Source organism: Rhea pennata, chromosome 20 (assembly GCF_028389875.1).
Source record: "Rhea pennata isolate bPtePen1 chromosome 20, bPtePen1.pri, whole genome shotgun sequence".
NCBI classification, from domain to species: Eukaryota; Metazoa; Chordata; class Aves; order Rheiformes; family Rheidae; genus Rhea; species Rhea pennata.
The window spans coordinates 7,078,191-7,333,252 of record NC_084682.1 but is presented as its reverse complement, the minus strand read 5'-3'; the positions used below and the strand labels follow the sequence as shown (position 1 = coordinate 7,333,252).

At 46.2% G+C, this 255,062-nt stretch overlaps 9 protein-coding genes, 1 long non-coding RNA gene and 1 other non-coding gene across 28 annotated transcripts; 5 read left to right on the top strand and 6 right to left on the bottom strand.

The window, feature by feature from the left end:
- The first annotated feature begins 654 nt into the window (after positions 1–654).
- On the top strand, positions 655–4,904 carry LOC134149594 (GAS2-like protein 2A). The gene is made up of 8 exons (XM_062592832.1): positions 655–696; positions 780–1,156; positions 1,818–2,056; positions 2,145–2,252; positions 2,333–2,429; positions 2,869–3,142; positions 3,755–4,133; positions 4,779–4,904. The coding sequence occupies exons 2-8, from the start codon at positions 799–801 to the stop codon at positions 4,902–4,904; spliced, it is 1,581 nt and encodes a 526-aa protein (XP_062448816.1). The 5' UTR covers positions 655–696; positions 780–798.
- Positions 4,905–5,363: 459 nt separating this feature from the next.
- On the bottom strand, positions 5,364–9,770 carry RASL10B (RAS like family 10 member B). The gene is made up of 3 exons (XM_062592561.1): positions 9,494–9,770; positions 7,681–7,805; positions 5,364–7,223 (listed from the first exon to the last, which is right to left on the bottom strand). Exons 1-3 carry the CDS (start codon positions 9,707–9,709, stop codon positions 6,953–6,955), a joined length of 612 nt encoding a protein of 203 aa, XP_062448545.1. The 5' UTR covers positions 9,710–9,770; the 3' UTR covers positions 5,364–6,952.
- A 6,158-nt stretch (positions 9,771–15,928) lies between these two features.
- On the bottom strand, positions 15,929–97,366 carry AP2B1 (adaptor related protein complex 2 subunit beta 1). 3 transcript variants are annotated; one of them, XM_062592276.1, is made up of 22 exons: positions 97,243–97,366; positions 92,571–92,628; positions 89,892–89,997; positions 88,509–88,644; positions 86,450–86,695; positions 72,681–72,871; positions 70,451–70,672; positions 69,441–69,561; positions 67,062–67,157; positions 62,710–62,825; positions 61,417–61,582; positions 60,868–60,966; positions 57,565–57,824; positions 53,038–53,230; positions 42,792–42,833; positions 40,769–40,915; positions 39,327–39,472; positions 36,402–36,531; positions 28,752–28,836; positions 27,910–27,996; positions 19,627–19,781; positions 15,929–18,366 (listed from the first exon to the last, which is right to left on the bottom strand). In XM_062592276.1, exons 2-22 carry the CDS (start codon positions 92,605–92,607, stop codon positions 18,292–18,294), a joined length of 2,856 nt encoding a protein of 951 aa, XP_062448260.1. In that variant the 5' UTR covers positions 92,608–92,628; positions 97,243–97,366; the 3' UTR covers positions 15,929–18,291. The 3 variants fall into 3 exon arrangements, with proteins under 3 accessions (XP_062448260.1, XP_062448261.1, XP_062448262.1); XM_062592277.1 differs by lacking the exon at positions 97,243–97,366 and adding an exon at positions 93,974–94,031; XM_062592278.1 differs by lacking the exon at positions 42,792–42,833.
- A 108-nt stretch (positions 97,367–97,474) lies between these two features.
- PEX12 (peroxisomal biogenesis factor 12) lies at positions 97,475–100,900 on the top strand. Its single transcript, XM_062592391.1, has 3 exons — positions 97,475–97,638; positions 98,478–99,022; positions 99,702–100,900. Exons 1-3 carry the CDS (start codon positions 97,513–97,515, stop codon positions 100,099–100,101), a joined length of 1,071 nt encoding a protein of 356 aa, XP_062448375.1. The 5' UTR covers positions 97,475–97,512; the 3' UTR covers positions 100,102–100,900.
- Positions 100,901–102,802: 1,902 nt separating this feature from the next.
- Positions 102,803–105,908, bottom strand: LOC134149355 (uncharacterized). The gene is made up of 3 exons (XR_009960404.1): positions 105,822–105,908; positions 105,003–105,124; positions 102,803–103,241 (listed from the first exon to the last, which is right to left on the bottom strand). It is a non-coding gene; the product is annotated as an uncharacterized LOC134149355 (long non-coding RNA).
- Positions 104,465–104,562, bottom strand: LOC134149636 (Z30 small nucleolar RNA). The gene has a single exon (XR_009960475.1). It is a non-coding gene; the product is annotated as a Z30 small nucleolar RNA (small nucleolar RNA).
- A 2,276-nt stretch (positions 105,909–108,184) lies between the features above and the next one.
- LOC134149352 (schlafen family member 13-like) lies at positions 108,185–113,884 on the top strand. The gene is made up of 4 exons (XM_062592390.1): positions 108,185–109,283; positions 110,079–110,207; positions 110,999–111,719; positions 112,015–113,884. The coding sequence occupies exons 1-4, from the start codon at positions 108,185–108,187 to the stop codon at positions 112,811–112,813; spliced, it is 2,748 nt and encodes a 915-aa protein (XP_062448374.1). The 3' UTR covers positions 112,814–113,884.
- A 277-nt stretch (positions 113,885–114,161) lies between these two features.
- On the bottom strand, positions 114,162–127,692 carry UNC45B (unc-45 myosin chaperone B). Its single transcript, XM_062592571.1, has 20 exons — positions 127,469–127,692; positions 127,110–127,271; positions 126,791–126,827; positions 125,702–125,877; positions 125,235–125,324; positions 124,387–124,554; positions 123,077–123,245; positions 122,487–122,657; positions 121,509–121,680; positions 120,642–120,942; positions 120,148–120,242; positions 119,362–119,503; positions 118,748–118,888; positions 118,421–118,548; positions 117,891–117,957; positions 117,420–117,533; positions 117,209–117,324; positions 115,905–116,022; positions 115,655–115,810; positions 114,162–114,735 (listed from the first exon to the last, which is right to left on the bottom strand). The coding sequence occupies exons 2-20, from the start codon at positions 127,269–127,271 to the stop codon at positions 114,469–114,471; spliced, it is 2,790 nt and encodes a 929-aa protein (XP_062448555.1). The 5' UTR covers positions 127,469–127,692; the 3' UTR covers positions 114,162–114,468.
- A 2,219-nt stretch (positions 127,693–129,911) lies between these two features.
- RAD51D (RAD51 paralog D) lies at positions 129,912–137,477 on the top strand. Of its 7 annotated transcripts, none has more exons than XM_062592714.1 (11): positions 129,912–130,025; positions 130,824–130,885; positions 131,292–131,410; positions 132,108–132,189; positions 132,909–133,043; positions 133,457–133,552; positions 133,732–133,846; positions 134,095–134,160; positions 134,793–134,863; positions 135,993–136,160; positions 136,868–137,477. In XM_062592714.1, exons 1-11 carry the CDS (start codon positions 129,944–129,946, stop codon positions 136,949–136,951), a joined length of 1,080 nt encoding a protein of 359 aa, XP_062448698.1. In that variant the 5' UTR covers positions 129,912–129,943; the 3' UTR covers positions 136,952–137,477. The 7 variants fall into 7 exon arrangements, with proteins under 7 accessions (XP_062448698.1, XP_062448703.1, XP_062448700.1 ...); XM_062592716.1 differs by lacking the exon at positions 129,912–130,025 and adding an exon at positions 130,044–130,695 and having other exon boundaries at positions 132,954–133,043; XM_062592712.1 differs by lacking the exon at positions 129,912–130,025 and adding an exon at positions 130,046–130,695.
- A 3,303-nt stretch (positions 137,478–140,780) lies between these two features.
- RFFL (ring finger and FYVE like domain containing E3 ubiquitin protein ligase) lies at positions 140,781–172,156 on the top strand. 7 transcript variants are annotated; one of them, XM_062592682.1, is made up of 9 exons: positions 140,781–140,867; positions 142,198–142,517; positions 154,234–154,991; positions 161,607–161,797; positions 167,422–167,826; positions 169,556–169,639; positions 170,026–170,233; positions 171,219–171,242; positions 171,458–172,156. In XM_062592682.1, the coding sequence occupies exons 4-9, from the start codon at positions 161,612–161,614 to the stop codon at positions 171,637–171,639; spliced, it is 1,089 nt and encodes a 362-aa protein (XP_062448666.1). In that variant the 5' UTR covers positions 140,781–140,867; positions 142,198–142,517; positions 154,234–154,991; positions 161,607–161,611; the 3' UTR covers positions 171,640–172,156. The 7 variants fall into 7 exon arrangements, with proteins under 7 accessions (XP_062448666.1, XP_062448667.1, XP_062448669.1 ...); XM_062592683.1 differs by lacking the exon at positions 142,198–142,517; XM_062592685.1 differs by lacking the exon at positions 154,234–154,991.
- A 2,529-nt stretch (positions 172,157–174,685) lies between these two features.
- LIG3 (DNA ligase 3) lies at positions 174,686–191,176 on the bottom strand. 4 transcript variants are annotated; one of them, XM_062592675.1, is made up of 21 exons: positions 191,124–191,176; positions 190,070–190,636; positions 189,457–189,600; positions 187,664–187,861; positions 187,073–187,224; positions 185,978–186,144; positions 185,249–185,326; positions 184,962–185,130; positions 184,156–184,311; positions 183,538–183,669; positions 182,723–182,802; positions 182,149–182,236; positions 181,416–181,493; positions 180,869–180,992; positions 180,333–180,475; positions 179,470–179,544; positions 178,726–178,872; positions 177,456–177,630; positions 176,428–176,519; positions 175,438–175,636; positions 174,686–174,873 (listed from the first exon to the last, which is right to left on the bottom strand). In XM_062592675.1, exons 2-21 carry the CDS (start codon positions 190,614–190,616, stop codon positions 174,740–174,742), a joined length of 3,078 nt encoding a protein of 1,025 aa, XP_062448659.1. In that variant the 5' UTR covers positions 190,617–190,636; positions 191,124–191,176; the 3' UTR covers positions 174,686–174,739. The 4 variants fall into 4 exon arrangements, with proteins under 4 accessions (XP_062448659.1, XP_062448660.1, XP_062448662.1 ...); XM_062592676.1 differs by lacking the exon at positions 191,124–191,176 and adding an exon at positions 191,086–191,106; XM_062592678.1 differs by lacking the exon at positions 174,686–174,873 and having other exon boundaries at positions 175,064–175,636.
- Positions 191,177–255,062: the final 63,886 nt, after the last annotated feature.

The following is a 255,062-nucleotide window of genomic DNA, read 5'->3' as shown; positions in this document are numbered from 1 at the left end:
TGTGAACCGGCTGCAGCAGTGCGGCCGTCTCCGGGCTGCCGAGTCCCTGGTGCGGAGCCGCGGGGGGGGTGCATCGCTCACAGGGCTCCCCCGAGCCCCCCGGCTCACCTGGGAGCCGTCGCCTCGCCTCGGTGCCTCAGTTTACCCAGCCCCTGCAGCGGGGAGCTCGGGGGCGCAGGGAGCCGCCGCGGGGCTGCCCGCCGGCAGCGGAGGAGCAGGCGCCCAAGGGTTAACGGGGAGGGTTTGCAGCCGGTCCCTTGTCACCAAGCAGCACCCGGGTAGGAAACAAAACGGCCGCTGCCCAGCGGGGCGATTCCCCGTCCCGGCCGCGGCGCCCGGCTCGGACCCCCGGGCAGGGGCGCCGGCGCCGCCGGGGCTGCCCGACCTGCCGGCGGGCTGCGGCGGGGGCCGGGGAGCGCTCGTGGCTGTCACCAGGTTGGGGGCTGCGGCCCTGGCACCGCGGGCCGGGGGCCCGGGGACGGGAGGGGGTGCCGGGCTCGGGGGGGGGGGGGGTGCCGCGTCCCCCCCTCCCTCGTGCGCATGCGGTACGGCCGGGGTGCCCCGCTGCTCCTAGCGAGGTCTGCAGCCCGCGCGGGGATTCGGGGCTCGGTGGTGGTGGCACCCGCCAGCACGCGGGGAGCACTGGGCAGCCTCGGCGCGGGACGGGCACGTGAGAGCCAGCACCGGCGGCACCGGGTAAGGCGCCGTCCCCGCGGGCTGGGCCGGGGAACAGGCAGCACAGAGGTCTCCAGCACCCTCTCCTCTCTGTCCCCTCCCAGCCTGGGGTCCTACGGCAAAATGTCGGGGATCCCGGGGGCCACGGTGCGGAGCATCCGCCCCTACAAGTCAAGCGAGCAGTACCTCTACGCCATGAAGGAGGACTTGGCCGAGTGGCTCAAGGAGCTCTACGCCCTGGACATCGAGGTGGGCACCTTCGTGGAGGTGCTGGAGACGGGCGCCGTGCTCTGCTCCCATGCCAACAATGTCACCCATGTGGCCGGCGAGTTCGCCCGCGCCTGCCCCGACCTGGCCCGCAGCCTCCGCCTGCCCACCGCCGGGGTCACCTACAACCACGCGGCCCAGCCGGGCACCTTCCAGGCCAGGGACAACGTCTCCAACTTCATCCAGTGGTGCAGGAAGGAGATGGGTATTAAAGGTAAGCGCTGCAGTGTGATGCACCACGTCGGGTTTGCAATTCCCAGCTCTGGGCATCGCCCCGCTTTCTTTGTATCCCCCAAATGGGGTTTTTTCCTCCACATGCACCCAGCAGCTCGGCCGCCCCCGCTGGCTGCGGGGCTGGAGCCAGCCCTGCTGCAGCAGCTGCTCCTGCCTGGGTGCAAAAATGTGCTGTGGCAATGGAACTGGAAGGGGCATGGGCGGTGGCATGCTGCTGCCACGCGCCGCACAAGCTTGTCCTGAAAGGCCAGCAGGGCAGGCGTCCTGCACCCCGCAAGGTCCTGCTCGCCCCGTCGCTGCCAACGGTAGCAGGTGTCCCGGGGGCCCAGGGGCTTCGCCGCAGGACGGGTGTGGCGTGGTCTGTGCCCCGGGCACCCACCTGCTGGTATTTCGTGGTTTGGGGATGCCGTGAAACAGCATCTCTGCACGTGTATGGCCTCAGCGGATTGCTCGCTCCACTAACTTACCGACCCCTTTTGGACCTGTGGCCAGCGTGGCAAGGAGCACCACGGCTCCTGCTCCGGGGACCACCTCCCCGAGCTGGTTTGGCCTGAGCCGGCGCAGCTCCACGGGGGCCCCCCTCTGTCCCCTCCGTGCCCATGCCCTCGCCCACCCGGCCCTTCCCCACGCCCCCTGCCCAGAGGTCCTGATGTTCGAGACGGACGACCTGGTGCTGAGGAAGAACGAGAAGAATTTTGTGCTGTGCCTGCTGGAGCTGGCGCGCCGGGCGTCCCGCTTCGGCATGAGCGCCCCAACCCTCATCCAGATGGAGGAGGAGATCGAGGAGGAGCTGTGCCAGGAGCTGGACCTGCCGCCGCAGGAGGCGCCGCCGCCCCGGCCCCCGCGGAGACCCTGGGACCTCCAGAACCTGGATCAGATGGTAGGGCAGCCGGCGGGGCGCTGGGGAGCCGGGTGGCAGCGGCGGGGGGCCATGGCACCGCGGCGAGGACGTGCCCCTGCGCCCGCAGGTCCAGTGCCTGGTGAGCCGCTGCACCTGCCCCGTGCAGTTCGCCATGCTCAAGATGTCGGAGGGGAAATACCGCGTGGGAGACTCCAGCACCCTCATCTTTGTCCGGGTGAGTCCGCGGCGCCCCGCGCTTGCCGGACGCCGCTGGCTCCGGCAAAGCGTTGCTCACGGGCCCATGGCTCCTGGCAGATCCTGCGCAGCCACGTCATGGTGCGGGTCGGCGGCGGCTGGGACACGCTGGAGCACTACCTGGACAAGCACGACCCGTGCCGCTGCACCTCGCTGTGTGAGTGCCCGCTGCCCCAGCGCCGGCCCGCGTTTCGGGGTAGTGCGATCGCCTCCGAGCTTCTCTGGGGAGACCGGGTGGCTTTGTTGGGTGCCTTTACTGGGTGCCTTTGCTGGGTGCCTTTGCTGGGTGGCTTTGCTGGGTGCCTTTGCCGGGTGCCTTTGCTGGGTGCCTTTGCTGGGTGCCTTTGCCGGGTGCCTTTGCTGGGTGCCTTTGCTGGGTGCCTTTGCTGGGTGGCTTTGGTGGCCGCTAGAGGTCACAGCAGACTTCGGGAAGCAGGTGACCAGGCTGCTTTCGCGTGGCCAAAGCCCCGCTGGTGCTCGGCCCGCAGGGAAGCTGGAGCATCCTCCCGCAGCGAGGGAAGGAGCGGGGGGCGGCGCGGGGCAGCCGCGCTCCCCGCCGCCCCCCCGAGCCCCCCCCGACTCCCACTTCTCCGCAGCTCACAAACAGGCCTCAAAACCCGGCGGCGCCCAGCGGCAAGTGCAGCACGAGGTCCGGCTCTGCCCGCCGGCGGCCGGCCCCGGCCAGCCCCAGCCCCAGCCCCACGGCCAGCCCCAGCCCGCCCTGGTGGTCAGCCGCTCGCAGAGCCCGCTGCCCCCCGTCGCCTGGGGCACCTACGCGCCCCCGGGCCGCCAGCCCCGCTCGCCCCCGGCGCTGAGCCCTCGCCGGGAGACGCGCCGGGGCCCCGCTCCGGGCCGGCCGGCGCCCGGCAGGCGGGACGGCCCCGAGGAGCCGAGCGGGCGGCGGCGGCGCCGTGGGGGGAAAAGCCCCCCGGGGCCCGGGGCCGCGGCGCCGCCGCCGGCGAGCGGCCGCCCGGGAGGCCGAGGCGCAGCCCCGGCGGCGCGGCCGCGGCACGGGGGGCTCCAGCCCCCCGCCGGCCCCGCGCCGCCGCCCTCCCCCCTGCGGCAGGACGCCCCCAGCCCCGCGCCCGGCTGGAAGAGCCCCCGGGAAGGGAGCCGGGGCGCGGGGCGCTCGCCGTCGCCCCTCAAACCCGCCGGCGGCACTACCCGCCCCAGGCCGGCCCGCCGCCCCCAGACCCCCCCGAGCGGCTGCAGCGCGGCCGGTCCGCGGGGCGCCCGGCCGGACCCCGGGCCGGGGGGCACCGACGGCCCCGCCGGCGGGAGCCGCGCGCCCCGGGGCTGCTCGGCGGAGCCGGCGCGCGGCCCGGCGCTCTGCCGCGGCCTGGGAGCCCAGGGCCTGGGCGACACCGGGGTGCTGGGGGCGGCCGCGGAGGAAAACCACTGTCCAGAGGGAAACCGGGAAAACCTGCGCCCGGCGGGCAGCGCCCGGGCACCGAGCCCCGCCGGGGCGGCCGCGGGGCCGCGGGGCTACGCCGGCGTCGTGCGGGAGCTGTCCCGGGGCCGGCGGCCCCTGCGCCCCGTGGAGCTGAGCTCCTGGATTGCCAAACCCCTCCCCGGAGCTGCTCCGGGGCTGGCCGCGCTCCCGGGTGGGGGGGCCGCGGCAGCCCCGGAGGGGCCGGGGGCCCCGGGCACGGCGCCCGGGCGGTGCGGGGGTCCGGCCGGCGAGGGCGCGGGGCCCCCCGCCGCCCCCCGGCCGCCGCCGGCGAAGCCCCGGCGGTGCCTGCGCAAGCCCGACCGCGTGCCCTCCATCTACAAGCTGAAGCTGCGCCCCAAGGTGCGGCCGCGGCGGGACCACCGGCCCGGCCAGCGCCCCTCGCGCATCCCCACGCCGCTGGGGCGCCCGGCCGGGGGCCGCCGGCAGCCCCGCGCCCCGGCCCCGGCCCCGCCGCGGCACCCGCCGCCCGCTGGCCGCCCCACGGCCAAGCCCCCGCCGCCCGCCCGCGCCCGCCGGCTCCCCGAGGAGGAGGAGGAGGAGGAGGGGGAGGGGGAGGAGGAGGAGGAGGAGGCCTGGGTGTGAGGGCGGCGCTGCCCGCGGATGGGCGCCCCGAGGGTGCTGCTCCCCGCGGAGACTCTCGCCCGGGCTCTTCGGCGCTGCGCCCCGTCCTTTGCAGCGGGTTTTATTTATTATTTATTTTTTTTTTTGTCATTGGGCTCGTAACCAGCCCCTTTCTTAAGCACCCCCGCCTGGTTTGGGGGGGCGGGGGATCAGCCTCGGGGCTGCAAGCAGAGCGAAGGAGGCGCTTTACGGAGGGAGGAGGAGGAGAAGGAGGAGGCCGGCGCGAAGCAGGCGCTGCCTGCCCGCTGCTGTGCCGAGGACACGGTGGTGGCTGAGGCCCGGGCAGGCGCGCGCGGACCCGCTCCACTTGCACGGAGCACGGGAGCACGGGAGCACAGGGGCGCGGGAGCGCGGGAGTACGGGAGCACAGCGCCATGGCCTCGCCACGGCCGCCTGGCCTCTCCCCGGGCCCCAATTCCCGTGGCGGCCCAGGAGGCTTCCCAAGCTGGCAGAGCGAAGCACCCTTGGGTGATCGCCCTGGAAGAGGAAATCCTGCAGTTCGCGACACAAGCGACGCAGACAGCGAGCCGGCTACGGAGCAAGGCGGGACAGACCTGAGCTTAACCGGGCTCTCGAAGAGCAGGGCGGGCGGGAGCCTCCGCCGCGAGACCCAAGGGCAGAGGTGAGCCGGGCGCCGGCAAAGCCCGGCCACGGCCGCGCGCGGGGAGCGGTACCACTTGGCACTGCGGGTGCCCCTCGGAGAAGGGGGGCCGCCCCGCAGCCCCCCCCCCCGCACGCCCTGCCCCGCAGCCCCCCGGCACTGCCCCCCCGGGGGACGACCTCCGCGCAGCCCCGGATCCCCTGGGCGCTGGGAAGCGCCACCCACGTGGCGAGCGTGTTACTGATATAACTTTCTCCGTCTATAAAGTACAGTAGAATATAACAATTGTATTTATAACCTTTTTTTTTTTCTTTCAAAATACTAAATAGATGCTATAAAAACCTGTAACTAATTGTGCTATAAACTGCAGGCTACCGGGTTGTAACAAACGATGTATTGGCTTAGTCGTCGACATGTCTACGTCGGAGCACTTCATAAACGCTTTATTCTCAGCACTTACCGGGGAGTTTCCTTACCAGACACTTGGGGGGGGACAGAGCTCGCGAGAGGGCAGGACCGTGGGGCGGCGCCGGGCCGGGCGGCAGCGAAGCACGGGAGGTCGGACCCCGCGGGACCCCGACCCGAGAAGGACCCGGGCCTCCCCCTCCCTCCACTCTCCTCTCCCTTCGGGTTTTGGGTGTTTCGGCGCGCGGGGAGCCACCGCACACCCCCCGCCGGCAGCACGGCTCCAGGGCTGGGAGCTTTCGGGCGGCTGCTGTTCGACGCTGCTGCTGCCGGAGCCGGCGCTGCCGCGAGCACCGGGAGCTGAAAGGGAAGGAAAAGCCGCTGCCGGTTCCTCCGCGTACGTTCGCTCCGCTGCAGCGGTGCGGCGCGTTCGGCTGGGCCGGAGCACGTGCCGGCGCGGCAGAGGCACCTCCACCCGGCGGGGGCAGAGATGCTTCCGGCGGCCCCGCTCCCCTCCGCGCCGGCGGCTCCTCTCCCGCCGGGACCCCTCGGAGCGGAGCGGAGCGGCCGCCCACCGGCGCGCTCAGCCCGCGGCAAGAGGTAGAGAAGGGGCCGCTCTTCCCGGGAAAGCCGCTGCAGCGGCGCAGGCGCGAGGCCGGGCCGCCGGCGGCGTTCCCGGGGCACTCGGCGCTCGAAATTTCATCTAGAAATTCCTGCTGGAAAAGGAGCCCAGGGGACAGAAACGAGCCCGAGCCCGTGTACCACTGCAGCCGGCTCCGGCGGAGGCGAGCGGGGCCGCTGGCTCCCTGCCTGCCCTGGCCCCCGGGGTGTTTCTCCTGGGACGCGGGCTAAAGCCGAAGCGGCGGGGAGGGTCGCAGCGGCCCCGCGCCGCGGCCGCCCGGCGCAGCGGCGAGCGGGCCGGGGAGCTGCGCGGCCAGCAGCCCGGCGGCGGGGGGACGGGCAGCGACGCGGCCGAGCCGGGGGCAGAAAGATGAAGCGCGAGTTGGAGGAAGCCCAGGCCGGAGAAGAGGGGCCGGTGTGGGGAAACCCAGCGTTTTCTCGAGCGGGGGAACCAAACGACCGTGCCGCCGTGGAGCAGGGAGCGAGCGGAGGTGACCGGCTCAGGCTGGTGAGGAGCAGGGACACGGTGGTGAACATCAGTGTAGGAATTTGAGGTCTACAGGACAACTTCAGGGCTGTCCCTCTCCATGAGCATCTCCTGAGAAGCAGCCAGGGCAGCCCAAGGCCAGTCCATGGGGCAACCTGGAGCCACCCTATGGGCACCATCCGAGCTGTCTCCTCCACCCCACCAGTGCCAAGCATGGCACTTCAGGCATGGCAAAGATACGACCCACATCTGCACAGGCCTCAAGCACTAGGAGGCAGGGGGAGGCCTTAGGGTCCGCAGAGTTAGCCAAGGTCCATCCTCACCCTTGCTACTTGCAGCATCGCCGTTCTCCATGCAGTACCAGGTGTACTGTCCCAGCATTTCACCCCAGGGGTCCTCCACTCCTGCTGCCCCTCAGCTCCATGGAGGCTGGCGTGGGATGGGCAGCAAAGCCCAGGGGCGCTGGAGCAGGGCCGGGGGGGCCGGGAGGTCTCACATGATGGTGCATCGGTTCCTTCGCAAGGCCCCTTGGAAGCGGATGGTGGTGTGGACGTGCTTGCAGCGGGCGCAGCCCACGCTCTTCAGGAGCTCACTGAAGAGCAGGAGGATGTGCCAGTTGTATTTGGCCGAGCACTCAATATAGCCACACTTCCACGTCTTCTTCACCAGGTTGGAGACATTCCAGCGAGGGATCACCCGGCCCCTCTGCAGGTCCCGCTTGTTGCCCACGATGATGATTGGGGTCTCGGACGTGCCAATGACCCTACAAATAGAAGAGCAATGGAGAAGGAGAGAAGGGGACTGGGCACAGAGCAGAGATAGTTCTGGCCATCCTGCTGCTTCCTGGGCCTGTTCGTGAACCCCAGCTCACACCAAACAGGGTCCTGGTGGCACCTCAGCTGCTTTCAACAGAGAGGTATGGGCCAGGCAAATGCCCCGTCCTTTCACCCTTCCTCATGGCCTCCACCCATGCTCCGCTCTGGCCAAAGCTGCTCTCCAGACAGCTACTGCCCACTTGTGCTACCTTCCTGGTGACACATGCTCTGCTCTCCCCTTGGGTTTTGCATTAATGATTGGGCTCCCTGCTCTGCAAAGAGCTTTCTCCTTCTCTGCAGGACCTAATAATACCTGGTGCTGGGCGAGAGCAGATGGGCACTGAGGATGGCTGAGCTGCCAGCAGCGGAGCGGCCACCACGTGCTCGGGACCGCGCGGCACGTACCTCGTTTCCAGGATCTGCTGTCGGATCGTTTTGATGTACTCGAAGCTGTCAAAGCAACAGATGTCATAGACCAGGATGTAGGCATGGACACTCCGGAGCCCCCTGCAACACGCGTCCGCCCACTCCTGCAAGGTGCAGAGAGGGGTCAAGCCTCGCTCGGGCCCGCGCGCCGCCCCGGGATGCCCCGCGCCGCTCTGGGGCCAGCTCCCTCGGAGATGCTGCGGCACCCGAGATCGTTTTCCCCTCAATTAATCCAGGAGATAGATAAAGGGATTTGTCAGTCCCAATTCCTCTCCTGAGCAAGGATTAAAGCCTGACAAATGTGCCGGCCTGAAGGCGCATTAAATAGAGCTGGGCGGACTGGCTGGGCACGGCCCCGTGCCCCAGGCAGTGTCTGTGCAGGGGAAAGCCTCAGTGTAGGAAGCTGCTAATTAGGTCTATTAATCAGCAATGTCCCCTGGGCTTGGAGGCAATGGGTGAGCAGAGCCCGGCCCTGGCAGGCCACGAATTTGGCAGGCGCAAGGAGAAGACCGAGAAGGGCAGGGAATGTCCTTTGCCCTTGCTCGGGCGCTCTGCAGACGGGGCGGCCGGAGCGCGGCGCGGCGCGGCGATCCGAGCCGGCGCGCCCCTCTCCCGCCCGCCGCCGTGCGCGGAAGGCACGAGACGGCGCTTCGCGCCCGGCTGCCGGAGAGACGCGGATGAACCCAGGGGCAGCGGCTCGCGTTACCGCCTTCAACGACCCGCGAGATTAACCTATCGCAGCTATTATGGCGGGAGGCGACGCCGGGACCCAGCTCGCTCCGACGCCATCCCGGGCCATCCGACCTCCCTGGCCGGGTGCTCGTGCCGTCCCCCCCGGCCCTCTCCCCTAATCGCTGCCACCGCCGGTCTCCCAAAAACCATACGGGCAAGACGCAGATCACGGCGATGGGTCCCCACGCGCTGGGGCCTTTTGACCAGGTTGGGTGGCGCCGTTGGCGAGGCGGAGGAAGGCGACCCCCGAGGAGACCCCACCCGGGTTCTCCAGGCCTGCTTCCCTCCCTCCCTTCCCACCCCATCCTCTCCCCCTCCAGGATAACTCTCAGACCATCCCCTCTTCCCTGGAAACCTCCGCCTGTTCCCGCCGCCTGCCCTCTCCTGCACGGCAGTCGCTGAGGACGTGCGCCGCGTCCGCCGTGGCACTAAATTACCCTCTGCTATTTGGGGCTCTCTCGCTCCCGGCACACACGCCCGTTAATTTTTAAACCTCCCGCTCTTCCTGGGGGCACTCGCTTGGCCTCCTCCCCGACGGCTTTGGGGAAACGCAGCCCTGTCCTGCATGGTCCCGGCACAACCTGGCCCCTCCACTCGCCTTCTGCAAGCCGGGAGCGTCTCGGCGGATGGAGACTTGGGTTGGCAACGCCACTGCCTCGCCCGCGGCTGCTGGGCTTTACCTGTGTCCCCGGGACGGAGCTGCGGCACCAACAAAAATCCCCTTTCCCGCCCGCGCCGAGGCTGCGAGGAGTTAGCCGAGCGTGCCTGCTCGTGCCTCGGTTTCCCCCGCTGCGAAGCCAAGGCCAGCTTGCCCCTGGTGAGGTTCAGGACATGCTGGTGGACTCGGCTCTCCTGGGACAAAACCCAAGCGAGGCTGGGAGGGAAGAATGTCCCTGCCCAGGACACGAGCTCCTGCCTGGCTCACCACCACCATGGTGGTGGGCTCCCGTGGGCAACAGCCGCGAGGGGCACTGACCTGGGAGGACCGGGATTGAATTTCTCCTTTAGGAACAAGGTGGCAGCTCAGCCGGTCCGACTCAGCACTGCCCGGCTCACCTACCTGCAGGGTGTTCACCGGGAACGCCGTGATGGGCGGGAAGTCCATGATCTGCAGGTCGTGGACGTGGCCATTCATGACCACGGCGGGCAGGTAGACGCGGCGGGCCGTGGTGGGCACGCAGACCTCGCTGAACTCGTTGTAGAGGAACTGGCGGACGATGGCGCTCTTCCCCACCCCTTGGGCTCCCAGCACGGCAATCTTGAATGTTGTCACCATGCCGGCCGGCGCCGCGCGGGGTGGCCAGCTGCTCGCGCCCGCCGTCCGCTGCCCTGCTGCTGCCCCCACGGCGCCGAGGCTGCATATTCCCGCGGCGGGGGGGTCAGCCCCATTCAGGACACATCTCCCCTTCGAGCCAGCTCTTCACTGCAGGGACAAGGAGAAGCGGGTCAGACCCTCCGCTGGACGCCCTCGTGGTAGTGAAGGCTCCGGGCAATGTTCTTCCAAGCAGGGAAGAGAGTTGGGTCAGTGTGCTGGGAGCCAGGAGCTTTCCCCACCCCCTACCCCATCGCCACGATGGGCCTTGGCACCGCGAGGTCCGGGGGTCCCTCCAAGGCCTCCACCTTTCAGAGCCAAGGAGAGCCAGGATTTGAGCAAACGTTGCCCCAGGTCTGATGGGAAGGTCCTCACCCGTTCCCGAAAATGCTGCTGAACGCCACGGAGCAGCCCGCTCCTGTCCACCTCCCGCCTTTCCTCCCGCTCGGCCCTCAGCACGGGCAGCCCCCCGCGTCCCGGTGCCCCTTCGGTGCCTCTCCCCATCCCGGGACAGGACGGAGCCTCCGGCTAAGGCGACCTCAGCGCTGCCGGGGCAGACGGGCCCTTCGTCGCAAGCCCCTGAGCGACAGCAGCGGGCGCAAGGAAACCCCCTGCGAGCAGGACCGTCCCGCAGCTCCGGGCTTGCAGCGCGCCGGCGGCCTGGCCCGGCCCGGCCCGGCGCAGCCCAGGGATGCGTCGGTGCCAGGGCTGCTCGCTCCGAGGCCTCACGCCCCAGCGAGGAGCGGGAGCCGGTGCCCGGCCGGTCCGTCCCGGGGCCGGTGCCGGTGCCAGCTGCCGGCGCGTGTGGGAGCAGCGGATGGGGCCGGGAGCGGCTCCGGCGCCATCCCGCGCTGGGGAATCCATCTTCCCCTCTGTTTGGACAGGCAGAATTGGCTTTTGCTGGCGGGGGGGAATTTCTCCGCGCCTGCGAGTGACAGTGTTAATGTTTAATTCCAGGGTTTGAGCGGTCTGGCAATTAATTTGATGGAGGCTAATTTCTGCGGTGGCTGACAGGGCACGTCCTCCCACCGCAGCCAGGCACACGCTCCCGTGCCCCCGGGGCCGGCCACCTCCTCCTGCGCTTCTCCCGTGCCTCAGTTTCCCCAGCTGCAAGCAGACGGCCGGTGATGCCATGCGGGAGCCCTGGGGAGCAGGCTCTAGGGAAAGAGCAAGGCCCATGGGACCGATCCCGCTTCTACTCGCTCCCATCGCTAGGAGCTTTTGCTCCAGCTTTTGCTCTATCCCACCGCAGAGTGGATGCTTTTGGGACGGCCGCTTCCATTTTCTCGGAAAAACAGCCCCGAAGTGCAGGGGACCCCGTTCCCCAAGCTGCCGGCGAGTGGCGGGTGCATCACCCCACGCCCTGCGTGGTTCCACGGGGCCGCGGCCGTGGGGCGCGCCGCGCATGGGCCGTCACGGTGCTCGAAGCCGAGGGGGGACCGGAGCGAAACGGGGACGCTGCATTGCTGGCGTCGCTGCGCCGTGGTGCCTCGGCGCGGCAGCGCTCCGGAGGCCGCGCGCGGGGAACCGGGGGGGCGACGCGAGCCGTGCCGGGGTCTCGCTCCCGCAGTGGAAGAGACCCGGCGGCCCCGCGTGGGTCGCCCTGCGTGGCAGCGCTCGAAGCCCCGGTCCCAGCCCGGCCGGGGGCTGCACGTGGCCCCGTGGGTGCCGGCCCGTGGCAGAAAGCAGAGGGCAGCCGGACTCGCGCGCTGCTGGCTCGGCCCCATGGGCCTCCCGGGCATCGGGGCATGGGGGAACGGCCACCCCCGTCCTCGCCGCCGCGGGAAACCGAGGCAGGGAGCGGGGCAGGGAGCGAGGTCGCCGCAGCGGGCGCGGGGTGGGGGGCTGCGGGCCGGGGGGTTGCGGGGCGCGCCGGCTGCTAGGCCGAGCTCTCCGCTCGCGGCGGGGCCGGGGCTCGCCGGGCAGGATGCTCCCGCCGCCGTGTCCCCGCGGGCTCCCGGCGTGACCTTGGCCGCACCACCCGCACCCGGACCCGCGTCCCCCCCCCCCAGAAAAGCCGAGAGGGGCCCGAGCGAGGCCGCCGCGCCGCGAAGCCCGGCCGGGGCGGCAGGCCCGGGGGGCGGGGGAGGGGGGGTCTGGGGGCGGCTCGGCGAGCAGCCCCGCGGCGGAGCGGCGGCTCCCGGCTGCTGCCCGCGGCTCCCGGGCGCTGCTCTCGCCGCCGCCGCCGCCGCCGCGCTCGGGCGCCCGGAGCAGCCCCGCGCCGGGGGGCGCCGCGCTCCGCGGGGCTCCGCGGGGCTCCGCGGGGCTCCGCGGCGCAGCGAGCCGGGCAGCCGCGGGCGCCGGCCCCAACTTTATCCCCGCCGCCCGCCGCAACTTCGCCTCCGCTCCGCGCTCCGCCGCCCGCCCCGGCCCCGGCCCCGGCCCCGGCCCCGGCCCCGGCCCCGGCGCTCCCCTACCTTGCGGCCGCTGCCCGCGCCGCCGGCGCCCGGCGGTGCCATGCGGCGAGCGCGGCCCGGCGGGGCGGGCGGCCCCGCTGCAGAGCCGCGGCCCGGCCCGGCGCGGGGCTGCCGGAGGTGCCGGCGGCGGCGGCGGCAGGGGGGGGCGGCGGTGAGGGGGGGGGGGGCGCCGCGCCGCGCCGCTGGGTCGCAAAGCCCGGCGCGCTCCGGCGGCTCGGCCGGGGCAGGCCCGGCCCGGAGCGGGCGCGATCGCCGGGGGAGGCGCGCAGGGAGACGGCGGCGGGGCCAGGCGCTGCCGGCTGCGAGGGAGCAACGCTCGGGGGTGCCGGCCAGGCGGCCCGGGGCGCGGGGCGCGGGCCGGGCCCGGGGGGACGGGGGGAGGGCTGCAGTGCCCGGGCGGGGGGGAGGCAGTGCCCGGGGAGGGGTGCAGGCACCGTCTGGGGAGAGGGATGCCGGCGCTGCCCGGGCGGAGTGACAGGCAGGCAGGAGGGCCACCAGCTTCGCCTGGGTCTCCGGGGAGGTGCTGATGGGAAAAGGCCCTCCCATGCCCCCCCTGCAACGTGCTGGGGGCAGCACCGTCACCCTTTCTTTCCGCACCCCCGCGCGCCGGAGCCCTGGGGGGCCCGACCCTCCCCCGGAGAGCCCGTCCCTCCCCTGCCCAGAGCTGCTCCCCGGCTCTGGGCGCATCGCTTACCCTCCCTGCGCGCAGCCCTTGGGGACCTCCGGACTCTGCTCCCCCCAGGGGGTGCTTCCCTGCGCCTGCCGTCACAGGAGTCGCCATGGGGGGATGCTCCCAGGTCCCCGTGGAGAGGGGCCACCCCACGGGAGGGGCACGCGTGCTGCAGCGCCTGTGTTTTGGGGGCTCTCGGCACCGAGCGCTTCCCTGCACGTCGGACGCTGAGGAAGCAGCTCGTCGCACATCTCTGGGGAGCGTGGTTTGGGGTCCCACCAGAGGCTGCCGAAGGCTTCCCCGTGCCTCCCTGCTCCTCCCAGCAGGCTGCCGAATCCCGCTCCAGCTTGCTGCGATGCCGGGGAAGCACTGGGGCGAGCGGTGCGTCTCCAGCAGCCGCGTTCACGCTCTCCCGCGCTCCCTCTTGTCCCGCCAGGTGCTGGAGGTGGCCGAGCCCGAATGCCAGCCCCGGTCTGGCCAGGCTCCCCCAGCCTTGACATCCCCCTTGGTCAGGAAAAATCATCTTGGCCAAGCCCTAGGGGCTGCACATCCCCCCCGGCCCCCCAGGGACGGAGAGCGGTGTCAGGCTCCCGGCCACCAGCTCCCAGCAGGAGATGCCTGGAGCCCAGGCTGAGGAAACTTCCATGCCAGTCTCTTCCTTCCCCAGGGAAAGGGGATGGCAAACTCGGGGCCACGAAGCGCAGAGCAGCCTCCGCACCGCTCTGTGCCCCATCTGGGGCTGAGCTCTGTGGCAGGAGAAGGGCTCTGCAGCCCCTTTTCCTTCGTCCCACATTACATCCAGACTTTCCGAGATTTGGGGCTTACATCCCTGCGGAGCTGCCTGACGCACGCTGCCAGGGAAGTATTTAGGTGCCCCGAGCTCACGGCAGGTTAGGACCAGTCCCAGATGCTGCTGGTCTTACATAAACCCTGAGCGCCGTTTCCCAGCATTTCCATAAAGCAACCTGCAATGTTTCCAGGAAAGGGCAGGGACGCTGGCTGCATGTGAGCTTGTCTGCACAAATTCAGGCTCCAGCCCTGGCTCCAGCTATTTTTAGCAGTTTCCTTCGAGATGCTCTTTACTTGCAGTTTTGTTTGTGAAATTTAACATCTGATGGGGGGGAAGGGAGCAGGGTTGGACCGCGGCACATCCCTGGAGCCTGGAAGGATGATCCCAGCCGCAGCGGGCCGAGATAGCTGCAAACGTAAAATAGGCTGTGGAAAAGCTCCTGCGTCCCAGCACGCAGGCAGCGGCGGGGGAAAGCCGTGGTCGGCCCCTGCCTCGGCCACAGCCTCCCGCCCCGGGCAGGTCCCTGCCTCTCCCCTTGCTCCGCTTCTCCATCCTGGGGAGCGAAGGACCCGAAGGGACCTGCTGCGTCGCGGCTCTGCCTAGGACCCAGCACTCGCAGGAGGGGAGGCTCCTCGCCGACCGCACCGCGCGTTCACCCATCTGCCGAGCAGGCTGGGCGACAGCGAGGAAAGAAAGGAGCACCTGGGTCCGCCACGGAGTCGCCCCAAGCTGCACCCGGAGGCAGCTCCGCCGAGGGCGCAACGGTCCCGGCTTGGGAGCGACGGTCCTTCCTGCTGCCGCAGGGACGAGCGTCCGTCCGGGGCATGCACGAGGCCAGCGGGAGCTGCAGAGATTTTGCAGAGCCCTCGCAGCACTTCAGGGGAAGCGAAAGCCCGGGAAGGTGCCAGCGCCGCGGCGCAGGCACGGGCACGGCAGGAGCAGGGACTGGGGAAGGCCGCGGTGACGGCCCGTCCCAGCCTGCAAGGTCACCCGCCTCCCCCGAGCCCGCAGCGCCCGAGGCTTGGCGCTAACGGAGCAAAGCCAGTTCGCGAGGTGCAGCACAGCCCGGGGCAGCCTGGCCCCGTTCACACGGCGCAAGCGTGCCTGCAAATCCAGAACAGCAGGAAAAACCCCGACGGAACAAGGAGGGATAAACCTTTTGCCTCCTCCATAGGACACAAGGTGGACGGTGGCAGCAACGCAGAGCCCAGAGCATCGCGCAGCATTTTTTCTGCTGGGCTAAAGAGGTTTCAAATGCTGGCCCCAGGCACACAGCAAGGGCTGCCGGGCAGAGGGAGGCACGAGGGGAGCGGAGCAGAGACCCGTGCAGAGACCCACGCAGCCCACGGCTGTGCCGGGCCACCGGGCGTGCACGCGCAGTGCCTGGCGAGAGCAATGAGAGGTTGTTTTAGCTCCAGCCTGCAAGGTGCTGCTGCTGGCTGGGGTTTTCCCCCTCTCAAAGCCAACAGCAAAACACACAGATACTTTCCAGCTTCCATATTTGGTGTGACAGTGGAGAGACCTGAGGACATCAACGCACAGCAGGCTGCAGCAGGGGAGGACGAGACGCTGCATTGCTGATGACCCTGCACGAGCCCCTCACCATGGTCACTGACCATGAATGTTGGTTTCTAATGCAAAAACACCCCCTTGCAGGGCATGAACCTGCCGCCCCCAGGCCCTGGAGAAACAGGGGCATCCCCTAATCGCCAGTCCAGAGCCAGCCGGGGTGAAGGAAGGGGGCACTCTGCCTCATCCCTTTTTTTGTGTTGTCCCATTGCTGGCCACGGATGGCTACAGGTTGGGGCTGGCTGATGGCCCCATGGCCCAGGACCAAGGTTTCGTGACCCAGCCTGCCCTGCCAGGAAGGGCCAGTAGCAGCGAAGCCCTGTGGAAGCTCCCAGCACGTCAGGATGGAGAACGCTGGGGCAGAGCAATCCAAACCCCTCACACATCGTTTCCTCTCAGGGAAAGCAGGTCACATCCCCCCACCTGGGGACCAGACTGGACTGAATCAGTACCTCCCTCCTCCTCCTGCTCTCCCAGAGACTTTCCGTGGTGACGCGCTGGTGCCCAGGACCTTTCCGATGCCCGAGATGAGCAAGAGCGGAGCAGGCAGGGACCGAGGGCCTCTCTTCTGGGAGAGCAGCGGATGGCGAATAGAAAGAGATAAATGGCTCCTGAGGAGTAAATCTTGTCCCCTTCTTACCAGCCCCAGCCCTTGGTCCGTGCTCCCTCCAGCGGGCTGGGAGCAGAGAAAGCAGTTCCTCTCCCCAGCCCCGACAGAGCCACACCACAGCCGCAGCTTCGTGGAAATGCGTTTATTGACATGGACGCCAGGTAAAGCCTGAAGAGCAACACAACTACACCGCAAACCACCGAATGAGCCCAGGCTCTGCCTGGCAGCTCCCTGGAGACACCCGTCCACCAAGGCCAGGAAGAAGTCTGACAAGGGAAGGGGGTGCTCTGCATCCCCCCCGGGCTGAACTACACCGACTGGTAAGCAGAGTGGGACCTAAGTGTTCATTTCCAATCCTCTGCTGCCTCCTCCCAGCCTTGCACCATCCCTATCCTTCCCCCACGGCCCCCAGTGTGAACTGGCACCTTCTTAATAGCTCCAACAGTGATTTTTATGGTGCTCCTAGCAAGGCTTGGAGCAAAGCTTCTCCCAGCCCACGCAGGCAGAGCTCAGGAGCTCCTCCGGCTCTGCCCTGCATTTTCCCCCATGCAGAGGCGCTTACAGCAGGTCCTCAACTCCTTGGGGGTCCTGCAGCTCCCAGCTCTGCTGGAATCTCTTCCCTTCTTTATGGAGGGCAAGGGCTGGGTAAATGCATTTTGGCCTTTTCCCAGCATTGGCTGCTTATCTGCAACCTTAGAGTCTTGCAGAGGTGTCCTTGTCCTGAGTTCTCCCACCCCAATCCTCACCTGGGCTCTCTGCACCCACAGGGTCTCCCCTGGCTGTGCCAGTGCCAGAGCCCTGAGGAACCATCAACTCTCCTGCCCCAAACAGACAAAAAATTATTGACCTTGGATACGGCATCTAAAAAGACAACATGGATGCTATGATGGAGAGCTTTGCTCGCTGGGAGGAGATAGCATCAAACTAAGCATGCTGCGGGGAGCAAAGCTGTTCTGGTTAGTGGCTTGGTTTAAGCAGCACAAGCGATGGCCGGAGCAGGGGCATGCACGAGGCTTTGCTGTTGCTGCAGTGCTTAGTGGCTGCAACACCACAGCCACGGGAAGAGGAAGCAGTCCTGGCCCTACGGACGGGCAGGGAACGGGGGGCCAGGGCACTGCATGGCTCAGGGCAGGGGCTCAGGGCAGGAACCTGCATCTTTGTGTGCGCCTTTGGGCATAGAGAGCCAAGACCCAGCTCTGGGAGCCGGAAAGGGAAGAAATGCTTCCAAGATCTGCTCGACTCTCAGCTCACCCCAGAACTGAAGCACACAAGGAAGCAGGGCACAAACACCACCAAGCCCGGGCTGCCTCCATCACGCCACCCAGCCTGGCTTCTTCTGGTGCACACGACGGGACCAGGGAGAGCCAGTCCGGCGCCCCGCAGCAGCTGTGGGCGCACTGCCAGCAGCGGCTGAGCCCTCGTGGTCGGGCCAGACCCCTGCTGATGCCTCCGGTCCTGCCGGCGAAGCAGCATCACCATGTTCAGACTTACTGCCGTGAGACTCAGGGACTCCCGGGGCTCACGCAGTGCCGCAGTGCCGGGGAGCAGGAGTTGGCGCAGCCGAAAAGGCAGGTCGGCCACAACCGGCGCGGGGACGGAGCGGGCAGAGGGGCTCGGGGTGGGTGCGCGCGCACGCGGGGGCCGTACCTCACGTGCTGGCAGGAGCCTTTCACTAAGGGCGGGCTCGTTTCCCTCCTCGTCTCATCCTCCACTGTCCTGTTAGCAGTCTAGGTCCACAGCTCCTCCTCCCTGCATGAGAAGCCTTGCTTCTCAAATCAGCAGCTAATGAGCCAGAGAGATGGTTAGAGTGAAAACACACCATCAAAAACAGAGTTGAGTCTGCCAGCACAAGTGTAATAGAAAACCGTCTCTTTAGGACTTCGTCCGCCTCCACGGACCAAACTGATGGCTCTGTTCCTAGTTCTTAGAGGCCGCGTTCACCCTGCTAGAGCCCAGTTTCCCTGGAGGGCTCCCACCACTTCCCTAGTTTTGCTTTCCCTTTAAGCCAATTACAATAAAAAAACTCAAAATGTATAAAAATATAAAATAAAGTGCAGTATATGTTTTCGACACTTTTGCCTTGTTTTAATGAGCAGACGTGTGGTTTTTGCTTGTTTTTTCCAACGAGCAGTATTTTACAAAATCTTAACTACGCCTAAAGCCATTTAGAAAACACTGAACATTGGCACAAAATGGAGAAGCCCACAAGAACGGACAACGAGTGAGGGGCGAGGGGGACGGGGGACAGTCGAAGCAGTGGTTACAAAGCTTCCATGGACGCTAAAAATATCAAAGGGGTTTGTTCCCTATCATCGTTAGCACGTGGATACTAATTGCTACCTTGTTTAATCAGTGCGTTTGACTGAAATCCTACACATGAATACGGCTGCTTCCAGTTAGCGTGCTTTTCCCTGCGCCCGGGGCCAAGGAGGATCCGGGACCCCTTGCTCCCTCCTCCTTCCGCAGGGTGAGGCACAGACGGAGCTCCCGTCAGTTCTTCAAGATGGCATCGTAGGCCTGGTAGATGTACTGGGACACTTCGGGAGCTCGGCACTTCAGAGACAGCTGTGGAGAGAGGGGGAATGGAGGTTAGCACGCGCGAGGCACCAGGGAGAAGCGGTGGATATTCACCTCCCAGAGACGGGAAGCCGGCTGGCTGCGTGGGGCCCGTTCACTGCAGTCTGGCAGCGCTTAACTTGCGCTCGAGCAGGTTCCCGAATTGCAGTGCTGGGCCCAGCACTGCCAACGCAAGGGAGAGACTTCCTAGCGCCGCCAGGAAGACGCCTGGAAATCTCCGACCTGCAGCGCAGGCTGGATGCCTCACGGAAGGGGCTGCTGACAAAGCTGCCCAGAGGATTTCTTCTGGGTACTGGCACGCTCTCCCCATTACCAACATTGAACTGAGCTGGCTCTGCCTTTTCGGAGCCTGCTCGAAGCAGAGGTAGGACACAAAAGCAAGCTCCCGTTGTGGAGTTCCCAAATTCCTTAACCAGTGCAGCCACCTCCGTGGGCATGAAGAAAGGGGCCACCGCCCAGACCCTGTGATGAGGGACCTGCCTGTCCTTGGGCTGTAAATCACAGCAGGAGGTCGGGAGCTCATTTGCTTCTGAAAATCTGCTATTTGGTCCTGATAGATGCAAACTTGGCTTTCACCCCTCCCTGAAGTGAGGACTGGGCCCGAATGACTGAGGTGACATTACTCCTTGCACAAACAACATTTTAAAGCATTTTCCTTTGCTTGCTTTCACCATAGGGGTCCTCAGACCCCAGACATCCCTTGAAACTCCTGGAGGAGCCTCCAAGAGGAGAGGAATTGTTTTAAGACAGGAAGTCAGGCACAGAGGTCCTCAGAAAGGGAGAGAGTCAAAGGGAATAGTTATAAGGGTGCATGATGTGGGACAGACGGCACCTTCCCACCGCTTAGAGACTGTTACTGGTACAAGGCCAAAGAGCCTCTGATGTCCAGACAGACGGTCTCCACTGCAGGAGCATGGCAGGGCATAAATTTAGTCTCGTTTACTAGAGGAGGAAGGGCATCCTGGCAATGCTTTCCTGCTAATGTCTCTTGGCTTTATCTCTGGAAACCTTGGCAAATAAGTGCTTGTTGCTGAGCGGGGGTTATCCCAGCTCGGCAGCAACTGCAACGCTACTCTGTTGTTTCTTACTTTTTCCAGCTCAGTGGGAATTCCTGCCCCCAGTCAAGCTACCAGGATCTGCACCAGAAGAGCGCATTAGGCAAAGCAGGGAGCAACTGCTTTACGTGCAAGGTCCATTGGAAGGTCCCGAGCCCGCCCAACATGCCCTCTGCCATCCAGCAGGTCTCACCGTGTAGTTCGGGTTCCCTGGCTGAATGCGAAGCTCAGCCAAGATCCAGATGCCATTGGTGAGTTTCAGGGACTGGTAGAGCATGTCCTGGCCTTCCACGTTCCTCTTGGCAATGGTGTAGACATTGTTGTTCTGTAGTTTGCTGGAGACAGTGTCTTCAGAGAGAAGGGAGAAAGAAAAAATGCACATCTGTTAATCCAGATTCACCATTTCTCAAGAAAGTAGAGCCCAGAGGAGCATTCCTGGGATATAAGCACACAAGGAAGCAGACTTCTGTCTCAGAGTTTCTCTGAGGACAGAAGCAGACATGATATGAGGAGAAAAATTCCAATTTCCTTTCACAGGCTCTTTCCTTTCAGCCTGTGATCCCCCAATAAATATTCACCCTTCTTGCAGGGTTTTCACTTACTGCTCACTGCTCCAGATCACGGAGGTTTTACTGACTTTATCAAGACAAGATCCTGCAGTTCAGAGAGTAACAGGACTTTGCTGTACTCTAAATCCCCCAGAACATCCAGGCAGGGTAATCCAGAGAGAGCCAAAATCAGAAGACAGAGGCAGGGAAGAACAGAGATCTTCGCCCAAGGCTCATTTGGATGCATGGTTCTCAGGTCCATCCCAGCAGAAGAGCCCCCTCCCGCCTCCCTCACTCTCATACATAGGTGCTTCCAGCTAGCCAACGTCCTGCAGGGTAATAAAATCCCGGGTAATAAAAGTCCTTTTTCTACGACAACCACCCAAAGGGGGAAAAACCCACAGCGCTCTGTCTCCAGACAGTAAAGGGCTGTAGTATAGTTTTAACACACTATAAGACCTCAGCGCTTGCAGAACATGTGATTTTGCCTGCACAAATATGTGGATGTAACCACGATGCATGCTCTTGCTAAGGAACCGTGCAAAGAAACAGAACAGTGATCAAACCCAGCATCCGGTACCAAAGGCCTCTGGAAGCTGAGGGGTTTCTCAGCCCAGCTTAGAGAAGGGCAAGCCTAGGCCTTGTGATGCCAGGTCACCTTGCATATCTTGAGTGGGAGGCCCAGGGACGAGACACAACCATTCCCACACCTGCCAAACTCTGCCGTCGAAGCCTGGGCATTCTTGATGCCCAGCAGGAGAGGAAATTTAATTTTCGATCTCCAAGTGCTTTTGCTCTGACCACGAGACCCGACTGTATGTGCTAGCTAACACTGAGCAGAGCAGCAGGCCGTTTCAGAAGGGCCACGGTCCATCTTCTCAGCAGAAGTCCCCCAAGCAGCCAGCGCAGGTGGGAGCCCTCTGCCCTCCTGCCTCTCTCCGGGGCCCAGCGCCGTCCCCTGCGAGGGGACATCCTATCATTCACGGGTCCCTTATCAGCAGCTTGGGCACTCTCGACAGAAAGCAGGGGAGAGAAGCAGCCTTAAAACAATTTGAACAGAAAGCCAAGAGACCGGGAACATGAGATCCATTTCAAGGAGTGCAAGGAGCAGGACAGCAGCACAGTCTGCAGCGGCAGAAGCAGCACCTGAAGCGTCTATGCAGCTCTAATTCATACCTGCACTTACAAATACCGACATCTGACAGCATCAGTGATGGACTTGAACGGACACATGTCCGTGCTGGTGCACAGCGGGATGAGAGAAGGGGCTTTGCTGTGTCTGTTCACACACCGGGGAACAAAAAAAAGCAGGACAGAAGGATCCCACAAATCCCCGTGGCGACGCCGAGGCCTGGACCGGCTTCCTCTCCCCAGAGCAGACGTGATAACCAGTGCCAGGCGACACCCTTGACTGCGTGCCACCTCCAGGGACAGCCTGGACCCCTCGGCCGGCAGCTGCACTGATCCTTTTGCTCCTCAAGCTTCAGAGTAGCTGTTTGCGGGTTGTGGAGGGTTCAAACATCCAGCTACCCAGACAGTCAGATTTAGGTTTCCTTTCTTCCTCAGTTTCTATGGAAACTGGCAGATATAAGTAACTAATGAGATCCTTTGCTTAAAAACCCTCATTCCCTCCGTCTCCTCCTCCCACCCCTACTTCTCCTCTATACAACAAACTCATGCAAATTGGGAAAATGTGTAACACAGAGCGCTCATCTGCTCGCGGGGCACAGCGGCCCGGGAGGGCCCCTTGCTGGAGGGACCCCCCTGCTAGGGAGCGGGACAGACCCAGCACCCGCTTTCTTGTGGCACCCCAGCAGCCCCGCCAGCACCAGCAGCCTCCAGGGCTTTGCGGAAGCACCGCGTTCAGCACAGTGCCACCTCGGAGAGCACGTCCTTGCTGGCAAGGGACACGAGCCACAGCATTAGATGGGACCTTCCATCTGCCCGGTTTCAAGGGGCTGCGGTTAAACCTTGCTGCTCTGAGCCTCTTTGGATACGGCCGAGGAGCGGAGTCCCTGGCAAGGGCTCCGCACCTTTGCCCTGCCGGGAGTCGTTCCCCCCACTCCGTTTGGAGACGCCGCCGGAGCAGAGGCATTCCCCGGGAGCGCAGGTGCCGGCTCGGGAGCCAGGCGGCAAGGGGGCCAGCGGCTCGCCCCCTGCTCGGAGCGCGGGTTCGGGATGGATGCCCGCCGGCGGCGAGAGCTGGGGGCCGTTCCCGACTCCTCTCCCGCAGGCAGCGGCGCCGATCCCTCCCGCGCGAGCGGCATTTCGGAGATCATCGGGCAGAGTTGCCAAGCAACGGTGCCAGGCTGCACCTCGCTGAAGGCAGGGCTGCTAATGCCACGCGACAGCGCAGCCTTTAAAAATACATATATTTGCAGGGAGCCGAGAGCTCGGCCTGGCTCCGAAGGGGGCGCGCGGAAGCGGCACCCCCGACGGCGGGTGAGCCAGGAGCGCACGAGCCCCTTCTGCAAGGCGGCGCGGCCGACGGCCAGCCTCGCAAAGCACCTTGCAGCAGGGCTGCTTCTTTTTCCTCAATGCTTATTCTCACGTTAAAAGAAGCCTAAGCACAACGTAAGGACACAGAAATATTTCCCATCATAAACAGCAGGGAAGTCTCCAACATCAGTCCATCTTTTGGGTTTTTTTTTTGCAGTTTCTTCCCTACCCGAGTCCAACAACGAAACAGCACACGTGGAAGGACGAGCAAACAGCCGGACAAAGCCGCCTTCCCTGCACAAAGTAATCCTTTTTAAGCATGTGATTAAGTCTTCTACACATCAGATGTGAGACATTCACATCTCCAACGTCCAAGATATCCAGTGTGCCACACGGGCAGTTTTTCGCAAAGGACATGCACAGCTCGTAGGATTAGCGCCGAAGGCACCTCTCTCTCCCCCGAACCTACGAGCACTGGAAAGGAGGAAGAAAAACGTCACCATGTGTTGCGATAGCCGAAAATATCTCTGCTCCCTTTCTAGTAACTCTCAAATGGTTCTGAGCATCCAGCCAAGAATTGCATTCAAATACCAAACAAATCGGCAAACTTGGATCCAGCAGGGAGGGATGTTGGTCATTTCCAAGATGTGTTACAAGCACGGGGGTTTTAATTTACTTAATGATCAAGAGGAAGCTAATAGATTTGCAGAGATGCAAAAAACGTACCAGGGAAACTTGCATATGACTGTTTCCCAATTTGTTTCAGCAAGAAAATCCAATTTCTCTTTCTTAGTTCTGGCATTAGCAAATTACATTGGCGGGGGGGGGGAGGGGGGAATCAAAATGACCAGCACGTACCAATAAAGCCACATTCAATTCAAAACAACGAAGTTGTCACTTCACATCATAGTTTGGAGGCCAGTAATAAATCAGCAAAAACAAAGTTACCAGAACTGCTGAACAGCACAGCAGCTAAATTACACCCTGATTAATAGCATTCATCTGCATGTGCAAGTCAGCTTGTGCCACTGTTGTAGCTGCTCTTTCACTCAGTGGGCTTGGGTAAGCAGAATAAAATAAAATAAAATAAAATAAAAGTTAATCTGATTTGCATATTTTAGCTTAATCTAATGGTCTTTTAAAATGTAATCAAACTTAGCATGTTGGAAAAAAACAGAGTCAACAAGGCAGAGCAAATTTTAGTGCATGTTTAGCTGAGAGGGAAACCTCGGTTGGTACAGCTTGTCAAAAAAACCACTCTGCTATTCGAGCTATATAGGTCTATGAATATTTTCATGCATGGATGACACAAACACTGGAGCATAAGCAAGACTCCTTAGCAATCATTCATCTGGTACACAAAGAAGAGTGTTAAAGACCTTACGATTCTACGGCCCTTCCCAAACCCTGCTACAGCAGGCTCTTTGGGCTCGCCCAGCTCTGATTCAAGTTAACATTAGCTTCATAAGAAATGAGAACGCAGGGTGAACCTGCTGTTTTTATTACAAGCTATATTTCTGAATATAGCTTTTTCCACAGCAGTATTATAATGACTTATTAAAGAGGTAGATATGTGAAGCGGAGCTCTAATGAACGCAAAAGGGGCACTGCACCACCAGCGCACCTTGCCCCGCAAGATGGCTCCAGACAGACTCACTCCTCCATGGCCATACGCCCCGGCCCTAAAGAGTGGCCTCAAGACAACTCCTCACTCCGGCAACCAGAGCCCCAAATCCTTACTCTGGGGATAAGCACGCATCCCTCACCGAGTCGCTGGGAACGGTGGGAACACCTTCAAGGGCCCAGGACTTGCTTATTTTTGAAATGAAGATGCTCGAGTCAGGGGTCAGGGTGGCAGGCTCCGGGCATTTAAGGTGTCAGCAGTCCGTCTGCTCCTCACCCGCGCGGTGCCTTATCTGCAACCCCTGCTCACAGCGCTCGGGGCCGTTACCTGCAGTGGTTCTCATGGTTCTTCTGCGCCCGCAGAGGGGTGAACTGTGGGGACAGCAGCTTTTCCTGCCGTCCCCATCGCAAACCGTCACAGTCGAGTCACAGTCCCGAGCCCTATCCGGTTAGCCCTGCAGGCGCACGGTGAACCTCTTCAAAGGCCTTTGAGCACAGGCTAACAGCGAAGCATCTCCGCTGGCGGCACGTGCGTGTCTACCTCCTTTTGGTGAAAAGAACAGAAGAAATAATCTGGGGAAACCTGTGGTTTACGCAGCTCTAAGACAACTCGCACACTGTCAGACAGCCTTGCGTGTACAAGAAATCACGAGCTACCTTCTTGACTGATAAAAGCCAGCTCTCTAAACCCGTTTCCAAGCTTGCTCTAGTTTTGTTCTAAAAAAGGTTACTTAAAATCAGCATTCCCTGATTAGCTGGATGGCAGGACCCCAGTGTCTGCACCTAAATTCAGCCCTTCTCACGAGGTGTGGACGCAGGACGGACCCGAGCACTCGGGAAAGCGAAGGCCGTCTGCAGCAAGGAGAAGAGGAGCCGGGCACGCAGGGGTGCAGGGGACTTCTAATCAGCCCACTGCCCCGCGGCAGCCTGCGCGCGGCTCAGCACGCTCCGCTCCATCCGCCCGGCGCCTGCTGCTGCCGCGCTGCTCGATTCGAGCGGCTGGTTGTGCTGTGATTAGGGCACATCAGCTGGGGAGCAGAGCTATTTTTAGCTCGCAGCTAAATCCGTGTTGTTGGGCTGGAATCAGCTAGACTGAAGCATGAATGGCGCAGTGAGTCCCCGCGCCTGAGCGGCAACTCGCCACCAAGTGGGTGGGCTCACGCTAGGCATGAATTAGTTACCCAGGCGGCTGCAACAGGAGGGACATTGATTCAGGTGGTGGCCTGTGCACTTCTGGGAAGCCAGCAACTCTTCGATGCTTTTCATCTCTGTCAAGGGGCTGCAGAAAACCCAGCACTTTTGAGTTTTAGTTAGGAGCTGTTAAAATCTGCAGATTTGGGGCTGAACAGCTTTGCCAAGGCAGCAGGTGCTTACCTTATTTTATGCCAATGGGATGAAAGCTATCTAGTGGCAGCACTTCATCAATGATCAACAAACCCATCAACAGCACAGGTTAAGAGCTTTAGTCTGCTTAGGTGTCTCCAAAAAAAAAAAATATTTTGAAGGTGAACCAGTCTATCCTCCATAAAGATCAAGTGCCTAAAGATTTCACATACAACACAAAGTTGCTATACTCCAAAACCAGGAGGTACCTTAAAATAAAGCTGTTTTCACTGGATTTAAAGTGATCAAGATTGTGAATCTTGCAAGATTACTGCCCTGTTGCAGCAACTGACCCAATACGCACCCCTGCTCTGGTATAAACTAGCAGCAAGACGGATTAAACCTTCTTCCAAGCTCACCCACTTTATTCTGCCTCTGCCCTGGTGCACACATACATAGAGCCACTTACCACGTTTCCATCCAGAGCATGTAAATCTAGCCCTCCACTAGGTTTCAGGCCCAGCTGATCCTTGTACAGAGAAGCTTCACACTGTTAGGAAGGCCACTACTAGAGGGGATCACTCTTAGACTAAAGCAAGGTGAGCAGCAGAACTACTGAATCAGGATTGAAGTGGCAGCTAAAACCCAAAAGGCAGAGACAACCACACAAGATTTCCCTAGTTTTTCCTCCTACAAGCTATTGGCCTGCTTTTTGCCAAAGCCCAGGTGGTCAAGGAAAAAAATTTGCCTATAAAGTTGCAAGAAGAAGGAGGTGTCAGCACAGATACATCTGATAGAAGTGTTTGAAATCTGTTTATCAGATATGACCCACTTTCTCCCAAACATAAGCCAAAGAGGCTGGTAGATCCTGCATACTTTGGAGCCTCCCAAGTGACTGATCACACTCCAGAGAGACACTGTTTTCATAGCTCTTGCTAAAACACAGAAAGAAGCTTCTTCCCAGCTGAGTCCTGGCAATGGCTGCAGATAGCACTGCAGAGAAATTGTGCTGTGTTACTGCACTCTCCTTGCAAGCTATGTGTTACTGAGCAGCATCAATCCAAACAGGCTTGGCCAAAAAATCTGGCCTCTGGCTGGCGAAACACCCTGCTCCCCCAGCAAGGGGCACTACCTGTCGCTCCTCCTCAAGCGCGATGGGTGCGCTGACCAACCAGCTGGTCTGCAGGACTCCCGGGCCACCATGCCGCAGGTGCTCATCTCTGCAGCTACACAGACTCCCTCTCTCCCTCCCAGCTATGTCCTCCACTAACCAGGATCACAGCACACCAGCACTGGAGATGAGTTATCAACATTTCTAACAGGAGATGCAAAGAGCTCCGGACAGTGCGGTTAGGGCACGACTGTGGCAGACGGCACGATCAATGACGGCACTGCAGCGTGGGTGGAGAGACCGATGCCAAGCTCAGACTGGAGCAGAGGGGCAGCCGGGGGAGGCGCAGAGGTTGTTCTCATTTGAAACCCCACAGTGAGATCAAGTCATAAGGTCTGACAGCTGCTATTTCTTCCCCTCTCTTGCATGTTACATCTTTTATATTCCAAAATAGTAATAATTATGAGCACAAAGAGACCCATGGTTTCTGTCTACAGTTGAAGCAAGAGGGTGTTCATTGTGTAATAGCAGACATGAGAGAATAAAAAGGTTACATGGTTTGTAATCAATAGAGACACATTTTTTCCTCTAAAACACAGCAGCTTTTGGTAGAATCTCTTGGCTCCTGCCCAGACCTCTCGAATCAGAACAAAGCTGCTCTGCTGGCCACGTTCCACTTTTTACACTCCCTCACCCTTCAGCAGTAATAAGGTCATAAGCACAAGTAGGATGCTCACAAACGGAGGCAACTGGATGACTAAACACATAACCGAATGGGATAGAGTATGATCAAAACACATCAATATATCAGCTAATAACAGCAGACCAACTCTCTCCTCTCACATGGCTTGTCCTCCACAGATGTCAAAACATTTTTACAGTGGTACATAAGATTACTCTTTCAAATCAGAAAGGAGAAAGTAGATGCTAAAAGGCAAAGTGACTGGCCCAGAGCTAGGCAGCAGGTTAAAGGCAGGGCTGGAACACATCTCCTGACTTCTACTCCTGTTCACAAGTGCTCTTTACACTGGTAATAGCAAGGTGCATTAACAACATACACTAGCAGCATGATGGCCCACAGTAGCAGGCCAGGATTGATGAACAGACCAAATACAGTATTCAGCTCTACTTAAGAACAGCTTTACAGATGAAGCATAAAAGAGAAAACATGAATACAAGATGCAGAATGAAAGGAAGAAGCAGAGAGGTAAAATCCTAAGACCTGGGATTCTAGACATGCTTTTATGGACTCAGCTAAAGCTTTTGATTTAAAACAAGCCCCAGGACCCGAGCTTACAAGCCATTCTGTTCACAAACGCAATACTCATCTATCCGTTATCTAGACGCAATGCTATTAATAAGGTGATGTCTAGTGACCATTTATCAAAGGTGCTGCTCAAGGCTCTCAGCACGGTAGAATGAAGCTACTCACCGGCATTCAAGTGGCAGTCTTTAATCTGGAACTGAAGCTCGTTTTCATTTGGAATATCTTTCCATGTTGCAAGGAAGACTTGGCGCTCTACAAACAAGAAAAGACAATCAGCACTCCTGGCTCCTCGCAGGATTGTAGCATTAATTAAGTCACCACAGAATGATACAAAGTAGATACAAAAACAAACAAACAAAAAAACCCAACCTTTTGGTCATGTTTTGCCCTGCCATGGTCAGATCCAGGATTTGCTCCTACAATAACTTCATAGTCTTACTGTAAAAGCAGCAAAGCTTTGATGGTTTTCAGAACCCTCAAAGCAAAGAGGGTCTTTACCCAAACCAAGAACAAGTGGGATTTGACAAGAAGGAAGGAGACCCCCACACACACGCACACAAGATCATTTTATGGTGAAAGGAAAAATGCTGCTTTTCCAAACAACTTCTCAGCCAGTTCAAAGAACAATTTAATACAGGAGAACAGGAACACAAGAGTTGCAATGCAAATATTATAGGGGAAAATCCTAGATCTATTTAAGCAAGCCATCCCTTCAATAAAACCAAAAATCAATCTTGAAGGAAAAAGAGTCACCCTTTGCCTAGCAGAGAGGGTGAGAGCAGAGGACTTCGGCTCTGGAAACAAAGCTCTACGGATACTGCAGGACAACAGACCATCAGTGGCTATCAAACCACTGCTAACCCTTGAGGTTGCTGAGATACATTGGCATGAAGATAATGGCCAAGCACATGTGAATCTCAGCCATGGGACATGGTACAGACATGATACCCAGCCGGGCACTACGGCTTGGCTTGGCGAGGCTGACCACAGACCTAAGCAACACTCACCCATTTTGCCATCCTCTACGAAAAGCACGTTGAGAGGAATTAGGCAGCTGAAGTAAAAGACATCAATGTTGTTTTTCACAGCCACCTGTTACAGAAGAAACAGGGCGGGTTAAAGCTGCTGTGCTGGCTGTAAGTACAAAGGGATCCCAAGGCCTTGCACAGTTATTTCCCACCTGTGCATGCCGGAGTGCTCTCTCCAAGCAAAGGCAAACTCTGAAGAGGGGACTAGCTGGAGATACGCTGCTGAGCTGCAGGGCAGCTCTCACACAAAGCTCAGGCTCAGTACACTGCACTCGCTCTATTTTCACTAAAAGCTGCTCAGTCATTTCCTGCGAGCACTTCACCATGCTGCATCAGTAGGATCACAGCCAGCATCCTTGCCTCTTTCTACTTTTGTTCAGCCTTGCCCTCCCCTTATCTCCTCCACCTCCTCTACGTACTCATCTATTCTGGCTGCATGCAGCCGCTATCATGTCTATCCTCCTGTTGCACGTGAGCTTCTTCACCTCGATCTCCGTCACGTCACCCTTGTAATTCCCAAACTCCAAACCCCCACACAGTCTCTTGTTTTACTCCAGAATCTCCGTCATTTTTGAACTGCAGATTCCTTGTTTAACTCTATTTCAGCCTCTATAAAGCCGGAAGCTGGTCCACTTCTGCTGCACTGTCTGCACACTCCTGTAGTCTCTCTCCAGTCTACTGCCTTCACCCTCATGCAAGTGGTATAGAGAACATACTGTGCGTGTTTATTCTGTGCTTGGCTGAAAGGAGGAAGTTCTGCTCTAGAGCAATCAGGGCAGGTTAAAAAAAAATCACTGGACAAAAGACTTAATCCTCAGTGTCATTAAACTCTGTCAGCTGGGGAGATGCACCGGATTGCCCTTTCTCACCCATGCTTGCCACACTACTGACTAATCTCTGCTAATGCAGGAAGCAACCTCAATTCAGTTTTCCCCGGGTTGAGAGCTGATGGTACAGCAGGAGCAAACCAGAGGTCTGAGAAAGTGCACTGTCATAATATAGCACAGAAAACGTAGCTGTGGGCTTTTTTCTATGCCGCTCACGCTCTCCTCACATCATCCAGCACAGCAATAACCTGTCACTGGAGTATAGTTCAGCAGACACCCGCCATTCCCTGCAATGGAGGAAACTTGGCCTGTAAGAGGGACCTAGAAATGAGATTGTGAGGGAAGCCCTGAATTTCAGTGGCTGTTTGAGCTCCTGCTTCCTTTGAAAAAAATCCCAGACAAATTCTCTGATTTGTCACCCAGCTGAAACACAAACCAGACCAACCTGAAAGCTGAGCCAAAGAAATAAATTTGCTGCTGCAAAGACTCATGCCACGACAAACTCCATTCACATTAATAATTACATGCATTAGTGTTTTGCTGAGACAATCTACTGTCCAACAGCAGCAGGTTTAGAAAGAAACCCCCAGGTGTCTGTAAGAAACAGCTGTGAATAGACACGGAAGGCGAATAAACCAGAGGATTCACACAGAAGTCAGCTGGTTAGACATACACGCGAGCCAGAGCATAAGTGCTAGGAGACAAGGTTCCCAAACGAAGAGCACCTCCATCAACTGGGAAGGTCTCAGAAGTGCAAAGAGTAACAAAAGTGTGTATGTAAGAGTCTGTGGGGTTTCTACTCTCAGCCATCATCAAAAGTAACAGCTTATATTTAATTCCCACAGTGCAAGTCAGCTTTTAAGAAGGGATTAGTTTAAAGTCTGCTAGAAACATGTGAATTATGGTGCACCCCTCCCCCCCCCCAAAAAAAAAGAAAAAAAGAAAAAATAAATAAATCGAGAAATCCACATAGCCCTCTGTAACGGGGAGCTGTCACATGCTCTGACTGTTGGCGTCATATTTGTGAGTTTGAGTGTTGAGAGCTAGAATGGAATATTACAGCCAGCTCTTTAACATCTTACTGCTGCTAGAGACACCTAAACCAGAGGGGCAATAGCAGGTTGCTGGATGGACTTAAGTGACTCACATCTGCAAAATGCGATTAAACGGAGTCTGGGTGAGCAGCCAAAAATGCACCTCTGAATCTCGGAGGGGAGAGTTCTGGAAAGGCAAGCAGCATAATCAATCCAGATGCTACACTTGGATGCAACAGTCATAGAGACAGACTGAAAGAAGGAAAATTTAGGCTAAACCTCTAAGAAAACTTGACAGTGAAAATTATTAAGCAGCATAAAATTCTCTGGAGGAAGAGAGAAGCTCCAGTGCTTGGAGTATTTAAAATCAGCCTTTACAATGCTCTCAGTAAGGTGTACTGTAGCAAAACAACAAAGCATAGCAGGGACTACACTGCAAGATCTAAGATCTTTTCCAGCTCTGATTTAATGATTAATTGCCTTGCCTTAGAACAACAGAGATTAGTTAGCTTTTGTAGCTAATTGTTGTTGCCATACAACAGCAGCTACTTATAGGAGAAGGGCTGGAGAGAAGCGCCTTTCTCCAGTCACGGCTCCAGAGGCGCACATCAAATTAATATGCCAACCCTGTCCCTGCAGTTATAAAAATGCTATAAAAAGGTATCTGCTGACCTGCTTCTCAACTCTGCAGAAACATCCCGAGTAAGCTGCTTTGATGTGCTCTAGGGAACTATGCAATTAATGTGCTCCAATGTGCCGCTTCTTTCCAATAAAGCGCAGCAAGCCACCCTCCAGCCTTCCTACCAAATTTCATCACTGGCTTCAGTAATGACATCATGCATCACCATGCAAGTATCTGCAATGACGCAGAAGTCAGTTGTTACAAATAACTTTGCAAACAGGGAGGGGAAGAGCCACAGTCCCATGTCCCCCTCCTTCAGATACCTATAGCGCTGGGACAAGACTGGTAAGTTTTTCTGAGCAGCTTCCATCATGCAACACCACATCCTCCCCCCCTCAAAACAGCCAGGCACACAGCTGTTGGTGCTCCATTCTCCAAGACCTGGTCCAGGTAAAGCGGCCTGCAGCTAGCTGGACAGCAGAAGTCACACCAAGAGCAGATCTGGAGGCCTTGCCAGCTCATAACACCTTTCCAAGCGTCTCAACCTTTTCACTGCCACATCAGGAGCACCCAGTGCCACCTGACAGGCTATAAAAGCAACCTGAGGCAGAAAGCAGGTCTGGACTAGAACTTGAAAGAAACTGAGTAGCTACTTTCCAAAAAAAATCCAGTGCTCCTTAAGTGAGAACATGGGTCTCAGACAACCAATGATATTTAAAATGATATCAGTAGCTGAGAAGTCTCCAGGTTAGATAAGCTTGAAAGAACCCTCCACTTGCACTCAAATAAATCCTCTAGTCCTATGGCTTTGCAGCTTTAACCCGCCAACCTGCACATGGACTATTAAATCTTTAACAAAACCTTTAGCCTCAAACATTTGAGAGTTGAGACAAACATTTTATATCAAAATGGCTTTCCATCTGCAATCTTATTTGAACGAAGAAAAAAATGAATGAAATGAACGAATGAAAAAAATGTGAATTCAGTCTAGCAGACTACAAAGCTTCTGAAGGATAAAATTCAAAGATGCCAGATTTTCATGTGATGCTTCACTGCAGAGAATGTCTGAACCCACTGGAAATTTGCACAAGGTCACTTACGTCCTGTTTGTGTTCCTCTCACTAAAGGAATCGGTGTCCAGAGAAATAACCCTGGAATACATTTACTCTCTTGCAGCATGAGAACCATTTTGACGCTTTTCCTGCTGTGAAACCCTCTGATGGCCAACATGTGGTATTCTGGGGAAGAGGTATGTCATGATAATAATGTTAAACAATTTCTTCTAGTGTAGGTTTCTGATGTTTTAAATCCCAGATTCGAGTATATGAACTAACTTTCTAAGTTGGATCTGAAAGCACACACAGATGCTTTCCATCAGCACTGAATACACAACATACCCACTTGGAATTGCATTAGCACCTACCCTAAATTAAGGATTTACTTAGAGTTTGGTTTGGCTTTAACGTCTGGTAACAGCCAAGCTGCTAAGGCAAGAACTCTCCTTTGCAAAGTCTATTTTACCTCTGCCAGGACAAGGTCGTGGTTTATTCTGTGCCTGTCTGCTGCTCTGGCTGTCAGATGCCTCCAGGGAGTGCTATCTACTTTACTTCATTTTGTTTGACAGGTTGGGCTCTTGGGATCCTACAGGCGTTTGACAGCCGCTGCTAGCCGGGTGCTCTACCTACAGGCACAAATCTCGAGCTCAGGCAGTGGCACTGCACGCATGCCAAGCAAGGCTGGGTGCTGCGCCCTCGGCGGCAGCTGTCACCTCCTGGCACGCCATTTACGTCAATGGTCAGGGAACAGCAAGTCACTGAGGAAGAGCTCTGCTCTCATGTGTGTCTGGCTGTACTAGTTCAAAATGCACATTTTATCAAATGTACTCCACCATGTGCCAGACCTGTCCTTAATCAGGAAGCCAACAGCTTTCCACAGTGGAGCTAGGAACTGGTTGCAGACTCCAAGCTGTGATTTAAGTGTTTACCTCATCTCTCCCTCAAACGACAGCCCTGATGGGCTTTAAGTCATCACATAGGTTTCACAGCTTCAACTTTGACAAGGCAACAACAGGACCCAAATAAATCTGTGCAACCACCGGAGCTATCTGCCTGACTGGCAACCAAACACTTTTGATGTCAACATAGACTCTCACATGTCTTTGTGCAACAGCCTGTAAGTGCTTGTAATTGTCATGCTCCGCAGAACCAGCTCTGGGCAGGTGGACTGCAACACCCACAAGTGTCAGGTAGCTGCTGAAAGGCTGACATGTTCCCCAGCCGCCATCCTCAGCAGAAATTAGCAGTGCACCAACAACCACTGCAGATTTTCTTTAGCAACAGATATGCTTTGAGGGCATCCTGACAGCAGCTTTTTTTAATTTTGGAGAAGTAAAAAGAGATGAACCAGAGAGTAGGGACTGGAGTCTCTTTAGTCTACAGTGCTGGACCTATTCTGACTTTGGCTTTACCTTTGACTGGGTGTTGAACCTGACTGAGCTTTGATTTCAACAAGTCAAAAACACTTTCTTCACTACTTTAGGATGGGAAGGAGAAGCCTACTAGTTGTTATCACATGCAGCAAGACAAGAGAGTCTGGCAAACAGAGAAGTCTGTTCATTTGGCCACTATGATTACCTTCCATTTAAGTAAGCCTCGGAAAGTATTTCAGTCCTCCTCCCCTTTTTGTAAAAATGGCTTTTTGTTAACTTGTTAAATGTTTTAGTTTCTTTCTGTGATTACAAATGTTAAGATTTATCCAGCTGTATTCAGTGAAAGATTAGAAACAGTAATCAAAATATAACCTGAACAAGACTTGAATTCAGTACTTCTGAAAGAGTTGCCTAAGGAATGTACTAGTGGCCTTTGAAGTTTCTGATTAACATGACAAAAAGTTGAAAGCTATCAGTTTGGTTACCTCAGGACTTATTTTTCTGTTACTAAAACAAACAAACAAACAAACAAAAAAAAAAAAAAAAAAACAGAGTAGGAGATGAACATAAGGTCCTCTAGTTCAAACCAATCCTGAATTTTACTTCAATGTTTCCAAGCTCAGAAAAATTGCATTAAGCAAACTCATCCTGGAATTGTGTGTTTTGGTTCTTCAATGAATACAGGGACGTTTGTATTCTCTACTCCTATATTATGCTATAAATTGTTCCCTAAGTAGGTCACCAACATGATTCCTGAATGTTTCAAGACAGATAATTTCTACATGAATTCACAAAACATAAAACCAGAGCCTTGCTGTCAGGGCAATGACAGATCTCCATCAAACCCACTGCTGTCAGGAAAGTAAGGGGAGTGCTCTTTTTAACTTGGCATCTGCTATCATGATTCAACTCTTTGCGGAGAAATATACTATTGCTCCATATGGCAGCTTCTCCAATTGTAAAAGGGCAGCCAACTTCTATGGCAATGAGATAGCTAGCAAATTAGCAAGCAAGTCTGGCACTAATGAATGCTCTGCTATCTCAATGTAAGGTAGCTGGAGGTTTCCTCACATGTTTTCTCTTTGCTTTGTTCGAGCAGAAGATGCTCCAAGAAACAAACTGTGTTCTGATTCCTTCAGAGATTTAATAACCCAAATACTTCATTTCCTTCCTGATCAAAGGAAGCAGCAACTTGAGAATGTCTCATTGAGGGAGTCTCCAGTGTTATGGAAGCAGATCAGGACTCAGAGCTCCTACACTTCCAAATTTCCTTCAGAAAAGGTGGTAGAGTTTACAACAGCTAACCCAAATGCAGTGATATAACCATATGCTTGTGACCTGGATGCAGAGGGAATTCAGCTTTTCCCACAAGCCCCAAAAGCTCTCTGTGAAAGACAGCACATGTTATTCATTCACTGTCCACATGCTCCCCCGATCACACGACTGAGCTCAGAGCTGGAGTGTAGGACTGCTCGTCTGAGCACCAGAGAAGCTATTTTGAGTTGTTTGCCCAAAGACTCATCAATAAGTCATAAGCCCCAGAATGGGGAAGTCAAGAAAAGTGAAAAAAAAATATAGTTGCTCAGGCAGAATAAATAGTAACTTTCATGTCATTCTTTTAAGCTAAAAAGAGTACGAGCTGCTTCAAAAGGAGATATACTCCCTTCTGTGGACTGCTACGCTACAAGAAACCAACCTAATTTCCATGTCCCCTAGACATGAGGTGAGCAAGACATGCAACAGTACAAGTTAACTGGACCTTCGGGATATTGGGAAAATCGTCATTGAGGACCCAGCTACGTAGAGCAGAGACAGGAGTCACTTACTGAGCTGAACTCCAGAGAGTGACTGCACAGGACAGCAAAAGGGAAGAGCCTCCCCAGGTGGGAAGCATGTCTGCCTGACGATTACTTCAGTTAGAAGAGCCTGAGCAAAACCAGCACCCTTGATGCATGCAGGTTCTGATGTAGATAGTCTTGAGTCCAAACTGGGGAAAACATTTCCAAGGATCTGTAATGCTGAAGACAGCCCAATCTGATAAAAAGTCTCTTCTAGGGAGTGCAGATTGCTCTACTGTCCCCAACACGCATAGCGCAGCTTCATTAATGAAATATTCACTGCGTCCATCATTTCTCCCTTGCTTTTCCTGGAACATGTCTTGTTTGCCTTAGATTAAGCTATCTGGGGCAGAGAAATGCCAATATCTTTGGTAAAGCACCCCCAAAATTAAGAGCACTAGAGAAATATTAATCACTCGGTAGTTGCCACCTTTCCTGCAATTCCTTTAATTCCCTCAGTTCCTGCTGACATATCTCACTGTCTGCTTCACCACAAGCATGTGCTTTCTCTGGTCAGATGGGCTCCAGTTCATAAGCCCAACCAAACTTCATGTCCTGTTTAAAGAAGCACATTGCTAGAGCAGAGAGGTCTTATCCGCACAGACACAGGAAGACAAGCAGTGAGTTTGAGGTGTTTGAAAAAAGCATCTCACAAAATTCAAGTCCTTGCTTCAGTCTTCCTGGGAGACACTAGAAAAAGGAATAGGAAGAGGTTTTGGCCAGACTCAAGACCCACCACCATACAATATTCTGGTTCCACATAGTTACCCTATAGACACAGCTTTTTGGTACTGTCTTACCATGTTGTATTGGGCTAAACATACTGGGCTGAGCGTTTGCTGGTCTCACCCCCTGCGTGGAACAACACAATTCTTATTACCTGTAGGTTGTTCAGAGGCTCCATTTTCATGACTGGTCCCAAGGTGTTGAGAGGCAGGGAGACATCAATACTTTGGTTTGGCATCAGAGGTGTGTGAATGGCCAATGGGGTACTCGGAATGACCCCAAAGCTGGGCAAGAGAAAAACAGAGGTGATGACAGCAGCACTGCATTGCCAGAAAGCCCTGGCCTGACTCTTTGGGAAGATGCCAGAGATGCTGTCCCAACACCTCCTTCTGCCAAGCATAAGCTGGTTCAGCTTCCTATTATTACTCCTGAGCTGTCCCTGTTGTTACTGCACGGAGATGGACACAGCTGACAATATGCACCACAGCAAGTACTCAAAGTAGGACAGGGCATAGGAAACTGAATCAGGTCAGTCTATCTGACAATGTGCACGTTGTGCCCAGGGGACCAGCATCTGGGAACTCTTCCATTAAGTCCTGCATGGCATTGGTCTACTTACTGAGCAGCAGCCTGCCCAGCAAGGGAACAGCACACGGACTCAGAAAAACGGGGAAAAAGACTCAGGCCTCTGGGCAATCTCTTACAGAACTGCAGAACACCGAGTATACCGCAAGGTGTTATAGTGTTGGGAGTTACAGAAGAAGGAATTGAAGCTGATACAAAACACATACACAATCAAGAAAGAATATGCAGTTTGTAACAGCAGCACTATGGAGTAAACAAATCAACATAGTCTGGTTCTGGATGCCAACATCTGGACTTGACCCTGGTCATGTTGTTTAGTTTGAGACTCCTCCAGCAGAGGACACATACCATCGTGGCAATGCGAATGTTTACATGCCTCTCCAGTACAGGCAAGAGGCTGGATTAAATTCCACAGGCACCTCTACTTAGTGCAGAGAAGAGGAAAGGCAGCTAACGCTGAACATGACACTTGCGTGCTGTGTACTGGTTTATATTCAAAAGCAGTCTGAAGTACAGATGCATGACAGTTTGGGTATCTACCTATGATCACATTTCCCTTTAGCAGAATTTATGTTAACTTAGAGGAACAGAGCATTTATAGGAACATACCAAAGATGTACAGGCCTGCATTTTTATTTCATGCACCAAAAAATTGATGCTGCCTCTGTACAAAATTAGACACCTGTGTATCGGGCATGCCACTGTTTTTCTAACCAGATGGCCCTCTCTTGGTTTTCCTTAGCTTTCAGCTAAGCCATGGGATTTCCCTTCTGCAGCCGTCTCTCCTTGGGGGACACAAAAAGCCCTATTATTTTCCCTTAGGCCCAAAGGAAGTTGCATTTTGTTACTAAGTGGCAGTTACATTACACTATAGCTCTAGAGGTTTTCTTCCTCCCTTCTCCCCAAAATGCTTTATCCCAAGACTGCAGTGAATCTGATTATTAGCAACAGGAGATGAGCAAATGCAACAGAAACTGCCTAATCACAAACTTATATATTTAAGCCCGAAGAACTAGCCCTCTGCAGCTCCCTCCAGTGCACAAGCCACAGTGGAACGTGGTGTCTGGAGGACAGAATTTGAATAGTAAACAGTAGTAGACTATATGTGGAATATGTGCTGATAAGCTGGAAAAGGAGAAACTGCTGTTTTACTATACAGTATTCAAATGTCTTACATACTTAGGATGCACCATGTAGGTGTGGCTAGAATAGAGCTTGATGTATGGAGAAAATCAAGAGCAAAATGCCTTTTTTGGGGGCCAATTTGCATGAAAAAATTGGCTACAGCAGCTCTGCAAAACTCTCCAGAAAATTTAGCAGTCCAGGGAGAACATTTACTAAGACTTACTTAGCATAATGTCTTCATAAGTAAATACTATTTGTCCCAAGAAATCCCAAATTTTCAAAGCTAACAGTGATGTTAAAAATACAGTTCCAGTGGATCTCCGGCATAGAGATCTAAGTTAACATAAAAGATCTATGAAGGGATCTTTTAAGAAATAAGGGGAACCTTTCAGCCATGACAAGAACCAGTCTGGTCCTTGATGCAGTTGCTCCAGATAATCTATAGCAAACCAGACTCTCTGCTCTGTGTCCAAGAAGGGTATTCATGTAATGACACTTGGGTTGCACTGCCATGGTATGTCTTTTGGCTGAGGTTTCTAAGAACAATCTCTATGCTCTAGACATTCAAGGGGCTGTTCCTTCTGACAAAATTGTCCTGCTGCCAATTGTAGAGAGAACATGTGCCACAGGTTCTTACTTTGAAAATTCTTCACTGACAAATGGCTTTATTAACAAGATCAGCGCTTCCAGATAGTTTGAGGGGCAGCACAGCAACTAAGGCAGGAGGAATAGGCACAAGGGATTGATATTTCTGCAGCTCGGACGCTTGCCTGTTTATGCTTTCCTCAGGGCACTTGCTAGCTATAAAAACACTAACCTGTCTAACAACTTATGAGGCTGCTGTAAAACTTTGCAGAGATTAAATGGGGCAGATGCCGCTTCAAGCTAGGAGAAAGAGGGGACCACCTGCTGCCTGATTCCTCACTGGAGCAAGAAAGCTGCAGTTTGAGCAAACAACTGAAAAACAATATGAATTTATCAATTTGTATTTTCAGCTGTTTCACAAAACTGTGGTCTGATGAGAGTGCAGACTGTGTCTAGCAGCTGTTTTCATGACTTACACACCTACATAAAGGCCTGCCTAGTTTGCACCAGTAACTCCTTCCCATAGCTACCTTGTTTGCTCTCCTTCCCCAGCCAAGTCTCAAGTGATCTTTTATTTTCTCCTGACCAGTAAACAGCAGTCTATCCAGAGTGAGACCAATATGCAGGATGATATGATAAAGGCAAGGATGTTTGCTCTGGGGTCCTGTGCCACCGGTAGACCAACTTCTCATAACGTGCTATATCTAGCAGCATAGACACAGACTCCTTCCATGGAAATATGTGATCTTTTTATCACAGCAAACTAACTATGTGGTTTTCTCACCTGTTCTTGTTAAACTGAATGGCAAAATCAGTCATGTGCTGCAAAGCCTTATTGGTAAAGTTCATCTCCATGTAGATGTGTCCCTGCCTGTGACTGAATGTGCCTGAGATCTCCAATCCTTTAGCCTTCACTGCAGGCAACCAAACCTGAAACAGAAGAGATCTCATTCAGCGTAAGAAATCTAGCCTGAAAATAACAAACAGGCATAGTTTTCCAAATAAAAGAAAAAGTCCCAACTTTGAAAATACAGCTACATTGTCACATTAAGCCCACAAACGCAAAAGAAACACTACAGGGAACATACAACATGGGGTGTTGAAAGGATCAAGCTCACCAACAAGGAATAAGCTGTCTGCTCCTAATCCATATTTGTTTACAGCAGTCACATAAGAACTCAAATATACTAAACATTAGTGTGCACAAAAAACAGTCAGAGCTTGTGTCCATCACATCAATGTGAGACTTACCAAGTCTGCTGATGGACAGGCTTCTCCAAGGACTTGTTGGACTATTAAAGGCAGGACAATGCTAAAAATTTGAACCAAATAGATCACAGGGCTGACACTATTAGTTGTTTGGATTCTGGATTCCCAAAACAACTTTGTGGAAAAATCAAGATTCAGATTTGAGAGGTTCAAAAGTAAGTACTTCTCATCTCAAAATTATTGAGTTCTTTTGTAGTTGGTTTTATTTGGTATATTACTTGTAAATAGCTAAGTATTAAAAGCTTGATGTATGCTTTGCAGTACCTTGAGATCCTAGATTTCACAGGATAATTGTAGTTTATTCACTAATTGACTACTTAATAAGAGAGCAGATTTTAATTTATTCCCTTTCAGGTACGAAAGGCTAAACCTGGCCCCCACCTCCCCCCAAACAGCTGCTCTAAAGCCTGTTAACAAAACTATGTTTTGTATCTAATGAGCCCTCAAGACTAAGCATGCTTCAGTCAGTGCATCTGTCACCTCCGTCACTAATAGAGCATTTACCCACGTTACACTGCAAGATGCTTAATCCCAATCTCACAATTTTATCTTTATTCAGAGGAATGTAACATGGCAGTGAAGGAGTCTATGAAAGTTGTAGCAAATGACGTTGTGCCCTCAGATTCCTGGGGAACCTTGCTAAAAGCTAGGTCTCCAGGAAAGCTGCTTCCACAAAGTTGACATTCTCACAGCTTTTATAAGCCATTCTGTAGAATAACAGTTACAGGCAAAACAAGGGAACTGCTGAAAAACAGAAGTCTGCAACTAACCCTGTCTCCACTAAACCATTACTCTGCCTGAAAGAAACCCAGAGCACACCTCTGATGGGATGGAATTGAACTAAGATACCCCTATAGCCCCCGAGAGCAACAATAAAGATGACAGGCAAGCAATTTCCCACTCCCTGTTGCCTGAAGTACTGCAGTGTACTGACAGATTGTTCTTTTTCTTACGTACAGACTTTGGAGCCACGTATCCTCCTGGGGCCATGCCTATACCAGATGAGAGTTCAAAGAGATCATTGAGTCCACTGCTCACCACCGCTGGGGTGGGTGAAGGGGCAAAGGTGGCTGGCACAGAAGAGGGAATGTAGGTCTGCCCCACCTGGAGGAGTGAGAAAAAACAAGCACTGATTAACGTAACATATGAAAAATACCACTTATTAAATAAATCATGAACTCGGGCAATATCCTGAATATTTTATAGCCCTTTGCAGCTTCCCCGCTGAATTATCAATAGTGCTAAATAATGCATTTGAATTCCAAAGCTCTTAGCAACTAATCCCTACACTCTGCTGTCACCTCAACCATGCAATAGCCTTCATATTATCATTACAGTTTCAGTTATCTATTCCTGTTATGGAGAAGTCCTGCTTCTCCATCTTTCCTTCCCACAAAGATAATGTGCTTTAGGGATCAATCATGCATAACCCAGGTAAAAGACAAGATGCTTCAAATATTCTCCCAAGTATAACAGTCTTCGGGAATCAGCAAGACTTGGCACATCCAGAAATAATGTGGGAGTCATGACTGCACTGTGGATTCTGATCCAAGGCCAGAGCTCTATACTCTTAGCACTAGGGTCAAAAAGGTTCATTAGATGAAGCAAAACTAGTCCTATTTGCCTACCAGAGGACAATCTTTCTGCAAGAAGGGCAGTCCCTTCCCCTAGAACTGAAATGATACCAAACACTGTCGTATTAACCATTACATGCCCAGCTCCAGGCAGGACGGTCACACTCAAGCACCCAAGTTCTCTTCACTATGAGCAGGAAGAATTACATATTTGAGAATAGGATTCACCACAGTCAGCAGCCCAGAAACAGGCAGAACGACTAAGGCAGGCAATAGGAAACACTGATGATAAGTCTGGGTCTGAATCTCACTACTATTCTGCATTTAGGAACCTACCTGATATGTGGTGCTTTAACCAATCCTTTGAACAAGGGGGACTGGTGGTTTTACAGAACCGGTAGGTAGTTTTAACACTTGCCTGGGCAGACCAGGACCTGCCTCTGCAGAGCAAGTATCTCCCACTTCTTGGTGTGCTACCTGGGGGCTACATGAAACTGGAACACAGGTTCTACTGCACCCTCAAGCTGAAGTTTGAAAGCAGTGCAAGGTTCAGAGGGAAAGAGGAACAGCCATAACAACAGGGTCCCTGGAGGCCCTCCTTCCAGAACTGAGCATTCTTCTCCGCTTAAGTGCTGGCTAAACAGCCCTAGGAGTAAGGACTGAGCCTTCTACATGAGATTGTCCTCAGCATGTGTTGGAGGCACACTCCCCTCTGCCTGCTGTGTCTCCAAGTCATCGTGCATCCTCTTCCTGCACTTTTCTGGAAGAAGGTCATATGCAATTGAAGTCATGGGTGCTTTGGAAGTATTCCATTTCCTGGGCAAGCGTTCTAGGTCCTAGAGATGCCACAGAACATAAGCACAGAAAAGGAGGCTGGCGGTGGGCAGATTTTAGTGCTGATCATGCATAGTATGAAAGCTCAGGGTGTCTCTACTGGATCCTGACTTCCAGGGAGAGTTTTGCACGGATTTTGAGAGGAAATAAGCACTGAGCCATTCAATTCAGACAAGCCTGTTGTGACACTGGATTACTGTAGTAGCAGAACAGGTTTTATGCGCAGAGAGGCATGCATTGTTGGCCTTTTAGCTGCCAAAGCAGTTAAGCAAGGACTGGAATACTGTCAACTTGAATACCTGTGCTCACACCTTTCCTAGCGAAGAGCTTGGAGAAAGCAGAGCCAAGCAAAGTCAACAGCTCTAGCCCTTGCATCTCTCAGGAGTGCCCAAGTGGCAATTTCATCCAAAGCAACATAGGTTGGGATCTGCATGTTTCAGCTGCAGTTGCCCGTGTTCAAACACTTTCAGAGATTTAAGCATCTTTAAACACATAACGGGTAAGCTTGTATTTAAAAATCTTGAGCTTTGAGCAGCTTTTTCAATTGGGGAAAAAAATGGAATGGCACTTACTGCCGGACTTCCTCCAATGCCCCCGCCAAGGTCACTGCCAAGCTGAAAGAGAGAAGGAGAGAGAGGAGAGAAAGACCGAGATCATTTAAGCTAAGTGTCAGATGGCCAGAGTAGAGCTCACCTCACTGCACTGCTGCAAACATGTCTCACTCGCTTGCCACATACAGGACAGACAGAAATACTACGATGGGAAAGTACCAGGAACAGAGGGGCTTTTTTGTTGCTTTGTGAACAAAACTATTTGGAGAACTGCTCCACACACCTATTGGAGAAAGGAGCATTTTTGCAGGTTAATAAGACCAAAAACTCATCCTGCCTTGAGCCTGTCATCTGTATGATAAACTCTACACAATTTTTCATGTTTCATGCATCAGTGTTTTTTCTTCAACCCACAATACTGGCAGTCAGCAGTCCTGAGCAGCTCTACAAAATCCAGTGGGGTAACCGAAAAGGAATGAAAATAAAACTGACAGGAAGCTCACTTCTTGAAAGCTTTAGTTTTCTAGAGAACAGCTACGAACTACAGAAAAAAAAAAAATACAACGCAGCTTGGCTATGTTCCTCTGACACGCGGCTCTTTTCAATAACCATGAAGAAAGAGAAAGGAATACGTGCTTCCAGGTTGCTATTACAACAGCTCAGAGAGATGAGCTTTGTTTTTCCTCTGAAGATGGCTGTCCCTCCCGTACAGGGCGCAAAACCAGCTCTGAGATCTAACAGGTCACTCGGTAATAGCAAGGAGACCTTACAGTGCAGCAGGACATTTCAATAATGATGTTTGCCGAGCTACACAGCCACCGTTTGAGGCAACTGAAATAGCCAACTGCGTATCGCCCATGCAGCCTTCATCACCATGCTCCATAAACAGCATGTCCTCTCCAGAGCCCTTCCTCCAGACCATCCTGCGGCCCAACTATTAGCCGTCCGGCCGTGAACTCCCTTTACAAAACCTCTAGACCGTTTTCTCAGTGGTAAAGCTCGCTTTTTTAAACATCCACTTGTCCTATATGCTCGAGAGAACTCAGTGCTAAGGACAGGCTCCAAAGCAGCCTGCGAGTGCTGTTTGCAAGTAGCACATCGCGCCTGTGAATAAAGCGCCTGATAAATGACTGATAGCCACAAGGAAACAAGCAGAGATCTGCAGGAGTTAATCACTACAGATACGTCTCTAGGTTTATTTGTGTCCTACGCTTTTGTTCACAAGACCATGGTATTTTTTGCCTGGTGCACAGTTTCTTGTCCCATGCAGAGCACAGATCACACCCCGGCAACATGCACACAGGACGAAGGCTGTGCAGGGGAGGGGTAGGCGACAGCCTACCTAATGGACTGGCAGGCCAGAAGAGCTTTAGAAGAGCATTTAAAACTGATTCTAGGTAAATTATTCAAATATGGGCCGATGTAATATAAATATTTAAAAAATGCGCTGCTGCATGGCATAAAGCAGAAGTTGCCAGAAACACATGTGCACAGAGCCAGAGAGGCCCCAGTCCTATTCCTCCACACAAAACACCTGGAAATTCAGCTTGGTTCTGGGCCCTTCAAAACTATTTCCTGGGAGATCTCATGGCAAAGGCATTTTACACTGGTCAAGAGATACCACCAACCTTCACACCTCTCTTTCTCTAAGCACAGGTGAAAAGGATACAGTAAGTTGAGAAGTGCGAATTTGCAAGGCAGTGACTTACTAGAAGATAACTAACCGTCGAGACAACCCCATAAAATCTGACAAATTCCTTTGTTGTTCTGGATCCCCCTTTTATATTCTAGCATCTCTGTCCCCTATAACTCACAGGAGCCATCTGATGTAATGGAAGGAACAGCGACAGACCAAAGAAAGCCAGCCAAAAGTTGCAAATTCAATTAATATTGAGTTTGTAAAAATGGGACTTATTACACTGTCAATTTTCCCCCACTGAAAGAGCCTGGCACAGCAGAGTTTTGTTCTACATGCTGCTCTCAAGCCAAGTCATATTTTAAATTAATATATCAGATCTTTTATGCATTGTTACTGTCTCACTGAGGAGTAATAAATGCAACTATTACATCTCATCCCTATCCATAGTCTTGTAGGAGATGAACTTCATACTTTTTCCTTTATACTTTACTGCCTATTAGTATAAAGAAAGTAGAGAATCCAATTCATTTCCAGATATTACTGTATGCATGGAAGATTTCCAGTACATCATTGTCTAAAGTAGGAGAAAGACTAGTTTATCAAGCAGAAAGCATTTTTACAAAGCGTATTATGGAAATGACTGAATAATTCTGCATAATCAAGCCAGATGTTAACTATTCTACCATTTCCTACTACACTCATCACAAGAAGCTGCAGGCTAGGACTCCAACCTCGAAGAAACCAATACACTGGTATCTGCATGTGTTCACTGCAAGGGAGGGAATAAGTGACATACTGGAGTTCCTCAAGCTATTTGCAAGTCTTCCATTCTCCCAAGCTGCCAAGCCTTAGGGAAGAAAAGTAGGATTTGGATTTGCTGTTTGTCTTCAGAGTTCAAGTCTCCACCTCTCACCCCCTGCAAGGCAGAGAAAAAAATCCTCACTGTTCTGGAGAATTTATCATGATCCTCCTTATGTTTCTAGATTGCATCTAATCATCTCTGCTTTGTAGCAAAAAGGAGCTGTTTTTCCAATGCAAGAAAGCTGACCTACTCATCCTGAAGCCCAGCTCGACTCAGCAGGAGGGGGCTGTGCGCAGGAGACCCCTTCTGTCCCCTGGCTCCTCCGCCTGGGACCAAGCGCTGCTGGTGTGCGCTGCAGCACAGCGCAGCAGGCTCCAAGGAGCGGGCAGCTTCACGAAACCTCTGTGGGCAGAGCCAGGAAGAGGAGGAGAGGAGTGACAATATACCAACTGATATACCAAATGTACCAAGGAAATGAAAGGGAAAGTAAAAATTTAACAAAGAATTAGTCAGATAAGTTTCAAATCAGGCCTAGGGTGCACTATTCAATGTTGCAGCACACAAGTGTTCTCCACTTTTCCTGGCTGTCACCTTCCCATAGCACCTATACTTCTCCTGTAAGGTCTACTTTACCCAATCCTCCCAACTCCTGCTTTACGCTGAATTCAAAAAAAAAAAAAAAAAAAAGAGACAGTAACATGTGTATGAGTAACAGGGGAGGAGGAAGACAGAGGGAACAGGAACCAGTTGCCCACTGAGTGTCCTCTCCCATCTGTAGTGACAGGCAGAACGCAGAAGGAAAGAAGCAGATATTAGTGAAGCGTGAAGTGCTGCTGAACCAATTCCCAAGGGCTGGCAGCTCTACTTAACTGTTTCCACTCATTCCGATAGGCGAGCGGCAACTCCTTCGGGAAGGGTAACGCGGCAGGGATTGGCCCCCCTAGCAGACCACTGTGAGAGCAGAGGACAGAGCTGCAAGCTCCATCTAGGCTGAAATCCTCACTATTAAGGTGGAGGGAGTGAAGAACACCCCTGGGCCTCAGGATGGTTGAGGGTCCCTGGGGGCTTCGTCGCAGGGAACTTGCAGCACGGCGAAGCCCTGCTCCTGCCCCTGCGGTTGGCAGGCTGCCTCTTGCTGGAGAGCACAGAGCCTCTCTCCGTGATGAAGTGCTGCTGGTGCGGAGTAGAGGGCGAACAGTCTCAGACACCAGCTGCACAAAGTTCTTCAAATGGGAATTTCTTTTAATTCCATTGCACCTACAAACCCATCTTGTCCAAACAGCAGTCTAGCAGCTGCCCGGACTTGCAGAAGAGGCGAGGCTCTACTCTGTGAACAGAAGCAGCACGAGCACCTCTTCGAGCTGCATCGGCATCTTCACTTTGCGTTAGCCGGCTCGGATGGCGTTGCAGCTGCTCTGCAGTTAAAGAGTGTTTGCCCTCTAATTTCAGCTCCGTGTAAGCAGTTATGCTGACTTACACAGCAACTCCAGCATTGCTGCACTTCATTAGGAGGGTTTATTTGCATCTTAACAGTGGCTGGTAATGAAGTGACTCTGCTGAAGTGTTCATGTGATCCTGAGGGGTTACAGGCTTCTACAATCACTTCTGCAACATGACGTGAGGTATTTTTTGGAGCTCCGAAAAATAACAGGGGAGGGTGGAGCCAGGGACAGAAGCTGCAACGACCATCGTTCAGCGACTGGATTATTTTGCACCTGCAACAACCAGGGATCTGTGAAATGCATAGCCACACTGAGAGCCAGAATTCACAGGCTAAGGGGAGCAATCGCTGCCTCCCCCCTCAACTAAAAGTTAAGCATCAAGGAGCTAGAGGAAAACACACATTCTCAGTAACATAACTGCAAGGAACACAGGACATTTTCTGAACAAATATCAGGTGATGTGGCTGACTGAGCTGAGAAAACAGTTACTAGCAGGCCGCTTGATCTGGGCTATTGCTGTTACAGACATGCGCTCTACTGCATGAATTGCACTCTCTGACCTCCTGGGGGGCTGCAGATGTCTTGTTGCAGACTCGGCCGTGGCTCGCAGCCAGGCATTTTCAGTACCTTGCTTACTGCTCTTTTTGTGTGTCTGTTTTTGAGCAGCTGAGGCAGGCTTGCAGAACAGAAGGGCTATTGCCCCAACGAAGCTGTGTTGAAGACGGTGGAGGACAGGTTACGCAGCCGAGCCCTGACCACCAGTTTGAGTAGCACTTACTGCTAATGCTTTGCCACGTTGAAACGTTTCTAATGAAACCCTGTTTTGATTTTCCGAAGTGTCAAAAAGCAACTCTGCAAAGCTCTATTGAGTCTTATTATGCTTACAGTAACAACCTGAACAGCCTTAAATCAGATATGAATGAGCGACCCACCAGAAGAGCTCCTTCTCGCCATTAGCGCTGCTCCAGGAACAGCCGCGTGCCCTTTGTCAGCAATCCCTGCAGACGTCCTTTGTAGCTCATCAAACCAGAACGGCCGAGATGAAACAAGGCTCGCAGCTCATCGCCGGAGGCCAGAACAGCACACCGGGGACACGGTGGGTCTGCTATATAAATGGACACGTGGCTTGATGCAGAGCCTAGCCATTTATGCTACGGTTCCAGGGAAAGGTGAATTAACTTCCCTAAGATCACACACAGCCAGTCATTTGGAGAGCTGGAAGAGGTATTCAGCACCGAGGGCAGGCTGGGGGTCCTTTCTGTGCTTCCAAATTAGATCAGGCTTCTTATTCTGACAGTGCCGTAGTACAGACAAAGCTAGAGCCGCTCAAACAATCAACCATTCATAAACCTACGCAACTAACTTAGTAGAAAGCTTTTGAAAAAAAAATCATTGGTGAGGCCCTAATTAACTGCAACTGGTCAGAGTGTTATCCACTGAGGCCAGACATCAAACTCCCCACTTAAAAGCACCGAGCCAGAGAGGGATGGGTACCGCCAGCAACCTCTGCACACCAGTGTTTCCGATCAGCTCCAAGGCAGGCGCTTGGGACTGGCAGAGCGTGTGTTTCTTCCCAAGCTAACAAGTCTGTGGGTGCCCGGACAGGAGAAGACTAGCCAGCATTCAGTTTCCAGCTCCACCTCCCTGCTTCAGAGCATGTGGAGCGGTGGGACACAGCCCTGAGTGATGCTGAAGAAACCTCTGGGGTCAAACCCTAGCTATCCAGTGATCCTCGCTATCAGATGACATCCAGCACCACCCAGAACAGCCACAAACTGTTGTCCAGGTATTACAGAAGAGTTTGTATATCCAGTGTTTATTAAACAGCTTTACAATTCAGGACATAGATCAGACTGAGCAGCTGCCAGCCTTGAATCAATAATATTCTTGTAGATGAGTGGCTGAAGTATTAAATAAAATACTTACATAGCAGACAATCCGAGACTGTCCATTGCTACAAATTTACTGCTCTGCTTCAGGGTTTAAAGCCAGCCTTTTTGGCTCCCTGCCACAGCGTCCAGTCCCTGGGATGCACATCGGCTCACCGTGAGCCACTGGTTACGCTGGGCAGCATTCGGAGCTCACGCCTGCTGGATTTTCACAGCAACTGAACCCACAAAAAGGTTTAAAGACAAAATTACCCCGGCTCATTACAGCACAGATAGACAACTGCTGTCCTACAGAGAGCTGTGTCGACAGTAACCCAGGAGCTGGAAGGCTGCATATAATCTGCATGAAGTTTAGCCGCTCGAAGCTGGCTTGAAGGGGAGAGGGCATCAAACCCCGGCCCTTGGCACCCAGAACTCCGCACCCTGGAAACCGCTCTCTAGGCAAATTCTGCTTCTGCCACATTAGTGACTGCTATCACTGCCTAACACTTTGGAAGCACAGAGTCAGCTTTAAAGCAGTGGACTCAGTCACCGTTTTACAGAGAAGAGAGTAAAGCAGAGAAGAACAAGAACTGTCCAGGGTTACAGACAGGAGCTTAACCTGGAGCAGACCCAGTCCTGGCTCTGTTAACCACAGAGCAGCTTTCCATAAGTCGTACAGCAAGGCCGCTCTGATTATAAGCAAAGCATATTCCGTTCTTGTACTAGAGGCCTGGTATGGGTTTTTTTAATTGTTAACTCATGCACAGCATCTGTGCCTGCACAATACGCACATTACATTTAACGCCGATTACAGGACTTACTATTGAGATAAAATACAAGATATTCACTGAGGAAAATTAACCTATCAAGCAGCTGGAGTCTCACTGGTTATGAGGATAAATATCTAGTAATGCTGAGGAAAGAATTCTAGTGAACAGTATTAATTTGCTGTTTATCTAGTTTTATACAATGCAGTCACCATTCAAATGCCTGGAAGAAAAATCCCACGGTTTAAAAAAAAAATGGAAGTGCAGAACGATATTTGTTTTAGAAATTAATGCTTGAATTGATCTTCCTGGGTTAGTCTCATTAAGACTTCCATTGCAAGAACATCCCTCCAAAGACAGACATGCTCTCCAAAGAAGAGGAGGCATTATCAGAAGTACAAAAACCACCCCAAGTATCCAAGGGGATCAACAAATGACACTGAGTGAATGTGACAAAGTGGCTGACAATCTGCCAGCAACCTACTCCAGACCTTCAGCTGCCTTTGAGATGCTCACACTACTGATGCAATCTCACCATCACCGCCACTGGTTTCATGCATCAACTCCAAACACATCCCACAAACCACTTTCTTTCACTATAACACAGAGAAGCTTATTTATATATCATACAATTGCTTGCAAAATGGAAGCAGAATCTGAGACTGTTCTACAGCGACAGGTCACTGGACTTTGTCCCAGGTAAAGCTGTAAGATCGATGCCAGAGGAATGAGGCAGAGTACACACTGCATTCGAATAGCTTGTGTTCCCCTGCCTCTCCCTAGGTCCCCTGAGATCCAGAAGGGCCGCTAGTGATAAGCGGAAAGTAGATAGAGCTTGACAGCAGAGGTGGCAGAAATTCCATCATCAGGAGTCTTAAAAATTACACTAGACAGAACCTGTTGGAAACGAGTAAACTCACGTTTTCCTTAGATTAGACCCTAAAAAAGCGTGGTTCCAGTACTCTTGCCTAGACTCCTAAGATGGGGGGGGGGGAACGGGAAAAGGAAGCAACCCAAGCAGCGGACAAAAGAGGCTGCGTCAGCATCCACAATCAAACACAGTTACTTTCTCACAGGGTCTGGGCCAAAGTGAAGTAAATGCCTTCTGCTTTGGGAAGAACAGAGAGACTGCTCACATTGCCCTGAGCTTCATGCAGTGGTATGGGTGCTTCACTCAACCTTCTCAGCAAAATAGGGAAAGAAAATGAATGAGAAAAACTTTAGAGTAATGGAGAGGGAAACTTCAGAGAGAGAGAGAGAGAGAGAGAAGCAGCAACATAATATACAGAGAAATGTGTGGATGAGCTATCTGGAGTAGAAGGAGGAAGAGACTGATACACCAACAGCCAGAATGCATACTGATACACGGATAGCCAGAGTTCAGACAAGATAGGGGAAGATGATTTGTTTAGGATTCCAAGCCCCAAAACCGACTGCATGAGCAGCCTAAGTGACTACCATTTTTGACTCCTGGTGAAGGATCAAGAGCTCAGTCCTTTTTCAAGGAGGCACCCTGGAAGCCTCGGGCCACGTTTTTAACTCATCTCACCCACCTACAACATATACAGTGCAGGTACGTGTGTACTGCGTTTTGAACCCACTTTTTTTTTTTTTTTTTTTTTGGCACTGCACAAACTTTGCTTAATACTGTCCCAGGATTAATCCCCTTGACAAGCCATGCAGTGCAGAGAGACACTGCCTAGCAATTAAGCTAATACCAGGTTGGGGTAAATCAGTTTGGTACTTTTTAAACACATGCCCACAACCATAAACAAAGGCACAGATCTCACAAACAAACCAGGCTGACGAAGAGACAAAAAGCCAGGGAAAGACACACATTTATCAGGACAAGATTCATTTACACATGTGAGAGGTAAGGGGAAGAAAGGGCATTTGATGCAACAGCCTTCCAATAGAAAGCATTCTGGGGGAAAACAGCCTCATCTAACAGCTCAGCTGAGAGGGTGCTGGTCCACACAGCGCGGGGCACAGCTACTCCCCTGCCCAGACACAATCACTTCGTTAGATAACACCACAGAGCCCCATGAATTTACTTAAGGCTTGAGAAAAAATATGAAGTAAAAGCCTAGTATCATGTAAACTAAACAGCTCTGCTGCCAAAGGGGGTCATTAAATTAAGTCCACTGATGCCAATCATTAATCTTTTTTTCCCAAAACCAAGCTTTAATCCTTCTGCTTTGCTTATTTATTTACCTCCCACTGCTCATGATATATTGTAAAGGGTTACAACGGATGGCCAGTGAGGACAGTATAGACAGAAATTTAACTCCCAGCCACGCTGAGCTGCCATAGATAGCACTGTTTGCTGTGATGCCTGAACACAAGAACCTACAATTTGTTAGCAGCAACTCTTGTAACGCAGGACAAAGGCTGCAAAGGTCACTGCTCTGTGCTCACTGCCTGCATCCCAGCAATTCCAGCTGAGACCATTTCCCTAATCCCCTATTCCCTTAGTGTAAACAGCAGGCTCCAGAAGTGCTGTTTAGATGGCACAGACACTCAAGCACATCTGACCTCAATGAATACCAATGCCATTAAGAGGTAGATTGTTTCCAGTTCATTAGCTCATGAAACACTGGAGCTGGAAGTATGCTTAATGTCTGCTTTAATAAGATTATGGTAGCTTAAAAAATTCTTTGGCAGATAAGGATTTGTTGCACCAGGATTTACCCAGCCACCTCTGCTTCGATTATTCAGAGCTTGATTCAGAACTGAAGATGCACCTAAACCAGGCATGCAGATACCCTGAGCCCGCACATTACAAACCAAACCTCAAAACAAAGACGGATAAATCCATTGTGGATCTGCAAACCACCTAGGTGTGGTTTTTTGTACCTGTTCCCTTAGGGTGGTCTTAGTCAGATTACATGGTGCAAATGCAGCTAGACTGCTTCTTACCCCTGCTGGCAAGTCAGCAGGCTGCCAGCTCAGGGATCCGTGCACTGTACTCCACCATACGGGAACAGGTCTCAGGCTAACGATTACATTCACCGTTTCTTGTTGCCCGGCTGCTGCCGACGTAAGAACACAGCACTGAGCTCCTCTGCACTGTAGCTGTCACTCCCTTGCTAAGTGATTCTCTCATTACAGCTTACGCCCCGCTCCCACCCCAGAGCAGAAGCAACGCGTGTTTATTCACACTCTTGGCCTGACCCTTTCAGTAAGGGAATGCTACCTCCCACCTCGTGAGCTGCTGTGGCGAGGGGAGGACAACGTGCAGAGCGGCAGAGCGCTTCCCTCTTGGCCTAACTGCAAATGAGATGTCATGGATACTACACCATGACACACTCTGGAGAATACACAAGTGGGATGATGCAGGGCTGTGGCTTGCAGCACTGAGAGTTCTTGCAATGAAATTTAATAGGGTTAGGAACTGGATGGAACAAATGCCCTTTCGAAAAAGGAGTCAGAATAATTACAAAGCACTGGGACATTCGAAATCTTTGTAACAACTTTCTGGTTTTCTTCTCCAGACAGAAGCAGTACGAAAGATGTATGCACTGGCCGCAGGGATTCTACGGCATACATCAATAATCGTTTTATTGCAGGAAAAACCTGCTGAAAATTCGCATAATAGCACTGGTTCAATCTTCTTCGAGTTTTAGGACTCAGCACTGGAAGCTCAGGGATTCAAACATTACAAGAATAAGTGATCAAGGCTTTGCAGAGACGAGCACACCTGCAATTATTTCACATCAGCCAAAGCTAAAGAGCACATAGCTTACCAAGCTGTCCAGACCTCCTCCCAGGAGGTCCACAGCACCCATCTGCATGGAGGACACCTGGGGAACATTCACTGGGGGTCCCAGGTCCAAGTTCAGAAGGTCACCAAGAAGGTCGCCCTGCGATGGAATGACCTGCGGCTGCTCCAGGTTTGTAGTGGCAGTTGTGCCCACAGGGCTGTCTCCTGCATCAGTGCTGCAGGTGGGAAAAATAAAAATCAGAGAAATGAACCATTAGTCACCTTTGATCTCCAGCTTCAGATTTCCAGCATGGAGAAACACAGCAAGAGCTGGCCCGTGAGCAGAAGCCTGTTACAGGTTTGTCCTGGCAGCTGATCTAACCACTATTACATACGAGGCAGAATGTTATGGAACATGGTTCCTTCAACACATGCTTTGAGCACAGAGACCTTCTATGAATCAGATATTGTTTACAATTCAGAAAAGGGTATTTTCAGGTGTGAAACCCTGCCCTGCTCCTCCTAAACCACGAGCGATAAATACTACATAGACAATAGCACTGAAAATAAGTCTTTCCTAACTCAGAAGTCTGTGCAAATGATTTTTGAACCTACTGAGTCTAGACAACTGTATGTAAATATGAAGCAAACAAATAACCTACCAAAAAAAAAAAAAAAAAGAAAAAACACACACACACCAAACCCAGTTTTGCTCCTCCGAAGCCTACCACTAATAAAACTCTTGAACCCTTGATCTAACAATACAAGCTCAACCTCCCCATGACAGATCTGGGCAAGCTCTGTAACTCTTTTCTGATTAAAAACATCAATCTTAAATTGGCATCTCCTTTCTACTAGTAATAATTTCTTCTTTTATGTATTAGCAGGCATTCTAACTACTAGTCTAGAAAAACTCATTATACTGCTTCCAGAGTTTCTCATAAGCAGTCTGGCTCCTTTATATTCATTTGCCACTTAATTTCACAACAAGGAGGTGAAAAGAAAATGTAAAACTCACTGAAGCTACTGGAGAATTTATTATTACAACATTTATTCTTTAAAACCATAGATGCTAGTATCTTAGACAACTTCAAATCCATTTTGTGTTCTGTTGCCTGCAATAACTGAGAAAGTTATTTCCAGCTCTTATTTCTGCAGATGCAGCTAACATGCAGATGCCATTGGAATTAGTGTCCTGACAAGGTGCTGAACACTGAGACTCTTTCATAAGGACTCCAGCTCCTCATTTGAGGAGTTACTGAGGGAAAAACTTTAGTAACACAGTATAAGCTGCTCCTAACTTCAGTGTCAAGAGAAAAAGATGTAGCATAAGAACTGAAGAATGAATTAGTTACCAGGCAGCAACAGTGAGGGTTGAAAGTTTGTTTGCATTAAAAGATTTAGACCTCCAATAGTACCAATATTAGTTGTCCTTTCTGCTTCTGCCTTCAGCAGGGAGATAATTCTGACTACGGCGAACAGCTAACTAAAGCATTTTTGAAGAGTAAGTGGTTTCCCTGCGAATTCCCATTCCCTGAGAATGGGCTTTAAAGAACAGCACGTATGAGCAGAGGCACATTACAAGCCTGTAGTGCACACACTTAGTTCCCAGTGTATAATCCTTTTAATACTACACCTCTTTAACACCTACTCATCCTTTTCCTGATGGAGATAAAGCAATGCTTCAAGATCTTGTTTAACTGCAGCTGCCCCAAAGCCCAACAAGAAATTACAAAAGGACAAAACTAAACAGTCTGTATTATTAAAAACAAACAAGAAACACACAAAAATCCAAATAAAACAAAACAACAAAGTGTCAAGCCTTCCATTTCCTGTGCAGGATGGGTCTTTTTAAAGAGATCTGTATATATTACTTTGTATTTTATTTGAAAGACAGAAAGGAATAAAGAAAGAGGGTTATATATAGAAAGAGAGCAAAAAACCACTTGATAAAGCTTTCTCCTTTGTAGTACTGGGCAGTAGGCAGCAGTTTTCTCACAGTCTTTTACTCCTGGACCTCCATGAGGACCGGAGATTTGGCCCTATGTGTCCGACCTCCAGTGGTTCCCAAAAGTTGCATGTCACAAGGGATGAACAGCCTGAACCAGAACCAAAAAGTACCTGCTGCCATCTGGGTGCGAATTGGTACTCCTGCCCTCCTCTAAGCAGACTTTCTCCTCCCAGGTCCTCCGCTCCCAGGAGCTCTGTAAACATCTGCCCAGATCTCCCAGCGGAACGGAGGTGGTATGGGCCATCACGCGAGGCAACGCTGCCCAACGATCAGGAAGTTGCTTCCCCACCTTCAGGATTCATCTGCAACTCTGTGCCCCGAGACTCATGGAGGAGGCTGGAGCCTCTCACTGCCTGTGAGCTGTTCAATAGGTCTGCCCATCAGCCAAGAGCTGAAACAAACTCTCCCACACTGCTTCATACGACAACGCGCTTCCTAATACAATGTCATGCAGCGTATTCTGCCAACCATAACTAATTCCTTTTAGGTTTATATTCAGAAAGCACCACTTGAACTAGCTATTTCTATCCATCTACTCATGGTAAGGCCATCTTGACCATTTTAAGATACATTCATTGGGGATACCTTCACATTTGACTCTGTGCTATCTTACTGTGAAATTTGAAGGAAAAAAAGAAAAAAAAAGTCAGTCTCTAGAGAGTGGGCTAGCTACCAGAATGGTCATTGCCACAGGGCAGAAGTAATGAAGATGACTCCAAACAGTTAGGCAAGGAGGTTATCTTCCACTAGATCACCGCTTTCTAACTTGCTCCAAGCTAGCAGATTTTCATGAAACTTTCAGGACTAGTAAGAGGCAAATCAGTTTTAATATTCAGCAAGAACATACTGTATGCATGAATTCAGGTTCCCCACAAGCCTGTCCCTGAGGAGCTTCTCACTATAAATACATTGCTTAGAGTGAAAATTCGGCATGCTGTGACATGGTGCAAAGGAGGCCTTGACATCAGCTTGACTAATCTGTCCTGTAACAACAAAGCAGAAAACCACAATAACAAGGCCACTTTATAAGATGACCTTACAATGGACAAAGCTAATTCTTGCTGGTAAAGTCCTGATGGTTTTAGATTGAGGTAATGGATAATTACAGAGCAAGAAACACCAGAGCAATATTAAAAACTGCTACAGTCAAAAAAAAAAAAAAAAAAAAAAGAGGTGAGTTGACTCTCCTGTCAGTAGCTACCAGTTTCAAACCACATAAGCAGTATACCCAAGAAACTAATAAAAAGTAACATTCCTTGCAACAGTTGAATTCCTTAAATTGAGTAAGTTACTTGCCTAAAATGTTAGCTTCTGTAATGACCTGAAATAGCAATATACAGAAAGGCTGATCAGAGTGGAGACCCAAGCTATATCTCCCTTGTAAGCTCATTTTGCTATGGAGACAAATCTTTGGGTAGGAGAGGTAGCTGAGCACAGTAGCCACTGCTTTTTCTTGTCTCACTAGTAGACTTATGATTGCAGGTCCTGGGTCAATGCAGCCAGACTGGATTTCATACACAGCGAGAAAACAATTCAGCTTCTCAAAGTCAGTAATACTACAGAAATAGCTTTAGTTGCTAAGAATAGCGGAGGAGTGGTGTCAGAAGATAGAAAAGGAGCAACATCACACGTTGATTTATCAGTGCAGTAGCATAAAATAGCACTGCAAATGTCACTTTGGGAATATATTAAAAGGTAAGCTTGGATACTGTGCCTCCTGCTGTAAAGCACGCTTACGTTTGTAATTAATATAGTTGCCAAATAGCATGCTTACCTGAATGACAAGCCATGGGAACAGGCTGAGCAGCAACACAGCCAGAATTCAAGGCTACTGTAATGCTTGCTCTTGCAGATCTAACCCACTCCCAGGACTGTGATCACAGAAAAGTGTCAAAGCTCCAGATAATAAGCCAAAGCATTATTTTCACAGGTCAGAATCTTATTTTAAGTCGAAAAAGATTTCAGTGACAGCACCTAGCAGATCATACACTTTCCTTGCTTTACCTTTACAGGTATCAAGTAACAAGAAAGTTATGCTAGTCCTTCCCGTATCACATTCCCACTACAAAGGATCCTGGTATTTACCAGCTACACAAAGCAGGTGTTATTCTACATGACTAAGCTACATTTTTGCTCAAGTAAAAGCTCTTACAGAAGCATACACTTCTTAGATTGTGCAAGATGCTTGATTTTCCCACTGTTTTCTTACTCCCGGATTAGCCTTGCACCAGTTATCCAAAGCTTCTGCTTTGCTATTCCAACTCTAATGTCAGAAGCCTTATAAACAGTGCTTTCTCAAAGGACATCAAGACTTCTCCCTGCATGAGAACTTTATCATGCTTCCTCTGTATTCTGATGCACAAACTCAGAAACTACATACCCAAGATTAAATCCTATAATGAAATAACTCCTTAAATGATCTGTAAGCCTCTATTCAATCAGTAAATAAATAAATAAATAATATATGGAAGTGCTGAAAAGGTACTTGCATCTTTTGCACTGTTTGCTAGGAATAAATAACTGATCTTCCCCATTATTATAATAGTTGCCTCTGCTTACCTTCCATGGTGAATTGGCAAATGTTTGCGGTGGATCCCATGGCTCCCCTCCACAAAAGCATTGGGCGGTTTGTGGTACACAGAAGCTAGAGACCCAATATGGCAGATCAACTCATCTAGCAAAGTTGGCTCAATCAGATCGGTCTCTTCAGAAATGAGTGGCTTTTCTGATAAGACCACTTCTTTGGCAGTCACTGGATCCGTGGAAAGAAGGCGCCAGTAGATATAGCCACGATCCCGCAGGTCTGGGTTGTCAGAATCCTGGGAAAAAGCATCGCAGCAGCTGTGGGTTTAAATGGGACTAACCACAGTAGTCACTCTAAATTTCCTAGCAGTGATTCTGGTTGATTTAAAGAATATCCAGTAACAACACAGTCACCAATTTCACAATTAAGTTACAAACTGCTCGTTGTGATGAACATGTCAAAATTAAAAATAAGAATGAAAGATTAAGTGCTGGCTTACTAGCCCAAAATTTAACCCAGATGGTCAGAGAGGAAAAGCCCAGGATTGATACACCCCACAATTGTCCCATCTCACAAAACTTCTTTCCACATTCTCCTGCCACTTAACAAACAATAAGAATCAGAAGAACTTAGAGGAGACACAGACAGGAGAAAAAAAGGCTGAATCAAAATGACCCAGCCACATACTAAGAGTGGACATGCAATACTGCGTATTAGAGAAGAATGATTCAAGATTCCTGGAAACACATGACTTACCTAAGGGCACTTGTAGGACAAAAAGATCCTGCAGAGCTAGGAGATACCTTAATAAGCTGTATTCTTCACGCCAAAAGTGATCTTATTTATCCTGCCTTTTAATTATTTAATGAAGTATGGAAAGATGCTAACGATACATTGCTAGGACCCCTCATCAGTTCTCCAGCTGCCAATAACATCTTTGTTTTACTGCAGATAATTCTGACTCTGCATGAAGCCCTAATTATTTCTCTCTTCTTTTCAAACAGCTCTGCTCAGAGCAACGAAGTGGTGATAACCTGCAGCTAATGTTCTAGGGACAGGGAGCTGGTGTAGTTTTATGTTGTGCTGCAACATGTTTAGGTTGTCCATAGAAGAAGGGAGTGGGATTTTTTTTAATCTCCATGTCAGCAGAATAACAGGGTAAATGATTCTTCTTTTTTCTTTTTTTTTTTATGTAAAATTTTGGCAACACAGTCTACACCTCATCCGCCTTCGTCATTAGCATTTTTTTCTGTTGTTCTGTGATCTCATTCACACTGCTGCCGATCCACTGTAACCTGCTGCTCTGCCCTCTGTCTCAAGATATTCTCAGGCACACAGCAGAACATCTATTTGTAATGAGACTGAGCATGCTAAATTAATTTTGCTTGGAGAGACCTAGATACAACGTCTGGGTCAAGTGATTTCTCTGCAGTGCTGTTTTTCATTTTGATGGTGAAGTCGTGGGCTCTTTGACCCTTTGCCCTTAATAATTCCTACACAGACCTCCTTATCCTGTCTGTAGCAGGCAGTTCCAGAACAGAAAGGGCCTCCGCAAGGGCAGAGGCAAAAGACCAGGTGCTCCTACCTACTTTCAGTCATATACAGATTCAAGACTGACTGTTTCTCCCACAGCCAGATATATTGATTTGAAACTTTGGTCCACCTACTGGAACACAAGTGTCCCAGATCTTTACTCTCCCACAGTTTTCCTAATCCTTCACTCTCCAGGACCTGCACATATACCTGTAGCATATGCCAGTAAACCCATGCTAGTTTAATTTCCCATGCAAGACAGACAACAGCAACAAAGATATAGTAGCTCTGTGCCATCCACCAGGTTACAAACCTGCTAGGAACCCTGATCACTACTACACATCTGCGTCCCTCCCATCTCCAGCTGCTTCATTGCTATTTTTACCAATGTCGGCTGGATTAGGCTGACTCCTGCTACAACCACGCCTGCATTCTGTTGTGCAGACTTATCCTAAGAGACACGCAAAGTGTAACAATACCTAAGTGGGGGAAAGAAACGTGTGTGTAATTACTCTCCCACTCAAGTGAAAAACAGTATCTCTACCTCGAAATCGGACCTTGGAATGGAAGGCTTTTTAGTGTTTTACAGCTACCTATCCTACAACAATTCTCATATAAAATACAAGAAGCTAGACTGAATCAAGCTAGACTTTGTGACAAGGAGAAAAAAACAGATGCCTACTATATTCCTAGGATGCCATTGAGTGTTTCATGACTCAGCAGAGTGGGTTTTAATGCTTAGTACCTTTCTTCTGCTGGCTTAGATGAAAGATACGCTATGCCCTGGCCCATCTCTCTCCAAAGAAGAGCTGAGAGTCTATGTAATAGCATACTTGTCTTTACAGCTATGCAGGTTTTGAAGCAAGAACAGCAGGCTACAGATTTCTTGCCCATGCACCATGTGATACCCCCAACTGTGAGAAACAGAATGTTAGTAAGTCCATGTCCTTGATGTCTTGCTGCAAAAGAGACCTAAAAGGCCAGCTGAAGATTCTTTTGGAGCAGAAAATCTGGACTCAATTGCAGCCCATCCAAAGCAGTTGGAAGAGTTTATTTTCATCACTTAATACAGCAGGTCTGGAGAAGAGCTGCTCTTTTGGGCTATGACATTACACTATGACAGTTGTCCCGGTCATTAGAGCTACGGAGCGCAGGAGAATCTGCTTAGGATTCCACTTCTGCCAAAGGAACATCTCTGTTTCCATCCTCCAGAACTGCAGAATTTTTGTCTGTCAGTTAAAGCCCAGTCCATACCTGCAGGGATCTAAGCTCACAATACTCCTAACTCAGCACCTCATAATGAGTCTGGGATCCAAACTCACTCTTAAAGCCTCCAACCCAGCTGCCACGTTGGTTGGCAGCAACTAAGTTTAAGGGGAAAAAAACCCAAACCTTAGCTCTTTTGTTTTCGGAGGACTGCTTAAGCTCTGCTATTCACAGAACAAAGTCTTTGCCAGGCCCTTATCTGGTCATAGCCCCAGTTGTTTTAATTGCAAGCCACCGTAAAGGAGAAAGCATTTCTGTTTCTACAGAACTCTTATTCTGTTTCTAATACTTAATTTGAGGAGGAATAGGGGGGGAATTAGGAAGAGGCAAGAGCAAAGGAGGAGAGTGCAGATGCCAGATGGCATGGTAACAGGTACAGAGCAGCTCTTAGAGACAAATCCATCCTCTCTGGGAGAAAGAACAGGCCTGAATCCCATCAACTGCACACAGTTGACTGGCTTGGCAGATGGGACACACAAGTTTGCAGGTGCCTAGCACAGCATCTAGAGTGCTCTAGTTCATTGGGTGTCTCGGCTTACCTGTGTGGCCAGGCTGAGGACCTGCTGAACCAGCTCCTGCGTCTCAGAAGGCTTTTTTAAGAACAGCTTCACTATAGCAGTCAGCAGTGTGAGCTGCACCTAAGAAAAAGGAACACAGTAGAGATTACAAGGATGTGTCTCATGTCTAATCATCCTTTACTTATATGGAGTCCATGATTTGTAACAGCATTACACTTTTTGTTACCAGTAAAATCCAGCACAGAGAAACTCCCTCTTGCCTGTTGCAAATAATTTTGCAAACATGTCCCTAATCACCATGCTGAGATTTACATAAAGTTTTTATGCATCTCAGCACTACTCTTCTGTATGTTCTAGTCCCCATCATGGTAATTTTCCCTGCAAAGTACAGAAAACATGGAGTCCCTCCTGCTCGGTCTAATCCTCCAGAAAGAAAAGTTTGGGAGACACAGGCAGACCACAGAGAATGTCTATAGATTCCCGTAAGTTTTACTTTAGTAATATTTACAGTCATTTCCATACATACAATGCATGCCACACATACAGATAAAATGGAAAACACAATTTTACCTGGGTACTTTCATCATGGAAGCCCTCCAAAAAGCTCTCTAACAGCTCATCAGCATTATCAATTCTTTCTGCATATTCACCCACTATCCAGATCATGGCAGCTCTGGCATCCGGTTCATCCAGGGAATCTAGGTTCTCGCACAAAGTAGCAATGATGCTTTCATACCTGATTTATCAGAGCACAGACAGATTACTGGGGTGAATTCAACTTGTGTTACTCCATCTTAGCCTACATCATTCTGCAGAGAATCCTGCACTGAATTATAATGTCTCGTATTTCTATGCAACATGCAGCAAGCAGTACTTCCCTCAACTACACAAGATAATTCTTATGCATTTTCCTTTTCCATGCTGGATGCTAAGATTTCACAAGCTCAAGAGCTCTGACGTTTTCTTTAATCACTAAGAGCACCCGATGAGGAATTCAAGATGTAAAGTTGCCTTTCTTTCTTTTTGGTGAAAGAAACATTTGATCCAATCATTCAATACAGCTCCCAATGAGACTGTATCAGATTTTGCAGTTTCACTAGCATCTCTTCCAGACTGGTAGGTCTAAACTGGATATTATCTTTCCCCAAGGCTTTGCTATAAAACAGACATCCCACACTAATTATTTAGTTTCTCCTCATCCCCACGCATGAGCATCCCTATTACAAGCAGTCAATTATCTTGCAATGGGCAGCAGAAATTGCCAGAGGCGCCTGCAGATGTCCAACACTACTTTTTAGATGTTCATGAAGCTTCTGCTGAGAGACACTGCTGTGTTATTTGGTAGCTAAAGAGACAAATCGTTGTTGCAAAAAGCGCTTAAAAGAAGTTGAGTACTGCTGAAGCCAGACAGAACACTCAATATTAAGAAAGCCAGCAGCATTTTGTTCAGAACTATCTAGCCAGGATCTCAGACTGTGAAAGTCATGAACATCCTTTCAGGAAATTGTGTATAAGCCTTCTAGAGGAGACATGTAAAACCAGAAGGGTGATGCTGTGAACTTGACCAAATTTCCTTTCTGACATTTCCTATAGGAACTCCGTAGTTTTTGATGAAGGCTTATACTCAGCATCAAAGTGGAGGGAGAGATTTTCAATTCAAACTAAATCTGTGTCATGCATACATCCTGTCCAGAGCTGATATCTGACTCCTATAGTACTAGGATCAAAAAGGTCACTGCTTTTCAAAAAGATGGTCACCTTCACTTCAGTGCCCCGGAACGCTATACTGAGCGAGTTTTGCATTGCTCTATTCTCACGCTAGCCGACTAGGGCTTCCAAAAGCCTTGTAGGACTTTCACGTACTTGTTGGGGTACTTGCGAAAGATGTCCCTGATGACTACAATGGCCTCCTGGACCACATAGTTGACCTTGGTCTGGATGAGATCTAGCAGTGTGCTCACACAGCGCTCTGCAGATTGCTAGAGAGAAGAAGAGCAGAACACCACAATTAAAATAAGTTTAAGAAAACCCCCCTACCAGCCCACAGCACACACACTGAGGCATCAGGGATGCTTATCAAGGAGGCACTAGATGGGGGAAATAAAAGCACAACAGCTACCAACTTGGTAGATGCGTCCAGAATACCCCGTACGGTGACCAGTGCTTGTGTACTAGGGAATTTATGATGCTACAAAACAGAGATACCCGTTGACTCCAGCTCCTACAATAAGTGAAATGATTGTGCCAGTAGGTGTTTGGATCATTACACAAAAGACATTAAGGACACTGCCCACATTACTACTAATACTACCTTCTTGCTGGCTAGTAGTTAAAATAGGTCACTGAATGAGCTCTCTTGGACTCACCCAAGCCATGGCAACCAAAGGTAGGAGCATTTTGACAAGGACTGCTGCAAGGTGTCTGGGGAAGTAAGAGGAAGGTGGAAGGAAGGCATGCTACCAATCATGTTGCAAGAACAGCAGCAGATTTAGTATCTTTGGGGTGAGGTCACTACCAATGTGTGAAGATACAGCTATAAATAAAAATCTGGCTGTTGCTAATGCAGCTTTCACATTAAATAACTCAAAATTCCCAGCCACAGGCACTGTAAGATAACAACAACTAGGCACTGGAACACTCTACGAACCAGAACTGGAATTAAAGGCAGACAATTCAGGGAGGTCAATTCCCAAACAACACAGTGAGGCAGGACATCAGAAGAGCAAACTCCAACACTGGAGAGCTTGGAATAAGGATAGTGATTTGGCTATTAACAGAATACATATGAAGCTTCATTACACAGCTGGTGATTAATGTGAGAAGCAGACTGCTCATGACACTGCCTAGGCAATCACCACCAGAACATTCATAAAGCATTCAGTATCAAGACAAACCTTGTAGGATACAAACAATAGCAACGTAGGTGGATTTTTCAACTCAAGTGAGCTAATAATCTCCTTCATTTCTGGAGAACTTGAAGGCTGAATAGAGGAGGAGGAATGAAATGGCATTTAAATAATCACAGAAATCTTTTTTTTTTTTTTTTTTTTTTTTGAGAATGGGTAAAATCTCAAGGACAAACCTCAAGACTTCTAGATCTGAATTTGGGACAATCAGACACTAAAAACCTCTTTGTGACTTTTTGTCCATGTGACCATAGCAGTGGTACCCCATCAATGCAGCCTACAAGCACACCAAATGATGGAAATGCTAGCATGGGAATCAGGCAAAAGAGAAGACCCCTTTTAAACCTGCATTTGCTCTGTCTTTGCAAAATGGGACTAAAAGCCAGGTGTTAAGCTAAATCCTTCTTAAACTAACTCAACTCTACAGAAATCTATAGTATCATCCACTGCTTGCAACTCAAGCAGTACAGTGGTGCCAAATACAACTAGCAAAGCTTCAAGAGCTGAGAAACTCAAGGAAAAGAAAATTAAAGTTCACATTTTCTCCTCTTTAGAGTCTTTGAAACCTGATTTTCCAGGAAGAGCACAACATTTGCTTTGAAACACGCAGTATTGATTTTTAGCTCAAAAGTCCCTTGGAAAGCAAGCTGCCACATGCACAGTAAAGCAGTCCTCAAGTCTGTGGAACAAAGCACATCTCAGCTCATCTCATCCCATGTAAATGCATCACTATTTGTAGGTGGATATCCCTGGGAACTGCAGTGCTTTGCAAGCTGATATGAAAGAGTACTCCAGTCAGAGGAGCTCTCAAATTGGAGTGAGGAAGGGCAACCAACCAATGTCAAACCTGCTTTGTTGTTCTCTACTAACCAAAGGAAAGTCTGCAAGATCACTGAAGTAATCACACCTCACACTCTCAGTCATAACCCTCAAAGATTTCTGAGAGCTAGGCTGCTAGCAGAATCCCCTGGAACTTAGACAAATCCCCCTCTACTATAGTCCCTGTCGCTTCTTCTTTGCTTTACAGGAATCATTACTTACTGTGTCCTCTTCATGTATTCTTCCTCAGAAGCCTAAAGGGAATATGAGCAAAACTTTTCCTTACAATCAAAGCATCAGATGTCATCTTCACCTAATGCTGTCAGCAAAGCAAACCAACCTACAACTCACAGATACTTTAACCTCATACTGTCAGGTTTGGCCAGATCACCTCAGCATAGATATCCCCAAGCTAACTCTACCTTAACAAGCCTGTCTGTATGAAATGATGCTCTTCTGACATCCCCCAAACTAGTATGACTAGACTTAAGCCTGGGCAAAATCCATCAACCTTGCTGTTCAACAAGTGCATTGCTTACACTTCCAAAACTAGCACTACTCTGTTGTTTGCCCTATGCTTTGTTATGCAGTGCAGGTAATGTCACACTTGCGCTAAAGCTCAAGTCCAAGCAGATACAAATTTTACTAGCTTGCTCTTCTAAGAGAGACAATTAGATTAAAAAGTAGGTTCCCTGCGAATGGTCATTCATCAAAAGCTCCTGCTAGTTGCGCCCAGTGTCAAAATGCAGATTTCTAAGCCTTGGGAAATTGGACATTAAGGGCTGCAAGAATGCTGAAATTCTTCCATTAGTCATAACTCACAGTGCAAACAGCCTCTAGTAAACACAGATGCACTGGGGACAGGGATTAACCTAGAAATAATGACAGTATAGTGAGTTGTTCTCTACTTGCCCTCTTTTAAAGATTAGATCTGTTTGCTCTTTGACAAGAGCCATATTTAGCAGCAATGTCTTCAAAGGAGTGCTGTTTGAAAAAAAAAAAAAGTTAAGGTATTGTGACATTATTGTTAGTGTTTCGCAGACTGAATGCAACTCTGTCATGGCATCAGAGTGAGGAGGAAAGTGCTGGGAGTGAGTGTGAGAAAAGGTGAGATTTTCCAAAACATCTTGATACTGCAGGATCAGGAATCATCTTTCATCTGAAATCACACGGGACCAACACACTTCCTCTTCCCAACACATCAGCACTCCCATAAAAGGTGCTGCTACCAGTTTCTTAACTTCTCAGTAGCCCTTTTTCACGCTTAAGAGCCTTTTCTGCTGTTACTCCTGCAGCTCTAGCGAGACAGCTTGTCGTCTAACAGAGGGAGTACTTTTTCTTGTTTCGTTATCCTGAGTTTTTTGGGGGGATTGCAGGCAGGAAATAGAGGCAGTGATCACTCCCTCGGTCGGCCTCATTTAAAAGAAAGCCCTTTGCAGCAATAAGTCAAAGGAGGGACCAGATCAGCAGGCTGTATGGGAAAAGGAAACTGATTCTTTCAAGAAGACAGAAATTGGTGTCCTCCTTAGGCATGCATACACTGGTTTAGCTGAAACAAGGGCAACTTGTGCACTGACACTATACTCAGCCAGGCATGATTAAGTTTTATTTAAATCTGCTGTCAGTTAAAGCTCACGGGAGTACACTTTAGCAAGAGCTAAATGAGCTCAACTGAAATTAGACCACTTACATGGCATTTCACACTCATTTATCAGTTTATTGACAAGTACCATGACCACAGCATACATACCTTCTCTCTTCAAAAGTTTAATGAGCTCCTGTCAGGCACATCAGACTAATTTATGGGAAATTAACAGGGATACCATTTAAATATTCTCTTACAAGTATTTTGGTGGCTCTTCAACTGACAGAGGACATTCCAAACTGTTGTTTTGGATAGCTACAAAGGTTCTTGGAATCTTATCTGCCTAAGTAGCTTGGCTAAAGAGAACACACTCTAAACAAAGCCACAAGTCATACAGACCCCCTTAAAACTAGACAAGCAGAGATACAATCACTCTGACTGCACAAGTTGTTCTAAAGCACCAAAAACCTCTGCAATTCTATACAGGTGTTCTACTCAGCTGATGCTGGAGGCACAAAACATTTCATAATACTGAGTTCCTCTGCACAATCTTTCTTTCCTTCCCCCTTCAAAAGGTCTACAGCTACTAAAGAAGGCCCTCAAGGACAAACAGTCATTGTTCCACGGAAGCCAGTCCAGTAAAAATCTCATCAAAGATGCTTTTGCTACCTTGCTCTGTCTGCAAGCTGAGATCTGAAAGAAGCACCTATGATGTACTCAACTGGAGCTTATGAGTCCTACTGTTCAGCTGGGCCTTTGGCCCAATCCTAACGTATCCACGGCACTTGATGTCTAACACAAGAACAGGGAAACCTTGTGTACCATGCAGGGATGAGAAGGAGGAGGCCAACATTGTCTCTGGAGCCCGAGAAGCATAGAAAACTGCTCAAGTTTTGGGTACTTGCCTCAACCTTGATGGCACAGCGCCCAATTGCTCGGACAGCCTTGCGCACAAAGTCAACATCCACCTCAGTAGCATATTCCTTGAGTTCTGCCAGGACCTGCAGAGAAAAATTTACCAACATGAGTTCTGTGGTCACAGAAATGATAGAGTAGAACATCCCAGTTTAGCTAGCCATGCTATTTGGACAGCAGAACATAAGCAGGATGTGTTCTTCCACAGTTATCCATAAACGAAGTTAGTACAGTCAAACTCTACAGTCTCTGTCTCTGAAAACCACTGCTGCCTGGAGAAGAAAGGGTTTGGATTAGGTAGTAGGATTTTTTTCAGCCTGGTTGAAGCCAGAAGTTGGCTAGAGGTAGAGGATTCTCAAGTTCCCCAGACCAACAGCTGGAGGTGAAACCAGCCCCATCAAACAAACATTACTACCCCTTCCGGCACGTACAAACACATTATGTACAATTTATTGTACCTATAGTTCTGCATTCACTGTAAGCAAAACTCTAAGCAACAACTTTCTGGCCTCTCCTCTTCTATGTTGAGATGAGCACATGAGCCAGCAATGTGCCTTTGTGGCCAGGAAGGCCAATAGTGTCCTGGGGTGCATTAGGAAGACTGTTGCCAGCAGGTCCCTACGTGATCCAAAAAGAGGAGGAGGAGATTTGAGGACACCTTGTAATACCTATACAGAGATTAATAGCATAAAGTTTATTCTTAAAAGGAAAAAAATCTTCGTCTTTTTGCCTGAGTTTTTTTTTTTTTTTTATAAAGAGAGTTGAACAAGGGCTTAAACGACGAGCTGTTGGGATTTTAAAGACCACTAACTAAAAAGCTATTTCATCTTAAATAAATCACTTGGCTTAGAAAAAGTGGTTTTAGAAGAAGATCCCAAGTAATTTATATTGCCTCAAAGTCTCATTTGTTTCACCTTCTCACGTCACACTATGACATCAGGGGTTTCGCTGAGATGTCATGGACGGATTGCAAAGAAGGAGGGAGCAGCAAAAGGAGAGACAGTTGTTTGAAACATCTGCAGTCGGTGTCAATTGCTCAGAACAATGGTGAGATAAAGAGGCCTTGAAGGGCCAGGCTGCAAACAAATAAATCCACAAGGAGTAGACAGGACATCTGTGTTTTGAAGTTTTATTATTTCCTTGCATGATACATGTGCACAGTACCCAGAGCACCCTAGCTGAGTAGCTTACGCTTTTCAAATACCACCCGAGTCTCAGCACCTTGGATACAACTTGTTGGCCGCCCTAGGCTGGAAAAGACATGGACAGAAAGGGTCACAAGTTACACAGTGAAAGACAGCATAGAAGCCTGGTCTCAGTGGGTCTCAATTTTAGGGTTTTTTCTAAGGAAGATTGGTCTGTTTTAGGAATGCCTCTTCAGAACCAGGCAGAGATTCATTACCTAAAAATCCCAGCCCTGAACTCAGTCCTCCAGACACTACTGCCTTTCACCCAAACAACCTGCATTATCTAAACACAGGACATTAAAAATGGTGTGGAGCCTGCCAAGAGTAAATAGATAATTCTGAATATATTCTCTTGGCAACTAATTTTTTAAAAAGCATATTCCATGTCTTCAGAACAAAAGAGGGATGTATTGCTGTGTTATGTTTAAATAAAGTTATGCACTTGCCCTGAAGAGAATGGCTTAAAAGCGTCACATTAGATGAAGCTGCTCTATGACAATTAGGATAGGACAGTAATAGCATTAATCAGAGGCATTAATCATTCTGCACTAGTTTTAGGCCTTGTGGTCAGGGTGCCATTCAGGAACACTTACCCTCTTAAAGGAATCTAGATTAAGCTACATTATAGACTCCCTTTGGATTTAAAGCAGTCTCAATTCAATTTACCCTTAGCTTTGCGCAGTTTCCACTTTGGAAGCAAGTTAAGGAAAATCAAGGTTATTTTAGGTCTGAAGAGTGCCTGTGTGAGGATTTAAGAGTTTAACACACTTGAAATTCACAACCTCAGTAATGTTTGACCTTCCTCAATGCCTGTTACAGGTACACGTCTCACACTTGAAACAAGCCTCTCGTTCTAACCTCAGCCCTAGCAGTGACTCATGTGACAGGAGACATCAGCTCTCCTCCCAGAATTATAATCTGTAAAACAAGATCTACCTAACAGTCACAATGAAAGACGTATCATACTATTAGCATTTAAAGTTAGCATACTATTGACATTTAAAATGCTAACTTCAGCACTTCCCACTTTGTAACTACAAAGAGCATGATACCACGAAGAGTGCTGCTTAGTAGCCAGGAGAAGACTAGAGGTAATTGCACACATCCTCTTTTAAGGACCAGCAGAGAGAGTTTGCCATTATCAGAACATATGCAGTACTCTTAAGAGTTTTATTAACTGACCTGGGCAATGTTTGCTTGAGAAGCCAGGCGGATCATGATGTCCAATTTCTCCAATTTGACATAGATGGGGTCATTATACTTCACGAAGAACACCTTTATTTCCTGCTTCAGAATTTCAGGCCTGCAGAATACATACAGAATATTGCTTCACCCAAGACTAGCAAAAAGAATGGTCTGCTATCCTAATTAGAAGTATCTTTAGTTTAGAAAACTACCCAAAAGTTTTGCTGGGAAACAGAATGATGTGATTTCATGTTCAGGATATGCAAACCAATGAGAACAACAGTTTGAAAGTCAGAAGGCTGGAGAAAAGATTTTTTCTCTAAATACAAAATGTGTATCTCAAGTCTCTCTAACACTACCTACATCTCTACCTCCTCTATTTGGGCTGCTGAAACACTCACTAGAATACTGCAGACATGTTTTCAGTGAAACAATAACATCCTTACCTCAGCGCAAAACCCATCCACAAACCAATTTTCTTCCATCACTTGGTAGACACCTGTGCTAATGTGCAGTAACTCTGCTCAAAGTGTAATCACCCCTCTCCAATAAGAAGAAACAATATTTTAGCATGCAAATAGGAATAAACTGGAGAAGAAAAAGCACAACCTAGCCCTCCATACACCAGTACGTCATCATCCTAGTTCTTCTACATTAAAGAGATAACAGCATAAGGGACATCTTCATGTTTCTACAAATTACCATGAACTGTACAGTTACATCCACCCTGCAATACGATTTATGGTGTGGTGGGAACACATTTCTTACTAATCTTAAAAAAAGGCAGAGAAGAGAAAGAAGCAGTTAAAGAAATATTGTATGAAAAGGCAATTGTATGTAAAAACAAAATTAATCCAGGCTACCAGTGTCACGAGACTGCTTAATTCATCCCTTAGGGTGTTATGAACCTGGATTAAATGCAGTTCTGTGCATGTGGAAACATCTGAAAGTATGAGATAAATGGATGCCATTGCATAGCCAGGAACAACAGACCTTTGAGGCTTTACCTTTTCTGCACAATCAAGTTGATGTTCCTCAGAGCAACATACTGAACTTCAGGCTCACCAGACAGCAGAGTAACCAGTGGAGGGGCAAGTTTCTTTAGCAGCATGTTGTAATAGTCAGAGTCCTTGGGTAAAAGCTCCAGGAACTTCATCAAGACTTTCACTGCTGACAGCACCACCGCTGAGTTGGCATGAGACAGTCGAGGTGTTACCCGTTCACAAATACTAGAGATAGAGAAGCATGAGAGGCTTCACGTTTATTTCAGAATATCAAATATTTCAGATCTTATCTGTATTTAAGAAGTTGTATGCAGTTCATATTGAGAGAAGGAGCTGAAGACAGCTTCTTCAGGCAATTCAGGCACTTCTTTGATTTAGTTTTATTTATAAAGAACAGAAAAAAATCTGCTTTCCTGAACACAGCAGGAAGTAAACAAAAATGATTTCTCACACAGCTTCAACTTTCCCTCCTGTCACACTTAGCTCAGAAACTCTCCCTGCTCTCAGCATTACAGTCCCAACAGACATTCAGTTATTAGCTTTTTCTGCCTTTCCCTCACGGTATTCTCTCCTACTTCTGTGATCTCATCTGTCACTTACAAACACAGTTTTAACATAACCACTACCAGAAAAACACTTTATCTCCCATATAATCATTTGGGGGCAATAGATGCTTCTAGCTTGTTTCGAGGTTGCTGCCATTTCAACCATTTGCTTCTGGAAGAAAAGGTTTCTGTTACCTTGAAGGGATAGGGAAAGAGTGACCTAAATATATCCACCAAGTCTCAGCTTTACCATTGCCTCGGTGGATGCTATAACCAGGCACATCCTAGACAACCCACCTCAGGCAGAAAGGAAGTTTGGGTTCATATGGTCTTTCTTATAGCATCTGTCAAGTTTTTTCCCACCCCCTCTTGCATATTGCTAACCCAGAACAGTCTTATTCCCATCTGTGCCTCCTCCCTAAAGTTTCTTTCTCCAGAAGATTTGCTTTCAGCCACCATGGAGGGGAAGCAGCATGGCTAAATGAAGAGCATCTGAATCTGAAAATTAGTCCAGGTGGGACAGCCCCCAGCTGCCACCACTCAAGGTCACCTGGCTTCATCTTCCTATGCCTCAGTTTACCCATGCACAGGGGTAGTGACACCAGCCTTACTGTAACACTACATAAAACTAGATGTTTTCATTCTCCTCTCTGAAGGAAGGTAAGTACGATGAGGGCTCTAGGAGCCAAACTCAATACAAACGAGTAAGAGCAGTTACTGCCCCTCCTGTCTTATACAGCACTCTTCAGAGGAATGAAATATGAGGAACTGGGACATGTTCAGAGTTGTTCAAACCAGCAGTCCTATTCTGACAAAGCTAGGATAATACAGGCCTGGCACTCTGGGGGATCTCTGTAGGCTTCTAGCACTCATTAATAGCTGCCTTCTGGCACAAGATCTTAGGGTACAAGTCATGGTGGGGGGAGAAATAAAAAAAAAAAAATTCAGCAAGACTACTAGCAGACTTTCTCTCTCTTCTTCTCCCATCCCTTAATCTGGTTCCTTTTTTTGGTTGTTTTTATCTGTTCTGTCTCAGAAAAAGACTCACTGAGGAAATCCTTTGAAAAGAGAGGCCTGTCCAGAATCTTTCATGTAGGTTCATGTCCTTCTCCCCCTTTATTTAAAAGAAATATAGCAAGCTTGAGAATTCCCCAGCTCCAAGCAATTTTCCTTGCTGGTTCCTTGTCCCCTTAGGGACATAATCTGACTCTCTGTGATTTTGGACACAGATCAGGAGGAGACCCAAAGTGCAGAAATTAACACCTTGTTACTTAAACATAATAAGCTCTCTGTATGCAGCTTTAATCATTGCAGCTCAAGGTATAAGTAAAAGTGAGATTTTAGAGTGATTTAAAAAAAATCCTTCTTTATTCTCTGTTCTATGATATCACAGATTAACTTTTAGTTGGAAAAAATATTATAGTCTCCTACCTAAAGCATTAAGGAAAATGCTTCTGTGAAGAACCCCCACACCTATAAGGGTTTATTGCCTCTCAACATAGCAAAGCCAGATTTGAAAATTCTGCTTTAAAACACAAAATCCTCCAAACAGGGCTTTTAGATGGGTCAGCTGTTGTTATAGGTTTGGTCTTGGGCTGATTCTTCTTAGCAGTGCCAGCTCCCATACAACCTATCCTTTTAAAAGGGAAAAGGTAAGAAAACATACCCACCAGCAGGAACAAACATACCTCTGAGCTTCACGATCATCTTTGGGATTGTAGTTGGACAGACAGTCCAGGATGAAGATCTGGCCCCACTCTGTGCACTCATTTAAGGCTGTCAGTAGCTTGTTAATGTTCTGAGGGTTCAAATCCAGCAGGTTGCTGTTAGGATGTGATTCACTGATCTCAGATAAGGCAGCAACAGCATTTGCTACCACCTGGGAGAAGAAAAGACAAGCAGATGCATTCTTCATTAGCACATCATTGGTGGCATGGTGGGCATTAACCTGGGCTTAGCACTGGTTACAGAAGGGAAAAATGGAGATCCTGGCTCACTATCAGCTATGCAGCAGCAACCACGGCAGTCATCAGGGCCTTCAAGGCCCAGAACAACTGCACAAACAACCTGGACAGCCCAATGCTTGACTGTAATTTTGCTAGTTACTCTTTGCTGAAATAAGAAGAGTCTCTCAGGGAAGAAGGGCAAGAATAGCAGCACAGCTGGAGATGCCTGCTGACAACCTAGGAAACATTCAAAAGCCAGCATGGGTGTGAAGAGCATTTCTCTAGAGAAATCCCAACCTGAAAGTATTTTTGTCAAAGACAAAATGCTCCTCTGGACTGCGCTGGAGTCTGGGCCCAGTACCTTAGAAGAGGCAGTACTTCCCAGAGCCATTGCCTATGAGGAACCTGGAGAGGACATCAGAGCATGCCCCCATGGAACAAGCAGAATATCCTACCTTCCTGCAGGCTTCAGACTTCCACTCTGATTAGCTTCAAGTAAGCCTCATCTCCCCCCAGCTTCCACAAAATGTTCAACTGACTGATATAGTCAAGGTCTCAAAACCACCAGTTACCCTATTTATTCAGGAATGGATGCCTCTTGCCCAATTCCCCTTGGCAACCCCACGTCACATGGCTCAATGCAACCGAAGACACGAGAACTGTCTCCTTTGCACCAAAGGATGTCAGACACCAGGCCTTTAGCTCCATGGAGATCCTGCCAGGTCACCCAGATTGAAAGCAAATATAGCTCCCTAAAACAGCTTCTCTTGATAAATCCTTAACAAGCCGTATCTCAATTACAAGTTGTCTCCATAGTATCCATTTGTCTGCTAGGTACTTTGGAGAGTCCTTTCAAAGCAAGCACTGCAACACAGCTCGTCACAGAAAATATTCTTGCTGTATTTAAGACTATATAAGGTCTTCCCTTATCTAAGTATGGATGACAGGAAGATGAGAGGAGGTCAAGAGTCCAACCCGACAAGTCTGAGAAGTGGGAGTGCAACACAAATTTCTAATTCCTACTTCCATGCTCAAATTCAAAAGCTATTTTAACAGATGACATGTGAAGATTTTTAAAATAGAGATGTTGCAGAATACATAGACATAAATAGAAGATTTGCAGAATGTAGACACAAAAATCCTTCACTAGTTTAAACACACACTAAGTAAAGCAGGAAGTTAAGCTCAAGTCTGACATACAAAACTGATATACTCAATAAAGTCATTTTCATGATATATTTTATGACTTACATCATATGTCCACTCAAACTACCAGTGCAAACTTATTAAAATGAAGATTTCTGACATTATTTCCTGTGAGATTAATGCATAGAAATACCTTATCTAAAATCTTCTGATTCTTTGGATGACTAAAGAGGTTTTCAGTGCAGTACACTGTAAACAAGAACAGTGCGATCAAGAAATTTTCTGCATTGTTCCCATCACTACTTGTCATTAAGCCAATATATTCCAAAGTCACTGTTCAAGCAGAGCAATGTTGATTGTTTTGCATTTCACACCTAGAGGTCAGAGATAGGATTTTGATCCAAGATTTTATGAATTTCATTAGCTGAATGAGCCTTCTGTCACTGAAATCATTAGCAATCAGAACTGCTGTCTTCCTGTACTGCTTTAATGAGTAACTTATTAACATTGCTGCTTACTCTTTCCATTACTTAATTTGCCTAATTCCAGAATGGTTAATGTGACACTCAGCATAAAATTGAAGTAAAAGACAGTTTTAATTTCATTAAACTTGGGAAACTCGGAAGCAAAGACAAGCCATAAAAGCAACTTGGAAGTCTGAAGCCATTATGAAAAGGTACTTATTGAAAAGAAGTCTGGGGGAAAACATTTTGAAGCAATAAGAAAAAAAGTGAGAGTCAAAGCATCACAGAGAGTGACCTGATAACTGCACTAAGAAAAAATAGGGAAGAATTCTGGCAAATGAACTCAAGCTGCCAGGCACTACCCTAGTTGTAGTAAGTAGGCCATGTGGGTACTCCAAGCCCGGGGGCAAGTATGAGTTAAAGCAGTCGCGCTTAAATCTTTCCTTGCAGTTTAAGTCAAATCTATTACTTTTTGTATTTGCCACAAGAGGAGGACGCACAGCTGTGTTGTTACCGCAATACGCAGCAGCTCCAACCCAGAAACCTGACTTTGAGTGAGTCTTACTTTTGCAGGCTCTTTTCAGGAACCAGCAAGGCAACACAGGCACAATCATCCAAGGCAAAGCTGAGCAGGAGACACCAAAGCACAACCCACTAAATCAAGTGTATGGTAGATACTCATTAAAAACATTCATAAGAAAAGAGGATGAGATGGCAAGATGCAGACAGATTGGTCAGCATATGGGCTACGGTGTCCTTGAGCATTTCAGAAAAAGGGCTGGAAGGGGTGGTCCTATAGGAGACGGCAGCTCACTTCTGCCACACTGACTGGGATCGGTAGACTCGAAGTCTATAAATGCAGCCGGTCCTCACTTCCTACCTTAGAGGAACAGTGCTTCTGTTAACTCAGAGATAAGATGATAAATGAAGCAAAAGGGGATGGCGACTTATCTTCAACAAAGTTTAAGCGACATCGATTTTAAAAAAAGTACTTGCTGGCGATTCACATTGAACACATTGATATATTATGGTATGCCAACAAAAATAATTAGCATCTTCAAGGCTTTTTACATGCCGCAGCAGCACAGTTGAAATGCAAACAGATTTCAGGAATCAGTCCAACATAAACACTGGTTCAAGTATGCATGCTCACCTCTCCTCATTGGCGCTGCCACTGGCTTCCTTACAAGACAGGAAGATAGAATAACATGAAGCGGCCACTGCATAGTTTCACTCCAGTACACAAATATTCCTGTTTTGCTGACAGCTCTCATTAAATGATAGCTCAGGTGACATGCAAACAAAGACTGAAGGGCTGTCCACATTTCAGGATCCTAAGGGTTATCGGTTTAAAAAAATCTGTTCAGAACCCAGTTAACCCCAACACAAGTATCAGATCACAGGGTAAACCAATTGGTATACTGTGGCAGTCCCATACATACCATTAGCAATATTTAGAAAGAAATAATGCCATAAGAAGTAGCAACGTGTTACTAACATCCATTGGCTTCAGCAATACTTGGACAAAGAAAATCTCTGTCTTCAAGAATAAATCTCAAGTCCTCAACTCAGCTGGTATTTCTTCCTTAATGAAGTCTAGCTGCATTAAACAGCAAGTAAAAGGCACAAAGTGATAAAACAAGTTACACAGCAGTTTCTCTTTACCATGACAGTACACAGCAATGACGATGTATTTGTTGGCGGAATATGTTAGAAGTAAAGCTAAAGCATCTGGTATAGGACAAAATTAAAAAGCCAGATCAGGGAACTAGAAGTTTAACAGTTAGGGCCATACCTTGGCTGAGAAAAAAAAAAAAAAAAAAAAAAAAAAAAAAGAAATCCTACATCTAAGAGTTTCTTTTGCAGACTGAATGTACTTTCTGCTTTTCAAAATATATAACAAGTTCAGTTTGATGAGAAACCAACTGAAAGCTGGATGACTTAATTCACAGATTGGAAGAGGAGACAAAAAAGGACAAGGAACTAACCTCCAGCAAGTTCTCAAAAATAATGAGAAACAGGTCAACCCACTAGCCTCTATCTGTGAGTGAAAAGAATTAATGAACAGAATCAGCTTTAAAAGACAACCTTAATTTTGCAAAGTAATTCCACATTTATATCCAAATGCATCATGACACAAATCTGAGACAAAGATTAATGAAGTAAACGATGAGTAAATCACCATTCTCTTAAAAAAAAATTAAAAAGAAGTAATTAAGGAATATACTGTGTATTACATAATCACTTAATAAAGATGTGTATATAGGGAACTATGCATGGTAAAACGCCTCACTTAGCTTAAAGATAGTATTCTTAACCGCAAGTCAATACATGCCAACCAGTGAGAGTCAGCCTAAAAAAATAACTGGAAAGTACAAACGTAGAACAGATTGAAGATTAACAAATAATAATAATCACCAGAGCTCCCTGGCTTGCTGATTTAAATCAGTTCACTCTGGGTACGTTTCAGCATTACTCAAATGCAGTCACAGCACCATTGCTTTGGAGCCCAGTTGAGCTGAATGACAATAAACCCGCTTTGACTGGAACTTCCCCCAAAACTCAAGATTCTCAGAAGTGTCACTAGGATCTGGGTAATTAAACCTCACAATCTCTTAAAAAAAAATATAGTAAACTGTATTACAAATTTAACAAAACAACCAAAAAACCACAAACCCCCCCCAAAAAAAGTCAACATTTTTAAATCCATCTACAGACAAATCCTCTGCAGCCAGAGAGCAGATCGAATCCCACGGAAAGTTGCAGAGGTAGGAATGCTGATTTGCCAGTTATTCCTTCTGGCAGCTCAAACCTTTAGCTCAGAGCAAATGGCATAAAAATACATCAACAAGGAGGAAAGGGGGTAGGTAAAAACCTGAGTGTCTGTCTATCAACCCACACGGAAAAGCTAGGGGGGCAGGAGGGGAGCTAGGCAGATCTAGAACGCCAAATGGTCAAAGTAATCTGATTTTTCTAGCATCCCAGGCTAATTGGAAACTAAACCAAGTGTGTAACGCAGCTAACGAAATACAATGTTCTGCTGCTCAAAACAGAAACCTTCCACTCGTCATCCCACTAAGATGAAGGGGAAATGGAGAAAAAGAGGAAAAATTAAGAGGAGCTGAGGAAAGGCAGCCATCACCACACAGTGGAGGCTGCTCTCCTCAAGGGAGCCAGGCACCATGTGCCGAGAACAGCAAGAGGTGCTGACACTCTCGACCAGCGTGCTGAGCGTGCACGGTATGTTCATTTCATCAAGCACAGCCATCCAAACGGGGTATTACGGGCATCTGCACGGACGCGTATTTGTCTGTGGCTGTGCACGTGAGTGGCCCTATGAAGGCTTGTGCTTGAAAGGTCCCTAACAAGTACCCAAAAAGGTAAGCTTGCTCACCTGAGTATAAGAACCTTACTCCATACAAACGTCACAGGTTCTTCTATCCATATTAAATACCTCTTGTCTCTACAAACACTCCTGTCACTTTGCTCTCCTAGGAACAGTCTATAAACTACTAAAATGGGAGAAGCAGCCAAGTCAGAGAGCCTGTAAAATTCTCTGATACTGCTTATGCATGCAATGTGTGTATAGCTTTAAATTAAAACTTTGGGAGGCTAACTCATCCCTGGTCCAAGCACAGTCTGGGGAAGTAACATCTCAGCAATTTATCCTTTATTCTGATAGATTTCCAGGGCTCTCCATAAGTTATTCATCTCCCACTACTTTCAGTACTTCAGTGCCTAGAACTCTGGAACCAAAGTGCTGGATAAGTGATCAGTATGTGACTGGGTCCTGAAAAAAGACCTCCTGTTTGCTTTTGGCAAAAGCAGAATGATTTATTCGGAGGAGACAATGGCAAAATGTTATGCATCCCACGGCCTGCTTGCCCAAACTGATTCTGGCACTCCTGTGCTCCTACTAGATGCTGCTGAAAAACGCTACTTTGCAGTAGACCAAAATACGGGTCCTGTTCTCCAAATCATGTCCAATATAAGACAGGAAGCCTTACTTGCTCCGACAGATTATCTTCTTCTGGTAGGACTGTAAGAAGGTATGCAGGCATGGCTCAAATGCAAAGGCTTTCTCTTTGCTGTGACTGAGCCCCCAGTGTAAGAGACCAAGCTCTGCACGAAGCTACTGAGGGTCTGCAACACCATGTGTCTCCTACCAGGACGTGCTGTGACCTGAGCTCATTTCATCCCAGCCTGGCTACAACCTTTCTTCCTCAGCATCAAGCACCTATCACGTATTAGGAAGGTTTCTCTCCCAGCTTTCCATTTCCCTTTGCAGTTTTTCTTGCGGAGGTTCCCACTGGCACCATCCAGTGGCAAACAGGGACTCTCTCTCATTCAGCCAGGCTATTTAAAAGCAAGGCAGCAGCTAAACACAATCAAGAATCTTATGTAGCCCTAAGGGGAGGGGAGGGGGAAAGCAGCAAGACATCATATCCACAGCATTTTGTGACAAATGGTGCTTGTCAATAGCTAGAAGTGTCTGTTCTGATTTAAAATGTAACATGTAGACACATGTCAACAAAATCCCACAGCACCTTGATTGATATTAGAGATCCTGGAATGATCTATTCAGCAAGACCAACACTTTTCAAATTAGATGCATACCGGTAGCAGTAATTGGAAAGCGACAGGCCGCTGATGGATCAATTTGTCAATTAAGCTTTATAAATGGGGGGTCTGCGAGGACAGACGCAGCACCACAAGAATTCATGTATTACTGTACAAATGTGTTGCATCTCTCTGCCAGACTGCTAGCATTAAATACGGAAAAGCACAACTTCTATACAAACTGCTCAGGACCAACACCTCTCATCCATGGGCCTTCCAGAACAATTGGGTCCCTGCACAGGCTTAAAATTCCCCTCAGATCTGTTCAGGACCACAACCTGGAAAACAACCGGCGCTTGGTAAGCCGGACACGCAGGAGCCTTTGTCTGGAGAAGCACCTAGAGGGGCTCAGCCTGAAGCCTGAACGGGGCTCCTACAGGCAGAGCACACGGAGTCGGCGCGCGGCTAACTGGCAGCTGTGCAATCTGCTACAGACGGCAGCTATCCCTCCTCCACCAGTTTAAGTCTTAGCAATCTCGCCGCTGCACTACAGCCACACAAGCTGGCTTCTAAACTCCACCGATGTTCTCCTGTGCTGCCTAAGCATCCCAACACATACATTAACATAACCACTGTTCTGGACAGCTGTCCCTGCCCTGCCTTTCATTTCCATCTTGCTACCTCTAGGTATCTGCTTACCCTGCAAACAGCATTGTTCTCCCTTCTGGGCAGCCTCACGTAATAGCACGAGTGCCCTACAAAGAGTCTCCAAGTGAGGCCATTATGCTTCATCAGTCACTCAGTAAAACTCTCCTTCCTTGCAATACTGGGTAAACAAAGACTACACCTTCTGAAGCCCACAAACAACATTAGGTATCTGCCGAAAGAAATTATCAGCTCTGCCAGCAGCACAAGCAGATTTTTACAGGAACACCAGAGTCTTACTCATACCAGGATGGACTAGCTTGGGGCACTTCAAGACAGCCGTTATTCTGCAATGCCTAGGCTGGAGAAGAGCAACATTTCACAACTAGTAAGACATCCAGGGTAGCCTGGAGGCAGCCCCATCACAGACTGATGACATACTGCACTGGCACAGCCCACGACTCCCAGTAATATTTAGCTCCACACTTGGGTATGAATTTTAAAGTCCTTACAACCTTCATGAGCAGGGAGCATGAACTTCTCTGGGGGAGATGGTTCACTCCTTGTGCTAGATAAGACCTTAGCTGCAGAGAGAGGAAAAAAAAAAATCACAGCTGGACAGGTTCAGGTTTCCCCACAAGATACAAGTGCTTTCCTGCAGCTCTGAAGGTAATGTTCCACCCTGTGGTGTGCTGCAGAAGTCCCATATCCCAGACAAGGCTTTCCAGGAAGTCTCATTCAGACTTGGAAGACCACCAACAGTTTCTCAGCAAAGGTTTCATTTCTCAGCTTTATTACACAAACAAAGAAGGATAAAATTCCTGTGAATTACACAGCAGAGGGCAGCCCAGAAGATAAGAGCCATTGCTGTTTCTAAACAGACTCATATTTTAGGATATGGTCTCAGACAAACATACAGCTTGCCAGCTAGTAGGAAAGGAACAAAATGAGGACCTCTCTATATAAGGTCATCAAACAAGCCCAAACATACACCCTGAAGTTCTGACTGGCAAAAGGAATAACTGGCTTGTAGTCACAGTAGGAGAGAGAATAAGAAAGCATGGTGATATAGATACCAGCAGGTTTGTAGCCTAGTCCATGAGCTATGGAACCTCTGCACTGCTGGAGGGGATTCTAATTAAATCCGCATGGACTTAGCCACCTCCAGATGTCAGAGCTCAGACTTTGTTCTTAGTGCAAGCTATTAAACATTGAAGAAACAAAAAATACCACGAAAACACAGACACAATGAAAGAATCTAAGTACATATTCCATGCATTTGGTGTGTCTGCTAATCAGCTTATGGGATTCCACTTCACTCTGTATTGATTCACAATGACATTCCTTCCAATAAACAGGGATGTGCAGATGGGGTTAAATGTGACATTACCTGGACACCATGCATATTGTACATCTACACAGCCCATGAAAACGTAACAGCAAACAGCCACCTCTGTGAAGGCTTTGATCCAGGCAACACCGGACGCCACAGTGACAAAGTAGCGGCACAGAACAGCAAAGGCGGTATGAGTTTGCCAAGGAGGCCAAGCGCACGATCTGCTTGCTAACCTGCCTTTGTTATCTGTGTTATCATACTCACGGCTGTTGTTATCTGAGCTAGCCAGATTTAAAGCTAAACACAGCCATGCCTCCCCACACTGGTCTCATCACCGTTTTACGAACATACCCAGACTGCACATAGTTATCACAGGCATTTCCATGGGAAGTTCACATGGGCCCAGTCTGCTGCAGAACCTCTCAGTTGAGAAGTCACTGGAAAAAATATAAGCCTTTCAGCAGAAATGGATGACAAGTTATAGCTAATTTTATTCTTGAACCATGTTTCCTTAGTGCTGTGAAGAAAAAGAAATAATGCAATTCTTCCTGATAGAAGTGGTCTTGGAGAAAAACATCTTCAGGATGCAGAATCTCTATTTTTCAACACATTTATTTTTGTTATCAATCTACATCTGGGAGAATACAAAGGTCTGCGTGGGGGGAAAAGGGCAAAAAAAGTGGGAGACTGAACAGCATCCATTTGGGATGATCACACTGAACCCCTCTCACAAGCCAATTGCTTTTGATACATGGGTGACCTAGTCAAACCAGGACACTATTTGGTTAGGGATGAGAGAAGGGTGGGCAGAACAGAAGAGCCCTTATCCCAGAAAACTTACAATTTAAGCGTCCCTGTCAGATAGGCATCCATGCAGCAATTGCTGCCAGGGGTTTCAATCATCCAGTCCATCCTATCTCACCGCAAGCCATGCCTGTGCCCCACAAGGCACACTTTGTTACTCACTTAAGAATAGATGAAAACAAATGGAAAGATCTTGCAGGCTGCTGTTGGTGTTCAGAGCTGCCTTGTTTTAGCAACTTGAGGAAAACCACTCTTCCTCAAGTTTATCCTCTTGGTCTTTCAACATCAACTGACCTGAAGCCATGTGGAGAACACAGGTAGATTGACCACATAATTATTCTATGGATTAAGAATTACTCTAAGGGGTCAAGGAGTGAAAAATCACGATCAAAGAGAGAAAGGTTGTGTCATTCAAGTATTAAAAGACCAGCACAGCTTAAGATGGATTTCCATTCGTGTTTTTCCACTAATATTTACATTCCTGAGGAAAACCAAGTGCAGTGATAAAAGCCAGAAGAGAACTAGCTACAAAACAAGGTGTCTAACTAAACAGATTGGGTTCTGCTTTAAACTGCTGCCATCTCGTGGTCTTGCTGTTCATCGAAGTCTGCAATATTCCAGTAATGAGGAGATCAGTCATTAGGGACTGAGGACAAGACCAAAACTTCAAAGAGCCTCTGGCAATCAACAGTTGTGTTACAAACCTGCCCTTCTCACTTCCCTATTGCCCACCATAAATGCTGTGCGTGAAAGGGGTTCTACAGCAATCTGCCACCCTGTGAACCAGCAGTATGGAAAAACCCTAGGGTATCACACTGAAATTGTATTTTGTTTGAACAACATGAGGATCAGGAGGAGGACATGCTTCCCAAGTAGCACTACCCTGAAGTTACCAGCAAAAAGAGCCCCTTAGGGTAAGTCTAAGGCATACTAAAAGTCTGAAGCAGCCAGGCCTGAGCTTTATATTCATCCAAACCTGGCTCTGCAGAGTTTTGCACATGGAAATGCAGAGCAACAAAGGAGAAGAGTCTGTCTTAAGATAGGCTTGGGAAGAAATGAGGGTTTCCTATGGGGAAAAAAACCCCACCCTCTTCAGCAGATCCCAAGTGACAAAGGGCGGCCACAAGCTCTTTGAGACCATCTGTAAAATGAGATTAAAGGCCTCATCTACAATCAGGCTTCCACAGTGTAACTACTCATTAAGAAAAACCATGCCTGTGTGTGCGTTGTTGGCCCACTGCCTCTGCAAGGTAAGGTATCTCAGGCATTCAGCTAACACACAGTAAGCCACTAACCCGTCTGATAACTAGTCATATATATGACTCATTCTCCATTACAAGCAATTAGAAGTTTTAGTTAACTCACATGGGGAAAGTCTGCAAAGCTACCACAGTCATATTGCGTAACAACCAAGTGAACTAGCAGACTCAGGTTTTGGTCCTTCAAGTGCAACCAGTGCAAGCCCATCTGGAAGGATGCAAGCCTACACAGGATGCAATCCTGTGCAAATGCAAAAGATCACTGGATCGCTGTAGCTGAATTTGTGATAAGACCCTAACAACCAAAAGCCCAGATAAGGGGAAACACCTTGGTTTCTGCACTTACAGCACCTTAATAGAACTCCACAGCAATGCTTTAAATCTCCAATACCATATTATCATAGAATCACATAGGTATTAGTTTTAAAAAATAAAATTAATTATGTTTCTGTCAACATTACCTCCAACTTACCGCTAGACACCTTTACAACAAGGGTGATTTGGGCTGGCAGAAGCAGGCACCTTGATCTCTGAACAATTACAAGGCAATCAGCAAGCCACAGATGGGAGTTGTTATTCCACACAGCATCCAGCTTGAATGGTTAGTGCTTGCTCACATACCAGAAGTAGCCAATTCCAAAATCATAATAAAACTCTTCTAGAAGGCTATTTTTCAGTAGTTTTCTAGCTCCTGCCTAAAATTCTCATTTCCCAGATGATAGACTAAATGAGGATTTCCTATCTAAAAAACATTTTGCTTCATTAAGTGTCTGATGTTGCCTATTTCCACAAGTCACCAAAACAAGATTTATAATAATAAAAACATAAATGAGTTTTGATAAGTTTGAAAAAAATTGATGCACCATTTACAGAGGAATATGCAGTAGGGGCAGATGCATCTGTACCATTCTTTTTGTTATTCTTCTTTTGTTTTAATCACTGATACGTACATTTGCTTAATAAAAGCTTCCAAGCAGGACTGCATTCCACCTGATCATGGAGAAATAGCTTACTAAATACTAGTTTGCACAAAAACATGAGTTATTTGGCAAACATAACTCCTGGTTATCAGCAACACCCACTTGAATTTCCCATGGAGAAAGCAGTAGTGAGCTGGACAGTTTGACTAAGAAGATGAGTCTTACAATCTCCAGCCAGAGTGGACAACAACTGCACTTTTGAGGCAATGATTGTGCCACAAAGCCATAAATTTCAAAGAAGACTGAAGCAATAATCTTACCAGAGGGAATGTCCATATCTACCGCAGAACTGCAACCAGATTAAATTCTGTATAAATTCAGCAGCTGTTAGAGCCCCAAAACCGATAAAAACTCTCCCCATCTGCCCTTGAAAAACAAGAATATAATGCCCTATTTAGAGCAAAATCTGGAAAATCAGTATATGGAACATCCACTGCATGGTTCTCCCAAAGCCTGCAGATCTGAAAATAAGCCACAAGCCTCTCCTTTTTATCACTATCGCTCCTCCAAATTGCATTCTCTCTGCTGTGAATCCTCAGCTGCCGGTAGAGCAGGTAAGTATTACATGAGGCAGGTACTGTGATCCTGTTGAGATTCAGCAGCTGTATAGCTGCAACTGATTACAGCAGCCACAGAAGCTTTGCTGTCCCAGTCCATCCTCGTTACCACTAGGGAGCTCATTAGTTGTACTGATGTTTTACGAGAAATCTCTAGGCTAGCTTTGTTGGTTTATCAAACAGGGCATCCACTGCCCTTCTGTATTTCTTCCCTTCTCTCCCATCCATTTATGTTAGCACTTAAGTTAATGTGCTTTTGAAATAGATACCATTGCTCACAGAACAGCTGATGGTTCATTTACCAAAAGCTAGTTCTCAGATCAACGAGCAGAAAGAGCAGACAAAACCTTATTAATTTCTCCTCAAATACTGCCTTTCTTCAGCCAGAGCTCCTCAACTTACATCCACATGGCTGTAATCAGCAGAAGAAAATTAAAAAGTTGTAACCAAGCCTAGAAGAAGCATAGATTATATTACTGCCCACTGTACATTCCACCGCTGCCTGTAAGCCAGGAAAGGTCAAGGGACAGTGTTTAACTGAAACTAAAGCAGCCCAATCAAGTACTTTCAGAGGCTGTAAGGCACACTCATTATCAAATTTTAAAAAGCAAGTGTTCTCCTTATGCCTCAAAATTGCCTAGATAGAGAACATCTCCAAGTAGTCATCAATATTCATGCAGAAGCCTGGAAAAATAAATTCAGGGAGGCATGCAAAGAGAACAGCTTGCAGAAGAGTCTGATACCAGAGGCAAGAGGTGCCTATATCTTCCGGTTGGCACCACTTCTCAGACATGTTCCTGTGAAAGCCAGACACCTTCAGTTTCGCTGTCTCTAAAAAGCCACAAGGAAAGCAATCAGGAGCCTTCACTCTCCCACTAACAGGGACAGCATCTCAGCACCTGCACTTGATTTATCAAAGCTGTCCAAAGACAGTTAAAATAGGTCAGTAATTTGTTTTTTATAGCTAGCTTGACTTACACACCGTACAAAGAGCTATTGGATCTATCCTAATAATTTTAAATGATGTCTTTAAGCAGAGCCAATCAGATCTGTACTCTAAAAGAAATACAAAGGAGCAATCACATCTTACATGCCAAGTTAAACTTGGTTGCAGAAATATTATTCCTTGCTACAATGACAATGATATTTGTATGCTCACCAGATTCTGGTGGATCCCAGGAAAAATACTGACTAAAAAGATTATGCTGTGTAGCACTTCAATCTATTGTCCACCATCCTTTAATTACAAATTAATAGTGGAAGAAGCCTGGTGTGGAAATAGTCCTTTCATCACCCTTGATGACGTACTGATTTAGTAGGTAATTTACCCTTGTGAAAGTCTAGGAACGCTCTTGATCTCCACCTCTGCTCTGACAATCCATTTAACTTTATTAAAAACATAAGCATTGATTTTCTACAGTTATTATACAGCAGTGGATTTATCTGGATTGCTGACTGGAGTCATCAATCCACTCATTCCAAGAAGAGCCAGAGCTGTTACCAAGGCAGTAGTCAAGAAGAGCATTCCTCACCCTGCTTTTGACTCATCTGACCAAGAAGTGAAACTGTTGCTGCAACACTCAAGACTGCATTTAAAAGCTCCAACAAATTGAAGAACAGAAGCAGCTTCTCTTCAGCAAACTGTTCTCTAACCAATACATTCATTGTGGTTCAGCAGTCGCAATGAAAAAAAACTTCACGTTTCTGATTACTTGTGCATTACAAACATATGCAATGTGTTGGAAGGACATATACATTACCATGGGATTGGAGTCTGCAATCAGGTCACGCAGAGAATCCAGGAATCCTTGGTCTTCCACCATCTGGGCATTGATGTCATGCAGCTTTGCCACACAGACAGCTGCAGTCTTTCGTACGTAAGGATCTTCATCTTTCAGACACTTGCGAAGAGGCTCACACAAATACTCTGTGATCTTATCCACCCTGATGCAGCCCATCGTACGGACTGCCAGAGCACGGATCAGAGGGTTTGGATCTTCACAGTCCTGCAAGGGGGGAGAAGAACATGCAATAAACAAACATGTACCTCTAAATAACAAGATCTTCCCTATAGCCATTTCTCTGTTCCTAGGCCAAACAAAAGGCCTTCTCTGATTACACACTAAAAAAGGGCATTTATTTCTGATCAGGGATAAAAGGTGGAATTTACTAGTTCACAGAAACATTCTATACCACCTCAAAATGCTTTCAGGCTATAATAGCTTACAAAATAGCAAAATTGTGATCTCAGTGCCCCTTGGTTGACAACAGGCAAAGTTTCTTTCAACACAATCTAGCAGCCAAACCTGCTAGAAGTACATCTACACTACAGATGTCTCTCACCATGCAAAGGCTAGCCACAGGCAGCTTTCAGACAGAATGAAATGCCAATTTATAGCCTTTCTGGTTTAAAGGAAGTGTTAGAATACAATGGGAAAAGTCAGCAACTAAACGCAATTCAACAGTCATCAATGCTGATTTCACACAGGCCACCAGATCCAGACACAAGCATCCCTTACATCTGCAACATACAAATCTCCAGCTAAAAGCACTTCAGTCTAGAGGTGCTTTTCTCACGAAAAAAGCAAGCAGCAGTGAATATAAACACTTTTTATCCTTCGGCTATATCTAGTTTTCATACAATTAATTAAAAAAATTAAGCAGCTTTTACAGCTAAACCCTTAGCCTATCAAATCCAATCCATCTACATCTCTGCAAAACTCCTCCAAATTCAATTTATAAAAGGATGGAGGCAGAATGACCCACAAAAGCATAAGGCACACTTAGCTTTTTATTTTTCCTATAACTGTAAAACACCTGAAAGCATCAATTTTAAAGCATATGAGCGAAGGGACATATCTTACCAATGCATTCAACACCTTGAGCTGTGAATTGCATGTGAAATGCTGAGCTAGCGCAGACTAGTGCCAACATTTCCTCTTTAATAACATTTGTCCCTCATCTTGGCAGAAGGGACATTAGACATTTTCTTGCAGGGAAAAGCATGGAGCTGGAAAACATCAGGTCTGTTTCTAGGTCCATTCTAACAGAATTACACTTTGAGGATATGGTATACAAGAATACTCTTCCCAAGAGCCTGTAGATGGAGGTAGGGGCATCTTCTTTATCCAGGAGAGCAGACCACTGTCAGCCTAAGTACCTCTCACCTCTTTCAGCTTCAGACACCACACTAGAAGCTGAAAATATGATCAGATTTCCCAGTTTCTAGGAATTTCTCATAGTCTAGGAGGAGTCTCAAACTTTTTCTAAGCATTGGCTTTTAACTTACATAATGAGGGACTGAAATAATATTCCCCAGATAAAGAGAGGCAATTTGACAACACAAAGGCAATATGGTGATCGGGCTGTTACTCTCCTCTGAACTGTCTTTCAGTTTCACCAGCAAGAGATAAAAATATTCCACACAGAGTTCTGCTGAGGCATTCAAAGGAGAAGTGGATATCCATGTGACACAGATACTACAAAGGCTGAAAGATGAAGAATATACGTTCTCATGTCCATGAACAGAAGCTGGTCTTCAATGATGGTTAGTAAAACAGAAGCAGCTTTTCCTCGAGCAGACTCCCTCAGAATCACTTACAGGGGGTCACCTCCTCTGCCATAACTAGTGGCAGCAAGTGAGAAGTGAGACCTATGCCTGTTGGATTCAGCCAGCTCCTCTACAAGTACCCTCAAACTCAGAGCCTTATGTACAAAAGCAGAGACTACCAGCAGCTCAGAAAGAGCTAATGGACAAAGGAGACGCAGTGACAGCCACAGCACCAGACCATTTTCTGATGAGCCTTAGGAGCAAGTTACCTTCACAAAGCTGTTGACTGCCATAATGGCCATATCCGGCTGACTTTTGGCATAGTTCATCAGATACAGGTACACCAGCTTCTTCAGCTCCAAGTTATCAGTCTGCATGCAGTTCACAACATCTGGAAAGAGTGAGCTGGATAAAATAGAGTAGAGCAAGAACAGAGACAAAGCAGTGAGATTACATTGTGAGTAAAGGGGTAGTAGGAATATCAAGGAAGCCAGGAAGTCTGGAATTCCACTGAAACTATTCCACTGACTAATAAGAGTTAATTCTCCTCCCAAAACAATTTGCAATGGATTTTATAATAGTTTAATCATTTAATCTCTTCTAGGGCTTTAATATAGGCCAGTGCCTGAAACACTGCAATTTCCTAAAACTGTTGGAATTGTGGAGTTCAGCAAACAAAAAACCCTACCATGCCAGCCTTGGAAATTAACCACCCACAAAACAAAGATGCTTAAAAAAATATTCTGGTGATGCAGGACAACTGATTTACAATGAACCTGCCAAAATTCAGCCTCGTAAATTCTAAAGCAATTAGGAGATTTAATACTGATAGTAAACTGAGTTTCACTGAAATGTTAAGCAGCAATTTAAATGGCAGTGCAGAAAAAAGGAGAAAGTTGCACATTATTTTTCCTCCCTCCAGTTTATCTGTTCCTTCATTCTTCATCAAGTCATGATGCTAAATCTGCAACCTTGTATGAATTTTTCTGGCAACAGACTGTACTGCCATGAATCCAGGATTATTGTGACTTTATGGCAGAATCCAGTAACAGAAGAAGCTGGAAGGAAGAAAGTGTTTGCTTAAGCAAGTCTCTCTGGTTGCCTCAAAGTCAGTGAAAAATACTGGAACAGCTTTGCAGAAGGTAAATTCCCCTGTGGTTTAGCAACTGTGATGCAATCTCAAAGGCCTAGTTTTTAAACGGAGTCTTTTTTAAATGTTCCCTTACCTGCAATGGTATAAAATAATTTAAAAGAAATGCTTGGAACTACCTTCACAAAACTAAAAACCTCAGCTAGCAAGCAGATCAGAAAACATTGTCTATAATGACATCTAAAAATGGCTGAATTCTGGAAGGATTTTTAAATAAAAAGCACTAACAGGCTCACAGCTATACTGGCACTGAGAAACTTGCTTTCTTTTGCTTTCTGTAACAGAAAGGCTCTCAAAAAACCTGTGAATCAAGCACAGCATAGGCCAGGACACAGCCAGCCTCACTACCCAGCTCACTAAGATGAAGAACTTAGATCCTGCTATGTAGTGTCTCCTTTCTCCCTGCTGGGGAGCCTTCCAGAGCAATGTATGCCTCTCACACCTCACTTAGGAGTCCAGGGAGAACTGAACCTACTACAGGTGAAAGAAAAGCAGCTTTTACCTGACATCCTTCCCCACAGTCATGGCTGCAATAACCTTTTTTACAGCTTCTTTCCTCTTCTCTTTCTTTTCATTATTGAGTTCTGCCTTCAGTTCAAAAATTTCTCCTGCAAGAACAAAAAACAGATTGAGACTCTCAGAAAAAGGTCTGGCTTTAGGGATAGCTTGGAAGTGACCCAAATTCCTGAAGAAGATTTGTAGGACTATGGGATGGGCTGGGAGGTGGGGAGGGAAAGGGAAAGGAGAAGGAAGACTAACTCTTCTTCAATAGGTAAAGACATTCTTTGGCTTACATACAAACACAGATGCGAGTACAATCAGAAATGAGGAAAAAATTATCTAGCTACAAAAAGGTTGAAATGAAATGAAATACATTCAAACTTTCCCCCCACCTTCTATACACATCCCCAAACTCTTCTGCCTACGGTTACTGAAGCATCCTATACTGGCTATGTGATGACAATTATTTCCCTTGCAAAACTAGAAAACGCAGTCTGCAGAGTTAACCTGCCTGACCATTTGAAAAGAAGTACTGATAAACTCCCAGGGGCGGGAGGGATTTGGGATTTTTTCCCCCCTTTTTCAGTCTGTTGCTTCCATAAAATCAGCACACTAACATGTAGAAGCTGTGATACTCTATGGAGAACATGGTTCAAGAAGCAAAGCTGCAACACCGAGAATGATGTGGACTATAGCTTGATAAATAAAAAAAGGAAAATAAAGAAGATTTTACAAGAACCAGTCTACATGCTGTAGCTCTCCCACCTCTCAAACATTAAACTATATCTCTGTAGTGTCTGCTTCTCAGCAGTACGTAACCAGGAAGAAAAGCTTAAGAGATGCCAGATCAGTGCCTATAAGAAAAACTAACTCAGCTAGGAGTTTTCCTAGACTTTTCTACTTTTGCTCATTGTTTGGCTTCCTGCAAGTAAAATGAGGAAACAGCCAAATGCCAGACTGCAGTGTAACACAGATGCCATGAGATATAACAGCAAAAACAGGGAAGCATGAATTCAGTCCCGTAGAATAACTTTCTTCCAGGTTAGAAAGACAGAAGTGCTACTAACAAAAGCAGTAAGTAACACAGCTCGCCTGGATGCTGAGGTCACTCTGCGGTAATGGAAGCAGTCTTTTCTCTGGTTATAATTCTTCTAGTTACTATTGCATGGAAAGTCAGCTCAGGCTGGATCACAAGAGTGGCAAAGCACATTTGCAATATAAAACAAAAAGCATAGAAGACAGCTTATCAAGCCTGTTCCAGACAGAACAAGGGGTGTGAGAAGGATAACATTCCTAGCAGGCAGCCAACTTCCCCAGGAACGATGGCAAGCAGTATTCCCACAAGAAGCCACAGACTGAGCAGGACACATTACAAAGACCAAAATATCTCCTATAAAGTACATTCTAACCCCCAACCTTTGATTCCCACACACCAATGTCACACCTTCAGAGCAGCAATACTAATTACTGAACAGCCTGGCTAAAAAAGACTAGCAAGTACTTAGAAAAGAACAGAAGTTACTGTCTCAAGAGCACAGTGCGGTGACCACCTGCCCGAGAAAGAGATGCAAGCATTGTTCACACCATGATCACGCCCTGAAACCTAGCTGAGCCAGTAGCAGCAGCTGCAGCATTCGTACCAAAGCTCAGTCAGTGCCGGTTGGCCTCTTGTAGCCATCCCAGAAAAATCTGGCTGCTGCTTTAGGACTGAACTTACAGAGAGAAGAGGTCCTTAGAAAGATGTGAACTGTGTGCGCTTAATTTATGAGCTTCATTCTGAAGCTCAGTGAAACAAATAGATCAGCACTGTATTTTTCCCCCCCACTGGTGTGCATTCCTCAGAGGCATTCAGCAATTCTGTAAAGGAGAGGCAAAAGTTAATGTGAACCATTTTCCATATCTGTTGGAGGAAGAATGAGCTATGTTTAAATCACAGTCAATATGAGTTGAGATAAACGGGGTGGGGGGAGGAGGGGATAAGAATAGGTTAAAAAAAAAGATCTGCCTGGGCATTTTCAGTAGAACAAGTCCTGGCCTGGAATATACGAATGGGTTAAAATAGTCCTAAAGATCCCTTTCAATCCTATTTTATAAACTCAAGCTATTTCAGAAGAGCTTTGACTTTGAGCAGTTGCTGTGTTTTTTCCTGAGCTGAAACAACCACCACAGTTACAGTAAAGCCAAACAAAACATCAAAGGGAGTATAGAGAAAACAAAGGAATTTCACTGCAGCTTTGGAGGAAGCAGCAAGAGGAAATCCATTACCTTTGCTACCACCTGATGCAGATATACGTACACTTAAAACAAATACTAATCTCTCTCAATCAACCTAACCCTGTGATGCCCAACTGCAACACTGTCATCAGTCTTGAACTTGTCGCCACATAATTAATCCTTTGTTTCTGACCAGATCTGCATTCAAATCTCAATGTTTTGTTCTCTGAACCTTTAAAACGGAGCAATTTGGATCATTTGTGCATTACAAAGCTGTACAATACATCAGTTTTGTCTTCTGTCACCACATGACCTACTTTTGAAGTTTCTCCCTGGATGATTAAGAGAAGAAATAGGGACAGAGCTAACAGAAAATTACAAATTCTTCTGCAGGAAGTTAAAAAAAAAAAAAAAGCTGTGTAAAAATAGCCACCGACCACCCCCAATCCACTCATTTAACATTAACCTTTTTTATTGGTCGTGAAGTATTTGGAGTCAGTCATGGTTCCAATTCCTTAAAACACCTGAAAGAGAGAACAGAGAGTCAAACAACATTCAGCGCTAACATCATCTAGCTTGCAAGCCCAAAACTCAGAGGAAAAACACTTAGTGAGAGCATGTAACATAAGGAAAGAAGAAAATGCTTTACATCACAAATACAAGTTTCACAACCTTCATTCTGTTGCAGATGTTGCTATTGGGAAACCGACGGATTTAAATAGTTCAAATGAACAGCACCAGTGAAAATAAAACCACCTATTGCGGATAGACTAGAAAAGCAGTGGTGCCCACCCCAGCTTTCTAACTTTTAATCGTGGAAGGAGAAAGACCATTTTTAACTGCTTATAACGAGGAGCTCTTGACACGTTCTGCAGTTGTCTTTCCCCTGGGTAAACAATTTCATTTTCCAAAAAAGCAGTGCACATTTACTATCTCGACTGGAAGTGAGAAGTCCATGTTTCAGACAAAGGAAACTGTCAACTCCCCCTAACGATACATTTTTATGTTGCATCCTGATGGAAAGAATAATTAACTCTACTTGCAATACCCACCCAGAGGCCCTTTGATTTTTTTTCCTCCTCTTTTGTTCTTCCTAAACCCTGGGAAATGCAAAACATTTTTTGAAAAGAAAAGCTAATATTTTTCAGTTCTCTCAACCTTGAAACTGAAATCTTTCTTTGCCAAGATCTTACACCCCACCTCCAACACACACACAAGCTTATTATTTCTGTGGTGCACTGCATTTTTGTGGACAAAACTGAAAAATGCTGTTGATCCAGCAAAGTGCTTAATGGAGCTCTAAGAAAGGTCTCATCAGCACTTATCTTGCACCACAAAACCAAATTATTAATACTTAAGATTACAGAGATTGTCCAAACATAGCAGAGAGACATAATTTCACGTTTGCAGTTGCCAGCTCTGTGACAAACATGACTCAAACAATTGCAAGTACTGGCTGAAAAACAAGCATAGGGGTAGGCAATTTTACTGTTTTTGATTATATGATCTACATTGCGGCTATAAATCTTTATCTCCAAAACTATCCAAAACATGGTTCTTCCTACCTTTTTATTTCTTTACCTATTTTTTGCCTGATTCCCCTTCTCTTCTAGATATTGTTATTACTTTTAAATGTTACCAGCAAAGAAGTGAGTCATTTTTCCCCCTCAGCACCACTGCCTGTTTGCCTCCAACCTTCTTGGGCCTTTTTGGCTCAACAACGGAAGGACAAGCTTAACTCTGAACTCCAAGATGCTGCCCAGCACTGGAACTAGTGTTGCTTGTTTCTTAACACTTTTCTTCCTCATTCTTTAACCAACCTCAACATCACTATCATTTTTTTTCTGGCCACTTTAATCATTTTAGTACCTCAGGAGTTAACTTCACATGAGCAGCGGCCGAGGGATAATGGCAGTTTCCATCATCTTTAACGTGCTTTACAGGGCGGCAACGCAGAGCGGTTGTGATCCTGTCCAGCCGCCAAGAAAGCAAATGAGAATCAGAACCTGTTGCTTTGCTCCTGTCTGTCCTGGGCCTGCTGGTTACCCCTCCTCATCCCAGTGAGGCAGTATTATTCAAACTGGCTTGATTTCACCCCTTTTCTGCTCCTGCCAAGCTGGAGAGCAAACGATGCCTGGAGGCAGCTCTGGAAGGGCACTTCACCTGCAAGAGAGGCTTCCCCTCCTCTAACGGAGGCTGGATTGGGAAGACCACATGAGCCACAACATAACACAGGAATCTTTCCCACAAAGTCACAGACCCCCTAGCTGAGGCAGCTATCGCAAGTCTCGTGATATAATTAAAAAACAACCTTGTTTCAGCAGCAATGTTATTGCTGACACAGTCCTTCAGATTTGAGCCCAGCTCAAAAGAAGACTTAAATGTTTTCATCTACCAGCATATTTGGCATGATGCCATGCAAAAGGCATTCAACACAGTCTCACTGTGCTTTGGTCTGGTTGCACTATATGAGTCTTTATCTACCTGGGTAATACCTTCTAGCTGAGCTTGACTGATACTAACAACGACCAACAGCAGATTGCAGAGAAAATCCAGGGCGGGGGGCACAAAAAACAGACGTCATCCAGTTGTACAAAGCTACAGAAGAACCCTTGCTGAATTTCATAGGTTATATTTATACTTAAAAGCAGGATATTTCGCTGTCTTTCTAACTTCAGATCACATACTTGGAAACATGGATAATAATCATAAAAAGACCTCAGACTTCAAACAAGGCTAACCACAGTACACGTCTTCACAACCTCTGTTCTGACAAATGTAAAACAAGATTTGATTTATTTCAATAGGAAACAAAACTACTATATTCCAAGTGCAACAATGGAGAAAACTTTTTCTGCAGGTACATGGATTTTTGGTTTTTGCATGCCACAGCTTGCTTCACACGTTGTTAAGAGACAGCTTGGTAGCAGTACTGAGTATAATCTACTAAGCAAACTCCTCACAGTTTACAGCAAGTCCCAGATGAAGGCCAAAAACAAAGAGGAGCAGATTTACAAATAGCAATGTTTTAAATAACTCAAGAAAATGCCAGCTTCTTATACACAAATTAAATATGAGGAGAGCAGAGACAACTTAAAATCATCTCACAGACATCCTTATGTTTTTAGAGAAAATCTAAGATAGATTGCCCTTACCTTCCTGTTCTGTGTCTAACCAACATCTGCTAAATTGAAAACACATAAAAGGCGTTCAAACCAATAGCAAAAGGGTCCTATTCCACCCCCCCACACTTCCTCCCCCAAAAAGCAAGAGACGAAGCAGAGGAATTCCTCCAGAAGCTCTGGCAATGGTTAATGCTTTAAGCATTAGCTTGACATTTAAATGTAGATCAAACCAAAAATATGACTCAAGATGACGACTAAGGAACCATCATAACCAGAAACATAAGCAGCTTCAGTCTAAAACGACAGAGAAAACTGAATCCAGCAGCTAAGCAGCAGGAGCTTTGCCCTGTGCAGATTTCGAATGACAGCCTGGCCTGATAAAAATCAGCCACTGATTTCACACAGAGGTGAAGAGGGACTTGGCAGGTTTAAAGTCTCAACTCAGTGTTAACCTAAGCACACTAGCATCAGAAGAGTCTTGTGTTCAACCCGTAAAGCTCTAACACGATCCCCATTTTAACCAGACTTATACAGGAGCCGGTGCTCATTTCTTATCTACACGTGCCTTGCTCTGCAAAACCTCTAGAGCACGCGCATGATAGCCCAGTATCGCTTGGGGCGGCCTGGGCACCAGGAAACAAATGGAGCAGCTGAACACAGATGGTAAAAGGGAAAACTTGCCTCGGCTTTAGAAGCCCTCAGCCCTGAGGGCACATGCCAGCAGTAGGCAACCCGTCCCCTCTTGGAGGGCAAGGGCACCACCACCCCCAGGTCTCTGGCGCTCCTCATCCCATTCCCAAATTTTTGTGCCTCTGATCTTCTCCTTACTCCTCAGACCCTATCTCCCCAACTCCAGGACTGGCTTTGCCACCAGGCCCTCCACTCTATCCCTACTTGATGTCAAATCCTTCCCACCATCAGCATGCAGCAGTTCCTCCATCAGCACTAGGTCCACCTGCTCCCCACCCCAGCACCCGCTAGTGGTAACAGCCACCCTCCTTCAACGATCCTTGTCCCCTCAAGCCCTCTGCTCACCAGCCTCCTCTCCTCAGCAGCATCCCCCATCCCATACCTCTCCCAGTTCCCCCCTCAGGTACAGGTGCATCCCACCTCAGCCCCCAGCCCCGTTTCCCAGTGTTCCCAACTCCAGCAGCACATTCACCACCCCATGTCTGCCCATTCTTCCAGGACTCCTTCCAAGGAGCTCTACTCTTGCTACTAAACCTTCATCCCTGTCCAGATCTGTCATTATTCCAGTAATTCACTCCCCAACTCCCATCTCATCTCCCCTCCCCAGTACAACCAACCCCCATCGCTACCCAGTCCCTCCACTTGCCCAGCACTCCATCCTTGCCCAGGACATCTATACTTCACCCCTCACTCGCCACCCCTGCCAACCACCTAATTGCCCCAGCACTTGCTCTGCTACCCCACTTGTACCTACTCCCCCCTTCCAGTACTCTCAGCAATCACCCTCTGAGCCCATCCTTGCCCAGTCCCCCCAGGACTTGTCCCCCACCCCTGCCCATTCCTCCCAGTCCTCCCAGCTGCAGCACTCCTGCCCTGTCCAGTGCCTCCTCCCATGTCCCTAGATCTCATCTCCACTCCTGCCAAGTCCCCCCCAAGTACTGACTTGCCACCATCCAGTCCCCACCTCCAGTACCCATCCCCCATCCTACTTGCCCCAGGGTCCCCTCCCATCGCTTCCCAGTCCTCCCAGTGCTCCCTGTCAGCGTCCCAGCAGTCTCCACCCTAGGGCTCTCAAGCAGAGCTCCCATTCCATCCCAGTGCCCTTTTCCAGCGCCTCCACCACCTCCCAGTTTCCCCTCCCAGTGCCTCCAACCCCTCTCAGTTCCCCCTCCCAGTTCCCCCCACCGCCTCCCAGTGCCTCCATCCTTTTCCAGTGCCTCTCAGTTTCCCCTCCCAGTGCCCCCCACCGCCTCCCCGTTCCCCTCCAGGGCCTCCACCGCCTCCCAGCGCCCCAGCAGGCCCGGGCGCCCCCGCCCCACTCACGGCGGCGGGCGGCGGCGGACACACCGGCTGCGGGGGCGGCCGCGGCGGAAGCGGAAGCGGAGCGGAGCAGCCGGGGAGGACTCGCGAGGAGCGAGAACCCACCCTCACCCCGCCTAGAGCGGCCGCCGCCCTGCCACCATAGAGACGGAGACAGAGCGCCGCCACCGCGCCCCGCTTCCGGGGGCGGGGCCCGAGGCCGCCGCCGCCGCCGCGCCGCGGGGGTGAGGGCGCGGGCGCCGCCAGCTCCCCCTGCCGGCGGGCGGCGGCGCCATGGCGGAGCTCGGCGCTCACCTCACGGCCGCCCCGGCCGGCGGCGACAGGCCCTCCATCTTCGAGGCGGTGGCGCAGGACAGCCTCATGGCCGCCGTGAAGCCGGCCCTGCAGCACCTGGCCAAGGTAAGGGCCCGGCGCCTCGCCGCCCGCGGGGCCGTTTTCCGCGAGGTGGCGGGCGGCGCGCGCTTCACGCAGCGGACCGGAGGCCTTGGCGGCGGCAGGGGCAGTACCGGGCGACGGGCTGCTCCCGGGTGCAAGCCGACCTGTCGCAGCACGGTCGTGGCGTGGGAGGCAATGCGAGGAGCCGCCCGGCGTCCTGCCCCTGGGCCTACGGGCGCCCGTCTCCGGAAAGCAACTCCCGTCGGTGTTACGGCCCTCGCTTCTTGTGTGCTCTTCAAAAACTGCGCTCTGGAAGCTGTCTTCAAATTGCCCGGCAAGTGTTAACCTCGTTTCTCAACAGCGTTGTGTCGTGGGGAAGTTGCCTAAAGAAAACTCGGGAGAGTTCTGTGGGCTGTTCAAGATGGTAACAAGAGCAGGACAAGCAGTCTGTGTCAGCGCAGGGGGTGCAGACTGATCCAGGCTCCCTCTGACCTTGGGTCAACCAAGCCAGAATCAAGATGGAAACTGGAGTTGGCTTGTGTCACTTTGACTCAGAGAGCTCCGCTGTATTCATGTGTTCTCAGGGAGGCGTGCATTTAGCAAGGACAGGTAGTGTAGACAGTAAATATTTGACAGTGAATGCTTTGAGGGGAAACTGCTACACAGAGCAGACTGCTCACTGCTACACACCTAGAGAGGTTCTCAGCTAGGCCTTTCATCACCAGGATTCACATTTGCTCACAGTAAGAAGCAGTTTTGACCCATTCAATTCACTTTCTAAACTGCAGGAATAGTTTATAGTTCCTGTAATTTAGCACGTCTTCACCACCAGCTCCTTAGCCACTTTATGTCTCTTTCAATAGGTGCTTGCTGAGTCTAATCCTGCCCGATATGGCTTTCTCTGGCGTTGGTTTGATGAGGTCTACATCCTCCTGGATTTACTGCTCCAGCAGCAATATCTGGCCAGGTGCAGTGCCTCTTTTTCTGAAAACTTCTATGGCTTAAAGAGGGTAGCAATGGGAGACTGCGAACAACAGTTGCTGGCCAGTGCTGGCCTGCCAAAGAAGCAGCACTGGCAGTCTCTCCTTTTGCTTGTTCTTGTCCCTTACCTGAAAGGAAAGCTAGAGAAACTGGTGTCCAGTCTAAGAGAAGAGGATGATTACTCCATCCACCCTCCCTCATCATCCTGGAAGCGCTTTTACAGAGCCTTTCTAGCTGCCTATCCATTTGTAAACATGGCCTGGGAGGGCTGGTTTCTTATCCAACAACTGTGCTATATCTTCGGGAAAGCTCAGCATCATTCACCCATGCTGCGGCTGGCTGGCGTTCGCCTGGTGAGACTGACTGCAGATGATATCCAGGCCTTGGAGAAGAAATTTGCAGTAGCCACTCCGAGTCAGCCACACAGGTACATCAGAACATGGCTTAGCAGCTACTTGTTGAGTGTTCTGTGGGTGGGTCAATGTAGAGATAACACCACAAGGTGAAACTGTCTTGTTATCTTGAAGAATTTCTGGAGAAAGTTTCCATGTGGCAAAACCCTGCTTCAAAAGGGAGCATCATGATAGTAAGTGTAAATAAGGAACAAAAGAATAGGGATTAGCTTCACAGGAGTTTGTGGTAATAAAATCAGAATGCTTTTTTGGTGCTCCGTCCTCCATCCCATTTCATCTTTAGTTGCACTTTATCAAGGGAAGGAGACGGTACCCATTTTGGGAAAAGGACTAAAACCGAGCCACCCAATTTTCCTTAGCAGCGTTAGTCATGGCCACATTTAATGCCCTGTCCATGAGTGAAATGTTCTGTGATCCAGGTCCCTTCAAACCAAACTCTTCTGATTTAGATCTCTGAGAAAAACAGGACTTGAAATTTTCCCAAAGATCCTATGCTCTTCTTAACTCACAAAGAATCTGAGAGAAACAGCCTAGCAGATGCCTCATTACAAACATGGGACAGGTTAACAAAATTATTTAGTAGTAAGAAGCTGTACAGAGCAGTAACTTACCCCAAATCTTTTTTGCTTTGGTTTGTGGAGGGACAAATGTTCAGTACTGATAATTTCTTCATACCTTCTCTCCCTGCTACAGCATTAAGTCACAAGTCCAGACAGCAGTGAAGAAAGCATTGGGTGGCATTGCTTTCTCCCTGTCTACCGGGCTGTCTGTAGGTGTATTCTTCCTTCAGTTCCTGGACTGGTGGTACTCCTCGGAAAACCAAGAGACAATCAAATCTCTGACAGCGCTCCCTACTCCTCCACCACCAGTACACCTTGACCATGGGGTGGACTCAGCTCTGTTACCTAAACTGAAGACCATGTGCCCACTGTGCCGCAAAATTCGAGCCAATGCCACTGTCCTGTCCACATCTGGCTATGTATTTTGCTACCGCTGTGTGTATAATTATGTGAAGACTCACCAACGATGCCCTATCACGGGCTATGCCACAGAGCTGCAGCACCTTGTCAAACTGTATTCCCCTGAGAGCTGAAAGGCCTGCTCCGTGCTTTCACAGAGATGCATCTCTGAGACTAAGTGGCAGGACCACTGGGTAGCAGTGAGCCTGAATTTGCCTTTTCTGATGTCTAGAGAAGGCTATCGACCATTACAACTTGTAAGTGATCTCTAAAGCTCCTTTGAACCTTGCAGCACATTAGAGTTTTGCTGCCTTGGTAAATTTTGATAAGGCTCCACCTCTTTTTTTTAGCCATTCAAAGCATCCCATGACAAAGCTCCAGAGGCGTTAGACAGTCATGATCTGTCAGTGAGCGTAGAAATGCCTTCAAAGGCAAACTGAATGGGAAGAAACAATGATTTGGGTAGTAAGAATGAAGATGTGAGGGCCAAAGAGCACCACTGACAAAAGTCTTGCTTGAGGGCATGCCCAACAAATTGGAGAGCTACAAAAAACTGTCCAAGCAAGCTATTTCACTCATAGCAGCTTCACAGACTAGTACTACCTGCAGCAGGCTCTGGCACTAGTGCTTCTTAAAGACTTCCTTTTCTGATCATAGCATTCTTAAGAGTCTCCATGCATTTTCAGGCTACTCGCCTCTGAGTTAATGACAGTATTACACCCCTAATTCTCATCAACAGTTCTAAACTAAGACTTTGACTCTCTAAACAAGAGGTGATGTGTACAAACAAAGATACAAGACCAGAAGGGAGGAAGACAAAAACCAGATTAAAGCAGCAATTGTGCCAGTTCATGAGAATATATTTTTGTTAAATGTGTCCACAAATGTATTGTCATCTGCTTTTATAAAGCAAAATTCTTTCTTGTTTTAGAACCCAACTGCATCTGTTTTTTTTTTCTAACTTTCGGAAAACCAAGTGCTCCTCTGAGGTTTTATCTGCACAATAGAGACTAGACTAAAGCCACTTTTATTTTTACAGATGATGATCATGGATATAAGAATAGTATTTTGCAGGCTGGGAATTTTAAATGCCTGTGTTTGAATTTAGTATTACATTGTTGTTATTCCAGTCCCAATCAAAACTGATCATGTAGCACATTCCTATCACAACGAAGCATGCCCTTTCACTGAACAGGGAAAAGAAGGAAATGTGCATGATGTTACAGGTGCTCCTTGCTTCAGACCGCTCTGACTGATAAGACACGATTTTTCTTGATGGAAGGTTGATTTTCTTGACTCAGCGCTAGGGAGCAGCAGTTAGCTGCTCCAGACATAATCGTGGCATTGCCTATAGAGTACGAAGCAAAGTTTGCTGCACAGAATATACAGTCTTTCCAGATTAAGAGAGATGCTCTAACATTTAATTCATAAACCGATGATCTCATTTTACCGTTTTAGCCCTGCTTCAGAAGGCAGAAATCAATAAAATCCTCCCTTATGTGTGAGCAAGATAACAGGCATATTGAATAGGCTGGAAAAATACAGTAATTTGCATCTTCCCAAAGGTGCTCTGGAAAACAAACAAACTTTTCTAACACATGCTTTTCTTATTTCTATACCATTGCCAGCCCCTTCTACCTCTGCAGTTATGGGATAAGAACAAAAACTATCAAATCTTTCTTCCCTCCAGTAATTCTGGGATTGATAACCTCTTCTTTTAGAAACCTCACACATCCTACTGGAAAAGAAATTACATTCAATGCATGATTTTCTGAGATTTTAAATCACTTTCAATTCAGCTTGCTTTGGGCTTTGATGTTAACTCATACCACCTGCTACATCATACCACTTGCTACATCAGTTTTGTTTCATACACTGAGATTCTCATCTCTAATGAAAAGTCAGTATCCAAGATGCTCCATTGTTGCTACATGGTGTTAAAATAACCAGTATGGTTATACAGACAGCACTGACTGTCCCACTGACTCCAGTGCAACTGCTCATTTATAGGAGCTGCAGGATTTGACTGACTATTCAAATTTAGGATAGGTTTGTTTTCCTTTGGTCCTTCCTGTACTTAACAAATTATCTCTTCGTTGCTCAGTGAGAAGCTGGGCAAGCACATAATGATTGACCTCAGAGACACAGGACAGAAGAGTGACTGATGCAGACTTGCCTGCTAGCATGGTAGATCTCTTCGGCAGGATCTTCAGCCTCCTCCCCTCTAATCCAAGATACACTAATAACTAGTGGACAGCACAGCCCAGTTCATTGCACTTGTGCTGCTCCAGGGCCGATGCACCTTGTTCACTCATGGTTAATAACTATTCCCTTCCCCAGAGCGGCCACTGGATGTCCTCCTATTAGGCTCTGGCTGCCTTCCACTCCACCTCCCTCCTGCACCATGCTGTACAATGCTGAATTCTTGCCAAACTGAGATTTGGCTGACTCCACAGCAGCTCTGGGACCTGCTCTGAATCACCCACATCTAAGCTTCACAGTTTAGGACAGCTGTAATTATTCTTTTGAATGTTAAATTGCTCTTTAAAGCTTATTTGACTAACAGGCATTAAGTCCACAATGGTGACAGACTCAGCAGTTACCTGGCAGATTTTATTAGTGTTCCTGCGGGTGGCTGCAAGCAGTTTGGATTTGACTGCTTTTGCTAACTGGCCTGTCCTGAGTAGCCAAATACCTATCTGTTACATTAAATTAGCTGCACTAAACAACACTATGAAACTAATTCATATTACACAAACATCCCCTTTATCTACTTTGTACACTGTAATAGTACTGTTAAGCCATGATGGTATCAAGACATACAAGGAAAGGATATTTGTTACTATACCAACTTTATTACACCAGTCTTCAGATTTACATACTAACTGTGGATGCTACATGCTCACGTATGATGTATATGCTCAGAACACTTTGTTCTGTTGCTTAATACAATTAATTACTTCGTTGACAGCACTGGAGTTAACCTAATACATCACTGTCATAATTTGACTTTTCAAGTATTTTAAAAAATGCTTAATGAAGATAAACCACATTCACATCTCAGTCACTGTTCAAAACATGAGTGCATTAACAACTGAGTTGCTTTCCCTACTTCCTTAACAGGAACTGCATAGCCTCTCTTGCTAAGAGATAACCACCATATCTATTCTCCTAGGTTTGATAAAAACAACTCCCCACACATAATATACCCATTCCCCATGGAATCTTCCCTCTCCAGGCAAGTGAGAAATGAATGTAAAGCCATCATCAAGACCTGGAAGAAAATGAAAACATGCTTAGAGAATCCCTTCATATCTTTTCCTGCACCTGCTTATTAGCCCAGCCTTTCTGGCCAGTGAAAGGGCTGCACCTTACCCCTACACAGGCCCATATGTTTCTATTAGTCCAGCTCCTCCCTACTTGCATTCCCTCTGCATCACCCCACGCTGTCTGGGCACTTTTGCTTCTAAATACCTTTTCAGGTTACGGAGTCACATGCCTTCACAAGGGGCCATTTGAAAGTATAACACTGACTCATACTAAAGACAAAGGAATCAAAATTCATTTTAACTCATTACACTATCTGCAAATTGTCTTTAGGGAAATTGTTCCTATGCCTTCTAAGATACAAATCTCTTCCTCGAGCTGGAGAATCTATTTTGTTTCACAGTATTTAGGTTTTAAAAGTTATGGAAACATAGCTATATATTGTACTATTAATGCACAACCACAAATTTGAATCTATAACACAGCTTAAAGATAAAACACTTTACATACAACGAACAAGTCATTGTGAAACAACTTCAGCCTCTGTGGGACTGCTGCCTTGCTACCTCTGTCCTCCTAAGTGCAACAGGAAGTGTTCCCATTAATTTTCTCCCAGAAAACCCCAGCATGTAATATGTAACAAATACCATCTCCTGTGAAGAGTTTCAGGGAATGCTTGTTTACTTCATTTTTTCCAATATCTGAATTTCAGCGTCCTCTGCCCTACCAGCAGCCACATCACCCAGCTGCCAGGCCCTCCCAGCTCATATCTGACATGTAGCCTGAGAGAGAGCAGAGCACCAGAGCCAGGCCCAAGGGCACAGCTCACTTCTAAAAATACTCCTGTCTCAGTGCTCGCCATCACTAGATGATAATACAGCTGAACCAAGGGTAAGGAGGTCTCTGCATGATAACCTCCATTTTACAGAGTCTGCATTATATTTACAAATGGAAGATACAGTGGCACAACATCTGGAGTTTGCTAAAACAAGTCCCACACATGGGAGAGAAAGTAAGCAACCCCTGCAACAGCAAGCTCAGTACTAAAACCAGTGTTGCAGCAAGATACAGAAATCCAAAGAAGTATTTGTGCAACTCACTTTTCAAATCAACTTCTTTCTGCTGCTAAAAAAGTCATATTTTTCACTACTTTTAAGAGATGCACCAGACACATTCAAGAAATGACAAAAGTTTCTTTTCATCCAAGTCCTAGTTGAAATTAGCCTAAATAAGCTCAGAGAGAAGATTACGTGATCATGCCCTGGTCAGAGCAAAGACACAAAGTCTCAGCAATACCAGTTCAGATAATACTTCACTCATCATTGCTTTGGGCAAATCTCATTTCCATTCGATAAGGACATCGCTCTCAAGTCAGGAACTAGAAAATTATTCTCAAGGAAGAAAAAAAAAAAGCATGATTGGTTCTGAATTGATTCTTTTCAGGATCAAATGGCTTTCTACAGGGCAGACTTCTCTGAAAAAAAAAAAAATGACCCCTGCTAGATGAGACAGGAGTGGCAATTACAAGATGTAAAAACTCCTAATTTCTATTTCTGTCTTCCTGTACTGCTCTCCGTTGCATGGCAGCACTGTGGAGGTGGTACTTGGCATTATCAATAAAGATGGATTTACCACTGAGAGCTTATGTGTTCAGCTGTGCACATGACAGAGCCATGCCAGCAGAGCAACACAGGTGAAAACTCACCATTTCTCCTTCCCAAACAATGTAACTAAGCCAGAGAAAGCACTTTTTTCCCTCCTGACACACCTGTATTCACAGGTCCCTTTTACTGCTCCTCACAAAAGTGTGCAGCAGATCCAGGAAGTTGCTTTATGCTCCAGGCTCCCCTATGAATTTGGAGCACATTTTCTTCTCCTCACCTCCTAATGCTACAGATTATAAGGGAATGAAACACGTTCAGCAGGAGAGCAAGGGAGGGGAGGGAGGTGACATGTTTGTTAGAACCAAACTGGAGCTCGGGAAGACAGGCCGCGAGCTGCTATGTCAGGGAGCACCAGAACCAGGCAAAACAGGAGGGGGGAAAAAAACCTGCCCTACTTAAAACACTGCGGAGGTCACTGGTTCTCCCTGGGGCCTGTTTCAGCGTGACGCTTCCCTCAAGCCGCTCATTTACACCCAACTTCCCATCTCCGACCCTGCACCCCCAGATCCTCCCCCGAGTGCCCGCTATATCCCCCCCCAATCCTCTGCCTGCACCCACCACCTCTGCAGTCCTTCCATCTCCCCGAAGCCCCCACACCCCGAACCCCCATCCCTGCACCCCCCTCAGTCCCCGCCCCACCGCCCGGGCCCCCCCCGACCTCCTCCAGATCCCGGGCCCCCCACAACGCCCTGGGCCCCCCTCCGCCTCAGACCGCCTCAGACCGCCTGCACCATCGCCCCCCCCCCCGCCCCTCATGCTCTATGTTCCCGCCCCCACCTCCAACCGCCTGCACCCCCCCGAGTTACTCCTTCCTCCCAGCCCCCCCACCGTCCCCCTGCACCCCCAGCACCCCTCAGATCAGATCCCCCCCCCCCGGCCCCCCTCATGTCTCCCTCCACCCCCCCGCACACGCCCCCGCTCACCCGCGCCCGGGCCGCGCAGGGGCGGAGCTTCTCGCCTTGCCCCGCCCCCTCGGCGGGCGAGGGCCAATAGCGGCGCGTGACCCTGCCGGCGGCCTGCGGCACGAGCACTGGGAAAGAGCCAATAGGAAGGCGCGCGCGCGGGTGGCGCGCGGCCGGGCGGGAGCGTTTCCCGCCGTGAGCGGGCTGGCGCGGCCCTGAGGCGGGAGCGGTGAGGGGGGAGGGGGGGGGGGCGGTCAGTGGGGCGCGGTGTGACCCGGGCGGCTGCTCCATTTCGCCGTCTCCCTCAGTGCCTGAGCCCTGCCAGGAGTACGGGCAGGAATACTCTCAAATAAGCACCCAGGTGAGGTTGTGCTCCCAGTCGCGATGTTCCCGGCTCTCCCAGGGCCTCCTCCGGCGCGGCCGGCGCACAGCTCCCGAACGCAGCGCCCTGTGCCGGTGCGCGACGGCCCGTGCTGCGGCACCGCCTGGCTGCGCAGGGGCAGCGGGGGGTGAGAAGTCGCTGTGTCCAACATCAGCCGCCCACGGGCCCAGTTCTCCCTTTTACTCAGGGTGGAAGCAACAGCTAAAAGCGTTTGTATTTTGTGCATGAAGCTGTATACCTGCACACAGAGGATGTTTCTATTTCCTTGCTCTTTTCTGCCACACTTAATATCCTCTCATCTCCCCTTGAAAACAAAGAAACAAACACACGACTCCGTTGAACGGATACCAGGGTGCCACTCATGCGCTGCTGCCCTAAGGCTTTTCAGACAAACCCACAGCTTCCCATTTCCCACCCTCGCTATGGCCCGGTTCCGGTGCCAGGATGAGAAAGTAAAAATACTGAATCCGATACTGCAAATAAAGATAAGCAGAGCCTATCTTCTACATGGGGCTTTCTAGCTTGTGGTCTTCTTTTCCAGCTTCTGGGACTGTTTCCCTGACTTTGGGGCTGCCAGAGGGTTAATGAAGTCGAAGCTTTCTGCGCTGAACAAACAGTGCCACCCAGGAACAGATTACTTGGGGGATTTCTTCTAGGGCTTTTGTTTTCTCACTCCCTGGCTCTGGTAGGCTTTGGCAGCCAGAAGGGGAAGGAAGTGACTGTTGCGAAGGGCTGCTTCACTTGCAGAAACTAGTCATGAACTAGTGCAGAGGAGAAGAATGGAAACCAGGGAAATGGAGTAAGTTTTGTTTCTTTCAGATTTTAAGGGATGGAGGGGTCAGGAGGAGGAATGCAGGTGGCCCACCATAGGTGCTTTGAATCCCCACGATTGCTGTGCATCACTTCAGGACTTACTTACCGATCTAAAACTGATATTTCAAATACTGATGTTTTAGCCCAGAACTGAGAAAATGAGATGGGGCAGGTCTTTTCCTCTGTCATGTCAGTGGGAGTCTGAGATTGCATCAGCTGGACAGGTTGTCCTGTTGCAGCAAAGTAGAGAACGGCTGGGAAAATTCCTTCGGCTGGTAGGAAAATTAGCCTTGCTACTGTGGGGGTATCTCAGCTCCAAGCTACTCGGGGCAGAGCTACATTTTTCAGCGTAGCTAACAGAAGAAACGCAGAAAAGGCATGCAACTCCTCTCCTGTATCGTATCTGGAGGGGATGTGTGTTTTGGTGCTAGTGCCATACAGCTCCCTGGCTTATTGCTTGGTCATAAGAAAGGCGTATCTCTGCCACTGGGAAGTAATTGCACTCCTGTTACAGGGGAGATCTCTTCTAGGTTCATTCTCATTTATTCCTAGATGCTTTTGTGCAACCAAAGTGCATTGCTGCCGAGGGCGGGGGGCAGGATTTCAGCTTAAGCAGTTGGCTCTAATGTAATGCAGATAGAGGTTCCAACCATTTTAAGGTGTTTGTCTGCAGTGCGAAATTAGCAACTAGCCAAGATTCAGCCACCTAACTTGCAAGGGTGGCCAAACAGAGTTGCAGGTAGCCGGGATAGCTGTTATTGTTTATTAATTATTAATCAGTAAGTTTCCTGTGCTGATGAGTCTTGAGATTCAGGTGAGTCTTAGCACAACTGATTTGAGTCATTACAGCAGTCAAGTGTTATTCTATTAATGGCAAGAACAGTCCTCTCTGAGATACCAGGTAGATGCACCGCAAAACGTGTCTGTTGCAGATGGTTTCTTAAGTGTATAGATGCCTTCATGGTCTATGGCAATGGAGGATCTTCAAGGTTTCCCAAAAAGCACTTCAGGAATATTTGGGGCTAGAACAAATGACTGTAATTTATGCTTCATCTCTCATCCCTATGATCTGGTGTATTTATTATTTGAAGGATGGCCACTGTTTAGTAAATGTTTTTGGAAGTCTTTGTAAGATTGAGGTCTCAAAATAAATGTTAAGCATTTTTTTTACAATTGTTTCAGGCCCAGAATGGCTCTTGAAAAGAACCAACAGCAGCAGCCCTCTGTTGATTTAGCAACAAAGTATCCTGAAATAGTTGTGAAAGTAGGAAAAATATGTTTTGGTGAAAAATCAAGGAGAAAGATATCAAAAAAGTTAAGACATGATCAAAAACACACACTTGCCAGTGCGGTGTGTGCCTTGCTAAACTCTGGAGGAGGCGTGGTAAAAGCAGAAATTGAAAATGAAAACTATAGCTTTGAGAGAGATGGAATCGGACTGGATATAGAAGAGACTTTTCGGTCACTTCTTCTGTCACCAGACTTGGTAAAATACCTTGACTTTGAACAGCAAGATAATTACCTTTTGATTTTTATTAAAACCTGGAGCAGTGAAAAATCTTCCTTAAACTCTAGCACTGCAAAGCCACGTATCTGTAGCCTGACTTCTGGATTGTATATAAAATGTGGTGCTTCTCTGTCCCATATGACCCCTACTGAGGCTTTTGGATTCCTTGAAGAAAAGCAAGCTAAAGCCAGGAGAAGGCTGAGCTCAGGACCAGTTGCTAAAAAAAGGAAGATACCGGATGTTGAAGGAATTAAATATACCATAAACAATACTGTTGCTGAGTTATTTAATAGGGACCAACTGCAGTATGGAGAGACCTTGAATTTCACCGAGTCAGAAGATGTGGAATTTAAACACTATTCAACTGAGAAGTTCTTGACTCGTGTTAAAGAGAGTCTACCTCAGTATATATCTGGATTTGCAAATGCTAATGGAGGGTATTTATGGATTGGTGTGGATGATGATAGGAGAGTACAAGGATTCAGCAGCAGTGATGAAGACCTTAAAAATTTAAGCCAAGCAATCATTTCTGTTCAATACAAGTTAACCCTCTTCCATTTCTGTGATAATAAATTTGAACACAACATAATGTATAAACACAAAATCCTCAAAGTATACAATGAGCTTGGAGAGCACTGTGGATACGTCTGTGCTGTGAAGATTGAACCATTTACTTGTCCCGTATTTTCAGAAGATCCATGTTCATGGCTTGTGGACAGTGACAGTATCAAGAGACTGAAAGCGTCTGACTGGGCTGCATGGATGACCTCTGCTGATCCAGGTCCAAAAGATCTGGAACAATCCCTTTCCAGTTTGGATATTCCCTTTTGTTTCCTTGCTCCTTGCCTGGCAGCGTTGCTTGCCTTAAGTATTCCTCTCTGATTTTCTCTTTGGTCCTGACCAAACCAACTATTTTGACTGCTTTATTTCCTTGCTAAATACCTGTCTTTCTGCTACTTATCTCCTTTAATGCTTCTTTTAGGCTGCAGCAGGTTGTGCTTACTGGAAGCCTGATATATGTTACTTCATACTTCTGCAGTGTGAGCTCTCTGTGTGTTGACAAGGGCTGCTACTGAGGTTAGACCACAGTGTGCATATGTTTTCTATGTAGTTGCCATAGTTCATTTTTTTCTTTCTGGCTGAATCTTGAAGGACGGGAGGAATTTGTACACCAATGCAAATAATGGTCTTTTCTATACCATCCCTCCTATTTTTTGGAGAGTTTCCACTGCTGCTGCCAGTCTAGGAGGGTTGAGGGCTGTGGATAGAGAGACTGTTTGCTGGATAATTCTTGGGCACTGAAAAGAGTATCACTAACAGTTAGAGGTCACAACAGCAGCTCTGTCTAACATGATCTATAAGAAAACCAAGAAAACTATAAGAAAACCAAGTCCATGGTCCATGGCCTCTGCGGCTAACAAGCTGCTGTCCACATGCGCTCCAAAAGGTCTGTTTATGCATCAGATTTTTTATTTTAAAGGAGAGTGAAAGCTTTAAAATCAGCATGAGAATAGCTTGTAGCCCTTGCACTAAGGGACAGCCATATCGTGCCATATCTTTTTTTTTTTTTCCCTAGATCTTTCACAGTTTTCTGACACCTTTAAGCTAGAGCTCAGTCTGACAGAAGGGCCGCCGCTTGCCAAACCGGTTTATTCACATCAGGGCCTTGAGAGTATTGATGAGCTTCATAAACAACTGTTTCCAGGTAGGTCTGCATACTGCTTTTGCTATCTGATAGGTTTACAACATGATTTTTAAGGGTGCGGTCAAGGTCAAAGATTAGCTTGAAGACATTCTTCAAACAGGTGAAAGAGATGGTTAGAAATCTGCCAGCAATATTACATTCAGATGCCTGGTGACCCCTTCCCTGAGAACTGATCCCGTGCCGAATTTTGATAGTTGTACATAGCAGAGCCCAGGTAGCTGAACCTCTCTGGGAACTGAGCACAGCCATGCTTATGTCTTTTTGCTTTCAGTAAATATTAACAATCTAGCACAAAATGGGAGAAAAGAGAGAAGGTCACTTGAAATCAGCCCGAAAAATGTAAAAGGGCAGGGGATAGGAACAGTCACTTAACTCTAAGGCTGGGAACAGACTGGAGAATCTGCTACCAGTTATAGTCCAGCATTTCTCTGGCACTGCAAGATCTGCCAGCAGTCCAGGAGTTCTTTTACTGAGTCATTAATCTTTGTTTCTCTATCCATTAGGCAGGTCTCCTTAACATAGTTGGCATAAGCTGGTTCTGTGCTGGCAATTTTAGCAGAAGGACTGAGAGCTGGGTAGGAGATGAGGACTGAGTCTGCTGTGGAAGTAGTCTTTGCAAAAGAAGCTAGAAACACATGGAGTCAGTAAGGTAAACTTTGAAGAAGCAGCAAAGGTGCAACCAGCTAGAGTGTGTGTTTGTAATCTTTCATCAAGATTAATTCACAGAGAATTGTGAATTAGCATGGATTAGCATGTCTTAAACTAACCATTTCTCTGCTCTCTATTGTTAGTGAAATCCAACAGCATAACATACACACCAGAAAAACTCAGAGAAGATCTCCTCCAAGAGTATCCTGGGTTGGCTAACTTACTAGAAGAACAATTGAAGGACCTTTCTGAGGGAGTTCTCATATTTTCCAGAAGCTGGGCTGTTGAAATCGGCTTGCCAGACAACCAGTTCGTAATCTGTGATGTTCTCCTAATAGCCAAGGGTAGGCCACCTACCCTCTATACAGTCTGTGAACCTTCTCATACTGTGTTTGCCTACTCAAGACGCACAGCCTGGAGGCTGAAGCAGAAATTAGTCAACACCGGGGGCTATACCCACAAGCTGTGTGTAATACCGAAGCTATTGACTTTGCTTCCAGAAATTAACTATGAAAAAGAATGGGATCTGGATATTCAAGAAATGTATCCCCCAAATTATGGTGTAATCAACAGTTACAATTTGAATGCCTTGCTGCGTGCTCTTACAGTAGCTTTGCTGAATTTCCAGTCCTTTTTAAGTGACCGTCTTGGTTCTGAGTTTTTCAACCTCTTGACCATCAAACAATACCAGCTACTGTCAGAAAATCTTCATAAAACTAAGAAGCTGTATGTTTATGGCCTACCAGGCACAGGAAAAACTGTAGTGGCCCTGAAAATCATAGAGAAAATAAGAAATATGTTTCTCTGTGAACAAGAAGAGGTTCTTTACATATGTGAGAACCAGCCTCTGAGAGATTTTGTGAAGTAAGTACTTCCTCCAACTATTCATTGTCATAATCTTTTATTTGACCAGCATTTTTAAATAGCAGAGTATTGATTAGGATATTTGGTGTGCTAGGTTTCTACCACCATTGCAGTATTTGAGTTGTGTGGTTGGAATGCATTTTTAGTAAGGCTCAAATCCTTGTCTTGCTATCCTGAGCATCTACTAATAAATATGAGTTAAATATCATTGACATTTACTTTGTTCTGATCAAGTATAACTAGTATTTTGATAGAGATTGAATAAATTTTTAAGTTACTTGTATTTCTTTTGTAGACAGAAAAACATTTGCCGTGCTGTTACAAGAGTAACATTTTTGACAAAAAGTTTTGATAAGGTGAAGCACATAGTAGTTGATGAAGCTCAAAATTTCCAAGGTGGAGATGGTGACTGGTACAAAAAAGCCCAGGATCTAACTTCATCACAACATCTCTCTCAGCCTGGCATTCTCTGGATTTTCTTGGACTACTTACAGACAAGTCACTGCTTCTCAACCGGTCTTCCACCACTACACTGGCATGATCCTGTAGAGTCACTAACCAAAGTGGTCCGTAATGCTAACAGTATCTACTGCTATGTAAAAGCAACCATGGAAGATATTGTGGAGAATTCTATCTTAGATATTCCCAGACAACGTTTAGAAGGGTTATTATGTAAAGCCACTTGTGCTCATGCTGTGCAAGGTTGTGTTAAAAAAGAAAGCAAGCTAGACAGATATGAAATAGCAAAATATGTGGTAAAACATTGTCACAGATATCTTCAAATGGGTTATGCTGAGAATGATATTGCTATTCTGTGCTACAGAGATGAAGAAGTAAGAGCATACAGTCAAATACTAAAATCAGAAATAAGAAAATCCAAGTCAAATATGTTCTTAAGAAAAATGGAGGGAGGGCTAGAAAATGGCACTGTGCTTGACAGCATCCGTCGTTTCTCTGGCTTAGAGAGAAGCATTGTTTTTGGTATTATTCCTGTTCCTATGCCCTCCCAGGAAGCAATTTTCAAAAACATACTAGTCTGCGTAGCGTCCAGAGCTAATTTACAGCTACATTTGCTATTTGATCACTGGGTTTAAAAAACCATCTAGGATCCCAAGAAGGCCCTTGGAGAGGACAATGGTTATACTTTCTGAAGTCTTTCGGCTCCGCGTAAAGTGTAAGGCTTTTCTTTGCAGGCCTTTGCAATAGCCCACAAATGCAAACTTAGCTTACCTTGGGAAGCCCCTCCAATCTGTTTTAAACCAAAGTTACAAAAAGGCGTAGAAAAGAGATACTTCAAATGACAGTAGAATTGCATCACTCACTGGAGGCTACTTTCAAGGAGTTGCAAAGCCCTAGTCTCAGCCTTTGACTGCACAGGAGTCACATTGGTAAGTGAAAACCAGTATGCCAGGACAGGAAATTAGAATTCTTTCTGGCTTTTAACAGCTCATTCCCATACCCATAGTAAGCCACCCAAATAGCTTAGGCATCCAATGTTGGAAGTCATCTTTTTAAAAAATAGCTTCCCTTCAAGATACTCAGAAAAGAAAAAGGGGGGGGGGAGAAAAGCTGCTGTCCAAGTTTCAGCTAAGAAATACAAATAAATGGCTTTTACAAAAATAGCTTGCCACTCTGAACTCCAGAGGTAGTCAGTACAAATTAGAAAACCCTCAACTGCAAAGAAGAGAATTAGTGGACAAGGGAAACTTTGCATAAATGACTTTAGAAAGCAATGGCATTTTCGTCTTAGTTTCAGACATACTGGCTAGGTAAAAGTACCTGTAAAGAGTTAGGTGCATATACTTTTGAAAGAGCCAAAATTCTTAAAACTGAGCATCCAAAATTGTAGGCCAAGTGAAAACAACCCAACATGGACACTTAGTCTTTATATTGTTTTCCTTGCAATGTAATAGCTAGAGTGGATGGATACTGATCTGCATGTGGGGAATCACTGACATTCTGGTGATCCCCGTTAAAACTGTTTTAATGCACTTGATTTTTAGATCATTGTTGTGTAAAATTATAATTACTATATGCTGATTCCTCCCCTGCCCCGGGATTAAAAAAAAGGGCCCATGATTCTGTATTGTATGTAGCATGTATAAAGAATCTATGCTTGGATGTAAACATTTACACAGTAAATGCCAATGTGAAAAACTCATGGATTTGCTTCTCATTCTGCTTCTTTCATAAATTAGGTATTTTCAATATTCCTTGTTAAGCCACGCAGTGCGTCCGCTAGCATGAACTTCAGCTTGTCCTATTAGTGCTGCTTCCTCATACAGCCTACTTGTGATGACTTTGCATATTCACCTGAGCAGCATTAGGTATTTTGCAAGCCTAGCCTCTATGAACTATTTTCTCCCTAGATACGATGTAAGATTGCAAGGAAGAAATCTCCAAAATCCTTCATTAGCTTTAAGGAAAGCAGAACAGCAGAGATTCCACACAGAACAAAGTAGTGAATTTATTAAGAATCCACCCACCATCCTCACACACTGGCACTCCAATTAAAGCCAATTAAAAAAATCCCATAAAAAGAAAAGAAAAAAAAAGCACACAAACACCCTCAAACCTATTTTCTCACTACAGCATGGGAAGCAATGAAATCCTCTCCTGCTGTCCATCCTAGGAATCACGGAAGTACCAGGAGTTGCGGTAGTTACGGAACAGTTCACCTGAGAGCAGGTGATTTCTCAGCAGCCTTCCCCCAACACACACACAGCTTTTTTGGGTGCTTTTCATTTCCTTATGCCTGAGAGAGAGGTTTGATCAGCCCGTAATCCATGCACCTTGTAAGGCAATCACGTGCTACATTGATGATGTGCTGCTTCTTGGGGTCATCTTCTTGCTTCCCAATAAAAGTCAGGATCTCTAAGAGCTCTGTCTCCACCAGCTTCTTTGCCAGTTCTTTGCCAGCACCCATTAAATTGAAAGCTATGACCAGTCCACGGTGTTGCACTTCCATGTTATCATGCAAGCAGAGCCTCTGCAGGATTTCAAGCCACTGGGTTGTCTGCAAGGGGTTAGAGCATTAGTATCAATCTGAAAGCAACTCGACATGGAATTTGCATTTGGCAAGGCATTTCCCAGCAAAAGGAAGCACGCGGACTCACCTCGTCACACTCTTGTGTCAAGAATGGTTCTTTGATTCTTTAAGGAAACCTGACTCCAAACTTTAGAGCCCAATTTCTGTTTGCTTAAAAAGTCAGAAGTTTTCTTGGCCCTTGCACCACAGAAAACAGAACAGCTTCATGTTTAGGCTGGTGAATAATTTCTGTGCAAAGAATCTAATCAGAGTATTGGCAGAGCCAAGAAAACCAGGAGCAGAACATCTCCTCCCCTCACTGACTCCCCTAGCCTCTCCTCCTACTTGGTTGATCATTTCTATTCTAACAAACACCAATGTCCAAATTTGACATGTACAATGCAACAGAGTTCATGAGTTCTCAAGCACAAATCTTCAGAGATATTAAGCTATTACAGGGTCTGTGCTGGGCTCCCAGGATTATGATGTTGAGATGTTTTTGGGATCTGTAAAACTCAATAGGTATCTATCAAGTTCTTTTCACTTCTGCGTGAAGCAAGATTTGAATTCAAGTTTATGAAATATCAGAAGATTTAAGGGTCTATAGAATATCTTGCATTCCTAACTATTCTTATTTGACAGTTAGTAGCCTGACTTCAGCTTTAGAAGCAGCTATATAGAAATGTTACAGCTCTGATCTGAAGTCTTAGAGGCTGGTATAAGAAAACTGCTGTACTGTGTGCAGGGATGGAGTAGGAACATACACACACAGGTCTTGCTTGACAAGTATAAGTTCTTCACTAGTAAACTGGTGGACTAGATCTTTCTTTTGAGAGGCATTTCATGACTGAGGCAGGCCCCTTCAAGGGTATTTCTACCCTGCTGATAATCAGGCTTATGTCCTTACCACTTCAGTCATCTTAGAGCAGAGTTTCTTTTGTGAAGCTGTAAGCATGGCTAGAGCTCCTGCTGCTGCAATCTGGACTTTCTCATCATCTTCACCACATAGTAATACCATCAACTTCAGCCGGTCATTTCCATCAGCCACAAACCGCTCTTGAACCTGAAAAAAAAGAGAGAATACATTTATGAAATCCTCCCCGTAGTGGCTCACGAGCTGTTGCACGCAGTCAAGTCCAAAACACACAGTGAGTTACCTCTTTGTTGACCACGAGGTTGCACATACACTGCGTGGCTGCTTGTCTAAGTTGGTCATGATTCTCAAACATGTAGTTTTCAATGTCTGGCAAGGCTCTCTCTTTGACTATCTTCATCCTGTGTTGAAGAAGAATCAGAATATAGTTACATGACATGCAATAACCAACTTAAAATACTAACTGAAGACATAGGGGAGACAAGGGAGGCCTTAAAACAAGTCTGTGCCTATGGCACTGAAACTCATAGCATGTAGTTAATCCTTTGTCTAATACAGATTGAGTTCATGTTGAGTTTCCTTCTACTAGAGGAAAATTTATTACTTTTCCAGGCTATTTTATAAATCTTTTAGTTTCAAGACATTTACAAGCTCTGTCAAAGGTAGTTCAAACTGACCAGCCTTCACAGTCCTAGGAGAAAATGGTTGAATCCAGCTTCAGCACAGCTGAAAAGGAAACTAATGAAGCCACCTATCAAAGAAGCTCATGATGTACGAGATTTGATCTGCCAGAGTAAACACATATGCTCCGTCATAGCTATTCTTCCAAACAAAATGAAAATGCCAAGGGAGAGAACAGAATCAGTATGGTGAACGCACAATGAATCCAATGTGGATGGATATTTTGGGGGATTGCATGAACCAAGGGTGCAAAAATTCTATCTAGCTTGAAAGGGCTGGCAAGAACATTACCCCTGGTTCTCCATCCATCCCAATGCATGGAGGACTAAACATGTAATTCCAAGATCAAATTAAGATGAATGAAGTCTGACAGCAATGGCCCTGCCCTCCTCTTCACTAGCACTAGCTTTGTGCTGTCCTATGGACTTTTAGGTCAATGAACTGACTTGATGGGAAAGTAACCCAAGAAAAACAAAACACAGTTATTTTGCTGGTCTGTTTTCAGGCTGGGCAACCACATGAATGTTAGTGCTGGCACAGGAGGCAGAGAAATGCCCAGTCAGGACAAAGCAAGAGAGGAGAAATACAGGTGAAAAATGACCAATTCTGTAAAATTAGCATTAAGCATATATAATTTGTAAAAATCTAAAACTGTTTTAAAAACTAACCCTACCTATACACTCTGAAAAGAGGTTAAGGGAATTGGTGTGTGTAAAACAGATGTCTTCGGGGGAGAAAAAGCCCCCCAAAGGTCCATAACAGATCAATTTGCATCAGGGCTTTTGACAACTCTACACTGAGAGCCCAGAAACAGACTTGGTATATTCATTCTCAGCTTTTCTAGAGCACTTCTTCCTTTCCTAGATGCTTCATCAGGAGTGAAAGTCAAAAAATAGTTGAACTCACCTAAGTTTATCACTTCTTCCTGAAAAGTTAGTGAGACCTAAGAGAGCCTCGTAATTCTGGAGGCCATCCCTCTCTGTGTTCAGCAGGCTCACAAGGGGCCTCACCACCTCGTACACCTAAAAACAGAAATGACACCACTGCTTTTACAGCTGCCAGGTCCTAGTGATTCCTGTTTGCTAAAGGAATTGCCAAGAAGATTGTTTTGACTTACCCTCTCCCCTGGGAACGCAATGTCTGGATTGGAGATGGCAGCAATTTTTGCCAGAGCATGAGAAGCCTTTATCTTGCCTACATCTGTGCCTTCCACAGCCAGAGGTATCAGGGCCTAGTGACCACAGCAAAGCAGGAAATGCCTCTGAGATTTGCAGAATGGACTTGATATCCTGAGTAACAAATATCCTAAAGCTTCATGTAGGTTGGAGGAGAAACACATCTGGACTGTAGTCCACAAAGATGCCTTGCTTTTGTTCTCAGATAAACACCACACCAGAGCTCGTAGCTCAGACAGTTGTTTCAAGATTGCTTCTTTGGCTTACAAAGATAGGACCAAGGTATCAGTCCTGACACAGGGGCTACTAAGATAGCTCTTGTTTTTCTGCCACTTTCCCTCACTGTAGCCACACTGCAGGCTCACAGACATTAACTGCACATCAGAATGGGCTACAAAAATAAGAGTAATCACCTTTCCACCACCTTGAGCAACAACAGTCCCACGGTCCCTGGGGTCTTCACACAAGGCGAGGAACACTCTGTAAAAGCAGAGTATCACTTACTGAAACAGTCATGCTGGAAGGCAATGACCCGTGTCCTTAACAGGAGGAGGGTAAGGCCATGAGGGGAAGCCCGACCTAGCAGGTAAACTCCAGATGTTTAACCCGGTGCCCAGGGCACTCTAGCACGAAGCATCAAATGGCAGAGTGAAAAGTTTTCAGGGCCATAAGATTGTGTTTAGAGGACATGAAATTTATAATGCATCCTAGCCAGACCGCCTTGCAAGCCACCTACAAGGTCAGCATGCAGATTTTCATGAAGTTACTCAGGAAAATCTCTCTTTAAAAAAAATTTTTTTTCACCTGCCTTTATTCCACCATCATGGGCAGAACGCACCACTCTAGCGACCAGCCCAGGCCAGGCACCCATCTCAGGCCAGGCACCCATCTCAGGGGCATGAAGGTTGGCAACACTCCCAGCCCATGACAGCAGTGAAGGTACCTGGCTATGAGCTCCTTGCTCTGGTCTGTCAGTATAGCACTGTCTGCCTTCACCATGCAGGCCAAAGCAGAGACTACTCCAGCTTTCAGCAATCGCTTCACCCGCTTCACAACAAAATCCTTCTTATCCTGAGGGGAACATTAGGAAAGGATTAGCCCTTTAGCAGCTACTGTCTTACTGACCACAGTCAAGCCTGGTTGGATAGTAAAGCAATTTCAGCCTAGTAGGCTGGGAGCCACGAGATGTGAAGTCTGTGACAGGGGGATGCACCAAAAAGTCCTCAGATTTGAGCATCTCTTCCCAGCTCCCTGGCTGTACACAACCTACCTTTGGATGCTCCTCAGGCACATGTTGCTTTGAGAATTTTGCCAGTTGTACCAGCTCTGGGACCAATTCCTTGGTATCATAGCTGTTGGTACAATTCACCAGTGCAGAAGCCACAGAATACAGGATAGTCTTGTCACTTGTCTGCACAGGAAAATAAAGTCAGAGGCATGAGAGAATGAAGAGGACATGGCAAGGGAAGTGGTCCCCTTGTTGTGCAGACCATGGTGGCAGTCCTAAGCTGAAGCCCTGCAGGCCTGTTCCCTGCTTTGCTTTTTATAGCAGGGGCTTGAAAAAACAGAAGTTTTTATGGCCATAGAGGGTGTGGTTTCATCAGATGCTGTCAATATCTTGATGCTTTAGGTTTTCACGGAAGAACATCTCAAAGTGGCTGAAAGTAAAAGTAAGATCAACCTTCCTCAGCCCGAGGAAAATACCAGAATAAGAACAAATTTGAGGTGTCTTAGTGGCACAGACAAAACTGAAATCTTTCTAACCCAGAGATGAGGGGTTGGGCTCACAACTCCTCCTGCCTGGGTAAATGTGGTGTTGGGATGCAGAGCTGAGAGAACTTGATGCTACCAGAAGAATGAGAGAATAGAGTAAAAGGGTACAACCTTGGCTAATTCAAACATAGCTTGCAGGGCTGGCTCATCTTCAACAAAGTCATCTTTCACATCTGCATCAAGGGTTAGATACGCCAGCCCTTCCACAGCCCACTTCCTGGTGCGGGTATCAATGCTGGTGTTGCACAGCCACCTAGAGCAGAGACAAGAAATGTCTGCAGGCTGTCTCAAGAGCCAGAAGTGATTTTGTCTGGGAAGAGGGGGAGGAAAAACAAAGAGGTGCCAAGGCTGTTTCAGGCCTGAACCTGCTTTCAGGTTCTGCTACAGCTCCTACAGACCATAGGTATTTCTCCTGAGACTCGACATGTTTCTATGGCCCTTTTGATGGATCTAAAGGGGAAAGAGGACCACAACAGCCATTCAGCACTGTTTTACCTTCCCCATCACAAGAAACAGCTGATGCCCTGCTGTCTGGTGCTAATTACCGTCACCCACTCAGTCATATCCTAACTTCATGCCACCTCCTTGGTAAGTCCACTGGGTAAATTCATCCTGTGCCATTTTGATAAAGAAGGAAGGCCATCTCTGGTGTCCTTCTTGGGAAGTGAGTGAGGGATAAGGCTCATCTGCATCTTGAGTAGCAATGAGGCAGGAGGAACATAGGGCTAATTGAGCCATAGAAGTAGTCCTGGTACCCAGCACAACTGCTTTGTGGGCATTACCGGCTGTCAGGCAATGATAGCCAATGAGGGCAACGTGTGGGCAGGGGAAAGAGCATTTTGTATTTTGCAAAGAATCAAACAATAAAAGGGAGGGGGAAAAGGTGAAATGACTCACTTTCGACACTGCTTGGCTAGCTTTTCAGTGGACCCTTCAGCAAACTGCCGTAGCCCATAATCAGTGCCTCCAGCTGAGCCCAACTTGCAGAGACCCTGAGGAGGAAGAGAATACCCTAGTTAGAAAAGCTCACTAGTCCCATAGCATGGCTGCTCAAAACTAGCCAAATCCCTCATCTAAAGCTTGAAGTCAGGTCTAACCTTAAAGAAAAACATCATAATACATGGCAAATTTTTCATCCTGTAACACAAAATCTGAGCTTTGTGCTATTAGATGTCTTTAACGGAAGATTACCCTGTTTTGAATTCAAAGTTACCAATAATCCCTATTTTCTTGGTCTGCCCTCTTCTTGGAGGCAGAAGCACCATAAACCATTCCCAAACTGAAGGTGAGAGACCCTGACATGCTCCCAAGACCTCCTCCCTCTCCCAAGCCCAGGGCTAAGATGGTGAGCACCGGCAGGCAGTAAAAAGGCAGAGTGCTGACATCCTTACCACCAAGGCTCGAATTTTGATCTTCTCATTCTTGGTCTTCTTGTAGATCTCCTTCAGAAGTGCCACCCCATTGGATATGATGAAGGTGGCCCGACTCAGTTTGGTGGAGGCATGGATGAGGGCTTCTACAGCCACCAGCTGGTCAATCTCTCTCTCAGACCCACACAGGGCAACCATCATCTCCATGACTCCCTTCATGCCTAGCAGCTTGTTGCCCAAGTCAAAGGGCCCTTGCAGTACTCCGGACACTATCTGGATGGCATGGAGCGTCTTATCCATGTTCTGAGGGTCAATTTTGCTCCTACATGGGATAGAGGGAGTCAGCATGTGATTCACAGTGGGTTGCTTGCTGTTGTCATTCCCCTGTGCAGGGCAGGGGATATCCTCCATCATATTGGAGGCAATTTTCAAACTGGATCCATTGCTGCCACTCCCCACAGGAGAGCTGGAGCATGGGTGAAAGGTAGAATGAGGTTCAGAGGGATGTTCAGTTTGCCAGAAGGATGCCCTCTGTGGAGCTCAGGCAGTGGAAGCAGGGATTCCGAGGGTAGTTTTGTCTCAAGAGGATAACAGATCCCTTGTTTCTCTGCTGAACTGAGCTCCACTGGTGCAATAGATATGTATTTGGGACACAGCTGTACCCAAATTCATGCAGAGGTTGCAAACCAGCAGCTGGAGTACAATGGGAAGATTTGGACATGCTTTCTATTCCCAGCTGAAGGATTCCCTAGGAGCACAGGCAAATCACATCATCTCCCAAGGCCTCGATTAGGCATCTAAATGGACTGAAAGTGCCTTATCTCTTTAAAACCTCCTACTGATCTGCCTCTGGGCTTGCTCAGTCACATTAAACCAGCCCCGACTCACTTGATGTACTCTTCACAGATCACTCGGTAATTGTCACGCTCCGGATCACAGCGCAGGTCATCATAGAGCTTATTTAGGAGGACAGACGCAGTCAGCTGGGTGTTCTCTGTTAATGGCAGGCAGTCAGGCATCTCAGGAATCTGGCCCACCACTTTCAGTATCTTTTTCAAGCCTGGAAACATAATCAGGTAATAGGACTTTAGAGGGGAGAGGGTCTGTACAAAATTCAAGCTATTTTTGTTTTTTTACAATGAAATATCCAACTTGGGCAGTTTTCAATTGCTTTACTGCTAAATCACATAAGCCTTAGATAAAGAGACTCTTGATATTTACTGGGCAGGAGGTTCTGCTTCCCTGAGGTTACAGGTTTGCAGCATCAAGTGCTTATTCTGCTCTCAGAACAAAATAAGGAAATTTGTGCAGCAGGAAATTGTCCCCTGCTGAATCAGACATTATTGTAACGAAGCATTAAACCTACTGGCCTCCCAGACTGGAAGGCACTGAATGAGAAGTCAGTGGCTTCCAAGCAATTTGAATGTCTTAACTCTTCTTTCATTGCAAGTCTTGTTTAATAACTTTTATCAAAATGGTAACGCATGCATTAGAATTAATATAAAACACACACTTCACAAATCCCTTGTCTCCCTCCAGTTTTGAAATGACCAGTTTAAGAAACTGGCTCTGCAGGTTTCATCTATCCTACCCAAACTGAACCACCCATCCAAGCCAAATCCTCCAAACATTAGCAAATACATCAGAATAAACTGGAGTTCTTTGAAGCTAATCCATTAGACAAAAGTTCTTGTCCTCATACACAGGTTTTGTTCTCTCAATTTTAGAACTGCTTCCAGCTATTATGTCTTTCTACTCCAGCTTGCATCCACCAATAAAAAACAGAAGAACAGTTTTACAGGTATTCAAGTCAGATTACACAGCTCCATGTCTCTCAAACCAGTGTAAGGATGGAGGAGGACTCACCATTGTCGATGACAAAGGTGGTCCTACTGTTGTCGTGGTCCTTCAGATCCGTCCTTGGTATATTCTTGTTGAGGAGGTTGAGAGCTCGGTCTCGTCCTTGCCCCGATACTTTCTTACTGACCAACATACCCAGCAAACGCATTGTGATCATCCTCAAATCTTTTTTGGTATCTACAGAATCAAGGCAGTAGCAGCCAGTTAGAAGTCTCCCCTGACAGCCAGCGAATGCAGTGAAAACCATTCAAAGGCACGGCATGACTGGAATATATGTATTTAAATCAACAGCGAGGATGAGAACTGTGTGCACGTTGTGGTTCTGGACAGCTGAAAGGTAGAGTGGCTGAGGAAGGAGTTGGCATCTCCACTTGCAAGCCCATTAGCTGGTTTTCAGCACACTCCTGAGCAAGTCCGTTCCTTCGTCACGGCCTACACAGCACCTCCAGGGCTGCAGCTTCACAGAGTGCTGCACCATCGTGGCTAGAAACTATAGCAAATTCCTCAAAGAAGGGGAAATAGGAGGGACATGCTGGGTGCAGAGCCCTGCCCTCCTCTCTCCTTGTCCAAGCGACCGCTCAGCCATGCACCATTACCTAACACTAGGGCCTCCTCCTTGCTGTGACGTTCCTCTTTCCCTTCACCCAGCAAGCAGTCAATGATGCTCTGCAGGAGGTTGCAGACAGCCAGGGAGATTTCTTCATTGTCTACTGACATCCACATACAAATGCTGTCAATGCCCAGGTAATGGAGAATCGCAGTGGCCTGGCCCCAGAAAGGAGAGAGCAGAGCAGTTGTCAGGAAGAGGTATGAGCTGATCCTTTCTGTACGCTTTAGAAAAGTCAAGCCTGGCTTGCACAAAGAAGGAACTTTCTTGTGTGAACCCCAAACCTATACAGGGAGTTTTGCTTATCCACCTTATTTTCCTTTCTAGCAAGACAGCTCCTAAAACCCAGAGTGGAGAGTTATAATGTGCTATTTCAGCCAGGTAGCCGAGATGAGTACGGTCAGATTTGGAAGCGGTCTTTGCACAAGGGCTGTTAACAACAAAGAGCCTGTTTAGAGCAAGAACTCCATCCTGCTGGCAGCAAACCCGGTGTATCCCTGTGCACAGTAACGCATCAGTGACTTGAGGAGGTATGTCCAGAAACGTACTGACCTACAGGGCTTCGCAGCACAGCATTTGGCACGCGGCAACATCCAGTGCTTCAGAAGAAGATAAAATGGGTCCCTACCACACTGGATTTTTATCTTATTTATCTTTTATTGTGTCCTGGGTCCCCATTTCTTCTTTGCACAGTCACACCAATATATACATTCATTTGCAAGTGTCTATCTCCTGATTCCAGCCATATGACAGAGACAGGGCTTTCTGTGAGCCACTTTACACTACATAAACTGTCTCGGTCTGGAGTAATATAAAATCTAGTTCAGGGAGCACTGTGACTTGGGACCTTATCCAGCAATCTTTGCTGTCTTCTACTAGATCCTCCCTGCTTTTCTTCACCTAAGGAGCCTTGGATAACTTTTCAGAAGCCTGCAGAGACTATATGACTTGCTGCTTCTTTATAATCTGTGATGAGGGACTCGGGTTTGATCCAGCCTTGCTGACCACTACTCATTTGGTAAGGACTCATCATAAGCCTTGTTTCACCGTAGGGAACATGTACAGGTCTGACCCTGGAGATCAAGAGCACAGTCCTGGCACTCTGTGTTTTGTAGTTTCCCACTTGCTCATTTGTATTTTCCCCCTGCCAGAATTTCAGAATTTCGATTTTTCCTGCAAGAATCAGAAGGAAGAAGAAATCTCCACTACACACAAACACATTGTGAATTATTGTGATTTTCTGTTCCCCTAGTTGCATGGAAACAACAGTGAAAGTCTGAAAAGGGCCCTGTTGCTTACTCGAGCTTTATGTCTGGTGCACATGCCGGAAAGCGTCCGCACAGCTGCCAGGATCAGCTCAGGATTTTTGGTTTCTATCAGCTGCAGCAGCAGGTTGACCCCGTTGTTCTGGAATATCCTCTCTGCGCCTGCTTCCTCCCGCCCAAGGACTATGAGGTTGTTTGCAGCCTAGAGGAAAGAGCAACCAGGAGTCAGTGTCACGGCCCTGCAGGCAGCCTCCAAAATGCATCCGTGCAGCTCTAGCAAGTGTTGGTCACATGAGGAGCTACAAAAGTTCAGGACAACGTTATGAAGCGTGATCCTCTCCTGAAACAGCTTCAGGAACACTTTAGAAACTGGACAGCAGGTTACAAACTTTTTGCAAAATATCTGCTCTCTTTTGTTTCCCCTCCACCCTTTATCACCGCTAGCTATAAGTAAGAATTGGCCCTGGCAGCGAGACGTGGGGATACGCTGGTGGGAGCTGCGAGGTGGCCATCACCTCACAGCTACAGAGGACAAGCTCTGAGCCTGGCCAGCAGTTTCTCTGGAGACATCCAGGGACTGACTTTGCTCCTCTTGAGAAAAACGGGTCGCTGCTTGGAGGAGAAGGTGGGGACGGTGGCAGAGATGGGCCTGAGCAGTCCAGCTCCAAAAGGAAACTCGGTTTGAACCCAACTTCTGTATTTTGGGAGGTCAATCAGCTTCCCTTGGCACAAGGGTGAGGCCTCTTTGGGCATCTCTGCAAGATGTCTCTGCGAGTTCAGCTCCCCTCCTTGCTCCGTACCTCACCCTCCCTCTGGAGGCGGCGGGGAAGGGAACGCAGCCTGCTACGCCGCAGCATGCACTAAACAGCCGTTTTGTCTCACCTTTTCACGCTTCTCTTTCTCGCTGTTCTCATCCAGCAGAATTTCAAACATCTTCTGCACCCGCATGTCCGTGGAGAACTGAATGCGCAGCTGTACCAACACAGGAGAGCGCACGGAAATCAGGGAGGCAGGGCACCCCGGGGGAACCTTCCCACGTCACTCCAAGGAAGCCACAGACCTCAAAATCGCAGGCAAGCTAAGCTGCCTAGCAGGACGGGCTTCACTCCTCAGAAAGCAGCATTACCCACCTCCGAGACTCAGGACCTGGCTGCCACACGTAACCGAACCATTGAATACAATCCTCAGATTTACACGCTTCAGGCACGAGACTTCCAGTTAACAGGGCCTATTTATCTCCTTCCACTGTTATAAGTTTTCAATATGACCAGTAATGGTGTATCCCAGGGCAAGGATTACCCTCAGATGTCCCACATCTGCAAATCTGGGACTGTTTCCATAGCATTTACCTTCTCCTGGATGTCAGCTCCCAGTCGTCTCAGGGCCTCCTGGAAGTTCTTGTTGCGGGGTTCGAGGGTAGCACATTTCTGAGCATCTTTGAACGCCTGGTCCAGCTTCCCCAACTTTTCCAGAGCCTGGCTGCGCCGGAACAAGGCTTTGATATCCGAAGCATTGATATCAATAGCTGGGGAAGTGATCCAAAACACCAGCCATCAGAGTTTGCTTCTCGAGAGCTCCCCGGGTGAGCAGTTATATGCTTCACAACCACCACTGTTCCTCGAGGCACAGCCGTCAGTTTGGACGCCTGCCTTTGGGCACGTCTGATCGCCCAGACCAGGCTGGAGCCGCTGGCCCGGGGCGGGCACCCTGCGCAGAGCCGCTGCACGGCGCCTGCGTCCCCGGAGCCACAGCAGCCCCCGGCCCGCGACGCTGGAGGCCTCTCGCTTGCAGTGGCCAGTATCAGCTTTAAGAGCTACCAGCTCTAATGAGAAGAAATGCACAAATGCAGAGAGAAAAGGTACCAAAGCAGCAGCTTAGAGAGGTCATTAGCAGCATCCAAATCACTGCATCTCTCTACCGTGACACTAAGAGAGAATGATACTGGGTTTACAGGCCTCCAAGCCCTCCATGTGCACCTCACTCACTTTTCCCTCTTTCCCCCTCAAAGGTCACTCATAGATCTGCCAAAATGAGCTCAGCAAGATCTAACACCAGCTTTCACTGGGACTATTTTTGTTTTGCTGTGGGTGCATGCAAGCGGCATGCTGCTTTCTCCCCTCCCCACCATCCTGCACCGGTCTTGTTGGGGATCTGAGGAGAACAGCAACGTTTAAATTAAGAAGGAACGAGCCCTTTATTCAGTTCTGTGCGAACACCGTGTGTTCAGGTCAATGTTAGCATTGTAAGCTAGCAGATCAGCAGCTGGATCACGTGCTAACGCCTAGCTGTACAAAGAGAGTGCACCGCAGCCAGCGTAAGCACACGATCTTTGCATCTTCTCTACCAGCCTCCCTTCTGGCCTCGAGGGCAAGCTCCAGCAGGCTGGAGCAAGCACGGCCAGCAACGCAGCTCGTTTCTGCACGCAGCCTCCTGCTTACCTCGAGACGCGTCCGAGGCTGCCTTGACGTATTCCTCCTGCCGAATCGGGGAGGAAGGGCAATTTGTTAGCAGGGCAGTCCGCAAGCAGCGTATATCCACACTACCGACGCACGCTGCGACCTATTCCCCCCTGCTAGAGACGCGTCCCGCACAGCGTCAGCGTCTCGGCAGGAGCAAAGCTATCTGAAAAAGCACCTTTGCACGGTGCCACCACTGCCTGGAAACCTCCGGGCTGCGCCTGCACGAGGCGCCGCGGCCCCCGCCCCGCGCCCCCCCCGGGCCAGCGGCGCCCCGGCGGGCCGGGAGCCCCGTCCTCACCTTTTTCAGGAAGCACGCTGCCCTGTTCCTGTACAGCACCGCCTGCAGCGCCTTGTCCTTGCTGAGCTTTATGGCCTCGGTGTAGCTTTGGAGGGCTTTCTCGTAATCGCTGGCCTGAAAATATTTGTTGCCTTCCTCTTTCAGCTGGACGGGATCCTCCATCTGGAGGACAGAGGGGAAAAAAGAAAAAAAAATGCAAATTTTAGCCTGCCTGGGAGTATTAAGGAGAATATCAGCTCGTGCCACTTCTGTTTACAGCTGCCTGTATGACAGGGTCCCTTGGGTGAGTCGGGCCACCAAGCCAGGCTGTGCTCTGATCCCAACATATAATTAATACCCTCTTCAATAAAGCAGTTTACCGGGCTGAAGCGTTCCAAAAATCCAAGGCCCAAACTGCTCCTCAAGGCTGTGGCTTCTCAAAACCTTTTCCCAGGGTTGCAGATCCTCAGGGGTCAATTAATAAAAGAGAAAAAAGAAAAGAAAGTTTACGAAGTCAGCCGGCGCCACGGAGGGTCCGGACAGCTGGGAAAGCGCTCCCCTCGTCTGCCGCCTCCCTCGCCTCCCGCTCCAAGTTTGGGCAGGACCCGGCGGCTCCTGGGGCCCGTCAGCGTCGCCTGTCACCGCAGCCTGTCCCCACCTCTCCCGGGGAGGGCTGTGTGCCAGGCTGCTTTCGTGCCGGGGTTGGGGGGGGGGTCACCTGCCGGGGGAACCGATCCCCGCCGCCGCGCCAAACCTCAGCGCTCCCGCATTGCAGAGCGGCACAGGCGTGGGAAAGGGGGGGGAGCACGCCAAAAGAGCCCCCAGCCGGGATAGTTGACCCCCAGCCCAGTGCTCAGACCCTTTTCCCTTCCTATTTAAGGAAGCAGGAGACAGCTGAGCTGCTGGAGCAAATGGCCCCGCGCCGGCAGCTGCGGCAGCGCCCAGCACCTTCCAGAAGGCGCTCGGAAAGAAAGTCGGTTCGTAGCCGGTGCTGCCGCCTCTTCCTCCTCCTCCCCGTCTCGCAGCCCACTGGACACGGTCTAGCTCAAGGGTCTGGACCGGAGCGTATCGGCCCACTGCTGTGGCGAGAGCCTCAGGTCTCAGCTCGAGCGACACCGGGCAGGAGAGAGAACTGCTGAACCCCTCCCGAACAGGGCTGAGCCTATCGGACCCGCAGGTTTTTCAGGCCGCGGAGCACTGGGAATTCTGCTTTGCTGCCTGATCGTGACCGCCGGTGTCCTGGCTACAAAACGAACAGGCACAATTGGCAGCAGAGGTGGGAAAATCACCGACGGAGGGGAGCAGGGGCACACTGTAACTGCGCCGTTGCTCCAAGGTGGCAGAGCTGAGCTACACCAGGTGACCTAGCTTCCACGCCAAGGCCCTGCTGAGAAAAAAAAATAGATTATGCTTATGGGTCTTATGCAGAAAAAAAATGGCACAAGACCACTTTGTCTAGCTCTCCTAGAGCTACATCAGCTCGTGTCTTAGCTCCTTCAACCTCTACCAGTCAGCACTGCCCCGTTCCCGTTATCTGTATGGGAGGGGGCTGCAGTGCGGTTTGGTGGTCTCTGCATCACGTCCCCTTGCAGGGCAATTTCAGGCCTTCACGTGCTCGAGGCAGCGAGCAGCACAGCAATGGGTCCACATGGCCTGCAGAGACACCACGTCTGCAGAGGGCAGAAGAAACCACTTCCACCACGCATGGACTCGGCACCACAGCTTTTCCAGGGCTCACTTTTGACTTACACAGCGGAAACACCTCCCTGATTTGCTTTAGGTGTTGGAGAAGGGTCAGCTTTCTTCGTTCCAGTAACTCCTCTGGCATACAGCAAGTTATGCAGGGTATGTTAAGTTATTCCAGATAAAGGCTTCATTTTCATCAGCAGCAATATTGCAGGTTCTTTAAACACACTAAATCACAAAAATAAAACTGTCTGATGCTACTAATGCTCGAGACAGAGCCGCTGTGGTGGCCACAGTCTGCAGCTCCCTGTGTTGCCTGGTTTGGGAAGGGGATAACAGCGGTTGCGCGGCACCAACCCGCAGGCACAAACGCCGAGGGCCCTCTGGAGGCCTTGCCTGGAAAAGCAAAAAGCTCTTTTTTTTTTTTCTGGGAAAATCCATCCTTTAGGGGACAGGGAGAGCAGCAGCCCGCTGGTCACCCCTTAGGGCGAGTCACTGCTTGGAGGAGCTGCTCCTGCCCGGGCAGCAGCCAGAGCAACCCTGCGAGACCCACGTGCGCACAAGCGGCTGCAGGCGGCTCCTGCCACGGCCGAATCCCGGATCCCACCGAGTCTCGGGGCTTCAAGCTACCTTCCGGAAAGAGACCTTGCAGAAGACAAGCCAGCACACTCGCTGTTGAAGTTGCCCTCCCCAAACCTCCAGAATGACCTTCAGCATCTCCAGGGGAGGGACAGGGCCGCAGGAGCAGCTGTGCTCCACGCCGCGCTCCGGGGATCCTGCTTTGGCTCAGTGCAGCCCCTTGGAGCCCAGCCGCGTTTGCTCCTTCCCGGAGTTACCCGCACAGGCCTAACGCGAGCTCAGCACAGCCGCGCAGAGCCAGAGCACAGGCTCTTCGCCGCAGGAGCCCCCGCACGCCCGAGCCTCCCTCCCTCCCTCCCTGCCGCGCGGCTGCTCCTCGGGGACGCCTCGGAGCCCTGCTCCCGGGAGCGGCCCCCGCCTGCCCCGGGCTGCCCCGGGCTGCCCAAGCCAGGCCGCTTTGAAGGCAGCCGGCGCTGCGCGGGGCTGCCGATGCTGCGCGGGGCTGCTGCGCGCCGCGCCGCCCCCGCCGGCGGCTTCCGCGCTCCGCGAGCGGCTCCGCAGGAAGCAGGAAGGGAGCCGCGGCCGGGGCCATGGCGCTGCTGCGCGCCGCGCTCTGCCCCGGCCTCTCGGCCGAGCTGGCGCTGCTGCTCCGGGCCCGCGGCGTGCGGACGGGTGAGGGCGGGCGGCGGCGGGGCCGCGCTCCGCGGCTCCGGGAAGGTCTCCGGGGCTTTTCCCGGGCGTTTGGTTTCCCTCCCCGCCGCGCGGCGCGGGGCTCCGGGCGGGCTCCGGTGAACCGGGCCCGAGGCCGAGAGAAGCAAACGCTCTATCCGCGCGAAACGGAGCCTCTGGCCAAAGGATCCCGTGGGTGCGAAAGCCCCGGGTGTCGTGATGCTCCTTTTCCCCCTGAGAACTGCCTTCTGCTGTTTTCAATATATAACATACGCCTTTAAATAATAATAATAATAATAATAAATCTCAAAGTGGCTTCTGGGGCAGAAGCAGGGCCAGTAGTTCTTCGCTATTTTCAGCAGCTCTTGCCCTTCTCTGCGTGTCCTGAGCTGGCACTGGGTTGGCTGTTACCCCTCGGGACCAGCTCTGCTAGCTGGCAGAGCTGCGCTCTCCAACCCTAGCCATCAAATGGCCCTGGGCAGCTCTTGAGCAAAGTGTTTTGTTTTGTTTTGTTTTAAACTAACCTGTCCCCAATTAAATTAATTTTGCAATCAAGTTAATGGGTCTCAGGTGATGCCAGCACCTTCTCAGAGGAAAATCAGTATTCCACTTCATGGGGCATCCTGCTTGCCCGCCTGGAGTGCCAGCAGAGAGGCACAGGAATGTTTTAGCTGTTAGTACTTAAAGGCAGAATTTATTCTGTGGTCCTAGGGTGTTTCCTAAAGGAGATGGTTGGTTCTTTAGTGTTTGTGGTCTATCAAGGTTTGGCTTCTAAATTCTTATCCCTCATGTTATTTGCAGTGGTGGACTTTGTGTCGTCTGACCTGGAAGATGTTGCACAGAAGTGTTCCCTGTCTTACAAGGTAATGGGAAATGCCAGAGTCCTGTTATGTTAACTTAGGAGCTGTTCAGCTCCATGCCTGGACAGGCTTGTCCGCGGGACCTTCTGAAGCAGACATTGGTGGTGCAGTTCAGCCTGTGGGATGCTCTGTAGCATCTGGTTCTGCTCTGTATCGCGGGTTTCCCTGTGCTTGGCTCTGTGGCAGCCAGGCTTGTGCTGAGTGCTCAGTATCTTAGGACTGTGCTTAAGAGTTCAAGCTGTGAGTGGGAGCTGTGCTGTCAGCATCTTATGTTACTGGGTGATGCACGTGCCTTAGCATGCTGGACACAGTTGCCCAGGGCAAGGGAGACTTTTTCTTTGCTGTCCCTGTGCCAGCCTAGCCCAGGAATTCCTCAGCCTACTTTTTCAGACAACTCTCTGCCTGCCAGGCCCTGGTTGCTGTGAGACGTGTGCTCCTGGCCCAGTTCTCAGCCTTCCCTGCCAATGGAGCAGATCTCTATGAGGAGCTCAAGAGCTCTACAGCTATCTTGTCCACTGGGATTGCCAGGTGGGTACATCACCCAGGTCACGAGCAGGTCTGGCTGTGGGAAGCTCTCTGTGGGAAGACAGCCCAGTCTGGGCTTTGGCTTTCAGTATGATGGTGCCTCAAGCAGTGTGTGGGGTGAGATGGGACAAGGGTGGAGTGGACCTGGTGCACTGCTGATGATATTCCCTGTTAGAACTGCTGCAGCTCTCCTGCCCATGGTCTCAACCTTGAAACCCTTTTTGTGGTACTAGGGTGAGAGTAGATGCATTTTTCTTTTTGGCCTGCTCAAATTGTGGCTGCAAGCCCAGCCAGTCTATGCCCTTTGAGGGAATGGCATTGCTGTCATTGTTCTGAACATGGAAATGAGTTACTCTCCATATCTCCTGTGCCTTATTTCTCCCTTTTCCCAGTCCCCTCATGGGGTGGTTGCAGTGACTGTGCAGAGAAACCCTGTGTAGTCACACCTTGAGAGCTCCCAGATCACAGCTCTTCTCCGTTTCAGTGCTGTCCTCTTGCCCATCACACTGCAGATCATCTGCTGTTCTCCAAAATGTGCAGAGAGCAGGGACAGAGGGGAAGGAGCAAAGTCTGAGGCACTTGTCTGCAGTTGGAAAGGGACCTCTCTAGGGACAGATATCTGGATATTGTTGCTTTACGAAGTCCTTGCCTTTCTGACTGAAGATGTGTCGGTAATCCCACCTGTCTGTTCAACTGTTAGCTTGGACAAGCTGCTGGACTCTGGGCTGTACACAGGGGAAGTGACGGAGCTCATGGGAGCGCCTGGCAGTGGGAAGACACAGGTGAGCAGGATGGAGGAGGGCAGTGGACAGGTATGACAAAAATGGTGCCAAAGCACATGAAAAAGGGGACTTCCCGGACCCATACTGCAATCTGTATTTACAGACGCAGCCTAGACCTCTCATCCTACTTTTTGTTTAATTGGATGGTTTCTAATGAGAACATGTGGAAAGGGGGGAAAAAAGCTGGAGTCAAGCTTTTGGCAAAACCCATCTGTTCCCATCCTTTCCCTGTGCTAGTCTCCTGTCATAGAGGCCTTCAGGCACAGAAAGCAGAGGGACCTGAGCCAAACTGAGACTCCTGGGATCTGAGGCTGGTGTAACTTCTTGAATGCAGGAGGTTTTTATTCTTTCCAGCTTGGTAGTCCCAGTGGCAAAGGACCCTGCAGCTGCAGGTGGTTGCCTTGGCTGTGGGGCTATCAGAGTGATTTCAGCACTCACAATCATTGACCTTTTCATCCTACATCAGGTGCAGATAAGAGGAAAGCACTGAGGAAAACAGTCCATGGGCAGGCACTGGCCTTGTCTCCTCTGTTGTCCTTCAGCCTTCCCCAGAGCACAGGGCAGCCCTGGCAGGAGGCTTGAACCAGGCTTCTGCTGGTCCTGGTTGCTGTGGGATCACCAGGAAGGCCTCTAGCTGGGGCCAGGAGGACCCTGGGAGCTCCTGAGCTCCTGTGGGAAGCTGGTGGTGTAGGACCATGCATAAGCCTTGCCTCTCCTAGGTATGTCTCAGCGTTGCAGCCAGTGTGTCTCTTGGCCTCAAGCAGCACGTCCTGTTTCTTGACTCCACGGGGGGATTCACAGCTTCCCGCCTCTACCAGATGCTCCAAGCTCGGGCAGAGGATGAGGAAGAACAGGCAAGTTCACTGCGGAGCAGGTCAGGCTGGTCCTTAACTGCTAATGCTGGCCTTGCTTGGCTCTTGCCAAACCCCGGTTCCTCTGTCGGCTCTGCCCGTATCCTCCTGGGCTCTTCTGGTGCAGGGTTAGGCGCCACGCTTTGTTTCTCCCTGAGGAGCGTTCGGTGCAGTTGCCCAGGCTCCGGCTCCTTGACCTCACTGTTTCAGGCCTCCCATTGATGAAATGGGGACAGAAGAAAAGTGTCCTTGGCCCTGCAGCATGGTATAAATGCAAAGAGCTATTAGTGTCCTGGGGGCAGGAGGAGTATGGCTTGCAGATCTGCTGGGGGGTGGCCGTGGGGCCAGGATGTGTGCTGTGGCACGGTTCCTGGAGGAGAGGAGGCTGTTGATGAGACTGCTGCTTTTTGCTGCAGCTGGAGGCTCTGCAGCGGGTTCAGGTGGCCCGAGCGTTTGACATCTATGAAATGCTGGGAGCCTTGCAGGAGCTCCGGGACAGCCTTTCCCAGCAGGTAGGACCAAGACCCTCAGTCTCTTTCTCTCTCCTTTCCCCTTGGCTGCCTGGAGCTGCAAGGAGAGCAGCAGGCCCCAGAGCTGTGTGTGCAGTGATTTACACCAGGTCCAACACTGAGCCTCCATGCAGCTTCAGGACCTCCAAAGCTGCCAGATTTGCCTAGTAGCACTCTGCAAGGCACGTGGTGCCTTTTTCCTTCAGGTCACGAGCTCCACGGGGCCTCTCAAGGTCTTGCTGATCGACTCTGTTTCGGCTGTGATTTACCCGCTGCTGGGAGGCAAGCAGTCAGAGGGTGAGCGTGCTGTGGAAGGGGCTGGAGGATAAGAGTGAAGTGCTGCTGCTGACTCCGTGGACGTGCAGTGAGGTTACAGACCTCCCACTCTCACTGAAGAGCATCTTTGTCCTGCATGAGTTGGTGCTTGGAGTAAGGGGCAGGCTTTATGTGGGGGCGATTGCCCTGACTTTTCCTTTGCAACTAGCTGAAAAGGGAGTCCGTCTCCAGCGTTACTGTGAAAATTCAAGGTAGCTCTTGTGTTGCAGGCTCAGCACAGTGGTCTGAAACCCAGCAGAGGACCAAGGAGGCACTGAACTGCATTTGCTTGCTGAGTAAAACCTCTGCTTGCGGTGTCCTAGATGTAAAATGTGCCAGCAGCAAAGATGCACAGCTCCCCAGGCTCTTTCTGCCAAAAAGGATTGTAAATTGGAATTGAGGAGCTTTCTGCTGGCTGAGGCACCAAGAGACCTATCAGACACCTGGAGGGTCTCGCGCACCTTGGGAGCAGGCAGTGCGATCTCAGGAAACCTCATGGCTGTGGGCTGTAGCCCACAGAGGTGTGGCTAGAGAGGGGTGTCTGACCTGCAAAGCCAAACCTGGCCAGAGCTCCTGGTGCTTTTGTCAGGCTTTTTTTGCCCTGCTTTTTCCTGGGGGATTCTAAGATGTGAGAGGAGAGCAGCACAACTCAGATTGGTCTGTCTATGCCCGGTCTGCTGGCCGAGGGGCCCTGGAGATGCTGACTTGTAGGCATGGCTCCCCAGGGCACATGGGTGGACAAGATGCATTGGGGCTTCTGGGCACTGTTGGCAGAAGGGGGTGGAAGGCATCTCATGGACTGTCACTAAATCTAGTGCTCATGAAATCTAAGTGTCACTTGCCTCCAAGTGGACCTGGGAACTTAAGGGGCTGCTCCCTCTGTCTCACTTGATCCTACCAAGCACAAAAATGCCCTATCTTTCTCCAGGCTTGGCCCTCATGATGCAGCTGGCCAGGGAGCTGAAGATGCTGGCCAGGGAGTTCAGCCTGGCGGTTGTGGTGAGTGGTGCTGTGCCTTGCCCCTTGGGTGTTGGTGTGTGCCATGGTAAGGAGTCCTGCAGTGGTTTCAAAACACCCAAGGGATCCTGTTTGCAGCTGAGATCTTGCAGAGCTCTGCTCCTGGGCCTGATTGCCGATGTAGCTCTGGTGCTCTGCAGCCACAGATGTCCTGTTCCGGCAACTGCGGAGCCAGAACAGGGCTGCTTAGCTGCCTTGTATTGCTGTCTGCAGCCAGCAAGTCATTTGCTAGATTGAGCATGGTAGAGTTAGGCACAAGCAGACCAAAAGCCTGCTTGTATTTATTTTTGATTAGCACCAGCTCTAGGTTCATATATCACTTAAGGGGCTGCCTAGATAGCCGCTTACTTAGCTGCTTTGGAGCTAGTTGCAGGGCGGCACTGCATCATGTGGAAGGGGCTGGGGACTGGAAGGAGCCATCTCCGTTCTCTAGCTCTTGAATGAGCGATTGCATTTGCTCTGATGCTCCCGGACAGGTTGCTGTGACCACAGTTGATGTGTTTGAACTTGAAGAGCCACAAGGGAAAATGAATGTGCTGAACCTGGCGCTGGAAGGCATCAGTCCAGCCTTGCCCTTTGCTGTTCTGACTTGCAGTAGAGCAATAGGGAAGAGTGTCTGGTAGGATGCTTGGAGGTTCAGAATTAAACTTTGCAGGGGGCCTCAGCACTGGAAATCACTGCAGCTTGAGTGAGCTCAGCATTAACCTGAGTGCCTGTGCTGAGATCCTTTGAAGCTAGAGCAGTTCTCCATTTTCACACTGCTGTTCATAGAGACACAGCCCAGGGCTTTTTCTCTTCGGGGTGAGTGCAGTTTAATTCCCCTGTGCTTCCGTGGGCTGTGGACCCTGTCCCTAGGCTCAGAGAAGGGGAAGCTTCTCTTGCACTGCTTGTGTTAAGCAGTCGGCTAGGAACATACGCGTGTGGTGCAGTTGTGAGTTGTGTTTACAACGGTAGCATGATTGTGCTGGGGGAGGGCAGAGGCAGGAAGGAGAGAAAAAAGGTTTGCAGAAGTAGCAGATTGTGGTTATTATCTCCTAGTGATCTCCTGCATTTTGTTACTGTGAGCGGCACCGTTTTTTCCTGGGTGCTGATAATGGTATTTGTGCTGCAGGTGACCAACCAGGTGACAAGGAACAGCAGCACTGGCCCCCTGAAGCCAGCACTTGGCCGCTCCTGGAGCTTTGTGCCCAGCACCCGGGTGCTGCTGGAGAGCAAAGAGGCAACCTGGGAGAAGGCCAACACGCAGCGCATTGCCTCCCTGGTAAAATCGTCTCGGCAGGTGAGACCAGCCCCTCTGGCAACGGGGAAGAAGTCATGGGAAAGATGACTTGGACCTAGGTTCAGACCTGAGGCAGGATGGAAGACAAGGCAGGATGAGGCCTCACTGGGTGACCTGTTGCAATGGGAGAGGAGGAAATGCAACCTAGTATCCTGCGCAAGAGAAGAGCATCTGTTCCTAGCAGCCTGGGCTTGTATTTTTAGGCATGTTAAATGGGTGGCACCACTTGCAATCTAGGTCACCATGTTCCTCTTGCTTGTCTTAATCTCTCCTGACTGCATATGGATAACAAAGATCTTGTAGCGCTGGCTCCAGCACCTGCATAGGTGACTTTGACTTGAATTCTGCGTATGTACTGGAGCAGTGCTGCATAAACCAGTATCCTGGCTGATAGCCCATGCTGCATCCTGATCCAAAGGGATGCGGCTGTGTGCCGGGCAGTGAAACACGTCCTGGATGTGTTAATTGTGTATCTGGGGACATTTTGGAGCAAGTCGTTCTTTCTCCGCTAAATTGCGTTCTCTCTTTGTAGCTCTGTGTGTTCAGCAGGCCTAGTTAAAATTAGGGCACAGGGCAGGAAGAAATTCTTAATGGGAATATAATTGGAGATTTTTCTTTTTTCTGGGGCAGGCAATAGAGCAATGCCCAGACTTGCCCTTAGACTTCCAGCTGCATGAGGTTAACATCCTTGTGGATTCCCTTTGCAGCCAACAGGGATCCAGGTGGAGCTGGATATCGGAAACAGTGATGCACAAGAGCTGAGCCCAGTGACACCCACGCAGGGGCTCTGATGCAGGTGGAAAAGCAAATGTCAAGGTCTAAGCCTCAAAAAAAGCATGTGAACACACTGAAGGTTTCACAAACTGACTCTGTGGTCTGGCTGAGGTGAGGCAAAAGTTCTGCAGCCCTGGATGGACCAAGAGAAAGAAGCTCTTATTCTTCTGTGCTGAGGAGAAAATGAGCATGGGGTTCCCAGATGTCCTTGCCCCAGTGCATACAGCCCATGGTGCCTGGGCTTGGTGGGCAGTGTTGCAAACAGGCCTGCTGCTGCAGGTTTGCTTCAAAAATCATCAGAGATGGCCCTAAAATGTTGGTGTGGGACCAGCTGGCATTTTACTGTGCAAACCTGAGACTCCTTGTGGTGAGTTTGTTTGTTCCCTTAATAACTTGCTGCTGTCTGGTTGCAGAGCCCTGGTCTTGGGCATCCCATAGTGGTCTTGGATAAGGGAGAAAAAAATTATATGCTGTTGTGGTTGTCAAGAGCTGTAGTTCAATTAATGATTTCTACTGTTACCTTAATTAAAATTTTAAAGAGCAGTGTTGTCTTGGCCTGTTCATTCCCTAGGAGGACACGGGTGGGACAAGCTGCTGATGAGAAGGGCGTAATCAGATGTTTGATCTAACCTTTTTGCCTGAAGTAATGATGGGGGCCTTGTAGGCTGGTGTCAATGTTTCTGTGGTGCTGCTGTGCTGCAGAAAGCGTTGCTGTTAACTCCTGGAAAAGGCTATGGTGGGCCAAGTCAGCTGAGGTGGATAAGTGCTCATTGATACCAGGTGGCTTGTCTGATGCTTAAGGACCTATTCAGCCTCGTGTGCCAGTGTTTAAAATGACCCTTCCCTGTGCCAGTGGCTTCTCTGCTCTTTCCTTTTCCCTCCCTGCTCTTGGCAACCTCCTTGAGATGTGAGGCTGGGATGGAGTGTGGCCCCTCTTCTTGATCCAGAAGCTGCACCTTTGAGCTCAGTGGCTGGGTGACGGGCTGGAGCCACGAGCAGCCAACCCTGTTACAGGGCTGGGAGCTCCTGCCTGTGCCTGGAGGGGGAGGAGAGGCGGCGAAGGCATGTCTAGACCCTTGTGCTGTACAAGATGCAAGAAAACTTGGCAACGGAGCCCAGTTGGGGCTCGCGCCTCTGAGGCTGCTGTATGCTGTGGAGGCTGGGGCTCGTACCTCGGGTTTCCAGGAGGCAGCACAGAAGGTCTCTTCACGTCTCCGTCAGAGCTGTGCCGCTTGCAAAGCGCTCTCTGCTTTCAGTGCTGTCGTTTACCAGGCTTGTAGGTCCCACCTAACGTGGCCATTGCACGTTCATCCCCTACGCGTGAGGCTGGGGGAAAGGCCGTGCTCCCAGCAGGCTCTGCTGGAGGGGGAAATGCCAAAACACCATGAGCTGTATCACTAAACAGTATATTAAACAGTAAAAATAAACATATTTTAAAGTAATCTATTTGCATTTCTGGGAGTCGCAGGCTTGGGCCAGGATGCTGCTGGAGCACAGTGAGGGCAGGAGCCTGGTTTAGCCCCAGGGAACTGCAGCCTGTCTGCAGGGGATGAGGAGGAGGATGGTTTCCCTGCTGGTGGAGAGCTGTGCTGGAGCTGTGGCTGGTCGCTGTGAGCAGAAAACGTGACTTGTTCTGGCTCTTGAAAAAGCTGAGTAAAGAGCTGATGCACAAATGTTTCAGCACTTGTGTGCTGCAGGTTTCTCGTGTTGTCTGAGGTTCCTCTTCTATGGGGAAAACAGTTTTCAGGGGGAGTGCGGAGTAGGAGAAAAGCCCAATATAAACTTTTTAGACGTTTCTTGAACCGAAGGGCTTTTCTCACTCTTTCCCGCAACTAGCAGGAGCGTGTAAAGAGGAGCGGGCTGCGCTGAACCCTGAGCGAGCAGTGCCTGCCTGCGCCGTCGGCTTGCCCTGAGGAGCAGCGTGGGCCCGGGGGGGGGGGGGCGGCGTGGCCCCCGTCGGCCCGTGTGGGCCCGGGGGGGGGCGGCGTGGCCCCCGTCGGCCCGTGTGGGCCCGGGGGGGGGGGGGTGGCGTGGCCCCAATCGGCCCGCGTGGGCCCGGGGGGGGGGGGGGCGGCGTGGCCCCCGTCGGCCCGTGTGGGCCCGGGGGGGGGGGGGTGGCGTGGCCCCAATCGGCCCGCGTGGGCCCGGGGGGGGGGGGGCGGCGTGGCCCTTGTCGGCCCGCGTGGGCCCGGGGGGGGGGGCGGCATGGCCCCAATCGGCCCGTGTGGGCCCGGGGGGGGGGGGGGCGGCGTGGCCCCCGTCGGCCCGTGTGGGCCCGGGGGGGGGGGGCGGCGTGGCCCTTGTCGGCCCGCGTGGGCCCGGGGGGGGGGGGGGCGGCGTGGCCCCCGTCGGCCCGTGTGGGCCCGGGGGGGGGGGGGCGGCGTGGCCCCCGTCGGCCCGCGTGGGCCCGGGGCGGGGGGCGGCGTGGCCCTTGTCGGCCCGCGTGGGCCCGGGGGGGGGGGGTCGGCGTGGCCCTTGTCGGCCCGCGTGGGCCCGGGGGGGGGGGGCGGCATGGCCCCAATCGGCCCGTGTGGGCCCGGAGGGGGGGGGCGGCGTGGCCCCTGTCGGCCCGCGTGGGCCCGGGGCGGGGGGCGGCGTGGCCCCCGTCGGCCCGCGTGGGCCCGGGCGGGGGGCGGCGTGGCCCCCGTCGGCCCGCGTGGGCCCGGGGCGGGGGGCGGCGTGGCCCCAATCGGCCCGCGTGGGCCCGGGGGGGGGCGGCGCGGCCCACATGGCCTGGGGGGGGCCCCCATGGCCTGTGCTCCCCCGGCCGGCAGGCCTGCAGCGTTCGGGCACAGCGTCTTCGACCTGGTAATTAGCTAATTGCAACTGCTGGAGTTTTCTTCCCCGTTAGGGAGTGTCGTGGCGGGGGTGGCGTGAGCCGGGGCCCGGCGGCGAGGCGAGGGCGCCGTCCTGCGCCTCCGGCTGCGCGGCGGCAGGGACGGCGTGCCGCAGGGGCCGGGCGCGGAGACGCGGCGCAGCGGTTCGGGCGCCGGCAGTCTGTTACCAGATCGGGAAAAACTTGACTTCTTAGCTCAAGACAGTTTGCCCTGAGTTTGCATAATAAATTTAAGCTGAAAAGAGCATCTGCCTGAAATACCCCAAAGGAGCCTTTCTCTTCCACGCACAGACAGGCGCCAGCTCCTGTTCTGCAGCCCCCGCTGTGCAACCTCCTCCCTGCAAAGCAGGCTGCGCTGTGCCAGAACGCGAGAGGAGATCCCCTCTCCCCCGCTACCGTCTGTTCCTGAAACAGCCCCAAAAAAGGCCTTGAGCGGGATAATAAAACCAGTCCCAGGGAAGCTATGGGGGAGACCAGGTGACCCCTAGCAGGGGAAATGCCCCTCAGTGCTGAGGAACAGTTTGCATGGATGCAATGTATAAAATACATACATATAATACATATATATATACACAGTATATTTATATCTCTGTGTATATATGTATTATAAATACATATGTATTTATAAATACATGTGTGTGTGCATATATATATCCGTATGTACCTGTGTATTTATCAGCCACCCATGGCTATGCAGTTCTGCCCTGGTGGAGGCAGCAGGACACGGGGACACGGTCAGTGTCGGGGCTGGCCGCTCGCGCTGCCGGGAGGGGGATTCGAACTCGCGGCCTCCGGGAACCGCCGCGCCCCCGCGGGCGGCGCTGCCCTCCCTCTTTCGGCCGCTGGAGGGCGCACGCGAAACCGCCGCGCCGCCAGGAGGGGGTGGGGGTGGGCCGCGCCGCCGCGGCGCTCTCTAGCTCGGCGCTCTATGGTGGCGGCCGCTCTGGGCGGCCGCTCGGTGGCCGGCCGCCGGCGGGGCGGGCAGTTGCCATAGCGCCGCCGCCGCGGCGCGGAGCGCAGCGCTGGGGCGGCCCCGCGGCCGCGGCCTGGCGACGCCGCCGCCTCCCTGCGCCGGGACGGGGCTGCCGTGGGGACAGGTGAGGGCGCCGGGGGGCAGCCGAGGCTTGAGGGGGGCACCTGGGGCCGTGGGAGGCAGCCAGGGCTTGGGAGGTAGGAGGCTGTGGGGGGACATGGGGCTGGTGGGGAGCAGCCAGGGCTTGGGGGGTAGGAGGCCGTGGGGGGATATGGGGCCATGGGGGGCAGGCAGGGCTTGGGGGGGATATGGGGCTGTGGGGGGCAGCCAGGGCTTGGGAGGTAGGAGGCTGTGGGGGGACATGGGGCTGGTGGGGGGCAGCCAGGGCTTGGGGGGTAGGAGGCTGTGGGGGGACATGGGGCTGGTGGGGGGCAGCCAGGGCTTGGGTGGTAGGAGGCTGTGGGGGGACATGGGGCTGGTGGGGGGCAGCCAGGGCTTGGGGGGTAGGAGGCCGTGGGGGGATATGGGGCCATAGGGGGCAGGCAGGGCTTGGGGGGATACGGGGCTGTGGGGGGCAGCCAGGGCTTGGGAGGTAGGAGGCTGTGGGGGGACATGGGGCTGGTGGGGGGCAGCCAGGGCTTGGGGGGTAGGAGGCTGTGGGGGGATATGGGGCCATGGGGGGCAGGCAGGGCTTGGGGGGACATGGGGCTGTGGGGGGCAGCCAGGGCTTGGGTGGTAGGAGGCTGTGGGGGGACATGGGGCTGGTGGGGGGCAGCCAGGGCTTGGGGGGTAGGAGGCTGTGGGGGGATATGGGGCCATGGGGGGCAGGCAGGGCTTGGGGGGACATGGGGCTGTGGGGGGCAGCCAGGGCTTGGGTGGTAGGAGGCTGTGGGGGGACATGGGGCTGTGGGGGGGCAGCCAGGGCTTGGGGGGTAGGAGGCTGTAGGGGCTGCCTGTGTTCAGGGAGGACAGAGTTGGGGGGGGCTGCCGAGGTTTGGGCGTGTGGGGCAGTGGTGAGGGGGCGCAGCCTGACGTGGGGGCCCTCAGGCAGCTCAGCAGGGGTCAGGTGTGGGGGGTGCCGAGGCGTGGGGGTGTTGTCAGGCGCGGGGGCCGTGGTGTGAGGCCGCGGGGCTGCCCAGCCCTGGGGAAGGCTGCGGGGGCCTGGGTTCGGGGAGGTGGGGCGAAGCGCCCCTCCTGGGGTTGTGGGGGCCCTCCGTGAGGTGGGGCAGGGCCTGGCCGGGGGACGCAGGTGCAGCCTCTTCTCTCTCGTTCAGAGAGCGCTCGTTGGAAGCTCCTTTTTCTTCCGAGCTGTGCTCCCAAAGGGACTCTGAGGGTTAGTAGGTTATTCTGCTTGGAATGCTATGAAAACTGAGAAATTCTGGATACGTGCCAACCTTTGGTTTAGTTCTTTGCTTAAATTTGGAGTTTCTTATTTGCCTTTTATCACATCCAAGGGACTGCTTCGTCGGGGTGATGGCGGTGTTCCTCGGGTGCCAATTCCTTGGTGGGAAGGACCTAAGTTGTTTTCTTGATGAGTAACTTTGCTCTGCTTCTGCGTCAAAATCAGGGACACGTAACAAAGTGAAAGCTATGATAGTGCCACAGAAGGCAAAAGGAGTCACGTTGCAGTTGAGAAAATAAAAGTACTCCAAATGTTCTTGAGAACAGTTTGTTCCTGTAAACTGGTCAAGGTGTTTCCTGTAGAGAAACTGTTGGCATATCGTCTAATCAGCTTCTTACCAGTATTTCAGTACTTGATTGCAGGTTGATAAAGGTAAGTTCTGTGCATCGAGAACATGCACTGAGTCTGATCTGAGCCTATACAGATCAGATGCTTATTTGGCAAAATACCTGAGGATGAACGTGTTCAACACTATGAGTGTGTGATAGATGGGCTGCTGCACTTGATAGTTCCTGTGTTTTCAAGTACGGTGGGGCTGGCCAAGCTTACTGAGATACCGCAGAGATAAGTAAAATATTAAAGCTTAGATAGGAATGGTTTAGTTTTATGGTCCTTAACTTAAGAAATGTTCGAGGTAATGTTTAATTTGTAGAGACATTTATAAACGTTTTGTTTGTTGTGTTTGTTCGAGCTGTGTGTGTTACTTCCTCCTCTCTGGCACAGACCATATCGTCTCTGGGAATTGCAGTAAGTCTTGGGCATTCTCTTTGGAGATCTGCTTTGCAGCAGTGTGGGAACTCCTGGCAGTTTTCTGTTCTTTCTAACCTGATCGCAATATCAGTAAAGAGCCAGTGGGTTTAAAAAATGCTTTCTTTTTGTTTTCCATTTCATTAGGATAGCGAATGAAAGGTACAATGTCACTTTAGTTGGCATTTTTGCATGGTTAAAATGCAATGGGTTTTATTTATTTATTTTAAATGGATTTTATTTAAATATGAGCTCCAAAATGATTAAGGCACGTGCCTGATACCATGAAACAAACAGAAAAAATAGTGTTTACCTCATGTCACCATTTCCTTTACTACCTTATTTTTTCAGAACTAAGAAGTAAAAATCAAAGTGATCACTTTTAAATGTTGTTTCTTATGAATTCTGGGCAATTGCTTCCTTCCCCGCACCCCTCTCCCCCATCAATACTGTTACTTCTTTAACATGTTTTTGCATTAATAGTGGTGGGGAGGAAGAATGGTATTCATTCTTAGAGATCCTTGCTTCTGTAAACATAATAGATAGAACAGTTGGGTTTAATGAAACAAAATAGTTAAACTTAGGCTATTGTCCTGTTTTCCATTAAGGGTAATTCTCTCTGCTTATGTGGATCCTAGCGTACACTCAGGCCAGCTGTAGGACATTGTGGTTTGCATGTCCCCTCAGTTGGTAGCAATAGGACTTAATTAAAAGCTGATTGCCTTGACATTGGTGTTTGTGGATAAATGTTTAATTGCTCAAGTTTTTGTTGAAATTAAATACTTCTAAAGCTGTTTTTAAATATTATGTTTAGTAGTAGGATAGTAAAAGTAGGCTGGCTTGCAGTGAGGGCTAGTCTTCCTGACTGGAAAGTACTTGTAATTAGGCTGTTATGATTCCAAATAAAATTAGAATAGAATGCAATACTATCTAATAAGTGTGCAAAATAATAATATATAAATATATATATATATGGTGGTCTGCTAGTTGAGCCTGTGTTTATGACCGAAGCCTTTCTTACTCCAGGCCTTCAGTTTTCTCTTTATTGTGGTTGACTTTAGTATGTCTTTTTTTTTTTTTTTTTTTAAGGGGGGAGGTGAGAATATGTAAATATGTAACTTTCACTTTAGTTATGCAACTTTGTACCATGGTTTGTTGTTTATAATAAATTACTGACATTGTTAAACTCTCCAATCATGGTAGAGATTGATTTGAGTTGAATGTACAGTGCTATATATAGAGGGATACTAAAACTTGTGCTTTAGACTTTGAACCAACTTTTTCTTGGTGGAGGAGTGTAAGCAGATTTTCACACAGTGGTATGTTGCGGTGTTCTTGTATCACCCTACCTACCTCTGACTCACAGGAGCTGTGCTGGAGGCAGGATGTGGCGGGAGGAAGACTGTGCATTTGACCCAGTACTGCAACTTTGGGTCTCGTGTCTAGTCTGGTAAATGCTGTCCTTATCTAGCGAGTGTTGCTTTCACGGTAATACATGTAGGAAAGCTTATGTTTGTTTAGGCTACCTTTCCATCTCTTACAGGAGCAGTGCATTTTCTAATGTATACAGAATACTCTCAGTGTGTCTCTTTCCTAAAGCCTTTGATTAGTCCTGAAGATTATTGAACCTGATCAACAGATGAGAAGTTAGATGTAGAAGAGAAAAGACATGTGCCGATGAACCAAGTCTGTAGTACTCAAGAATGAAAGGGAAGATAGGGATTCATAAAACACTTTACTGGAAGAAGGATAATGTGAGATGCAAATAATTTGGTGTGAGCATGTCGCCTTTTTTGGACACAACTGTATATGAACTACTGTGGGTCAAGGACAGAGTAGCTATTGGTATGCAGTAGTAAAAACATGAGGGACCTTAGTACTTCTCTGTAATCTAGGCTCTGACTACAAGCTTAGCATGGCTGTAAGTTCCTTATCTTGAATACTGCTAGCAGTCTGGCTTGGGCTGAGAGCTTCAGTATCAATCTAACTTCTCAGGGAAGCATTACAGTCAATGCTATGGCATGTTTTGTGCTGCTGCAGCTCGATGGCTACTGATGTGTCTGCACTTTGCATTCGGTTCCTAATTGTATTTCTGTGGGGCCAGTGCTCCTCCAGCCCTCTCTCAATGGCCTTCTGCCACTGTGAAGCCCTAGCCAGCCTCCTGGTCCCCCAAGATATTCCCATCAGGAGTCTTCTGAAAGTACCTTCCCTGTGTCATGCTTATTTTCCTCTGCTTCCCACTGAGAATCATTACGAGAAGCCAGAAATTAGTACTTTGAACCTATACCAGCTGGCATTCAGAGAGCGCAGAGCACTTTGCAGGGATGAATAAGCATAATCTCCATTTCACAGATGGGGAAAACCAAAGGGTGGGAGAATTGCATCACGTGCTGAACTGACCTCGGAAATAGAACTGGCTGTGTGTTCAGAGCGTTCTTCTGACTGTCCGGCGGTACGTCCTTCCCTCCTCAGTTACTCAGGCTTTAAAGAACTCTGCAAGGTTGTGGAAGTGCTGTTTTCTTTAAGAAACAGGATATGACCCTGTCAGATCAGTAACTCATTTTTTTTATCAGTTTCTCCTTACTTTCTCAGTCTGTTTCTTCAGAACAGAGAGACGACTCATCATTCTAACTTCTGAAAACCCTGCTTGGCTGTCTGAATTTATTTTCACATTAGGGACTTTCAAGTCTTTAAAAAGAATTGTGTCTCGGAAGACAACTGTTTATTCTTCATGAATTCTTCAAATTAATTGCTCTTGAGGTTTTCACTTTACTCCAATATATCAATTACACTTCTTTCTGTAACAGAACTACCCTCTGGCTTCTGTGTCAGATAATTTTCAAATAGGAATTTCCATGATATATTTCAGTGTAGACTAAAATATTAATGACAATTTTTTTCTGCTCCTTCTGCTTTTATATTCAACAGGTTGTGGGATATGCTCAAAATAATATTTCTAAATAGTGTCTGCTTTATTTTTTTTCCTTTAGACTTAGGTGAAGAGGTATTTCTAAATGGGCAAATTTAAAATGATCTCTTTCGGGAATAACTTGTTATGTTGTAACTACTGTTGCAGAAAGATTGCTCTTTTGGGCGTTATGTGTATTATTAAAAGTTACACTGGGATAATTTCAAATTGCAATGTCAAGAGTAGCATAGGTTAATCAAAGCCACTTTCTGTGGGAGTGAGTTTATATTGGTTTAGCTTACTCCCCAAATGAGAAAATACCATACTACTGCACCTGAGGCTCAAACTAATGTGATACCACTTCTCGTTGATGTCGGTGTCCTGCTCGAAGGCAGTCACTGCTGGCATCAGGAGATGGCTTCTACGTTTCATTCTCCCAGCTACGTCTGGGAGTTGCTAGGATCACTCGGACGAGTAATTTCTTGTGAGCAGATTTAGGTGGCAGCATGTTTGAGGACAGAATCGGCACAGTTGTGTCAGGCATTCATCTTTTTTTTTTTTCCATGATCCTGTTGATGCTGCTTCGGAGCTTTGCCAAGCCGCAGCCCTTTGGAAACCGGCTGAGCAGCGGCGCTCCTGGGGCGGCAGGGCCGGCGGCAGCAGGTGAATGCGCCACTGTGTCGCCTGCTGCGATGCAGCGGTCGCAGCTGGGCTCGAGCTGCAACCGATAGTGCTGCTAGTGTCGCTGTGATGAATCCCTCCTATATAGGATTACCTCAGAATGCGGTTTATACTTTTCTTAAAATGAAGCTTTTATTCACCTAACAAAGCAGATTTCTTTTTTGATCGATACTTGGGTTTTGTAACTTAGAGGAGAAACAGGCCTTGGTTTCCTGAACAGGTTTTCAAAAGAGTAAATTAATCGTTAAAGGAAGAGAAACAGTTTCTCTGTTTGGGTTAACAAAATAATTTTTCTTATTGAATCCTTGAATCGCTTCCTATATATGCCTAGTATTCTCGGTTAGCGGCAGAGACGGATGAAATGTCAAGCTTGATAGATTGTTGGAGCTGTTTTTTGGTAGTTAAACAATAATGAAACTGTTAGATGTTTGCTGGGAAACACTGCTCTCTGTGTGTGGACTTCGTGCTGGAGAAAGTTTCAATTGTTCCAGAGAAGGGATATTTCTAAAAATGCAGCTTCTGTGACTAGTCACACAGCTGTCTAAATTACTGTCTGTCTTGAGGCCATTGCACAAGCATTACAAAATAGTTTGGAAACAGTTTATTTTTCGGAATCCAAATAAAGTGTAGATTTCAAGGTCCCTTTTGACTGTACAATCCAAAAACCAGAAGTTGAAGCTGGTGTTTATATATTGAGTGATTTATGTGCTTGGCGTTCAGAAGGCAAGTTTCTTCACGTCGGAAGCTGTTGCTTGCCTAAAACCTACTATACGTTTCTTGAATAGAGCGGCTTATCAGTTATTGCATGTGATCGCTTACTTCCTCGTGTGACCACAAGATAAGCAAGAGAGGGTCGGATACCGGTGGAGGGAGACACTCAAAGTTTGTGGGGAATTAAACAGGACAGATTTAATAAAGGACTTGCGCTCCGAGCTGACCGGGGAGACCCGGGAGGCGCGGGAGGGGGTGCTGGCAGGAGGCTGCTGCAGGCACAGGTCGGACACGCAGGCAGGACTCCCCCTACCTCGTGATTCCTAAGGGCCCCTAAAAGCTACTAGAGCTCCTTTTCCTTATCATAGCCATGCTAACCGTGAGAGACTACTGCCTGGGAAGAGGCTAGACGCTGTAGGCAGAGCATGCGTGCCTGGTTCTAACGGGACCTGGGTCAGTGGGCAGCCTCATGCTCTGGGCCCGCTGTCACCTACTCTGGCGGTCACTGACTCCTCGCCAGATCTTCTGCAGGTGCTCGCTATACCTCGTACGGTTAGCCAGCTTCTAGTCCGGGTCACTGCTGCGTATCTTCTTGTGCACAGCGCTCTGGTGAGACCAGTGAGATCTTGTCAAAGAGCCTGTTTATCACAGGGGTTTCTCTCCTGCTGGAGGGAAGGGAGAAGGAGTTGAGGCAGGCATTTGATGAAAACAAAATCAAATCAATGCCCTGCTCTTGACTAACTTCTTGTTCTTGCTTTTCTTTTCTGTTGTTATTTATATCTCTTGCTCCTTGTCTCTTGCTCTGCTGACTTGATGAGACATCACAGACTGCAGTGGAAATAAGGTGACTGTCATTGAGTGAAGAAGTTCCTGAAAATACACTTTTTGGCTTGCTGCTGAAGTTTCAAAAGAATTGAGGTGCTCGCAAAATGTACGCAGAAAATGTTGGAATTCAAAGCACTAGTACATGACTACTTGTATATAGAAAAATAATGCATTTAGAAACAAAGTACTGGCAAAAATTTCTTTTTAGCTGCCAGCACCTGTTTTGAGAGACATCTTAAATCTGCGGGCAGCTTGATCTGATAGCCCTAGATGGTACTGATACCATCTATGTGCTCTTCAGTGGGTGCAAACCTATTTAAAGATTTTCAGAGTGTATTTTAGAGGTGGTTAAATAACATATTTAATACAGTTTTACCCTTTTAGTAAAAGTTGAACTGAAATTATGCTAAACGCCAGTATTTGTATCACATTTTCAAACAACGTGTTCTTCCACTGCACATAATGAAACCTTTTCATCCACCGGAGTGTAGGCTGAACCCGAGCTTAATTCATGAAAGGCTTCACTTTGTCCAAGTCAAGTAAGCTGATAGCGCTTGGAATGAGCCCTGTCTATTCGTCAGTGTTTTCTAAGTGGTGTCCTGTCAAAACTGAAGTAACTTGGTAAGATACTATTATGGAAGTCTAAAGTTAGTTTTTACTTAGGGATGTGATTCCTAATAAGAAAAGCTTAAGGCTTTTATTGTCCAGCCTGGAATAATGGATGCAAATTTGAATGTAAATTTGTAATGCAAATCCATAGTTCTTAAAAGCTTCCATAATAAAACCAGATGTGAAGAAAAGGATATAAACTATTACTACCTACTGTATACTTGACTGATCAGCTTTAGTCCCTAATTATGCAGGAAATAGCATAAAATTTTTAGCAAGCCTTCTGACCTTTTACATAAAAGGAGAATTTTACAACATTGACAAGTATTTGAAATCTGAAATCCTAGATTTTTTTCCAAAGAGCAATTACTTGATAGCATGCTGCCTCCTTAAGGTGTTATTTTTTTTTTCAAGTACCAAGAATGTCTTTTTTGTCAATAACAAATTTGTCAATGACAATTTTATTAAAAGACAAAATGTTCCATCAGTAATAGAACTAGAAACTGAAACAATGCTGAAATCCTTACCCAGAATTGTTCCTTATTATATATCCCATTACTATCTGAGAGTCATTGTCCTATAGAATTTGTTGAACTTCAATCTTTCTTTTTAAAAAACTGAATAATTGATATGAAGATTTTGTGTGCTAATCAAAAATGGGGTCGTTTCTGCTGAACTTCTGAACGGAGAAAAGGAGAATTCAAAATGGAAGAAAGTTCATGTTGATGTTAAGAGGCTATTGGCCAAAACTATAATGTAACAGGGAACATAGCAGCAGAAGTGATGTCTGCTTTTTGTGCTGGAACAACAGATAACTTATTTGTTTGGAAGCTGCGCACAGAAATGAAGATATTTTGAGGTTTAATTAAAAAAAGTATTCCCTGTTGTTCAAGGGCTGTGTGAAAGTACAAGGCAGCACAATATCTGTTCCCAACTTCCACGATAATTGGTATGTTTTTTCTTAATGCCCCGACACCAGACCTTACAGTATAACATGAGATTTTTTTTTTTTACAAAGCAAACAAACTTGGGGGGTGGGGGAAGTGTTCCTCACAGTTAGAGAAGCAAAATGAAAATTTAATGATCCCTGCATAGACTGAAAGAAAAAAAAAAGGCAAAAAAAAAATACTGGTTTATAAAACTCAATGATTTCTGGAGCACCGACTCATGATGTTTGAATGGTTGGGCTTGCCAAAAGCTGTGAACTGAAATGCAAACCTAGTCTGCTCGTTGTCTTGGGCCATAGCTGAGAAATTTCCTTTCCACGGTGTAGGTATGGAATCCATGAGAGGCATGTCTTTAGAGGCCATTTGAAGCTTGCTTTACCTGGTGTCCTCTCAGTCTTTTGGAACTGAGCTTAAGCAGGTCAGATCCAACAATCGTTTCACATTTGACAGTCCTGACTTTTTGCTTTCATCAGTATACAACATATATTCCAGTGATTTCAGGAGAACTGGGACCAAGAACCATGCACTGGATTGTGCCTCTTTTGGCGCGTTGCATAGATACTTGATACAACATTTCCATTTTCTGCCATGCTATATGTATAGAGGCTATACAACAAGGAAAATGAGCCTGCTTTTTTTTGTCCCGGCTTTAGTTGCAGAAATATTTCCTTGTAAGAGAGTGGTTTCCATTGATTAGGTAGGTATCTTCTGGGGATGTTGTTTTTCAACTTAGTAAATAAAAATACTGGACTGTGTGCTTACTGGGTTTCTTGACTTTCCAGTTTGAATAAAGCCAAGGCTCCAAGCCGCAGCATTTGTGGGTTACTGGTCCTTAATGCTCTGTGGAGACTGAGGCTGGAGGAAGAAGAGGGGTATGGCAACTGAAAAGGGCAGTGGTAAAGTCACCAACTGAGACTCTTTCAGCTCTAGAAACAAATGTATTTTACTGTAGACAGTTTGGGAAATGGACTTTTTCACAACATCCGTCTTATGAAAGTTAGAAAGTAGTTCATGGCAAGTTCTGGATAAGGCTTGAACTTTCCTTCAGTTCTGAAGCCTTTGTTGCAGAACTGCATGTAAGCAAACTTGAATTTCAAATGCTTCAGTGCTAAATTGATATTGTTTGGCCCTAAAATGGTATCTAGTATTTATGGAAAAGCTTTAAGAGTATACCTCCAAAGTCAGTCTCTTACTTTCACCTATAAGAGCTTATCACAAATGAGGGTGGAGTGTTTTTTTCTCGTCCACAGGTGAGATGACTAAGCTGTAAATGAACTGACTTTTCAATTCTATTATTCTTTGCTGCCTCAGTAATAAAATTAGTGTCCAGGCTTGCCTCTTTTCAGTGCCCAATATTCTGGACACACATTTCTATAACTGCTGACAAACTTGGGAGTATTTCTGCAACCTGAGAGAAGAATTTTTGGACTGCTTTAGATGTGATGAGAGTGAGTACATGCCTACTGATGTAGATAATTTGCAATTGCATTTTTTCTATTTCAGCATCTAGTTTGGATTTGAATTCAGGTTATTTTGGAATAAACATAGATAAGGAATGAGTTTGTACTGTTCATACATGTTATAATGTGCCTAAATTATCTACATTCAAATCTTTTTTAACCTAGCCAAATAAAATAAATATCTTTTTAGTCTGCAGAGAAACAGATTGGAGTTTGCCTGCCAGTCTACACGTTTTTCTGTCATATGCAATTTTATTGCGGTATCATGGATTTGGACATGCATTTTTCTGCATATATGAATTCCTTGTGTTTTAACTTATTTTTCTACTTCTGGTTCATGAAATAAGAAAAGAGTATATCCTTCAAGTGTGAGATGTTTTTGAAAAATTTTGAGTCTCTCTCTTTTTTTGATTTCCAAAAACAGATTAAGAAGTTTAATGTTTAAAATGTAATTCCCAAACTTGGCATGAAAAGTAATTTAGAGTGTTTCCACTGGCATAGTTAGAAATTCTACGCTTTCTATCTTATCAGCAAACACTCTTGACTCCAAGTGTCCAGGAAACAATGATAGCACAAAGTCTTTAGAATATTGGTTTCAATTGCAATTCCAATTTCAAAGGAATTTCATGTGATTTTTGAATGCTGATCTAGTGCAACCTCTAGTACAAGCTCAGGTATTGGATGAATAACGCTGTAAGACTTACTGTTGTGTTTATAACTGTCCCTATGTTGGAAACAGCTGCTTCAGAGAATACCTCGTCTCTCCAAATCCTTGTACATATGCTTAGTATGCCATATGGAATAAGGAATTTCTACGCACATCACTTTGTAATTTGTATGTGAGAAAGCACTACATAATTTGTAGTGAGAAGCATCTTAACTTACTGTATTCTGACTCTGCATCCATAGATTCAGAATAAGATTTTCATAAGCTAGAGGATATATGAGTTGAGTAATGCTTCTGTTTTTCAGTTCAAATGCCTACATAAATTTATTTCAATCCAAGGATTAACTGTTGATAAATGTGATTTATTCAGTTGGAGAGAAACCTCCCATCATTAATGGAACAAGATGTGTAGCTGTCATCATAGGTCTCTTTGGCCAAGGATTTCAACAGAAATAGCTTGATCTCTTTTTATTTGAAATGGGAGCTGTGGTGATATGATGAAAATACAACCTGAAATGCTTGCTTCAAGTGAAGCTATCTTGTTCCTCTGCCTTCTCCAGCTCCCTGCATTCCCCCGTTTAGGATGGGGTACAAATAACGCCATCCAAGTGACCAGCATTTTACTTTTTGAAAGCTGGGGTGGCTCAAAGCTGTTCCTCTGATATAATACTGGGTAAAACTGGAACTCCTTTTGCTCGTTTATAGCTGAATGCAGAAGTTCATAGCAGTCCTCTGCAGAGCAGCAGAAACTTACTTTGAATAAGTTTCTATTATGGGTAACATAGAATTTGCAGAAAGGAGGAAGGTATTTGTGGTGTGAGGAGGAGGGCTCCCTGAGAAAATCAAGCTATGCCTTTGGAGACCAGTTCTGGGTTTCAGGTGGGCACAGATCCAACTAGCCTCACCCAGTTATTGCCACATGACTGCTGCAGTAGAGTGAGTTAGGTGGGCTTGAGTAGAAGTATGGAGAGTACGGAATGGACCTCCCTTGAATGGAGCTAGATTAGGAAAGTGATGCAGTTGTTTAAATTTTCAGGTTTTCTTTTATTGATTTACAGCTATATACTGCTATTGTAATTTTAGCAGCTACCCATTGCTTGACAAAATGAGCTGGCTTGAAACTAAATCCAAGTATGACTGCAATGATGTGAATGAACAGCAAAAATATTTCAGAGCGCAAGCCAGCATCAGCCTTTTTCCCATAATGAAAAGCAGTGGTTGAAATGGTATGTAATAATCTAGGATTTCTGGACTGTTGTTCGCTAAATTTTTGAGAGAGCTTCCACTTCTACTGTTGGTTTTGTATGGGGGACAAAGAGGAGAGACATGCGTAATACCCACCAAGGATGCTAGGAAGGTGGGAATAGTAACAAAATTAAGTATTTTGGTATCCTACTTCTGCAGAGTTTTCTTTCTTCTTACTAACTTAGTTTATGCTATATATTACAGCTGTCTCAATTTTGTCTTGGTGATGAATATGACATACTAGGGTGAGATAGTGCTCTAGATTTTTTTGTTTTTCAGCATAGCAGGAGAGAGGAACGGAGAGGTATGGGACTAAGGAATTAAGATAGACGGGGTAAGATAAGTAGTTGTCTAAATCTAGTAACATGATTTCATTAATCACTAGGGTTTTTCATGTATGTTAACTTACTGAAAGAACATCCTTGCATTGCAAAGGAAAAAGCAAACTTTTGTAAAATTTTCATCTTGGCAAATGTCTAGAGACTTTACTGCAATTAATAGCAAGAAGAACTTTTAATCTAAATATTTCTCAATAGATAAAGTGCAATTTTGGGTCAAAATAAACAATTTATACTGAAATAGTATACACTCCAGGTGCCCAGTTCCTTTTTAAAACAAAACAGGATTTCCAGGCTCTTCCCATTGAAATGAGTAAAAGCAAATTGTTTCCCAGAGCTAAATAGTTGGAAAAAAGTGGGTGAGCATTGAGTTTGAATTCAGGCGCAAGGGAGTCAAGGGAGAGTTTGCTTCTGACCTGGGAATTAACTTCCTGTGCAATGCTGCATAAATCGAACAGATTTATAAAAACATTTTCTCAATTTTAAAATGAAAATTCCAGACCTCGAGTTTCAAAGAGGTGCTTGAAGCTTGGATCCCTTATGCTTGTCCAGTGCTAGGGGGATTGATTCACTAAGCATAGGTGCTTTCACTGAGGAGCTACTGTTACACCTTCTAACAAACTGACCGCTAGCATTGGCTCCAGAAAGTAGCCAGCCTGAAGATTGCTTGTAACTTAGCATGCTGATAAACACCGAGAAAGCTGTAAATTGATCTTAGAGTACTCCTTGCATTCTTTTCAGTTATTTGATTGATACTTAATTTTCCTCTCTTAAAGCAGTCTTTCTTAGGGCTTACCGTGCAGTTGGTTTATTCCATTGTAAAACAGTTATAGCAGTATAGAAGGGTCTTTGTTTGCATGACGGTAAAATATAACTAGAGGAATTACTGTGGCATTTTGGCTTCTCTTGGAATCGGCAATAATTTAACATGATAACGTGTTGCATTTCAGTTAAGCTGTGTGTGGTTGTCTCTGTTCCGAACTGTTCTGGCCTCACTCCAGCTTTTTCCTGCGCTGTTTTGCACCCTGCCCCAACTGACCGTGCTGTTTACTTTCTGCCCTGTGGTAAATGGATGTCACTTCCTTGATTAAAATGCTGGTGCGCGGCCAAATTCTCTTCCTTTGGGCTTGCATGCTGCGAGGAGCCGCGCACCTAGCGAGCACGCACGCTCTCCAATGCAGTCGTGTGCCACGCTCCCTTCTCCGGGTCCTGGCTGGATGCTTTGCGATGCGCAGCGTTGTCTGCTGTCCAAGATGCCTAGAGCCTGCTCGTAGAGGCTTTTGGAGGAGTCGCTGAGGTGGTGAAACACAGAGGCAGCTGCGTAATGCTGTATTAAATAGGACCTGAAGATGGGCTCCCGGAAAGCACAAGCTGAACTACCAGCCGTGAGCTGTCCACATCTGACGGTGAAGGTCTAGACAGCGCATGGGCATGGGGTGCCAGCGTCCGTCTGCCCTTCGCAGCAGAAGCAGCCGGTGGATGTGAGGATACAGAAGTGTTACTCGGCCACCAGCTGCTAGCCCAGCTGTGCCTAGCAGCCTCCAGCTCTTTCATGCACAGAAGCCTGACCAAGACTCTACAGAAACTACCCTTGACATCTAGTTGTGACTCGGTACAGATTGACCCGAATGTGCCATCTTCTGCCTTTGTAGCTGGCCAGTTTCTCTCCTGGAAACTTAGAATTTCATCAAAGTTGCTGCTCAGACTGGTGAGAAATTGTGTGTTTGTGCTCATGAAAATTATTGCCATTGCATACTTAGATGATCAGAGATGCAAAATGTTTAGGTATTTTGAAGGCATAGAACAAAATAGAAGAAAAAGTCTCCTCACCCTTAAAACAAAACTGTCTTCTCTCTTTCCCTTGAACCCTCATGTCTCTAGCTGTACCATAGACCTGATATTTATTTATATATTTTTGTAAAATGGGTGTGATGTTGCCTTGGGCACATGTGAACTAGTGACCTTTGCTGATAAATACTTTTTTTTTTTTTTTTTTTTTCCCCCGGGGTAAAAATCTAATGTGTTCAAACTAGCAGCTGTATATGGTGAATGAGATCTACATGCCTTACAACAGCTAGCCACAGCTTGTCCTCGCTTTTCATTTTCTTCTGCTTCGTATTAGTTAAGATACCACCTCTGCAAATGGGATGCTCAGACTGAAAACCTGCCTCTTTTCCCTTGTGCCTTCAGGTTTTGGCTTGCTTGCTGACTTTTTCACCTGTCTCAACATACAATTCCTCTCACTCCATTTAGCATAATTCAGGGTTGTGTGCCTGTGACATAGACTCATAAAATAATACTTAATGCATAAATATCATTTGAGCAAATCATTCTATGGCTCTGTTATCAAGTAAATACTAAATTTTGACTAAGCAATGAATTCAGTTTGTAAGTCTGGATTCTTAGTGGAATTAATTTTAGCAAGACATTTCTTATCAGTGCAGATTTACTAAAAATAGCAAATTGTAACAATAGACAACAATATAATGGTATTAATGAGGCACCAGGATGGTTAACTGCTTAAATACTTAAGGCATTACAAAACAGCATTCATGAAAATGAGATCTGATGATTTTTGCAGGGGCAGCATAGAGTACTATGAATAACGCATACAAAAAGTGCTGTAGCCAGGTGGGAATATTTTAAAACCATACTGCCTATATCCTGGCTTCTTGAGCAGATTTCAGTACTCTAGCTACTAAAATGGTAGAAAGTACTGCTCTATTGAAAAACATTAGTCTCTGTCTTGTTGAGTTCTTGTGAGAAGGTCTTATGAATGTGACTTTGCTGTTGTGGAGGCCAAGCAGTGGGGAACAGGTTGGAGATGATTATTGCTATATGCGGATATTGTTGTATATATACTTGAAGCACACGCTGCTACGTTCTGCAGCTCAGCAGTTTGTATGCAGCAAAGAATGAAGGGAAGGTAGGGAGAGAAGAAGGAGAGACGTTAATCTTACGGAAACCTCTGAGAAACAGGAGAAAGGCAATTCTGGATCATAGGATGTTTCTGAAAGATGGGGAGAATGTAGTCGTGAAGGATGGCTTCTCAGTGACTTGTGAAACGATGAGGAGCTCAGTGGTTCTGGGAGCTGACAGAAAAGAAGCTCACGTGGTGAGCAGAGCCCTCTAATATAGGGGCTGCTGGGGCAGCTCATGGAGATAATGAACAAACATTATTGTTGGAAAGCAAGCCCTAGGAAAGCTGCTATTTGTCTTGTATCTCCCTCCCTTTTTGGCACGCTTCTTCATCTGCAGTAGCCTCAAAGGTCAGCAGCCATGGTTTTTCAGTGTCTGAAGAACTCTCAGTAGGAGTAGAAATACTTGTTGCTTTGGCTTTTTTTCATGTGGGAGCAGAATCAGCTGCCCATGGGAGCTCAGCTGCTTTTGATCCCCTTGAATTCAAGTTTTTCCTTGGAGCTTTTGCACTGCATTCCCCCAGATTCCCCAGCAGTCATCAGAAAGGGAGGCCAGGCGCAGTCACTGACAGCTTTATTACATTGCCAAAAGCTCAAAGATTCTGAGAAATGTTTTTCCCTTGTTTTGGTTCCTTATTGTTTGCACTTTTAGGAAAATAATTATTTTTTTCAAATGTAACCCAAAGATATACTATACGGCCAAAGCTTATCCTTTGACAGAAATAAACAAAGCATGTGTTGTAAATCCTGTAAATATAGACAGTGGTCTCTGGTCATGGCATTAAAATGTTTCATCTGTAGCAAGAGCCCAAGTTCAGAAACATTTTTAAATGAAGACAGAAAGCATAAAAATCCAGGCTTGCATTATGAATATTCTCTCCAACAGTGTATGGGGAAAAAAACTTTGACATCGCTGATATTTCTTCCAGAATGAAATCATACTTGCAAGTTTGTACAAAACAATGGTAATGTACAGAGCATATTAATGAAGAGCTGGTGAAGTGAAATTCACTCGTCTGTTTAAAAATCAGTGAAAAGAGTTACAACATTCACAGCCCCATACTGAAAAAAACCACAACCCTACCGAGTATGTGTGCTAGCACTGCTGTGTCCACAGACCATAACAAGCAACTCAGTGCCTCCTCCAGTATTTGTTGGATGTCTTCTGACCTTTCCTTAAAGAAACGTAAAACTATCTCACTCCTCCCAAACCCTCTAATATCAAGGCTAGTGTGATGACCGCCATGTGGGTGGATGTGTTTGCAGGTCCAGAATATGATGTCTTTGATCTTCTTGCATCTCCACGCTTGGTAACGTTCCCTCTCCCTTGGCTGTTGCAGATGCTTCGAACGCAGTATGTAGTCGTGATTTAGGGCAAGTGTTGTTTGGCTGCCAGAAGTCATCTGTTGAGTGTCTGCCATATAGGTTTCAGTTTCCCCAAAACATGCTCTGTTGTCATCCTGCAGCTACTTGGTTACTCCCCACTGGGTGGTATGAGTGCAGTGTCCAAGAATAATGAAGAATGCTGATAATCCATAATGCCTGTAACGTTAGTCATGCCAGCAAATCAACATCTCTTATTCAAGATGATGTTTGAGAATTTCTGAAAATTATGGCATCATTAAGTTTTCCAGATCAACATGTTAATATTGGTCAGGTAACTGTTAGGGTTCACCAAGCCCTAGAGCACAACAGAGAAGCAACTCTTTCCACTGGTAAGTTCTGAGGCAGAGCACTGATCTATCACCAGGATGTAACTGGGGAACTCCCTACGTGCAAAAGAGCCATTTATCTCCAAGGTCTGGCAGACTTTATGTAGGGCAGTACTTCTTGGTTGTGCTACTCAAACTCCGCCACGTAGGTAGCGATAATCTTGCCATCCAAAACACTGAAATACTGAAATTACCAATTTCTGGATGGTGCTAACCACATCTCTCTGAATGGATAATAAAACCAATCAGGGAAGAGTTGGGCTGCAGCAAACATTATAGAGATCTAGGAAACTGCCATTTGAAATTTCACCCTGAAATTCCGCGTGGTGGCCTTGGGCTGTGCACCGCAGACATTGCAGGCATCTCACGGCACACCTCGAGGAGAGTCCCAGTTTGCGGAAGGGCCGAGGGTGACACAACAGGAGCGTGGGATGGCTGCTCACGGCCAGGACACTGCTCGGGAGGAACCTGCCAGCCTCCCCGGCCGCTGGCTGGTGGGGAAGTAAAAGCAGTTCACTTCTGTATGGCTACCGTACTTCAGCACAAGGCAGTTTTTTTCAGTGAAACATCTTTGTCAATGTAAATCTTGCATACGGACAAGCTCTGACTTAAACTGCTGTAACTTTGAATGCAGAGGGCCTTAAACTAATTAAACCCTGGTATATATTAATGCAGGCTGAGGTGACGTACCCACGTCGTGCATCGCTGTCGTGTTTCTGTGTGCTCCTTTCTCTTAAAGATCGAAGGTATTTTTGGAAAACCTGTACAGCTCAGAGGACAGCCCTAGTTATTGTTTGTTTATGGAAGTTTCCCTTCTATAGTTTTAGATGAGCAGGTTTAATGTGCTTCTGAAACAGCGTCTGAGCTTTTTGTCAACCTTGTATTCTTCTAGCAGTAACGCAAGAAGAGAATTTAAGAGGAATGCTGAGTTCCATCTTACTTTCTCCTGGTTTGTGTGCGCCCTCGGGTTTTTCTTCCCAGTATTTCCCATGCTGCAATGTTTCAAAGAGAATTAGCAGGCTGTCTTTTTAGGAAAACAAAGTTTTGGAGCAGGCTGTAGCATTTGTATATTCTGCAAACTGAAGGCCACCCACGATAACAGGAGTCCTTGAAACAGGAAGAGCTCTTGGTGGGGACGCCGCTTTCCCCTCCTGCGGAGGCTGTGAATGCTCGCCTCAGTCTGCAGAGGTCTCGTGGTGTTTACACTTGCAGTTCCTAGGAACAAATTAAAGCTCCAAACAGCGTCACTTAAAATGAAATGCAGTTATTTTCTGCAATAGATGTGTTAACTTCTGAGGGGGTTAATTGCTGGAGAATTCATGTGCAGAAAGAAAAAGTGCAATTGTTTGTGTGATACCTACAGTACGTGCTTTGATCGCAGTACAGAGCGAATACAAGCGAATGATGTGTTATTTCGGTGACGTGGAACACTGCTCTCTCTGTGTTTATCAATGGTAATTACCTCTGCTCTCACAGGGTGAGTACTGTGGCATGTGAAACGAAACGTTAGACTAAGATGCTGCAGCTATTTCATTAATACTTTCAGGCTTCAGATCCCTGTGAGTAGGTAAGAGCTTGTACTGGTTTTATTGGTTCTTGCTTATGATTATAAATAATAACTATGTTTAAGCTTATAATCCTCCCAGACTCGCTTTTGTACACAGAGATGTAACACAAATCAAAGTTCTTAGTGGCCTGAAGGGCTTTGTTGCGTGGTGACTATCCTGAGTGTTTTCCACGCAGAGTGTGTGCGTTCCTGCCAAGGTACTTTGCTGTCTAAAACCACTGGGGAGACGCGCGGTAGCTTGCTTGTTATGTCTGAGAATAGCTCCGACTGATGTGGGAGAACGATGGTCAAGGCACCTACAAGGTTTGTGTCAGCACCTGGTGCGTGGGCAGTAGGGATGGAGAACGCACTGGGACAGCTTCAGCACTGGGATTTGTGGTGTTTGATGGTATTGCCACTTGATAATTTTGATATCACAAGCTACCCATAATAATCGTGTTGTGCTGTCTTCTGCCCTGCCTGTGCCTTTGGTCAGCCCGTCCTTCCGGCTCCCGGCCGGGGCTCCTTTTTCTCTTTGTGCAAAACGCCAGAGCGTAGCAGCTGCCCGCAGGCAGCGATGGGGGAACGGGCCTGTTGGCTCCCCGTTACTAGTCGTGTCGTCGCTGCTCTGAAGGCCATTTGCAGTATCGCAGGGTGAACATGAGTTACGCTACAAATTGTTTCTCTGTCGTGAATCTGTCAATTTTCACTTAAACATTAAAATCTGCTGAGCCTGCAGGGTAGAGCTCGTTGGTAAGCTTGCCATTGTGGCTTCTGAAAAGCATATGTGCACTGCAGTGACAGCAGGAGCTTTCACCAGCCAAATTCAGCTAGACTTTGAAAGGATTAAAGATGCCACTAAAGCTACAAACGCTGGAACAGCACCAAACTGCAAAAGCTTCCCAGTTTGTTAATCAATCCAACTGAACACAGCTTTGCTTTTTTTTTTTTTTTTTTTTGCTTAAAAAAAAAAAAAAACCCAAAACAGTATGTTAGTATATTACACCAACTAACCTTAGGGCTCATACCAGTCCCTTCCCTTGGGAATCTAGATTTTGCAGTGGCAACACCTACTGAAGGGAAAGAAATGAAGCGTCTGCATAGCTAAGCAAGGTATTTTAATTCCAGAAGTTCAGAAAATTGAGTAGTTGCTGAACGCTGTCAGTGGTGGAGCTGACTTTTAAGACGTAAAAGAAACGTAGACCAGGAATGGCAATGTGAAGGCAGAAATGCAGAGAAGGCAATTTGTGTTCTTTTTACCAGTAAGTGATGACACATGGTGTATGCTCTAGAAACTGAATGCCTAGATGAATTCAGATTTCTTTGTGAACTCCCAGGCGCAAGTTTATAGCACTGTGTTATTCTGGCAAATTTTTGCATGGGTGGTCTTAGAAGATTGCAAAACTGCACGTTTCATGCTGGGTCATTAGGATTTTAGGTAAGCATATATATCCTCTTATTTGTTTTGCAAAAAAATAAAACAGGAATTTCTTTTTATCATATGCAGTTGTTTACCCAAAGACGTTTGTGGAAGTTGATATTAGATTATTCCCAAGTTAGTAACGCTTACTTGCTGTGTGGTGGTTTGGTCTTCTACTGCTGCAAATTCAGTTGAGAACTGGCATATTAAATCATGAGTGGCACCACTGTCCTCGTCTTGTTTGTGTTTATAGACCTGCAGCTTTAAATTTATAGAGGGATTTGGAATAAAATTGAAGAATACCCATCTGTGATCTTGCTGTTGATCTTAAATAAGATATGTGAGACGTAATTTGAGCTTGTTATCTTTCCTGAGCCACAAAAAAAACTGTGTATTACGACTTATATGGAATAGTGACAGTCCATTACAGCTAACTTGGTAGTAGTCTCATATGGCTGACTGGAATATAAATTTAATCTTACCTTTTGCTGTACTCTCTTATTTGTAAGAACTCCTTTCTCAGCAAAGGCTTACTGTGTTGTCCCAGGTGCATGGTTTTTGTATATACTTGTAAGTTAGGGGAAAGATCAAAACTTAGCACTTGCTTTCAAAAAGGAATCGGTGGTGGGGAAATTTAAATATTCATTTTACGCCTTGTTCTCACTGTAGCTGGCAGGTTGATTTCTGTGTCATTTGTAACCTATCTTTTCCTCTTTCTTTCTCTCAGTTACTATGTGGGCAAGCTGTTGTAACTGGTTTTGTCTGGATGGCTCACCCGAGGAGATGCAGCCCCAGCCGCAGCAGGGAGCCCGAGCCCAAGCCTATTCCAACCCCGGATACAGCTCCTACCCGTCTCCCACGGCGTCGGAGCAGAGCTGCAAGGCGTGCGGGGTGCGCTTCGACAATTCGGCCAGGAAGGTGGGTTGGAGCTCTCTGTCCTGCGGCTCCCGACTTGGAGGAGCGTTCAGTTCGACTGCCGTGTGCTGCCTGGCTCCCACGTAATTACAGAAAGCCGATTTGAAGAGAAGCACGTGGCCGTTTTAGGCCTCAGATTTGAGGATGTATCATAGGGGAAAAGACAGCTTGCCTTTGTGTCTATATGTTTAGTCATTCTTTTGCAATTAGCAGACATAATTTAAGATAACTGGAAACATGGTAGTTAACCTTCAGTGGACTTGGCTCTCCCAGCCCCTGAAAGAAGAATGCCAAGCTGCTTGTAATCACTTAAAGGAACATTAACTTGAACATTAATTTAAATTTGTTATTTTAAAAAGGCTAATGTCCCTAAAAAAAAAAAAAAAAAAAAAAAAAAAAAGTAGCGACAGTAATTCTGTTTGTGTTTTCAGGGAAAGATGTGCATATATTTTTATATCCAAGCTACTGCTGTGCAGGCTAAAAAGCCACGTAAGGTTATCAAATGAGGGGGTTGAATTGATGAATCTCTATGCCAATAAAAGAAAATATAACCCCAAACAAAAAAGACTAAACCCATTTTATCTTGCTTGTAACTTCATTATTGAGCATATAGTTGCCAAAATGATTGTTGCCATGAGGTTTTTAATTAGACAGCAAACCCTGCCTGGGAAATTATTTAAACATGGAGGTTCCCATAATGCTTTCCAAAAAGTGTTTTAGTGAACAAAACTGGTTAGAGTCCAAACTCTGCTACTTAATACGTGTCTGATCCATATAGCATGTTACTAAAGTGAAGCTAATGAATGATCCATATAGCATGTTACTAAAGTGAAGCTAATGAATGAAGAACAGAGATATTTGATCTGGAGAAACTAGTCTTAAAAAGTTCTATTATTTTTATGATTCTGTTTTGAAAAAGTTATAAAACTTGCTGTAAAAGTGGAAACTTCTCAAAAATTCTGGTGAGTTTTGGCCATAGCACTTTTAGATTAGATAGGAAAATTCATAAATTGGTTTATTTTTATTTTGTCTCTCCTTTTTATTCATGCATGTTGGCATATATTATCTGACAAGGAGTAAGTCTTGGTACAACTGTTACTTTCTACTCACAGAAGCAACAGAGATGTTTGACTTCTGCACTGAGAAATGTTATTGCTTCAGGAATCACGGCAAACTTAAACTTGGGTAATTGTTTTTTGGGTTTTATCTCCCCTTAGTGGTTTGGGTATGTAAGTATGGTTAGACTTTTTCTGGCATTAGGCAGATTTTGGTCAGCTGTGAATGGTACACGTCACTGCATGTGACTGCATAATATTCTCTTAATGTAATGTGTCTTTGCAAACACTTTGAAAAAAATCAATTCTGCAACCAGTGTTAAATTTTGAAGTGAAAAACATTCAGAGAGGAAAGGAGGCCACCGCTGCATACGGGTTATAGAGTACCAGCACTAGAATTGTGGTCCCATTGGTCCTGGTATCTTCTAAAATACACATTCTAATGGCAGCTTTCATCAGAGCAGTGCCTTGTATGCCACTCATCAGGATCTTTACAGATGTGTGAAAAACACATGGATCTATGCATGCTAGGTAAGGCTCTGATATGCACATTGTAGTGGATCTGAGGTAGCTGTTTAAGATATTTCTGCCACCAGCAGACTTCTCTGTTTCCCTGCTGGAGTTGACTGTCTCTGTAACTGGGACACCAGAATACAATGTGTGCTTGTGTTTCAGCTGCTTCCATTCAGTGCAGACTATCAATGAAAATGAGGTTGAGATTAATCTATTGTACTGGGAAGGGGGGTTCCTAAACCACAGGCTCATGTTCCCTTCTGCCACCACATCTACTTGGCCATTACTTCTGGGGCTGGATGGTTACAGGTGGTAATGTTTAAATAGCTGCAGCAAGGTCTGCTAGAGCTTGTCCATCAGTCCTTGGTCTCCAGAACAGAATTTGAGATCAAGAGTTGTATATATAACTCACAAAACACTGATAGGTTGCAAGACGTTTTAATTCTTTAATTCCACTGAAGTAGACTGAGAGGCATATGAAATCTCACTTTGCAGCAACGAAAGGAAAAACTCTGCATTTTATTCCAGGAAAGGCCATTCCTCTGAACTGTAGAGTCCAGTTAAAATTTATACCAGAATACTTATATAAACTTAATAGGTAAAAATGAATTCCTTCCACATTGGAGACCATATGAATAACTTAGATTGATTTTAAAAAGAAGAAAATAAAGCAGAATGGTGGTTTCTTAGGCACTTGACCTTTTATCGTAGCTATATTTTAATTTTCATGCAACATGGCACTTACTGAAAGGACTAGGGCAGGGGACATTTGAATGGAGCACAGAGGTATAAGGTGCTTTTAAATAACTGTTGGAGCATCTTTAAAGTATGTAAAATTAGTGGTAGCAAAAATAATCTGAGTGTTTTTGTTTTCTTCCTCTTAACTTTTTTGATCTTTGTTTTTTGTAGCAAACAGGTTCTGTAAAATCTTTTAACTTAAAGAAGGCATTCTTCATTTCCCTCTCTGCTGTTAGAAAGCTATGCCAGACAATGTTGGGACATGTCAGATTGTTATTCCTTCCTCCCCCATTTTCTGATTTCAGTGCCTAAAATTGGCTGACATTTTCAGGAAGATGCTTATCTTTGCATACTCCTGGCAAGCTAGAGTATAAGATAAAAAAAAAAAAAAAAAAGAAGAAGAAGAAGACGATGACAAGCCAACAGCAGTAGCTGTAGTGAAGGCTTGAATGTTGGCATTTCTTCATTTTATTCTGCACACAGAGAAGAGCCAAGTGTATCAAAGCCCAGTCCTGGTATCTCTGGGAGACTAGCTGTCAGAGCAAACAACCAGGGACAGCTTACGGTCAGGACAGACTTCTGAGTTAAGTATTGCACTTTTGTTTGACTACCCTCTGATTGCGCTACCAAATAGAAATAGCGAGCATCATTTAAAAGTGGCCTGACCTTTTAATAACAGGTTTTAACTTACAATAATGTTTAAAATGTATTGTTCTGGAGAGAATGTTTTCTTCAGTCGTGGCCCTTTCAGTCAGAGTTCAACTAATATAGCGAAAGTTTTGAAGGCTGCTTAATATTCAGATGCAGCAAACAGCTTTGCATGTTTAAATACTCGATGCTCAGGTACAGGCAGGGGATTTTTTTTTTTTCTCCTCTGAAGATAACTCCTAGTGGTGAACTGATAAGCAAGAGACGTGCTTCGTTTTAGTTTGGCTTCTCAAGTGTATCATTTGATAACTAAGGTAGACTTGTGTTATTGCTGTTAATTGCTTGCAAAAAGTATGTTAAATAATGTATTTCATGCTGTGCTCACCTGTGCACTATCTAAACATGTAAGCACTCCAAGCTGGCGTTCTCTGGGAAGAAGGCTCTTGGCCGTGCAGCACGTTCCCTTTAGAGCCAGTTTGGCAGTTTTCAGAGCATGCGGAATTTTTTTCCTCCAGAGTAAAGCTATGTATTTTTCCCCCCTTCTTCTGATTGCTTTGCTGTCAAGGGAATGGGTGATGGAGAGGGGGAAGTGTTGTCATTTTCTATTAATCTGATGTGACCTCCTCAATGTACTTGTGATGTGGTTTGGGTAGGAGTGCCTCTGTGGAGCACTTACTCCCTTGCTCTACGCACGCACATGTGCATGTGGCTCTGCCCTGAAAGTTTTTGGAGCTAACTGAATTGCTCCAGAAATCTTAGGGTGAAAAATAGGTCAGTCAAATACTAATGTTTTTTATAATGACGAAATTGAGGAAATTTTCTCAAAACTGGGCAGTTGGAGATTATCCTTCCTGTTGTAGTTTGTGATTGATGAATGTTGCTTTTACTTGGCAAGCCCACAAATAAACAGCAATTTTGAGGTGAGGTTTTAAGTTTGCATGACCAGAGCAGCCATTTTGTTATGGAGATTTTCTCATTCTAAAATGCTTCAGTGTAGGACTCTTTCCACTAATCCTAGAATGAGACTGTGACAGGGTCTGCAGCAAAAGTCTGCAAGTTATAACCGCAAGAGATGCATGGGGCACGGGAGCTGCTAGGCTATAGAATGGTCAGAAATGCTCCTATAAGCAAATAGCATATTTACATGTTTCAGAACGTGACAAACCTCTGTTTTCTTTGAATTGTAAAGTTAAAAATGTTCCTTAATCTCCAGAAGCAATTCATGAAACAGTTTTTTTCTTCTGTTTATAGTTGTTGCTTCTCCAAGTCTTTATGTGTTTTTCTCCTCGCATAGCTCTAAAGGTTCAGGATGTTAAGGGCAAATTTATGGTAACTCTCAAATGGAATGGAGAAAGTTATTTCTCTAGTCCAAGCAGATGTAGAAATAAAGAGTATTAACGGTAAAAATTCTGGTCCAGAACTCTAGTGATGTAAGAGTACTGTTACTAACTGATATTTCTGAAATGCCTTTTTGGTTTTGCTCCAGTTCTTACTGGGACAAGCAAACATACATGCACAAGATCTTTCAGAATAGTAGTCTCAAAAGAAAGATTTGCACCTGCTGAGTCAGGTGCCTGTGTCAGAGTAAAAATAATGTGTGCTGTCTGGATAAAAAAGGGAAGAAAGTCTGTAGGTGGCTGCCTGTGCATCTCCCTGTTTCATAGAGAAATTGTCTTCCCTGTTAATCAGCATTTGTAACCAGCATTGAAATAACCTAGTTCTTTTCTCCCTCAGGAATTTTTTTTAAGGGTCCGTAATGTGGCTGTTCTGCTGCTATTCCTATTGGAAAATGCAGAATTTGACTTTCCAAAGTGTTGAACAGTCAAGTTTCTACAGAAGTCAACGTGAACTGTGAGTGCTTGGAACTTCTGAAAATCAAGCCCTGAATGTTGATCTCAGAACAGCATAAAAATATAGATCTTAAACAACTGAACTTAATCTGAAAACTTTTTAAACATCTGGGGCATTATATTTCCAAAACTTCCAACACTTTGTCTAGCACCTAATTGGCACACAGCGTGCATATTATTTTTAAAATAAGCTGGCTATTTTTGCTGCATAAATACAATTAGAATTCTTTGAAGTCTGTCTGACATTGTAGTCCATGTTGTTTCCTTTCTCTCTTACAGTGAAAAATTGAGCTTCATTTAGTGATTGCAGCAAATTAGAAGAAAAAAAATATGGGGAGTTGCTAGAAGTTCCTCCTAATGTTAGAGCTTTCTTAATGCACAGAACAGCTTTACATTGCTTTACAAAGCAATGCGCAGCTGTAAAGTGATTTACTTTACAGTCTGCTGCCTCATAGATATCTCCAGATTTCATTTTGGACTTGAACTGGATGAACAAGTCCAGAATAAACTCGATAAAGCTCATGTCATTTGATGGGGATTGTTTAAGAATTTAAGTTTTCATTCTGGGTAACTAGAGTGTAAGTAGTGCTTTTCTAAGAACTGTGAGGAATCTAGCAATCTGTTCATGGGATTGAGCCATCTCCTCGTCTAGGAGCATGCATAACGTACTTGATGTTTTTTGGTAAATTAGAAGGTTTTGATTATGCTTTAACATGAGCTGTGACCTGCTTTGGCTTTCAGATGTTAATGGAGCACTACAGTCATTGCACACCTGAGTCTCAAGGCATGGCATTCTGTTTGATTCTGTTCTCTTCTTTACCAGCATGTCTGCTTGGACTGTAAAAAGAATTTTTGCACATCTTGCTCGAGCCAGCCTGAAAGTGGTCCCCTTCTCTGCCATCTATGCCAGCGTTTCCGAGCCACAGCTTTTCAGCGGGAGGAGTTGATAAAGATGAAGGTGAAGGATCTACGAGACTATCTGGCACTCCGTGACATTTCCACAGAGTTGTGTCGTGAAAAGGAGGACCTGGTATTTCTGATTCTTGGCCAGCAGCCTGTAATTACCCAGGAAGATCAGATACAAACACCTTCTTTAAATAGCAGTGCCTCTGGACAGGAAAACTTTGTGATTCTCCCACCAACCAGCCTAGCATCTTCTACCTCACATGATGCATCTCCAGTGTCTGCAGATCCCGTCTCAAGTTCGCTAGCTCAGGAACGTCCACAGGTACAATCTCTAGCTGGAAGCGTCTTTTACGCTCGTTCATCCCTGCTGTTGGATGAACTCCTAAGATACTCCGGGAGATTTTACAATTAGGAAGTATGCCAGAAATGTTCGCATTAAAGATGCCTGCTTAAAAATCATGGAGGGTTTTTGTGTAGAATAGCTGATAAATAAAACCTGACCTACATTTTACATGTACTCTTTCCAGTTTATTTAAATTTTGAAGTGAGGACCTTGCGCTTTCTTATAGAACAATTAGGGAGGTAAGGTGAGTTATTTTACACTGCACTGTTGCCACACACTGTTCCATTTGCAGTTTCTGCACTAGTAGAATTTAGTTTGGGCAGTGCTGAAAATACTGGATGCTTACTTTGAGAAAAACAGCACTGTTCTGAGGTCCTCTGGAATGTGACTTTTTTTTCAGTGGTCTGCTTCACACTTATCACTGCCACTAGACATTTCTCTGACTAATGGTTCATTTGGCACTTAATTCCCGTGTCGGTGCACAGATTTGTCTTGTCTATCGATGTTAATAGCTTTCTGACAATTTTATGTAGGTATTAGATCAAACAGTTGTTATCTTTCTTTAATTCATATGCAAGACAGCAAGCATGCTTTAAGGTGATCTTGGATTTGAGACTGCTGGGAAAGAGGACTGGGAGATGAGCAAGCTTTTTGGTGTCTTCTCTACCTAGACCAATTGATGTCAAACCCCAAATTTGTTGTTAGTCTTCAGTATATGCTGAACTCTGTGCTGTTTGGACGAACTCTGTCAGGGGCATTTGAGTTTAATTATTTTTTATTGACTTTGCTTTGTTTGCCTTTCTCCTATTTGGTACGGGAAGTTTACACAATGTTCAACATCTACTGTCAGTCCTATTACTAAGTTAATGGGTATGTTTAGTTCTCTGCGGGCCAGAGCTCTGAAAGTGTACCTTTTCCTTCCTTGACTGGTATATCTAGTACAAAAAGAACATTTTTTGAAGGGGGGTGGTGCTGGGGATGACGATGACGTTTTTCTACATGTGATTAGGATGACTTTTATATTCTCTGACAGACTTCTGGATGTTGCCGTCCCAATTTTTACCTGTGTTCAGCTCTGCCATCCTCCCTTACTTCCCCATGATGTCTTTCAGCTCCTTTTCTTGACTCCTGTGACATCCTGCTACAGTTCAGGCTCTTTTGTCATTATTGTTATTCTTTCGCTTGGCAAGTATTAACAAGACACTAATCCTTTAAGCAATATGGTAACATTACCCCCTTTTATCAGTAGGGAAACCATACGGGGGGATGATAGCTGCAGACGGAGATTTGGCTAGGATTATGCTTGCAGTTTCTTTTGCTCTGTTCAGTGCTCAGAGCATCTGCCCCTTCTTTTTCTACAGCAGTTCCATCTTAAGTCAATATAGATTTGGTTTCCTCTTGGTCTAGACCTTGTAAGCCTCACAAGAATATTACATAGGAGATTACTGTGCAAGTACTCTGCAGGGTTTAAATAAACTGAGGCCTTGAAGGGTCAGATAGGGTGTTTCAGTTTCAAATAGGGTTTACCTTGTTATTTGGTTTTGTGAGCACCACACAGGAAGCATCTCCCACCAACACTTTGCTTTTATCTTGTGCTGCAGTTGGTCATTCTAACAGGCAGTATTTGCAGTTATGCTGAATTATCAAGCTAATTTCTGTCTGGACACAGAGATGATACTGTTGGTGAAAGCTTTATTTCCTCTTTTAGGCAGATGGGTATGTACCTCCAAGCCAAGTCGATATGACAGGAGTTGAGAATGCAGCAGAAGCATCAGCAGAGGAGGAGACACAGGTTTGTGTGTCCTAGAGTTAGACAGATGACAAGGAATGCCAGGTTTTCTAGGCTGTACTTGCCATTGCAGAATCATTACTGCAGAGAGATGGATGGGTAGACTGTAATTCAGACTGTATCTACCTGCAGACCCAGCCAGCCCCTCTCTTTAGCATTATCTCATCCTCCACATACAGAAAGAGCTAGTGTCTCTTGGACCTTATAATAACAGGAATAGTTTATTTCCATCATGGGAATTGTTTCAGGTGAACTGAAGGTTTCACACAGTAATCCAAGTTATATGTACATCCAGACATGAATCCTGTTAGTGCACATGTTGAAAGCTGATTTAAATTGTAGTGCTAGGTATTGAGGGCAAGAATCATTCCATCTTTGTTCCCTTTTAGTCCATTGACTCAGAAGATAACCTGGTGCAGGGGAGGAGGGCTTCTCTTTCTGATCTGACGAGCATTGGAGATATCGATGCGCTCACTGTGCGACAGCTGAAGGAAATTCTTGCTCGCAACTTTGTCAACTACAAAGGCTGCTGTGAGAAGTGGGAGCTGCTGGAGCGGGTGACTCGCCTTTATAAAGAGAAAGACCTTCAACATCTAGGTAAGAAATTTAGCAAGCACATATCTAGTCTGCAGGCTTTCCTTCTCTACTGACGGTGGCAGAAGGGAATAGAAGGTCTCCACATTTGTTTCTTGCAAGTGAGAAAACAGCTAGAGTGTTTCAAGTTCTGATGCATATCCATGCACTGTTACAGTGGAGTTTGCTGAACTATATTCATCACTATTTGTACTTGTTTAACATGAGAGCATTGTGTTAACTCTGGACAGTGACTTTTATGTGGTAGCAACAAGTAAGAATAACCATGTGCCCTTCATCTTGGGATTCTGCATAGCTCTGGCAGATCTCACTGGCTAGTGCCTCAGCCACAGAGCAGCTGATGTGAGGCTACAGCTAGATGACTGTAAGCACATTAGTGAGCTCTCATTGCTTGACTCATGGTAACTGGCAAAGAATGCAGAAAAATGCCCTAGGGCATTTTAACATTTTCTGGTTTCAAAGATAGATTTCTTATTGTCATCTAAGAGTGCTGTTTTCTTAAACATCTCTCTCCGAGGTTTGTTGTCTACAAATGTTAAAAAGTTGAAGACAGTTTCTAGTCTTATATTCTTCTTTCATTGTATTTTGTGCTTTTGACAACAGTTATCTTTTTTCTTAAACAGTTACTCCCTCTGTATCTCAGGTGTGATTATGTAAAAGCAAAGAAAATGGCACAAGGGGCTACTGCATGGCTTCCTAGAACTACTCTTACACTGAGTAAAATTCAACACTGTCATATAAAATCACTTTAGTTGCTTACCTTTGTGAAATATTAGAGATATATATATACACACACTCAGTAAAAGAGAAAGTCCCTTAGTAGTCAAATGAACTATCTTGATCAGAGAATCTGCTTGAATCTCTGTTTTAGTTTAGTCATCTCCCTTCAAGACTTTCATCTCCTGCTTATTAATGCAGCTTGAGTAAATGTTTTTTTTTTCTCTCTTATTCTCACCAAATAATGCAACTTTCTCCTCTTATGTTGCAGTTTCTGACACTGACGATCAAACTGGTAAGTGATATTCTTAATGTTGCCTTTTTAGTCTTATGGTTAAGGAGGCTTTCTACTCCTTGCCAGTTGATGCAGTAGATACACCTGCATTAGTGTAGGCTCAGGGGGATTTTTTTTAAATCACAGACTGCATAATGATCTAATAGCTATTCTAACACCATGGTAGCCTTTCTTTAAATCTGTCTCATACAAACCGTGGTCTTCTGTTTACTCAGGTGGTGCTGGGCTCCCTGGCACGGAGGAGAACCTCTGCAAAATCTGCATGGACTCACCAATTGACTGTGTCCTGCTAGAATGTGGCCACATGGTCACTTGCACCAAGTGCGGAAAGCGGATGAGTGAGTGTCCCATATGCAGGCAGTATGTGATACGAGCTGTCCATGTCTTTAAGTCCTAAGTGTCTATAAGGAAGACTGGTGATGCCTTAAAACCTCATCTGCTGTTAGAGAAACGGTCAAAATTGCTACAGATAGTTAGGTCAGAGCATATAGACCTCATAGGGAGCTGAAAGTTTATAGGCAAGGTGAGGAAAGGATGAAGCTTGGAGAATTGCTCTTATTCCAGCCATGCTTGGCTATGCCCTTCCCACTATAGTGCTTTACACCACAGTGCCTGGACTCCCTGGAGCTTATTGGCAGCAGCAGAGGCAGAAATAATTAACAACATATGTTCTAGAATAATTTGATCCACTAGTGTTGGGGACAGAAAAATGCTTGGCTTTCCAGTACAGAGATAAGATTCTGAGGCTTCTTATTTCCTCTGGATAATAAACAAGTGGACTGGGGTCTCAGTAAGTGATATTTTCTTTTTGTTTTGCTGCTACTGAATTCTGATTCTGCTTTCTTCATGTTATGTTTAGGCTATATACCCACTGATAACTTTATTATCAAAGAATAAACTTTTGTTGGGCTTGTTTTGGGTTTGATTTTTCTTTCTGTAATTTAACTACTTGGGCTTGCAGGACAGGCAGACTGCCTCTGTTTTCCATATTCAGAATGAGTAATTCAAGTCTAGTGGGATTTTGGAAAAATGTATCATTTTGTTTGAAGGCAGGCTTTGTACTACTGAAAAAACTGTAAAGGGAGTAAGAGATTCTGCAAAACATAGAGCCTTACGTTCTGCAGCAGCTTTTTGTTTGTTTACATGCCAGCAAGAATGAGATTCCTAGTTTACTGTTGTTGCTTCATTTAACTTCGAAGTACGTACCAGTAATTATTTAAAAATTTACTGACTTCAGGTGATTAGGAGCTGAGAATCGAGGGCTTGAGTCTTTTAGAGGGTTTAGTGAGGAAAATGTGCAGCCATAGAGTAAGAATTCTGTTGCTACAACCATATTTAAGTACAGATAATTTTTTTAGAGAGGAGAGTCAAAGCTAGAGACTTGAAAGAAAGCAGAGGCCAAACTTTTACTTCTTGCTCAGATTACTGATTCAAGGAAGATAATGATCATCATTGCAGAGGCTTCTGTTTACTAATCAGCTTCCCTCTTATCCTCTTTGCTCAATTTTGCAGTCCTGTTACATTAAGACTGCTTATCAAAAGCAATTTATTTTGTGCCTGAGGGTGGATAAGAGATTCTTTGGTCTGGTACATGACAATCACAAACTCATAAGCTGCTTCCTGAACAGCAGTTTAATTTGCAAGCCTTGCAAGAGGCATATTGTAACTGATGTTTTCCCTCAATGGCCTACACCTATGCAGTTCATTTGGCTTGTAAAACACTATTAAGCTTCAGAATCTTGATGCCTTGAGTATACAATCCCATGGTGGCTGAAAACTTAAGTTCTTGGTGAAATTGAGTAACTTGTGCTGCAGGTTTTGTCTTGACTAGCTTTCCCCCTTATGGGTGGTGAGCACTTAGTGTTCAAACTGAATCTCTGCATGTGGTGTCCAGGGAGGAACAGCATAAATAGTGTCTATTTTTAGTAATGGAAGTGTAATTACAGAAATGATCACTAAAACCATCTACTTTTGCAGTAAGTGGTAATGTAAGTTAACAGCAAATTAAGCTTTTGTGGTCTTTAACGTGCAACTCCAACTGGCATGAAGTAGATGATCTCTACTCTGCAAGTGGGAATAAAAAAAAAAGCACTTGAGATGAACATATCTGTCACTCAGTAGTTAGGAGAATCTCTGCAGTACTGAGGTGTTTCTGAACCCCATAAATAAGGGACAGCTGATGAGGTTTATAAAACTAAAAATTCTAAGTTGTACCTCTTTTTTGCAATTCAGGTTGTTCTAAGTTCCAGCTAAAGGTTTAACAGCTTCCAGCATGAGCAGAATACTGATATAATTTGATGCATCATCTTAAAAATAATTTTGCATGTAAGCAATTACTGTCTTAAAGATCTTCACAGAAATCTGTCAAGAGGTACAGGATTATGCTTGGAACAGCCTCATTAGTAAATTCACTGTGAAAATGCATGGCATCATACTTTCCAATAAACTCAGGCCTGGGGGGGGGCTTTCCATGGAGGAGATTATTCCCCTGTGGACAGATCTTCTTTTACTTGTAGAGGGTAGGCTTATTTTCTACAGCAGATAAACAAGCTGCAGATCAGTGTCTGAAATCTTAAGAATGAGATGAACGTAGCCATCGCTAGTCTGAAATATGCTTTCCCAGGGAGGATCTTTGCTGACTACACTGTTTCCCTTGCAAAAATGGATTCTCTACTATGGATATGACTATTTTTAAAGTAAAATTAAAAAAAATCTGGAGGAAACTGATTTATAATCCAAAGGCATATACTGATCTGAACTAATAAAGTAAATGGAAATATTTATGCTTTATGTACACTGTACATAGTTTAAATATTTTAAAAGTTAATATTTTACTTGAAATGGGATGTTACTCTCTATTAAATCATCTTGGTACTATGGTTAAACTTACTAGTTTTGGTACAGAATTTGGTTTATAATTTTATAATAAAGTTGAAATGTGATTTAGTTAATCTTGTTTTCTGACTCTGTTGCTAACAGGCCAGGAGAAAGCTGAGGTCTTACAGATACTTTTGAAATTTAACCAGAAAAGGCTCAGGCTTCCAGGTGCTTAAATATCCTTATAGGTGGAACAGAAGTAAAAAAGAGGTTGAAGAAAAAAAGATAACCGACAACCCTGATATTTTAACAGTACAGTCTTTGTGAAGATTACAAATGAAGAACTGACAAAGGCAGCAACACACTCACTCCTCTGGAAACTAAGGAAACACAGTAAATTGGTTAACTCACTTTTACTTTTGTAATGCACACATGCACTCTGAGTCTAAGCCAGTTAATTAGCAAATGCACATCTTCATATGCAAAATAGTTAGGTGTTAGAGATACAGGTTTAATTTGTCTTACTCTCCTTATTTTATTAATATTCAAGTACTTGAATAGCTATTTAAATAGCTTCATCAGATCAGCAGATGTCCCAAGCATCCTAAAAGATTCAGACACTGGAGTTCCTTCCTCAGCTTTTACTCCTTGAAACATGAATAGCAAAACTTAAGTGCAACTTATTCCAGAAAACAAACACTCCAAGCAGATGCTTGGCTCATGCTCCAGTAGTTGCTGCAAGAGAAGCTTATTTGGTGCCCTGGTTTTAACATGAAACCTATGCAGAGGTTGTAAACCGTTACTGGATGCAGATCTGTGCTGAATGTCAAGGACAGACAAAGAGAAAAAAAGAAACGAGATGAAGGACACAACATATATGCCTTTGTGAGAACTATACAGTACAATAAGATTATCCTAGCACTACAGTTAACATAGTTTCAAATATTTGAGGATCTGTTTCCTGTCCTGACAGAGAATAACCTTTGGAAAATAAGTCCTGACAGTAAAGGAGAAGCTGCTTCAGTTTTATTTCTTTATTTACAAAAATAGCCAAACTTTAAAAACCCAGGAGATTAAAACCAGCACCTAGATAAGTGCATTGGTCTACATTATGGGCAGAAACATGGATTCAGCAGTGACAGCCTTCAGAGAGTTGTTAATGAATTCCATATGGCTGCTATGACTACTACCTCTGAGGTACTTGGGCATTTTATTTCTATCTATCTGCATTCCCACAGAGGAATCTCCCACCATTTCTTCCCTACCTACCTAGTTCTCTGCTGTTCCCTTCAGAGAGTTCCTGAAGTATTGCAGTCTTGAGATCAGCCAGTTGCCCCATGCTGTTAGCATGGAGCTACCAGTCTCCGTTTCCGGATACATTCCCAGATCCAGTTGGGGGAGACGCGTGTAGCACCAGGATTCTCATCAGTGTCCCCTATAACGTGTGTTGCTGAGGCTGTGTCGAACTCTTGCACAAGATCCCCATCATATGCTATGAAGTACCGCCGGATTTTGCTGAAGTCCTTCACAGTGGGTGGCAGGTACAACTTCACACCAGTGAATATGTCCAGCAGTGTCTGCATATTGTGGAAGAGGATGAAACAAAGGTCAGGAAAAGACTGGATTGGTTTGGAAATTACACTAAGAAGTGAGTTCTTTGAGGCATGAACAAGCCCCTTCACAGTTCCCAAGGATATCATTTTAATTCCTTGTCCAATATCTGTAAATTGCTGTTTGGACCTTCATTAAATCGTATACAAGAGCAACTCCTGCAGAATTCCTGTGAAAGCCAGGTGCTACAGGTGGACAGTGCCTCCTTAGCTAAGGGGAATTATTACCCCATTAGCAGCCCTGCAAGGGCTGCCTTCAGTGATGATGCTGATGTGGTCAGGTAAACATGCTCTTGCTGTTTACATCAGAATAGCCGCTCTGGACTTCTCAGAAAATTACAGCTCAGTGATTCTTCATCCACTCCTCAGTTTGCTACACACTGAGCTAGAAAGAACAGTTCTGTCCTTTTGCAGCTCCTGTTCCTTCTGTATGCAGCACTGAGCAAGAGTAGCCACATGGCAATCACAGTACATTACCTTGTAGTGCAGGACATAATCGGTGAGTGAATAGAAGCAGCACTGGCCTTCAGCACAACAAACCTAGTTATGTCAAATCTGCAGCTAGGGAAGAAGTCTGCAACATCTGCTTCTTCTGTAACAGGGCTTGTTGCTGCTATTTCTACCTTTGCATTTCATTTTAATTTAGGATGCAGCTATGAAAAGACTACAAAGCTTTCCACATGGAAGGCAAAAGTGAACAGACAACTGAAACAGCCTCAGCTTCCCCTAACCCCAAAGTGACTGCTGCCCAGCGGTACCTTCTTTCCATTGTCATCCATCTCAGATGCTTTTCGCTTCTCTCCTCGTTTCTCTTCTAATTTCAGAGGGGATGCAATGACTGCTTTGTTGCCTGAAAAGAGACAGTTTTCTCATTGATCTCTTTGCTGAAATACTGGTTGTGTAGTCCAGTCTGGGGAGAAGAGGGAAGGGAGTGTAAAAGGGGGAAAGGCTCCCCCAACCCCCTCATATTTTCTGGGTAATCAGTGAATTAGAAATTAGCTTGTAAGATGAACATTTTCTACCACGAATGTCCCTGGGCATCTTCCTGCCCTGATCTCCAGAAGGGTGTGTTCTCGTTCAAATTTTTTCTCCTTGCTGTCAATACACTTGCCTTTCCAATACTGGTTAGAGATCTGCCACAAATTATTCCCTAGTGACAAAGTGCTGGTGAGGCAAACTCATCCACAGCACTGCAATTTACTACTTGGAAATCTTCTTCAGGATCTCTAATACATACATGAATTTCATCCAGATGATAGGCATTTTTGGCCATGAACCAGTATTTAATTTTAACTGAAGGGCATTAAATGTGCAGGAATAGGAGCGGCAAGTTTGCTGTCCAGACCAGTCTTACAAATTCTGTTAATGAGACTGATCTATTAAGATGGAAAAGAACAATTAGAATCTGAGAGTTATGCCAAAGTAATTCTGGTACTAACTATGCCTAGCAGAGTCACAGTTATCTATCCTAGGCAGCATAATCTCAGGGAGTCCTTATTATCTAAAGGAGTTGCCTAAACACTGACCTGAACAGCATCATCAATCCCATTACCATCTTTTTTTGATTCCAGCATGCCTCAGAACTGTGGCTATTCAGTCTGTGCTGTGAATAACACAGTCCAAACTAAGTCTCTACAGAGCTTTGCCCATGTACTAACCTTGATGTACATCTATAAGCTTCATGGGATCTTCAAGCATCTGACAAAAGGCAAAGATCCAAAGCCAGCCTGTCCCAAAACCACAGAATCTACCCTGAGTTTCCCCTCCCTGGAAAGCACCATCTTACCTTCTGGCCTCTTAGCTTTTGCAGGTGACTTGCTTGGGGGAGTTTTTATAGTCTTGTGTGGTGTGGAAGACCTGGAGTTTCCCTCATTCTCTCCACTGCTGCCAGCTGTGGACTCCTCCTCTTCTCCAGCAACAACACTGAACTCAGCCTTTTCTTTGGAGAGTTGGTACAGCTCCTACACCACCAGAAACAAAGCATTGCCTTTTAGCCACAGTGAAACCTCTGATACTAGACACGAGCTGTAATGCATGTACTGCTTTTGTTTTCTTTCTGAAGTGTTTGCTCACACACTTTTTTTTTTAATTCCTGCACCTTTTGTAGTTGTTTTTTTTTTTTTTTTTTGGTCACCCACATTCAATCTCTCAGTATTCCACCCAGCTATTTGATATTAAGGGAACCTACATGGGGAGGTACCAAAGCTGTATTTACACCACCTACTACAGAACAAATCAGACTAACTCTTCACAGCCTGGCTCCCTATACAAAAAAAAATGGACAATATCCATTGCTTGCTCCTAGAACAGTCTGTCTGAAGAGGGCATTTACCTTTCTCTCCCCTACCTGCGTAGGGAGCCAGAATAACTGCTGGACAGTAGGTGGGCTGAATCACTCCTTGCTTCGATGGCGTAACAAGCCCTTATATCTGCTGTCAGTATCCCTGGAGGCAGCATGCAGACAGCCTAAATAACAGTAACTAGACTGAGAACAGAGCTCATCAACAGCTGACTTACTGCTGGGGATGGCAACAAGCCAACTGGTTTCTATCAGTCAAGGAGGCGGAGAAGCTGTGTGGGGTAGGTGCAGCCCCAGGGATCCTGGCAGAATGCCACCTGGCCCTGGTGTCATGGACTTGGGCCAGACTGCCCTTAGTCACTTCCCAGATGCCTCCCCCAATCCCAGCAATTAATGGGAGACATAATGACCATAAACATTTAGAGAATAAAAGGTCACCTCTTTCAGGAAGGAAATTCCTCGCCGTAAGGCTGTTACAAGTGCTGATACAACTAGCTACCAGCAGAGACTTTCCTGAAAGCGCACAACAGCTCAAAAGACTCAAGGAGCCCCAGTAAAGAATAAGATTCTCATCACAATAGCCCAGCATGCAGCCTGAGCCTGCAATAAGTGAAAATGTAACGTGCCATCCTAGATACTAGTCAGCAGGTGTCTTCACTATGTACCTGCTATAAAAATCTTTAATTTTTAAAGATTAACCATTGTCACAACTTACTCTCAAGCATGTTGCAGACATAAGTATACAACATTAAATCACCTTAAGCTGTGGAAGATTGGTGGCTGTCTTCCAGTCTTTGTCATCTCGAATGCGGGTGCAGCGAGGGAAGCGAATAGAGATCCCATCTGCAGTGTGGGCTTCTGCTTTGGAGAATTCAGCCCCTGTGATCTCCCACACTGGGGCTTTCTAAACATGGTATTGAAAGAAATCATATGCCATATTTCTGTGTTCTCTCGAGAACAAACTTAACACATCTGTGTCCCTTCTATGACAAATGCCCCAACGCCGAAAGAGTTCGGTATACACAAACTGCTCTTCTGATGGCCTTATTTAGAAACACTCCTCTATTTTCAGCACATCAGAGATCCCAAGCTACTACATATTGCCAATTTCTAAATAACATTTTTACTCACAGATACAGAAGGCACAAAATATACTGCTAAACTTAATAAAACAAAGATAGCAGCCTTTTGTTTACAGTTGTATTTTAGCTGTTTAAGTCAGATTTTTCTCATGTCTCAAATTTAAAACAAGTTAACTTTTGGAAGAGATTTAATGCACAAAAACATTTCCCAGAAGTGCTGCAGGTACGATTTTTTTCTTTTTAAAGGAAGCTCTTAGCCTCAAAATGCACATTCAAGATTCAGAGGTAGAGATCTGTGATATCCTGTTCCAAACATGAAGACTAGTCTTGTAGCACAGACAATTTGTACTCTTATGAAAAGGGTAGTAGATTGCTATTATCAGAGCTGGAAAGTTCAGTCATTTTGCGAAAACACTTACCTTTGGGTCTGGGACAATGAAGTCAGGGTAGTAGATTTTGTTAATTTTTAGCCAGCTTGGAATTTTACTAGGATCCTAATAATTAAGAGCAAAAAAACAAGTTATAACACTTACGACCATATATGATCCTATTCCTAGGGAAGAGATTGCTGCAAAATTATTCCAGTAGCAGATTAACATGTGTGTACTTGATCTGCTTTGTATTGATAGAACTTGCTTTAACCTACTGCGCAAGGTGCACTGATCTGCAGCAACTTCTCCTGTCTAGTCTGGCAAAAATTTTTAGTAACACAGCTCAATTACTGTCATTCCGTATGTTGAAACAATAACCATGTAACTCCAATTGTAATTCATTCATATAAAATTACACATTTTAAGAGTCCGTAATCTTTCTACAAATGGCTTCAAGAATAGCAAGTAAATATTACATTTAAACTCCTTTTTTTTACAGGTCAGGTCCTGAAAAATGAATTTCCACATCTAAATAAGCCATTCATGAAAAAGTCTTAAATCCAAGATTTCAGGTTATCTAGCTACAAAGCAATAGTCTGACTTTAGGATTTCTCACCCACAGCCCCATCTAGTGACTGCCTTCACCAACTGTAACATGCCAAAACACTGGCATTTGCTGTTTTCCCTATGAAACTTCGTCTAAGCAGGAATTGAATAATGCCTGGCTTCCCACTCAGTGTGGAAACAAATCTCAGGCAGTGCCTCATCTTTAGGAACTAGTTGCACCTACAGCTCAGTTCTGTCACAGAGGACATGTCTAATGAAAGAAGGTTCTTCACAGCAGTTTATCTGTTTACCAAGCCCTTTGCTAAGCACTCCTTTGACCAGCCTCATGCTACAGCCCATCGCACCTTGCTGATCTTCACCATATCCAGCTCTGTTTGCAGGCGAGCCAAGGTGGCATCATCATGGCCACCGGCACACTTGGTCACAGTGCACCACTTCTCACTCTTGGGATCATAGCAACCCATGAGGAAGATGGACATCATCCCACCTGGAAGAGAGGATAGCAGAATGGTTGGCATCTTCTACAGGACAAGCCACAGCTTCTCACAAAAACACAGTAATGAGCTAAAACCTTTATCCATCTTTGGAAGTCAAAGGACCTCAGGTTTGTAATGGCTTCACAGCATCATCTCCCATACAAAAGCTGAACAATTAGCCTCTACACTGTAGAAGAGACCAACCCAAGACCTAATGCTTCACTGTGCAAATTGACCCACAGTAAACTCAGGCAGCTTGCAGCAGCCTAGCATGTAGCAGACAGTCACTGTGAGAGCCAGTCTCATTCTGGTAGGAAAGCAAATGCTACAGGAGCTCTGGAACAGAAAAAAGCTTGAGATTTTTTCTGAAGAACTGATAGATCTCTGTAACTCCAGACACTCACCTTTACTGCCCTGTCCATAAAAAGCTCCCAGTACCACCAGGTCTGCTGTATCAGCCATTGCACCCTCATTTAGGTAGTCCTTTTTCACTTTCAACCAATGCCGTTTTCCTGGCTCATAATTACCCTGTGCAAAAGCAAGCAAAAACCTCGTCAGAAAGGAGATCATTTGGTGGACTGCCTTTTCCCGAATAGTCCTTGGTTTTGTTGAGCTTTGCAGTATATGAGCACAGCAGTGCTCAGATATAAGGAGTAACTTGGTTTGGATGTCAGCATCTACAAGAGTACAGAGATACCTCAAGGATGCTCAGCCTTCTGCGTTTCATCCACAGGCTTCAGAGCACTTCGTGGAAGCAATGAAGGCACTAAGCAATTGTTTTCAAAGAAAACAATTGCATATCCCTCCCTTCCAGACATTGCTCAAAAGCTCTTAAAGCAGTTAAGAGCTGAATTCAAACTCAGAATAGATTACATAGTTCAGTATTAAATACAGAGCAGTCTGTTGTTACTTTCTTTTGCCCAGCATACAGCAGAATGAATGGGAACCTGCCTTTGTATCTTTCAACACCAGTCCTTCCAGTCCCTCACGGATAACTCGGGTGATCATATCTGCCAGATCTGAAGCTTTCTGGAAAGGAAAAGGATTGTGGTAAGCTTAAGCCTATAAAAGGGGCTGTGCTCTTGGGGCTTTCCATTTGGAGCAGTAAGGCAGAACAAAGGAACGGCTGGTTACTTAAAAAACCCCTACAAATAAATAAATAAAAAAAAAAAAAAAAAACAAAAAAAAAAACAACTCATCTCTGAGATAGCCACACCGGTTTCATGCCCTAAGTATATCCCAGATGCACCAGGAAGATTTTCTTAACCGCAGCGTCAATCAAGACTACCTGCTTACTTCCCTATCCAACGGACTTGAGACCTATGTTTTCTTCATTCCTAGACAATTTCTCTGCCCCAAATATCCAAACATTATCCAACAAAATCGAGGTGCTCCAAAAAATACTAGTAATGGGGGGGAGGGGGAAGGACGTAGGGTTTGTGCATAACAAATCAAAGCAGAAATTGAGCATGCTACTGTCTAAAAGGCATCTTTATTGATCAGGATATATCTACACTAAAAAAAAAAAAAAAAAAAAAAAAAAAAAAAAAAGGAGGACTGTGTATCACTGAAAGTTGCCAGTTTGGGTACTGGAAGCAGTCTAGCTTTCTTCAATCTTACTTCAGTTTTCTCTAATAACCCAGAGTATTACCATGTATGCTATTTTATTTAACGCTGAACTCACTGTGACGTGCTTCATCTCCGAGAAGAGGATTCGGTTAGGAATTTCAACCATATTATCATGGAGAAACTTACGACGTTCACACAGGGGCCTAGAGCAGAGTACAGATAATTAAGGACACACAACCAATTCCAACATGATGTACCAGTCATGTGCATAACACCAAAGAAAAGCTCTTTAAATAACTTTATCTTACAGATAAATCAGAGTTCCAGAAAGGATAATCAATTCTTTATCAGTCCTCCAGAAAATAAGTTATAAAACAGAAATTTTACATTCAGCGTGTATTTTGTGTCAGAGAACACAGGATGAGCTTTATACTGGACCATGCTGAATTCAATTGAATGCAGTTGCTCCTGCTGTTTTGAAACTGCAGAGCAAAGTGGGACTCCATAGTGATGTCTTCATTTATGGCTTTATCAGAACAAGGATCCTCCTATGACATCTTAATTTTACAGAGGTAAATGGCAAGTAATAACTGTCAACATGAACTGCTCCCTCCGCAGTGGTAGTGTATTCCAGCAAGTTCCGCTGGAAAACCTGTCAGACCGTTCTCACACTAATGAGACACACATACCTGTCCATCAGGCTGACATCGTTGAAATAGATGCAGTCAAACACAAACAAGCAAACATTGGCATCTTGGAAAGCAGCTTTCTGTAAAACAATTAGTATCAATTAAAAGAAATCTGCAGTAGTAACAAGCAGCAACCTGGAGGTATAGAAAAATAATGGAAACAAAAGGATGTATTTTTATCCCCATAATCTGTTAGTGATAAGAAGCTTACACTCCTTATGCCTTCTACAAAGCTTAAGTGTTCTCAGAAATAAAATTTAGAGTGTGTCAAAGCACAAACTAAGAAAATAAAACATGTTAATTTCCTAGTGGCAGGGTAATAACACTACAAATATTAACGACTTCAGGCAACCTAAAATCTATCACTACTGCTGCAATGAGAAACCAATAAGCATTCCAGAGACTTCAGATTAATGGCTCCTTTAAGTTAAAGCACTTACAATTTAATTTTCAATTTATTGTCCTCATTCTCACCACTATTTAATCTAGACATAGTCATTACATAACACTCATATGGACTAAATTCATATCTGTATCATTCTTGTCTTTTTGTTTGCCAGTGTTACAAGCAACTATAAACAATGACAGAATTGCAAGATTTTCCAAGGGCTTTTTAATATTTATTTTGAGCTCAATTTTTCCCAGTAACCTGCTGATGATTGGTTAATATCAAAGTAATTGTATTAGAACAGTGCTTTTTCATTTATATCAATCTTCTGAGGGACCAGACATCTTTTATTAGCCTGTTGTAACACGCTAAAGCATTTAAGAGTGTTCAAGAGCTACAAAGGATTTTTTTTTTTTTTTTTTTTTACCTTGTGCACACCAAGAGTCCCAAAAGGAAGCGGTTTGCCAGTTTTGTTATCAATCAGAAGAACTTCGGAATCCAAGATCATACTGTGCCCACCAGGGAAGGCCTGGGGGATGAAGTCCTTAAAATGGGCTACCTTGGAGGAAAAAAAAGGACAGCAACAAATACAAAATGCCCACTGGCTGAAGAGACAGACTCACTCCAATGCTCATGTTTTCTCCAGGAGTGTTTCCAAGCCACATTTAGGCATATCTGCACTGGCTTTATTTTCCAGTATGGCACAGATGGTTAGCATTGGCTATAAAAGGAAAAATGAGACCTGAACAAATATAACCAAGTCACCTAACTGGCGTGACGCCAACCCAAATGCAGTGCATAAAGAAGACTGAAAAGCAAGTAAGTTAACTGTAGTCTCAAGCCCTTTAAGGCAGTCAAAACTGACTGATTACAGTTCCATTAAATGTTGCTTTTCCAGATTCACTTGAGTATCTGGACAAGTCAGGCAAAAAGCCTAAAACAGAAGGTATCCTGCTGCCTATAGAAACTGATGTGAAATTCACTCATGTTTACAGAGGAGGAAGGTAACAGCTGGCAGCAGAAGAGACATTTTATATGTGCTTACTTTGTGAGGGAGGACAGGTTTGAGGCTTCGGCTGAAGTAGCTGAAATGATCTCCATTTTTATGTACCTGCACCCGCTCCCCATCATATTTGATCTCTGCATACATCCCATTTGGGCATTTCTTCATAGCATACTCAATTGACTTGCAGGCTTCAGCCTTAGAAAAGTAGAGAGAAAAGTTCCATAAAAGATTCATTTATTTAAAAATAAAGCTTCTATTCAATTTTGTGAATGAACAGCCAATTCCTTTTTAGATCTGTGAAGGATCTCTGATATCCATCCAAGTTTTCCTTTTCTTAGTTCAGTCATTTACTTAGAATCATCTTAACCTGCCCAAATAATTCAAGCTTTTCACTATTTATCTCTTCCAAAGGAAGAGTACTGTGTAAGTACTGTGCCTTTTCTAGGAGTGCACTTAGACCAGAAGTAAATATTAACTCTGATTTGTTCAAATAGAAGACCACCTTATTTGAATCACTAATCCAGCAAATCTCTTAAACCATTTTCACAGAAATGAACACTTCTGTGATAACAGCATGCAGAAAAATATAAGAAAGTCACTTCTAGACTGAAAGCAAGTTGACATTTTAGCTTGTGCAGTGTCATTAAAGCAGCAAGTACACAGTACACCAAATACTTGTCTCTTGGTAGAAAATATTTTATAAAATGGCACAGTCTACTGGCTCATACTGGACATTATCACTTATCTGCCTACTGATTCATAAAGGTCAGGCTCTCTGGCAGTGGATATGAGAATTCCGTCTCTCCCCCCAGTGTAGGTTGGCTTCCCTGCAGTGGTAACATTACCAGCATGGGCTGAACGGGAGTCATCAGAGAGGCCTGCACACTGAGGGTTCGCTTCAGACCTGGCATCTTCTCAGCCTCCTGTTGGTTCTTCAGGACTCGCTCTACCACATCCTGAAGATTGCGTGAGGCTTTGAATGCCTCATAGGCATTTGGATCCAAAGCATCCAGCCTTTAAACAAATTGAGGACAGCAAGGAAAAACATACATCAATCTCAGCTTTGCTGCACATGGATTAATAGGCTAGTGCCCGCTTCTCGTATTATCTCATAATAAAAGGTGGGACTTACACATGCTTTGCACCAGCATTCATTTTCAAGTCATGCTTGATAAGCCTGATGATGCATTTCAGGTCGTTGCCTGTACACCTGAGGTGTGAGAGAGGATTCAGAGACAAGACACTTACCTGGACTACTTCCCAGTTGAAAAAGTAAACTGATCCAGGCCTCTGTAATAATAATAGGTCCTCCCATTTGGTAAAGGTTAAATTCAAATTTGAAGATTTTTCACTTGTGACATCTCAGAAGCACAAGAGAATATCAAAAAGGCTTTTAGCATCTTTGAATGACAGTATCAGTTCTGCTCTTGTATTAAGATACTTTGCAAAATTCAGTTATTAATCCACCAAGAGTAGATTATAGTAACATCCTTGGCCTCAGATCAACACAAACTGAGCCAGACCAAGAATCTTGGAGATGTCTAAATGGCACAAAGGCTTTTCCCAATATATCTAGGAACACCAATCTAACTAACAGCTAAGTACTGCTACAGCAGTTTTGTTTAGTACTAATTACTGTCTTAATAGAAAAGAATGAAATTCTCTGTGGCATGAACAAGAGCCATACAGGTTCTCTATACTGTTCAGAAGTCAAAGAGTCTTCACAGAGCCATTGATAGCTGTGTACTGGTGTAAAGGTCAGTCTCTTGGCTTGTATTACCGCTTTTCATCTATTCCAGCTTATGATATTTAGAAAATCACTCCTAGTTTTAGAGAGCACCTCTAAATGCTGATCACTTACCTGCGAGTGATATCTTGCAGCACACTTTGCTGGTCATCCTCCTTTGTAAGCTTTGATAGCTGGATTAGGAACTCATCTACCTCTTGGATGGTCAGGAGACTTTTGGCAGCTGGAGGACAGGACTTGCTCTGTTCAAAGAAGAGGCGTATGGTCTCGGAAACATCTCCCTGTCTCCAAAAGACAAAACGAGGGCGCAGGTCAGAGCTATGGCTGAGAATGAGCAAGACACATACCACTGGAGATTCAGCATGTTTCCAGTTAGTAGGAGAGAGCAGAGGAGTCCAGTAAGTAGGAGAGGAGTGATTCCATCAAGGCATCACTGCCAAACATTAGGAAAAAGCTGCCATGACACAGGGTACATCTTTTCAGGTGTTCCATTTGTGAAAAGCTATATAAGAGTACCAGTATCATCTCACTGAGTTTACTTTCACTGCTGTGGTATTTCCTCAAGATAAATCCAGTTCTTGTCAACTCCAGGAACTGCAAACAGTCTAGTGATGTCACGAGACGGTGGTATGCACCAAGACAAAAGTGATGCAATTAGCTCCGTTAGCTAATTAACCCATTTTCTCCATCTTGCAATGGATCAGAAATGTGCACAGTCAATTATCAACTCATAGGCACAGGAATTAAATACACACATGTGAGCACTTGCAATCACGAGTCTAGCTTAACTGCTTGAGCCAACTTAAGCTCACAGGAACAGATCTGTTAAATGAATTATAATTTTTCATAAATGATGCTACAAAAGGTAATATAAATCAGTTAAATAGGAATACACTAGACAGCAGTGTGAAAAAGCAGGTGCAACTGAACTTTCCAAAATCCTCATGTCTGATCTATGCATTTTGACATTTTAGTCTCGTTTTCTAAAGTTTTGCAGGTGATTCACATCTTGCTTTCCATTCAGACATCGTTTTCTAAAGATTCCAGATGGCAAAAGCTCCAAGAGAACCGCCAAAGAGAAAAGCAAGATTCACCAGCTCCCATTATAACAACCAACCTAACAATCCTTCAAACGGGGAAAAAAAATGTAGAATTTCCATACCAAGAGATTGAATATCAAAAATTGAGAGAACTGCTGCCCCCACTCACCTGTTCCAGGTCCCGGACCATTTCCTCTTGGCTGCAGTTAAAAATCCTACTAAATAGCTTTACAATCTGCTTGTCATTCAAGTTGTAAACAATTTTAATGACACCTGGTAACAGCAGTTTAATGGTCAGGTATACGTCACCACGAAAACCATCTGGAAAAAAAGCACACATCATTAGAAACTGTCACAATTTATTTTCATCTACAGGCTCTGGATGTTTGTGCTCATAAGCATGATTTGATGAAAAAAAAAGACACACAGCTGGGGCTTCCACATTCCACCATGCTGTTCTATTTTACATGAAAGGACATTTCTCTGGGGAAACATCCACAGCTGCCCTCCAAATCTGATCTTGGCACTCAGTTTGGCAGCACCTACATTCTCCACGGTCCCAGCATGAGACATTTTTATCTGAATTGGTTATTTAAATAGCAGTTCACTTTGTAAAGTCTCCATCAGTTCACAAATCATAGCATGCAACTTGGACTACACTGCAGTCAGATTTTAATTCACTCTTGCTTTTGAAATAATACTTTGATACTGATTTTGTGAGGGCTTTCACATGCGGAAAAGTATCAGGCAAGAATCATACCTCCTCCAGTTCCCTTCTGCAGGAAGTCCTGGATGATCTGTGTTTTCACATTATAACTAGGCTTGTCAGCAACCATGGCACAGAGTTTCCTGAACTCTCGCAGCAAGCAGTCTTTGTGCTTTGGATCACATTTTTTTGCAGACAGGCTAGACTTGTGGGAAGAGTTTGCAGAGACATCTTCCAAATTCTTTGGCTTAGCTGCATGAAAGACATACCAACTAGCTTTTTAACACGGATGAAATGGTGCAGACTTTGAAAATGAGAACACCTCCATTTGGCAAGCTGGAAACAACAATCCCAGCATGCTGGCAAAACTTCAGAACTGAATAATGATACGTGCTACACAAAAATCTGTGACTTAATTACTGAAAAAAGAAAATCTAACGTTTTTCATTAGTTTTGCTCTTCACAATACACCAGAATTTTCTAGATCTTAATTCTAACAGATGAATATGGTTAAACCTTGGTGAAAAGGAATTCTGCTGGCAGATGCTTCTGTTATTTCTACTCTAAAGGCCTTTTCCCTTCACATGTTTTCCTAATATCATTGCTAAAACGGGGAAAAATCCGGAGAGGAACTCGCTTAAGCCTTTGTTCATATCTGTCCAACAAAGCCCCAAAGACAGCTGCTCCCACTACCAAGACACAGCTTGTCTTAACCATCTCTAAAAGGTGCAGACATCTGCCAGGACTGGTCTCAGAGGTCTGCACTGTTTCTGACTAACTTTGTTCGGAAAGATCTTTGAAAACTCCTGTACCTGATCTCTTTTTTTTTTTTTTTGGGGGGGGGGAGGGAGTTTGTTTGCTTGTTTTTGTGTCTCCCCCCCCGCCCCCCGAGTTGCTTAGTCTCTTGAAAGTAACTCAACAGGCATCAAAAAAATCTTATATTGGGAGATAAGTCAGTTGAACAAATGATGCTTCATTCTCTGGCCTTTGCAATATAATTCTGAGCATCTCAAAGTAATCATAGGTTGTTTTCTATGGACAAACTAATAGCTGTAATTTTCTTAGTTAACATTTTTAACTACCAAGGCAAAGCAGAACCATGCCCAGCATACTATACTGTTTCACAAGTCACAGAAAAAAATAGATTGGAAGGGATCTCCAAAGGTCTCTAGCCCAAACTCCTGCTCAAAAGATGGCTAACTTAATAGTCAATGAAGGTTCTCAGGGTCTTACATAGTATAGTAAAATTGTGTGTGTTAACTGCATTAAGAATGAAATCTCTATGGTTTTGGTAGAGAATGCTTATTTTAATAAGTGTCATTAAGTATTTTTCTGATCCCAGAGGTGCCACCTGATTTCTTGCAGCCTTTTAGCAGAAAAGGACGCATGGTATCTTTCAGAGAACCAGCAAGGTGCACAAAATAAGCAATCATAAAGCAACTGGGTCCATCAGCAATGGAGATAGGGCTAGTTTTCTATAACTTAATATCCCTCATAACAGTAGCTCTTCTGTGCAGCTCCCCACCATCACCTCTGCCCATAACACTCTCCAGTACCCATCCATAGTCTCGTCTTTTTGTCTGTGTGTGGGCCAACATGTGCTCTGGCTGGTCCAGAGCTACATGTCTCCTGACTGGCCTGCTGCTTCTTAGGACAAGGTACCAAGGAATAACCATTCGTCCTTCTATGAACATATATATATAAATGTATTTAAAAATACTTCAGTTAAAAAAAAACCACCCTTTATAAATTAAAAAACCTATTATCTGAGTCAAATTAAAACATCTCTGATGCTAAAATCAGAAAAGAAGTTAAGGATTTCCCAGAATCTGTTTAATAACCCCTACCTGTGAAGCCAGAGAACTTCTTTGGTGATGGATTGACAGTACCTAACAGATCTTTCTTGGGACTGGTTATTTGTCCAGTTGCAGAGATCTTAGCCTGGACTGTTGCTTTTTTCTTCGGCGTACTTGCAGCCTTGGAATTAGCTTCTGTAAAACAGCAGGAGTTCAAAACAGCAGTAAGAGACAATCAACAACATATTCAACATATAACATAATGTATTTTGCAACAAGCAAGTCTTAAAACAACTGGAGATTGGGGAAAAAAAATGAAGGAACATTTTTCAAATAGCAAAAGTTAAAAGGTTACATAATTTGCTAAAGTTCATGAAAAAAGATGAAACAGAAAACAGCTAATGCTTCTTAGTAGGATTCATCTGAACCTTACAAGTCTACATATGGCTTAAATCACCTAGACCTCCTCCATAATCAGTTGCAAGAAATGAATTAAGTGACTGTTTCTCTTTACTATAGGGCTGAGACAGAGATTTGATCACTCCCCACCTTTTTATCAATTCATATTAATACTTCAGTGAGGATTTCAAGAGAAATACATGGCTGTCAGTGTCATACCCTGTGGCCCAGAAAAAAGCAGCCCAGGTCCCTCCTTGTGTCTCACCTGAGATATGCTTGTTGATTAATTCTTTCTCATCATCTTGCAGCTCTTCCCACCCTTCCAAATCTGTGATGTCTTCAATTTTCTTGGTGGTAGCCCGGGCCTTCTCTAGCTTCTCAAACATGCACTTCACATGGTACCACTCCTTCATGTCCCCACCAGACTCCGTGAAAGGATTGGGAACAATCTTCCCAATACGCACCATCCCCTTCACAATCTTCTCCTTGCACTTCTTGCAGCCTGCTGTGCCACGCTTAGCGTAGTCCACGCAGTACCTCTGCTCTGACATGTCCTCTGCAGCTGTGCAAGCCCGGCGAGGCCAAGCGCGCAAAGGCGGGGGCAAACAGAGACCTCCAGCACCACCACCCCCGCACCAGAGAGACGCGGTCCTCACCAACAGCTGGTACCAGAAGCAGGGGCTGGCTCGGGGGAGGCCAAGGCAGCAAAAGGGGGGTCCTAGCGATGAGGCCCGCACGCGGTGGAGGCAGAGAGCTGTGCTCCTGCTGAGCGCCCAGGCAGCCCGTGCAAGTGTCCTGGTGCCTGTGGGCATCCAGCCTGCTCCGGACTGGGCTGCAAGGGAAGCAGGAGAGAATGAGCCACCACCCAGTAGCCTGCGGGCCAAAGGGGGCCCATGCCTCACGCCCGGCTCTGGGACACGGCAGTGGGGAGAACTCAACATGGGCCCTGCCCCCCCCCCCCACCGATTCCTCCCTTGGGCCCTGACTCTCCCAAGGCCCCACTACGCCTGAGCCTGCCCCACAACTGCTCCTCCATGGGCCTGAACCTGCCTAAACCTGCCCCCCAGCCCCCTCCCCCCCGCCTCCAATCCCCCCCAGACCTGCCCCCCAGCCCCCTCCCCCCGGCCTCCAATCCCCCCTAGACCTGCCCCACAGCCCCTTTCCCCCCTCTTCAGCCTCCAATGCCCCCCAGACCTGCCCCACAGCCCCTTCTCCCCCCCGCGCTTGCCTCAAGGCCCCATCCCCCTCCTCTGCCACGGGCCCAGATCTCCCGCGGCCTACCCCGCGTCCCTGGACGACCCCAGAGGTGAAAGCCTCACCCAGCTCTTCACGGCGCCGCCATTTCACCCTCCCTCAGACCGACGACCCCCCCCCCCCCTTCCTCTTTAGGCGAAAGCCGCCGCCACCGCGGCCCCTTTAAGCTCGTCCCTCCGGGCTTCCGTAGAGTAAGACGCATGCGCCCTACTCCGCGCCCCTCCTCTTCCGCCAGCCCGGACGCGGCGCCAAGGCGTGCGCGTGCATAGCGCGCGGCTGCCGGCGGCAAGCCCCGCCTCCACGGCGCTAACCACGCCCCCCGGGCGGAGCGGCCCCGCCCCCCGCCGGGAGCCAGGCCCCGCCCCCGCAGAGCGCCGCCTCCCCGCTCCCGCTCCCGCTCCCGCTCCCGCCACGCGCTCGCGGAGCGGGCGAGGGCGGCGGCGTGAGGTGCTGCCCCGGCCCGGCCCGGCCGCCGAGGGCGCTGCGCCGCGGCCGCCCCAGCCCCGCGGCGCTGCTCCGTCCCCCGGCCGCCCGACGGCCGCCCTCCGTGGGCGCCATGTTGTGTGCGTGCGCGCGGGGCCTGAGGTGCTGCTCTACCCCCGACCCCCAAAGATGGCGCCGCGTCTCTGCCCGCCCGGAGGTGCTGCTCTGTGCCCGCCCGCCAAAATCAGCCCTTCGAGGGCGCTACGCCGTCTTCGTGGCAGCGCTGAGGTACTGCCCCAACCCCGGCCTCCCAGCCGAGGACGCCGCACCGTCTCTGCACGGGGTCTGAGGCGCTGCCCTGCCCTTGGCCTCCTGAAATCAGCCCCCCAGGAGTGCCGTGCCAGCTTTGTGCAGGGCCTGAGGCACCTCCCTGTCACCGCTGCCCAAAATCAGCCTTCCAAGAGCACCACACGGCCCTTGCGTGGGGCCTGAAGTTCTGCAGTATCGCTCAGCCTCCCAAAACAAGCTCTCCAAGGGTGCAGTGCCATGTTTGCGAGGTGCCTGAGGTGCTGCCGTATCACCTGGCCTCCCCCAAGCAGTGCTGCAAGTGCGTTGTGCTGTGTCTGTGCACTTCGTGAGGTGCTGCGGAACCGCCCTGAAGACAGCCCTGCGTCCCAACACAGGCGGGCGCGTGCCTGCGGTTGGGCTGCCGATGCTCTAGTTGTGGCCGATGTCCGTGTTTCTCCTTGTGCTGTGGTGAAAGTGCTATCTTGTACCAAAAAACTACCAAGGAGGTCAGCGTGGATTCCTGCCTTACTGCAAAAAAAAAAAAAAAAAAAAAAAAAAAAAAACAAAATAACAACAAAAAAAACATTGCACAGGTGGTTGTGGCCTGACTTGCTTTGCTGCAGTGCAGTATGTCTGGGGCTGAGTATGACCCATAGGGTGCAGGATTTGCTTTACTAGGTACATATGCCAGTCCTTTTGCTGCCCTCCAACTAGTTGCAAGGCTGACTGCAGGCAGTCTCCCTCATTTTCTCAGCATACCAGATGCCAGCTATGGCAACCATGCTATTTTCAGTTGTGGATGACTGAAGTGACTCTGTTCTCCTTAGACAATTCAAGTCACAAAGCCAGATGAAGTTCACAAGATACGCATTTCTGATCAATAGGATCTGGCTGTGAAGCAGTCAGTCTTCCCTTTGTCCTCACTTAGGGTATGTCTTCAGGGAATGTTGCAGTACCTTGCTCCTGGACAATGTATTCAATCAGAGGTCTTGGTACAGAAACATGCCTTCCTGTCCCTCACTGTCCAAAAGTGGTGGAAACCCCAAAACAAAAGAAAGAAACAGGCTCCTACAACCAAATCGAAGTGGAGCTTTGAGTCCCAGGAAGGGAATTGTGAAAGGATTCAGAGGATTCAGTATGGACTTCACAACAGCTGTTAGAAGATGCCCAGGCTGCACTGTGCTTTTGTTTTGACACCCAAAACAAAATTATGTATGCATTCAGTACCTAGAGTGGAGGATTGCAGGTATGTGTGCAAGTTTAATGCAATTTTAAAAGTCTTAATAGATCAAGTTACTTTGCAAAAAAAAAAAAAAAAAAAGAAAAAGAAAAGTACCATTGGGAAGTGATTTAGAGAACCAACAGTGACTGGTGCCAGTTTGCACAGCAGTGGCCTCTTGTAGGAGAAAAAAAAAAAAACCCACGAAGAGATGGAGTGGGTACACTATTCAGAGAGAGCTGGCAGGGAACACAGCGCACTGCACTGCATTCGTGGCATCCCCTTTGGTGAGATCTCTCATTCACTGTGTGTTTGAGCCTAGTAAAAGAAATGGAAAGATGGACTCAAGGGCTGACACTGAGACCCTCACTACTGTGTACCATCTGATTTAAGTAAGGCAGCTGCTGAGCAATCTCTCACCAGTAGGATTCGCTTCCCTAATTTTTATTGTCTAAAAGCCAGCAATGTGGTCTAAACTAGGCTCTGTGTGTAATCAACAGAGGAGCCTGCAGAGGCTGGAGTTAGGGTGAAACAAATTGTCCTCTGGCTTTTTTCTGTCTGGAGGGGGTTGAGAAAGCAGTTTGGACAGGTAAGTGATAGGAAGTTTCGACTGGCAGAGGACAGAAGACCTTTGGATATGATCACTAGTCTTAAGTTTTCAACGTGTGCAGTTTCTTCCCCTGAAGTTGCAATGAGCGTTTATTGTTCTTCTGAGTGGAAAAATAGGTTTGCAAGGGAAGCAATTAAAATCATTTGAGATTTTACAGTCTTATTTGAGTAAAGTCCTCCAACTCCCACTTTTGCCAAGATGTACCTTCAAGTAACTGTGAATAGAGCAATATATCCGGTGTGCGTCTCCACAAAACTGCAGGACATTTAGGTGACAGAAAACACAGAGAAAACGAGGAAACAAATCGCTGCAGTTTCTCTAAGGATCAGTGAAAAAGCACTTACTAGTCTCTCTTGATAGTTAATATTGGAATTGTTACTACTGGAATTGTTAATAGTGAGTTCAGCCTCTTATGAACATAACGCTGTCTTTGTATGTGAGTCATAATGACAGACTACTAGACAGGCCTCTAGGAGAGTACAACTTAGTAGTAGTTTATTCCATTAGTACAGGGAAGATCATGCCAGATTTAAAGGCCTGGGCCTGTTCATTCTTAAGCAAAGCGGCCGTCAGTTCTGTTTGTGCTAAAAATACACGAAAGCAAAATAATGGTCTCAGGTTGTGTATATTTTCCCTGGTGTTAAGAAGAAACAGACAATTTTAGATGCTTCATCTTAAACTGATGTTGAAAATATTTCATAAAGAAAACTCACCTTCTTCAGATCTTCTGGGGATACCTTAAATTGATGGGTTTTTGGACTGAAATTAAAGTCTTGATGCAAGACTTCTTTCAAAGTTACATTCCAATGAATCCAATCTTCTTGGTATTGAGAAAATGTCCAGAATCTCACTAAAATCAAATAAAGGGAGGAAGATGTTTAGAATTTTAATAACTGCAGTGAACAAATATATCTCCTTGTATAGCTGCTAAAGAAGATACTGAAGTTGGACATGCGGTTTATTAAAATAAAAAAGATAAGAGAAATGGAGAAGATTATAGAAAACAGGCATATATACACAAAATACATTTGAAAAAAAAGGGAAATGATGTCAGTTAAATAACAGATCAAGAAGCCGTATAAGGAATCTCAGTATTATTTATGTGCATAAATATTTCTCAGCAAGACTTACTTTGCTAGGGCTTTGAAAGGAAAAGTTACTATACTGTGGTATATGGCAATTAAGTCTGAAAGAATTTGCAATGCTTTTGGTTTGAGAGGTGGCTGGTAAGGGTTTCTGGCTCTAAACTATGAAAAGTTTCCACCTGAATGACTCTTGATTTCTTTTTATAGTCAGCTTCACATGAATGAAATATCCCACCTACTAATCAAGTACCTCTGTGCCTGCTCATCACTTAATTTCACTTGAAGTTGTGTGTAGTTGGAATAAAATCACTTAGAATCTTCTTTCTGCCCCTTTGGTGGAGTGGGGGAGAATATAATTTGTTATAAGCTTGCAGATCAGTTTGGATTTCTTTTTTTTTTTTTTTCCCCTTTTTTCTTATGGATTGGAAAGGCATTTCCTGAAACTGGAAGTGAGATTAAATATGATCTGTGATGTAACAAAAAATACTAGATCGCAAAAGAGCAGCTCTTGCTTTCTGTAGGACATGTTATCAGGTGTACATATGGTTGCCCACTCCTCCTTTCCCTCCATGATAGCACTGTCCAGAATGGTGTGTGTGATTCAGCGCACACAGCACATGCAGCTACAAAACTCCTCAGCAGCCCTGTTCCCATTGCAGTGACATGCCAGCCTAGGGCCGTGACAATAAGATGATGAAGAACATGGCATTACTCTGAAATTGCTATGTACAGCCCTCTGTGGAGGGGACAGTTTTGGAACATGAACTCTGTCCTTTAATCAAAACGCAACAAAAGTCTGTCGCTCCTCCTTATCACATCCCAGCTGTCTTTCTGAGGGAAAATCTTGACATTTGGGGAATGGACATTATGAATGAGTACAGAGAAACAAATGAGAAACTTGTCATTTCTAGTACAAGTTGCCCAAAGATTCACTTAAAAGCAACAAAAATATGTCAGGAATTTCCAAAGGTGTTTAGATGCCCATTTGGTGTTAATATTAGTGAGAAGCCAGTATCCAAATCACTTGGACAGGTTTTGGAAAGTCTCAGCTAGATTCATTTTTTCTTGGAGAAAATTATATTTGACAGAAGGTTTCTGATGTAGGGAATGTAAGGCATTGGAGGGCACTATTTGAATTTATTATATTTTAGCCCAGAAATCTGCCACATGTGCCATAGATATAGATACTGATCTCTGTATCTGTATTCTGCTGTCAGCTAATATAATATCCTTTGTTTTTCTGCTTACTGCATATGCTGTTAAATTAGACAGACATATTTGCAAGGTGAATGACAAGTGTAATTGGCTATAAATGCTCCATTTAGAGAGATTGCAAACTATGTTTAAGTTACACCCAAATGCACCTGTGCTTGAGATGCAGAGTCATTCAGCTCCCACAGCACCTTCATTATAACCATACTTCATCCTCCCACACAAATAGATTCTGAAGAAAATAATTTCTCCCCAAATGTACATCTGCTACAAATTATACCAGCATCATTACACATGCAAGTATAGTGAACACAAATCTCTTACAGTATATGTTGGTGCTAGTTGAAAGATGACACCTACTTTTGGGAAACAAAAGAAAGCCAAAATAAAAGCTTGGCAATTACTTTTGTTTGGTTTGTTTCAAAGCATTTCCCAAATTCATTTGTAATTTCTGCACACTTAGAGATGATTTTTTCCAAATTTTAATTTAAAATTTTAATTTTGAATCCTTGAGAATGAGATTGAAACCATGGCTTAAAGTCTTGTTAAATGACCTTGTTGGGAAATCACTGCTGGTGATACCCAGAGATCATTTTGATGCCATTCTTTGAGATATCTAAAATTAATTTTTAAAAAAATGAACGTTTTCAAGAAAAGCTAATGGTTTAAACTTTTTGTCTTTTTTTGCTATTGGAAACCTTTCAAGGCTTTTGACAAAAGGACTGTTTTAAAATGCAAACAGCTTTTCATTGAAAGATTTCTGACTAGCTCTCCTGCATGGTAACACTTGTGACCAGAAAGAAAATGGTACAATTTAATCAGTGCCTACTCTTCATTGTCCCTGTCAGCTCTGTGGTTGGTTGTGTTAAAAGTATGTGCATGCAAAGCATTATTTATCATCTCAACTGCTATGAATCTTGCAGATTTCAGATTCCAATTTCTCTGTTTCTTTATTATACTAAGTGACAGTTAGATATCAGTAGAGACCAGACAGGGCCAAGGTAGCTTTAACTTCTTTTTGTGTCTCAGATAATCTGTGTTCTCTGCTTTAATACAAAGTAATCCCAAGGCTGCTGCACACTTGCCTATATTCCTTCAAGCTACATCTGTCAAATCTGTGCTGTTGAACATTCAAAGCAGAGACAGCTCAATGAAAGAAACTACTAAACAGATTGAATGTCTGGTATGCCTTCCTCCCTGCAACATGGGACTGAGGCATGCCTGAGCTACAAGTCTATCTTTTTAAACCTCTCTGTGACTCTTGGCTAGCTGTAATGGCAATAGCTCCATTCTGCCCTGCCCAAGTAGGTTGTGAGGTGCCTTCACCAGTTCAAAGTATTAGCTTTTTAGCTACAGCCAAGGCCAGGAAGTTTCAGAAGGCAGGTGCAAGTTCAGGCACGAGATGACTTTGGGAGACCTCGCCTCTTGGCCTCTGCTGTTCAGGAAGTGTAGGAGTTGTTGTCTCTGGGCTTGAACAACCTCAGGATGTCACCTGCTAAAAAGGCATGGACAAACCTCTGCTTGGGGGGAAAATTCTGCTGCTTAATGTTGCAGGGAACTTACTTCCGTGACAAACTGAGCTATTTCTCTGAATCTTCCAATTCAAAGTAATATGTAACATTACACACTACTGTGCTAAGGGCTGTATGGGTAATTAGTGACTTGTATGGCTCCAAAAAGCTGCAGCCTAAACCTTAATCCATCCTATGTATTGATCCTCCTGCTGTTTCTTTTGAAAGCATTTATGACTTAGAGACTGCAATTCTTAGAGCCAGTTCCACACTGGAGCCGACTTTTAATAGAAAGCTGGGATATTAAAAAATAATTTGAAGTGGACCTCATTAGAGACTGGAGACATAAAAATCTCCTGAGCCAGATTGTGACTTCCTTTGCAGAGCTGTTTATACAGCTGTTTATACAGAGAATAGCTCACTAGGGATGGACATTTGCTGCTGCTTCTCCAAAGACCCTCCACCTAGATTCCAGCACTGGAAACAGGGCTTTTGGGTTCCTGCCCGAACACAGCACTCTGTAACGATTGCTAATTCCCCACTTTGAAGAGTCGATGGTTATTACAACGCCTCATACTCACTTGCAGAGCCCTGGGGCACAGGAGCAGGATAAAAACAAAGCCAAAGCAAATGCAAATCTCTGACCCATCTGCAAACTTGCATCTGGGGCTATTCATTTCTGTGTATTCCCAGAGCACTTCAGGGGATGGGTGTTTTATTCCTGTCTGAGATATCTTATTGCTTTGCTTTCAATGAAATATGACCACTTTTTCTATCATAAAAGTTCTGCAAGTGACTTGAAATGAACTGAGGAGCTTCAGTTTGGCTGTTGTGCATCTGCAGCCAAACAATTACAGTTCAGTATGGCTGAGAGAATACAGCAATGTCTTTGGATAGGAAAGAAACCAAAAGTCTGATGAATGTGTTGTAATTCTCTCCCCCAAAACTTCATATTCTTACAGGTTCATAGAAGAACTGAAGTGAAACACAGATATTTTCAGGTTTGAGGAAGTATTGATTTAACTGTGCCATTCAGTGGGTGAAGCTGGGAAAGAGAAATACGAAATCCCAGGCAGAAGTTGTAAATCAGTGTTGTCCAATCTGAGCTCCCAAATACAGCCATGCAGCAGTCTAATTGGGCTAATCATTGCTTGTCATCACCATGAAACAGAGGAGGGATCTTGGGCTTTATCTGAAATGACAGATACCCTTCAACAATTGGTTCCCACCAGCTTGTGGGTGCAGTCCACAAAGTTTTGGGACAGTGTGATCTTCTCAGCCAAAAAGTCTGTAGGGCTTTATTTCTAGCTTGTATTGCTCATGTGCCCTGGACCATCAGGTTTGTGACTCTTCTGTCCTGCCTGACCTTCTTGGTGGCCTTCTACTCTACTAGAATGGCTGAAACTGGACACAATTCTCCAGATTTGGCCTTAGGAGTACTAAGTGGAGAGGAAAATCACTTCCCTTAGCCTTCTGGCTGTCCTTCTGCTAAGACAACCCAGTACGTGGTTGACCTTTGCCACGAGGACACATGCTGCCTCGTGTTCGCTTTGTTACCACCAGAACCCCATTTCCTTCTCTGCAGAGCTGCTGTCTGGCCAGCCAGGCTGCAGCCTGCACTAGTACCTGGGGCTAAGCTGTTCCAGGTACAGGGCTTTGCATTAGTCTTTGCTGAATTCATGAGGTTCCAGTTGACCCCTTCATCTGGCCTGCTGAGGTCCCTCGGTAATGTTCAGGTATGGCCTGTCCCTCTCTTTTCTCGTCCTTCTCTTTCTTAGCTCTCAGTTTTGCCCCTTCATCACTCCCGGCCTGGAATCTAGCTGAAATAAACATGTATCAGTGGAAATACTGCACATTGAAGTAAGTGCATTTAAAACAACATTAAAAAAAGGCTTTTTTTGACTTACTTATCTTCTGTTGTTGGTATTTTGGAAGAAGCCAGGCTGCTTGCAGTTAGTTACCTTTCAGTTATCATTTACCTTTCTACACAAGGTCAGAGTTACTGAGCAGATGCTGACAGTATTAGAAACTCCCACCTGCTGCAGATGAAATCCAATTAGTCAGCCTCATGCTGGTGTAAAAATCCCAAGCAGCTGTGCTGCTGGTTCTTTGCCTGGGGAGGGAGGCATGTGGGCTTTGTTTAGACCCAGAGCTAGGTGTTTAAATTTTTCTTATGTTTCTCTGAAGACTGTCCTCTTATGATAGGAGATGTGATGATGAATAACATTGAAAGATGTCTGATCGTGGAAGTCTTGTTAGACTAGGTCTAATGGGCTTACCTAGATCAGTGTCTTTTTCCCCTTAGTTTTATGGGGATTTTTAGACTAGTCACTAGGTCTAGGATATGATAGTACCCTCAAGCTCTGGGTACTTGGCTGGTGGAGTCTAAAAGGAAGGAGTATAGAGTCTGTCTTGTAAGGAGACTGACTGCTGTTCTTAAGGTGTTTAGCTCTAATCCATACTGAGGAGATAGCACCTTAACTAGCTAGACTGAAGCATTTCCTAACTACCTTCTGTGTGTTTTTCAAAACCTATGTATTAAATTGCTATGAGACAATAGTTTCTAAAAGGCATTCTCCTAACCTTAGTTTTTAATTAAATTGAATGGATCTAGTGAAGTGTCTTTTAGAAATAAATCTTTTTTAGACCTGCACTCTATTCTTTTTAACCTCTCTGCCCTAAACCATTCCCTATAAAGATCATAGCTACATATATTCTACTTAAGTATTCAGTTGGCTGATAGCCTGGAATAAGTCACTTTTGAGGGTTAAACAACTTCTGGGGCTGTGATTGAGACCTCATTATGCAATGTGTGAGGAGAGTTATTACTGTAAGCCAGGTATAGTTGCTGTATTCACTACATACAAAGTACAGGCACTAATGTTACCCTGGCATTGACACCTCCTGGCTGAAATCTGAAACAAGTTAGTTTACCTCTCTGCATTGGGAATCTTTCACACCTTGTCTTTATTTTGCTAGTTAAGGGTTCTACCTTTTTGCTGTTAGTAATTGTAGGAAAAGAAAATTTCCACTCATTTTAAGTATGATGTCCTTGTTTTGAAATGCTCTGAATTGCTAATGCCAGGTTAAACTTGGCCTGGGCTAGTAGCACTCTTGAGAAGCTGACCAAGACATTGACAAAAGCTTTGAAATCAGGGGCTTCTGCTTTGAGTCTCAGATGTCCCCGAAGTTCCTGAGCATTGAAACACATTTTGTCTGAACATGAGATGAGTGATCCTGTCTTTATACTTCAGTGAGATAATCAGGATGACTGTTTCTCTAGAAGTGTGTTGCTCAGAATTGCCTTCTCCAAGTGTGCTCTCCCTAATGTATTGTCCTATTTAGATGAAGCAGAATGGGAAATTTCCTTCTCCTTTAGGAGGACTTCGGACTAGAACTTTGTTCAGATTCTTCTTAATAGCCAAAACCCTGTTAAGATCTGTCAACAAAGGCTTATTTGAAAAGCGTTGGGAAATAATAAGACTAGGCAAATGAATCAGAATCAATTGTTTGCATTATGAGTTTTATAATTTTACTAGCTTTTTGTCCTTATAAAAGGTTACCTCTTAGAGGCAGATAAAAGGAGATTTCTAATTAGATTTATCCCCCAGATGGGACTGGAAAAGAAATCTGGGTTGTTTATTTGGACTTACATAGTTGGAGAATTGCTTTGTTGTGTTCAAAAAACCACAAAAATTTTAAAGGTTCCAATCTTCCATGCTACAACCTTAAATATCTTTTTCCTAGAAACAGTCACTAAACCAAAATACTTTTTGGAGCTGTCTGAAATGCTTACGTTTACAGGCTGAGTTTTGAAGTCTCTGTGAAATGCAGAAAGTCATCTTAGATTAAGAGTTAAACTTACCTGTACAGCATGCTTATAGTCAAGTGGCATCAATAGTGACATGGGTTGGGATCACCTCTCCTGCACAACAAATAACACTCATATTTATGTGGTTGAAATGCACAGTGGATTAAGATAGGTAACTTTGTACCACCCTATGTTTAGCTTTTTTAGTTAAGCCTTTCTGTGACTTCTAACTTGCTACAATTCTGTGAGAGCTATGTAGCTCTTACTAAATTAATGGAAGCTCCGAGTAGATCTTCAGACTCTGACTGGGTTGCTGTTTCTTTGGCTTGCTTTCAAATAACCGCATGCTTACAGGGAACCTGTGTTCTAGCTAATGTGAAGGGACAGTGCTTCCTCCTCTGCATGCGAAATGAGCACCAAAAAGTCATTGAGCAAATGCTTCCAAAAGGTGCCAGATTCTCTTAGGACGAATGTCACAAAGCAGTATGTTACTGCTCCATGCTTAAGGCTTTGCTCATAAACATGCTTAACCTCCTATTTAATGGAAATGGAAGGTTAATTCAGTGAATGTTTGCTCACTTTCTGTATGTAAATAGTGATCTGGACAGTGCTGACAGGTCCTTCTAAAGGGGTTGTCTAATGTTAGAGGTCTGTTCTGTATAAATGCTCCCCTCAACAACCCTCCTACAAATTAAGTGACTGTTACTGCTCTTCTGTGTGTTAAAGTTGTCAAGAATTTCTCTTTTCCAGCCTTCAGAATGGGATCAGACTGCAAGTCCTACTTTAGCCTACCCTTGATTCAGATTAAAACACCTTTGTGACAATCATGTCCTGAACTCTTTCAGGGCAGCAGTGCAGAGGATGCTAGTTGCTTTCTTACCTGCCCCTGGAGTGGCTGCGTAACTTAAGTCTTCAAGTTATTCTTGCAAACAGTTCTACCATTTCATTTTAATACTTCAAAGAATTACTGGGCTCATAATATTGATCTATTCACTTCCTATCCTTTTATAGCTGCCTATATAACTTCAGATCTTTAAATCTGACAACTGTGTCCCCAAGATGACTGTTCTTAATGTTTAAATGATTGCTACCTTCCATCAAAAGATCTAGCATTAAAATAGGAAATACAGTGCGAAGGCTGTAAAATAGTATATCTATGGATTAATTTCAGACTACCTGTTAAGTGTAAAACCAATGTGTGGAATATAACTTGATTTTTAGCTAAAACTGGATCAAAGTTCTCCAAGCACTAACAAGAAATCACCTTGAAATAGTGTCAACTGGAAGTAAAAGTGTCCAAATTTCATGTACTACATATATAAAAAACTGCATAGAAAGAGTTATTTCAGACAGAACTAGAGGTTTATGCTTTTATGTAGATACCACAAAGACACGTAAGGTTTACTAGAATGCTAGAAACAGCAATTAACATATTAGGCCTTTTGGTAATGCCATTTCCTCTCTGTTGAGCAGTACTGTCCTTCAACTTCTTTTTTCTCCCTTTTTAATGGAGCTGTGTTTTCCTGATAAAGGACTGAGGAAAATGTGGGGATGTAATTAAAAAAAAAATACCAACAAAATTCACTGCTACTCCACTTCCTGCCCTGCAGTTCACCAAAGAAACTGTTAATGCAATTTTAATGTGTAACTCTACCTTTCTCTCAAGCTCTGGGACAAAGATTCTCTGAAGTGTTTTAGATCAGACTGTCTTGTCTTGCATATACTGCCTTTTTTAAAAAGCTCCAGGAAAACTCTGCTCTCTAGTGTAAACCCTGTATTACCTAGCTCTGCTATCTAATCCAGTTTGGAAGCTACTGATTTGATGGTTCTGGTTCAGCTGCTTCTGAAGCTGCAACTTTAAAGGGGCAAATCAGTCTCCAACACACAGCTCTGCAGGGATACTTCTGTGTGAAACCTTGTGTGAAACTTCAGGTTTTGTTGGTCGCTAAAGTTCTGTAAGAAACAAACTCTGCCAGCACAGGTGATCTGCAATGCGGCTCCATCAGGTGGGGCTTAGTTGCATTTTCCACTGATAAAACTCATGGCCTTTCCTAGAAGGTCTTTTCCCCAGAATGGTGTAACAGGACTGTGCACACAGCGTCAGGTAACAGTTGTCTTTTCACAGCTGCAGGTCCATTTTCTGCACCCCTTTGTGGCACCAGGATTCACTGTGAGGGCAGACAGTGAGCCTCGGTCACGTACTTGTCTGAACTACTGAAAGCTCCTCGGAAGTAGTTCTCATTAGGGCAGACTGGGAAAATAAAGTCCTCTTTAATCTCTGAGCTGACTTATCAAATACAAAGTGTTGTTGGGACTACACTGGTGTTGTCAGTCTTGTTTGATGCAAAGCATGAAAAATGTGCTTTGCCTTGCAGCTGACGGGGCTGTTGGGTAGAGGAGGGTGATTTAGCGCCTCAGCTCCCTAACTTCCATGTGTAATCTGCCACTTGAAAAGCTGCTGGTCGCGCCAGGAGGGTGTTAAGCCACAGTAGGTGATTTTTCTTTCTTGTGCTGTTGGTAGGAGAAGCTTTCATACAGAAACTGCCACTTTGACCTTCAGTCTTCAAGAACAGAAATTGTAGTCTTTATTATGGGGATGGAAGGGAACCTGCTTTTATCTTTTGAAGGCAGAAGTCTGCACCTCCAGAAGGTTTGTGTGAGCTTATGTAAGAGGAGAGTAGTTTAAGCGCTGTACCTTAGCAGTGGCCACTTGCTGACTCTTTTCAGCTTGTTTGTCTTCTCTTCTCCCCTTTTTATTTTCTGCTATCACTCTTTAACATTTTAGAAAATATTCTGATTTCTTTCTGAGTATGAGAACGGTGGGTAGCAAATGACAGGTTAGTAACAGAGAGCAAAACATGGCTGTGGTCACATCTTCTGTCAAATCAGTTCAGGTGCTAAGCAATGGTGTGGTATTAAAATACTGAGCAATGAAACATTGGGATGATGTATCACGATTTGTTTCAATCTTCTGAAACTTAGAATGAACTCTCCTATTAGTTCAGCTCCCATCCTGAAATAATAGCGTTGTGCCCTTTCTTCTCTTCTGCCTGCCTCCCTCCTCCCCTGCTCCTGAGCTCAGCCAGCTTTGGAAAACATTCAGGTGGCGTGCTGACATTGTTAGCGATAAACAAGGAGCAAACAGGCCTGGAATCGAAGCGTCCAAGCCCGCTGTCTTTGTGGTTGGTGTGGGGTGAATACAGTTCTCTTTTCAGAGAGCTTGATTCCCGGGGTCAAACACTAGTTCTATACAGCAGTGAGATTTGAATGGGTGAAACCTAGTGGGAAGAGGGAGGGAAAGGCAGTATTCCCAGGCTGCCTAGCAGACTTCCTACCCGTGCAGCTATTTGGGAGTCTGTGGCCTTGCTCCTCACTGTGATCGTTTCTTTCTAGACTTTTCCACTTGCTCAATGACCTCTGTTTTCAACATGACAAGATGCCCTCTTATCACAGGCAGTAGGTTGGTACATTCTCCATCCTGCATCCTGTAAAGAGACCTGTTGTCGTATGACATGGCCAAGCAAAGAGAAGCAGGCTCTCTCTGGGATTTCAGGATGGCGAGTGATCGGTCTGTAGCTTGTAGCGCTCTGGGCAAGAACAAGCTGTTTTTGATTAGAGCTGCAGTGTGTTGGTAAACTGGCAGCGTATGAGGGACAGCTTGAAACATTCAGATCCTCCAGGACTAGATAAGCATAATTGCGTATTTGAAATGAGCAAAACTGCAAGGATCAAAGCAATCTCCTGGCTGGATGACTAGATCAAAGGAAAGACTTTAAAGGGAGAAAACATGGATGTTAAGTTCTCCATCTACACACTTATAAGTACAAGATGCCAGCAGTAAAGAGGATATAGGAATAAAGGGAGCTACTGCACATTTCTCAGCAGGAAATAATTTGGTGTCTGACTAGTCTGATTTTAAATTATGATAAAATAACAGGCACAAAACTCCAGTACAAACAAGGTTCTCAATTTGAAAGCTGAGTGTGAATCTGTGTTAGGATATAGGATCAAAATCGGAATTTCTTCTATAAATTTATGCAAAAGAGCAGTATCTTTTTTCTCTGCTTAAAGAATGGATGCTGCCTGACTGCACAGAAAAGTGCTGCGTGTCCAAAATCTATCAAGAGAGTAATGTTACTTGGTTTCCCTTTAAATCACTTTCTGATATTCAGATGAATCAGGAAATACAGACTTTGGGCACAGGAGGCCAAGCAAAGTACATGGCAGATTGAAAACAGCACTATTGTGTGTTGTTCATGTGGCTATTTAAAACATATACTTTAGAAATAGTAAAGGGAATCTGCTCAGGCTTGCCTTATTTTTTGAAGGGATATGCTAGCTTTTAATACCGTTCAGTGTTGTCTTGTACAGCCTATAGATAGGGTTGCCTTGATTGCACATTGACCATGAAACTTTGACCAGGGTGAAAGTGGCAGCCAGTGGAACCAAGTGTTATTTCTGAGAAGTGTCTCCAGAGTCTTTGTATTGCAATATGAATTTTCTTGTCATACCCTCAGGGACTGAACTCCCACGCTGACATGTACATCCTGCTGCAAGTAACGCTAATCAACAAATACTCCTTCAGTTAAATGAGACAGTGTTTCAGAGGGTTCTAAAAGCAGCTTTCTGAGAGTCAGAAAATAAGGTGAGCAGCAGCTTATGCAAGAAGATGATGCAAACTAATTGCCTGCATACTCAGCCTGTCGCCCTTCCCTCTATCTGTGCTCTGTGTTTGTGGATATGACCGTATTTAAAGGGTTAGGCAGGCAACTCAGGACCTCAGTGTTGGACTGACGGGAGTTTGCCCACTGAAATCCTCTTGTGAATCTGGCCCTGTTGGCCTGTTCCATAGCTTAGCAGTGAAAACATAGAAGCTTGGAAAAAATAAAGAGGGCTGATTTTGTGGAGGAGTATTTGGAACGTGTGCAGGGTTAATGTTACCTCTTGCTTCAACTGTCTTTTCTGCCTGAGGCTTTCCTTAATTACACTTTGGATGTAAGACAGGAAAGAAACATCCAAAAGAGCAGCCAGCTACTCGCTGCCTGGCTCTTCTTCTTTTCTGAGCAAATAAAACTGAGAGAGAGAAAACATCTTTCATTGTATGCCGCTGTTTTCCCAAATTCTGAAATCAGTTAACTGCCAAGTGCTTTCTAATTCAACCAAATCAATTTGCAAACTTTCATTAATACTATCAGGTAATCTGCAAGCTGTTTACCCCCTGCCTTATTGGAAGGGCCGTTAATACACAGGATAATGGATACCTCAGGGAAGACAGACATTAAGTTAATAATTAATGATTTCAGAGGCCTTGAGGCAACTGAACACATTTACCTTTGTGAGGTTATTGAAATTGCATTACTCTAATTCCAGCTAGCTCCCTGCAGCTGGTACTCAGAGCTGGATGGAAGCCTGGCTGCAGAATAGATGCTCTCACCCTGAATTGCAACATATACGGTGTTCTTGAACTGCCAGGCTTGTCTGTGCTATGCTATTAGCTCGTACTAGCATCAGGGGGTGAGGGATGAGGCTAATTCTTTCTGGCAGGCTCCTGTGGTGCTCTGCAGATGCCTGCAGCATTGGAGCCCACTACATGTGAGTTGTAGGTGTTAAATGCAGGGCCTATGGGACTGATGTGATGTCAAGTGCTGATATCTGCATTGTCTTTTGAGGTCACTGCAGAATAGCTGAACATTCTCAAAACAGGCTTCATAGGTGGGAGGGATGATGCATGGTGGATTCTGTGAAGGGCATGCAGCTCAAACACCAGCCCTGATCTTCAGCTGGCCACGGAGCTGGTTTGCGCTGAAGGATTCTTTCACAGATACAGTAACAGAAATGCTGCACAACATTAATCTAAAAAGAAATCTAGTGATTTGTGCTCCATGCATAAGCCTGAGACACCTGGATGTTGATTGGGAGGTCTTGGGATGTGGTGTGCATGCTGCAGTTCACTACTTGCACAGTCTGAACGAAGTAATGGTGCGTATTCATCTAAAAGTCTCAGCTTTCCTTCGGAACCTGTCTCCTAACTTTCTTCTCTTCTTTCTGCTCCGTCTACAGTTTTGTCCGGTTCCTCCTTGCTGGCTCTGCTGTTACCTTCAGGATTTAACTGAGCATGTGCCTGTTCTGGGACAGTCACAGGGCATTTTGGCAGAAGAACTTTAGCACAGATATCTGTGGATGTGAGGGGAGCTGAGCAGGGTGTAAGATGTCTAGATTTGGGCCCCTTGACTGACTTCCCCACATTTGGATGAATTTTTGCCATGTACTAGCTTGTCTAAAATGGCTGTAGGTAGACCAGCCTGTGGCAAAGGTCATCCCTGATTTGACCCGTCAGTTCTGAAGAGTCTGGAAAGGGTGTTTAATTCTTAGCCTGGTTGTTTTCTGCTCAGTTCCTCTTCACTTTGTCTGGTTGTGAGAATAGCTGCTCCTAGCTCCTTGTCTTTCATGCAGCCTCCTGGAGACAGAAGGTCTTATCTGGCTCTGAGGTATAATTTGTTTGAAGCTGTCCTTTGTTACTCATCGATTTCAATGATGTTAACGTGGTGCTTAAGCTAGTTCTTTTATTAAGTTTCTGGCGTTTTGTGTTCCACAATCCAATTTTGCATTATTGATAAAGTCTTGAGCAGGGGATTACTTGAGACATGAGCTTTCTGGTGCATTAGTCATACCAGAGTTGTATTTTCAGTGGAAGCTGGTCTCTTATTTAGGCCAGATACATGTCTGTCTGGCTGCCCCTGTTCTTCTGTAGCACTGGGATTACTCACACTAGGCATAATTTCAGGTGTCAGGGAACAGCAAGGGAGGGTGAGCAAGGATCTCAGGGGGTCAATGAACAGGCTGAGGGCCCCTCACTGACAAGGGATACAATCCTACAGTACCTGACCAAGAAAAACAGAACAGATCCAGCGACAGTAACCAGGGTCAGCCACAGCCCAGAGATCACCCGGCTAGTCTATAGCAATGAGGCAGGTCTGAGGTCTAGAGAGCAGGAGGGTGCTGCAGAAGCCTGTAGGGCATGATCTCTCTCTGTAGGCTGGCCATAGTCTTCGGCAGGGTTTGAAGGTCAGTCTTGCGCTGTGAGGGAGTCCTAAAAGTGAAGAGGGGAGAAGGTTGCAAAATCTGTGGGTATACTCAAGGCCATGACACATGGCTTCTAAATTACGTGGCTCTTCCTGTGGATGAGTGTGCTCAGTAACCTTGGAAGCACGATGATTTTCCTGTGCCACTTAAAAGTCTAAAAAAGGAGTAGAACAGATTCTTTGTTCCAGAGACTTCATCAAAACGATCTTGCTAGTGGCAGCCTTACTTAATCTGTTAGTTTACTGACAGATATGCACCTGGGATTTAAAAATGAGACCCTATGCAGCCTTCCACCCTCATAGTGAGGCAGGGAGTATCTTTCCTGAACCCTTACCGCAAGCCACGGATCTGCAATTGCAGACTTGCTTGTAGAATAGCACTAAGCAGAAAACTGCAACCTTATTAAATCACTTGCTCTCGTTGTTGCAAAAGGAAGGAAACATTTTTTTCCTCAACTTGTTCATATCTCAGATTGTCCATGTTTAATTTATGTACTTTTATAACCACTGTAGAACTGTCAGAAACAAGGTATTGACAACTCCGATGCTCAACTCAGAATAGACTTGAAACGAGTTGTACAGCAGTTCTTTCCTCTGAGGGGTTTTCAGTACTTTTTGCAGAGCTGTGCAGTGAAGTGTGACTTGTACGTAGTCTGGTTTTGCTTTCCTTGACTTGTGTGTATTACCACTTGGATGGATAGCAAGGATGGAGTGATAGTACTCAAAAAACATATTCCTGGGGATGATGGACTGGTTGGAGATGTGAAGGTTGAGACCATCTTATGGTCACTGCAGCCAAGGCTGCCCCCAACAAAAATGTTGTGTCCTGAGAGTGTGTCCCCCACGCTACATGGCTCTAATCCAGACAGTGAAGTGTCTTAGGGCTTAGAGGGGTCCACATCAGAGCCTACCCCAGTTACCCAGTCTGGGTGGCTGAATGCAGCCTTGAATTCCCAGTGAACACCTCCACACTTGTAGCTGCTGCAGTTCCCCTGAGAGCTTCCTCATGCCTGGATTAGTGAAGATTGACAGGCTCACAGTTCTTTTACAATTCACATCCTTAAGGCCTTTTATTCCTTTCTCCCTCCCCTCCCCTAGCCTCTAGTGTAGAGGTCTAGTTTTATAAGCTGTTAGTCTCATCTTACAAAGCTCTTGGGGGCTATATGGCTTGATAAAACACCATATAAATTGGAGTGGCTTTTGATTTTTGGAGCCTTTCTTACGAGACAATTGTGTTTCCAATTAGGAATTTCCTTCTCTTACACGCACAACATGTTTTCTCTTTGCTAGATGACTTAAAATGCCTGCCATATGCTGATAAGCTCTATGCTAGACCTTTTCTCTTCTCCTGTTGTGTGTGTACAGGCCAAAGAGCACAATGGAATAGCAGATAAAACCCCAACATCGATTCCTAGTCATTTAAAATGCTGATATCAGACTATGTCCATTCTCCCCAGCAGCTGTGGTGATGCACAGAAAATTCAATAATGAAGATGCTAGTTGAACACTGCTGAATGTGGAATGATTTGGTATATAAGCAAAGTCTTAGGGTGAGAAGGCAGATTAGCAGGGGTAGGAGTGCTGGGAAATGCTGATATCAGCCAACTGTTTGTGGGCATAGTATCTCCTTGGAAATCACAGTGCTTCCAAACTCCTCTGGAAGGCCTGACATGAGGGGAAGGATGGCCATGCAGGGTCCCACAGAGCCAGATACTGTTTAATGCGAGGAACAGGAAGCAGGGCAAGTGAGCAGGGCCTGTTTCAGTGTTCACAGGCCTGTATCACCCTGGTCAGAAATAAGCAAAGGATCACAGTGGTATTTTGGTTAAACCTTTTTTTTCCGGCTCTATCTGTCTTTTCAAAAGAATTTCCATCATGAGTTAGACTTGACTATAATGGGGTTGCAGAGTTCCCTCTCACCCCATCCTGAACAGGAAATTCAAGTTCCTTAAAGGGAGGAAAATGTGGTCTATTTTGTTCACATGGGTTCTGACTGGGGGGGGCCTAAAGTGAGCTTCTATCTTTTGAAAATGGGTAGCTAAAAAATGCCTCTAAAGCAAACCTTGCTGATGTATGCATATTCTTAAGGGTGGGAGAGAGGTGGTAAGAATCTCTTTCCTTTTAGAAACAGAGTAGGAGATAAAATTTACTCTGGAGTCTATAACATGCTCCAGTACACTTGTCCTTTAGCAGTGGCCTGTGCTAAAAGCACATAAATAAAATTGCTGATGCAACTGTTAAGTATCAAGGTGATTACCTAGGATGGGGAGGGAGTTATAACTAAAAATCTGAAATAGTAGTTAATGCCATTCCCATTAACTTACCAGTCTTAAATACATGGCTTATTGCATCTCTAGCTTTTATTGCCGTAAAATGGAACAAATTGCAGACTTAAGAGATCATTAGAATAATACACAATGGATTTATCTTCATGAATAAAAATGATGCAACACACATACAAAGAGCTTTCTTTTGTGAATAAGCAGATATAAGTCAAGACAAGAATGACTGTGTTCCCAAATAGTGTTTCTTAAGAGCAGGGAATCTACTTGTGCTCCAAAGGTTATGCTATATGTGTGATTAAGATTGTGTCCTAATCTTTTGGATGGAAATAGTTTTTAAGATAAAAGATGAAGCTCTTCCGAGAATATTTTACTCTTCCCTGGTGACAAAGCAAGAAAATGTTTTGTGCCGATTAAGTCACAGTCAGAAGGTCATTGGTCTCAGTTAACTGATTTAGAAGCCTCTTAAATAAATCACCTCTTGCTTTCCCTCTGTCCGTTATCCATTCAGCTCTGTACCTGCCCTGGAGACGCAGAAAGGGCGCTGTATGCTGTAACCTCAACTGTGGTTCCTGGCATCTCTGTGGAAGCTTGAACAGCAGAAACTTTGCGTGCTGATGTCTACTAGCTCCATTGCAGACCAGCTCCTTTTGTGCCCAGTGTTTCCCTACAGAATGAAAAAAGGAGCACAACACATTCTCTTTGTGAAGGTTATGTTTTCTCTCCCTTTGAGCTGGTTATGTTAATTGATGCTATTTGAGCTTTTAGATTGGATCAGACTTTAAGATGCAGTGAAACTGTGCAGGTTCTCATTCCAGCATGGCTGAAGAAGTGCCGTGGTTACCAGAGAGTGGCTTGTTATCCCAAGCAAATCTAAAGACAATGTGCCTCACTTTTCTGCTTCATTTCTGATCTATTCAAGAAAGAATATGTATGTTCCCCCCCTTCTACTTAGCTCTGTTGGATAGAGGACAGCTTTCAGGCTGTAATTTCATGAAGTTACTCTGAATCTGAGTACAAATAAAGCAATTAGAGTCAAATCAGCAAGGTGGTACTGCAGAGTCTATGCTGACATGAGCCGTTAGTGTGCTGGTACTAGTTTCTGGTGTGCTGCTAGGTGTCAGACTGTCTTGTACAGGATACCGTTGCATAGTGCAACTTCTTGGGAAGCTGGTTCTGCCTCTTGCTTCCAGGGTCAGTTGTGACTCCCTGTGACTGTGCTACTGGAGATTGGGCAAATTGCTTTGGCAATGCTAGGTGGCTGCTGAGAGTCCCTGGCCCTCTGGTAAGACCTTTTTAGAGCCTCACCTCAGCATAGCTTTACGCAAGATCTTAATGGTACATGTGTGGGATGGTCTGTACTGCAGTGCCATGGTACATCTCGTTACTGTATATTCCTGGTGCAGGATTGCTGCCTGGTCTTTTTTTTCCTGGAGACTCAGGAGGTCAAGCACCTGCACCCAAATCTGTTCCCTTTTGTGCTGTGAACCGCTGATGGCTGTGGCTCTTGGGCCTTGCTTGTTTTCCTCCCATTCATATTGGGTAAATGCAGTGGTAGCAATAAAATACCACTGCCTCATGCCACAAGAGGGAGATTCAGTGCATCACTCTTAAATGCTAAGGGGCCCATGTAGTCACATATAGTGACCCTCCAAAATATCAGGAGGTAGGAGAGTGCGAGTAAGGACTGTTGCAAAAGCCTGTGAGATTTTGGCATGATGAGACATTAATCAAGCATAAATTCTGCTACCATGAGTAACATTTTTTGAACAATGCTTTACAGATCCAGGTGCTTTAAACCAGATCAGGGCTTTGCATCATCTGGCCATTACAGCTTTTGGTACAGAGCCAGCTTCAGCCTCTCATGAATCAGAGATTTGGTTAGCAAGAATCTGAAAAGCATTTGTGCTGTTTTCTAAGTGGAAGAGATGCATCACCAGTGCTCCTGTTTCCCTTTTCTCCTATTTCCTAAAACAATAAATATTTCTCATAGATGTACCTAATGGTTTAAGCACAGCTGACAGTTCTTGAAGTATTTCCTTACTTTAATCAGAATCCTGAAGCAAACAAGGAGGGAAATAAAAAGCCAATAATATGCTTGGTTGTGTGCGCAAAAGCAGAATGAAATATATGAAGCTGGTAATGGCTCTGCTGTCACATCTTAAAAACATTTGCTTTGACTTGCATAAGTGTCAATTCAGCTGGCACTTGATACATAGCACTATGGATAGAGATGCTGGCTTTTAAAATCGGCTCTCTTACTCAAGGAACGTAGAGATACTTTACATAGCTACTCTGTATTGTTGGGTAATGGTGTATACAGCAGAGAAAGTTTTTTATTTTCTTTAAAAGCTCAGCATTTGGGCTGGAATTCTTTGTGCCTTGCCACTGCATCAAGGAAAGAGCCCAGAAGCTCAACCTTAAAGCATGATGAAAGGCAGATGTCTCTTGCTAAGGTTACAGTAAGTTCAGCCTCTTGGCCATTTGCTAAGAGGATGTGTTAAGCCAGGCCTTGTTCTGTGCCAGTGCAGCTTCCTAGCTTCTGGGCAGCCTTGTTAGGAAGAGGGCAGAGGAGCCAGGGACTCTGCATGCAGCTACATGGATGTATTGCAAATCTCAGCCTCCATTCATTAAACCTCCTGTTGTATTGAACATCCTAGTGGTGGTTCTCTGTGTGTACCAATGTGACTTTGAATTCGACTATGAGAGATCAAATTCTCTGCTGCCCTTTCTCTCTTGAAAATACTTCACCTCTTTCCTCTGGAGATCACATTTTTGTCTTTCACAGTTACATCCTTTAGCTGGTCTTGGAAGGATTGAGACACCAAACTCATCTACCTCCTCAGTTATTTCCAGGCAAAAACTCTTCTGTTCTAGGGTGATATGCTCCCACTTTTGCCTCTTGTTCTCGCTCCTGAACATACCACCTTTAGTGATCAGATCTGATGGATCTTCCCTCATGTTCTGGTCACCTCTCTAATATCTTCATCCATGTTTTCATCCTAGCACTTCCTCTATTTATTATGAAAACATCTGTATTAGTGTGATAGGCCTAAGTTCCCTATCTGAGTGCAGCACTATCCCTTCTCTAGCTGTATGACTTCCTTCATGCATTCATTTTGTCTGCCCTCCTGTTCTACGATGTTCCCTCATCCTTTCCTAGAGCCTTGTTGTCCTCTTCCATCATGCTCCTCCTGTATAATAAGACTAGGCCTCTGTCCTAATGTTCTTCCTCCATTTTGGAACTTGTAGGTCTTTGTATTGCTCCTGACCTCAACTGGAGTTTCTCCCAGAAGAATGGTCCTCCTGCCATAGGCATGTCCTACCACTTAAACATCTCCCCAGACCTTCATTTCAGCAGCTATCCTGAGCTGTCTTTGCTCTCCTTCTCTCAGGACTGGAGAAATCCAACTGACAGACACTTGAATGTTCTCTTTGAGCATCTACCTGGCAAGGTAGCAGTATCCACTTCAATTTCTTCAGCTAAGTATCTTACTGGATGGCTTCTATTGAAGTGAAGAATGGACAAGGGCTTCTTCTTACTCCCACAGGGATCCCGCTGCTTCGGCTCCACCATGTGTATCATTTTCCTCTCAAGGAGTATTCTTGATAGTAGCTGGCTGGACCAAGCAAAAACTCTAGGCAAGGAGAAATGACTTACAAGGGGCTATAAATTAATGCACCCTGCATTGGGCAAAGCAGTTTACCTTAGGACTGTTTCTCAAGACTTTACAGCCTCTAATTTTCTTGTCAGACTGTCTTGAACTTTGTTTACTCTGCAGAGAATTGAGGAGGTGGCTTTGAGTGTTCCTCTAAATACAGAACAGCAAGAGCTGGGCTAGGATGTGTGAATTGCAGAGGGACTTAAGTGACTGCTGCTATACTTGTGACTCTTGGATGAGGAAATTAGAAGCTATGAAACCTCTAGAAAGGCGTTCTGACACTTTATTTACTCCGCCCAAGGTCCCTAAGGCTCACTCAGAAATGTGCTTCTGAGGATTGTTTAGTACTCGCGCATTTACAGTGCAATGGAGTTAAAAGCACTTGGGATTTGCCTTGTTGCTTGGAAAGCTGAGCAGGAAGCCAGGCTGCCTTGAAGGCTTTTTTAACAGGATTAAGGCTTTCCTGACTCTGAGGAGAGGGATGGGAAGGCTCTTGCCACTGTGCCTTTTGATTTGGGAGGGGGAGTTTATTACCTAGCATGAGCCCTGCCTGAGGGGCAGCCTCGTGATGTGTAGGAGGGGAAACATGTCTGTACTTTCTCATTGCCATTTTTCTCTGCAGGCAGTTTCAAGATTTCCAAACTGAACCTTCTCAAATCTTTCTTCTGTGAGAGAGGGTAGCAATCCTGAAATAAATAAGAGGGAGCTTATTCAGAGAAGCAGCCAAGATATCAGATGCTTGGTTTAAACTGGAATTTTGCCTTCATAACACCAGGCTTCCTTCCTCTGCGGACTGCTCCTGCATCATGAAACAGGGCTTCACGCCTTCCAGATCACCTTTCTCACTTGCCCCATGGATGGATGGGAGCGTTATAAAAGGCCACCACCACATCCTCTGCACCTTTGCTTATTTAGATTTTTATATTATAATAGTATATTACTTTATATTATTACATTATATTTTTGCTTTTTAGATTTGTGGATCTAGCTAGCCAAATATTTTTTCTTCAGCGTTGTTTTTAGGGGAGGATCAACCTTTCCTGCTCTCAGCCCGAGCATCTTGACCTCTGGAACAATAATCAATATTAATATGGATCATGTTCACTCCACCAGCTAATGTGGTGCTCATTAGAAATATAGCTGAGCCCCTCCATAAGTCAGGAAGTGGGCGGCAGGGAGCTATGTGAGAGCAATTGAATGGTGTGTGAGATGCTACTGGAGCACATGATATTTTAAGGAGTCAAGGCCATGAAGAGTGATTGCAAAAGCTATGTCATATTTCTAAACCTGCACATTATCCCTCCCTCTGGATATTGCTCATCTGTGTCTAAAAACTTAGTTTAAAGGCAGACTTTTCCAGCTGCTCTCTCTAAATACTGGAAGGAGAATATCCCCTTTATCCTGGGCGAACCCAGAGTCCTTATAGGGTTGGAAAATGTTTCCCTTCCCCATCAGAAACCATAGGAAGGTTCTTCAATACTTTCATGACAAGAAATGTCTGTGTGACACTCAGCAACGGAGATGCTATCAACAGTGAAATCCTGCAGTCAGTGCCTGCACCAAGCCCCTTGGTGAGGCGTTCCTTGGAGAATGTGCGTATAACTTATTTCAGGACTCAAAGCTCCACAGAAGCCTTTGCAATTGCATCTCAACAGCTGTTTTGCTCTGCGTTTTCTGAACATCAACATGGTATTTCAGACTTTCCAAATCAACGCTTAGGTATCGAGCCTGGGATATTCCTGACAGAACAAGTCTGGTAGCTGTGAGATTTATAAGGCTAAAATCTGGAAGATCAAATCTGATTCCCTGCCCTGTCACTGACTCGGTGACCTTGGAAGAGTCCTACTTGTGATGGATGTGGCAGAGATGAGAGCTTGAGGTATTTCTCCATCATTAAAAAGGTGTTTATGTAGGCATAATAATCCAGGAATCTAGTAATTTTTCATCCACCAGTACCTGGAACAAAAAAATACCAAGAAAGGTTGGCTGGTGTCCCTATTCACTTAATGCTTTTCTCCTTGACAAATGCTATGAATTCTGTCTACTGGGGCTTATTCTCTAAGAGAAGTCTGGCTGTTAGTACATTAAGAGGCAATTTAATATTGAATGCACACTGAAGAAGCGTGGAGTTCTTGACTAGAAAACAAACAGGACCAGAAAGGGAACAAATAAATAAAGAAAGCACCAACATATTCCTCAGTCTCACCTCAAATTCCCTTTAAAAAAAGCTAAAGCTGATAGCACTGCTTCCTGCTTGAGGAACTCCTACTACTTTATCACTGTATACATGCAAAACAAGCCAAGCAATAAACAGTCCTTTGGAGATCTGTTGTACTGTTGACAGCACTGTGGTGTCGGGTCCTTCTCCTCTGAAAGAAAACATGGTTTCTTTTGCTGTCCTGCAAAGCCAAATGCCTAGGGAAGGTGTTACTGCAATTTCCTGCAGCTTATTTCATACAAATAGTATGTCGATAACTGGATGTTGTTTTTTTACTTTATAGTAGCCATTGTCTGTGGGATGCTTTTCAAACAGCTTGTTGAGGGAGGAGACTCCCTTTGCAGGAAAGAGCACAGTTTGGAAGACAAATGTTAAACCTTCATCCTCATTGTGTCAGCTTTGAAGATAATGAAACATCTTCACGTGTTGACATCGCTGAGCACTGCCTGTTCCACCCTGCTCCCTTTAGTTACTTGTCATATCTGCAGGTAACAGCTGGGTAAATAAAGCTCATATGCTAATAGTAGGATTACCATCTTATTATGCTCTGCTCTCAGCGATATGAGTTGAAGTTATAGCCGTTCTCTTTTCAGGTCTGAAGATACACTCAGTTCAGCAGTAACTGAAAGCTGGAATTTGATCTCCCAGGATATGAAACTTGTGGTGCAAAAGCTTTCAGGCTGGCTAGGAGAAATTCAGTGCTTTTTATAGTTCTTACCTCAGTTTTTACAGGTGTAGTAAAGCTGCCCACAACATATCTGCAGAAGACAGATACACTATTCTGATGCCTGACACTGCTGTAGGTGCTGCTGATTTTAAGTCTAGTTTATCTGGTGGCCCCTGGCTGAGCCTGGTTTACCCAAAGATGTGCTGATTCAGTGGCAAAATACACTTTACTCTCTAAGCCCCTAGCTTGGTGTCTTAAACCCAGGACTTCCCTTTTCATCCTTTTGCAAACATTTTTTTTGCAAAATCTCTCCATATTCAGAGGCATCCAGTGCTGTTTTGAAGTCCTCTCTAACCATTTGGAGTATGCTTTCATTAAGCTGCTCCTCCGTAGAGCGCTCAGTCCCCTACAGATGGTTGGAGTCATCTCTTTGCCTGAGCAGACTGTCTGGGCTTCCTAGAGACCAGGAGAAGGGTTCACTTGGCCTGTTGTTGGCACTTTGAGTTTCTCCTTAGTTCACTGCAGTCTTATCAGAAGAAGTCAGCTCCCAGAGGGGTTCTGGAAAGTTGCTGTCCCACCAGAGAAGCCTGGTATTGCTGTGCCATGCTGGTGGCTACAGTGGATCTGTGTGCTAAGTTCCTGTCCTTGGCTGATCCTGACTCGGGCTTCTGAGGTGAGAGCAGTATTGTCGATCATCTCAGAAGTGAAGGACAGTTGTTCCCTGTTCTGACCTAAGGATGTATTTTGGCACTGTGGAGTTTGAGAAGATGATGAGACTTCAGCTAACACAGCGATTAACTGCATGATGTTAGGGCTGCCTACAGGTTTTGGCTTCTCAGCCTAAGATACCATATAACTCTTCGTGTCTTGCTTTCTGCAGTGGCAGCTACCTCAAGCTTCCCTGTCTATTCCCTGTCCCCCTTTATTGTTGCCTTCTCATGAAGAAAGACTCGAAAAGCTTGTGGAGACTGAATCAAGCTCTGCTGACAGGTAGAGAAATGGGGCTCTCAGCCCTCTCCCCTGGGGCTGGCCAAGGCAGGATCCCTCTAGTGCCAGAAAACTGCTGTGAAGACAGTGCTTTTCCCTCCCTCTTGCTGTCTGTGAGCAGATACAAATTGTCCCGCCATGCTCTGTGGGTTTAACTTCATTACAAGAAGTGTCCCTGCTGCAAGCCAATGCCCTTCACAGGTGCTAAGGGAGAAAAATGTGTCTGAAATAGCCCATCTGGTAGGTGCATTTTGATTACTTCCCCCATTCCATTTCACTATCAACATCACTAAGAAATGCCAAAATGCTGTTAACAGTCCATTCCCTTAATAACGGTGCTGCTTCATCAAGTGCAGCCTCCATTAGAGGAAAAAGCAAGGAAGCTTTTTTCTTCTTTTGATGGGGAAGGGGGAAATCATCTTGGGAAATCATGTTTGGACCCAGAGGAGGGGAGGGAAGACAACCCTTGAGCAATAGATACCAGATTGTTGCTGTTCTGTTGGAGTAATGGGCAGCACCTTTAGAGCAGGCAGTGGAAGAAAGCTGAGGCACACAGGTGAATTTGAACATCCACATGCCATAGGCATGTTGTAAGTTCACTGCACAATGGCAAGACAGATCAGCTGGCAGTTTCCTCTACTATTTTATGAGACTGTAAAACTCGCCAGTTGTTTTAGGTACATGCACATGATCTCCCCTCAAGAAACATAAAAAGACTTATGTTTGTGTATGGAGTAGCAGAGGTTTAAAAGCTGGTTAGATGGGCCAATGAATTTAAAACTAGCAACACAGAAGATGTAGTCCTAGACTAAGGGTTAGAGCTGGTCTAAAGGAGGAAATTAGTTGTTTATATGGTCCAAAGCCCTACAGAGCATTTATGCTACCAAATCAGATGTCAGATAAGTTGCTGCTTTCTTTGGTTGTGTCCCAAAATCTCTGGCTCTTCCTACTTGTTGCTCAGTACTCTCAGCATGAGCGTATTGTAAAACTTTGACTTTGCAATTTAAAAAATAAAATTATGCGTGCTTCCCTGCAGGGAAGCATCAGCTCTAGTCTCTGTCTTGAAAAACTGAATTGCAGTGTCTGGACATCTGTACTGAGCAATTTCCCTCTGTGCAAGAAAATGTGTCTTTCAGGTTAAGCAGAATTGTGGTGGGAGGGGAAAGGAAACGAAGAGTTTGCAAATACTGGGAGGATGTTTCTGTTTGTCTTCTGCAGATTTATTCTTCTCTGAATCTCCCTGCCTGACCTTTTGGTAGTTACTGAGACAACTTAGCATGTGTCCCTGTTTCTTAGGTTACAGCTCTTGGTTGTCTTGGTGTTTCCACTGCCTCTTCTGTTCCTGCTCAGCACAGAATTGAGCCACTTTCAGCAGCTTTGTCCCTTCCACAGGTGAACTAGCAGGACTTTCAGTAATGCTTTTATCTAAAGCAGCCGGAAACATGAACAATAGCATGATATCATTAGTTGAAAAAGCACCATCAGCATTAGATTTAATGTCTTTATGGAGGAGGCAATAGAGACAGAACTGATGTGGGACCATTGGAATCAAATTGTACTTGGCAGGAAAATATGCTCTAAATTTCTTCCCCACTGTGCTGTAATTTTTTGGTTTATTAGAACCATTGAAAGCTGGCTGTCTTGCCTGGCTGGCGAGAATTCTCATTTTACCTTCCTCATGGTCCTCTTCCTCTAGTGCTCAGATTTTGCTAATGCTCCACAACCCCCTTTAGGACTGTATCTCCTTTCCCCTTAGACTTCAGCACTGAGACAGATTTTTTCAACTCCAGCTGGCAGATGTACTGCAAACCTGGACTGTTGGTGATGTGCTGTCTTTGAAATCCAGCAGCTGCCTTGGACAGCCCCCTCATTTTTTGTTTGCTTACAGCACAACAGTTTTCAGTTCAGCTCAGGCTTGCCAAGTGTGGATAGCTACCTCCACACCTGAGCTTTCTCACTCAATAGCAGTGCAACAGCCTCAAGTATATTGTCATTCTGCATACCGACGCAGCGGGAATATCCTCAAAGCCTAGATACTTCCTTAGATGCCCAGACTTCTTTGCAGACCAGCAGCAGCCATCCACCAGTGGATCCATTGCTGTCTCTGCTTTTTCTTTCATTGGGCTTGATGACTCTTCTTGCAAAAAGACTTCAAGAGCCTGTGGTTTTCCCATACATTGCAAGGCCCAGTAAGCAACATGGGTACTTTCTGTATGACGGACCAGTGCCTGTTGAACAGTACTGGAAGAGGAGAAACAACTATCCAGCTCAGTAAGTGTCTAGCTGAGAGGACATAGCCTGGCCTCACATTGGCCGCGCCATTCTGCAAGAGACAGTTTAGCTACTGCTGCCAGACAGTGGTTGACTCCGCATTTCAGACTCCCCCGTAGAGTGCATGTCCTCAGGATTCCCCTGGAAAGGCAGGCAGGTCTAAGGAGAGGTGTTTGCTGGTGCAGAGGAGGAAGGAGAAGTTTGGAAATGAAGGCACTGTGGTACATGTTCACTTTCTTTACTCTTTGCAGAAAAGGCAGGATGAAGGCACAGGGTCAGGAACAGCACTGGCGGGCCTCTTGATGTACTCAGTGATATTATTATTTACAGAATATCCTGCATTTATTGCAAATGGGAACTGTTCCTGGCACTCTTTTTACAGGCATTGTTAGGCTGAGCCAGATGCACAGATAGGCAAGGGGAAATCTTGGTGGTGTGGCATCGTTACACAGTGGGTTGGTCAGCAGGAGAATGATGTCTCTGAGCAGTGTCTTAGACATACTGGGAAGGAGAGAAAAGCCAATACTGAAAAAAATAGTGCCCTGACACAGCTTCTCAGGGCCAGGGCTGAGAATAGTGGGCTCCATCCCCACCATAGCTTTTTGAACCTCACTGAGATCTTTGTCATTTTGACTTAATAATGATGTACAGTAGTGGCGTAATACAACAAAGGTTTAAGAAAATGGTATTGTACAAAACAAGAATAAGAAGAGGTTATTCACTACCAAGATAATAGTATCAAGAGAAGAATAATTGGGATGCACTGGAAAATGGAAGAAGTAGCAATTATCTTCTAAAGGACTCTGTTCTCCCTCATGCCCCTTTCACAATGAGTCAGAGGTGTTGTCCTGTAGCATGTTTAAACATTAATAAAAATATATATATACATCTACAGAAACTTTTTACATGTGGTAATTGCAGTCATTATAAGAATTTTCCATATGTCTTTTTTTTTAAACAAATGGTTTAATACCTTAATGAGCTCATGTTCATTCATGTGCCTGCACAGTAGCCCTCAGAAGTAAGTTGCTTTGACTGTGTAAAGGGCTTTGTATGAGAAAATTACAAGGTCTTTTACAAGGTAATGGCCAGTTTTTCCAGTTTCTGGTGTAAGACAGCTAAATATTCTTGTCTTGTTAGTGTCTTTACAGTGAATGATTTATACTGTTCTTTCTTTGTTCTCTCCAAACTCTGTCATTGCATGCATGCATGAACACAAGTCTACTTCAGAAATTTTTGCTGAGATCCTTACAGCTGAAATCCATTAGAGCCAACACAGGATAGATCACTTTCTTCTGATTCTTGCTCCATGTCCCACAACTTCTGCTGTCCTGTAGCCAACTAGTGAGAAAAGCCAGGTCCTAGTCTGGCTGGTGAGCTGATGTGGCCAGCAGCAAACTAGGTCTCAGAGTGCACATCTGAATCTATATAGGGTAAGTCTTGATCTTGATGCTTTGGTCACTTCAGAGCACTGTTTCTGGCAACTCTGAAAGGTCTTGGGGGAGAAAAAGAGGAGCAGAAAAAGAGAGGTAAGGGCAGAAGAGCCCATCTGATGCTCAGCACTATAGAGTTGACATGAACTATGTGGAAGTCTGATTCCTCCGAGTAAGGTCCTGACGAGCCTTCCAACTCTTCCCACCATCCCTAATGCTCTCATGTTCCCTTCTGCTCTCCCCAAACACAGCTCCGGGGTTTCCTCTGAGAGTGAAGGCAAAGTGGTGAGCCCATCCTTTCCCAGGAAGGCAGGGGTGTGATTAATAGCACAATCCTATGTGGACAGAGAAGACTGCCAGGGTATAACCCGTCCTGCCTACTGGCACCCTGGACCAAACAGGCCCTTGTTTCTGACCTGATGGACCTGACCAGGTATTGGAGGCCATGGAAGATGGTGAGAGAGTGGGAGCTGTTGGAATTAACCCCGGGCTGGAGTGGGAGTGAAGGTGTGTCCTGGTAGCTTGCTCATCAACAAGGACTAGCTGCTCTAAAGGGACTTGGGGCACAAGCTCCCTGTTGTGTGTGTTGTCACTGTGTGCAGAGCACATCCCTTGCAGCTTCAGTGGAACTGGTATCCTTGTTTCAATTCCCTGACCTTCACCAGCCAAAGAATTTACTGTCATTTTCTACTCTCCCCTCTTCCCTACCCTGGCAATAACTGTGTGCACATAAAAGCTTAGTGAATGCTAATCAGGATAAATGTAATGGTGCTTCTAGCCCTGTGAACACATGCTTTATGACTATTGTGGGTTTTGTTTTTTGGTATTTTTTGTTTTAAAAGAAAGTCCCACAGGGTTTCTGTTAACATAATTGTGTTGAGCAAACTTGAAATATTTGAAAGCTTTTAAGTGCCTGTTATGTATACATCCAAGGTTTGTCTTGGCACATGCTAGGTTGCAATAGACATTTTCCAATTAAGTGAAACAGCAGTGAGGATAATGGGTTTATGGAAATGGAAGAGCCATGCTGGAGGGAGATGGAAAGCCAAAAAGCATTAATCTTAATAGAATCCTTTTTTCGCCCTTTTTTTTTTTTTTTTTGGTTTGCTTTTCCTTTAAACTTTAATTTCTCTAGGCATGTCCCTGGTTCCGCAGTGGTGTGTTCCATATCTGAAAAATCTGTTACTCTTGTTCCTAGTTCATTTCAAATCTGTCTCCTCTCTGTTTTTTTTTTCTTTCCCTTTCCATCCAAGAAATCATCCATGCCATCCTTTTTATGATGATGGAGACTCATACACGCATCCTGTCATCTGTCACTATGTGTGTGCAGTGTGGGAAATGGGGAATTTGCAGCCTTCTGCTCTGGAAGGCAAAGTTATCCTCCAAGGAGCCATACCCTCCCTCTCTCTCTCTGCCTATGGCAGAGGAAAACCTCTGGGAGAGGACTGGGCTCTGGTCCAGTTCTGCAGCCCAGTCTCCTTGGGCCAGGCTTGTTGATGCTGCATGATGTGTAAATGTCTTCTTTAGATGGCTTCCTGGTGAAATAAGCGGGATCCGGGGTAAAGTCAGTGCCTGTGACTGGCATCATTTTATTCTGCTGTGGTTTTCATGTTGAGCCTTACTGGGTCAGTGCTTGGCTGGGAAATCCTTGTGGCATGACCCAGCCAGCTGGGTGCTGGGTCTGACACAGGTAGATTGTGGTGGGTTCTGCTGCCGAGGGCATCACCTTTTGATGTAATCTTTGAAGTAAAGGCAGAGATCAAAAAGGAGCTTGATGCTTTGAATGGAGAACCAGGACTCTGAGGCCCTGGCCAAATATCTTGGGAGTAACTGGCTCTGGGGAAGAAAGTAGGGGATTTCTGGGTTGTACATTACACAGGAAGCACTGTGCCATCTCCCATGTGCTTAACCCACTGCTGTCCTCTGCCTGTTGTCTCTCCAGTCATTTCTAAACTGATCTGCAGAGCAGTCCCAATCCCCAGTCCAACTCCTGCTTTGCTATGACTGCATGGCTACCAGCGTGGATTTCTGTGAGATGCTTTATTGGGCTACATCTCTCTATAAAAGATCACCTTGAATCTGGCCTTTTTTTTTTTTTTTTTTTTTTTTTTTTTTTTTAAGTTTCCTTCCAATCCCTAGTGTAAAAATGGACAACACTTCTTTAAATCCTCTCACTCCTTTACACTTGCTGTTTCACAGGAAAGAGTGCTTAGATCTTTAATCTGAAAACAAAAGAACTCAGACTCCCCAGATGTATTTATCTTTGCCCAAATCAGAAGGGTTGGAGGCTTAGACACCACAAACATCTCCCTAGAGGTAGGTGCATTTCAATAGTGGATGAAGGGATCTATATATAACATTCAGGTTAGATAGGCTTTTGCACGGGAATGGTCCCAAAGGTACTACATAATTCCACTCTATTGAGGTTCTAATACTGCACCTGTCACTGCAGTGTCAGTGTGATATTAGAGCAGGTCACTGGGGAGAGCGTATTGATCCCGTCTGTATACAGTTTACAGCATCCTCTGCATGCTTTATGCTCAACACATCAGTCCTTGCCCAATTTTTCCCCTCCCCTAACAGCAAAATCTTTCATCCATGAGCCAAAGCAAAACAGCTTCACCAGCTCTGATGTCCTGAGGAGATGTGTTGGGCTTCTGCCATGAGTACAGAGACTACTTACTTCCATACCCAGAAGCTTTCAAGCAGTAAGGAGGATTAAGACAAGCAGCCATAGGCTTTGCCGTGACCTTTGAGTGTTTAAACACCGTCTCAGCCTAGCTTCACGAATGTGAGCAGACTTCTGTCTGATTTCCAGTTCAGCCTTCTCCTTGCGCGGATCCATTTGAAATAATGGTTTTGACCATTCTTGGTCAAAATGGTTTTTGGATGGCTTTGTTGGAAAAGTTAAAAGTAATATTGTCATTGATCACTAGAATTTACGCCTTTATTTCCTCACAGTGTTTTGTTTTCTCTCTGTTTTCATGCTTGCCCTCTAGCTTTCTTATGCACACTCTCAGTGTATTTTCCTGCATTTATGTGTGTGTGTGATGATTTTAAGGCTTTTTTCCAAGCTTTCACCCACTAGAGGGTACTCCTGCTACATCAGAAATAGGCATTCAGGGGTAGACTCGCAGTGCATCCCTCTTCCTGCGGAGTAGGCTGCTCATTGACAGCCCAACGTGGATGCGTTCGGCATTGCTGCTTCCCCACTTCAGCAGCCTGGAGCTGCCTTATTGCTGGGTGTGCGGGGTCCTAAAGATGCCGTGGTGCCATTTTTACCTCTCCTGTTTCCAGCCGATGACTACACAGCACTGCTGTGGACTGATATACCTTGTCTGACTAGTTGGCCCTCTGGTTGGGGGCCTGAGATTGGTGCCAGCTCCAGGGACCTTGCACCATGCTACAAGATTTTGACTTGAAAACGCTATAATGTCTAGAACAGGACTGCTGAAACAGGACTGCTGCTGAGCTGTGGGGTACAGTTGGGTGCTACTCTATTTGGAACGTATTTTATTGGGGTCAAGAAATGGGGAATTTTTACTGGCCACCTTTTTTTTTTTTTTTTTTTTTTTTTTTTTAAAAAAAAAACAACATAGGAGATGGTTTAGACCAGTGCAGTTTATTCTGGCCTTAAACTCTCTGCCTGTGTTGGCTAGTGATGGATGGGAGGCTCTCTTGAGAGCAGACTAATTTGGCTTTCATCTTGTGAGACTGCAAAGGTAGCTGTGGGTGTGACTGGTTCACGCACTTGGGAGCCCTCCTTCCTCCTCCGTGCCTGAGTGGCCCTGTGTGTTTAAGGCAGGCAGGCTGCCCGTGGGCAGGCAGGCAGGATGCAGTGCGTGCTGTAGTTTATGCCACTCTAGGGGCTGCTCTTTCATTGCAGCATGGCTTCAGCCTCTGAAGCAGCACAGCTAGCAGATTTTCAACTCTCATCGAAAGATAAGCCCCAGGTTCCTTCCTCTGCGGCCCCTCATATCAGAACTGTACCCCCAGTGACTCGCTCCCCTTCAGACCTCCCCACTCTGTAAAACCTTTGGGCTTTACACCCCTGCCTGCTTCTTAGTTCTTTTGAGCATGCTCCTGCTTCTGTCTGTTCATGCTGATTAAATGAGTAGGCAGGAATTACAGTCGACCATCCATCACCTGGAGTCAGTGTTCCCTTGACCCAGTCAAGATGCAGGAGGTCAAAATCTCTTTCCCAGGCTGTTCCTAGCAGTGAGATAGCTAGCTACTGTTTTCTAGCAGTAAAAACCAGAGGGGAAGATTCCCTTTCTGAAAGGCAGCCCAAGTGGACTCTGTTACCAGTTATACAAAGTGACGTCTTTAGAGTGATCACAGTCACAATGCAGTACTGGTGGTTGGCTGATAAGTCTTCTGCCCTCAGGAGCACCGTACGTCTTCTTTTGCGGAAGGGAGGGCCTGTAGCCTATTTCAGTAGTCTGGGCAATAGATCCCAAATGCAGACCACAGAAGGGAATGTCACTGTCCCGTCAAGCCTTTCTTAGGCTTCTCCTAAGTAGCTCTTATTTGCAGTGTGCTCCCTTTGGCAGGTCTGCAAACATCTTTCCCAAGAATGAAGGCACTGAGGTAGCAGTGGCCACGGTAGGAAGCTGTAAAAGCACTCTTTGCTGTCCGGTGCTAGAGGGGAAGTTGGAGTCATGTGTAGGAAGGGAAAAGATGGAAAGCAGAGCCCGCAAAGGGGATACCTCACCACTGTGACTAACTGTTCCTCTCCAAAAACCTAGAGAAAGTCATTTAGCAGTTCAGAATTACAGTAAATTACAGGCCTGGCTTAGTCTGTCTACTGAGTGCTCTCAGCCTCTATTGATTTCAGAACCAGGCTATGAATTGCTGCCAGGCAATGAGATAGCTGGTGGCTGACCTTTATGTGCTCCCCTGGACCTGATTCTTCCTTCTCCCAGTTCCCATCAGCATGCCTCCATGGTTGCTATCAGTCAGTCTGAGTGAGTGATGAAGCTACCCAATTTTATGCTGATGTAAATCCAGAGAAGTTTCACAGATGCTGTAACAGTCCTTTCAAGCTTGCATCAGTGTAATGGAGCCCCCTTTTCTCTCTAATGCATCTGATTCTTGGCTGCTATCCGATAGGCTCCTTGAGGCAGCAGGATACTGTTGCAAGGAGAAACCTCTGTTTCCTTCTGCCACCCCCAACATACGCACACTTTGGACAGCCTACTGGGTGTCTCCATTCCACGTGCCTGTGATTCCTTCCCAGCTGAGAGCAGATCCACAACCCACAAGACACATGCAGAGCTGCTGAGGCTGCTCTGGAGAGTTGTTGCACAAACAAATGTTGATTTGTTCATTCGTGCAGCTTGTAGCAATTACAACATGCTGCACTTTGTGTTTTTCTAAGAGGTGGTTGGTTGAAAAGTTTTCTGAGGATGGAGTACCATTTGAAACATCACCAGCTGCATGGGGCACGAGTCAGCTCCTTCCAGCAGCCTCATATGTTGAGTGCTGACAGGTGCCTAATAAGCCACTGCATCTTAGACATGGGGAGTCTATTGAGCCAGAGTCCCTAACAGAGAGGTTGCAAGAAGGAGAATTAGATGTGCTAATTAGGAAGTGTCTGGTGCTGGATGTTGGGACAGCTTCATTCATAATGATGGGTCGTGCATGCTCAGGTTAGCAGGCTGGGGGGTAGGCAAAGTGTAACTAGAGTGAGGACTCCCCCATAACATAAACTGCAGCCCGAAAATTGAGGTGGCTCCAGAACGTGAGATGTTCCCAGCCTCCAGCTGCACTTTGTTCAATAAAAAATCTGGTAATTTGCTCCATTCTCCAGCTTTCTTTCTCTTATACCTCCTTGATCTTTCCACATCATGCCATGACCTGTAGCCCTTCCTCTCTTCTGTTTTATCTGTCCTTGCTTAATCTGTGGTGCCTATTTTGTGGCTTTTGGATATGAGGCTCTCTGAGTTGGGAGGCTATTGCTTTGTGAATTGAAGCTGGTGGTGAAATAACTCAGCATGTTACAGAGCAAACCTACCAGGGCACCTTTATGAAAGTGCTGCTCTCCTAAGTCATCAGACAGTGATGGAGGTAGGATGGTCTGTTGCCTAGGGCTCACAAAAACTTGGAGACTGGCAGTGAGTAGCTGGGCCTTGATGGAGGTCTGCATGAGCTATTCTGGAGGCCTGGGGTGGGGAATAAGGTTGGTTAGGGAGTGGGAACAGCAAAGAAGATGGGAGGAGGGAAGGAAGCAGCACAAAGCAAGCTGTTGCTTGACTCAGGCTCACCAGTGAACTTTGGAGGGGGGCATCAAAAAATAAGCCAATGACTAGGGAAAAAGCTTGGAAGAGCAGAGTTTCGGAGTCTAAATCTAACATACCTTTTTGTAACTATCTGAGTCATTTAAGTTTTCTGTGCCTCAGTTTCCCCATCTGGAGAGGGGAGCTGGCAGGGCCACTCTGTCCCAGAGGGTGCACGAGCACGTGAGCACATTGCACAGGGAGTCTCCAGCTTCAGCTGAGTGCATGGGGGAAGAGGAGGTGAAGCTAATGAAGACAGATATTGTACCTGGAGGGGAGTTTGCTCTTGCTTCCATTAGATACTCAGACATATGAGGAGAGTGAATAGCCTCAAAGACCTGGAATAACCGTGAAAGCTTTATCAGGAGCCATGTTTGTGGTTCAGTCGTTACAGGCTGACACAAATAAAGTGACTAATGATGGTTACCCCCAATTACCACAAACAGCTTAAAAATTGAGCACAATTCTTTCGAAAAATGGAGCTGTGTCAACTCCTCATTCCAGTGTGTCACTGTCTCAAATCAGCATTGTTGTGTCTACTGAGCCGCTTGTTTGTCTGATGAAGGGGGAAAAATAAGCTAATGTGAAACTGGAGTCAAAAGTAGGCTGAGAAAAAGGTTGTTTTTTTTCATTCTCAGTCTCTCAGCATTTCCGAATGGGTTCCACTAGGTGACAGTCTCACCTTGTGGAGCGTGGGAAAATGGAAACTGCTAGCAATTCTTCTCAAAAATAAGAAAAAAATATAGCACAAGAGCAGGTAGGAAGAAAAATGAAAGCTGATAGGAAAGACCTCTGTTCTCTGGGATACTCACTTCATTTCTTTTTCCCTACTCAGCAAAGTTTATCTTGAGCTCTGCAGCACAGACCAGTCTCCTCCCAGCTCTTTAATTAGTAGTAAATGAGGAAGGTGTTGGGAAGAAGAAAGAGAAATGGGATATTGTGTTTTGATGTCCCAATGGGTTAAAAAATGCATGGTTTCCAAATATGATAGTTAATGCTTAATCTGACAGACTGTCTGTTATCAACAGGCCGTATGTGACACCCCATTACATGATAATGGAATCCTACGTGGAAACCACAGGAGATCCAGTTCCATTCAATTAACTTACAAAACAGCAAACCTCTGAAAGCATCTTTGTCTTCTCTTTTTCCTACCTCTCTCTTCTTCTTTCTTTCTTTCTCTCTCTTTTTTTTTCAGCACCCTGAGAAAATGAGAGTGGATATTTCTATTTTGTTTTGCAGAGGATTAGTACCAACTAATAGGATTAATATCCTGAGTTGTGTGGCAAATGGAACATTGTTAATAGGGTGATTATTAAAGAATTATATTGAGAGGCAGAAATATTAAAGCAGCTGAAAGAAAAACATCCCTGTTCTGGAGAGACTGCCATGACTCTCTAATATCCCAGCTGCCTGGCCTGCCTGTGCTGCTTCATATTTCTTTATTTCTCAGGCCTGCTTTGCCTTTGGAATTGACTACAACATCAGCACAAGACAGGAAGCAATTTCGATATATGTGCGAGATGCAAAGAGCTGGCGTCTCCTTCAGGGCTAGCTAGCAGCACCCTCAAAGTAAAGGGAAGTAAAAGCACGTGCAAGGACTAGATAGTCAACATTTCTACCTGCCATCCAGTGGATGCCTTCCAGCTATCAGTGGGCTGCTGCTCATGATGAACGACTCCCTCTTTCCCTCTTGCTTCCTTCTTCTCTGATGAGTTCGGTTTTGCCCATGGGCTCTGACCATAGGCAGGCAGCAGGAAGAATCACAGCGTGTGAGCAGCTGTGTCCTCTCTCTGAGAAGGGTTGGCACTTAGACACTGGTGGGCACTTGAGCACTGGTGGCTGTTCAGTGCATGCTGCAGAACTTCAGTCTGTATGAGCTTGCAGGGCCAAATACAGCTGGCAAAAATCTTGTAGTGGGTACGTGCCGTGGCTAGCAGGTGTAAAACAGGCATCTTCTGCAAGCTTGGGAACTGGCTTTCCAGAGATGGTAGAAAGCCTGGAGCTCTGGTTCACGTTTAGGAAAGCATGTATCTATTCTTTATTCAGGGCTTACGTAGTCTTCAGGAAGATTAAAGGACTCTTAATTGTTGCCCAAATCCTGTGTGCATGCGTGGGTCACATTCACCTAAAAGAATGTGAATTCCCTGGTGAGTGTGGAAGCTCTTAAGGAGGGACATTTGGAGGAGAGGTTTCAGCAGCAGCTGAGCCCTGCTAATGCATGGAGATTTTTTCTCACATCTTTCTGAAAAAACGTCCTTCTGTCCAGGGCCAAAACCCAAAGCCCTATAGCCAGCAGTGGATGGTTAGTGGAGAGAGGGCTGGCACAAAGGGCTTTGTTCCTCAACAGTATTTTCCCAACCTCTGGATTTCCAGATCCCTAGAGGTGTTTAGACCTACCTAGTGTTCAGGTATTTAGTACTTAAGTATTTAGGCATCTGTTGTAGGAGGCTTTGTCTGAGCAGCTGATAGGAATTTGTTCCCCTGAAGTGGATCCCCATTACACCATGAGTCATCACTATTTATATTGGCTGCCTATTTCTCCTGGTGGCAGCTATTTCTAGCTACCTCCCTGGTATTCAGTGGAGATTTAGTGCTTTTTTTTCCTGATATTGAGCTCCCTTTTAATTCTTTTCCAATGATTTTTATCTTTCTTTGTACTTCAGCAGCTGATGAGCTGTCTGAGAGTTGGGCTGCCCTTGCCTGCCACTTGTTGTTCTGATGGAGATGGGGTATCTGGCGCTACTTTTAGCAGATTCAGCTTTGTCTGAAAGAGCACATTGCCACAGAGTGTCATGACATCTAGCAATGAAAGGTTATAGCAAGAAACAGAGCACTTTGTATCAAGCAGACATTTTAAACACTGCAGAATTACAATCCAAGGTAGTAGATTTGCTTTGTTTGTGACCCTTGTTACCTTAGGAGCTCTGCAAGCAAACAGTAAATAACTTATTATTGCAAGTAGATAGAAAAAAAGACTAGTACTTTTTCACTGAAAAGATAAGGGAAGCTTGAGCCATGTGGAGAGCTGTGCCTCAGCCATGCTAAGGAAAGTAGTAGCAGAGCAGGGAGCTGATCCGAAGTCTCCTGAGGTCTGGCTGGATGCTCTGGCCTCAAGACAGTGCTTGCTGCTGTGGTCAGGTTTCCCTCCCTAATCTTCCTCTGCACACTTGGAGTTCTGAGCTACCATATTGCAAGAGGTTTGCCCCTCTTACAGAGAGGTCTGAGGAGCCATCTCTACTAGCTAATCAAGCCAGCTGCTCTGAGGCAGGACCCATAGGAATGGCAGCAAGGTTTTACCTTCACCTCTCTATGAAAGGTAAAAGTCTGCTTAGTTTGAAGATGAATTCCCTGTGCCAGGCAATGAAAAGTCTTCAGAACACCCCCAAGGTTTCCATTTAATTACCAATTGCAGCTGATTTCACAGAGCAATTTCTAAGCCTCCAGCAAGGCCTTGTGGCAGTTCTTTCATCTCTCAGGCTTATTGGGAAAAACTGTATTAAATGTCTTTTAATCCTGCCTTGGATGTACTACCTTTGATCACCTGCAATGCATCTACATTTATACATCTGTGCTCAGGCTCACATTCGTATGTACGTGCTTCCCTATTCAAAATGCTTTAAACTGTGTCTGTTGATTAGAGTATCTCTCCTGGCTGATATAAAGCATCCTGCACACTTGACTTAAATACCTTGGAAGCTAATGATCACCACATTGGCCATGGGTATTGCAACCATCACCTCTTTGGGAGGGTGCTTGTGGTAACAAGAGATCTCTGCACGGGATGCGGCTGGACTCTTGCTCTTGAGCACTACAACTATGTGTTGCAGTGGAGCTGCATGTGTCACGGGAGCTGTGCCATTTCATACCCGTTGGAAGACTCTCCCTTTTGCAGCTCATGGGAATCTCTGTGAGAGTACTGTCTTTTGGAAGGGTCCTAAAGTGTTTCAGGGGAGGAAAAGAAAAGCCAGGAAGAAAGTGCGTTTTGTTGCTGGATATAAGCAGACGTTCCACAGCATACGGAAATGTGCCGTATCGCTGCCTTAAAATGCCATGGGGTAGGGATAAATCTGGACAAAGCCCAGGTAGGGTTTCTGCTCTGAAAAAAAGCAAACAAGCCATACCATAAAACTACATGTATAAATGGGGACATCTGCTTACACCAACAGCTCTGTACATGGTCTTAGTCTTAGACTTAGATTTACACCAGTGTTGTTGGAACATATTTATTTCAACTACAACCAGAAAACTGAGTGTGAGGCCATGTTTTGGAGGCCTTGGGTTTACTTACTGGAGCAGGAACAATCTATTCTCAGAAAGAGTCGTTGTCTCAATGTTCAAAGAGAGAACAGCGAGAGAGGTTTGGAATCTAAGCATCAAATCTGAAAATAACTAGGCTCTGCAGGAAATGCAAGGTCAGCTTCTAGATTGGTCACCTCCAACTCTATGTTAGCCAAGACCAGTATGTTTTGCGCTTTGCAGCTTTTGCATGGGGTCTTCAGGATATGACATTAGCAGGCAGAAGCCCTTTCGGTGCTGTGTATGCTAGATCACCGAGAGTGAGCTCTTTCTAAGCACAGTATTTGACTATGTTTTCTTCAGCTATTTTGTTGAGGTCTTGGGTGCTACTGCTGTCTCCTCATTTTGAAAGCTTAGAGGTCTGGGTGTGAGTGTGCTTTTTGTACAGTGAGAATGATGGCACAGGATCCTCCGTAAAATGCTCTTGCAGCAGAGAGCAGAGAAACTTATGGTTTTGGTTATGGAGGATGAACCAGGCTAACTTCCTTTCTCTTACTATATCAGAAAAAAGAGCAAATCCCAGAGGACTCTTAAGAGTTTGACATGAGATCCAGCACTGGCATGTGTGCCAGGTTTGATAGAACTGTCAGTTATGTGACAGCTTGCTAATGACTCTGAGCTTTGGGAAGCTTTGACTAATCCCTTTAGGAGCTGGCAGAAAAAATGTAGGAAAACTTTTTTTTTTTGGAAAACAATTTTGTCAAAATCAAAACATTGAATGGAAACATGTCTCTTTCAACATCATTTTCAACTGGAAATGTCAAAACAAATGCTTTTATTTTGATTTGAGTGAGACACTTACAATTTTTACTTTATGTTGCAATAAGGAAATGACACATTTACCATATTTTTGTTTGCATCTCTGCTTTTTGGATAATTATCAGAAACAAGGGATTGTATGCTCCCAAAGTGAATTCTTGGCATTTCTATTTAGAGAATTTATCTTCTTGTTCATGTTGAAGCAGATGTGGACATATAGCTGGGCCTACCTACAGGTGGGAACCCCAGTGCCTAGATTGAGTCTTATCTCTGGTTTTGAGGTATTTTCATTAGCAGCAATCTTATGGTACAGGTATTTGCAGGGGCAGTCTTACAGTCTGCATTAGGCTGCTCTAGGTCTTTAGCAGCAGTGCAGTTGAAGCCAAAAGCCAATTCCCATCATTATACGCGGAGACTGTTTTGTAGTGTTTAAGTCAGAGAATGCAAGGAATTTTCCCCCGTCTTACTCACGACAACCAATTACTGAGCTGAAGGTGTAGCTGATGGTCAAAATAGGAGGCAGAGGTGCATGCATGTGCCCTCAAAGGAGAGCCAGCCAACAACTCTGGTATCCTCTGGTTCCACCTCAAATTCTTCTCTTCCCTTGGAGTCAGAAGGAAGATTTGTCCTTCTCCTCTGCCTGCCAGTTGTGTGAAGGTTTGTGCTGTGTTGTCACAGCCACACATGGCACATTCTGCTCTGCAGAATGTAGTGATTACTTTTACCACCACTATTTTAATTTCTTCCTGGCCAAGCAGGGTGGCTTTTGTAAAAATGCTGCTCAGACAAATACAGAATGTTGGACTTTGTGGTTTCTTCTGGTTTGCTTGGTGATTCTAGCCTGGTAATGTCCATGGACGTGCCTCAGTTTCCCTTCCTGCCCACTGATCTGGGATCTCTGTACTGTTGTCTCTGTTAAAAACAGGCTGTTGTCCCTGCGGTTTGGGAGTGTAGCTCTAGCAGCAGCAGTTTGGTGCAGAAGCTTGATGTGGGATAGGCTGTAGCAGCTGAAGGATCTTTTCTTCCATATTTGTAGGCAGAAATGTGCTTATTCTGGGGCCTGAACTGGAATAGCCCAGCATGGCCTTTTGTTTGAAGTGTAAACCCAGACTGTGAACTGATGCTCAGGCCTGTTTAGATGGCTTGGTATTGAGGAAATGAGGCAGATCCCTTGGGGAACCTCTTCTTCAAACCTGTTCTGATGATTATTCTCCCTGCTTTGAGGTTGCCACCTGGAGGGAAGAGAGCAGGAAAGGTGAAATGGAGTGAGGGGACAGAAGGAGAGGAATGAAAGGAAGCAAAAATATCTTCCCTTCAGCTGCCAAACAGCTCTTTGGCAAAGGGAGCAATCAGCACAGTGCAGCCCCATGTCATTTGGATCCTTACTGATTGAAGCCAGATTAGATGGGAAAATTTATTCCTTTCTTGTGGCAGGAGCCACAGAAAAGTCCCTTGGCCCCTCTAAGGCAGGGCAGACATGTCTGTCTTTGTGAACATCCCTTCCTGGTAGGTGAAGCAGGGAACTGGAGACATCCAGAGAGCCTGGCAGAGGAGGGAAGCCCTACAACTTGCCTGTTTGTTTCACACAGCCTCTTCCCAGTGTTTGGTCCTTTTAGGTCCCAGAATTTCAAGACAGCATAAGGAAAACATAGTCCTGTTGTGTGCTGAACTGAGCTGCCCACAAAGAGCAGAGTGGGACTGCGCTTGATCAGAAAAACCGTTCCTTACCAGTGTGTTGAACAGCTCCACCTAGGAGGAGGCAAACTGAGCTTGAGCTTCAAAACGCCGCTGTGTCTGAGGTGGCATTTCTTCTCTGTCTTTCTTGCCTGCAGGCTGGCAATGACCTGTGGGTTTTCTTTGTTAAGTGTCTGCCCCAAAGCTGATGGTGATTCTTGTTGTGTCTTATTTGCTCCTTAAAGCATGCAAAGCTCTATGTTTACACCAGATTGTATTAAGCTGTGTGATGTACTTATCATTTTCCCAAATACCTTTTTAATTAAACTGGAGCAGAGTGCTCCATTTGGTATGCCAGTCTGTCTTAGTAACCGTCTTGCTTCTGCTGGGCAGCGTTATCCTGTTTATCACTGGCAAAATTTGGCATGTTCTCCATAGACTTGAGATTTGCAAGGAGATTTTCCTCTGGTGGGGAGATGGCTGCTAGCACAAAAGCTTGTTGAGCTCAAGGCTGGCTACTGTGGGTTAAAGACCAGCATCAATTGGTAGCGGGTTTGTTGCAGGGCTTAGTGAGAGAAATGTGGTGTCTGTGACATAAAGGTATGAGGTTTGACACTACACTACACTGACCCTCTCTGCCCCCAAACTATGAGAATCTGTTCAAGACAAAAAAAAGGCATTTCTTTCAGCAAAGATCAGGGCTTGGAATTTGGTTAAAGGGCAAAACTGACCCTGTGAATTTGGGAACAGACAGCTCTTTTGCTATGTCTCAGGCATCTGTGATCCTTCTGCTCAGCATTGAAAATTTGTTCTCTGTAGCACCTTTTGGCTCGAAAAGCCCCTTTCAGTGATGCAGCAGGCGTTTCAGGTCTCCCTCCTTGCTCTGAGAAGCAGTGGTTAAGCACACATGCTCATGCATGGCTTTAAAAACCCAAACCCAGATCGCACCGCGGCGGGATGAAGGTCAGCAGGGTGACTGTGCAGAAATGACCCTTTCTTCCTCTGAAGGCAAACAGCAACATCTGAGTCACGTTTGCTTTGCTGGAGGAGGAAGAATAGAGGCAGTTTTCACTATTTTTACCAGTTGTCTATACAGATTCAACTCTGCTCTGGGAGAGCACAGCAGTCTTCTCTGCCGTGTGAATCAACAAATTCTTACCTTTCCTCCTGCTGTAGGGCTCTCTACGTATTCTGACTGATGTATCTAAACCCTGAGCTACAGCTGTGCAGTCCTTTTACGGACAGAGGGGTTGTGGAGGTGTCCAACCCAGGCAGCATTTGGCCTGGGAAATCTTTTCGTGGCTGGTGATGATGCCTAAGCCAAAGAGAAAATGGTTTGGTCTCCCCAAGTGAGTTGGTGCATTTTCATTAGGCAGAGGGGCATATGGAGTCATTTTTAATATGTGAATTGAACAGATTTGTTGCTAATATTGAGAAAATGGAAGTAGTACCCCGCAACAAGGCTTTGGAAACACAGTTTTTAAAAACACCAGCAATATGTGACATCTCTGAGTTTTCGTCTTATGAATGGACTTCATTTGGCTGAGACAACACAGCTGTTTTCTTGTCTGGTCACATCTCATTCCTAATTGAAGTGATCAGATGGGAACTGAGAATTAGTACTGGAGAGCCTGGTGAAAGGTAAAACTGCTGGCATGAAAGCAGACTGGGGCTCAAAGATTTAAATGCAAGTTGCACCGGCATGCATGGAAGAAGCTGCAGTAAGAAATCTTGCATTGGTGTAGATCGGCGGGGTCAGTGCACCCCTCCAGAGAGGGAGACTGACAAATGAGCAGTTGTTGTTGTCCCCATATTTTAAAGGTGCAATCTGCAGTTTCCCAAATTAAAATGCTGTGCTTTGTGTAAGAGTGGTGGGCTGAGAAAGCCCCTGCTTGGCTCTGAACATTTTTGAAGGTATCTCCAGCCCTCTGGGGTTCGGGTTGTGCTGATTTCTCTTATGTGGTTCCCTAAGAGGGACTTAGAGGCTCAACCTGGATGTGTCAAACCAGTGTTCTGGGGCTCACCCAAAGAAATGCTTTTTGAGACATCTCCTTTTGTCAGAGACAGTTGGATCAGAGGTGTTCGGATTTGTTGGATTTTGAATTTGATTTTTTTTTTAATCACAACAGTTTTCTCTTGAAAAATGTCTTTTGATGAAACAAAAAAAATCTACTCAAGAAATCTCATTGATTTTGACAATTCTGCTTGAAAGGGAGCTGAAGAGAAGTATCTTGAAAGTACTAGAGCTAACCATTATGACATTTCCTGAATGGAAAGGAGTTTTGATTTATTTCTTTTTCTCTTCACAAAAATGATGTTTCAAAATGTTGTGTTTCATGCGGAAAAAAAAGGGTTGAGTCTGAATGAAATGCCTGAAAAAAAAGAAATTAAATATTTTGACTGATCCAAGGCAGTTCTTCAACATTACGTTTTGCAATTTCTTTGGCTTTTTGGACAATATAGGATAATACAGAAATTGTTGGGTGTTAAATTCTGCTATCCATACTCTCAGATGTGCTTCTAAGGTGAACTAGTGATGTATGAACCATGCTTCTTTCTGTGTTGATAAATTACCTGATTTCGTAGCTGAAAAAAACTGTTTTAATCCATTAGCTATGCAGCAGAAAATAACCCAAGTCTCTTGATTCGTGGAACCATGCAAGGATCTTCCACTGTATGAATTATTCAGGAGCAATGGTGAAAGTGAAGTACCCATTACATTTACAAATATTCCACAAAGAGTTCAAGGCTGAGCAGGAATAGATCAGATAGCATTTATTGTAAAGCCTTGCTGAGTATTGCTGTAGATGTAATTTCCTGTAGTAATTAAAGCTGGATCTGCAATCCAGCTTTGAAAAGGCAATTGAACCTTTCCCTGTGAATTTAGGAATCATCTGCCTTTTTACATGGTATAGGTGACTTGGAGCATTGAGCCTTTGTCTAAAATTAGTCCTCAGCGTGGTGGATGATTAAAGAGGGATCGTTCCTTCAGGCTACTTGGGATTGATGTTTTCTATTAAAAAGTGCATTGCTAAAGGTTTGTGAAATACGGAGAGCTTCTCTGGTTGCGTGTAACTTATTATGCAGATATGCTTAAGCTATCAGATAAATGATAAATGATTTCTATAAGTTGGATGGGTAGCATGACCCAAGGGTAGAGTTTTTTTATTATTTTTCTTCCCCTCTAAGAATTGGAGAGAGCCATTTGTCAAATCAACCAAGTGAGGTGCCCAGTGATCGTATGTCAAAGAGACCGTTCTGTCTGGGGTGGGCACAACAGGAGTTAATAATGCTGCACCTCATCAGACCTCTTCATTCCTACTAAATTTTCCCTGCCCTTTTCCTTGTTTTTGAACTGCACTTTCTATTGCTTCTGAGTGCTGCCCGCTTGGAAACCTGCCACCACTACTGGAAATGAGCAAAAGCACCATCTAATGGTGCCTAGATGACCTTCTCTCTGCCCCCGTACTGCACTAATCCCTTCGTCGCCCATTTACTTCAGAGCAGTCAATGCTTTGCTCTTGATCGGTCTATCTTGCTGCTTGGCTCCTCTCCAGCCTATTGCAACAGTTGCTTAAGAGGGACTTGGTTAAATAAAAAGCCTCCTGAAGACTGGTGATTGTCCCACCTGGAGCACAGGACCCTCCATTTCCATGTGGGAGTGCAGCTTGTGTCTCATCTGTGTGTCGCAGATAAGCGTGGAACAGCAGATATTTGTGTTTTGTGTTTCAGTTGTCTCTCCACAGCTGCAGAAAGCAGAGGGCTAGCAGTGCTCTTGGGCAGAGTTAAGGCTGTTTGGGTTGTGTTGGCTGTATCATGTTGGTTCTTACTGTTTTTAGTTCAATATTTTAGTAAGAGAGTCCTTGACGTTGGGATGGACAAAGCTTCCCTGGTGGTTTTCTTGAGGGGTGGGGGGAGAACAATATGTAGAGTTTGTTATTGGTAGTGTTCAGACACTAGCATCATACAATCCTAAATTGTAATTTAAAGAAATGAGACTTTCTCTAATTGCTTCTGGAACATTAAGTTGCTATAGGAAATCGAGATTCTGTTGTGCCAAAGTCTGTACAGAGACTATAAGAGTCACTGGTCTGAAGAATTACCTACTTAACAAAATAGAGAGGAAAAATTACTAGAACTGCTCCTGATCTTGAAATAAGTGAAATCTTTTAAAATCAAAATTTCAATGGAAGAAAGGGTAAATCTCTTGGAAGCACAGTTCTTACCTTTCAGTTAGTTTTGTCTCTTCCTATGTCATTGGTGAAGAATTGAGGAAAGGAGATAGTCACTTCTCAAGTAACCTTGGATTTCAGAAAGATCATAATATGTCCTGTCCCTCTCTTGTCTAATTAGAAACAGAGCTTGTATTTTTCATCCAGAATCTTTATCCTATGGGAAAAAAAAAAAAAAAAAAAACACTGCAAAAACTGCTCATTTTCCTGAGGGAATCTATTCAATTAGATGTTTTGCCGAATACTTTCTCTTTCTTGTTGGAAATATAATAATTAAATCACTTACCAACAGTTTTACTCTTTGAAATTTATTTTTCTTTGTAAACCTGAAATATCTTAAGCCAATTCAGCAAAAAAATTAACAGTATTTCCACAGTAATATATTACCTCATAGGAGTTATTTGGGCCCTTGCTCTTCTCCTGTTGGCTAGACCCTCCGAAGGACTTTAAATCTTAGATCTTCCAGTCAAGCTGCGTTGTGCCTCATGGAAGAGGGGATTTGAAGATCTAAAAAATGACTTCTCCGTTGAGGCAAGGATTATCTCTTACTGTTGGGTTTGTACAGCACCTAGCACAACAGGGCTGTGATCAAGGCTAGGGCATACTGATATTACTATAAATCCTTTATTTGTGTTTTTTAACACAAGTCTTGTAATAATAGTAGCGTTTGGGTTTTATTTGTTTTTTTCCAAGAACATTTTATTTTCCTAAACATAATGTAAATAGCCCAGGATACACTAAGAAGAGAGGGGATTTGAACAAATTTTGCTGGATTTGAGTAGTAGGAGATAATCCCTAGCCTGTACAAAGCACCTTTCATCTTGTGTTAGTTGTGTAGACAGCAGTCACTTCGCTCTAGATTGAATTGTGTGTGACAGCATCTCCGTGCCTTGTTACCTATTCCAGCAAAGGGTGCGGTGGGCTTTTTAATTACTGTAATCCGCTGCTCTTCTAACAGTGTGTTGTACTGATGACCGAATCCAAAGGGTAATGCGCCTTGGGAGAGGAATGAGCAACGAGCAGAGATAAGCTCTGCAGAAGTTCAGACACTGCCCACTCTGAACCATCACTGGCTTCAGGAGTGATTCTGCCCTCATCTCACCTCCGTTCTAAAGGAGCTTCTTTGCTTTTCATTCTCCAGGGACGTCATTTGCTTTTCTGGGCATCAGCTGCTTCAGAGCTTCACTTACTAATGCTGAAGGACAAAGGAGACTCTGCTGCCAGGGTTGATATAAATATGTAATAATTTGGTTTTAATCAGTATTAACAGTGCTGAGATTACAAAGTCAGATCCACTCATATCACAGTATCGGGGTAACAAGAAACGATCAGTGGCATGCTGATTGAGTTCTTTCTTTCCAACAAAGCCTATAGATAATTTGAATATAGATCATAAATGCAAGATCAAAGACAGCATATGCAGCATCTTTGGGAAACTCCTATTCCAACAGCTTTGTCAACAGTGTGAGCCTAATTGCATACACAAGCCTCAGAAGGCTTGGAGAGCCCAGCATTTCGTCTGTTTGTAAAGGGAACTTTGGGCTTGTGAGAAAACTTGCTTTCATTAATGGAAAAAAAAAATAGAAAGAAGCAATGTATTGTTTTCTTAACTCTGGCAGGGACCTATCTGAATTTCACAGGTAGGCTCAGGGCTGCTGTTTGTCCCTTGATGGCTTTGACTGATTTCCAAATCAAATCAGGATGGATAAGAATGCACAAAGATGCTTTTTTGCATTTGTCCTTCCTTCCCTGCTTCAGGTTCAGGAATGAGGCAAGGACTCCGCACTGCGGTTGAAGAGCTCCAGCCATGCTCCTGCCTTCAGGTTTCTTGTGTGGTTTCCAGTTCATGGTACAAAGTCCTTGTCAAGATCTGAGTTTGATAGGAGAGATGCCCATCTTCTGGCTTTCATGACTATTTGTTTATTGTACTTACCTGCACAGATGACACATTAATATCTTGGAGACCCACTGAAGGTAACAAAGAGCTTTTGGTGAGACTAAGGCACAGGTTTAAGTAGGGAGGAGAATGTATCTGCTCAGTGCATGGCATAGCCATTCTCCTCTGTGCAGAAAGCAGAGAGGAAATGGAGGCTGATGTCTTTTGTGGAATTTACTGAAGATAGAAATATTTCAAACTTAGATTATTTGACTAACTTCACTCCTTATTACCAAGCCACCCTTTTCTTCAGATGAGGGCTTGAATGATGAAGGGAAAGAGAAGTACCAGGCGATTCACTCTCTGTCCCTACCAAAATGCCTACCAATTCCTGCTGCAACACGTGTTTTAACAGTGATTGTGTCATGGCTGCTAATTTCTTTCTTTGGGATGGGAGGAGGTGAATGAAGGCCAGGTGACTTCACTGCACATCCACTGCTAATACCTTTCTCCTCCTTGGACCCCTGAAACCTGAGGGTCTGTAAACACTAGGAACCAAATGCTGAGGTGGCCGCTGGCTGAGTGGACGTGGCTGACCATCTGCTACTGCATCATTATAACCCAGCGCACCCCAACGCTGAACAAGCCAGTACTGAAGTGGGGCAGGAAACCTGCAGCCCCTTCTTCTCTCATCCCCTCTGCCCGCTGATTATCTCTGCGGTGGGAGCCAGCAGGAACATGCAGTTCATTGGCCATCTCAAAGATGGAACTTGCCCAAAGTGACCTGATGCTGAGTCCACAGAGTGACAGACGCTCGAGAAAAGCCCCTTCCCTCTTCCCCTACGACTGCACGGCTGCTGTCTGTCATTTCTCTGCAGAAGTGTGTAATGGGCACAGCTCTGCCTGTTTGCACGTCTTCCCCAGTCACATTCTGCAGCTGGGCCTCTAGCTGCGCTCTTCAATAAATGGAAATAAAAGTTTTGTCATCCAGGGAATGAGCTTGGGATCCAAGCATTTGGCCTTTGAAAACCTTTCCTCAGTGCCTGTTTTTTTTTTTTCCCTGCTAAACAAAAGCAAATCAGCAGAGGAGTGGTGGCCAGCAGTCCCTCCAGGAGTTCCTTGCATGACCTGCAGTTGGTGGCAGTCCTGCCCAAAGGCCCAGCACTGTAGCCCAGGTTCTCTGCAGGCTTTAAGGCTGCCTCGTGCAAAGGGAGCTGGTCACGCTTTCACCCGGGGAATTGCCCAGCAGCTGGAAGGGGCTGGAGCAGGGCTGAAGTCTGGCTCCTCTGAAAGTCTGCACCTTCCTTATTTGATTTTAGTACACAGCTCAGGATCTGCTTCTTGAAAAAATATTAATACTCCGGGCTCTGCAAGGGGCCATGGCCTGCTGAGCAAGGACCAGATCTCTATTCCCTTCCTTCTTTTTTCGCTGTTTTCATCTCTATATTGAGTGAACTGCTCTGTCTTTTCCCGCCTTGGCTGGAAAGAGCTTTCTAGTGCTTCCTGCTCCACTGTTGGATGAATAGGGAGAGGGAGCAAACTCTGGTGTTTAGGGGCCTCACAGCTTCTGTTCTAAAAATAGCCTTGTTGAAGAAATCCCATCTTTTCACATCGATTGCTACATTTTAAGAATTTCACAGGATGCTTTTTTCCCCTCTCTTTACTGCTAAATTTTGTCTGCCTTTGCTAAATTCTTTGATATTTCTGTAAAGAATAACATCTTCCTTCATGGGACTCCTTTTCTTGGGAAAAATTCCTCTTCTTCAGAAGTAAGCAATCGGGATTTTTTGAAGAGCTGGGCTTGCCCTATTCCCCAGGAGCTGTGACGCCACTGTACCCTGGGAAGGATTGGCACCAGCTACACGGGACTACCTGCCCCTTGGACCACGTATGGCCCCAGCTCTCCATCTCCCTTCCTGGGCACCAGACTGGGCTCCTCACAAACAGGTCTGGGTTACAGCAGCTCTGGCTCTTTGTTAATACCTAGCAAGATCTCTTCGTGACGGTTAGAAGTCTGAGCTGAGTGTTCAGCATTCAAATCCCTGCCAGTAATGCAGAGTTAGAGAAGGGGATTATAATGGTACATACAAATAACAAAGTTTTAAACCTTAAGAGCACTGTACACAAAAAAGGGGCATTGCTTGCATGGTGAAGCCCATCAGTATGAGGAAAAGCTTTTATTTCATGTAGCTATACAGTTGCAATAAGATACTCTACTGCTGCTTGTGGTATAGGTTGTTATAATATAGTTACCCCTGGAGTTATCTGTTCCCCTTGCTCTAATGCACATGGGTTGTGATCTCATTCTGGCTCCTTCGAAGCCTTTTAGTCCTATTCAGGGGTAAAAAAGCAGGGTGAATAAGTATCAGAGGTGCAAAGACAATGTGGAAATCTGCCTTTTCTTACCTTCTTCCCATCCCCTCCTCCTCAGTTTGTCTGTCAAACGGGGAACCCAAGCAGAGCTCACCTCTCTAGCTTGTGTTTGTTCCTTGCAGCATGCGTGGGCCGCTCTCCACCTAGCCCATCCTGTTTCGATCCAGCTGATAGATCCTGAACGACCTGGTCTTGGCAAAGCTGCCTATGTGCAGGAACGCACAGGCCAGTGCTCTTTGAAAAGCCTGGGAGCCAGGCACATTCGTTTTCCCTCCTGTGGGGGAAGGCCTGTCCAGTTTAAATCTCTGCATAAAACAAGACTGTCATATGGAAGACAGAAGCGAGGGTGTCAGAACACGTTAGTGCTGTTTTGAGCGCCTGCCTACCTCGCAAACCCCCTTCCCTCTGAAATCCCACACAGACCTTGGTTTGCACAAAGGGAACTGGCAATTGCAAACACTTGCTTGTTTGGTGTTGAACAAAGCTGCTTTTTTTTCTCATGTTTTTTGAGTAGCTGTTACATATGGCAAAAGAAGATGGAGAGGAGGAACCTTGTTTTTGGAATAAGTAAAGTGTCTTCATAAAGCAGCAAAAGTGAACAAAAACAAGTAGATCTGAGACAGCAAAGAAAGAAAAGTATTTGTTTAAGCCAGTGTGTGGTTTGCTTTATGCATTCCTTTTTTACAATGCTGAAACATCTGGATTTGTCTAATCCACCAAGTTAGAATGGCAAGTTACCAAGCAGCAGAGGTGAAAGTGCTTTTATGCAGGTTTAAAACGAACGTGCAAAATACCCATGTGCTATTTCAGCGTTGTTTTTAAGTCAATGTAGCCATGCGGTAAAAACACATTACTGAAGCTCAAACTCTGATACCAGCCATCTTCTAGTGTAAATCTAGCTTTGCTCTCCTTTAGTTGCTCTGCATCTTCTTTGGCAGAGTCTGAATATTGCTTGCTGGCTTCAAAGAAAAGTGATTTTTTTGCCTTTCCATAGTGCTAAATTCAGCACCTGCAGGTTGATCTCTTCCTATTTTTAGAAGTATTTACACAGAGGTCTAGGTCATCTCCTCTGTCACACATTGTGTGTGCCTAGTGGTTGTGCTGGAGTGCCGCATTAGTGGGACCCACCCACTGGTAAGCTGTGACTGTGACACTATCCCAGAGGCATCCAATTATGGATGAAAGCGGTCCAGCTGCCTGCATAGATTAGACAGAATGAAACGCGATTTGCCATCCTTGTAGATCTTCTGCCGCACGATGTTCACAAAGAGCAGGGTATCGAAATGCTTTGACTTGGAATCAGAAAAGAAAAAAAGCAAGAAAATAGGTCATAATGTAAAGGACAAGGCATGGGGGAGGGAGGGGAAATGCATTTTAGATGCTACTGGGTTCTGTGCTGCTCCGCTGATTATTGGCTTGTCTCATGGAAATTAGGAAGTCTGTACACACTCTTAAATACCCAAAAGGACAAATTTCTCATAATTCTTGGAGTGTGTTTATTTTAGTTTTCATACCCTGCAGAGAGTGACTCAGATGAAAGTTCCTAAGAAGATATGCATAGAAGAGCCATTTTTGTAAGCAGGATTCAAACTTATTTTCCTAATCCATAACTCCAAAGAAGCACAAAACACATCATACCCACAATCTACAACCTATGCATACAGTACAGTTGAAAAGCAGGTAAATTTGTAAGAAAGACAGCACAATGCATTGTATATTGCAGGTCCTCACTGGAGATAGAGGAGGAATAAGAATTTCAAACCACAGTCCTCCTGGGGCCTCCCAGTTGTCAATCAGGCAGGGAGAGGTTGGGCTCTGTTGATCCCTGGAAAGATCCTTAATGTTGCTGAGTTGCTGTCTTCTGCTTTCCCATTTTTTCCCCTAGGATTTTTTGCCTTTTTTTTGTCAAAGCTTTTCCTCTTGAATTTTTGAGCTACGTGTCCCCATCACCACAATCTCATTTCTATCTGCTGTTTTACTTTTCTCATCTTGCATGACTCTAGATTCAGACTTAAGAGAAAATGGCTAGGCTTATGTGGTCGGACTGCATCCCAACTAAGTCTTGGATTGCAGATAGCCAAACTCATAAGAGGATGGTTATCATGGCAAAGGCTCAGAAAGCAAGCAAGACTACATTTGTTGCACTCAGCAATGCTTTTAGGAAAGAGGAGGATTTTGTATGCAGGTCTCAGACATCCCAGAAGCCGAGTCAGGTATTGGGCAGGGGAGCAGAGGACAGTAGGTAGTGCCTTCTTTGCCTCTTTGGAGATTTGGCATCATCCTGCTTTCAGGGCCTGGAAGGGGTTCATGGGTGACAATCCTGAGAGAAGAAATCCTCTGGTATGTGGCACATCTTTGCTCTCTTTTTGGAGCAGAACAGAGTCTTGTCCTTTTCTTCCACGATCTTCTAGCAAGGAAACACCTCAAAGCTTCTAAATGACATAACATGTGGGCTTCCAGAAAGCCTGTTCTTAGTTATCTGAAGAGAACAAGTCGAAAACAAGGTATGTCTGAATAGCTGCAGCACTCAGAGAAACCTCTGGTTGTGTGAAGATGCGTTGGACATGGGCTGGGGAAGAAAGAGTTGAAAGGGGTGAAATGTTCTGGCTTCTACAAGCTTCTTATTGAACAGATAGAGAAAAAAATGTCCTGATCTAATGTTCCTTTGGGAATACTTCCAGATATCTGTCTAGTTGTGCTACAAATCTACTGCTCATGGTCCTCCAGGGCAGGAAAGGTGTCAGGGAAGGGCTTTTTCATAGACTGCATTATTTTGCCTAATGTCTTCTTGCTATTTGCTTTCTATTTTCCTTCTCTTGCCTCCTAGGGTGGCTAAACCCATTAAAACACCTACTGATTAACAGTCAGTGTGTCATTTACACTCCCACATAAATCACTGCTAAACATGGCCCAGAGACTCAAACCCAAATATTTAAAAACAAATAATTCTTTATCCCTCTGTTGTGGAAGGAAGGAAGGGAGGGAGGCTGGAAAATGCCAAATGTTATAGGAATCATAAATTCAGACATGCTTAGCATCAGGCATTTGCAGGAAGTGTCCAGATTGTGTGACTGCTTGGCCTCCTGAAAATGCAGGAGGAACTGAGCTATAATCAATAAAAGACAAGTTGGTTACCTATCTCCTCTCTTTTCTTTGCTTTTCTCACCGTGCCTAGTGCTGACAGGCTCCTCCGAAGTTCCCAGGTACAGAGATACCAACTAACTTTGCCAAGTCAAGCAACTGCAGTGGTCATTTTGTGCATTGCTGTCGAGTGGTCTGTGGGGTTGTCTCTTGCAGACTGGTTAGGGGAGGAGAGGAGAAAATCTTTCAGCTGTTTCTACAGCTTCTTTATTCCTAGTCTTCCTTTTTATTTAGATTTTTCCTGATTTCCTAAAGCTGTCCTTTTACATGCAGAAAAGCCATTCAGCTATCAGGAGATCTCTCCAGGCCATTTCATTTTCCTGTGTTCTACCCAGGCAGATTTTGGCCATTGTTGTCTAGATTCCCAATTCAACTCATTTTCGTTTTCGTCTAAAATAAAGAGCTAAATTCAGAAATGCAGCTCCACTATTAATATCCTCTGTGTTATGGTAGAACCAAGCTGCCAGGTGCTGTATTTTGTGCATAGTGATGGAGACTATTGTTTCCATGAGCTTGAAGCGAAAGTGTAGAGAGAAACTGGATTACTCAAGAAAGTTGAAAATTCAGCTTTGGATTCCTAGGCTCAAGCTCAGTCTTTGATTCATCAGGCTATGCTGCCTGTTGGTTTGAAATTACTCTTCTGTGAGGGCTAAATCTGCCCCCCTGCAAAATAATGTAAAGCTCTTAATGTCTGCCTCCAAATTTTTGCTGCCTCCGGTCTCTCCTAAGGGTGCTTTCTATTCTAGCAGTCCACTATTTTTTAATTTTTGCACACATTTTATGGATGTTGTAAGAATTCACTTAACTGTCTGCTGTCGCAATCATGCTCCAAGGACAAATATTCTAATTACTGTCTGGTGGTAGGGCTTCATGGAAGTGTCTAAATCACAGATTTATTTGCCGATTGTATGACCAATCCTCTTCTTTACCTCTGGTGTCTGCAGGGCTGTATCTTGCTGGATTTCAGATTGTTTAAATTTGTTGTCGTTTTTCCTTTCTAGGAAAAGGCAGCTGTTAGATAGCAAGTTCTCAGCTGGCATGACTCACACTGGACTTGGGCCCAGTTCATTTCAGTGGTGAAAATGGCCATAGATTTCCTGACAAATTCCCTTTCACAAAGGACTCCTGGTCTGAGGCTGCATTGTTAGGCTCAACTATGTAATCTCACTGGTTGCACTTTCATATATGGAAGAGCTTGTGTCCCTGAGCCACGCTTGGACTCTTTCTTCTGATCTTGTCAATGGCTGCCTTGGACTGAAGTCCCTCCGTTAGCAGGGACTTCAATCTGTAGATTGCAGTCTACAGAGGTGGTTAAGAGGGACTAAATAAGGCGTCGCTCAGAACACAGAGGCCAGACGTAATCTTTTAAAGAAGGGTGAAGTTGGTATGCAGAAGGTCATTTTAGCAAATGAGGGTGATGTAGCCATTAGAACAGGCCCTAATGACCTCCTATTAACTGTGCAGTTTTGGTGGCTGAAAGATTGCCTACTCCCTTGATAAGATTAGAATCAAAAAAAAAGCAAAAAACAAAAAACACTAAAGCATTAACAATCATTATCTTGAATTCTTGCATTCACTTTGAGAACACAATCAGATTTGAATACACTGGAGTAATACTAAAACTTTCTTTAAGTTAATAATTAATTGCATGTTTTTAATTAGAAATTGCTATTGCATCCACATGGACTTCTAGCACATTGTGCCTTATTAAAGCTGTAATTGGAATGCGTTATTTATTTGTTTCCTTTGTAAATGTTCATATTCCTGTTTCCTCAGGTCACTAGAGCTGCAAAAGAAAAACTTGTTTAAAGTGAAAGGCAGCAAACTCCCAGCAGCAAATGTTCCTGTCTGACAGTAATTGTTCTTGTTCCTCTCTGTTCTGGTTTGGTACTTTGTAATGCGGGAGGTATTTATGTGGTGTCCATGCTCATGGTTGAGTGTCTGAAATGGCAAAGATTCAGCTGCACATCAGGTACTCGATGGGGCCAGGTACACCCATGCTTACCCTGCTTCTCTACAGTGGACGCCTGAGCGGGCTGTGCTCTGCTGGCTCTTAGGCAGCAGTGTAGGCAGAGGCTAGATGACGGAAGGTGTTTCCAGGATGGGAGTATTGACAGTGTTCCTGTAAGCCATTCTGATAGCAAACCTAATCTTTTGCTCCAGTTGAGAGTGCTGCTGACAGGGTCTGAGTTTAGCCCTGTCCTCACTTTGTGATGGAAGGTGTTTACTGCTGGCTCCCTCACTCCTGTAAGCCCTGTGAGATTTCCTGTACTAATCAACTGCACAGCTCCTTTGGGCCCTTCTGCATCCCCTCCTCTTACTTTCAGTTGCTGGAGACAAGCCCAGAAGAGGAACAGAGACTCATTGCTGGTGAAGCTCTGCTTTACATACAGTCAAGACAATCTGGAGAGCTCTTGTGCTGTCTACAGAAAGTTGAACAGGTTGGGAAGAATGGCTCTTGTGTCTCAAAGCAGCTGCTGAGGTCAGCCGTAAATATCAGGTAGATACGGAGTGAAAACTTGGCTAAGGAACAAAGCTGTAGACCTCCATAGGCTTTGTAAAACTTCATAGAAGCAAGATAGCATAAACACAGCTGGAGAAATCACAGCTGAACAGAGGGGGAGGAGAAAACAGGCACAGCTGCTTGCTAAAAATGGCACAAGTGGTCAGAGCTGGCATTATAACTGATGCTTCCCAAGGCCACTCGGCCTTTGTAGACGCCAGTGGACAGGATGCAGCTTAGAAATGAGAAGACCTCTCACGTTTTTCGGCTATGCAGCTAGAAGCCATGTCTTCCCTTGTGGCCTCAGGGCAATGTATCCTGGGTGTGAGTCCTCACTGCTCTGTGCTGAGCAAAGCAGATATGACAACCCTTCTTCAGCTGAGGTGAATTCCAACTGGCAGGATTTTACATTTATTTCACATGGCGCCTTGGCTCAGTTGCCAAGAGCAACACAATGTCTGAAATGGCAAAGTCTCCAACTTGTTCACTGTCTGACTGGATTTCTTTCCTGTGGGGATTCAGTGCCCAAATGAGGCTGCGGTCGTGTCTCAGGTGAGGGTGAATCTGAATTACCTCTGTGGTGAGCATTCAGAGAGATCTCTGAGAAGGTATCAGTGAGGGGGAGGATGATCCTCCAGGGAGCGATGGGCTGGAAACTCCTGTGAGTCAGTCCAGTAGAGGTCTATGGATGAAATGACTGAGAACGTCAGAAAGAACTGGTGCTCCTTCAATTACAAACAAAATTGCATTTTGTTCCATTTGTCTCCTTAACTATGGAGAGAATTGACTCAGAAATCCTTTGCTGTGTAAGAGATCAAGTGAGAAAACCTAACGACCCTTTGAAGCTTTCTAATCAAAAATCTACATGGGAACTGACACCTAAAATCTGTCCTCATTAAGACAGCTGGGAGATTACCTGTTGTAAGCCACCTGATTAGCCTGTAAATATTCAAGAAGTTGAAGTAAACTCAATGGATGTGGAAAACTGGCATGTCAAAGCAGCAGTAAAACCTCTGGCACATGTTCAAATAATCTTTCAAACACCAGGATTTGGGCTGATTAGAAGAGAAAACCAGAGCAATTTTAGGAATTGGGGTGAGGGGGAGAAAGAAGTAAATTTAGACAAGAAAAAGCAATTACAGGCTTAAAAGGAATAATAAGCATCAATTAGTCGCAAGTATCTCTGCCTGCAGTGAAAGCATTTTCAAGTACATACACGGTAGAATAGAGAAAAGAGGACTCTGTCAATGAATTACAGCAGGGATTCCAAGATAAAGGGGAGCAAATGCTGCAGAGATATTAAACAATTACTTAGCATCAGCTTTTTAGAAATTAAAAGGTGGAGGTTGCCCTGAGTTTAGGAGCTTTCCAAAGAGGCTAGATAAGAATATGGATGTCAGCTGATAACGCTGTGCGGCTGATTCTCTTCTGAGAGTCTCTCGTATTTGGCCAAGCACCAGCTCCCGACAAAGCGCTGCAGAGGCGGCACAGCGAGAGCAGGGAGCTGAAGGCAGTGGGCTACACAGGCGATGGGCGATGAAGCGTCCGCTCTGTGCTGTACTGCGTTGCCTCCTGTTGGGATGTGGGCCATTGCCTCCTGTGGAATGGAGACAAGGGGGAGGTCTGGTTTTGTCTGTCTGCTTCTTGCTGCTTGTGGACCTCTGTAAATGATTATGTTATATTTTCTGCTAGCCAGGATTTTATGCTTGCCTGTACCTGGGGGAGAGCTCAGTGATGGACAGCTGTGCTGAGGAGTCCAAACTTGGCATCTGTTGTGAAAGGAGAGCGATGACAGGATTCAGTTGGCATCGTGTCTTCTTAGCTGTGGCCATGTTCCTAGAACAGGCCACTAATTGGAGCAGGTCACACTAGTTATTCTGTGGAACATAGCTAATCCTCTTCAGGTCTTCCTCTTTTCCTCCTGCCTCCAAATAATGGAGACTGAGGATGTGCCCAGGCCTATAGTGAGACATTATGTGCCTGGGGTACCCAATGGTAATTTTTGTTCTGATTTTTCAGCCTTTGCTTAGAAAGACCCTGTTCATCCCCCTTTCCTGAATAGCATTGTCCTCCACTTTCATTCCTTCTTCTCTCAGCAAAGAAACATCAGGAGCTATAGCACTGCCCTAGAAATGATCACAGTATTCAGCAGGGATATGGGAACTACTGCTGAGCGAGTTAATTTTGACAGCCCACCTGCATTGTTCAGTTCTGGTCTTCTCATTTCAAAAAGGATTTAGCAAAACTGGGAGAGGTTCAGAGGAAAGTGACGGAAGTGATCAAAAGTCTGGAATAGCCTCTCTGCAAGGAGTGACTAAGTGGCACTGACTCCTCAGTATTGATTGAAGGGGTGTATGAGAAAGGTCTATAAACTGATGAGAGACCTGGAGAGGATGAGAAGGGTTTGACTGTGCACTACCTCTTCCAGCACAAGGGCTAGAAAGCACCAGGAGCATCCCATTGTAAGTGGCAGGATGAGAAAAAACAAAAAGGACCCATATTGTTTGCATGAAGTGTAGTTTAACCGAGGAACTCCTTGCTGCAGGACAATTTATACAGTTTCAAGGAGACTCTGCACTGATCAATGGAAGAGAAGTCCACTTGAGTGGTACTAAATACGTAGAAGTAGTGTCCAATTTTGAATGTCCCTGAGCCACAAGGGAGAAAAAAAAGTCTGAGAGACTGAGGAAGGATTGTATGTTTGCTATTAATTCATAATTCATATATTTTTCCTACATACCTATTCTAGGCTGCTGTCAGAGATAGCTACACTGATGTTTGGGCAGACGCAGCTGCCCAAAGAAGACCGTGTTCTTATGGTCTTCTGTTCTGGTGGTGATGGTCTCACTGTGGTGGCAGCAGGATTACAGAACCATTTGGAAAAACAAGACCAGTTTTAGTCTGTGTAGCTTTCTCTGCTGCTGGAGCTGGGATGGTATAGGTACACATGGCAGACAATTAAAAGCAGACATAGGTCTCCCTCACCATCACACTGCAGTCATTTCTGTGACCTCAGTGTGGACATAATCCTACTAAGTATTAAATGAAAATGAAAAGTTCTGGTGTTATTTTTAAACACTGGCTATTTTGAGAGTGGGAAAAATAAATGAACATCACTGTAATCCAGAATTAGGCAAATAAAATGGTCAGCAACCTAGATTCTTTCTGTGTTTTTCTGCAAATACCTGGACATTTTTTTAAGTCATATTCTGAGCTGACTCATTCTAACATGAACAGTGAGCAACTCACTTGAAATTGGTAGCATTACCCAGATTTGTGCCAGTTTGATTTGTAGCTACTGGCATTTCAGGTTACACATGTTTTCACGAAGCATTTGCAATCTCCCTTCAGCAAACGGTCTCTGCAGCAACCCTCTAGGCCATGTCAGACTAGGTGTGAAACTGGGCCTCATTAGGGTCTTGTCAAACGCCAAGCAAGCCATCCTGACAATGATTCCTTTCCTTTCCTCTCAGTCATCTTAGAGCTTATGCCAAGGCAGAATCCGCAGTGAAAATGGAAAGGCTGATACCTTTTGTTAAAATTATCCCTCTGCAAAGTGTAGGCATTCTTTTGGGCCATGAGACCTGTCTCACAGGGGCCTAATCCTGTCTGATCCTGCAGAAGTGAGTGCCTTAAAAGCATGAAGATCTGGTCTTGCAAGTTGAAGGGATTTGCTGAAATGCACTACAGTTGCCTCTGGGATGGGATCTAGAGAAACGGAGTTCTTCTGGGAATGATAAGTGTAAGAAAACTAGAAGGTCTCCATGCAAAACTGAAAGTATTGTTCAGCAAGGTAGATGAAACAATTGTCTCACAGCTTGGGCACCAGGCTGGAGGTGGAAGAGCGTGGGAGGAGCAGTGGGAGCCCTTTTGTTATTTCTCCATGCCCATCTTGCTGGAACTTCAGTCTAGCTGGCACGTATCTATAACCCTTGGAGCAAGACTTAAAAAGGAGAGTGTTGCTATTATCTGAGATTTCAGTCCTGATTGGAAGTCAGTCAGCAGTTGACACTCAGGATGGGTCTGGATCAATTTTTCCATCCAGATGAAGACTTATGTCCCAAAACCTTCTTGTCTAGAACGGAAACTCTAGGTATTGCATCAGTGTGGAGCTGAAGGCTTGTTCTTACAATGGCAATATACTGAAATTACAGAAGGATTACAATGGGAGGAGCTCTCTGAGGGGAGAGGAAAATGGGAAAGGAATGTTTCAATGACCTAATTCAAGGCTGTTTTTAATTAAAAAAAGAGAGATAAGATTCAAAGACAAGAAAAATCTGCTTAAGGCTGGACAGAGCTATCATGCAAATAAAGGATTTTAAGTGGAAAATTAAAGAAATTAGCAATAAAGAGAAGAGAAGCAAAAAGTGTAGCCAGCATAAAAGCGAAATTGCTGAGTCAGACATGGAATGAGTTCAGAAGAGAGGGCTTTTTTTTTCACAGATAGATTTTTTCCTGTAAATAATAGATGAAATAGGAACCAATAACACAAAAATACTGGGGTCTGAGAATGCTGAGATAGGCTGCCCTCGTTAAAACTATATTCTAAAAGATACTTACAGGTGAACACCCCCACGTCCCCAGCATCTACCAAATTCCAGAGTGCTTTACAGCTACCTACAGCCCGTAGGTTTGTTAGCTTCTCTGTGTTTATGCAAGTTAGAAGTTACGTGGCTTATGGGAAAGTGAGGAAATAAGTAGGGGTGAAATCTTCATGCCCTTTGGCTGGCAAAGCCAAAGTCTGAGTTTGGCAACCAATAGCTGGGATGGTTCAAGCCTCTCTGAGGCAAGAGACCGCCTGTTTGTTGCATTTGCCCAGGTCTGAGCACATGAGGGGTCCAGCCCCTAACTAAGACTGCTATGTACAATAGCAGACAAACAGCACGTCCTAATGATTCAGCTGAGGGAGCTCAGAGCCCCGCTGTACCCCTGAGATCAGGAAAGAGATGAGCCTAGCTAAGTTTCCTCATGGTTAACTTCTTCTTTCCTAGTGGAATTGAAGTAGAGCTGTTTCACACAGAAGCATTGCTCCCCAGTGCTTCAGTTTTCAATCCAAGAGTATATTGGCTCTGGGCTGAGGAGCAAATGAGGCAGGCTTTGGTCATGGGTCTGATGTGTCACCTATATGAATTGCCCTATAAGGTACCACAGAGAATGGTAGGGAATGTTGTCCATCAATCTATAATTTCATGCTTCTGACAGCAGAGAGCTGAAGCTGGTGTATAAAACACGGAGAAGTAACTTTGCATGATTCTACCTTTCTTCTTCCTTCTGGAAGTCTCAAGTAGCAATCCTAAAAGCTGTCAGCCCTTCACAAAGCTTCCACTGTAGGAGAGATCTGGCAGCAGCGTTAATAACCAGCCACATAGAGCCACTAAGTAGGTGGAAGAAGCATTACAGATTCATAGTTCACTGTGCCAGCAGAAATGTCACATAAAACCACCCCACCATCTGGCCAATGCTGCCTTTTTCAAATGCACTCTCCTACTGTTGTCTCTGCCTTTTCTTCAGGTATGATAATCAAGATGCCAAGGATTGTACTCATGACTTGCAGTACTTAAAGCAATGTAATATTGCTTAATCCTGCTCTGAAGCCATCTAGAGAAGGGCTGTAACAAATGCAAGTTCACAGTTGGGTTTAGAGCAATCTGAAGGCTTGCTCTGTTTTGTCTGATTGGCTAGGAGATTCTGCTTCAGTCTGGCAGATGATAACCCAACATTGGTTATTGGAATCTTCATCCCTTTTGGGCTGAGCTGCAGTGAAATGATGTTCCTGGGCATGGAGCCCTTCATCACTTAGGAAATTCCAGCTAAAGGATGCTGTAATGTGTCTGCTTAGCAACACAGGCTACTCAAAGTTCGTCTGCTGCACAGCTTTCTCTTCCTCTCCTTTTCAGGCTGGCATCCCATGCAATTTGAATCCAGTTCAAAGTGGTATCAGTCCTTATCTTCCGGCTGTTCTGTGTCTTGAGCTCACATCTGGGGTATCTAGAAGACATCTAACACCCTGAGAAAGATGATGACAAGTGGTTATGGTCCTTTGGCACCATGGGACTCTGTACAATAGAAGCATGCCACCTATCAGTTATAAACCATATATCATTTGCA

What these genes read in the sequence shown, in the direction of transcription:
- LOC134149594 (XM_062592832.1), top strand. Translation starts at nt 799, where the DNA reads ATGTCGGGGATCCCGGGGGCCACGGTGCGGAGCATCCGCCCCTACAAG. An exon ending in TCCAGAACCTGGATCAGATG is followed by an intron (nt 2,057 to 2,144) that starts GTAGGGCAGCCG and finishes CTGCGCCCGCAG; the next exon opens with GTCCAGTGCCTGGTGAGCCG. An exon ending in GGCCGGCCGGCGCCCGGCAG is followed by an intron (nt 3,143 to 3,754) that starts GCGGGACGGCCC and finishes CGCGGGGCCGCG; the next exon opens with GGGCTACGCCGGCGTCGTGC.
- RASL10B (XM_062592561.1), bottom strand. Translation starts at nt 9,709, where the DNA reads ATGGTGACAACATTCAAGATTGCCGTGCTGGGAGCCCAAGGGGTGGGG. An exon ending in TCCCGGTGAACACCCTGCAG is followed by an intron (nt 7,806 to 9,493) that starts GTAGGTGAGCCG and finishes TGCACCTTGCAG; the next exon opens with GAGTGGGCGGACGCGTGTTG. An exon ending in CAGCAGATCCTGGAAACGAG is followed by an intron (nt 7,224 to 7,680) that starts GTACGTGCCGCG and finishes TTCTATTTGTAG; the next exon opens with GGTCATTGGCACGTCCGAGA.
- AP2B1 (XM_062592276.1), bottom strand. Translation starts at nt 92,607, where the DNA reads ATGACTGACTCCAAATACTTCACGACCAATAAAAAAG. An exon ending in CTCAAGCAAACATTGCCCAG is followed by an intron (nt 67,158 to 69,440) that starts GTCAGTTAATAA and finishes TTTTCTCTGCAG; the next exon opens with GTCCTGGCAGAACTCAAGGA. An exon ending in TTGCCAATTCACCATGGAAG is followed by an intron (nt 53,231 to 57,564) that starts GTAAGCAGAGGC and finishes TCCCACCTGCAG; the next exon opens with CACTGATGCAGGAGACAGCC.
- PEX12 (XM_062592391.1), top strand. Translation starts at nt 97,513, where the DNA reads ATGGCGGAGCTCGGCGCTCACCTCACGGCCGCCCCGGCCGGCGGCGAC. An exon ending in CCCTGCAGCACCTGGCCAAG is followed by an intron (nt 97,639 to 98,477) that starts GTAAGGGCCCGG and finishes CTCTTTCAATAG; the next exon opens with GTGCTTGCTGAGTCTAATCC. An exon ending in ACTCCGAGTCAGCCACACAG is followed by an intron (nt 99,023 to 99,701) that starts GTACATCAGAAC and finishes TCCCTGCTACAG; the next exon opens with CATTAAGTCACAAGTCCAGA.
- LOC134149352 (XM_062592390.1), top strand. Translation starts at nt 108,185, where the DNA reads ATGGCTCTTGAAAAGAACCAACAGCAGCAGCCCTCTGTTGATTTAGCA. An exon ending in GATGACCTCTGCTGATCCAG is followed by an intron (nt 109,284 to 110,078) that starts GTCCAAAAGATC and finishes TTTTTTCCCTAG; the next exon opens with ATCTTTCACAGTTTTCTGAC. An exon ending in CCTCTGAGAGATTTTGTGAA is followed by an intron (nt 111,720 to 112,014) that starts GTAAGTACTTCC and finishes TTTCTTTTGTAG; the next exon opens with ACAGAAAAACATTTGCCGTG.
- UNC45B (XM_062592571.1), bottom strand. Translation starts at nt 127,271, where the DNA reads ATGGAGGATCCCGTCCAGCTGAAAGAGGAAGGCAACAAATATTTTCAG. An exon ending in TCAAAATTCGAGCCTTGGTG is followed by an intron (nt 120,243 to 120,641) that starts GTAAGGATGTCA and finishes CTTCCTCCTCAG; the next exon opens with GGTCTCTGCAAGTTGGGCTC. An exon ending in AGCAAGGAGCTCATAGCCAG is followed by an intron (nt 117,958 to 118,420) that starts GTACCTTCACTG and finishes CTGCTTTTACAG; the next exon opens with AGTGTTCCTCGCCTTGTGTG.
- RAD51D (XM_062592712.1), top strand. Translation starts at nt 130,596, where the DNA reads ATGCCAGCACCTTCTCAGAGGAAAATCAGTATTCCACTTCATGGGGCA. An exon ending in TTGTCCACTGGGATTGCCAG is followed by an intron (nt 131,411 to 132,107) that starts GTGGGTACATCA and finishes TTCAACTGTTAG; the next exon opens with CTTGGACAAGCTGCTGGACT. An exon ending in GAACTGCATTTGCTTGCTGA is followed by an intron (nt 134,161 to 134,792) that starts GTAAAACCTCTG and finishes ATCTTTCTCCAG; the next exon opens with GCTTGGCCCTCATGATGCAG.
- RFFL (XM_062592680.1), top strand. Translation starts at nt 161,612, where the DNA reads ATGTGGGCAAGCTGTTGTAACTGGTTTTGTCTGGATGGCTCACCCGAG. An exon ending in TAGCTCAGGAACGTCCACAG is followed by an intron (nt 167,827 to 169,555) that starts GTACAATCTCTA and finishes TTCCTCTTTTAG; the next exon opens with GCAGATGGGTATGTACCTCC. An exon ending in TGACACTGACGATCAAACTG is followed by an intron (nt 171,243 to 171,457) that starts GTAAGTGATATT and finishes CTGTTTACTCAG; the next exon opens with GTGGTGCTGGGCTCCCTGGC.
- LIG3 (XM_062592675.1), bottom strand. Translation starts at nt 190,616, where the DNA reads ATGCCCACAGGCACCAGGACACTTGCACGGGCTGCCTGGGCGCTCAGC. An exon ending in TGGTCCGGGACCTGGAACAG is followed by an intron (nt 186,145 to 187,072) that starts GTGAGTGGGGGC and finishes TTTTGGAGACAG; the next exon opens with GGAGATGTTTCCGAGACCAT. An exon ending in TGGTGTTGAAAGATACAAAG is followed by an intron (nt 180,993 to 181,415) that starts GCAGGTTCCCAT and finishes GCTTTTGCACAG; the next exon opens with GGTAATTATGAGCCAGGAAA.